Source organism: Onychostruthus taczanowskii, unplaced genomic scaffold (assembly GCF_017590055.1).
Source record: "Onychostruthus taczanowskii isolate IOZ18803 unplaced genomic scaffold, ASM1759005v1 scaffold88, whole genome shotgun sequence".
Taxonomy (NCBI): Eukaryota; Metazoa; Chordata; class Aves; order Passeriformes; family Passeridae; genus Onychostruthus; species Onychostruthus taczanowskii.
Window position 1 is genome coordinate 304,161 of NW_024506773.1, and position 268,194 is coordinate 572,354.

General features: G+C 41.6%; 3 protein-coding genes across 3 annotated transcripts in view; 1 reads left to right on the plus strand and 2 right to left on the minus strand.

The window, feature by feature from the left end:
• The window catches only part of VOPP1 (VOPP1 WW domain binding protein), a 62,992-nt gene extending 44,622 nt beyond the window's left edge, over positions 1–18,370 (plus strand). Inside the window, exons 3-5 of the mRNA XM_041425214.1 lie at positions 13,420–13,497; positions 15,506–15,642; positions 17,917–18,370. Coding sequence (XP_041281148.1) covers positions 13,420–13,497; positions 15,506–15,642; positions 17,917–18,098 — 397 coding nt within the window. The 3' untranslated portion in view covers positions 18,099–18,370. The remainder of the gene's footprint in view (positions 1–13,419; positions 13,498–15,505; positions 15,643–17,916) is intronic.
• Positions 18,371–22,701: 4,331 nt separating this feature from the next.
• LANCL2 (LanC like 2) lies at positions 22,702–56,607 on the minus strand. Its single transcript, XM_041425228.1, has 9 exons — positions 55,691–56,607; positions 45,514–45,631; positions 40,245–40,452; positions 37,913–38,060; positions 37,157–37,303; positions 33,302–33,484; positions 30,846–31,022; positions 27,501–27,573; positions 22,702–25,750 (listed from the first exon to the last, which is right to left on the minus strand). The coding sequence occupies exons 1-9, from the start codon at positions 55,889–55,891 to the stop codon at positions 25,635–25,637; spliced, it is 1,371 nt and encodes a 456-aa protein (XP_041281162.1). The 5' UTR covers positions 55,892–56,607; the 3' UTR covers positions 22,702–25,634.
• Positions 56,608–84,684: 28,077 nt separating this feature from the next.
• Positions 84,685–240,548, minus strand: EGFR (epidermal growth factor receptor). Its single transcript, XM_041425213.1, is given in 25 exon segments — positions 84,685–92,445; positions 92,771–92,868; positions 95,263–95,409; positions 96,599–96,674; positions 97,471–97,626; positions 100,834–101,019; positions 104,466–104,564; positions 105,772–105,894; positions 107,561–107,702; positions 108,979–109,014; positions 114,363–114,520; positions 116,378–116,477; positions 117,843–117,975; positions 119,016–119,215; positions 119,962–120,052; positions 121,239–121,312; positions 121,411–121,537; positions 122,100–122,216; positions 122,898–123,039; positions 124,469–124,587; positions 126,790–126,858; positions 128,597–128,731; positions 129,387–129,573; positions 131,048–131,199; positions 240,118–240,548. Coding segments are annotated over 25 exon segments (3,633 nt in total). The 5' UTR covers positions 240,224–240,548; the 3' UTR covers positions 84,685–91,785.
• Positions 240,549–268,194: the final 27,646 nt, after the last annotated feature.

A 268,194-nucleotide genomic window follows, 5' to 3' on the forward strand; every position in this document is an offset into this window, starting at 1 on the left:
AGACTTCTGCAAATTCAAAAAATGAAGATGCAGCAAACTTTAGTTTCCCTCCTTCCCTGTAACCCCTCTCTTTCCCTTTTTCCTTATTAAAAAAAGTGTACAGATTCATTTTTCCACACACCCCAGATGACCTTTCCAACTGAAAACAAAACTCTAAGTTCTTGAACAGCTCTTATTTCAGAACACTGAAAGGAAACATAAGTAGACCAGTGTGAAGACAGTTCTCCCTTTGTTTTGATCAAGGATAGGTAATCATACAGAATACCAAGAATGCTTTGAAAGTAACTTTGTCCCTGTGCTAATACTGTTGTTTAATTTAGAGAGTTGAGATTATTTGTTATCCATGGCATAACTGTCCTTTTGATGAGTGGCATCTGCATACACATTAAGCTTGAATATGAGCCAAATGTCAGTGACCTGTAGGTGTATGACTGAGGCTCTCTCTAATTGCAGTTTTCTGTTTCGTATTGCCCACAGCAATGACAAAAAAAGTGGAGGAAATATGTGGATGGGAGATACATTCGATGTGGGTTTGGGGGCAGAAAGGAGATAAACATAGTGAACTTTGCACCTCGATGGTATAACTTTATAATTGCAAACAACTGTAAACATAAGTAAAAAAAGAAAAAAACAAAAAAAGCCAAAAAAAACCACCCCCCAAAAAACCAAAAATCAAAGTGGGGTGGAAGAGTATTAGGTTATCTGTTCCCTGAGCAAGTTCTTTCTTGTTGAAGGATTGGAAATTACTGTAACCCTTATGCTACCCAAGAACTTCCCTCCCTTTTCCACCTCCACTTCATCTGCCAGAAGCAGGAGAGAAATGCTAGAGACAAAAAGCAACCAGGAAGCCAGTTGCAAAACAAAGCCCACAGAAAGAATGAAACACCATGATTTAATCATCTGTGATCCTAGATATTAACTGCTTAGGAAGTATTTGTGCCTAGAACACACTGTCTTTTTTCCAGGTGACTGAAATGTTGAGAATTACTCATAAATGGTTGGCCAAAACAGATGGGGGAATTTAAATAAGTTCATTTTCTTTGCATGCTAATAACAACAGAACTTTGGTTCCACCTACATTTTATTTTGCTTTTCTGCAATGTGGGAAAGAAGCTGGGATGTCACAAAATTACAAAAATCCCAGTGTACCTTGACATTCAGGAGTGTGTTATTCATCATCACCTTGGTGTTTTGCTTACATTTCTGCTTACATTTACTGTGCTTTCACAGGTAGTGTTTGTCTCCCTTGGCAATACAAAGGGGTGGCTACTTGGAGATTGGGTATTGGTTCAGACCCTTTGTGTGCATACAGATTCCTGCAAAAGAAAGGGCTACAAAAAAAATCCTGTTGTATATTGACACTGTCAAGTCAATCGGAAGACTGTCACTAGTTGTTGCAGTTGTTTGTTTTGTGGTAGTTACTGCAGCACTGTGTTATCCAAGTCATTGCATGAAAGTGTTGTGGTTGCTACTCTCCTGAACAGTGAAAGTCAATGGAAAAAGGAAGGGGGAAGGGGCAGGATGTGTGTGCTCAGCAATTGTCCCTACAGTGATGAGTGTCATGTTAATGCTAATGTTGTTGTTGTGATTATAAGTGGACAAGAAGAAATCCTAGGGAAAGATGATAAGGATTTGGGGATGGAAAAGCTCAGAGGACAGATACTATGTATGACAAATGAAGGAATAAGGAAGGGTGTGGGGAGAGGGCATTTGAGTACACAGGAGCCCAGTAGGGTTAAAGGGGGAATGCCTCAAAGCAGTAGGAAGGTCGTGCATGTCTGTGGTGCCTGGGCTGCTCTACTTTGTTACTTCTGCAATTTCAGTTTCTGTTGTCTAGGGTCCCCAGCTGCTTCCTACCTGTGCTGTCTTTTCACACCTCTGTGGTGGAGGAGAGGCACAACTCCAATCTTAATATCTTAGGGCAAAGTCCCATTGCTTCAGTACTTGTTTGACCCTTCACTGAATTAATTCAATTTGCTAATCCCACAGAAAGTTGTTCATTTTAGCACATTCAAATCAGTGTTGAATCAGCTTGGTATAGTTTTTGGCAAACACTGGTGAAATGGGAGGAAGGGAGTATTCTGCATATTGTGGGGGAGGAGGCATGAATAGCATCGTCTTCATCAGCATATGGCTACATGTTAAATTATCTAAAGGCATAATACATAACTTTGTCCTGAGAGTGCCTCCTCTGTACGAATCTAGATCTGGGATGTGCTGTAGTGAAACGAGTCTTATTTTATCTTACCATTTCTATAGCAACAGTCCATATGAAGCAGATATATTTAGATTTATATTTAAAGGAGTTTGCAGTATATTCCATTTGTTTCTATCACTGATTTTGTGAACAACCTTTTTTTCTCCCCAGTTAATATACATAGTCTCTCCTTTCATCTCAAGACTATCTTTGGAGACTTACAAAACCCAGCAATGCAATCCTTTTTAATGATTTTCCTGTGATTTCAGTCCCATGCTGGCACTATGTCACATCTCTCACAGAGACAGTTGGTATTATAATGAAAAGGTTGGCATGTCAGCTCAGAAATGCCAAGTGCTGTGTCTATTCACAAATGCAGTGTGGCATGCTGGGACCGAGGTATCCCTGAACTGGCCCATCTATAGCCTTATCACTTCTGGGTAGGCACAGCCTCCTAGAAGGTGCCTGCCTCTCTTTAAATTATCCAGAGTAATAGAAATCTGGTGGACCATCATATAAAGTGGTGGTTTGCTTTTCTCAGAAGTTTAAAGGAAAGATAGCTGAGTTAATCTTTCCTATAAAGGCTCTACTTCAGCCATTCAAAGACAGATAAGAATGTGTCTGCTAAGCCAGAGGAACAGTGTGCCAAAAGAAGTGTTCTGGAAATTCAGCTATATTTGGGTGGGTAAAACTTGCAATTATATGACAGTTCCTATTTTGGAGCTTGAGTTTTTTTAGTGTTTTTTTAAATTCAATCTGCTTTCCAGTATAATAATTTTAAAAAGAAAAATCTGTTAGAGATATTGTTCAAAACTTTCTTAAAACTTGTCTTTTATGCTTTCCATCTTAACAGCTAAGGCAAAGATTGAAGATCACAGTTCCAGAATGTTGTGTTTGGTGCCCCATGTGTGGAGACGCGAGTCTGGATTTTATGTTTTCAGAAGGCTGGTTTATTTTCTTATGATATATATTATATTAAATGTTACATTTCAATTATACTAAAAAATAGAGAGAAAAAATCATCAGAAAGCTAAAAAGAACAAAAACAAAATGCATAACAAAATCTTGTGACTGCTCACAGCCTTGACACAAGTGGCTGTGATTGGTCATCAAGTGAAAACAATCCACATAAACCAATAAAAAATACACCTGTTGCATTCTACTGCAACAAATAGTTATTGTTTACATTTCTCTCCTGAGACTCTTCAGCTTCCCAGGAACAAAAAATCCTAGCAAAGGATTTTTCAAAAAATATCATAGCTACACCAGAACTAATGATCCATCTTTCTGTCCATCAATTATTTAATGGTATTAGTATTTTTTAAAAATAATTTTTTCCAATTAAAATAGTTACTTTATCATTCATATAGCATCAATAAGCTTTAGTTTAATTCAAGCATGTTTCTTGCAAATGTAATTCCATTTCTTAAGGCTAGACTGAGAAATTGATAATTTTCCAAAATCATTTTGTTCTCCTGCAGGAGTAAGGTATAGCTTATTTCAGACCAGAAGTGAACATGAAAAGCCTACCAAGAATTTGAGAGACATGTGCTGGTCTTCTGTCCTTAATACAGGCAATTCCCAAGACTGTTCTTATTTCCCTAACCCATCCAACCATTTCTCCATGTCCTTGTCACCAGAGTCACCAGAGACTGTTTTCAGTTAGATACTTTTCTACTACTTCAGCAAAATGCTTTTTTAATATGACTTAGAAAAATAAGTAGCCAAACATAAAGCAGAGAAAGGAATTAGTCATTGGAATCTAATTCTTATCCTTTGGAAAAGCAGGGAGCCAAGTTGTTCCTGAGTTTGCTTAAAGAATTAGATCATCCTTGTGTGGATGCACAGAAAGTGATTCAGAATTTAAAGCTGTCTCAAGAGACTCGACTGATGCTCTACAAGTATCCTCATCCCACTCTCACTTAAGTAAGCCAGCTCAGCCTTTTCTCAGATGTGCTGATGGTTGGCAGAAGAAACAGTCAAGGTACTTTTCTTCCATGGCAATGATGTGAATGGTAACACAGAGAATGCATTAGATTGCAAAACCACCTTCCCTGTAGGCAGATGCCAGCAGCACTCAAGATACTCCAGTTGTTTTTCCATTTCTAAATTGGCATGAATAGGAGAGGGAAGGCTGCCTTATGTTTTGCTGATGAGTAGTAGTTTGATTTGCATGATTGTGAATGTCCCCCTCACTGCAGGGTGAAGCATATTTCCTGGTATGACTGATCAGTCCCGCAGGTCTTTTCTGTTTATTTTTCCTTCAGTTGTTAGCTACCATCATACTGGGGCTTTTAATGAGGTTATAAATTCCAGATGCATGTTTCTAATCCTCTCCTTGCCAGGCTTCATGGCATATTTATAAACCAGCAGGAATGTTTTTGAGTATGAATGGTAGGCACGTGTCCGCAGCAATAGATATACCATCGCTGGTGCCACTGGGTCAGTGAAGGACTCATCCGTGGGGAGGGGCACCCATTATCCCCTGCCCTCCAAGCCTCACCATGGTGTTTCTCTTTGGTTTTTTTAAACACATTTAGCTGCCTGCCTGTCCAGGCTGTAATGTGTGCACTTGGTTATGAGAATGTTGAGGGAGACAGTATGGAAACCCATGCTGAAGCTGGGGTAAATGATATCTCCCACTCTCTGGTTTGTCCACAGATGGCTTCCACTGCCAGTGTAGTGGTAGAAGCTCTTCTTGCTGGACTTGGTGTACCTTCCAACTACTAGTTGTAGGTGAGGTTTGGCTTTTCTAACATTGCACCTACTTGTATATGTGATGATTTCTAAATGCCTCCTAGCCTGTATCATCTTCTGCCTCCTAAATACTGACTTTTTGCATCTGAGTTCTGCCCTGGGTTCCTTGACTTCTGTAGGTCTTGACTTCTCAAAGGTATGCTACTAGGTGAAAGACCTCCAGAAAGAAACACGAACATTTTCTCTGGAAGGAAGTGTTAACCATTGCTGTTGGCAATTATGTGAAGAACAGAACAGAGAGGACTGGCATCTCTTATTGTCTTCTAATTCTTATCCAAAGCAGGACCTGAATTAATGTTGAAAGCAGGTGGAAGTGCTATATTTTTAGGCTAGTATATTTTGGCCATAGAAACCAGTTTACTGCATACAGCAGACAGCTGCGTATGTACACATTTTTGTTGGTGAAATCTGTTTAATTTTTCATTTAGAATTAGTATAAGAACACTAATGGACACCTAAAAAATAAATGTTTGCAAGTATTCTTCGTGTTTAAGACATGTCCTACCCTGCATGGGAAGAGTAATTTATTTTTCTTGTTGTAGAGAAGAATGAGGAATATATTAAGTTTGTGGTTTTTCATGGGTTTTGAAATATTTTTTTTTGTGCATTTTCACATGCTTCTCTTACTTTGCTGATTAAGTTTTATTGTATTTATCACACAACCATACTCATCTGGGTTTTGAATGTGAGTCATTTTATTCTTCATGGTCAGTCCATAATAATTCTGTGCATTATCAAGAACCTGCAAAATGTCCCAGGTGAAAACATTAAAAAAAGGTTTTTCTCTTGCTGTTATTCAGACAGCTCAGAGGGCACTTCTCCCATCAACGTGTGTCCGATAGGCTGGGAAACCACCCCAAACCAGGCACTGGGTGTGTTGCATGATGGTGGCTGTTTGTGCTCCACATCCTGTTGTTTTTGCTGCTGTTAATTAAGTTGGCTTTCCTGATGTGGTACACTTAGCTTTCCATTGCAATTACAGCTGCATGAAGTGTCAGCAGGTGTGTGCTTAGGGAAGTAATATAGCTGCTGATTTATCCTTCCATTTGATTTGAAGCCACCAGGGAGGAGGGAGAGGGAAGGCAATGTAATAGTTTTGCATTCTTCAGGCGCCTTGAATAGTTGGCACTGTACAGACACAGAGACCTGGATTCATTCCAGGGCTCACTTTTGCAGTGGGCAGCCCCAGGAAGGGCCTGTTTGCAGATGTAGTTCATTGCAAGGACATAAGTCCACAGTTTGTGTCGGGAAGAAAGACAGCAGGAATTATCAGACACCTGTATAAAAGGCAACAGAATCCCACCACCATTGCTCAGTCCACTGCAGCCTCAAACAATAACGATGCAAAATGTCAAAGCATCAAAAGTCAGTGCTCTTGAAGGAGCTTACTCCTTGCTCCAAATAAGAGACAGAGTTACCCAGCAGGTAGGTGCCTTGCCACAAACTGGAATTTCCTTCAATGAATCAATTATCTAAAGCAATCTGGGGTGAATTAGGCTTCCAAATTAACACCCAGCTCAACTTGCTAGGAGTAGGTCCTGGAGAGTGGTTTAATATATCAACCTTCACAAGCCATCAAACAGGTGATGGACCCGATTTCAGATTTAAAGGACAATTTTGGAGTTGGAGGCTGACCAGGTATGGATAGCTAATTCTGAGAAGGTGAGGAAAGAGGAAAAGAGGGCATCCTCTGTCTTCTAGTGGGGTACTCCTCTGAGACCAGACCCTCCCCTGGCTGAGGTGGAACAGAGAACCCCTCCCCTTCCCTTCTCATTTCCAGAGGATGTGTTAACCACAGTTGTGACTTACTGTGAGCGAGCCTCACTTTTTCCTGTGGAAGGTGTTTGATTTGAAATACTCATCAGGTCTTAATTCTTCCATGTCCCAGACAAGAACCCTAGTAGAGACTGAGAACCAGTTTCTTCCAGCTTCCTGTCAGTGGGAAAGGAAAGGTTGCACCTTCAGTAGACAGTGTCAAAGTGCATCTGGCACCTAAGTAATCTTGAAGTTCTAACCCTTCCTAAGTAGGGAGACCCCGAATTAAAGTTTTGAAAGACTTGATGGCACTTAACAGCTGGCCATTACTACCCAGTCCTTCTCTGCATTTGATCATGCAGTGGCTTGGTGCAGGAAAAAAAAGGTTTACTATGCTTTAGTATCTTAAATCGAGGCAGACAGCAAATTCCTGGATACCCATCGCCCCCTGCCAGCAGACTGCTTGAGTTCCCAAAGCAGGCATGAGATGCAGTAGGACTGCCTGCCCACTGGATGCAGCTTGAGATATGAAGAACTAATCATTTGTTTAATAAGGGGCCTGATGATTAACTAGAATTCCTCATTCCTGTTGATACAAGAAATTTACAATTCCACCTCCAGAAAATTCAAACTTGTCATACACATTATCAGTGGCTTACTTTTGTCAGAGCCTTAAGCAATGCTGCTTCTCTGCTTTGTTCTGTGAGAGAAAAGCCTGCAGCCTCTGTTGAAAAATGACTCTTTAAGGCTCCATATACTGCCAAAGCCCAAGCTACTGCAATTCTTGCTAGGTTCTGCCACAAGGGGAGCAGAGAAAATTTCTAGATGGATATGTGCTGGCCAGAAAGCCATGTAGTGGTACTTTACAGATAACAAAGAGTTCCTCTGCAGGGTGGCTATCTTCTTAGGATCTGGAAAGAGAGGGCTGGGGTTATGGTAAATCTTTGGGTAGCAGAAGATTGTGAGAAGGATTGGTTTGATAGGAGCACCTGAGCAAATACTTCTCATCCCATCAGAAGTGGGGGAGGATTTACTGTATTCTGCTGAGCTCTTGCACAGAGATCACAGAGATGGTGTTTATATGTTTATAGACTCTTCACTTAAAGAGTAATTGAGAAATAAGCCCTTTTTCAGCTCTTGCCTGCTCTTCTTTTTCATGTCTGTGTGAAGGACAGGAGCCAAGTACCTTGTCTTATAGGAGATTTTAGCTGTGTCAAAGCAGACAGGACTCTTACCTGAGCAAATACTGTTTCTGTCTCAGTTGTTTCTACTCGGTAGAGAAAATTAACTGACAGCCCTTTTCCTTTGTTTATGGCTTACATTTTCTTATGTAAGGGCTGTGTGATTTACCAAGGACCTGGATAGCTATCTCTCATTAAGCTACTGGATAGCTTACCAGTAGCTGTGATTTTACTCTGAAGTACAGATGTGCGCTGAGGTCACAGCTCCATTCATCTATGAAGCAGCTGTATTTATTATAATAAACTTATCTATTCATACTTATCAGACCTGTGTTTGACAAGGCACTGTTACTGCATATGCTGAGAAGTCACCTTGGCTATTTATAAGAAGGTAAATGCTTTTGGGTGCTGAGAACCTGTAACTGCAGGTAGCTGTGGTGGAATTGTGTCTGCTGAAAATTAGACCAAGGAGACACAAATGACCCTAGGACTAAGGCCGGAATGCAGATGTTCCCTACAGCCAAAGACCTTGCCTATCTTATTGCTCCTCAAGCACTTGAGTGAATGCCAGTGGAAGGATGTGGTCTTAGTGTTCCAGCATCTTTCTGGAGGGAGATTAAACCACTTTGGGACTCAGAAGTAGATGCTTGCATGGGACTCCTGAGTGCACAGTTGGACTCTCTGTTTTGATTTCCATGTTCTGTGGGCACCTGTAACATTGGTGTATAGATATAGCGTAGATTCCTTGGGATAACCCCTCCATTGTATGGTGGTCTTCCCCATGTCTGCAGCCAATAGTCTGTGTCATTCCTTAAGACAGCAGTACAGGCAATGGGTTTGCTTTGAAGACTGCTTTTTATGGAAAGATGGAAATGCACTTAAGAAATGTCTGAAATTAATAAAAGTTTAAGTAAACTTTGTAGAAAAAGAGCTCTTTCTCAATTACATGGTACACCTTCAGTTGATCTTCCCCATTTTTTGTCTGTCAGGTCTAAGTCTTGTGGCAGTGTAGCTCAGCAACATCACTCCTCATTGATAGTACAGCCATGACTCAGAGCTTCATCAGAATTGTTTCTGCTAGTCGCTTTGTGGTGATTGCCTACTTTTTCTTTTTGTTTCAAGCCTTATTTGTTTTTTCTCTGTTCAGTATCATTATATCCTGGCAGCTGAATTGCAAGCAGACTAGATTATTTTATGTTTAAAACTTCTTTTGCCCTAGAACAAGTAAATACATATGCACATTTCAGCTGTCTGCTGTCATCTCTTCTATGGGAGCAGACCTGAACCTTCTGACTTTGAGGGCTCAACATTGAATCTGCCTGGAGATGACCCAGCCTCAGCAGTTCATCCCTTAGCTTTGGGCTACTGCTGTATTTTCATTTACATAGTTCCCTGACTCCCTTCAGTTTTCTTGCCCCCCACTCCAAAACTGCCAGTGCTTCTTGTGTTTCAATGAATCCCAATTTGTATCATAGAATTTACAGATATGTGCAGCAATCATTTAACCTATGACTGGTATACAACCTTTTTTTGGAATTCATGTCAGGTTTGTCTTCAGAACAAGATGAGGTTAGAGATGATGCAGTTTACTGTATTTGGTTGTTGATGTGGGGTTGTGGTTTTATTTCACACACTCATCCTCTGTCTCTGTGTCTACAGTAGGGTTTCTGCCACTACATGTGGATTGACAGTTTGTTTTTTTCACTCTTCCAAAATACATTACTAATAAAACATCTTAAATGTTAAATCAGGTTTTGGCACATATGATGCTAGAGAAAAAACCTAAGAATACTACAGCTTCCTTTTCAAAGATGTGGTGGTGGTAGGGAATGCAGCTCTTTGCTGCAGCAGCTCTACTAGGAAGGGAATTATTCAGCTGTGTAGATGCAGGTATAATTGGAGATGAGCTATTGGACCATATCATTGAGCAGCTATTATCCACAGAACACATGCAAATAAAGAGTTGGTTTGTAAGGTTTGGGTCATACCATATACCTTTATGTGAAACTATGATTTGCTTGTCCATAAAGAAAGGAAGTTCAGTGCCATGATTTAAGTGTGAACCCAGAGAAAAGCCATGTCCCTGTGACCTGACATGCTGTGTAACTTTGATCTGTGACACAGCAGTTCTTGGTGTGCCAGCAGTTCAAAACATTGGACATGCACATACTGTCCTTTTATTCCACTGAATTATGAATGAAAATATGTACCTTCTAAATCTTAAATCCCATTGCACCGTTTTTGAAAGAGACACTGTATTCTTAGTGAAGTTGCAGATTAGCAAAGCAAATAATTATGTCTTATCCTGTGTCATAGGTTAACTTTTGATCAATGAAATGAACATTACCCTAGGGAAATGCAGTTCTTGGGATCATCATTGATCTGTGAAAGAGGGAAATTGACTTCAGAAAAGTCTTCTGGAGATGGCTTCAGTCCACTTCTGATTGATAGTAAGGCTCATTCTGCTTCAACTGGCATTTACATTCCTTGTAAAGCAAAACCAAAGTATGGGTTCAATTTAAAGAAAATGCATACCATTCAGTAAATATATGTGCATGTGTTTAATTATGGGTTTTTTGAACCAGGTTCTTAATTCTGCTGTGATTTGCCATCAGGCAGTGAGAGATAGTACATCAAAGACTGATTATACTTAAGCTTGCATTTTTACTCCATTAATAAGCTGATTTTGTTGTTCATTTTTGCCAGCTAATAAATATGGCTTTTGTAAGTAAGTTAATTGTCATGTGATGGGGATGAATATTGTCAGGTGTTGTTTTTCCACAGCGCATAGAATCAAGAACAAGAGATCAGCAGATCTTTTGCTATAGCCTGATGGCAGTATCAGCAAATAGAATATTCACTCTTCCCGTCCTTTTTGGTGCTGCTATTAAGTGGTGGGGAGTACAGACAGCAGGTTGGCATCATGCTTGATTCCAGCCTTGATTCCATGCTCCTGCATATGGATACATGTGTGCATTCTCACAGGCACACAGAATAAATCACCTGTTTGGTTTTATGGGTAAGAAGTGACAAACTTACCAGTGTCAGACCTCAAAGGGTTGTAGTACTGGTTTCCATTCACAGATCCACCCAGCAAATGCAGTGGTCAGCCTGGGATGAGCTGGCTGAGCTTACTGGCTTTCACAGTAAGAAAGCTTACTGACTGCCAGGAATTGGAGCCACCATGAGAGACTCCTCCATCCTTTGCATCATTGTTTTCAACCATATGAAAGTTCAGTCACCTGAAACTTCTCTTTGATGGCCTGTTTGTCAGTCAGTGGTCTCAGGAGCTTCATAAATATTCAGCAGTGTAGCCTTTCTGCCATCTAGCTGGTGCTGTAGCCTTCTTCTGCAGGAATAAAAGCAAAGCCTTTGGGACTTTTAAAATGGTGCTGACTCCTGGATAACTTAAAGATAAAAAACCTGAGGTATGTATTCCTCTACAGATGCTCCTTTAATTTTGGTGGTTTGAATGACCATAATTGTGTATTTTAAAATAGCCATTTCCCATCTATTCAGGCTCTGGAGAAAACAGGTGCAAAATAAGCAAGGCAAGGGTGGGCATGGGGAGGTGTGTGTGCAGTCTCTGTGACCTCTCTGATTAAGTTTTATTAAGGTGAAGCTCTTGGGGCTCTGGGAAATGGTGCCTCCACTCCCCATCCTGTGTGTGGTCAGATATGGGTGTCTGGACTGAGAGCCAGTGTGTGGAGGCAGAGATAAAGACTATTCACATTCCTAAAATCCTTCCTTTTATTTTTGTCCTGATGGACTCAAGAAGGGTTTCTAGATTTATGGGCTCAGTTTCTTCTCTGCTTTTCTGGCCCAATAAAATCCTTGCTGTGCAGCATCAGCCAAGGGGGCAAGTACCCATCACCATGGATGAAGTGCTCCAACCAAAGCATGTTGAAGAGCAAAGGAGTACCATGAGTAGTGGTGTAACAGAAGACAGCAGCTCCCAGTCCATTTTGTAAGGAACCTGAATCTGTCCTTGACTTCAACATATGTCTTGAAAGCTCCTGTTAGGTTGAACCACTGTGGAAACATGGAGGAATACTTAATTTCTTGGTCCCAAGAGGACTGAAGTTAATGCTGATTTGCTAAGTCTGGTTAGTTGTTATGTGAGGTTTGGTAGTTTTGAGTACGAGCGGTTGTCAAAGTCTTGGGAAGCTTTAAAGAAGAAAAATTGTGGATGGGTCACTTTCATGTTCAATGGCAGCATAGTGGGTGTTTTCTCTTTTGGCATGAGCAACTTCCTTGGCCTGAGTCTCAAACTGGGTGCCTGAGTCTGTTAATGAACCTTGCAATGATGATCATGTCAGATCCTTTGGCTTGCCTGAATAAATCCTACTTATTTGTCATCAGAAGAGCATGTAACTGTTTTCACTTGCAAAACAACTGATTACGTATCCATAGAGCATCCTTCTCTGGCCCCAGTTAGAGGCTGAAGCCTGTGTGACAATGTATTTTCTGAGTGAAGCCTTGTTAATTGAGCATGTAAATGTGTAATTGTCTGTACAATTATTCAGTTGACGTGGTTTTAGTTTGCATGAAAATATGGGAGCACAGTCATGCAGTTGAGCAAACTGTCCAAGATCAGATGCTTAAATAAATAAGTGCATTCTGCACACAGATGTCAACACCCTTAAAAAATTAAAAAGATCAATCCAGTTGTGGTCACCTCCTCTTTTATTTTTGTATGTGGATATAGTAATCTTATTGCTATATGCCTATTTTCATTCAAGTCTGTTACATACCATAGATTCTGTGTTAACTTGGTCCTTTTCCCTACTAAGTAGGTTTCATTGATGTGGGAATAGGAGTTACCATAGGAATTGTTCAGAGGTTGCCCTTAATGTATGTGCTTGCTTTTTCTGAAGTGGTACCTCACAATGACCGGTGATGTAATACCTTTGAAAATGTTCTGTGCGTATGAAATATTAATTTGAAGTGTGGGGGTTTTTTAGAGAAAAGGCTGCTTTAATAATGAGAGTTGCTGGCAGTTGCAGTCCAGTGCAACTTCTGAGAAGAAAAAAGGCCATAAAATTTGCAAATAGTGGTACAATTGGAATTTCCTCTGCACTCAGTGGTTACTCTGCTTGGAAGGTGCTGATTTCAAAGAAAGGGTGATCTGGCAGTTTCGTTCTGGTAGTTCTTGTCTGTTCCAGTGAATAAAACTCCAAACATCTGTTGGGAGTCTGAAGTATTCATTTACTGTGAAAGAAAACCCAGTGATACTGCTTTTCTTTATAACTTGTCCTTTTTTTGTATAGAATTGAACACCATATTTGGTCTTTTAGAGGTGGTTTGAGATTAAGTATGTAGGAAGTTAGTTTCAATAACATGGGAAAAGTTCCTGAATAGGGATAGAACTGTGCTGTGCATATGATTGACAGATTTATCCAGCCAAGGGTAGTCTGTTCTTAAAATAATGCTTTGGTTGGGGGTGTGAATGGTGTCAGGGTTGGGGATGCCATTTTATTCTGAGCAACAGCCACTCAACACCACTGTCTCTTTTTTTCTCCTGTGCAGATGTCGCTCCTATGAGGATTGCTGTGGCTCAAGATGCTGTGTAAGAGCTCTCTCTATCCAGCGCCTATGGTATTTTTGGTAGGTGCAGGGTATTTGGGAATTTTGTGTTTGTCCTCAACTTGTTGGTTGGACTTACATAAAGATATTGCCAGCCCTGGTATTTTTAAAGTACAGTAGGTGCAAGTATATAGGAAGGTATGTATGTGCATAGAAATGCATGGATTTTTGTTTTTTCTTATAAAATTCTCCTGATGTAGTAAAAAACACTGAAAAAGGAGGTTAATCATGTCAGGCTGACCTTTCCTGCTTCTGCATCCTGCTGCTTTGTACAAGCAGCAGCTCCACTTTTATCTAGAATTGCTGAATTCTTTATGCCTGTCTCGGCTACTACCAAAGAGCAACATTCTTCCTGGTTTTTTTGGGCACTCAGTTTTAAAAATGGATCCTATAAGCAGGATTGTGCTTTTAGGCAGGATTTAATATATTCCTGCCAGCTGAATTGAGGCTTCAATTAAAAAGGAAGAGAAGTACTTTTATGACTATGAGGATTTTGCTGGAGATGACAGCAAAGGAAAAGAAGGCAGAAAGATTGAGCTTGTGAAACCAGCAGCTCAGTAATCTGGATAAAGCTTAAACTAATCACTGTTATATGTGTAATGAAAAAATAAGGTAAATTCCTTTTGGAGTGGAATTTAAGAAAGCACCTGAATAAAACCTTCTCATTACATTTGAGAGAAAGGAAAGACTCCCTAGAAAACCTTTTTTCAGGCATTTTAATGTGGAATTTGAAGATTGATTTTTTTAAAAAGCCCCCAAAACTAAAACAAATAAATAGTGAGAAACAGAAGCCTGATGTATACTGTAATACAGAGATTTCCCAAAGCTGACTTTGGAGTTTTAGTGTACAATCCTTACTGATATAAGTGAAGAGCTCTCTATCTCAATCCCTGGGGTGACATCGTAAATCTCTGTTTTTCTGTTCATAAAAAAATCCTTTGCAGGAACATTGCCAAAGGGGAATGTATAAATATTGGCTCAGGGAAAAAGAACCTCCTTCTGCTCTCATTTCTAATGTAGAAACAAGAACAGAGTTTGAGCCTTTGCATGAAGTAACTCTTGCTGCCATGCTGTGCCACTCTCTTCCTCTCAGCCACCTGGGAATTTTCCAGAGGAGATAAGCACAGTGCATAGGCTTGCCTCTGGCCAACTTCCTTGCCTTCCAAAAAAGCACAGTTCTCATTGTCTTCCAGTAAAAGGCCATGAAACAAGATGGCAATTACAAGCAAAAGAACCATTCCTATTTACAAGAGCTTGCATGAGTCACTGTAGTGTCTGGTAACTGATCAAGGAAAGACAGTGAAAGCCGCTGTCTGAAGACCAAAATCTGATGTGCCCATGCTGCATGTTCCTGTTTCCACCACACCAGGGCAAGGAAATGATGAGGATAGTTTAATTAGATTGGAAAAGATGCTGAGAGAAGGAGAATGGTGGCTAAATAATGTCTTTTTTTTTTTTTTATGGAGAATGTAATATCCCATGTAGGAAGCACAAAGCAAAGTTTGTCGCCATCAGTACTGAATGTTTCAGTCTTCCGGCTTGAGCTTAAGTGCCAGCTACCATATTTCCCATGGGAGATGAAATTAAAATGTTGAGTTAATTTAAGAATATCTAAGATTCTTCTTCTAGTGGCAAATGCAGAATAGTATTCCTCTCTGTACTCCACAAACATCCTGAGCAGCCTAGATGCTGTAAGCCTGGGGCCTGCATCCAAGATGTGCAGTTTGAAATTGTACCGACCTGGAATTTCAGTTTAGCATCCCAGCAGCCAAGGTCACGTCTGAACCTGAACTTTTGAAAAGTTCAAGTGTGTTTTACTTGTGGGTTACGTGCCAGAGAACACTGACAATAGTACTAATCACTGAAGATGTCCATAATACAAGTGCCAAAATGACAGACCTGCTCTCAAGAGGCAACCTGTTTAAGAAATCCTGTTAAAAGCTGTAGGCTGGTGTATTCTCAGTGAACAGTCTGGATTTAAATGCTGCCTGAATGTGAAGGTTTTTACTTCCCTCTTCTTTTTGCCTAGGTTCCTTTTGATGATGGGAGTTTTGTTCTGTTGTGGAGCTGGTTTCTTTATCCGAAGGCGGATGTACCCTCCTCCATTAGTAGAAGAACCTACTTTTAATGTGTCTTACACCAGACAACCAGTCAACACTGCATCAGGTCAGAGACTGCTCATAAAAGTTTCACTGGTTTCTTAGTTGGCCAAGACACTAAAAAAGGGTGGGTTTTGAGCTTTTGTTTCACTGGTTTTTGGACACTGTGCGATTCATACAAGGGATTGCACTGCACTCAAACTGCATCCACCTCCTGCAGTGAGTGATGTCCTCAGCATTTCCAACAGCATAATTCAGCTGCAGTGTACAGAAGTGATTTGAAACACATGGGATGACAGAACTTTCAGTTTTGTTTTGGTTCCTAATACCTTTACAGGTGTGTGTCCATGCATGGAAGGAGGCTAGCAAGCTCTCCCTTTGCAGTGTAGACAAAATTATAGGTGTCCAAATTCAACAGTCACAGGAAGAAAGAGTTTTAAATACAATTGATAACATCTGGCAGAGCTGAAGGAAAGCCTAGCATTTTCTTCCACAATCTGGCCATCTTGCAGGTATTTTTCATTTGCATTCAGTGTTCTGTGCTGCAGTCTTTCTGTGCCAAAGTGGTCTTTTTCCCCTTGTTAGTCTGATTGCTGTCTCTTGGGTAAGTAATAACTGTGAGCAGCAGGACGACCTACCTAGTGAGGGCTCCTCTGCCAAAATTGCTTTCTAAGTTTGTAATTTCTTCCTGTCTGGTAGCTAGTTCTGGTTGAGAACACTCCTAGGCATAAATGGTTAGAAAGATGTAACAGACACAAACTGACACTTCACTGTTTAAATTCTAAGGGATTTTTAGGGCTCCCATTCTGCATCTGCTTTTCTCCTTAACTGAACAGAGAGTATTTTGCAGCTGGGGGGGAGCCAATCCAACTAGACTAATATTTTTAAGCCTGAAAAATAGCCTGGAGTTTATGTGAACAGAGAGTGTCTTTGGCTGGATTGATAAACACCAGATTTAAATTTAGAGCACAGTTTTACTCTTTCATGGTGCTTCATAGAACATTAATTGTGAGTAAATATGAAATAAGCACAAGCTCTTTGATGACCTGATTATGGCACCTGCTTCCAGATTGTTACTACTGTTACTTAAAAGCTTTGGGCTATGAGCTAACCCCACAATTTATTTTATTTTTTAGTTTTAGTTTTTCCACTGTTCTATAAATATTTAACAGCAAAAGCAATGCAAATTAGTAGTCAAGCAAGTTCCCATTTTCCAGTAATTACTCTTCTGGGTTTGGTACCATTAGCCAATTCACTGTTGAGGTGGAGCCCTCAAAATGTGGCTCATTGCCTGTCTCCTTCCTTCCCTGCAGAGATCGCAGCAGCATCTTCTGCCTTTCCAGCAGCATCTGCTGGGAGTGCTTTTCTGGAAGCCTAACTGGGAGAATGGAAGGGGAAGCAGATTTAGAAGCTGTGTTGTTTATAGGAAACACAGACTGGCACCAAAAGAAGAAAACCTGTTGCTCAGCCATGACTTTTTTCCCAGTCCATCTTTATTTAAACAGACAGAGAGAAAGAATTTTAAAAAGCTGACTTGGATCTTGAGATAGTCTGCATTAAGTCATCTTCCACCACCCACTGTGATATCTGAGGAGGGTTACACACCAGCTTTGTTCTTATGGCAGCAACCTCTGTTACTCCTTATGTGTCATAGCCAAGGAATTTTGTGTTTGGCCATATATTTCCTTTCCTTGTCCCTGCAGGCTCTGACGTAATTTCCTAAGTTGAATCTATGCAAAGCAATCTTGTTCCATTGTGCTAGCCAGCAGTAACTGACTACAGCTTGGCTCTTTGCTTCATACATTCTTTGCTTGGCTCTTTGCTTTTCCCCTCTAAACTGTACCATGCCTAGGAGGGAAATTATCCATCTGAGCTTCACTCTGGCTTATCAGCAGATCCAGGACACCACAAAATAATCTCTGAAGTCCTTTTGTAAGACTTGACACCTGAGTCATGGCCACAGTAGAGACTCCTTTGTCCATCTGGGATCCCACAGCTCTCTTCTCTGCAGACAGAAAAGCTTTTCTGTCAGAGCAACTGAACAGGGCTCACTGTTTTCCCTTTGAAATGGTAGATGCTTGGAGCAGTGGTGCCCTTTGCTCCACTAAGTGATTTCCATTGGATGCAAAACTGAAACTTTTTGGTAGTATCTGAAGATGTGGATGCAATCCTGCCAGCCTGTTGTTTTTTTTTTTTCTGGAAGGGAGAAAGACTCCTTGTCTTTGCTCTGATGAACACTTCAAAAAACCTTGTCCGAGTATGCAGAGCACAGGCCCTGGGAGAGCGCAACCTGGTGCCTCTTCTGTTGCTGATACCTTTTCTCTCCTTTTCTTTCTTTCAGGGTCACAACAACCTGGAGTGCCGTATTACACAGATCCAGGTGGACCTGTGATGAATCCCATGGCTATGGCTTTCCACGTCCAGCCCAATTCCCCACAAGGAAACCCGGTTTACCCACCCCCACCTTCCTATTGCAACACACCACCTCCCCCATATGAGCAGGTGGTGAAATCCTCCACATGAGGACTCTGGCTCTCTGACTGTGTGAGAAGAAGGTGCAATTGCAAAATGACCAAGATGGAGGGCACCTGCCCTTTTGAACACTTGCTGGTTCTCCAAGTCCTCTCTCCTTCCCTTCCCTGCACCTTTCCTCATTAAAGTTACTTGCAAAAGGGTAATTTTTAATTTTTTTTTTTTTTTTTTTTTTTTTTTTTAGTAGAAGTGGAATTTTTCTTTTTCTTCAAATTGAGAGAAGTTGTCTTTGTAATGCTTTTAATGGAAACCTATATTTAAAACCTGTATGTCTTTCTCTTTATTTATTGTTTGTTTCAATCGAGGTTTTAATTGCGTTGTGGCAGGTCACTGATAGCAGTTCTTGTGACCCCAGGGTGATGTGCAGCCTCCTAAGATCCCACAGCAGAAATGCCCTCAGCTAAGGGAAATGGCAGACAAAGAAGATAAAGGTAGAAGCAGCAGGGCAATGATTTTACCAGAAATTGTGACTACCATCTTTCATTTTTACTATTTTCTTTTACGGTTCAGTTCTGATGTATAACAGAAAGATGCTCTGATAAAAGTCACTGTGACTAGAGTACCAGTATTGGTTGAGTCGTGGCAGGGGCTCTGACAAGTGCCCTAGAAAAGAGGGAGTTGTTACTTTAAATGATGCATCCAGAATTAAGGACTGGGACTTGAGTGCTTCTTGCCCATCATGTGAATTTCACCTGTGTGATCCGCATCTTGGCTCACCTTGTTTTACCAGCACTGAGTTTGTACGAAACAGACAATGGCCTAGATGTTGACATGAGAGGAAGGTGTTGAGACCTCAGAGCTACTTGTGCCTCTTGACAGAACAGTTAGAAACACTGAAATACATAAGTTTTCTTCCCTAAACTGGAAAATATTTACAGTAAGAAGGGATGGGAGCATAAGTACAAGTTTACTCCCTTTGGCATTGATGGGAGTTTAGTCCCTGAGAAATAGTATCTTCCATTATAGCCTTACTGCTGCCACAAAGAGTACCAAGTAAAGCTGTCATCTTAGGTGATAGATCTGTAAATCTGCTCTCCTCTCTAGGTCAAAAAAAATAGTAACTTTTTGGGACAGGTTCTTAATACCATTCTTTGACATGATGCACAGATGGTTTGGCTTTCAATATCTCTTAGGTCTTGATGTATTTTGCTGTGAGTGTTCATGGCCAGTCTTCTGAGTGACCACAGATGAACATCGAATAAACAGAGAGTCCCTTTGCCTGTGAGGACTCTCACACCCATCCATGTGTGACATGGACAAAAAGTGACAAAAAGAAGATGTCATTGCCTCCTGCTGCTGAAGGACCTGCAAAAACAACATAGCTGAGGGTTAAGAGTCCCATTTGGTCTTTTGGGTATCAGGTGAATGAATGCTCCTGTGTGATGCCAGGGCACAGAGGTTTCACTATAGTGGTTTGGAGTCATCTGAAGACCTGTGTTGCACAGGGAGCCAAAGCTTTTATTGCTGTTGTTCTGTGCCAGTGGCTTCTGAGAATTTGTTTCTATATGTCAAGCTGGATTGCAAAACATCCCTTTTCCTGTGAATATGAGTGTCTAACAGAAAAACTTGTAAGGGCCACTGTTCCTGCTGGTGGAATCAGTAGCCATCTGGAGCAGAGCTAGCACTGGAGGAGTTCATTCCTGCAGACTTGGGTGAATTGTAACCAAGGCTTTCCTTTACTGTGCATCATGATAAGGGACAAAGCAAAGTACTTCTGTGTGTGCAGTCTTAGCTTGAGGGACACTTCAGATAACAAAAAAATACATTTTATAGATGAATACGAGGTCCATCTGCACATCACAACTGTATATATTTTCTAAACTAGCTTGCTCTTGAAGTGTGAAAGCTGTGTATGGCACTGAGTATGGTTGTGTTTACAGAACATATTTTTTAAAAAGCAATTCCAACCTTTTTCTGTCAATAGAAATGACAGCAGACCTCATTTTAATAGATAGGTGTTGTTAAGTCATTTTATATTATAAAATGTATCTGCAACAGCTGGCATTGTCCTGGACACATCGAATAGAAGCCTTTGTACAGTGAAATTCAGCTTCAGGTGAAGTTTTCCTAAAGTCTGGCTCGTTTATTTCCTAGTGTAGATGGATGACACTACCTTGTACAACACAGGGAATTCTCTGCTAGCAAACTTGCTTGGTCTTTTCTTGAAAACACAAAACCTGTGTGGGCATCTATACGCGTTAATTGCAAATTGTTTACATGCCTTTCCTCCAGTTGCCTGGCCAGTTCCAACAGGATTTTACTTGGCAGTGGTCATGCCCTAGGAGCTGCCAGCTGCTGCAGCTTTGCTAATGTGAACTACCCCATGGGGTTTGGTGCTTTAACTGCTGGGATTCTCTGGGCGCAGCTACTGCATCTTCTCTCAAACACTAGAGAGGTTTTGGTGCCTCCCTGAGGTAGGGTGGTGTTTTGACTGCAAAATAAGGTTGGTTGTCATGGCTGGGAGCCCTAGGGATCTGTGGGGCTCTCCCCTGCCCCTTCCCAGAGGCACTGGACCAGTGTGCAGCTGACTCCCAGCCGGCCTTTGAGATCTTCCAGTCAACCTCAGGAAGGTGATTTTTGTGTCTTGTGCCTGTCTGTCTCCTGGTTCTTGCAGTGAGGTTTGATCTAGGGGGTTAAACCCCTTGACAGGGCTTGGGCAGAGGGAGCTGCTTTAGTGGCACTACTGAACCTGGGTGGGGAGCCAGGAGCATGAATAATGCAACCCCTCCTTTCTTCAGTTCTGCATCCCCAAAATGTGTCTGGTGTACCTCTGAGGAGGCAGGGACCTGGCAGGGAAGGACACCTTTGCCCCTGTGACCTGGCAGGAGGAAGAAAGACAAGAGGGTCAGTGCCCTTCTGAAATCTCCAACTTTGCTGCTTTATGAGAAGAGGCACCACCAGGCACTCTTGGTTTACCCTGCCTGTAGCTCTGGTGAGGCCTGTGTTTCATCACTTTGGGAAGTGATAATGTAGTGAAAACTTTTTATGGTTTGTGGGTGTTTTTTGGTTTTGGTGGTTTTTTTCCTTTGGAGCTTCTGTGACAGCTTACACTGCTGTAACAACAAACAGCTGGAACTGTATTTTCCAAAAAGGTATTCAGACCATGTGAAGAAGCAAAGGAGGTTTTCTTTCTTCCCTGCTTTAAAAAACCCAACTCAGAAACTCAGAAAGTTTAGCTTCATATACATATATCCAAAAGGTCACTTTTTGGCACACAGGTCAGCGAAGAAGCTGTAACACTTTTTCAGATAGTGAAGCCTATAATCTTTTTCTGATCTAACATTGCTAATTGAGTGGGTGGAACAGGATGCCTTTGTAGGCCCTGTGGCTGTGGAACCCTCCCCTCTGATGCCCTGTCACCAGGAGCTGAGCTACCTTACAGTTTGTACTATTTGGCAGGGAAATGACTACAGAGACACCACGCAGGGCAAGATCCAGCATGAGACAGCTTTTACAAAGCAAGTGCTAGATAATAAGGCAATTAAAGATGAGAGGTGCAACTGGCAGCCACTGTTCCAAGCTGCAAGGTGAATGTGACAGCAGAGAAGGCAGAGGGAACAGTGACAAATTAAGCAGCTCTGCCTTCCTGCACCAATCTGTTATTTTAGCTCTGTGCAGTGAGAGGAGTCTCAAGGATGGACGTATCTTTACCTGTCCCACTCTGCTTCTCTTCTGCTGCCTAACCCTATCTTACCTAATAGCTACAAGCTGGATTTACCACAATCCACTTGTAGATGTCAAGGAGAAGCAAGCAGTGGTTTAAAGTCAGGTACCTGTGCACAAATCACACTGGCCCTGACTGTGAATCGACATGAAACCAATGAAAACATATGGGAAAAAAGTGAACAGTTTCACTAGGAAAGGCCGCTGTATCAAACAACCCGCTGGGCAGGGCTGGGCAGCAGAGTGGTGACTCTACCCTAGCTGTGAGGTGACACACAGCACACGTACTGCTTCCCATGCCTCTCTCATGTGCTATTTAGATGTTAGCAATCTGCTGTGCTAGACAAGCCCCAACGCCGTTATCAACCTACACCTGAATTCATACAGATTGTCTACAGACCAGAACTGATCCTCTCCATCCAAAAAATGCAGCAGTTTCTCTTGGTGGCCAAGATGGCCATGAGTGGCACAAGGGGCTTTGTGAAACAAATATTACCATTTGCCTGCAGCATACTTGGATGTTTTCTTCTTTTAAAGCCTAGCTAGAGGAACATTTGAAACTTCCTCAAAGCTGGGAAACAGCTGTTATTCAGGTGGACAGAAAGATTTCATACATGTGTTTTAAAAACCAGTTCATCCTGAGTCTGGCTTTAGCGGCAAACTTCAACAGGATCTGTGTGGCCACAAAGGAAAGCAGAGCTTTGCACTAAGCAATGTACACTAAAAATCATCTCGGAGCAGCAAAAAAGGCACCTGCAGTGCTAGGAAAAGAGGAAAACAGCAATCTGCCCTCTTTCTGGCATGTGTTTCATCCTGCAGGACTATGAGATAGAGAAGCAGCTCAGCAGTCAGATCAGTGGGACAGCTATCACCACAGAGCTGGAGGGAAGGAAGGAGAACCACAATGAAGAAAAAACCAGACTCAGACAAATTACCACCACATAGCTTGATCTTTACTAATAAAGCCAAAGAACAAAACATCAGCATTTTTTCCTCTTTTTCTGCCCAAACAGCATTTCCATTTTTAACACTACAGCTTTTTGCAACAGGTGGACTATTACACATAGACAAAGCAAACTAGGAAATATTAAGACATTTTCTACATTTGTAGTTTGATGTCATTTCTGAAGACAATGCCTTGGTGAAACACTTTTTTACCTTCACACCAAGCTTTCCTTAAGGGGCCACCTAGATATCACAATGCTGTGACAAACAGAAAGGAGGAGCCACAGGGAAAGTCACATTGGGAAGATGAGGCAGATGCACTGTCAAGACACTTCCCAGCTCGATACATTTCCAGTCTTATTCAGTTCTGAGAGGACTCTGCAGAGAAAGATGGTGCCAGGCCTGCCAGGCCCCACCATGGCAGAAGGCTGGCTATGGTACAGAAGAGCAGGTGCTCATTATCTTGACAGGTACACTCCAGCATCTTGGGGGTCTGCTCAGCATTCAGCTGTTCTTAGTGTGTGTATTTTTAAAACTAGTAGGTTTTAATTCCCTTTAGGCTCCAGCCAGTCAAACTCACCTCCCGCAGGAGCCATTCCCAGCACAGTAGCCAAGACCAATATGCATATAATCACTGAATGAAAAACCTGCCAGCTGACCCCCTAGTTAAACAATCCATACAATCCGCTGGTTTGGGATTTGCCAGCGTAGCCAGTGTTTGCAGGCAGTTCCTGCAAATGTGGTGAGCCCTTGCCCTGTTAACACACCCAACATGCACTGCACCCACAGTGAAGGGGAAGGAACAAAGAGGTGGGGGTTATGTGAAACAGGATCAGAGCTGGCATCTATCTCTGTTAGTATTTCTCTGAGAATTCCTGGGCAAGTTTCCTTCCCGGCTTTTCTATGGGCAGGATCAGGCTGAAGAAAGAAACAGAGTTAGCTCTTGGCATTCTTGGCATGGAGGAATCTCTCATCGAGATGTCTCTGCTGGTACACCGTGCATTGCCTCCATGACCAGCTCTTCCTGTTCCTCACTGATCCCTCACATTAATAACTCCCTCTGTTCCTCACTTTTCTGCTCTTGTTTGCTTCAGCCCAGCTGCTTGCCATGCAGCATTTTCCCCAATCTCTGGCTGTAGAGATGCAGCCGGGTTTGTTGCTCCCATTTCACCTTCTGCCTTTGTCAGAGGGGTGGAAAAGTCTCTTCTGCTGCTCCCATGTTTTAATCCTACCTGACAAACCAGCAGAGAAGCTGCTATGCTGTGACATTAAGCTGTGCACTTACACTGCTGCTGCTGTCCCCCAGAACTGAATAGGGAAGTTGTTAATATCGCATGGGATTTGGCAACTGACACTGGAACAGGCTCAAGGAAGCCACCTGCAAGGTGACAAATCAAGACCAATTTAAGGAGGAACAATGAATTTCCAAGCCCAACCACAGGCACTGGCACTCAGCAGATGGCCCACAGGTCACAGATATCCCAATGTGTGCCCAAAAGGTCAAACTGTGCCATCTGTCACACACCCGACAGAAGATACCAATTAAAATCAGCACCTGCACTGACAGAGCACAAAGAGACCTGGGGGAGGATGACCACAGAGCCTGAGTGACTGGGAGTGTGCTACACTTCAGGTACTACTTGGACACACAAGCCTGCTCTAGGAGTACTTGGAGTATGTCTCACTTCTCCCAAACCAATGGCCTGACACTCAGGAGCACCTGTAGGCAGGTCTAGTATTTCACAACCCCACCACACTAAAGCACTAGCAGCAATTAAGACTATGGGAAAAGAGCTTTTTCTGTGTGGATTTGAAAATGAATTATACTTCAATTACAGCCACTAGCAATGGCTTCATATTGCTCAATAATCCTCTGCAGCTTCCAAAAGCAGCTGGTATTTATCACTCCTGTACTACTACATGGGAGGGGAGGGCCCGAACAAATCACCACTTTGGTTCCAAAGTAACAACCATCCTGAGCTACCTTCATGAGAGGCTTGCCCTGGCACCTCCATTTGCTCATCTGTATATGAGATGCTGCAGAGGAGGTTTATTCCAAATCAAGGTCTAGGACAGGAAAAGCAATTATGCTGTCCAGGCTGTGCTGTTGGTGGAAGAGGGAGGTTAGTCCAAGTGACTCCACCTGCAGTTTAAGCTCATGGCATGGGATGGGGTTTTGCAGCAGTAGGGAGAAACATCTCCATCCTGCTATAAGCACCTAACACACTACCCAGCTGCAGGAATCAAAGGGAACCTCTCTTTCAGACTTTCAAAGAAGCCTCCCACAACACCAGCAAAAGACAAGTCAGATCCCTTCCAACCTGCTAACTTTCTGAAAACAGAAATGGCCTCACACCTCTTCATCAAAACAGGCTGATCTCCACCACCTTAGCTTGGAAGGACCGTGGAGAAAAAGGCAGAAAAAATGAACAGAGGAACGTTTTTCATCTCTTTTTAGAGCTGCTAGTACACCAGTGAAGCTGGGCACCATCTAGCAGCGAACTCTCTCTGCGGGTAACCACGCTGCAGAAAGCAACACTGCTCTTGTGAGTCATGCACAAAGGTACAGGACGGAGATTCACACGGAGACCAGCTTTTGGCTAACAACAAAAGACTCGGATCAACACACAACACCAATAAACGTGCAGAGCATGGCAAAGACCTGAAGAAGACAAATACAACAGAAAAGAGAAAGTTCAAAACTTGACTTCTCTGGTCCTACATCTGAAGGTGTCACTTTAACAGAACTTAAGTGTGGCTTCTCCTGTTCATGCTCTAATGACTTCATGGTCCTTTGGGGCAGAAGGGGGGAGAAAAGGGCTTTATCCATCTGTCGGTTCAGCATCAAGTTCATTCACTATCAGAGGCACGAAACAGTCTCATCTCTTTTGGCATCAGTTTCCTTTCAAAATGATGGTTTTAGCCGTCCTGTTCCACTTTGTTTTCCCTCCTTTGAGGTCTAAGTTCAAACGCTGGAAACTGGGAAGTCTCCGGTACTGAAATGTCTGAGAGGAAGTGAATAGCTCCAGCCATGCCTAAAACATAACGAGAAGGAGATCATTGTGGCCATTAAAATAGCACAGCTGACAGCAAAGGCAACAGCACCCATTTGAACACCTCCCTCACTAAGATCTTTTTTTAAAGAGACGAACTTAGGCCCTACAGAAAGGCAAGTTCATTTGTACTTCGCCCAGGAAACAAAATTTTGTTTGAAAATATCAAAGGCAAGAACCAAGAGGTCTCTGCTATCATGTCTTCAACTGAACAACCTCAATGCTATTTCAAATTAAGAAAAAGTTAATCCGAGCTTGGACTGTCCTTCCTAGTTTGAGCAGCTCTTGCTTCTCATTTCACTGGTTAAAAGAAAAAGCCAAAACTTTATTGCACTTGTGAAGTACAGATTCATTTCCTCACTATCCATGAAGGGGCCATCCAGACCCCAAAGTGCATCACCCAGCAGAACTCATAGGGTGACAGACAAGAGAGGCACAACATTAGGAAATCATACAAATACAGGTTCAGTTTTGTGATCAAGCTAAAATCCTATTTTATAAACAGCTATGCATATAAAGGAGCCTTTCTGAATTACAGTATCTGATTGAAACAAAACACTTAGAGCAATTCCAGAACATGCACACGCAACTTCTGTTCAAAACACGCATGTACAGGCAGAATTGGACAACTGCAAGCACAATTTTGGCTACAAAAAGAAACAAAGCCCCAGTTTAAGAGGTTTTTTCATCTCAAATATGAGACTTCTGTATTTTTCTTTAAAAATTCAAGACAATTAAAAAACTAAAATAAAGCTGTATGTCAGCATTCAAGCACAAATCATCCTGCTCTTTGCACCGTTTCACCTTCTCAACAAATTTCAAAGCTTTTATACAACAGATTGTATGCATGCTCTTTTCCCTCCCTACAAGAGCATGCAGGGGTGCTCTCTGGAATAGGAGTAATTATGCTCTTCTCCTCTAAGCATTAAGACAATAACTCTGTATTTAGAAGGGCTGCCTATAAACCCCTGCTCTCTTGCACTCATTCACACCCTGGATTGCTAATTTGCAAATATTCCTGCTCGGCTGCTGTAATTTCAAGTATCTGCGGCAGGTGGCACACGAGGCTCGCTGTTCATGGAGCAGCCGTGGTGGTGCCTTAAATCCTGCTTGGATCTGTAATTCCTTGCTACTGATTCTGTAACATGAGGATGATACAAGGAATAGAAAATAAGCTATATTAAAAAAATACAAAGCTCTAGGAAACTATCTGGTAACATCTTGGAACTTACAGATAAGCCCCTAAGAACTCGGCATTGCTTTCCTGTTCAAGTGATTTAGGGTCATATTAAAACTACCTTTCCCTTGGTTGAGTATGGCTGCAGAGAAGGCTTAGCTCTGACAGCTAGCAGCTAGCTGGAGACCCCCTACCCACAGCTGCTCCTCTGCCCAGTCCCTCTGAAAAACCATGTGTGACAAAACTGTTGCCTGAACTTCTGTTTGCTTGAAACCAAGCTGCATCAGCACAGCAGAATTTTATTCCAGAGCAACACTGCCACTGGTTTTATATTTTAGCTGCTGAAATGAAAGCAGGTGAGAGAGGTGTGATAGTGAATGACTTTACTTTGTCCTTTTCTACCCCTGCCTTCTTTTAGGCAGAGATGATGGTATAGGGGGGGTTTAATAGTGGAGGAACCCACCAAAGACTTCCCAACTCCTACGCATGTGCCAAAATGGCAATGATGCCCCTCTTTCCTGTAGTACAAGACCATTTGCAACACCATCACTTTACCTTCAAAGAGGGAATAAGGGCGGTCAGGAATACGACATCCATGTGCACCATACTCCAAACACCATTCAGCAAACTGGGGAACACATTAAAAAATATATTTTTATTCAAGACTGTTAAATGCAAGCTTGAGTACCTGAATATCATTATTAGGTACAAAATGTGAAGCAGTGTAAGCAGACACACAGCACATAAATCACTGAGATCAATTTGTCCTCCTTTAACCATGACAAGGCCTGCAATCAGATTTTAAAATATGTATTTGCATAGAGTGAGTTTCAGTTTCATAACAATGCAATGGTGGGCTAGACATCTGCTTTTTATCAATCAACCCTGCCACATGCCAAGGAAAAATGCTATAAGAACAGATATACTCAGTCAAAATTTTACTAATGTTGTATCAGTCTCTTATCTCTCTTGGTTCTTAATTTATCCACGAACTGAGGACTTACAGCTGTTAATTGCATTTTGGTTTTCTTTCATTTCTGTGCACCAATTTAGAGTATTAAATCTTCAGCTGTCATTAATTAGTTTCATTTATTTGCTCTTCCCAAGCCTTATGAAAAATCATTATAAATACAGTTAGACAATTATGGTCATTAATGTTTTGCTGCAGGAGATAGATTATCATTAGAAAGAGTTAACAGTGTCTCACATTTGATCAGCACTGCTGCAGTAGCTACATTAGACACACACGACTTACGAACCACACCTGGATCAATTCAGTAACGACCAGCTACTTTTCCTTTATGGCTCCCCAGAGCATTAGTGGGGCACAAGTTCCCCTGGCATTTCTGTACTTGGATGCAAACCACTGCTTGTTCGAAATACACACATGGACTCCTGCAAAGCCAACAACTGAAAGGTCTCTCCCTGCTTCCCCTGCAATTTGGCCTACCAAATTAGCAAACACATCAGCCTAACTAAGAGGGTGCCCCTGCCCTAGAGCTGGGGCTTTATGGGATCTAAGCATAATTCCAGAGTCATCAGTCTGTTCATAGAAAGAAATGGGTGGTATCTCCTCTTTCCCTCCCCTCCCCTGCCCACTCTATTTAAATATTTAGTGGAGGATGATGATCTTCTCTTGATAGAAGTACGTGCATATGTGTGTGTCTTCAGGAAACACAAGGGAAAAACCACAAACACTGTGATTCACACTGTTATTAAGAACGGATTAAACGTTTTTGGGCACCCTCTGGATATAGATCTCCACACTATGGTTTAATTCTCCTATGTGATCCTGTCTTAAATGTGAGGACCAAACATGTTTATGGCATGTTTCTAAGCTACAATCAATTCTTGCAACATCCACATCTGATTGCACACTAGCCTTGATTATTACTTCCAGCCTGGGAACTGCAACGAAAGTTTAAAATATGCACCCTCCGCTACTGAAACACAACCATCATTTGCAAGTTCATAGCTTCAGCACAACTGCGAGCCAGTAAGCCACAGGATCTTTGTTTAACTGGCAAGGGGAGAAGAGGGGGAAGAAACAGTATCTTGGGAAGACATCTAACATTATTTGTCACGCAGACTGGATTGCTTGCCACCAACAGTGGCAATCACAAAGCTGAACACCACAGGGCTCAATGTTCTGTTGCTTGGAGCCCAGGATGCCACAGCCCCTGTCTCCTCTTACAGATAGGCCAGCTCAGAGTGCCTCAGCTCCTGATAATTTGAGAGAAAGGCTGTGAAGGTAAAATGTGAAGCACAAAAGAGGGGACTCCTCTATTCAAGTTCTTGTGGTTCATTTGTGAAATAGTTTCATGGCTTTCATGAGGTAACCAGGTATTCCAGGAAAGACTCCTTCCCCTGGGCTTGATGTTTTCGGTGTGAAGAAGCACCCCTGGGAGGGCAGCCATCTCGTTCTCTCAGTTACATGCCTCTGGGTACAACATAACTGCATGTTTGCTTCCCTGCACACTCTGGCTCCGAAAGAGAAGATTTCAAGAATGCCAGACAAGCAAATTCCTCTGCCTGCTTCCCCCCAACTCTGACTGTTGTCCCCCCACTCTGCCACTTAGCATCTCTAGCATTCCCTTGGGGCACGCTAGAGATGCTAAGTGGCAGAGTGGCTGCAAATCCACTGCCTGACTATGGCGGGCGGCTCCAGCAAACAATCTTTGGCCACTGCATCACAACCTCCTTCTTAATGGGATTTCAGGTATGTAACAGAGTCTCTGCCTTTTTCTGGCTTTGAGATAGATATGTTAGCTTTTCTCTAGAATGGTGTGCACAAACACCAGGGCCAGAAATGCAACACCACCAGGAGCTGCCAATGCTGCCCAGAGCTGCAGAAGGTGTGCTAGCACGGAGGATGACAGGGAGAGTTGACAGCCATGCTGCCAGCAATGCCTGCAGGGTGCTGTGGCTCACACATCAGCAGTGGGTCACTCCATGTGTAACAAAGTCACACATTTGCTGTGGGAGTACTAGGGTTTTATTTCAATCTCTAGGATGCAGGTATGTCTACAGGTGTCCTCATAGCATGATGCTTTGGTAAACGTGAGACAAGCAGCAGATTTTTAAAGCTCTGCTGAGAGAGGACAGGCTGACTGCAGAGATGAATACAGTAACTTCACCTATGGCCAATATTCACTAAAAAGCACCTAGGAAGCAACTCATCAGATTTCATTTGCAATACTGTGTAAAAGGCTTCAGCTAAAAAGCTGTGTACACAATACGAAACCTCATGTCAGTGAATTAAACTGGAAAAAAAATCCAACAAACCAAACCAAGGTCTTACAAGGTAAGGAAACAGGCAGAGAAAGCCTTTTCCTTCAGTAAGTGCTAGCACAGTCAAGAACTGAGAGCAGAATTTGGACAATTCCAGTGGAAAAATTCTGAGTGTGTCTTTCTCTGCAATTTGTATTATAAAAAAAACTCTAAGTGAGCAATTTAATAACTGCAATTCAGAGCTCTAAAAGCCCCAAACAGGCACTAGTCTGAAAACAAGTAATTACAAAATACAAATACAAACAGCTTGAGAACCTGAGGAGGACAGTGAAACTCTCAGTGGAATAATTAGTACCACATAACATCAGTCTGTTATTGTTCAGGCAGGCTAATTTTCAGGCTCTTATTTTCTTCTGAATACATTTAGTCCCTCCCCTCTTACAAATAACTTGTCTGTTTCTCTCTGCTTATTGAGAGGGTGCTTGCCCCACGTACAAAGTGGAAGCCGTCCAGTCACAGTGAGTGGAGCAAGTGTTGGGCCCTGTTATCCCACCCAATGTCCCATCCATCCCCAGTGCACATCAGCCCACGCCCACCCCAGTTTACCCTTGTACAGGCACTGGGATGTGAAAGGGAACAGTGATTTTGCTGGGATGCTGCCGAGCTCACCTTGCAAGCTCGGTAGAGGTACTTTCTGTCCTGAGTTAGGTTATAGAGAGACAAGAAGGAGTAGCCATTGCCAGCAGTACCATGGCAGATTCCATACCCTTTTCTCAATAAACCTCTCTGCCAGATGACATCACTGCAATCCATAGCATCTTTCAGGTATTTATCCTCTTTAAAAGTCTGTGGAATAAAAACAGAGAATAAACACACATCAGTTGAAGTATTAATGAAAACAAAAGGAAGCTGCTCCTGAGAGATGTTTTGCTGTTTGTGTAGGGTTTTTCCATATCAAATTGATTTTGAATTTTAATAATCTATTCTTCATAGACTTCTCTTTCTCTTCTTAGTAAGTTGTTTCTCCTTTCCCTGCAGGGTAAAAGAAAAAACTTTTCAGGTTTTTGTTTCCAAAATCAGGACCTCCAAAGAAAAAACTCAAGTTCAAGGCCTTTGGTTCTAAAACCTACAATCTATTTGAAGGGTACATGGTCCTTTTTTCTCCATTTTCTATCCACAAACCAGAATCTGAAAATACAGAAATGTGATGCTGCCTCCAAGAGAAGTAAAACAGAATAATGGATATCAAATCTGGTCCTAAATTGCTGGTCTGGTCTTCATGACTAATTCTTCCTGGTTGCTCACTGTCTGCCTTCAATTCCATGTCAAAAATGCACAAGAATCTCTCTTTGTATAGCACAGGACTTTTTCTCTGTCACAAATACAAGCAGGAACGCTGCATTTCCTTTGTGAGTACTTGTATTAGTATATTCATACAGTATATACTCAGAAGCAGTAGTGAGCTTGAGCAAAGGAACGCTTTTGCAAAGTTTACTGCAACTGAAATGCACTTTAAACATAGAGGGTTCATCTAGAAAGAAGCAAACAAAAGCAAGTAATTCAGATGATTAACACCAGAAGTCCACCTTTATAAAGCCACTTTTTTGCTCACCTTTGCCTAAGTCACTTTACAGATCAACAAGCAAAACCCCAAACCAACAACAACAAAAACCTACCAAAATAACCCCAACAAAGTAAATGTGATGCGCTACTGTAGACTTAGTCCTTTGAAGATGGTATCCCCTGCCAAACTATTTAGTAAGATAATAGAAGAAACTATCTTAAACTCACAAGCTTGATACAGGAAGTGCCTCTCTCTGAACAGGGTTTGCCAGCTGCTTAGCCATAACATTTTGAATTAAGGCCTTGTGACAGCACTTGATTTCCAGGACAAACCCTGCTGTCTGTTATCACAAGTCCTGTGCCTCGTATGAAAGCATAGCCATATCAAAACACATGCCAACTTTTTTCTTTCAGTGCTTCAAAAAGAAGAATATAAAGAATAATAGAAAAACATATGTTTCATCACCTTAAACACAGAGGCCAAAAAGGAGGCTGCTAATGAGAACTTGGTCCTATCCCTTTCTTGCAAAACATTTTGTGCTGGGGAAAGCATCACATTGACAAAGAAGGAGAGAGTGGAGAAGTGTTAAGTCAATCACCTACTACAGTCCAAAGAAAAAGCAACTGCAACTGCTGTTACATGCATTAAAAAAAAAAAACCCACTGTAAGAAATTTAAAGTTCACATTTCAGGTAGCAGCATGAGTAATTATTCCATAAACCAAGCCTGCTTTTCATCAGCCCACCCAGATGCCAACCAGGGAATCTGTCAAGGAGGGCTGTCAAAATCAAGAATCGATTTGCATAAATTTAATTAAACGGCATACTTTCAAATGTCACGCAAATCAGAAGCACAGAAAAAGTCAGGTAGCAAACCTAGTTAAGAATGGAGAAGGGCAAACAGCAGGCTTGTGGTAGCTCAGCAGTTTTATTTACGCCCTGGAAGGGGCCTGGGATCTTAGCTCTGACGTTAAGTTGTCGAGAGTTATATTTAATAAAGGAGTAATTTATGGAAGACATTCTTTGGCAAGGCACATGAACCTATATTTTTGAAAACCAACATAATTGTTAAAACTCTTGGGATGAAGATTCAAAAAATTTAGGTCAATGTTCTCACACCCAGGACTCTGATGCCAAACTGTTTAAATATATGTCTCTTTTCCAAGAAAGCTTAGTAACTACTAGTGCCCTGAGAAGAAATTTTACCCACTTATTTTCTCTTTAAAACATACCAATGTAAGTATTCTGAGATTTTTAGGTGTCTTGCATGGGGTTCTTGTTCAAAAGCCTAGATTTAGATTTATATATTTAGATTTATATAAAGTCTTGCAAACAAACAGGCCTGCATATAAGTTTCTCTGTAAAGACAGAGGTATATATACATATATATGTGTGTGTATATATACAAATATCTAAGAGCTTGGTGCTAATTGCCCTAAGGCTGTGGGTTGGCTCCCTGCTTGGGCCACTTACTTAAGGGCTGGACTCAATGATCATTGTGGATCCCCTCCAACCCAGAATATTCTGTGCATCTGTGAAATCTATGAACATAGAATGATTTACCTTATAAGCTTGCATGAGCATGTGGATGACTCCAGGGGCACCATGGCACCAGTGAACCAGCCTGTCAGTCTCATTGCTCAGCGACGATGGGTAATTCCCAGATCGGAATTTTTTATGACGCACGTAGTCAATGCTTGGCTTCACCAGCTCTGTCAGAGTCTCCTGGTCCACATTTGCAATTGGCTGAGGAAAACATTAAAACAAACATCACTAAACACATCAACAGAAGTAGTAACAAACTGTGTGTCAACACTTAATTCTACAATCTGCTTTCAAGTATCCTACATATGAGTATCCTTGATCCAAATGCTGTGAATCACATCCTATGAATTTAATTAATGTCTACTTATAATACCCTTGCTAAGAACATTTTTACAGTCATCGCAGAGACAAAGAAATTGGGGTACCAAGTCATTACCTGTCTCAATGGAGGTGACACAGAAAGATTATGGAAGAACTGAGAACCAAGTATGATGACTCCCAGACCTCTCTTTGTAACTTAAAATAGGGAGAACACTTACAGGAGAAAGACCTGTTGTTCACACGGTGCTCATAATACAGACTTCCAACACACTGGGTTATACATTTTATTTTTAAAATAGCCATTTCCCAACAAATGAAGGAAAGTGTATACAGCAGCATACCTGACAAGAGATTTATGAAGGTTGAAGTTTTCCATCATAAACAAAGCTCCCTGAAGCTATGGGCTATAAATCTGCATTCTGCATTTCCAATTTCAGAAGCTAAAATAGAAGCTACCTCACCAAATATCTAAACATCTTTGTACTACAAAATTATCCTTCAATTGCTTTTAGCAATTTCCTTTCTAGTTTTTTTGTTTAATGTACATCCTTGTCAAATGGAGAATACATCCATCATCCTGCATGTTCCTTGTAACTAAAGCTTTAGAAGCCAAGTAACTGTTGTGTCTGCAGTTGCTCTTGGATGGCATTCCCTCCACTACCAGCCCATTTTCCACCATTTTAACAGCAGAGCTCTCTATTTTTACACAATCTATATAATTTCTGGAACTTCTGCAAGCTGTGGGAACAACCACAGGCACTGGAGCCTATAACAGCCTAGTAACTGAGCTTATTTTATTAAATAAATTGTCTTTATTACTGATTCAATGTCATAAAATTCCACTGTTTCCCACCAGCTCCAGCACATTTGTATTCAACAGGTGAGCACACTCCTAGAATTCAAAGTCTGAAAGCCAAATGAATGAAAACTTTCAACAGCTGTATTTTGAGTAACCTGAAGAAACAAGAAGCCTCTATTTCCCCTCAGCCAGAGGACCTCTGCCAGAGTTCTATCCACCAGGTCCCTCAAGTAGGCTGTTCATGCTGCTCATCAGAAGTACACCTGAATATAGAGCAGCTTGTCATGAAAAACACCCCAAAGCTAACCAACCCTCACTCAGAACCCTCCCTGTGTGGTAGGGAGGCTTCATAGGAATGTTTGTTTTGAGGCTCTTGATTTCACAAGGCAATCCTGCAGAAGAAGGCAAAGAGGACAGGCACCAGCAATAAATGCCTTCAGTCTTGAGCTTTTCAAGGCAAGCCCAGCCCAGCTCAGAAATCCTTAGGATGTACATCCAAGAAGAGCAGAGCTCTTTAAAAACCTCCTTACCTTGTGCTTCCAAGAAGATTTGAGTACAAGTGAGTTTTTTGCCCAAGCTGCTGAGGTTCCCAGCACTTACTTCAAACAGCTAAAGAGTAACCTACAGGTGTGTGTCCTAACTTTCTGGCCAAAAACAAAGGTATGCAAACAGACACTTTTGCTTCAGGGTTAGTGAAAGAATCTTGGAGTAGAGACTTCTTAGCTAGCACTTTAGAATTCCCCCTCTACCTCCTGGATGAGTTATTTAACATTTTTCCAGTAGCCTGTACATAACTCCAGCAATACATGTTTTCTCCAGTTTAAGAAGTGTGTGGACAACACTCTGGGAACACGGTATGATTCTTGGGGTGTTCTGTGAAGGGCCAGGAGTTGGAATTGATAATATTGATGTGTCATTTCCAACTCAGCATATTCTGTGATTTTATGATATAAGTGTTGTACAGGAACTACCCTCAGTAACCTTCACATCTAAGGTGCAATGTTCAATGCTTTTTTTTTTTTTTGTTATCAAATAACCACTCAACAAACCACCTCTTGAATTCTTTGTTGAAAATACAGCAAAATTCACCCCATTTGGTGTGGGAGGGATGAGGAAAGGATGGGACTCTGATATGCCATCTTCTCTGCAGTGGATGACTCAACTTTGCATGACTCACAATATTTAACATACAGTGAAAAGATGGTAATATAATGCTGCATAAACAATGGCTTTCTGGTAATTCTTAAAAGCAGCAATTATATGTAAAGGAAAATAACTAGGATTTTAACATGTAGACAGAGTAGCTTCTGCTCAAACCAAAAAGCACTGTGCAATGATTTCTGCTATCAGCCTTAAATAGTAAAAGAAGGATGGAGCCTTTAAAGAGCCTTCTTTAGAAGACTAGATGTTTTTCTGAAAATCTAGCACTACTAGGGAAAGAAAAATATAAGCCAAAAAGCTGAAGGAAGCAGAAGAGGGTGGACAACCTTGTTGAAGAAAGCAGTAGGTAAAGATAGGAGCACGGTAAATCAGAGCAGCCTGAGGCCCCAGTAGGATGGTCACTGCAGAAAATGGGTGTAGTAAAGTTAAGCACACCCCAGGTAGCAGAGCAGTAGCTATTTCTATAGCAAAGTCAGCTGGTTTAACCAGAACTGCTGGTGGAAGTGGTGAAAGGTAATCTGAAATGCAGCATTTTTTCTAAGCAAGGAATAGCTGAGCAGTGGCAGCACCAAATACCAGCTCAATCACTTCTGCAGTGTACATTTGTACACAGCTGCAGACTGTGAGGAGGTACAGTTCTTCCATTTGCCTGAAGAAAACTCTTTCTGCATGAGCTGGCAAGGAAATTGGTATTTACAAAGATGTACAGACTGGCAGCAGCACCTTCAAAAACCAGAAACAGGTGCAATAAAGTTTTACAGCTCTATGACAATTTTCTATAATGAATCTTGAGGCTCTTTTCCCAGAATGTAGAACAGAAATAATCATAATCCTATTGCAAATCTCAGGGCAGGGGGGAATTGATTTAAGTATGGGAAAGAGAAGGTTTGCTGAAGACAGGAATCTCACTAAGGAAAACAGGGAGAGGACAGAAGGGGTCATAAATACACTAAAGAACATCTTTAGTTCTTTAGTGTATTTATGACCCCTTTACAACTAAAGATTATGATCATCTTCACAACTAAATACTTTTGTGTGAGAAACAGGGGAGCTAAGGAAGAAGAAAAACATCTAAATAATAAAAGCATACTGAAGACTAATATGTGATTATGGATAATCTTCCAAAATCACCAAAACAGTGGGGGGGAAAAATCACTAGAGAACAGAGGAAGGGCATAGAGGACAGGAGGCATCAGTGGTGCAATCATTTAAAAATAGCAAAAAATTGAAGAGTGATGGATAGTGAGTAAGTGAATTTTTAGCTGTTCTAACTGCAACACCAGAAGAAGTAAGTATGAAGATAAGAGAAAGCACTTCACTGTCTTTGCTGAGGACAAGAAACCAGATCTTGAAAAGCTGGTGCTCTGAACCACAGCTCAAGAGTTAATTCATGTGATCATACCCTAGTCACAGATTTCTTCTGCTATCAAACCCTTAGGTAGCACCTCTGCACAGTTCTGTGCTGCAGCCTAACACCAGACTGTGAGACCCTGATCCAGCACAACACTGCACATGCATGAAAGCTGAAAATAAGATCCCTCTGATCAAAAAATCACTGCTACTTCACCCCAGCCAACAGAAGATGCTCTTACCTGCATGAGCATGTAATAGATCCCAGCCACTCCATGGGCTGCTCCAACATACTGCTTCCTGTGCCACTGGTACAGCAGAGGACAACGGTCTGTTTTCCGCTCCTCCTTCGAGAAGTTTTTCCCTGACTCAATAATAGCATCTATTACCTAAAAAAAAGAACACACCCTGATGTTGCTTTCTTTAATTCAGAGGGTTTTGCTTCTGCATGACTAAACCCACAACAAACAGTAAGCCACAATGCAGTGGTAGGACAACAATATTCAATTCATTTGGATTTGAATGCTGAGTGAGAAAGGTGTTTTCCTTAAGGATGAGATCAATTTCATTTTAAGAGTAGAAATTTAATCTATCAATATTTCTAATTACTTTTTTTCAGCCCTGGCTTCTCTGGTTCTGGTATCTACAAAACATTCATGCATGTTCCCCACGCTAAGTTTCCTTTTTTCTAACTTAAAATACTTTGACACTTCTGTCTTAAGGTTTTTTGGTAATAATGTCTCACCTGGCCAAAACTAGTTACATATTAACTTATTTCCTTGGCTGGACACAGACCCACCCACACTGGCCTGTCCCAGCCCCAGCTGGGCAGCAGGGAAAGAGGGAAGAGATTGGATGGACAGATGAGACTGGGTTTCCAGATCTAGGTCCCTCTTCTCCTCCAGCACTCCTCTCTTAAACTCCTCGAAATATGTATGAGAGTGATCCCAGTTCAACCTCAGTGATACTGTGATGCTGGAGAGAAAAAAGTGTCTTACCTCTTTGATAACAGACTGTGGGACAGTGTCTGGACCGATTTCAGTGTTCAGGTACAGCAAGGCATACAGGTAACCTGCTCTGCCATAGAGCAGCTCATCTGGAAGTTCAGAATCTGTGCTGATGACTGTCCTTTGGAGTTGCAACAACCTGCATCAGACAAGGAAGGTGGGGAGAATCTTCTGTAGTGACCACACTGCCTTGTACAAGCCACCAATCCAACCAGAAGCAGAGCAAATGGTGAAGCCTCACCAACCCCCTTCAATCACTCCCAGTCCAGCTGGCTGCTGGGTTTACAGGCAGGAGCTCTGCACGCCTGCCATCTTTGAGATGGGAAACTGAGCCAGAGCCAGGTCAGTATCAGCACAGCTGTCAGGATTCTGTGCAGACAGAAAGAGATGCAGGGCAGGAGACTGAGAAGCCCAGAGAGCTACTCCAGCAAAGAGAGAAACCTCCTGGAGCCTCTGAGAATTTCACCAAAGTGAGGAATGCTTAATTGTACATGTTTAAGAGGGAAAAAAACACTCAAAAAACTCCAGTGCCACTATACGTCATTCCCTCTCCTAAGAAAACACATTGTCTCAAACATTTAGCACCTCAGTTTTGAAAAGGACACTGCTATAATGCACAAACTGCTTGCCTTTAGCAGTGAAAAAACAAGAAACAAGAAGCACTGGCCATGGTAACTCATTTTCTCCAGAATGACTCTCTGCTAATACTCTATCAGTCTGTATTAGCACTGAGACGGATCAGAGATTTGTTTTATGGCCACTCCCTCCCTGTCTCTTCCTATCTTTTTTGATTAAATTGATATTTAGAGGAAATCATGGTGATGAACACATTTTAAATTGGGGGAGGGGTAATAACAATCTGGATTAAGACCAAATTCAATTCCCAGATTCTCCCAGATATTATTTCTCAGGAGAAATGTTAGCATTAATATCAGGCCATAGCAAAACCACTGACCTCAATCATGTGTTTACACTGTCCCTCCTTAATACTAGAGAAAAGCTACTAAAAAAACCCCAGTTTTATATCTCCTTTCTCAGAACTATGCTTTGGGTTTAGAATTAAATTATTCTTCTAAATTGTCCACAATTAAGTTTTATGTTGAACTCATACAACTGGACAAGGTAAAAAGTTAAAAGTGAAATCATAGATTAGATTTTGACATCTGCAACGTACCACTCAGCTGGTGTCACGTATATATTTACAAACAAAAAAGTTATAACATACATAATCAAACTAAACTCCTTTTCACTACTCCTCATAGAAATTACTTTCCAAGGAGAGGCAACACTAGAAGATTTACTGCTATTCTCATTTTACTATACTCATGCTTTTTGCCTTACAGCAAGCAACACTGCTTTCTGATCTGCATTCAAAATGACATGCCCAAGCTTACTGCCAGTTGTAAAAGCAAAAACCCCAAACCTAAAACTCACTTCAAAACTGAAATATTCATTCAGGAACAGCAGCAGAGGTTAATCACACTAGGAAAGAGTCATTAGAAAGAGACCAATTACATTTCCAAACAAACTAGAATGGAGATGAGGCCACAAGCCTCGTTGCAAATTCTGCCAGCCTGAGGTGTGCTGCTGGACAGCTATCAGATGGACTGTGGTGCTGAATGCAAACCCCACAGGGTTATAGGGTTTCCAGCCCTTGCTGGGATACCAATCAACTCTGTAGCAGCAAAGGCACAGTCAGCTCTCTAATGAAGCTACATCTAAATGGGATTTCTTGAGACATTTGCTCCATTTAGATTACTTTGAAAAGGGGTTGGAATTTTTTCAGGCCACCCTTCATATGCTCTGACCTAATTAAATTCTTTGCCTTTACAAATCTGCTCCTGCAAATACTTCCTTTGTTATATTAATTTTTTTTACATATCAATCTGATACACCGTGATTTTGTCTGCCTGCATCCAGATCCTGCAGTACACATTTTCTAATGAATCTACAAAACCCACTAAGACCCACTCTTTACAGAAAGCATCACATATTGCACAAGCACTACATATTACCCATGACAGGACTGTGGCTTTTGTTAAATGTCACTTCAGTGTGACAAAATCAGAACGCGCGTGCACTACAGATATGCCCAGGACATCCTGTCCTAACAGCAACAGAGGACTCAAGATAACCCACTAAATACGAATCAAGTGCAAGCCAGCTTTAATAAAGATAAAGCCTATTTTGTATTCTTGTACTGAAAACTTATCAGGAGAGAAATTGTCCATTCTTTAACCGCGTCCTCTAAAATTTCACTTGCAAAGTTACTGAACCAATGCTCTCTACAAATGAAGGGCATTTCCCACCATTAACCACTTACTTGGCAACACATTCTTGAGATTCACTGCTGTTTTTCAGCTTGTGGTAAACCACTGCACCCACTGCCAATGGCCCAGCATCACCACAGAGGAAAGTAACTCTTCTGCCATTCAGATTGCGAAGGATTCTCTTCACGTAATCAAGAGATCGCTGCAAGTGGCTCTGGTTTTTCGTGACACGGTATAGTTGTAGATATAAGAGGGCAATACCTGAAATGAACACATGAAAAAGAGAGAGTTTCACTTACTTTTCTTTCTAAGTGTATCATATTCCTCTCTTTGGTGCCTCTGAACCAGTAACTCACACGTGAATAGGTATTTTGTCCATAAAAACAGGTCAGTCAAGGGTCCTAGCTTATGCAGTGTGAAGGCACTGGGCCACTATTTGGAAGACACTTCAATAGGATCGTGGGAAAAATAAAAATTATCGGACTGAAGCCCAATGGTAGAGTCTCAATTTCCGAAAAAAAGGAAGAAAGCTCATGACTAGGCCTCAATACTTGGCACACTGTATTGGGTTTCCATAGCCAGGCATTGGTAGTGGGGGACTACAGACTTCTGTGAGAAACTGCTGGAAGCTTCCTCCATGTCTGGCAGAACCATTCCCTGGTAGCTCCAAAGGCTGCTGTGTCACCGGTGAAGGCTGAGCAAATTAGAAATAGTGGTAATGCTTCTGTAATAACAGATTTAGGAAGAAGAGGAAAAAAAGCTATTGTGCAGCTGTAGTTGTGGCCAGAGAAGACTGGAGTAGGAACATGTGAAAGGAAAAACTCTGCAGACACCAGGGTCAGTGAAGAAGAAGGGAGGAGGTGCTCCAGGCACTGGAGCTGAGGTTCCTCTGCAGGCCATGGTGCAGATCATAGTGAGGCAGCTGTACCCCTGCAGCCCATGGAAGACCATGGGGATGCAGACATTCATCTGCAGCCCCTGGAGAAGATTCATGGAGCACGCCAAAGCAGGTAGATGTCTAAGATGAGGCCGTGACCTATTGGAAGGAGGCTGTAACCCCTGAGGAGAGAGGAGCCCACATTGGAGCAGCTTGTGCTTGAAGGATTCCACCCCATGGAGGAGTGACCCAAGCTGCAGGTTTGCAGAGAGCTGTTGCTCGTCAGATGGACTCACACCAGAGAAGTTCATGGAGAACTGTCTCTTGTAGGAGGGACACCCATGGAGGAGAAGGGGAATGACTCTTCTTCCTGAGCAGTGGGTGAAACCACGGGTGACGAACTGACCATAACCACCATTCCCTATCTCTCTGTGCCACTGGGGGAGGATGTAAAGCTGGGAAGAAGGGAGAGCTGGGAAGGAGGTGTTTTGAAGGTCTTATTTTACTTCTCACTATCTGTTCTGATTTTGTTAGAAATAAATTCAATTAATGTCTTTAATGCTAGTCTGTTTTGCCCATGATGGTATTTGGTGAGTGATCTCTCCTGGTCCTTATCTCAACCCATGAAGCCTTCGTTATATTTTTCTGTTCCCTGTGGAAGGGAGTGAGAGAGAGGCTTATGGGTGCCCTGCATTCAGCTGGCATCAACCCACTATACAAAGAGATCACTGAACATTGGTTTTGGCCCCTCTCATTGGGCCCCTCAGAAGGCTCCCCTGAAGGGGGAAACCCTCCTGTAGCAGTTCTGTGTCAGGACTGAGAGACGCATGGGTCTTCAGATAGTTGTTTTATTGTTATCTTATCAGAAAGTCGGCATGCCGTCTGCACCAGATAGCGCGCAGGGTAACACCGCAAAATGGCTACAAGATGTATAGTTTCAAGGTCTTTTAAAGCTGTTTCATCCAATTAACTCTTTAAAACGTACTTTATTTCTACCTTTCTACCAATAACTCACCCCCTGTCTATCCATGTAACCTCTGCACTGCGGCTTTCCTTGACCAATCACCCTGTGCCACCAACACTGCAGAAAATGGAGTGGATGAAGAAGAAGCAGCTCAGGACAATGCCCAATGACCTCTATCTTGCCTCCATATTAAAAAATCCTGAACCCTACATTTTTCACCCTGTGACAAACTACACTATTCTCTACTATATATTTCACACTCTTGTAGACTCTAGTCTATCTCGAAGTCTTCTAAGCTTTCTCCATGGGCAAAGGTCAGAGCCAGTGCACTTCTCGGGGTCAGGACCCCTCAGAGTAGACAGAGAAATATTCCCTGTGCCCTGGGTTCCCACACTGAAGATTCAAAATTTTGAGTTAATAAGCACATGCGTGACTGAGTATACTAACTGTACAATACTCATCTATTATACGCAAGAAGTGATTTCCCATTTGATTTGTAAAAGGATCTTTTGATGAGTTTTTGGATTCAAGTTGCCAAGATCTTCATAACCCCTAAAAGTATTTCACAACAAGATTACAAGCTTGTACAAGTCAAGCAGGTTTGTAAAAGCCAGAAGTCAAATCAGGGCTCTAAGAATGCCAGAAGGTACTATCAAGCTTCACTCCACTGAACTCATTACATAGTTTTCCATGAAAACAAACCAAAACCTTAGAAATAACAATGTAGGCTGAAGGAAGTGAAACAAATCCATCTATCCAAGTGGATGTCTATTGGCCAACTGCATCCATACACATGCAGAAGTAAATAATTTATCTCCAGACTACACTGTAACTCAAACCCATTTCTGAATGGAGAGAACACTCTCCTGAGCCTCATCCAAAGCTGAGTGCACACAAGGCCCACTTAGCTCACAGAGAGGCTACCTCAGTAGTACCAGAACAACAGCAGCACAAGAGTGCTGGTACATCCTCACGTGTTCCCTGGGCAGCCTCTGAGTGAGCCCTTCTGGTGAATCTATGAAGAAAGCTGCAGAGCTTGGGTAGCCCAGTTCAACATCATGGGAACCGGTGGGCTATTTACAGGGATTTGTGGAACCATTTTTTAATGCTGCAACAAATGTGTAAATATCTTGATGTGACCAAAGGATGATTGGAAATGTAGCCATGAAGTCCAGTTCATCTCATCCTTCCTCATGTTTCTCAGCGCAACACTAATGGTTCCTCCAAGAGGTCTGGCATGTAAAAAAGTACTTGCATAAGTAAGATGCACTCTTTCATGTGTCCCATGACTGCTGCATGCCAACAGCAGGTGTTCCAAGATTTTAAAGATGTTTCACAAATTGCAAGCCAATGCTCATGACTGCACTGTCAATGAGACTTGTCTAGACCTGGTACATAAAAAGCAGGGCAGTTGTTTACAGCACTACTTTTACCTTCTGATTTGCACACTAGCAAAACGCAGCAAAGAGCAAGTTTGGAGAAAAAGTATCTGCATTAAGTATTTTAAAAACCAGATCATTTAAATACTTTTATTCAGAACCATATCCACAGGAGCCTTGAAAGAAGTTAACAGCTTGGAATAGATGTAAATGGCAATCCTTCCACAGGATGGAAAAATCCCACACTTGTTAGACAACGTCACTTGTTCATCTATATTCCTGTTTCAGCTAATGATGGCTGTGTTACTTTTACTTTATGACTCATTTTCAGTATGCTCTGGTTTATCAGCCATAATTTCAGCTGCCAGTCACTGTGCCAGAACACAGCTCCCCAGGAGCCATTCTGTACTGTCAGCACAAGAAAGCCCACCACTGGAGATCTGCACACACTCAGCAGCCAGTCACTTTCAGACCCTGAAACACGCCTATCTTTTAAGCCTGAGTTGTCTAAAAGTTCCCCACCCATCCACCCACAGCACCATCTGTACCAAAACATCAAGAAGAAAGCAAAGAAATTTTACCCTTTAATTGCCAGATTTAAGCCTAAGGATGGATGAAGGCTGGAGAGCCTTTCCATGCTACTCCCCCATCACGACATAGAGATAAAAGAATAGATCTCCTCAGGGCACATTTCAAATATGTGGTGCTAAAAGTTTAAGTATGCCTGAAGTTTGAGTTAGAAGAGCAGGAACAGAATATGCCATTCTATCCAGCAAAGTCACATTTAACAGGCCTAGATGGACATGCCCTGGCAACTTGAAGAACAGTGGCCACATCAGACAAGAAAACTGTAGGCTCTGCCTAAAGGATCAGTGTCATGGTTTCAGCTGGGATATAGTTAATTTTCTTCTCTGTAGCTACAGTGCTGTGGCTTGGATTTAGTGTGAGAATAACACTGATAGCACACTGATGGTTTAGGTGTTGCTGAGCAGTGCCTACCCTAAGTCACAGACTTTTCAGTTTTCCATGCTCTGCCAGGGAGCTGGTGCACAAGATGCTGGGAGGAATCACGGCCAGGACAACTGCGACGAACTGGCCAAAGGGATATCCCCCTACCATAGGACATCATGCTGGGTACATAAACTGAGAGGAGCTGGCAGGAAGCCACCAATCACTGCTCAGGCATGGGCTGCAATTCGGTGAGCAGGAGGTGAGCAAAGGCATTCTGCACCACTCATTTTTCTCGCATTTTATCCTTCTCCCCTTGTCATTACAATTGTAATTATTATTGTTGGTTCCATTACTATTATTAATTTCTTTTATTTTATTTCAATTATTAAACTGTTCTTATCTCAGCCAATGGATTTTCTTTTTTTTCAAATCCCCTCCCTATGCAACTATGAGGGGATGTAGGAGGAGCAGGGTGCTGGGCTGTGTGGTATTTAGTTGCCAGGTGGAACTAAATCACACCAATTAGAAGGGCTCATCATGGACAGCATCAGTGATGCAATGCTAAACAAAAAATGGTCCCCAGCAATAACCATCACCTGCACATGCCCAATTTTCTTCATGATCTTCACAGTCTTGCAACCAAGACTCTACACTCCCCCTCCTCACTGAATCATTTTACCATTTTTTGTACAGACAGAACAAATTACCCAAATTCCAGATTTGAAGGCTCCAAGCTCCTGGCCACAGAACAAATTTCCCCTATCTACTCCAGTGATTAGAAAAGCTGTTACCATTAGGAAACTGCTAATAGCCTGTTGAACACAAAAAGGTGAAAAATAACTCATTTTTAAAAGCAAATTTAAAGAAACAAGCGGTAAGGTAAAAGAGCAGCCTTAGAAAATCCATTCTTTTGCAAAGCAATGATCTCCATATACAAAAGCCAATTATCATTCTGTATCTTTGTCTGCTGAAACCAATGCAAGTTACAGACAGTAGTGACCAAGGCTCCAGACTTAAAAGAAAAACCAACTCACAAAAATGCCCGTAACAGAGTATTTCTGCCACTCCTATGAGAATACCAGAACCTCCTGCGCATAAATCCAACTACACCATTTAACAAATACATTTCATTCAAATTCTAGCTTTCTCACCAGTCCAGCCAGTATAGGCAGAGCAGTCATGTGGATCTGCCGTCTTCAGCCCTTCCTCCATTTGTTGCAGAAGGTCTTTGATTTTTGCCTGGATCCGTTTTGAGAACCGAGCATTGACCTGAAAGCAGGAGACAGGGAACAAGCCAGAAAAGAAACAAATTAAAGAATGCAAAGTGCCTGCTCCACTTTCTTTTTTGGGAAGAAAATCAAACCAAACCAAAACAAATTTAAAAAAAAAAAAAAAAAAAAAAAAAAAAACAACAAAAAACAACACCCTAGGAAATAAATAACAAATACAGCAATCAGCAGCATCAAAGCGGTTCATCTTATGTGTGTCTCATGTAAATGCATTCTGACTACATTTTAGGGTCAGTTACGAGCATCTACATTAGACAAAAATTACCCGTGCATTCTATAAAGTCACACAAAGAGGAGCTATGGACACTGTGACAGGATGTAATTCTAATCAGGGTCTTGGTGCCAAGACCATGTTATGGACAAACAGCACAAGCCCCATGTTATAGGTGCTTGCTCTTATCACAAGGACCCTGCACACCCTTTGTAGCACTACAGAGCAGGAAATAGCCCAAGGAAAAGAAATGTATGAGGTGACCAGTCTTTTTGCACAGAATACTGAAGATAATCAAGCCAAAGAAGATGAGCAGAAGCAGCTCAGCATCTTCAGCTCAGGCACGAAGGCAAAGAAACAAGTCTTTGATTTTACACACTGCTTACTATTAGTTTTGACCAAAAAATGTTTATATAGATGAAATACATGATATATAACAGAGGTTACTTTACCCTTTCCAACATTTCTCTCTCACTATGCAACTTTTAGGGAAGATATGTTACTGATTACTCCTTAAAGCCATGGAAATTAGCACAACAGTACAGTAAGTTCTTGCTTGACTACAGCCCATCCCAAAAGTGTGGGGTTTGGATAAATTACAGGTCCTGGATACCACCATGCAACCAATTACTCAAGGTGTACCACATTTTGTACTCTTACTCAGAGTGGAACTTCAAATAAAAATCAGTGATTTCAAACATCCATCCAACAGATTCAGAAATCAAAGATTTAGGAATTGCACAAGGTTTCTGCCACACCAGAAATCTTCAGGGTGAATAGTTCAAATCCATTTAAGGATACCCATGATAGGATAGGAAGGGAGAAGGAAATTGTGCCATTATGTCTCACACTGAACACATATCATTCTAGAAATAAGCTAGAGACAAATTAACCTTCTCCAATATCTCTAGAAATAACAACCAAACACAGTAGGCATCTGAAGCCTGTTACTCTTCTGCCTTAATAGGTGGTGTTAAGCACTTTTTTAGGAATCTGTACCATGCATCCACATCACCACCACCATCAACTAGTTCAGTGAGGTCTCAACACAAAGGAAAACTGTCCTCAAGGGCAGGGCTTCTCTCCTTCAAAAGACAGCTATGTTGATGCTAAGGCATATGGTGAAACAGCATGAGGATATTCACGTGGATGCATCCAGGCATAGAGCTCAGCTTATCTGACAAGAGCGAACTAAGGTTTCAGACTCCCCATTTATTTACCTACTGCACATCACAAGCATGCTGGTTATCTTTTTGTTCTGACAATACACCTGCTGTTACCAAATCAGGATATTTTATATCAAACACCAAATATACTTAGAGGTAGGATAAGCTTAGAGGTAGGAGGGGAATATTAGGACATCAGAACACCTGGGTTCTGCATTAAAATCTCAGTCCCATACAAATAATTTAGCTCAGGTTGGTAATTCCTCCCTCTAGAAACTGAATTGGAACTTACTTGTCTTGGTTTAGTGCTTGGAAAAACACAGATTAAAGGATATTTTTATTAATATTTTTATAATTATCTGTAAGTCCAAACAAAGCTACTCCCAAACTTATTTCAGTGTGAATAGGTTATAAGTGGCAACAAAGTTTTCCCCAGCTATCCACTTCTCCCTTTTTTTCTGGTTGCTCTGAAGCTTTCACAAGCAAGCACTGTCACTGATCATTTTATAAGATTCCCTTATAAGCTTGTAACAGATGCTTACATGCACTAGAATAAATCAATTACATGAAGAAATGAATGTTGAAAGGTGGCTTTAGAAGATTTAAAAGCTTCCTTCAAGGAATCTTGGGGCAGCATTACAACTGAGCATAACATGCACACTTGTGTGGAGCACAGACTGATTTTCATCAGAAGCACATTCATCTCAAGAGGATGTTTCCAGCTGGCATTCAGCCTTTGCTGCAGGTGACTTGTTATTCCAGTAGGGACAAACAAACACCAGAAAGCCTGATCTCTGACATCTAGTGGCACATTTACACATTTACTTCTGGTTCCCAACAGACTGGGTGATAGCAGGAGCTGAAGACTATCTTTAATTAGAAAAGGCTCTCTCCAGGAATTCAACTGCTGCATTACTCCTCTGCTGCTGCAGAAAGAACAACCATTATCATCCCAAACACTGCTCAAGTGTATATTGTCAAAACACAAAAAAAGAGCTCATTCCTCATTATACCAAATAGAGCCTTGTGCCCTATTGGTTATGGTAACTAAAAAGGCTCATCATCAGCATAAAAGTAATGCAGAAAAAATGAAGCAGCTTGGTTTGGAAATTAATAGTTTTGTTATTTATTTGAACCATATCACTTTTTCCATTGCAGTGAGACAGCAGGCAAAGCTACATCCCAATACAAAGTCTTCCAAAGCCAACAAAAATGTAAGGAACATAAGTACTTATGTAACATCACTCACCTTTAGCACTAATCATAAGATGTTTAAATTATGCTGTCCTTGTTAGCAACACATCTCCCCTATCTGCCTTCTTTCATTTGTAGGGTTTCTAAAGAGAATTTAACTCATCTTCTTCTGTAAATTCAGCACTAGAACTACACACCTACATTAGAGCACAGTGCTAATAACACCAAGGACATGGGTTTGATCCCCATATGGGCCATTCACTTAAGAGTCGGACTCAATGGTTGTTATAGGTCCATTCCGACACAAAATATTCTGTGATTCTCTTATTATAAAATATTTTTATAAAATTTGTATTTTTATATATGTATAAATAATTATATATTTATAAAATTTATATCATTATGCAAATAAAAAAATCTCCTAAAACCCCCAAAGATTTCACTTGCAGTCAACATTACAATAACATACCAGTTCTTACTGACCATTGCAGCCATATCCAGCTTTACAGCCATGGCGTTAAAACAAACCAGAAGCAGGAGCAGATGACGCAATAAGCAGCTGCTAAGTATGTATTGTGTATCATGATTTCTGGTAGGTAAGAGAAGTCTGTAACTTTAGAGTCTTGCGTGCGCATTTGGACCAAATATGACATTGCTGATATAAGTCTGACAATATAACCCTGAGGCCTCATGGCACTCCTTTTTGTCATTAAAAGTAAGACTCTGGTTTGACAGACATGGGATAAGTAATCTCATTTGCAATTATCAAAGACATTTAGATACCCATGTGCTCCTGGCATTTACTTGCTCATGACATCTATGCTAAAAACTTGTGCAGAGCCATAGCAGGGCAATGGAGACCTGAGCTCAGAGCTTCCTCGCAAGTTGTCAATGTACCAATCTTTCTTGCTACAACCAGTTCCCAAAACAACCATCTTGCTCTTAACCCTATTTTAATACATCATGTTTTTGGGGACAGATGCTACATGCAAAACCAGACTGCAGAAGTAAGCAACTGATTCGCAGAAGTAGAAAGGAGATGACCTATACACACAGTGCTACCTCCCAAACAAAGCAAAATACACTTTTATTTCACCTCACTTTGTTGTTGGCGATGTGTAGAACAGAACACATAATATGGTGCTGTGTTGTCTTTGCCAAAGTGTATTTTAAAGAGAAGAAAATACAGCTGAAGTTGGTACTCCAGCAAGAAGTCATTCAAAAACCAAATTTGCATAGAAGATTGCGGAAAGGACATAACAGACACTGGCGAGGAAGAATGTAGTAGGGGAAAACTCACAGTTCTGCTGAAATGAGGAGTCCTGGCTGTACAGAAGTCATTGGGAACTTTGCCACTGACTGTAAGGGAGCCAGGTTTCACACCCATGCACTGGAGCATGGGTCTATTGAAGCCGGATGAGCTCTTATACTCACCTCCACAAGTTCCTCCAAAAGCAGACAAGAAGAAAAGGCAGTAGGATCCTATATGCAGAATCTAGCAAGGTCTGCTAGGAGGTGACCAGTCTTTTTGTACAGAAGAACAAGTTCTACTTTATTTTTACCTAAGTCAAAGGACTCTTACAGCTCCAAGAGCAGCGCCTTCTCTGAAAATACCAGATACTGTTGAAGCTCACCACTCAGCCTCTGAAACACTCACAGTTCTCTGACACTTCTCAGACAGGTCCTCCAGAAACAAATGCCAGTTCTGCAAAACCACATGCTTAATAAATGCTTTGAAACATTACTGTCTGTAGAATACATTGCACTGTTTTTCAATGATCTGTCACTTAGGGCTATACATGTGACAACGGGGAAAAAAAGTTAAAAAAAAAGAAAGTAAAAAAAGAAGGGGGAGAGGAGGAAGAGAGAGAAATCAATAGCTGTAGGCAAATTCCTACACTGCTACAAACGCCAGCTTAGAAATAGGCTTTAAACACAGTCGCTGTCTCAGAGGATATAAGGGTGTGAAAAGCATCGTTAAAAGTCAAACATTCAAGTTATAGAAACAACTACTTAAGGCATGTGAGAAATAAGACTGTGTCTCTAATGCATTGGTGTTAAAGAAGTTATATGTCTCATTGGTTATAAGACAGCAAAAATCCAAAGCTTAAAGATCTAGCTCATCACAATGAATCATCAAAAAGCTCCAGATTATTGGTAACAAAAATAAACATGATTAACAGATATCCTGTGTTTTGGGAAATGGAGACTGATAAAGCAAAAGAGCAATACTGAAAATCACTGGTTCTCCAGATAGCCTAACACCAACATGCAACTTCTTGAAAGCTGAGAAAATAAAAGTCTGTTGTATGATTTTAAAGTCAGTCACTACACAGAAGTGTCTAGCCCAGCTGTGACACTTTTAGGTGGTCCTCAAAAAAAAGCTAAAACCTCTACCAATTCTGTCTAAGTTACCTCAACAGAGGTAATATATCTGCATAGAGAGCAGTTATATTCCACATAGTGAGCTTGACAGCAGATCAGTGCAGTTAGACCCAAATAAAATTTATTTTCACGAGGAAGTAAGTATGTGTTATTGCACTTGCCCACACAACTAGCTGGAGTAACAACTCATTAACATGCAGGTTTGCAAGATAAAACTAGAAACTGATGAAAAGTGGATGGATGTGAGACAATTTAATCAGAACTTGGGGGTTTGATTTTACGAAGTATTTTCATTCAGAACTGGTTGACTAAAACCAAACAGGCTTAACTCTGTGGTCACCTCCTGAATAGCAGGAGAGGCTTTCACTACAAAAGCATCAGAAAAGCCCTAAGCAGGGTTCAGTGCTGCCTGTGCTGTAGGAAGGAAGCAGGAGTTCTTCCTTTCGGGCTGTGTACAATTGTCAGGAGTTAGTGAGGGACAATGAAGTACAACAGACTTATTTTCAGGCTCAGTTTTGACCAAGACTCTCAAAAAGCAAAACAAACTTTCCTTCTGAAGAATCACAGAGAATACTGCAAACTTTGTTTCAGAGTCCCCTATGAAAACAGCACATGCCTGAGTTGGGAAGCCAGAAAATGGCCAAAAAAAGTAACAAGCTCAAGAAATGCAGAAAGAAATTGCATCCCACATCTCTGGAAAAAAGTGGGAAGAATTATTTAGTGGCTTTGGAAGTTGAATTTTGCCTCCAGTGCAATAAATTGTATAATTCCCACTTGTATAAGTTGTTGCTGAGTCAGTCCCAGAACACAAGAGAAATCACTGCTCCCAGTGAGATAACTAAAATGCCCAGCGAGACCCCAAAAAAATTTTAACAACAAAACAAAAATCAAAAAACAAACAAACAAACAAAAAAAAAAAACAAACCAAAAAAACCCCAAAATACAAAGGGAGAAGACAAGTGAGGCTATGACAAAAATCCATATACATATATATTTAAAAATATATTTTACAGGAGAAGAAAGACTGAAAGCCACATAAAGTAATTATCAGAAGTAAGAGGAGATTGAGAAAGTATTAGGAAACGAAACACTACTAAATCACCCAAATGATAAATCTAAGTAAATATTCTATATCACCACTAATAGGTACTTGCCAAAGAGCACCATTATCTTTGAACAGGCTCCCTGTAAGAAGTCCCCTGCAAAGCCTAATAAGGTATTGTATACATTTCTCAGAACATACCACTTTTTTCTAATATTCTTAGAACACCACGTCAAGTCAGGAAAAAACCTAAAAAGAAAGAATTTGCCTAAAAAATAAGTTAAAGTTTGGGCATGCTAGTGACCAATCCATGAAGTTTGAATCTAATTTTGCCTCTGTCTTGTGCTTCCACAACAAATTCAGACAATCTTAAAGTAAGGGCTGGGATCGTTTTAATTTCTTGATGACAAGGATGCTTCTTTTTTTTGCACAACTACAAAATGCAGATCATTGTCCAAGCTTCCACCTTCCCCTGGCTGAGCAGGTATCAGGCTGCCTTTTTTTCCCATGTCACTGGCCTTAGTGTGAAGGAGAATCCCAAATCACACCTGCCTGTACTATAAATGCAGCCACACGGCCTGCAGTGGCTCTGAGGACAGGGGGTAATAGATCCTTTAACAAGTCATCAACACCCCTCAGGAGCAAGCTCTCCTCATCCTTTTCCTTCCCAGGAAATCCTTTAGAGCTTTGTAATTCTCTACCACACTAGGGAACTAAGAACTAGGGAGTGTTCTTTGTTATGAGTCTATTAATTTCTCTTCCTTCTCTGTCCACCTACATTTCCATTTTGGAAAGTTTTGGACTGACAACTTTGAGATAATATCTATAGGTACCTTTTTAGGCTAAGGTATCTCTATGGGGCCCACATGAAAAGGAAAAAGACTGAAGAATGTATATTTGATTGAAATATTAAACATCACTTATTAAACAAAGGTTTATATTTAAAATTATGTTTCTTATTAATCTAAATTAATGCTTCTGATAAATTATTACCTTGGCTTTCTCAGACAAGTTACAGAAGCAATTTAAGTTCATGATACTTTAATGATGAAGAAATCTAGTCATGAAAAAAGTGAATTTCAACTACATGAGCAGAGCCCACACGTATAGGGGCAGTGTTTACTGTGACTATTTATAAAAAAGCAAATCAGCAACCTCAAATTCTGCTTCTCCTACTCCCATACATTCAAGACTTCTGAACAATACTTTACCCACACACACTTCTATATGGAGATTTTTGTTCCGACTGTCTCACCTTGCAGACAATGCCTTGAAGAGCTTCTTGTCCTTTTATCAACCAGGTGAATTTTAGATGGCAATCATGACAGACTAAGAAATCAAATGGATTAATAATGCATTGCCTTCCATGACAACAGCAGAGCCCCACACACCTCAGGCTGTCATTACGTGAGTCACTCAGCACTCCTCACTCCACTCAGTAGCAGATGGGAGAGAAAGGCATGATGCACTGCACTGAGGCTTTCTGAAAGATGCTCTCATTTTTAGGAAACGTGTGTGCTTGTGTACAGAAGTTTACAGAACAGACTTCCTACACTGTGTAAAGTGCTTTGTCTTCACTGGGGCTTTAGGCAAGCAAAGACATTTCTCTGATGGAACGGGAGTCATTAAATGCAAAAATAAAACACTAAAACATAAACTGAAAATCACAACAACAACAAATGCACCCCAAAAGTACCCATCATGAAAGGTCACAAAAGGGTAAAACTAGGAGCATGCAAATACTTCAAAAATATAAATACACATAAATATTCTCACAGCTATATTCTAGCCCAGGAATACGTAAAATGACTCCTGAGATTCTGCAGATGCAAAACCAAAAGAAAATGTACACTTGCTTCTGCCTTCTCCTACGAAATGCACAGAATTGCTGTAGTTACATGGTTTTAAGGCAGTACAGAAGATTTTTTTTTTTTCCAGAGGCACTTCAACTTCCTGAACAGAGCCCAAACACCACCTTTTATCAAATACAAGACTACTCAGGTGCCCTAACATATTTTCTGAACACACCTGCACAAATAGCTGCTAACTGTCACTTTCTATAAAGGAATGTCATCCACCATTGATGCTGGGAAAAAACACGTGCATGCGCTGTGAAACACCATTCTCATGCATAGCAGAGTATAAGAGGCATTCCTAATGTGAACACAGGGCTAGAAATTCTTGACTAACTCATTTCAGTTCCACCACAGAACAACATCTCTCAATTTGGATTCATTCAAGAATCAAATCTGAAGTAAATTAGAGTTGAACTATTCTGCAATAGAGCTAGTATACTCTATGTATAGATATTCATCTTCTAAGGATGTAGTGTTCATCTTCAAGGATGTTCATCTTCTTTTGATATCTCACCATTCTTCTGGTCGTCTCACTTGAGAAAGCTTTAGTCCATCTAGATCAGCAGTAAATGAAGGAGTATTTTCTCTTTTAAAATATGGACATGAAGTGTGGGATTTAAAGCAGGTACACAAGATGACCAGCCTACAAGGGACTCAGTATGTTTTTTACTAATTTAACAGCAATATATAGCTATAGCAGTTCTGCCATCTCCTCTCTGCCTTTATAATTGAACTCATCATACTTGGATGACTTTTATAGACTAAACCAGATACAGAAGAACAAAGAAATAACAGTTCTCTTCCTCTCTTTCACAAGGAAAAAAAAATAGTTTTACCAACACTCAGCATACTACCAGGGAGCTGTGTATAAAACAAAGCAGATTTCACTTTTGAACCTACTCTTGCTTTTTAAACCTTCTCAAATGCTCTGCTTCTGACAGCTGCAATTAACTGCAGCTGTTAGACACTGAAGCCCCAAACCATTCTCTTTTGTGCACTCTGCTTAGCCACATACAACTTCATAAACCTCAGTTATAAACAACTTGGTAAAACCTTTCATTGCCTTGGACTGACGGTGAGCTGATGGTGTCCTGCAGGTATTTACAATGGTCAGAGTGAATGGCCCTCCCACTGTTGAGCTTCACCATGCTTGTCTCACTCTATCAGTAAGTCAAAGTAATTCCATATTGCCACAAGCAGAAAAATACAGAGCTGGTATCAAGAGCTTTCCTTTATTCATCCCAGCATACAATCAAGGGAGTTAGGAAGCTAACTTCCCACCCTCAAGGCATTTGTGCTTGTAGCAGTGTCACCATGCAGTGTTTTCCATGCAAAAGCTACACAGTATTGAAGGATGAGGCTGCAGAGGGGCTAAATGACAAAAAGCCCACATTCTGGCATTCCTTCTGCAGATTAATCCAGCCTGCATGTTAACAGGCCACGCCAGAGCAGCTTCTCTCCTTAAAACTTAAGACACTCATAGTATACCAAACAGCAGCACATGGCATCGAGGAGATAAGCAGAGCAGGAAGACTGCAAACCTTGTGTGACCAGTCCTACCAGGCAGACCTTCTGCGAGCATGAACCAACTTGCCAGGTGCCTATCATGGTGCACCTGAACCTATAAAAGTGCACGTCAGTAAATAAACACGTGAGAACACTCTAGCTTCACCTAATGAGTGTTTCTGTCACCTGAGAACAGACTCTCCATTTCTAGATGGGCATAATTTCATCTTTTCCATTCCCTTATGCATTTTCTCTGGTGAAACTCAGGCAAGTTGTGCTGACAGCTTCTTCTGAGATGCCAAACCACCGTGGTAAGAGCAGCTATAGCTGTTCTGTTATACAGCGTCCTAGTACCTCCAGCTGGGACACCGCATTCACTCCGGTCCCGGAATAAAACAAACAGCCCGAATTAAGAGCCGCTGCTGCCGGGCTGAACCCCCGCTCCTTCCCTCAGTTCACCCCGCCGCTCCCTCTCCTCGGGCGCCCCCGAGGCCGCGGCAGCCGCCCCGAGCTCGGCCAGCGCGCAGGCCGCGGGCAGCCCCACCGCCCTCGCCGCCGGGGCGGAACACGCGGCCGCCTGCGCTGCTGGGCCGCCGCTGCCGCCGGCAGCGAGCAACCCACGGGTGAGGCCGGGCCCGGGGATCCGGGACGCGACGCCTGCTCGCCACCCGGGACTCACCTTCCCATCGGCGCCGAAGGGAAGGGACTCCTCCTCCGCCGGCGGCTGCAGCGCCCTGTCCCGGTGGGCGTCCGCCGCGCTGGGGGCTGCCACGGCTCCCTGGGGCTGGTAGTCGGGGTAGGGGTTGACGAAAGCCCGCTCCTCCATCTCCGCTTCACCGCCCAGCTGCAGCTTCAACCTCTTGGACATGCTCTCTCCCATCTCAGCCGGCCCCCGGCCCGCCTCCCCGCACGGCGAGCCGGCGGGGACACACTCCGCCCCGCAGAGCCGCGGCTTTGCAGCAACGCGAGCGCCGCGGCCGCCCCCGGCTACAGCTGCCCCCGGCTACAGCGGTCGTCCCGCGGGCGCGGGGGCTGGCTCAGGAGGGCGGCTGCGGTGACAGGGTCTGCGGCCGCGGGCCCATCGGGGCCGCTCCAGGGCGGAGGCGCCGCCGCCCCGACCCCGAGCCACCGAAGCCCAACTTTGGAAGGCGAAAGGGAAAGCTGCGAGGCCGCGGCTCTGCTCGGCGTGCCTGTCAGCTGAGGCGGGGGAGCGGCGAGCGCGGCGGCATCACAGCCTATACAGGGGCAGAGCGCGGCCGGGACCGCGGCCGAGCCCCCCCGCGGGAAGAGGCAGCCCGCCCGCCGGCGCAGGCTGGGTGGCACGGCTGCAAAGCTCGTTCCAGCGCCTCATCCTCCCCCGCCGGGCGTCAGTGCCTCGGGCTGCCGCTGCCGCCGGCCGCACGCCGGGCGGCGGAGCGGGGCTGCCGCCGGCTCCTCCCGCCCGTCCCCCCGCGGCGGGGGCGAGCCGCCGCCCGGAGCATCTCAGAGGAGCGGCAGCAGCAGCAGGAGGGGCACGGACAGCCCCAGGAGCAGGCAGTACGCCACCAGCTCCTTCGCCCGGCTCATCAGCAGCCGCCGCCGGGCCGCGCTCATCCGCCGGCAGCCCCCGCGACCGGCGCGCCGGTCCCCGGCCAGCCCCGGCGGGAGGGAAGGACGTACCGCTCGGCGGCGACCGCCCCTCAGCCGGCGAGAGGAGGCAGCTCCCGGGGAGAAGGGGGGTGGTCTCCTTCCCTCGGCCCGCCCCCGGGCTGTAATGTTGGCCTGGCCGCGCTCACCGTCGTGCCGGTGGGGAGCCTGCTGCAACAACGCGAAGCATACTAGAGAAACAGCCCCAAGCCCCCGCGAAAGACATCAGAAAACCTCACAGCCCTGGAGGGGGCTGGCGGCGGCGGGCGGTGAAGGCCCTGAGCGATCGGCTGTGCCGGCCGGACGTGAGGGTGGGATCGCATCCCACCTGGGGAGGAGCAGCGTCTGGATCGCGTGTGAATCGCGCGTTTGTGTCTCGAATCCAGTCCTGGAGCGGGGGGGGGGCTGAATGCCAAGGCACTATGTCACCATAAATTTAGCCCGTTGTCTTATGACACCTCTACTTTAAGCTAGGAGAAGAGCTCCAGATGAGAGGGCTCTATACAATCATTGAGGATAAATTTTTTCTATTCACAAATAAATGGTACGTGCTGTCGATATAGTCATAGCCTTCAGGAATTGATACTGCGTACTGAAACATCGTTGTGTACAGCCATCCGTCAGAAACCCTGCAATCCGGCCAGACGCTGCACACAGCATTGTGTAAAAATATGGGTGCAGGAGACCTCATTATCCCATTAAATATTTACTCCCAACTATGCCGTTCCTTTTTGCCAGTAATTGTAGGTCAGACGGACCATAAAGCATTAATTCAATAACTGGGCACTGTGCAGACTTATTGATCTTTAGTTTTATGCATTGGGTAATTTTATTGCTATCAAAATACATATTCAGTGTGTAAGATGAAATTAAGGTGACATCTGTCCTGGCACTGACTTCAGTTTACAATTGCTTGTAGCAATATACATGTGAATAAATGGGACATTTCTGTCACCTTGTCACAGCATGTGAATTTGAATTAATACTTGCTTCATTTTATTTATTTTTATCAATTAAGCTGATGACAAAGCAGAAATTCCAAGCAACCTGTCTGACATGAAGTATCTTGTATTTGCTTTGGAAGTGAATATAACCAGTCACTTAAAAATTAGTGTAATCTATAAAATATCCTCTTCTTTGATAATTAAAAGTCACTTTATGCATCATGTACTCTTTAATGGGTAAGTCTTTTGTGCTGTGTTGCAGTGCCTGAAAAGGTAAATTCAGAGCCTTTTTAAAACATCTCTTGCCTCTGAGTAAATACTTTAAATAACATGTTTTCGTCTAGGATGGTTTCCTACCTTTAGTGGAGATTGGCTGCATCAGCACAAGTAATGGCATTCCCATAATGAAGACGAGAGTTAGGCCTTTAATATGAGTGTGTGTGGTTTCTATTTTCTTACACCTTCTACTCTTCTTGAATAAAAATTATGGAAATATAAAAGCAGGATCATACCAATTGCTATCTGCTCAAGGCCTACAGGAAAGGAGAGAACTTGCTCCCTGGTACTTTGCAAGAGTGGATTCTTCCCTTCTTCTGGAGCTGTGGGTTGCTGAGTTGGCAATTTTTGCATCATTGCACTGTTTGATTATCTGCACGCTGCTGTGTTTAACACCCTGTTTTCTGGAGCACTTCTTTTATGTTCACTGTTCTTCACATTTGTTGCAATGTGATAAGTTTATTTCAAGCATACAAGGCCTTCTTTTCTTCTTAGCAGGTGGGATAGAGTTCAAAAGACTTTCAGGCTTCTTTTCAGGGACTGTTTTTTCCTTTTGCTCTTTTACCCTTGATGGGTGTAGAGCTCCCACAGCCCAAATGGGAGTCATGGATGAAGGAGGAGGAAAAAAGTTGGGCTGAGTGATGCATCAACCTGTAACATAAGTTTTAAGCAATAATAAATGCACATTTCTCATCTCCAGCAGTAGGAAGCAGGAGGCTTTGCCACTGAAATCTTGATTACATTTGTGCTTTTATCCAGTAAATATCTAAATGGTACTGAAAGCACTGAGCCCTCACCCTTACTTCACCCCCCCAGCTAAGCACTCCTGTAACCTGCCTTCTGCAGCACTGGCAAATATGCAGCCCTGCAGCAAGCTGATTTAGCTGAAAGCTGTCCTTTTCCTTTCTGTGATGTAGGTAAAATCCAACTAACGTCTGAACAAAGCCTGATTCTTACTTAGAAATCAGTTTCTTCATGTAAATAATGAAAGGTTTTGCTTACCAGATCAATGGGCTATTCAATCTTTACACAAGAGGAAATCATAAACCCTTCTCTTATGGCCTTTCCTTCTCTCCAATACTCTTCACATGCTGCAGTGTCTGATACTCTGCTCATCATGAGACTAGTGCCAATTTTTTTAATAGTAAAATAAAGTATCTGTTACATTTTTGATCAGAACTAAAAACCAGAATCCATACATAAATCATTAGTGATGCTGTGCTTTCCTGTGCATTTTGCTGCTTGATTCCCAGCATGAGTTGTAAATGAACCTAGCTAACAAGATGGGAAAGAACATTGTATATCACAGAGTCAACCTTCCATGGGAGCTACACCATGATGCAATGTATGTGGCTTGTGGAACGAGTGTGAGCACCCATCAGGAATCTCCATAGCTCTAGCTGTGACATGTTCAATGATTCTTTCAGCATCTGTGATCATTCTTATTACAGTATAATAGTGCTCATTTATTTTCATGCATAGGGACTCTACAAATGTGCAAGCAACAGCTCCATCCATGCTTTGCTCCTTGGACACAGGATGATGAGTATATGGTTTCAGTACCCACGCTAAAGTGCTTTTTAAATCCTGGGAAACCATTGTAGCAGCTGGCATTAATCTTATTTTATTTCTGATTGTAGAGATCCAGCTGAAATTAACAGAGAAGCAACAGCTTCAATAATGGACCCTGATGTGATACATAATGGGGAACAAAGCTGTGCACTGCTTTATTTAAAAGCAGTATGTGGAAAAACAAGCTATGGCAATTTCTCAGCTAGTGTCAAGTAGGACAGCAGATCAGTGGAGATAGAGTAGTTTATACCTGCTGCAAATCAGGGGTCATACTTTTATTGAACATAAATATAGTCTTTCATACTTTCATACAAAGCTTTTGCTTTTTCTCTGGTCACCTCTTCAGGCTGCACTCTGTCTGTGGTGTATCCTTTGTGCTCTGCAGCAAACCTTTTACTCCTTGATCACTACCATAGGCCTATAGTAGCCTATAAGAAAGGATTTCCTAATTCCCTCTTCACCTCCCTTTATCTGCACTTCCTAGTTTCTTTTTACCTCCACCACTGTATAAGAATATATTCTGCTACTAAATTATTTAAAGCTGTTTAGGTCTAATAAGCTATGGGGAGTTGCTGCTTGTAAAAAACATGATATTATGAAATAAAATCTGTAGGATTAGGTTTTACACTTCAATTGCAAAGAACTTGCAGGTTTTGGATCAAGTTCAGTCCTGTGTTCAGTAATGCAATGTAAGAGTCAACTAGTCTTTGTGGGATGTTATTCTGTTGTTATAAGTAGGAACAAATTTCTCTGGCTGCTGTAAATAACTGATCTCTATTATTGTATAATTTTGCTATTTAATATCTCAGAGATTCCTGTGAATCTGAGAAGACACTTCGCTATTCAACCACAAAATAAATGTTTCTCTAATACAGTTGTCTTCTTATTTTCTTTTCTTGTCTTTTGTTTTGTAGCAGAAAAAAGTGTCGTGAAGTCTGCTGCACTTCTGTTCTGATGACTGCCTGCTAATAAATGATAAGCCTGAACAGCAGTTCTTGCACTTCAGCTTGTTTTTAAAGAATGGATTTTGTTACAATCAAACGTTTATGTTCCTTACCCTCTTATTGTCAGTGGTTTTTGATTTGCACATCCTGAGCAATACAACGAATGCTGAAATCACGCAAAGATGTCTGTAAATGTTCTTAGAGGTCCTTACCATCTACAATGAAAATGGAGAGAGCTTGCTGCTATTAAAATGTACCCTTTATAATAATTTGCCTAATGTTCAATTCTAAAAGGAGTTATTTCCAAACCTGACAAAGTTTGTCTGGGAAAAGTTCAGTTAGTAGAAAACAAATGTAATCCTCCTGAAGCATGAGGAACAGAGGTGAAAGATGTTAGAATAGCTGTAGCTGGCCAGTATCAATAAAAGGAGCAACAAAACAAGTGGATTCCTTTTGCCTAAGGAAGCTCTTGCAAGCTAGACACCTTATTTCTTCTGATATTATTTGAATGACTCAATGTCATGGCTTAAAGAGCAGCCCTAGTCTCTACCTTGATGTTAGGATAGGTGAAATACTCAGGCCTAGGATTCACCAGAAATTATGGACATGTTGCTGTGATGCACTGAGTGATCTCAGTCCTGTTTCTTCAGTTTTGGTTAATGGAGGCTTGTGATCTTCAGAGTGTATTCACAAGTCCATAGGTTTGGGTTCCATCTTCAGTGGCTTTTGCTGAATCAGGACAGAGTGGGGAACAAACACCTTCAGGCAAAGCAGCTTTACAACTTTTGCAGGATAGAACAAACTACAACAGTACAAGAAGGGAGAAGAGAAACAATGGGAGACAAGGGAATGCGAGAAAAACTAGACAAAAAACCATGGACTGTACTGTACTCCAAAAAACCATGTACTCCTACCTAGTGGAAGATCTTACTGACTATAAATGAGGCGCATAGCTTATCTCTGCCCTGACACTGAAAGCACAAATACAGCGAGTAATGCTCAAGATAGTACAGGCTTGATAATGATAGTAGTGAAACGGCAAGAGAGTCTCTAACACAGGATGTACCATCCACTGCCTGTAACTGCAGGTAGTCACCAGCCTTCAGAAACAACAATACAGCACCAGCCTAGAGGACAAACAAATTTCTCACCCATCTTTCAGCTGCAAGAGGTCAGGGCTGTTCCTGATGTGTTTGCTTGACTAGGTTTTGAAAAACACCACCAAGAAGGGTTTCCTCCACAGGCAGCCATCTCTGCTGTTGTTCCCTTGATCAAATTATTTCCCGTGTCAAACTTGAAAGCACTCTGCTGCAGTTTCAGACCATGTAGAGAAGTGTTTACACTGTTATTCCTGCCTCTGTTGCCTTGCTAAGGAATCAAAACTAGCAGAGGTACAGCTGCCATCCGAACAGTGTTGGATCATGTGCACATGTGGATCATGGCGCAAGCTGTGTGAAATGGGCTCCATGTCTGAACAACACTCTTCTCTTTCCCCCTGACTCCAGCCCCCCCTCTTCCTTTTATGTACAGCAGATCCCTTTTTTATCCTTGTGGAAACAGCATGGGGAGCTGTGTGTTTTTACTGAAGAGCAGTGGTGACCAAGGGAATCACGACCACTTATTACCATTGCCTAACGCAATCTTGTTCACACATTATACGGTGGAGTCATGGGTACGAGGCTGTGCAGCACATCCATCCCAGCTCCTCCCAGTCAGTGCAGGGCTTCAGCTACCACTGCAAGGTGTACGTTAGCACCATTAGCATTGCTCTTCCCATAATTTCTACATTTTGACACTAGGAGGCAGGAGAGACAGAAAGAGGAACAGATCCACTTTTTCCATTAGTCACTGAAATGGTCTGTGTTAGCCAAAAGCCTGTGCCTGGATGATCTTGTCTTTTGAATTCTTCTTGGCTGTCAAGTTCTGATTTGCTTCTTTTAAAAAAAACCCATGTTGTTTCAGAAAGCATGAGGAAAAAGGTCAAATTTCCAAAAATGTAGGTGACTAGGATCTTAAGAAAGAAACCAACTACTATCATAACAATGGTAAAACCCCTTTAGTTATGTAAGTAACAAAGAGCAAAGAAAGAGGTGTGAGGTTTTGTTTTATTTAAGGGAAGGCTAGGGTTAAAAACCATTAAGGATACTAAAGGTAATCTGAATCTAGTGAAAAGCAAAATTAGTATTTTTGCTCAGTATTTAGTAGCAGAGAGGTTACACAATGTGGCTGTGAAGCAGGGTAATGGGAATAAGTGAAGGAGAACAAATTACCACATTCTGGGTTGGGTGAAAACTAAACTTAGATTATTTATTACTCAGTTTAACTGTGATTATAAAAGTTGGCAAATGAAACTGTAATTCCTCTAGTGATGTTTATCCATACAGTGAGCAAATTAGCAAGTACTGTGTGGTTGGGGAGCAGCACATACAGGACCTGTTTAACCAACGGAGGAATCATGAAGCCATCCGTTACCAACCATTAGTTGATGTTGGCAGGATGCAAAGATTTAGTACAGACGTTGAAGAAACGATTAATAGGAAATGGAGATAAGTGGAAAAAATATGATGTGGGTTTGTAATATATCATTCACAGTGGAGAAACTCACTACTGTTCTTTGGCAAGAAAAACAATTTGGTAGCTGTCACTCTTTGTACAGTTGCAGTAACATAATTGGTAATTTCACATGTAGCCCAGTAGCAGGTTAATACAATTATCTTACAGTAGGTGAGGGTCCAGAAGAAAGGGGGACAACAATGTGCTCTTGTCAAAAAGAATGCATGGGGCTAGAAGAAAGGTCATAGGGTTGGTAGTAAGGTAATAAAGGAGAGGATTTAGGAGTGCTTTTAACAGACATTTGTATTAACAATGTTTGTACAGCAAATAAGGAAAAAAGCCCAGTGAATTTTGCAAAGGATGATTAGAATACTGTAGTATAAGACCTCAGTGAAATGGGCAGTTGTGAATGGAAGGTTGGTAGCTTTAATAGGAGTAACGGTGTATTGACCAGAGTCCAAGGTCACAGCAGTTGCCTGCAGGGGAACTGGTCAGTTGTACTCCAAAAAAAATCAATTAAAATTGGAGCAGATGCAGAAAATGTGAATTGAGAGTCTGTTTAATGAGGAAAGCTGAGAGCATTTTGGCTTGTTTAGCAGAATGAAGGCTGGAATGGTATATAGATGCTGTTCATAAAAAAGAGAGAGATATAAATATATGCTGTATTTACACTAGGGAGGTGAGCAATGATTAAGGAATATACTTGCAACGGAAAAAAATTATTATATGTTGCCCATGATGAAATTCAAGCTAAAAAAACAAAACAAAACAAAACAAAACAAAACAAAACAAAACAAAACAAAACAAAAGAGTGATTAACTATCAGAAGAGGAAGATTTTTGGGCAACCTATCAGTGAGGCATTTTGGAAATATTTCAATAAACTTCTTGGATAAAAAGTGCTATAATGTGGTAGCTGTGAGCCAGTAAACCAAGATTCTCATATTTCTGACTCGGGAAAGTACAGTAGTCTCAAGGGACACAAAAGACCTTCTCCTTATTCATCAACAGTGGCAGCTTCTAGGAGCCAGTGGATATGGAAACAAAGTCGGTGTTTTCTTCATAAATACCTGCTGAGGGAGGGATATTGGCAAGTGAGATGGTTGTAATATTCACTAAGCTTCAGTGTGAGATTTCCCACAGCAGGCTTTTGAAGTCTAATTGTCATTAACAGTTCTGCACATGTTGTGTTTATGTGAGGATGGAGAGCAGGCATCTAAACCTGCTTCAAATTCGGCCAAGGGAATGACAAGCCAAATTACTGGTCTGACAGATAAGAGAAAGTTAGAAAAGGATGGATCTTGCATTTTATAGCTTGAAGGGAGATTTTTGTCTGAAGTGAACTCCCCATTCAGACAGTTTCCTGACATGGGTGTTTATTTCCTCAGCTCTCTCCTGATGTTTAACTGTACAAATCATCTAGTACTGAGCTTCCAGGTCTAACAATAATGAGAAGACAGCTGAAATATGAAAGTTGGGCCCTCCTGGAAGCCATTTAAAATCTATCAGTTTGACATAAAAGAGGCTACTAATAGTGCTGTATTTAGACTTTTTACTAACCTGAACAGATAAGGAACTTATGTGGCATGTTCTCCCCTTTTTTCCTCAGGTATTCTAGCTTTGAAGAACATTTTGGGTCACAGCATAGAGGAATTACTTGGTTGTTGTTTAGTCCCTCCATCACTGTCACACTGCATGCAGTTCACCATAAGGCTGAGTATCCCTCTGCAGTTATGAAGATAATAAGTTGCAGAATACAGAAGTTTGTGTGCTTGAACAATGAGAGAGGTGACTGCTAATACCATGGAAAATCTAAATTCTGCTGAGGTAACTGCACTGACTGTTTTGGACTTCCTTAAGTAGTTAAATAAATTAACATTACTTCTCCATATATGTGTTGCAACTCAGTTGTCATATCACATCAGAATTAAAGAATTAACCTTTGTGCTATTCGGCTCTTATCAAGTAGTACAAATATTGTTGCATCCAGGCTCAAGCAGATCATGCTTTTCACATCTATTTTTTTGACCATAAACTACAGCATCTTTTTGGCCCAGAGGCTCCTTAACACACTGGGCCAACTTCTGTAAAAGTTACAAATTCCAGGGACTAAGAGGAAGGAAATCATTGCAAAACTATTGGTCATAGTTGACTATTTTAAGAAAAGGACAACATGAGAGAAGCAAAATAGAGGTAATGGGCTTCAGTAAAGCAGATGTTGATAAAATTTGTGAGAGGATTCTTTTGGAGGGATAATTCAAGGACAAAGAAGTGCAGGAGTGATAGCAATTACTGAAAGAAACTGTATTTAAGACACAACAGAAAATTATTGTGCTGCAAAGGAGAAACAAATTAGCAAAAGAAGGAATAGCTGGAGCAGAAGCTCTTTAAAGTCTTTCATGTTTAATAGGGATTTATTTACAAAATAGGAACAAAGACATCTGGCTGAAGCTGGGTAGAAACAAAATAGACCCAGAGTTCATGGCTGAGCCTAGATGGATAAACTGCACAATGACTTACTACTATTGAGGGTGATAGCAAATTAATGTGAAAAGATTGTATGAACACTAAAAGAGCAGAAAAAGCAAAGTAAAATTCTGGCCCATTCCTTAATAGGCAAGGAATACAAATAATGGGCCATGATGAGAAAGCCAAGATATTTAATGACATCTTTGCTTCAGGCATGACATAAATTGTTAGTGAATGCCTAAAGCATTTAGGTTGTTTACAAGAGCACAGAGCAGGGAAAGAAGATGTTAGAAAATATTTAATGTGTTACATATATTAAAGTTAGAGTGGCCTGATAAAACTGACCCTGGAATATCTAAGAAACTGAAGCAATATCTGAATCAGTAACACCTATTGGAAACAAAAGAAGAGAAGGTTCTCTAGGAACTAGAGAACTAGAAGAAAACCCACAGAACCCATTCTTCAAAAGACAAAAAGCAACATTCAGGGAGAGAACAAGTCTATTTGTGTTATCCTGAAAGATATATGTGATCTGTATGTAGAGAACAACAAGCTAATAAAAACAGTCAGAGTAGATTTGTCAAGAATAAGTCATGTCTAAGTAATGGCTTACTTCTCTGATAGGAAAACTGTTCTCATGAATAAGGGAGAAGCTGTAGACATGTCTTGACTCTGCTGAGGCTTTTGGCATGGTTCCATCTAACAGATTCTAAAGGAAACAAAAGAAACCTACCCAGGGTTACAGTACAGTGAGCACATGATTTCATGCTTTGAGGTTAAACTGGGAAGGCATTACATGCAGGGGTCTATAGAAATCATCTCAGCATTTCATCAACAACATGAATCATAAAACACACAAGTGTCCAAACAACATGAAGCCAGGAGGGATTACAAGCTCTTTGAGACACAGGTGCAAAATTCAGAGCCATACTGAGAAACAGCACAAAAGGCCCAAAATGAACAACAGAAAATTCAGTATTTTAATACAAACACTTAACCTTAGGGAACGAAGGTTGCTCTTATGGGAATGTCTAATGGTGCCATAATATGATACTGTTACAAAACTAGGCAAATCTCATGCTGTGAGGCGCTGACTGAAGTGTTGTGGGTAACATATGCAAGGTAATTATCCTTTCCTGCTTGACCCTGGGATGCTGACACTGGCATGGAACAGTTTTGGACACTACACTTTCTCAAGTGTTGCCAAACTGGGAGGAGTCCAGAAGAGGGAAATGAAAAAGGTAGGAGGTAGAGAAATCATGGCCAGAAAACAAGAGCCAAAGTCGTGACTTTTGAGAAAATCTTGAAGGAAATTTCTTTGTTTGGTATAGAAAAGAGAAGACTAGAAATAAGATGTAATGATAATCCTGTATTCAAGGCCTGTTAAAGAGAAAGATGGTAATTTGTTCTCAGAGAGACTCTTGCAAAACAGACCATGATGAACTCAATGAATTTGCATCACAGATATTTTATGGTGTGGTATTAGGAATTTATCTGTGGTGCAGTGCCTAAATATGCTACACAGGAGAGTGTTTATGGGAGGATTTTAAAATCAGGCTGGACAAATTATTAGACATGGTCTAGGTATAATAGCCCAACCCTGCAGCGAGGAAAAAGGACTGTTAGATGCCAGGATGTCCTTACCAGGCTTACATTGCCATTATTCTACTAAATTAAGGCCAGGAACACAGCAGGATTTGACTTTATTATCTTTGCAGAAAATGTTCATTTCTATACTTCAAATATGCAAGGCTATTTTAAGGCATCTTTTGTTTTATGTGGATGTTAGACAACCACAAATAAGAAAGGAATGTGATTTAATTTTTTTTAAAACTGTCTTTAATTTTGGGCTGGTTAAGGAATAATGATGTGGGGAAAACAAGATGTAATTAAGGAAATATAGGAGGCCTATAAAGAATTAAATCTGGTGTGTATAATGAAATCCTAATCATTTCAGCAGGCCAGTTGAGCTGGTAGCCTTGTTGGCAGAAATCAGACTAATTATGCCTACTTTGAAAATCCATTCTTAGGATTATTGTGGAAAAGAAAATGGAACATAATACAGAGTACAACTTTAATGTGAAAAACCAACACACTCTTGTGTGAAAAGTCAAGGAGAGGTGTAGGAAATCCTGAAGACCTTAAAAATCAGAAGCAATAGTTGAGAAATAAGTTTAAGTCAAAAATCTTCTCTGTGTTTGTCATAGAATCACAGACTATCCTGACCTGGAAGGGGCCCACAAGGATCAAGTCCAATTCCTGTCTCTGCACAGGACAATATCAAAAATCACACCATGTGCCTGAGAGCCTTGTCCACACACTTCTTGAACTGTGTCAAGTTTGGTGCTCTGACCACTTACCTGAAGAGCCTGTAACCTAGGCAGAGACTGTAAAGGTTTCCAAAGTTGTCATTTACACCCTTGTGCTCTGCAATCATGGTGTAGAAGGGTGGTCACTGGAGGGCTATGACCCTAACCCTCTTGGGACGCTGTCACTTCAGTGTTGCTCCATTTGTAAAATCTCTCCCAAATAAAAGGTCTGTATGTTAAGACTGTGCCAGTGCTGGTTAATGAGGTCTCTTAATGCAGCAGCAGCAGCAAAGGGCATTGCTTGCTAGCTGCTGTAATTTATGCATTTATCAGAACAATGTGAAATGCAGTACAGGAGTTACCTATGAACTGCAAAATGTAGCACCCTTCTTCCTCAACTGCTGGATCCGTGTACACCATGCAGTGGCTCTGAATGCTGCTGACAGCCTCGGAGGAAGGAGGCTTTACTGATAGCAAACTGTTGATGCAAAGCTTTGGCTGGTGTCACCAACACAGCCTCTTCCAGACAACCTAAGGGTGCCATAAGTGCAGTGCAGAGGACAAGTGTCTCTGCAAACACAGCATCCCTCCTGGGACCTCATCTCCCATGCACTGCAGCCTCACCCAGTCAGAACTGATCCTCAGAGATGACCCGATGGAGCTACAAAAAGGACAGAGCTCCTCTCACCCTACCTGGACGTGGCAGCCAGGAGCCTTACGGTGTAGTGTCTGGGCTCACTTCCTCCAAACACTTTTCCCAACTGCAATATTTGCATCTGTTTGAACTCCTTTTTTTGTGTCAGCATTCCTCTAAGGACATGGATCTTGGGATCTCTGCATCTAACATGAGTCCTGGGCCTGAATCTGTTCTGAGGGAAGAAGCCGTTCTGAGGGAAGTACATTTTCTGAGAAAGCTTGTGAAGCAAAGGGAATTAAGTTTGAATGAGTTCTAGCTTTATTCCACATAAATCTCCTGACCGTTAACCTGGAGTCATTATCCTTAAGCACCAGTGACTGCAAAGGCCCTTCTTAGCCTTCTGAGCAGAGGCAGAGAAATACACACAGGTTGACATGCCCCTTGAGGGAGCAGCAATAGACAGTGGGCAGTAAGAGTTTGGTAAGGGAGGTAACAGGCCTTAGCAGGTGGGATTTGTTAAATCTTTGTTCATAAGCAGACTCCTGCTTATGAACTGAGCAAGGAAAAAATCTTGATATTTCTGCATGTAGCTGAAGCAAGCAAAATGTCTGAAATATCTGATGTATGTCTAGTCTGGTTTACAGGGACTCAACAATCCCATGTGTTGGATGCTTGGGGATGAAATAGAGCTAGACCCTAAGGCACAGTGACCTGTAAATCTTAAATGTGTCCACTTGATTTTTGAAAAGAGAGAGAAGCAGCCATAAGGTCAGCATCTTTGCCTTATAAAGCCTGAGGCTTTGAAGAGTTATTCAAGGCAATAATTTATCCTGTGCCTATGAGGAGCTAAACAGAATGATTTTTTTGCTTACAGGAAATAACAGCAAAACTTTGCTCCTGTTGAGAAGAAGACATGGTATCTTAATTAGCTAAAGAACATAGTTATGGCTCAGATGAACTCCCTGACCATCAACAATAAAATAGACAAAGGCTTAACATATATAGGACATATTATTTCTCTACAAAGGGGAGGATTTATGCACAGTGCTTCCTTTAAACTTTGGATATTCTTCTTACTGTATTGCAAACAAATCCTCCCCCATTAATGAGTAAGACTAAAATTTAAGATAAAGCCTTTTAGTCTGTAATTTCAAGCACCTCAACAGAGAAAATTTAATATGCAATGATGTGACTTTTTGTTTTCCATATCTGTGATGCTCATTATTGCATCTCCAGACAATGAAGTTGCCTGTGCTACAGCCAGTTAAACTCACATTTCCTTGAAGATAGGTGGAGATTTGGCTAAAACCCGGTAGCACATTTTCTGTAGAACATGATCTGCTTATCTTCCTCATAGCAGGAGTTACTGAAGAAATATGTACTCTAAGAATGTGCTGAAACAGTGCAAGCATCACTATTGTCTCACAGTACATTGAGCATCTTTTGTAACAGGAGTGCTACAGAAAAAGGAGGAAGGACTTCTTACAAGAGAACACTGATAATTTGCAACTACTGAAAAACTCAACAGGGTATGGGAACATGATTTCCCCCCCCACCCCTGTGATTAAAACTTGCTTATAACACATAGAATCTTTTGTCTGGGATTTAATTAAGCAATTCTCTCAATGAAAGGCAAAGCAGGTAAAAATTTGGTTTGGGCTTTCCTAACTGTACAGCATTTTTGTAGCTCAAATGACTAAGATACAAAAACCAGTATTTTTATCTTGAAATCAGCGAAAAAGATTCCTAATAAATGTAATATAATCCTTAATAAATGTAAATTCTTAATAAATTTATAAGATCAGCTGAAACATAAAGAAACACCTTTAAAAAACTGGCTACGTTCCTGATTTTATTGACAGTGAAAGTATTTTCAAAAATAATTGGGAAGACTCAGTTTAATGTATTTTGATGTAGTAAGAATTTCTTTCACTGCTCCTTTCTTTGCCTCTAAGTTTACCAATCCATCTCTAGCATTCAGATTTCTATGTTTAAAATAGACTGCTGAGTATCTGTGTTTGTAAGCAATGCAGACCAAAGAGCAATACACAACAATTTCTGCAGCTAGCAAAGAACTTGACTTTGAATTGTAGCATGTTTCAAAAAGACACTTTGGCTTTTCTCTTTGTTAGAAATTCTATTTGATTGCCTCCATCCTTATCAGAAGGTATTTTGAATTTTATTAGTTCTTCAGCATACCAACAAAGTATCTTTAATTTAAAAGCATGTATGTGACTCCTCTTCTAAATAAAAGATGCATTATCTTTATGATAGTTAAGATGTTCATTTTACACACAGTATTGTGACAATATCAATTAACTCCATGCCTGGTAGCAATATCAAGAAAGAGTTAAATGGGCACACAGACATCCTTGTGATGCTTCCATCTTATCCAGGGTGAAACTGAAGAGTGTTGATGTAACAAGAAAGGCGTCTTGTTTAGCTCTGGTCTGGCCTCTCATTAGACAAATTCAAAATTAAAAAAAAAGAGAAGGGTGTATGCTTGTGACAACTTCAGAATTTGCAGTATTAGGTAAAATATGGCACATTTATTTAGAAAGTTATTCTTGAATAGATCTGCCTTCTGATGGAAGAAATTGACCTTAGATGTGTTTCCTCTCCCATTGAAGATATCACATTGCTTTTGAAGGAACCATTATTAACAATATCAAACAGCTAGTGATGATGACTGTGAAGAGCTCACTAATTGCTAAAGCTGGTTACAATCTAGACCATCTCTAGATTTTACTTTGTGTTCAGTGGAAATTCATTCCTGTGCTATTTTGGCTCTACTAACAACATTAGTGACATGATATTTTCTGCCTACTGCCTCCTGGTTTATCAGTGTTGTGGGGTTTTTTATTCTTGGTATCTGAGTCGAGTTTGCATTGCTTAAATGACCTCTCTTTGTTCTTTTTTCTCTCCCTTAAAAAATAAATACTTCCCTGTCTTCCAGTTAGAAGATCTAACTGATCAAGGCTTAGAAACCCACTGCCTCGGGTGTTTTCAGTCTCTTTTGAGTTTAACACTGTTTGTCAGGGTTCTTGCCAAGTGCCTCAGGATGCAAAAGAATCATGGACATATCATCTGGGAAAGGATTTTGTGTTCAAGCCGAGACTGAATTCACTTACTGGCTGTATAGGGTACTAGGGAATACACATTCACTACACCTGTCTTCAAGCCAGGACTTCAGTTAAGCACAAGAGAAGCAAAACTTAAGATTTATGTTTTAATAGAATTGTCAGGTATGTTCTGTTTGCCAATTCTTTCTATTTCTTTTTCATATGCTCAGTATTTAAGTGGTTCTCTTGATGTTTTCTGATGCCTAATGTTTTCTAACAAATTGAATGGCAGTGCCATGTTCAAACTAATAAAATGCAATAAAATTTGTCTGATCACAGCACAATTTGTAATTCAGTTTTCTTTAGTTCTGACTATTTTCTACCTTCAAGATGAGGTTGAAGATGCTAAAGCTAATCTTTCTAACCTGAAGATTGTCTGAGTCTGTATCCACATCTTGCAAAATTGCAAATGTATCACTTCTATATCCTCTATAATAGTGTTGGGTCAAAACCAGCCATGCAATTTCACAGGCATCCTTTATCACACGGAAGGAAAATGCTCTTTTTGGTGACATTACTATGAAGACAATATGTGCTGGACAGACAACATAGGCCAACATTGTGGATTTTGCAAGGTGCCAATACACCCATGCAGTAATTCTCATTTTTCCTAAATTTCATTTGTTCATGTCCCTGCACTGCCGTTTGCTGTCGTATTTGAAGTTTTCAGCCATACTTTCTTTCTTATAATGAATGCTACCGAGTCCTTGCTTTAAAAAAGTGTTTGAATTAGAACACAAACAGAGTCATTGGAGTGTCTGGAGCCAAGGACGAATAGGCCCAGTAGCATTTTCTTTGGCATTGGCAGAACGGAGGATATGAGTTTCTGGGATACTAAGTCTCCCACATACAAGAACCAAGGTTGAAGGGAGCTACAGATTTGCAGGTTAGGAGGGGATTTGGAAATGGTTTTTTTGGAGGCTTACGAATATATGAAATAGGGCTTTGCAACAAAAGCAGTTCATGCCAGCACTGATGTACTTACTAGATCACAAAGCAGTGAGACTCCTACAGTGTAGTTGCTTCTTCAGAGATGGGTGTCCCATCCCTTGCAGTGTTCGAGCCCAGGCTGGATGGGGCTCTTGAGCACCCTGGTCTAGTGAAAGTTGTCCCTGCCCATGGCAGGAGGTTTGAAATTAGGTGATCTTTAAGATGCCTTCCAACCCAAACCATTCTATGATTCTATGATTCTTTAAGGCTCAGTTTGAAAAGCTGAGGAAATTTCCCTTTTATCCTTCTTTCCTTCTCTGAAGTATGTATTTGAAGACAAAGTGCAATCTGGCAATATAGTAAAAAAGTATATAAAGCACCTTGAATTCCTCACAGCATTATCAAATGAAAAGCATTCTGATTGTCAGATGTTGCATGTTGACCCACACTGGTACTTTCTACATTAGACATCTGTGAAATACAGGACTTGTATCATCTCAATCTTCAAGTATTTTAGCATGAACATTATTAGGGCTTTACTTTTTTGAAACAACAAAACCTGAGCAAAATCAGTTTTCTCATAGTCCCGTTCATCTCACTTACCCTGGATTCAGCCCATCAGCCCTGAGATGCTCTAGTGGGCAGTGATACCTCACTTGCCTTGGTTTGAGGGAGAAGCTTGTGCTCAGAGACCACTCAGCAGCAATGTGTGATGGAAAGCCTATTTTAGATTTTGTACAGTGATGTTCATAGGGGCTATCTCCAAATCAGCACCCCCCTTAAGGAAATTCTGTGAGGATCTCTTTGCCTTGCAAAGGATGGAGATTTCCCAACAGCCCTTCATGTTCTGACAGTGTCTGGCCAGACTTCACAGCCCAATGAGTGTTGCATCCAGTCTGGTGCAGTGAGCAGTATCTGATGTGCACAGCCTACTAGCACAGCAGAAGTATCTGCTCACTCAGAATCAGTTTCTCCTGTGATACCTAAAATTTTGCCCAGTTGCTATTGAAAGCAGTGTGGCTAACTGAAAAGCTCAGTGGCTAACTGCTTTTTTTTTTTTTTTCCCAGCACTGTTAAGAGCATGAGATTATTTTACTCACAACATGCCTTTCATCCTTGTCTTTACCTCTGACAACAACATTCCTGCTCCAAACCACTGATTTATTTTTGCTGAGAATTTCAACAAAAATAAGCAATTTTGTCAGGCACTGAGAAAAAGAATACAGCCAGAAGAGAGAAAACCTGTAGTGGACTGAAGACCACAGGGAATTCTTGCTTCATTTGATCTAAATCAGCCTCTATGACTTCCATTCCAATTATTGTTTCTTTTGACAAGGATAACCGATGTAGAATTAAACCACTTGGGAAGGAGAATAAATCACAGTCATCAGGCTGCAGAGTGCTTCATTAAGTAAGATAATCTATCAGCTTTACATGGGGGAAAAAAACATAGAAAAAAAAATTGCTTTTCACCCAAAGCAGTTCTGAGGGGAGAAGGCAACATCAGTGTATAGTATTCAGTGACTGACAGGATGGAGCTACAGGCTTTGGTTATGAGATTTTCCTCCTCAGCAGGGTGCCTGATTCTTGTGGCTCTGCCAGATCTGGCCTCTCAGAGTACATATGGCTCTAGTCAGGGCTTCATCATAGTGCAAAAGAGCACAGGACAGAGGTCTGAGACCAAGAAGGGATGAGAAACTGAAGAGTCAAGCAGGTGGTCTGAGGATGTGAAAGAAAGGTGGGAAGAGGATAAAGGATCCCTTAAGGTGAAAAAGATGATGGCTAAACAACAGGTAAAATGAAGATGTGAAGGATTAAAAAGAGAAAAAGAAAAAGCAAACCAACAGCACAACTTCTACTACTACTTTGAACAGGAAAAGCTCCTTGACCTTGGCCAAGAGTTCTTTGGTCTTTTAACACAAGTAGGTGGTGAGAGTGGAGTGAGAGAAGATGGGTGACGTTCTCAGAGAGGCACATCTTGCTTAAGAACTATGATAGTGGAGGCAGAAGGTGGTTTTTAGTGTTATATTAAGCTGTGTGATATGTGATGGGGCAGGGTAGGTATCAAGTGGAACAAGAGGACCAGACATGTTGCTGGTATGAGCGGTACAGATTTAGCATGCCAATCCTAGTGAGGTGGGATGTAGAGGAGGGATGTGTTCTTCTCACCAGGAAAGTTTCCTTGCACCATTTCAGTTATCGCTGAGCCAAGTGATGCTGCAGGATGGGAAAAAAGAGTGAGTAGATTGATGCTTCCATTCCCCCTCTAGATGTGGGCAAAATGGGTATGTTTAATAAATGATTATTTATTTGTCTTAATGCTCAAGGAAAATTACATTCTGGTAGCTGAAGAGGCTGAAATATTTCATATGAAGTACAATCAGACATTTTAAGCCTCTGTGATACTGAGTTCTCCTAGGGCTAGTTCTGAGGATAAACAAACAGGCCTCTCTTCATGATTAGACTCAACATCTTGGTGATGTCACAATTGTGTATCAATCACTGAACTGAGTCCATTTATCTATGTCACATACTTGAAACAGTCATCAGAAGATGACTTAACTTTCATCAAACGCGACTTCTAAGTAGCAGTGTACCACCACTTTCGAAATTCATTCCAGTCCCCTACCAATTCCATTGGTATTCCAGATCTATGAATATTTCTCTTTCCTTCCATCTCTGGTTTTAAATATAAACAGATGGAGAGCTTAGAAAAAACAAAATGGAAAGGCTGTATGGTTTCTAGCTATTGGTAAATACCCAGATAAAGTGTCCTCGATAGATTAAAGAAGTAAGATCTTAAGAAGCTTATCTAGCCTCATCTCCTACTATTTGACCTTTATTTTTTTTTTCAGAATTAGTACTGGTTTGATTTTTTTCCTGAAATCATTTGCTTCCAGAGTGATCCGTCTTTAAAATGTGTGGCTTTGCCCAGTGTGTGTTTTGGTGTGGGCTGCTGATGGATGAATAGGTGGCAGCTCAGAAGACAGCAAGTGTTCAACCACCACTTCAAACACTGGAAGAAGGAAGAATTTGTTCTGAAACAGGGAACACATCATAATGTAGCTAATGTGAGATGCTGAAAGCTGATGAGGCAATAGGAAACACACATATCTTGAGCTAGCATATGTCTGATAGCAAAATGATTCATCACTTAAAGGAAAGAGTGAACATGAGGCTCTGAACATTGCTGTACTTTGGTCCTTGTTGCACAGGGGAAAATACATAAACTTCGGTATACTACCAAACTGTCTGAAAAAGTAACTGCAATGTTGAAACAATAGGTCAAAAACTTGTATGAACTCATTCAGGGCCTGAAAGTTTTAACAAGAGTTCAATTGGAGCAGGAACTCAAATATCCCAAGACACCCAACCGGCATATATCAGCACTGCTAATTTCCAGACTACACCTCTAAGGTGGGCAAGACAGATCCACTGTGGAAAACAACTGTCCTGGTAGTCCAGAGGCTTCTATAGTCCCACAGAGCTTAGCATAAGGAAGAAATGGTGTAGGTTTTTAAGAGGCAAGAAGGAGCCCTTCCGCCATGCAGTGTGAACTCAAGTCCTCTTTGAATTTTCTGGTGCTGAAGGCTTCCCTGGAAGATGAGAAAACCTTTTGTATGATGGAAACAAATGTTAGCTATATGCCTCAAAGAAGCAAAAGATGCGAAGTTTGCCTTGTGTGGAGTTGAGATAAAAGCTTCAATTAAAATGTTTCAGAAAGTCAATATAACAAACCAACATCCCTGTATGGAGGCCTGCTTAAAAGCTTTCACCTGTATTAACAGATGTACTGTTCTTCCCTCAGGAAAGTTTAAGAGAAAATTCCCATTAGTAGTAGCCCATTTGGTGCTTTAGTGTATGTGTTTGCAGCCATTTGTGCACCACAAAACCAAGAATGTCTTACCCCATTTGGACAACTCTGCTTTGCTTCTAACCCTGTCAGCAAATCATGCTTGAGGAAATGTTTCTGATAGATCCAGTTACTCATTAGCAACTTTACAGATCTAGTTTTTCACTTGCATAATTTCTCTTAACTGACAAACTGCTGAAACTGGTGAAAGTTGCAGCTGGACCAGTAAACAGCAAATCTTGCTGGTTTTGTTTAATTTTCAGTGATGACAACTTGTCATTTTTTATCACTCTGTCATGGTTGTCACTGCAGAAACCCAAAAACTGAAGAGCTGGGGTATTCATAGAATATAAGAATGGCATATATTCTATGGTGGCAAAGCCTTTAAAAATTTCCATTTGAAATTAACTATGCAATATGGTCTTCAGCACAGTTTTTTCTGAAGCAGTCACAACAGTATCAGCCAACAAAGTATATGAGAAAGTCAGATTTCTAGAGATTAATTCAGTGCAGGAAGAAACGCCTTCTATGAAGACATTACTCAGTATTAAATGGGAGACTAAACTTTATGATCACTTTTCTAAAACAACTAAGAAGGTTTATGAGAAAAGAGTAACGCAAAGTTTCCGTAAATTAATCAGAACTACATTTTGAAAACAGTGATAGTCAGATGGTAATCCAACTGCTAGGAGACTGTCTAAATGTCTATGTGCGTGTGTACATTGAAGAATTGGGTCAAAAGTAATCTGATTATTCAAAATCTCATTGTAAAAGAGAGACAGCTACTTAGAAGTCTATTTCTCTTAGCCTTCATTGAGGGATAAACATTATGCCATACAGTATTTTTGATGTCATCTAAGAGGAAATACGTACAGAACTGTGTAGGTTAAAATACAGACTAAAAATACAGTTTAAAACACAGGTTTCCCTTTTGGATAAAAATCATAAGCTAGTGAGTTGAACTTGGCTTTGATATCATGCACAAATGATTGATGCTCTTCCTGGTGGCATGGCAGCAAACCCTGGTGAGGTGAGGCTTCTTGGAGCACTCTCTGGCTTGGGCTTTCAAGGGAGCCTCCAGGGTGCCTCCCCAGATGTAAGGGTGACCAGAAAAAACCCGAGCTGTAGTACTAACCCCATCGTGGCTGAAGAACCTGTCAGTGTGTGCCAACAAGACAAATGGTCTCAAAAACCAGTTTACACTCATCACGGCTTTGCTCATGCTAAGGTTACATTCCTGTATTACCCCAGGAACGATTTCACTGAGCTTCTGTGGGACTACTTCACAGAGCTAATCTTGTATGCAACTCTTCCAAGACCAACCTAGAGATGTTCACTGCAGCAGAGAGGTGATGTGCCATTAGTTATGCGTTAAAGACTTAACAGGATATTGATGATGCATAACTTTTTACACAGGTTGTACACACACATATGCATTTCAGTAGCATACTTAGCACTATTTGAAGAATTTATAGAAGTGTTTTGCATTTGGTAATGAGCCAAAAAAAAAAAAAATCTATGGCTCAGCTGATACCCCAAAGGGATATTTAGAAGCTTTACTACCATTTCCCCTAAGGCCCTTCCCATGATAGCTGCAATACTGAGACACAGAAGGCTAATTAGTGAAAGTTTGTAAGGACTTTGAAGATGAAAAGCTTGGTTTTTTTCCTCTTTTTCTCCTTTTTTTTTTTTTTTGAGCTAAACATGCTGATGATTATAAAGGTGGGATTTTTGTCAGCCTCTTTGTTTTGCATGCTGCACTGAAGTGGTTTGCCATTTATTCATTTTGCTGCTAGATTTTCAGCAATTAGTTTATCTGCTTTACCTGCTGCTACCTTTTGCCATGCTGCCCTCTTCCCCCTTGACCAGCACTACTGAGGATGCTGGCTGATGTCCTTGCATACCACCAGGAACTCCACAATGGGCCAAGTGAAAGAAACTCATTCTCTCTAACTCCATCAGAGTTACTCCTTGACTTCAGTGAGCAACAGAAACATAACCTTGCAACCCAGGAAATGAATGGTGCTTATTGAACAGGATCTGTGGGACCAGCTCTTCTCATCTACAAAGGCAGCCCACACTGCCATTCTGCTTAGTAGAATACATCTTAACCACACGAGATTGAAAAAATGACAGCAGCTCTGTCTCTGGCAAATTTGACAAAACCTTCTTTGCACAAAATCCAGTACAAAATACCAATATTTAAGGAGTCAAGTACTAAACAGTCTGCACTAGTGCATCTTATTCATTTAAACACAAGAGTTCAGCAGCAACAGCAGGCTTTGAGTCTAATTCTCTGAGCTTCCTGCTATTTCAATAAAAAAACTTCCCCTTCTCTTCACTGAACTCATTAGGTTGTTCTTTATCTACTACCTACGCTTCCTCAAGAACTGGAGCCTGGAACACAGCAAACAGCAGTCTCCTTCATCACACAATACTTTCATATTCAGTAAAATTAGCTAATGTTATTCTACCAGCAATCTTGATGGGTCAAATTTTTAAGTTTTCATTAATCAGACCACTGCAGAATTGGAAAATTTTTATACCTATACAAGTGGGTTTATGAAACAGCTTATAGTGCTGAAAATATGTTTTGAGACATTTACATATTTGAATGTTTTTATAGCTCAGACCTGAGGATACCTTGAGAAGATGCAAACAGCAATCATTGGACTTCATCTTAGCCACTGCTAGTTACTTGACTGCATGTTGCTTTGTTTGCCTGCATTGCTTCTGCATAGGGTGAAATGCACCTTCCCTACAAGAAAAAGCATCCAGAGAACTATGACAAAACCCACCTCTAGAGTAAACCAGTGGTGTTTCTGAGTTTGTACTGGATCAGAGCAATGTGCAGACTGAGAATTTTCTAAAATGAAAAAAAAAGTAAATGTAAAATTTAATTTTACTAAATGAAAAAACAAGTCATTTCTTCAGCAAAGAGCTAAGAATCCTCTTTAGCACAATCTGTATTAAAATATTTATTTTAGAGCAATATGTTGTTGGAGGGAAGGCGTCTATACTACATAAATAGTTCTCCCTCTTTTTCTTGAAATTGTATTATAAATTATCACTATTAGTTTATTGAGCACTAATTTCCCAGCACATATGGGTAAGCAGTTTCTCTATATTTATGTTTTCAATATAAAGAGTGTCCCAATTAGATATTTCAAGGCAGAAATCATGGTCAGTATAACAGAAGATAAGCCATAAATTGGTAAACTGATATAATGCCCTGCTGGTTCAGTGGCTGGAAACCAGCAGGGTTCCAATCAGACCCTTTTGTGTTATACTCACTGGAGAGCTGAAGCAGCCCCAGCACCAGGAAATAAATCTTCTGCTTGGTGAACAGGAGTGATCTACCAAAAATATTTCAAGAGAAGTTGCAGCCGGGGTTTCCCTCAAATTTCCATCAGTATTATTAAAATTCATCAGACCAAAGGTCCATATAGCAAAATATCTTTCCCAGTGGCTAAAAAGTAGGTGCTCAATGAAAGCACATAGAAAAGAAGGCATCCAGGGTCTTGGAATTATTCAGTTTATGACGAACCTATTTATTAATTTCCTGATAGCCTCTACGTAATTTTTTGTTGTTTCTTGGTGTGAGAAAGCATAAGTTTGAGTCATGATCATTAACTGAGTTTGAAATAGAATAGCAGTCTTTCATCCAAGAAAGTTTTCTGAGCAAACATTTCAAATGATAGCTTCAATACACCGTAACCTAGCATTGAGGACAAAATATAATCTCTGAGCCCATTAAAGTCTCCTCGAGGTAATTCCTTCTCTGTGTAAGCAGGTGATAGGCTTGCAAAATAGGAAATTGCACCCTGCAAGAGGATATATACATACCTACGGCTTGTTCTGCCTGCTGTGCAAATCTTTTTGCATGGAAAGGTGAGACCAGAAGACTACACACCCAGCATCTCTTTTCAGAAGGCACACTTGGGATCTTTTTTTCCACACAAAATTTAAGGGTCTGATTTCAAAGGGACCTCACTGTGCTAAGTACCTACAAAACCTTGCTAAGAAACATGAAGTGCACAAAACAGTCTACAGCCTGTCAGGGGTTTCAGCTACAGAGCTAATACTTGTGTAATTGCACTGACCCTTTGATAAAGAAACTGTATAAAAGGCTGCCACCACCTCAGCTAAAGTCATAAGCATGGGCTCAAAAACTGTCTTCTGTAGGTAATTCCTCCAAACTGTCTCCTGCTACAGCCCACACTTCTTCCAGGCAGGACCGACAGTCAGTTTTCTTTCTGTGGCACTGCCCCATATGCCCCTTGCTACATCATCCTCCACTAAGTAATACAAGTCCAAAAGACCATCCAAGAAGCAAATCTATCCAATCCTGTCCAAAACATCTCCAGAGGGCTCAAACCATTGTTGCAAAATCAAAATAACACATGTATAAAAGGATCTAGTTAATGATTTAGGAAAGAAAATGCTCTTTGTGTGCATGTGCCTTTGGTCACTCAACCACAACCAAATTCTGGTGCAAATTTATCTTAAAGAAAATACCTGTTTTCCCAAATCAGTCAACCAGTCTCTGACACACCTCTTCTTAACTCTACCCTCCACCACATTATCTTTCTATCCTTAAAAAATAAGCATTTCTATCCTGACAGCCCTTGACAGTCCTGCCAACACCTATTTGCTCCCTCCTCTTAGGCCATCCCACACGAGGCCAGGTTGCGTTTCTTTCTCTCATTCTTTTTGAAGTTTAAAAAAGAAAAAAAAACCTGTTATTTTTATTACCTGCATGTAACAAGCTTTCCTACCTCCCAAGGTCCTTGTAAGACTAAATATGAGTCACATACTGTGAAGGAGACAGGGTCACCTCCCTCCAAGGTCTCTTCAGGATTTTTTTGGATAGTCCAAATGTCCCACCTACATCCTCTTGTCTCCTTCCTCTGGCGTCCCCCTTGTAAACCAGCACGGTGGAAATCCTCTGATGGATCTGGCCCAGCCACCAGTATTTCAATGGGCTCATCTCTGGCTAAATAATTATTTTAAGCTTTCCAGTGAGCATTGTCCCTCTGGAAGAAGTGACCTATTGATCTGCACCAGTTTCTATTGAAGGGAAGCATAAGAAAGCCAATGCAATTAGCATGCTGACAAGGCTGCTTACAAAGATGAATTTTTAGTCAGTGGTACCTCTAATAACTATTGCCTAATCACATTTGGTTTAATTACATATAGATCACTGATTCTCCCAGGAATTGCCTGGTGCCTGCCTGTCTTTTTGTGCTGGTTTCAAGTGCCCATTGGAGGCAGCCTGACCATCAAGTAACTATGAAGGTGTCCCTTGCTGCTGCCTCCCCTGTGGTGGAAGGGGAAGGCTCGGTAGGTGTACAAAGTCTTCCTCATCAGGCATTGATATGAGATGGGAGAAAGCAGCCTGACTTTTGGGAGGAGGGCAGCTGTGTGTGTGGTCTTGAATTGTAACTTATTGCTTACGGACACATGCCTCTGGGGCATGCCCATTGCTCTCTGCTGCTAATGTTCCCACTGGATACTAAATCAACAAAACAAGTACTAGAAATAATCTTGCTTTAGCAAGCCCCAGGGGCCAATACACTAATTTTTAAAAGTATACGGAGGCAGTGTTTGCATTAGGCAAAACCATGGCTTTTTTAAAAATGTTATTCTGCATCATGTTAAACTCAGACTGGAGTATTCTCCTAAGATACAAAAAGGCTTGATGAAGAATTCTCCCTACCAGCAGTATAATGATCACAAACCAAACATGAACCTAGATCTCTTTGATCTGACACAGCCTATTTGCATTACTTTAAGATTTTTCACAGCCTCATCTGCACAATATTGCTTTTCTTGCAAGACATGGAGAAAGCCAGTAACTGAGAACTGGGAAAATAGAATTATTCACAGTTACATGCACAAGATCTTTTGAGGGCAGGAGGATATCACACTTGTTATGATGCTGTCACTTGTACCTTGTCACCAAGGGGTATATGTCCTTTGCATGCACATTGCCATGTCACAAGTCAGCTCTGTGGTGCATGCAGTTCTTGCAAGTCTGCTAAAACTAAGCTGCCAAAGAGAAGGATTAATTTTCCATCGGATCATTGCAGCAACCCTTTCTAGCAGCATCCCATACGTAGGTTGGATTAAATGTACCATGAACCTGTACTCCAAATGGACTGGAAAATAAATTGCCTACGCAAGCTCATTTTTTCAGCTTGGTTTGCTGGGAGACCTATTTTAAAGCTACATATGCTCTGGACAGAGTTTCTTCCTTCCAAGAGAGGGCACCATTAGCTTTCCTTCTGCTGCTCTTTGAAGCAGGGGTAATAGGAATAGTCCCATAGGGGCTTTGCAAGCTTTGGTTCCTTTGGGAAATCTCAAATAGCTGCAGATGTGCTCTACGAGTGCCCCGTAGGGTGTCTGGCCACAGGGACAAGGGCTGTGCCTGAAGTACCCCACCACTGTGCTGTGCCAGAACTGCATTCCTGTGACATTTATGCCTAGCCAGGCTTGGTTTGACCTAGCCTGGCCTCCATGGGCAGCGGCAGAGGTTACACATTGCTCTATTTCTTACCCACAACCAGCAAATTCACAGAGATCCTCAGCTTTTGATGACTTAACAGGTTTCAAGAGCTAGATGGGAATCGGTATAACCAGCTGTGACCCTTACTAGATGTACTTTGGCTTGCTAAAATGGTGCCAGGACAAACACTGCTAAATAAAAGTTGTCTGTGAGACACAGATATCCATCTTTTGTATCATCACTGCTCTTATCTGAGAGGGACAGTGTCCAGTGAAGTCTAGAGCAATCCATAAGTCTGTGTGCTTTCAAAAAAGAAAAGGAAAAAAAGTGCAAACACACAATACATACATACAGTACAGGATAAAGATGAATAACACTGTGCTATTTCTGATCTAGTTCAGTTTCAGGGCTGTAACTCACTGGAGAAAGCAGTCTCTGAGGTTAACACACACACATTGAATAACATTCCTTCTGCTCTCTTTAGAAAGAAAACAGGTTTTCAAGTAAAAGGATTTCTGCAACAAGAGCTCTGGTGTTGAACTTCACACAGATGGTACTTATTAAAGAGATTTCAATTCCCAACAAACAATTTAAAGCACCACCTGATCTGCAATTCCAGCTCCTCTCTCAAATAAACAGCAATAATTCACATTGTGGGACTGAGGCTTTACTTCCTCATTTATGTCTACAGATGGGCTCCAAGCAGGCCACGTGGGGAGCAAGATCAGCCACCCCACTGAGCACCCTGAGCAGGACACGTCCCTTTGTGCCTGCTGTGCCAGTGGCACACCTCCTGGGGGTCTGCCATGGGTCTGATGCAGGAGGCTGCTGACAAAAGAACAGAGCCCATCTCAGACAGCAAACATAATGTCACTTTAAGGAAGCTGTCACCTTCACTGCTGTTCCCACCCCCCACCTTTGGCAACTGCAAGGCCCCTCTTTCTTGCCAGACCAATGCCTGGTACAAACACCCCGTATCAAATGTTGCTGCAGAAGCCTTGCCCCAGTCAGCAGCCTGAGGACAAGAACAAACAAGGCCATTTGTGACGAGTTACTGCTGCAATGTGACAGTCTCAACAGTCTCAATGATGGTGAAGCCCTTCCATGTTCAGTGCTGTAGGAGGTATGTGGGTTTGTCTCAGGTGCCATGGTAGGTGGTCCAGCTGTGGCTGTGAGCCTCCTCAGGCTACATTATTTGTTACTGGCTCCCTTGTACATTTCTGATGTGTTCTGATGTAATTATTGGGCATTCATTCCCCAAAGGCTGGCTTTGTTGTTTTCCTGGGTTGAGGTCAGGAGTGCCAAAGGGTAAGGCTTGCTTAGGGCTGCTGTTAATAATGATGGAGCCTATGGAAGAGACTTGTATTCCTCTCCTATCTTTTAACAGCAATTTTCTATATCTTATCTTAATCTGCCTTTTCCTGTGCAGGCAGATAGGGAGGTTAAACTGCAGCTGTGTTTCTTTGGCTGTCTTCTATTCTTGCACCCTCTGTCACTTTTCTGTTTATTTGAAGTTGACTGCACTGAACTCAGTGGAATTTCTGAATGCTCATCCTTCCCAAACACCCACGCTTTTCTATACTTATACCATTCTTCATTTCAAGTTCCTCTCTTTTTGGTGCTTTAAAAGTGGGATTTAGCAAGTCAGGGTCCTCATCCCTCTGGGGTAAATGCAGAGGCATTGCTCTGCCTCTGTCTGATACAGACAACAGCAGTTTCCTGTCTGATAAGGACTTTTAAATCTACAAGTTGCTTTCTGATCTTCAGAGGATGTGCCTAGATCTACAATGTATATTTCAATTTTCTTTTTGATACTAATTATTCTTCTTCAGAGCAATACTAACTTATCTAGAATCTTCACAAGCCAGCTGATTTCAAAGTGGGGGGTGGGTAGGAATGAAATAATGTGCCAAAAGAGCAAATATTTATTTAATTACTTTTATTAAAATAAAAATATCATGCATTAATACGCATTAGACATTTCTGAGAACCAGTAATATGAAGATTAAGACTACATAATTTCTGCATAAAATAGGTTGAGCTGGTAAAACATGCAGCCTATGTACTGGAAGGGTCTGGATGGAAAGAGGAAAAGGAGAAAGGTGCTATTGTGGCTTTTTTTTTTTTTTTCCCTGTGTACAAAATTAATCTATAAAGACAAAAATTATTTCACTTACTAATTGTGATACCAGGGACCTATCCAGGCTGAATGCATACTGACAATTCCAGCTCCTCTCCTCTTTGCTGTCTTGCCAATGCAGTGTATTTTGCTCTGTTGTGCTGAAGACCCTGCAATTACTTTAATCTTTGTAAGTCACATGTTCCACCAGTGGGATATTAAACACCCATACTCAGGGTACACTGGGGCTTCATTTGGCTGCCTTTGCTAACAGAATTTCTCTTCCTGCCTAGTATAGTACAACAATTCAAGTCATCAGTGTGACTCTGGTTGAGACTTTATTTTGCCTTAGCTATGTACTTTGGAAATGGCCAACACTATGGCTTCATATGCCACACAGATCAGCTTTTGAGGGATTGCTTTCACTCTGCTTCTGCTCTTGTCATGGAAGTGAAGTGGGAACCTGACACATAAAAGAGCAGCATTTTTTAGGCCCTGATAAGCAGCACCTGGGCTTTCATATTGCACTTCCATTGGTCACAAGGGTTGCCTGTATTATTGCTCACATTATGAAACTCCAGCACTGTGCATGCAGAGAAAAGAGTGCTGTTGAAGAGAGGAAAGAGTGCTGTTACTAGCTTCACTAAGCTCTGGATAAATCCCCAAGGTGACAAATTTTACCAGAAAAAAAAAAAAAAATATAAGTCCATCAATAAAGAACCCTTACTGTGAGTTCTCCTCTGGCTACAAGCTACAAGCTAGCCACTGCTTTTTGTTCCCCCCCAATACAACAGTATATTACAATAAAAGTCCTCCAAAAATTAAAAACAATTAAAAAGAATAATATACACCTCATTTTTTCATCGCTCATATACAAACAATCTTTGATCAACAGTATAAACCATTAAACCATATAAAAGTCAAGAGTTTCTTATTTTACAAATAGTGCTTTCATAGTTGAGTAACTTTACAATGCTCTGAAGGTACCATCTGTATCTGTGGATATATTGCTTGACAGTTTATTAAAACCAAGTCATCATACCTTATATTCGGTTGATTGCATCAATACAAAGCAGCCTAAAATGGGCAATGGATCCATAGGATCTCTGATTATTGTGAGGGATTTTCAAAAATCACTCAACACTAGCCTTGTTTTATACTCTCACTGTAATCATTTTAAACATCCCATTAATTTCAAGGAGAACACTATTAGGAATGTAGGATTAAAAAGGGAATGTAGGTATATGAGCCAAGCCTCCTACCATTGTATACAACTACTTTTATTATTCCCTTTAATAAAATATGAGGATAACATTGATGGTGGTTGCAAATGCACACTCTCCAGCTAGCTTATGGGAGGTAAGGAGAAGAATTTGGATAAATTCCAGCCTGACTGGAAATTATGTACTGTATTGGCTATGTAGGAACAACACCTTCTACCAGTCCAGTTGTTAGAGGCATTTTTGATTTCTGGTTTTCTTTCTTTTGGTTTCTGGTTTTCACCTTATTAATCAGAAAAATCCATTACTTCAAAGTGAGAGATAGAAAGAGACCATAGGACCTGTGCTGCTGCATCCAGACAACCCCTCTGCACCATGTTAGATGACAGCAAAGTTGATGGAACACCAGCCCCAAATCTTGGCTGAAGGTGTTCAGCATTTTGACTGCTGATTTCATCAGTGCAACAAGTCCTGTGTCTTTTGCCAGGTAGGTCTTCAGTTACCACTTTTTTTCCCTTGGGAAACACATTTTTGGATGCTGTTGAGTGCTTAGCTTGACCACTAACTGTAGTACAGCCAACTATGGCTGCACTTTTCTCTCCCTGCATAAAAAGGACTGCACGAACCCACAATTCTCAGTCCACACAAGCCGTGGTGATAGGGTGGTGCTCTGCCTAACACCACACATCAAAAGCAGGCAGGAAACATGGCAGAAAGCAAAGCATATCATGGAAGCTCTGTGATTTCAACTCCCCTACATAATTAAAGTAATACATAACCAAAAGTGTTACTGTTTTAAAGTCTCACTGCCTGCCTACACATTTCCTCACACAAAGAAGTTATTTTATCATGCCTCATCTTCACATCATCGTATTTTTTCCAGATACTGAGCCAAAATATCATTTGCTTCTTTTTTCTTGGCTTCTTTTGCTTCTTTTTTTCTTGACTATATCTCTGTTTAGATATTGCATTAAGTGCAATACAGAGTAGAGGTTGTAGGTTTGGCCCTGAAGTGATACATGGTCCTGATATTCAGTTTGGTTTTCTATGGACAGCCCTCACCCTCCTGCCAAACTCTCTTTGCTCAGTGGAGGTCTGACCCTGCCCCAATGAAGGGTGGAGCTCTGTAGCTTTTCTCTATAAAAAAAGGCTGTGGAAGTGGTGATCAATACCTTATTCCTTTAAAGCAAGAAAACAAGACGTTACATCTTTGGTCCTAATGCAGCCCATTTGACAAGCTACTTGAAGGTGTCAAGTTTTTCTTTTGCATAAACATTTTTTTCTTTTTTTTTCTTTTTTTTTTTTTTATTATTCAAAAAGGCTTCTTGAAAGTTGTATGTCAGAACAAAGAAGGAACATTTTTAAGAAGAAAGCTAGAAAATGAGATCCCAATATAAAAATTTGAACCAGTGGTGATAAAACATTACAAAGCACTATTGCTAAGTGTTGTACAAAGAGTCTGACATTTCATGAGTATACAGTTTCCACCAAGAAGGAGGACACAGTTAAATTTTCATACTTTGTCCTGATTCAAGTGTTTTCTCATAGAGAAACTTTGGGGGAAACAATGGCCAGAGTACCATAACTGCCCATTTGACAGGCAGTAGTCATACTAACAGAAAATGTTGAACCCTGAATGTGAAAAATGAGCCCTTGTCTGGAAATGCAAAGTTTGTTTTTGACACACTGGAGCATCCACAGACAGACCAAGAACACCCCAGGCACCTTGTGATGGGATTTCTTCAAGCTGTTTGGGGTCCTGTGACATTGTTGTAACCCTAACTACGCCCCCAGGGAAGAGAAGAGATACCCCCTGTAGTACAAATGCCACATATATTAGTTTTCACACAAGCAATCTCTGCAACCCACTTCACATCAAGCTGGGTTCAGGACAGGAGCAGTGTACCTGCAGGAACAGTCAATGGCCTCAGTGATGTCCCTGTGCAAACTCAGCAGCTGTCTCAGGTATGGACTGGTCAGCTGCAGCCCTTCCCTGGCATTACTCTCCCTATACAAGTCCCTTCCTCTCAAACAAACTTCAGGACCACATTCCCTAATGCTAGGGCAGGCTTCAAGTCATGGTGAAGTTGGTGGGATGGGGCATCACCCTGAGGCATTCCAGAAACCACCATCTGTTTCCAACTGCTCTCTAAAAAAGCTTACTTCAGTGTTCACAGTCAGCTGGGAACAATAGCAAGCCCCTGGCCTCTGGAAGAATTTACTCAACAAAATCAATTGCAAGAGGAAGAAAATTTCCCAGATCAACTCCCTTTGCAGCAGAAGAAAACAACCCAAGGCCCATGATGAAATAAAGTGCGCTGACACTGCACACAGTCACTGGAAAAGATCAAAGTAAGATGAAGACTCTTAAATTACATTTTCATACACTTAGAAGTTATTAAAAGTAGTAAATTATTGCAAAAGGAGTTCTGTAATAACTACAGCTTTATGATAATGCTAAGGACTAACTTGTGAGTGTTCTATTTGGTCTTCCATGAGAAATACAGTAAAAAGGGAAATTTTATCTTTCTCAAGTGGCAAGACTGTTGGCTTTCAGAAGAGGCTTTGGAATGCTATATTTCCCTATTTAGCTGTGTCTTTAAAATCAGCCTTTTCTACCCACACCTCCAGCTGACCTTTCAAGTTATTTCTGGATGTTGATTTATGCTGCTTAACCATGGTCTCCTGTATGAGCACACACAATCTGCTGGGGTCTCCTTGCTGTTTAATGTTCAGTGAACTGCAATGGGAAAACCAGGGCATTTCTGTTGCTTGTGTTTTGTTTGTTGTTTTTGTTTTTTTAAATCACGCTGGAAATGATTCGGTATATTGCTATTATCTGTTACCTGTGAGCATCACCCTGCATAGCACCTGTGCTTCCAGCCACAGCCATTTGCTGCACAGTCCCATCTGCTCCCAGTGCCACTGTATCTGCCCCTGCAGGCACTACCAAGTTTTTATTTTTTGCTGGCTTTTGAATCATTACTGCCAACTTACAAATCATGGCTTACAAGATGCCATGTACCAGAAATACTTCACAATATATGGTTGATCCCGCCAATCTGGAATCTACATTTGTATCAAGAGTTTCTGGTCCTACATCCTCTTTCCTACTTTTTTCATCAAAAATGTCACATTCAAAGAGAGATGTTCTTTCAAACTTAGATTGCTTAATTTTTAGATGAATCTCCTTGTTTCTAGCAATGGGTTGCTACTGAGTCCCTCTTGAATTGTTTTAAAAGGGCAAGCATTAACCTCTATTCATGCTACATAATGCTGGTGATACATAATGCTATTTCTCAGTGGCTTTCTTGTTTTAGCTAACAGATTAAACAGATTAAAATCAGTAAATTCCTTTGTGCAGTAGTGTTTGAAAGATTCTGTGGGAGAATACGCACTATGTGATTTTCTAGTGTTCTGATTGGAGGCATAACTTCTTCAGCAAACGAAAAATTATCTGTGAATTCTGTTAAGATCCTTTTTTAGTTTTATGTACATTTCTGCCAGGGCAGTGGGTGGGGGAAAGCAGCACTGCCTGTGTGCACATGTTGCACACTTGTGAGAGCAACACAACATATCTGCTCCCAGGAATGCAAGGAGAAATCTGCTGCTAATTGGACATGGGAACTGAATTTTGGTTACTGTTTTAAATAAAAGCCACTGATAATCCAAGTCAAACATTGCATCTTCCACACTGCCGTGTCTGGGACTTGGTCATGGTGAGACACATCTACCAAACAGGACAATCTCTGGATTCTGACCCAACATGCCACTTCACACTGTACTGTAGTGGGACCCATGAGCTGTACACATAACTGCTAATGCATGTTACTTAAAAAAGGGCTCATTTCACATGACTGAAGGTTTCCTTTCCTCAGTAAATCTGTAAAAACAGTGCTCTAAGGATTTGCTGCTTGATCCTGGACTTTAGATGCAATACCTAAACTGAAAAACATAATGATGTATTCTAAACACAGCAGCAGCTTAAATTTGACTGTTTCTTGCTACTTAATATAGACTACAGATCCTCTCCAAGTCAGCTGCTTATGCTACCCTCAAGCAAGATGCCAACATTCAACTAGTTAAGGGCCTTTGTCCCCAAATGAGAATTTGCTTTCTGATCTAGTGGTTTGATTAAAATAGCTGCAAAGCTGCTGGTGGGATGCATCTAAAGGACTGAGTAAATTCACACTTTAGGCACTTTATTCCTCCTACATTCAAAAGAAATGTTAGTGATGGAATAATTTTATGGGTCACTGGAAGGAGTAGCTGCTTTTCCTGCTTGTGACTGATTTATACTGTCAAGCCAAAATCTTAGCATTGCCTTGCCTGCCTATACCACACTAATAACCAGAAGATGATGTTGCTTATTTCAAAAAAGCAGTAGGTAACCCTGTGCTTCAGAAGAGGGAGATAATATTTTCCATCACTCTAGATTATTCCTTCTTTCCTTAATTCATTCTCACTGCTCCTCCTGCATTGCCAGAATAGTAACCTCAAAGGGACATGTAACCAGCCCCAGCCTCTGCCCCAGCATGGGACAACAATTGGTAGTATTTTGCCTTGAAATGAGTGAAATGTACTGCTTAGATAGTACCCCTTTTCTTTGCCAAATGCATAAGGGAAAATTATTTCTGCTTTGAGTCCCTTTAAAATCGGAAATAAAGCTGCACGGCCAGAACTACCTGTGTTTCTTGCCTTAGTCAAGTTTAATTTAATGTAGTTCTTCCAGTCTGTCTTGTGAGTGCTCCAATTTGCCACTATTTGCATTTCCTTGACATTTAATTGAAGTCTATTAAACATTATATGACACTTCATTTTTCAGTTACGGCAACATCTTTAACAGTTTTGTTGAAGAAGAAAGGCATTTTGACAACTTGACAGCTCCATAAGGGATCAGAACAAAAAAAAGTTTTGGGTTTGACCATCAGAAAACAGACTAGTGAGCAACTTTATAATCATGTACAGGTGACTTGGAGGCGTGTTCCTCTTGTCAGTTTGTAGCAGTAGTGGTCAGCAGGTGATGCATTGTGCCATTTTGCTGCTTGTGCTAGTTTTCCCCAGACCAATCCACTCCATACTGCCCTGGGCAGAATTGCCCATACGTCCCTCAGATGCACTTCTCACCTTTGGGCCAAAAGGCAGTATATGGAGCCAATTTGTAAAAATCTAGTGGCTTGGAATAACAGTTTCAGTTCCAGGAGGTTTGGAACATAATTCTTTTCCCTGCTGGTGATCTGAGCAACACTTAGCAGATGAGCAGTACAAGCATCTGATCTTGTAAAAGATCCAAAACTTCTGTTAGAAACATTTATAAAAATACAGAATGTAGAAAGAAATTGGACTGTACAATGTGTACAGTTCTCGAGTTCATCCCAGAGTGGCTTTTTACCATGCTACCATTTGAAAATGAAAGGAATGCATCCATATTTCTTCAGTCTAGGAAGATCCTGCTCCATCCCAACATGCATCTGAGTGCAAGCTATGGGCCTCAGTTATTACATGGAAATGGGCAAGGAAAGACCCAAACTACCATCAGACAGGCTTTGCAGTTTCAAAGCCCCATGCTGAAAAGTAGAGGTGCTTTTTGATGCATTGTGGTTGCCATTTGCTCTGAGCCAGAGTCCACTCTTGCAGCAGTCAACAGTTCACTTATTCAGCTTGCCTTGCTGCAAGAAGAAATTTCTCTATGGTCATGCTGAGGCTTCAATGTATTCACTTTTTGGTGCTGCTACCCTCAAGTACTCTGGGTTTTCTGCTGCAGGAACTTTCAAGAGACCATTAGATTTGGTTTCCTTCGGTAAGAAGTCCTGCTGGTAGTCAGGATTGTCCAGGTTTATTTGGTGGTTGCCTGCCTGGATCCAGTAGGGAGAGCTCTCAAAGACTGTCTTGGTCAGGGGAGACTGGTTGGTGTTGAGATACTCAGGGTTGTCCACAGCTGTGCTGTGTGAATTCTGGTAGCTGGAGTCTGTGGGGACCTTTGAGTTTGCTGTGAGAGAGAAGTTGTTGTAGATTGGATTCTGGACTGCTGAGGCAGATGCTTTCTTGGGCACCAGTTGGTTTACATACTCTAGAATAAAAACAAAAATTAAAATGAGAAGGAACGAAAAGGAAGATATAAAATTAATGCTGACATTTGTGTCACTTGGCATTTAATTTCAACCCAGCTGCCACTTGGTTTTTGCACATGGCATGTCTCAGAATTTCCCAGAGTGGAAAAGAGCCAAAGGCAGGGACTGCCACTCTGGGGCACCCAACATGCTACCCTGAGGTTCACCTTCAAGAATTTTGTTTGCCAACCAGCAGAAAGCTGGCGTAAGTCCAATGTTTATGTAAATGGCCCATTCAGAGATCTGTGTGTCTAACTAAATTTACCTAGAGTTTAGGAGAACTGAGGCCTGCAATCTCAGTCCATGCTGCTGTAAAATAACTGCATTTTGAAGAGGATCAAATTCTGTTCTCCTCTCATGGACTGTTTCTGGTCCTTAACTGAGACCAGTACTAAGAAAATAGTGACCAGTCTTGACCTTTTTTTTGTGGCTCTAGCTGAGCGAGTTAAAACCTGTAAAACAACAATATATCTGACCTTCAGTTATCCATATAATATGTTCTCATATGCATTACTAGTTACTTTGGGCCTCAGATCATCAGAGGTTTTCCCACCACTGTGGTTAGTACCTGTATAACAAGATAGCGTGGAGGGTCACGGGCCATTTTTGAGAATTCAGCTATCAGCTCACGAAACTTGGGACGGCTGTCGGCATCGATCATCCAGCCTGCAGGAAAAGCAATGCACAAACAAAATTGTCTTGGTGATCAAACACTGAGTTTAAAATAAAATATAACAGCAAAAAAGTAGTGCCATGTGTGGGACAAAGAAAGGAGCTACTCCTAAGGGACCACCATAAAAAGTGAATTCATCAGCCATGGTTGTGAATTTCAGCATTTAAAATGCAGATCTTGGCAGTTTTGGGAAGACAGAAATAAAATCCCACACTGGAAAAGCTTCAGGCTAAGTCTGTCTCCTCTCCTGCTGGCCTGTCTCCATGTGGGCAGGCAGGTCCCATCTGAGGGATAATCCCAATTAGTTTGCTTTTAAAAAGCTCTTGAAGGAGAGAACGCAAACAAACACCAATGGGTGCCTGCAGAGGTACCAGGATTTGGCTATCTGACAGTCACTGGACTGCTTCATAAAGTCCTGGGAAGACTACAGCAGAAGCCTCCCTCTGTACCAGATGTCTTCTAAAATACAAAACATCCTCACTGGAGACATATTGAAAGATTACTGCAACTAAGCTGTATTTAATTAGTAAACTGACTTCAACAAAAGTAAGTCTTTACAGCTTAGTTTGGATCAATGCTAGAAGAGATTTCAAATATGGATACTGGAGGTTTTACATGTGATATTAGTTAGGAAACCCACATTTTCTGTAACTAACTAACAGATAAGCTGATCTAGAGACTCTTGTGTTTAAACTTAAAAATAATAAAGGTTAAGCTTAGTATGTCTAGAGGAACACAGAAGAAACAGCGTATCTATATTGATAGGAAAATGAAGTGGTAATACGCCTTCTGAAATCTGCATTAGACAAAGACATCCATGTTAGACAAAATCTCATAATTTCTAGTGACTTTTTATCATGCTAGAAATATCATTACCCACTAATTAAAAAAGAAATGCTTGCTATTAGACAAAATTGAGTGTTTGGGAGTTTGCCGTTCTTGCAGGAATAGAATCTACTGTTTCTGACTTTATCTATAAGCTGCCTATATTTAAATGCTAGTTTTTAAATTTAAAAATTAGTAATTATTTTGCAATAACTTTGAACATTTCAGATAATACTTTCTGATTATAAAAGAGGTGGCTGGGAATCCTGAATTCCTTTAGATAAAATGATACAGCTTCAATAGGGTCTGCACTGTAGCCTGCAAACATGGGGTGACCAGAGCAGCAGAAGATATGCAACTGAGTCCTGTGCCAGGAGAAAGGCTCAGCCCCCAGATCCTCACACTCTTGCATTTAAACTCAGTGTAATGGCATGGAAAGGATCGGGACACTCCATTGGCTGTGTTTTACAAGCAACAGGTACCAGATTAGGTGCCTGGCAAAATGCCTCCTTTCTACATCTGGACTGACCCTAAGGAAAGATAGGCGCTGAGGTGTCAGTAGGGTTCAGAATCTCTGAGGAGGAGTTTCTAGGACATTGCTTTGGGATCTGGGCACCTCCCAGGCTAGGTGTACACTTCTGAATGCAGTTCCTGTTGCCCTGCTGGGCACAGGATCGGGGTCACCTTGTGTGATGCTTGTCCCACAACAGCAATTTGTGGGTGCTCTAGGATTCCCCAAAAGTGCTGCACTACAGAGTGTTCATGGTGGCTCCTGTTTCAGGAACAGGTACGTGTTGCTCCAGTGAGAAGGTCTTAAATGCCACCAAGTGGGCTGCCTATCACATCCTCACAGCAGTGAGCAGGGATGAGTCAGTCATGGCCTAGAGATGTGCAGGAAGCCAGATAGTAATCCGACATTTAGTAGATGATACAGATGGAAAGGGGGTTTGAGGTTCAGAAGCCCTTTGATGTGCCCTAAACCAGCCAAAAAGTGCTTCAGAAACCCTCTGCTCTTGAGCTACTATACTGCAACAGCTGCATGCCAAAAAGGGACCAGCCAAAAATGAGGAAGAATTTTGAAAAGGAATTCGGAATCCTCATGTGTATCTAATATTATGATTGTGCCCGCACTCCCAACAGTCCTTTAGTAATAATCCACCTGTATGCTTGCAATGGGAAGCACATTACTGAATCGGGGGTGGGGGGGAGCTTGGAGGAGAAGGCAGTGTTGATTTTATTTCCTAGACATACAGAACCAGAGTATCAGGCAAAGTGGTTGGTGTCATGCTAATTTATAGTGCCTGACCATATTGGTTTAAAATAATTGACAGTATCAGTCAGTGGTGTGAATGGTGAAAAAAACATTAGTTGGTTGAATGAGTGACTCATGAAGCCACATCCCGTGCTCCTAGGTAAAGCTCAAGGTGTGGGAACACACTCTGGTGTCACCACTCATTTCACACAACCCTATTTCTGTGCCATTACTAGGAATGCAGCATAAAATGCAACTGAGCTACTTATTCAACTCAGATGAGCAGCCAGAATCCCAGGTGTGAACTCACATTTGACCATGATCATGTACACGTCGATGGTACAGATGGGGGGCTGTGGCAAACGCTCGCCCTTCTCCAGGACAGAGGAGATCTCACTGGCAGGGATCCCTTCATACGGCTTGGAACCAAATGTCATCAGCTCCCAAACTGTCACACCTGCAGGGTGGGAAGAGGAGAAGAACATGAAAAGAGACTGCCAGGAGCTGGACTGCTCTGCCTGGGTGTGAAGTGGCAAGCAGAGAGGGGTCCCCTGGAAGCACTGTTTTGCCAGAACCCCAACCTGAGAAACTATTTTCTGCCATGATTTTATGGAGAGATTAATATAACATTTTGAAATCATCCTGCTTCCATTTAAGGTTTTGCTTTCTTCCTTTTTTTTAAAATGTCAGTTAATATATTAGTGTTGAACATTCTACAAACTTCCTGGCCCCACAGAAAGGAAATGCAGGTTACTGTCTCTCTCAACTGCAACACAGCAAGTGGTTTTAAAAATGGACGTTCTGTTTTTGTTTGAAAACAATCTCTCTGGAGATGAGCAGAAGCAGTTTTTGAAAGACGTGTAAACCAGCTGCCTAAGCGTCATTTGCTGACATACCATGGACTCTTGTGATGTAGCTGTTGTGATTGTCCAGTAGCTTAGGATACAAAACAAGATTTTGGATGCCAAGATACATAAATGGATTAAGAAGACCAGAGGCTGTACTGTTTCAAAAAGGACATAGGATCTGACCATCTGTATTAAATATTTTCCAGAAATATAAGAACCCGTGAGGGGGAATTTTGCAATAGGTTGCTTTGAAAAGTTTCCTTTCTGCTCCTTTCTTTCAAGCTGGCTTTATGAACAAAACAAATACAAAATAAATTCTCCAAGGAGGTTATCATACTGCTTCCCTTTTAGCATTGTCCTCTCAGTACCAGGACAGCATAAGCATTTCAGGCCTCAGCAGAGTTACACTGATTGACACCAACTGATAGTGTGGTTTTAATAGTGTGATTTTAATTCCTCCTAGCTATCTGTCTCTATTGCCAGCTCCATTATATTTCATGTGAAGCTGCTGAAGAAAAACTTTAACAGAACTTCAGCAAATAGACCAGTCTCCTACCTGTGGCCCCCTTCAGGGGAGGGCTCATTACCCAAAGCATATTCTATGAAACATCTTACACCTCACTCACATGCAGTTTCATGGGGATTTTACTTGTTGAATAGGTGATTTGGGCACTGTGTTTATACATTTGATCTCTTGTTCTTCTCACAATACAAAGTAAAAGGGTCAGTATAGAGTCACCAGCAAATCATGAAATTTTCCAACCCAACTTCTATAATTGTAACCGCTTTTAAACTCACCATAACTCCAGACATCACTTTGATGAGTGTAAATTCGGTGTAAAATTGACTCCAATGCCATCCATTTAATAGGAACCTAGGAAAATTCACAGAGAACCCTTAAGAAGCTGACCTAAAATTTTTCAGGGATATTTACCACCAGGTGGTGTGTAAATCAATAGTTTGGTTGCAAAAGGAAAAAAGCCAAAAGCAGCCAGCAGATCTATCTGAATGACAGAACAGGCAACTTTTGAGTTCCCCTTTATTATTTTCATATATTATGAAGAATCTGAAAACATGTGGAATACTAGGGGCATCAGAAATATCTCCTACTAAACAGTTTTACAATATTTTTAACAGTCAAACAACTACTTTTTAGCCTTCTATCAGAACAGGACACAAATCCCATCTTAGGCTACATGACTGATCTACACTCATATGGTTTCTATTTATGGCCTCTGCAATATTTGCAGTTTCTCTTTAATTTCTCAGCAGGACATATTCTCTCCATCAGCACGCAGTACAACACAAAAGCGTGTTGAACCAAGTCTGACAGGTCTTTCTTCTGCTATAAATATACAAAATTCCCTTTCTCTTTATAATCTGCACAGTCTTATTGGTGTTGGCTACACTGATGAATTTTCCCAGACTTTCTGGGTGGGAATTTCAAAAGCATTTGCTGCTCTGCTACCTCTGCTCCCACTGCAGTCCCACTGGCCTGATGCTGCTTTGGCTGATTTCAGAGGACTTCCACAGGCTTCAAAGGCAGCATGCTGAGATGGCAGCTGAGAGCTTTGAAAAACACACTCTCTTCCCCCCGCCTTTGTTTGAGGCTTGTGTGCAAGCACAAACACCGGCAAATGCGCAGCAGTTTATTCTGCAGCATGCTTTACCTTGCCTCCCTCAGCATGATATTCCTTCTCATCTGCACCGAGCAGCTTTGCCAGCCCGAAGTCCGTGATTTTCACATGTTGAGGAGTCTTAACAAGGACGTTCCTGGCAGCAAGGTCACGGTGCACCAGGCGCCGTTCCTCCAGATAGTTCATTCCCTGCAAGGTAACAAACACACTGCTGGTCAGGCCTCGTGCACTCGGAGCTCGGACAGACAAGTCACCAAATGTCAGCTGCTTTGTGGTAACTACAGACACCACCATAAACACGTGGTAAGTTATCCCACCTGCACTCTCCCTTTACATGAAGTTTATTGCAGGGCGAGGATGAGTGTTACTACTGTAATATTATTGACTGTTCCTATTACTCTGCAGAAACCTTCTTGTGGGTCCAGGCACTGGTGTAGTGATGAAGGAAAAAGACTCAGTAGTGGGTAGAATAGATAGTAGCAGGGGATCTTGCTCCTTTAGGACTTAGTTCAAGAAATACAAAATCAGAATGGAATTTACAAATAAAGGGACGAAGTCTTCTTTCAGCTGCACTTGTGCAAACCCAATGAGTTCAGGAGAGCACAGTACAGAGTTTAACTATCCCCTGCTATTATATACACACACCAACCCTACACAGAGTATTTAGACAATTACTCAAAGTTGCTCAAACTGTGTTTTATTACAGGCAGCATACTCTGCCTTCTCCCTGCTAGCAATGAGGCAGTGCACTGCAAAGGTAAAAATGGGGGAAAAACCAAAAAAAATCATTCTAAGCATTCAGAGCTGCATCCATTTTCCAGTTTCACTGCCTCCCATTATTAGGCTGGATTTGCCATAGCATATGTGCTTTTTTGGTACAACTGCCTCTCAAGGAAGAATAGAACTAATTGTCCTGGTTTGACTTCTAAAGCATAAATTTAACAGCATTGTTTCTGACCACAGAGATTACTCCACTTTCCCTCAACACCAGTCTCTTGGTATATGGAATCAAAAAGTTAATTATTTCCAAGTTTCCTGCAATATCTTTTCCAAAACCCACTATTATTCCCAGTCCATGCATTTCTTCTGGTGGTAGCTTATGCACTTGTATTTTTATGAAGAGAATTGATAAAAAATTACTTTTAGCCTACAAAGTTAGCACCAAAATTATCATGTTGATGTCATGGTAGAGGACTGGAGGGAATAATTGCCTTCCATTCTCCACCCGCTTCCTAAGCCCACTTCTAAGCTGGACCACCATAGAATCCTCCTTCCAAGTCCCTCAGCAGAATTTCACCCATGCACTGCTAATGTTGCCAAAACAAACTAACCAGACAAACTGGCACAGTGCCACTATGAGTGTGCACTGAATTGCACAAATAGATCTTTAGCAAGCAGAGCTCTCAGAACAAAAACTTCTGAGCTGCTGACAGAAAACAGACTATTAAAAAAAATAATAATTATGTAATCTAGGCCCAGTAGGACAAAAAATGTCCTGCTAAAATTGACTTGCTGCAGAGACTAATAAGACTCAGAGCTGCTGAAAGGCAGAATATCAGTGTCACTGTTTAGGGCGCTGATGGCTGAAGACTCATGCACGTGCATAACCATACACTGAAAATGTTGAACTGCCAGCTTAGAAAGTTCAGCAGTTCTTTAATTGTGTGCAGGCCTGGAGTTTAATCCATTTTTCATCACTAAGCATGAGACCATTGTGTTCAAAGAGTTCCATCACAGTGTTTCTGCACATGGAGCGTTTATACTATTATAACATCTTGCCTGGAAGAGAGGACTCCATACCTCAGGAAAAGATAATATTTGTAAAAGATGCAAAGAAAACTTATTTCAAAGCTGTGAAAACAGTAATGAAAATAAGCTTCCCAGGGAACTTGCCTCCTGCTGATTAGTTACCAGACATGTATTTGTTTCAATTCTCTTTTCCACTCATAAGTAAATTTTTAAAGAGTCAGAGACTGTTCAAAAATCTAGCATAACTTTATCAGAGTAGTAACACCAGACACATTGGTGGGAAAAAGCTATACATAAGATTTATGAGTGCTTTGAGGAAAAGTTCAGCTTGGAGCAGCACAAAGGAGTACGTTGAAGGTCAGGCATCACTGGTGAGGGTAGAAGTTGATATTGGCAAATGTTGAACTGACATGAAAAAATCAAACAAAAGCAAACAATTGTGAATGGCAACCTTTCAGGCAAGCAATGCCCCAAGGACCCATTTGGGGATACATTTTGCCACCTTAAAAATTAACAAGGAGAAGAAGGAGGAGGAGGGAAATATAGTCTCCAATTCACCCTCCAAAGAGACGGAAACCAGGACAGAGCAGTAATTGATTTTAAACAAGAAAGCAAAAAAGTCACAAAAAGTCAGAAAAAAAGCAACTCACATCCCAGGTGGACACATGAGTTAGATTTCACTTGTTGTGGAGCAAAATGTAAAAAAAAAATGTACTCTGAGATGAAAAATGTGCTCTATAGACATTTGGTGGATACATTTCTGAGGTCCTCAGCATGTTTCCTGAAAGCAAACCACGGCTGGGAGAGCCTGGCATGTACACAAGGCCTCAAGGGACCAATAAGTTTTTAAGTGTGTGGTTTTCCTGAAGACTGGCATTCCTGAAATAAAAAGCATTAAAGCAACCATGCTCTGTGGACACTGCCATCTCATATGATGAATCTCCAAGAAATTGCAGTCATTTTTTTGCTGGTTTTGCTTTGTTCTTCCATGCTTGCAAATGGCTAACCACCATCCAAACACAGCATATTGCTGCTAAGGGCTAGAGGCTGTATTGCAGTTCCTTTGCTGCACTTTGGCAAACAGTACCAGGTATGATAATGAGACTTTTATGGCCATTGCAGTTACAGATCCCAGCTCAGCACCTATGAATTACAGAATAGCTCTGGAGTGCCTTAATGTCTTTTGGTGAAAGCCAGCCTGAGCAAGGACAGAGCTGGGATTCAGCAGTCAGCAGTTTCGATCCCTGGCCTCAAGATGTATTCAACATCACTGTTCTGTGACTTAGCCCGAAGAAATCCACTGATGGAAGCAGCATTTTGCTATGGAAATTGACAAATTCTTCTGTTGCCTTCCCTGCTGCCTGGGCTGCATCACATTTGCATCGCATTATCCCTTCAACACCAGGTGCTTGGTTTGGACATAAATGTCTAGGTGATAATATTAAGCTGCCTAGAAGCATTTTGAAGAATAGTTAATGTTTGCTCATCAGCATGAAAACAGTAAATTGTTCAAGAAAAATAACTGTTTACTGCCATTTATAAGATGCCTATGATCCACGTAGTGAAACAGAAAGATTTGCAGAGACAGGTAATTACATGCTGTCTGATCTCTGAGTTTTAGCTGATCTGGAGTTCTGGTCTGCTCACCTTTGCAATCTGCACACACCAGTTGAGGAGGTACTGAGAGCCGATGTTGTCCTTGTGCTCTCGGATGTAATCCAGGAGGCAGCCGTAAGGCATCAGCTGTGTGATGAGCTGAACAGTTGAAGTGAGGCAGATGCCCAACAAGCGGCACACATGAGGATTGTCAACACTAGCCATCACATAAGCTTCCTGAGAAGAAAGGCAAAAAAAGAAATGTGAAACACTCCCTTTGGCGTGACATGAACATTTGGAGGCAATTTAAAATAAGTTGGTCATCCAAGAAGTTGCTAAAATACTATATGCAAACTCTGTGTCTCCTATCACATACAAAATACACATATTTCCCACTCTGTGGACTGACTATTTTCCATTCAGTGGAATGTCCAGATTTTCAACACCAAATCATCGCTGAGATGCTACAAAAGAGCCAGTCTCTCACTACTGTACACCAAGCAAACATTGGGCATAAAATCCTGGGAGATTAAAACTTCCAGACGAAGGAGGAATTAATAAATTGAACACCAACTGGAAGCTGATGAGATTTCACAATTTTGAGCACCTAATTGAAAGGACAATTCATTTTATGAACATGTGTCATATGGCTTTTTTCTCCACAGACCTCTCAATGAAACTGACTGGAAATCACTATTTTTGAGAATTCTGCTCCCCTGTCAAGATTGGTACTAAACCAGAAAGTAAAAGCTGTCATCTAGAATGTGACTGACAGTCTTATTCTTTAAGAGACCATGTTCTTCTTGACCATGCTGTTCTTCATTCTATGTCAGACCAAATAGATTAATAATCAGTTCACTGCTTTAGAAGCTTGAATGTTTTCTTTAAGTAACAATGGTGAAAATGCTGCCCTCAATTGGAAAAGCTGGCTTAGACTCATATAGCAATGTAAATTATACTAGAAAGATACTTGGAATGTGGGAGCCCAAGCATTACAGACCCTTTGGTCAACTGGAATTTTGGGGTTTAGTTTCATAAATATGTGAAAAACTCTTTTTTCAAATATGGGTACACCCTGTGTAGCTTTAGGTACCTATCTACAACACACAAGATACCTCCTCTTCTTTTGTTCTTCTGTGGGAAGGGAAAGACCCCTTCAGAGTCTGGTTCAAATACATTATTTAATATGGCCATGGGGTAAAAATTCCTGATCTCATGGGTTTTTTATGCAAAAACTACTTATAGATTGAAATTTGAGATCTGCATTTATACTCAAATCCATGGTCAAGTGCCAGCTCAAAGAATGTATTCCAGGGGAAAAAAATCAGAGCTGCAGTTGTTTCATTTCTTTAACTAACTTTGTGTCGACTGATTTACGATACGTCACATTTAGATATTTTAGAAGTGATTTGGTTGAAAAGCAACACAAGGGGAAATGAATGGGAATTTTTCCATTCAGTGAGCAGGTCAGCATCTTGATTCAGTATCTGGAGCAACACCTACTAATCATCCTTTTGCAATTCAGGCTAGCAGTTCCCCAAAGCCTAAAATCATAGCAAAGACACGAGTAGTGCAAGGGAAAGAGCAAATCTGCTCTTTCTAAGAGCTTAAGAAAATAAATACCATAGCACTTTACTCATCATCTAGCAAACGTTCCACAGATGTCACATAGCTCCATAGCTGGTGAGAACTATTATTAAACAAAGTTATTAAGGCAATGACGTTTAAGAAATAAGCAACCCCAATTCTTAAGCAATACTTTCTGGCCTCTGTGTTGTTGCTTAATGGGCCAGCCTAAGCAAAACATGATGTAATGCAGCCTCTTTTGAGGTACTAGTTCTGAATTTGTTATCCTTGTTTCAGAGCCCTCAGGATGAAAATGGTCTCCAGGCAGACAGGTTAAATAGGATCTCCATCAGAATTAGTAAGAGCTCGTCTACCTACTGCATGATGTGGGCACACTATTGAAAAACAGCCCTCTGCCATGGATAGTACTGATTGTGTGGGCTAGCTCAAGGAAAGATAAAGCAGCAACACAATCTGCTATTCAGTTTGTATATATTTGTGGCATCATTTGTTAGAAATTCTTACAAATTTGTTATCCAATGCTCATACGTAAGCAGAGACCAAAACAACTTCATTTCCCTATGCTTCCAAACTGAGCCATTGTAATGATGAAGGATGCCTTGCTTCCTGCTGGGATTCAGATCCATATTGTATTCATTTTGGCAGGGCAGGGTGGGGGGAAGACTGCAGAGGAGGAGCTGTTCTCACTGCCCATCTGCCACACAGCCCGTGCGGGGCTGACCTGGGGGCTGAGCACGGGGACACTGCAGGAGCGGGGTGGGCGTTTGGGCCACACAGCCTTCAGAGAGCATCCAAATGCTGATCGTCTCCACCATTTGATACTGCAAAGGAAAACAGGCCACCCCCTCCTCCTTGAAAAGCAGAACAGAGCTATTGTGTGGTTATGGGTCCCTCTAAGTAGCCCAAGACATTAAAGTGGGTCTTTGTTGCAGCTGTTTATCTTGGAAATCTCTTCGGGTGCACTCTGACCTGCTCCAAATATGCTTGGTATTTAACAACAACCTTCTGAATTAACCCTACCCTAATAAAGTCAGCCAGAGCTTGCCTGGATTATTAAGAGCTAAAGTTGCTGTGCTTGTTCTATACCTAGTGTGATTCTGTAAGACAAATCATCTTCAATTAGACATTATTATCTTTGAGGTGCCAGTGACCTTGGAAAATTGGTTGTGTAGCAAAAATCTGTTTTGAGAAGTGCTTTTGGAGTCATCCCTCTGGCTTCTTTCACTCGTTTTGTATTTATTGAAATTTAGTTCTGACATACAGAGTTCCACCAACTAAATTATCTAAAAGTTAACAGGACTGGAAAAGCAAGAGCTTTTTGATAAGCTTCCTAATTCAAAGGAAAATATAATGTGGGGATTTGCTACAGAAATTTCTTTTAGAAGAGAATGCACTTTGATACCACTCAAGAGCACACAGTCCCTGCATCTACTGCCCTGTCCAGTGATCTTGATCTGCTGTAGGAAGGATGAAGTACGATAGGCTTGTTAACTAACCCTTCCTCCAGGATACGTGCCTTCAGGAATTTAATGCTATTAAGTCCAAAGCATCCTTTATGAATGCTGTGTTATGCTCCTTATCACTGTGAAGAGCAAACTACGGCAGAGCTCAGGGTAGGCAGCTGAGCAGCATCTCTGCCAGCTCCTCAATGCAGGGAATGCCAGTGAAGGGAGGGATCACAGTCTGGTGAGGGACAGGAATGAGGGCCACATAGGTAGGGACCTGGGGAAGGTCTGATTCATAAATCATTAGGTCTGTTGTTATTTGACTTAGTAGTACCACCATAATGACAATGAATGCTGCAGCTTAAGGCCTGAAATATCAGAATAAAGAAAAGATAATTATCTGTAAATGTGTGATCCTGACTACTCCTTAGGTCCTATCCCACAAGTATAAAATCTGTATTGGGATTGGGTTCATGAGAGAGACAAAAGGACTTCACAGACTGGGCTGCAAAGTGCAGAACTTCTAGATGGACAGTTGAATTTAGGATGCAAAATATTTCTTCCCACACAAATTCCTGAAACCCCTCTAGTTGTTAGAGAAGAAAATCCACAGACCACTGGCAACTTGAGAAAACAAATATGAAAACTCACATCAAGTATTTCCTTGTTGGCTTTTGGTGATGTAGCCTCTCTCAACTCTTTAATAGCAACAGGAATTTTAACCTTCTCTCCTTCTGGGATCCATAGTCCCTACCAAAAAGAAGTACAAAGAGTTATTCAGTCTCATACCTAACAAGTTAATTCTCACAGTTACACATATATTTTACATCTTCTGAGTAGACTTAAATATTCTGAGCAATGAAAAGACGTGGCAGACAACAAAAATATGCAAAAACTGTGTCTTGTGGGTATTACCAAATTCCTGTTAATGGGGTGGTACTTCTTTTTCAGTCACCTCTACCATACTTTCTTGAAAAAACTTATTCATTACTATGCCTGTGTAAACAGCCCAAGAAATGCATAAAGAGCAACATTTGTGGATGGAAATCTAACTAATTAGAGCATCACAGCAACTGCATGTGCAAAACCTGGCCACTTCCAATTTATAAATCATGGGATGAAAATAATTAGCATTTTCTCATTAAAACCAGATGGCACCTATACTGTACAAACAATCCAGTCATACACATGCAATGGTAGGGAAGTCTATGTCCCACTGGTGCAGTGCTCTACATCTGAAGTGTCAGGAGGCCATTTAGGTGGCAGGTCAGCAGTGTGGCACTGGGAGGATATGCTACTGAAAACCCCAGCAGTGCAGGTGCACATCTTTTAGTGACCCTGAAGTTCCTAATCATAGCTGGATGTCTGATTCAGAATATAGAGCCTTATAAAGAAATATAGGAATCTACAGTTAATAGAAAAGCGTGAAACACATATCCTGAATAAAAGGAGGAACTTAATGAAGAAGCACAGAGGATAAACAAACACCAAGAGAAAAAATAACTGGTGAACCTACACAACTGAAGGTGTGAAGACACTTTCACAATCTGAATCAGTTCTAATGAAAAAATGATTGAAAAATATAAAAAGAAGATCCCAGATGACACAGAAAAAATGGTTTTGCACTGAGCTAACCACAATGCATTTCTTTTTCTTCTTAATATTTACAGTGGGGTGTATCTGACTGTGGTAGTTTTTAAGTCATGATCTTTGTTCTCCAGGTTCAGCAGTATGACTTTGGTAACATTTTATGTAAACCTTCTCCTGTTAGCCAATTTCTAACAAAACTAATGATGATTGAGTAATCTCTCTACCCTTCAATAGATAGATACATGCTATAAAATCTAGTTTAAAAAAAAATTACATAATGATTGAAGCTCCCAGTTCTTGCTTTGTTTGGGCAGCTTCTGCAGGAGGGAACAGAATGAAGAGGGGAATAGAAAAACGATGATCTTACCTTATAAACAGTGCCAAAAGCTCCAGAGCCTAAAACTTTGACCTTTTTAAATTCTGTTTCCTTTAGAATTCTCAGATGAGCCTGGTTTGGTGCCTCCCCACTGGGTGTCAGTGGTTCAACAAGCTGGTGCAGAGAGAAGATGATGTTAGAAGGTTACACAGTGGAAGGTTGAACACTTTGGGGAAGCAAATAAATCTTTCCTTTAAAATAATGAACACTTGATTCCATGTGAAGTTTTTGGGAGGATAGTTCTGCTCTGACTTGCAGGAATAAATACCTGCTCCAAAAATCAAGCATAGAGTGGCAGCTGCCATTTTGAGGGATAATGAAGGAATACCTCTTCTCAAATGGAGGCTATGACTTCAAAGCCTTGAAACACATGGCTTGAAAAATCATGTAATTACCACAGATGCTAAAGGAGATTATTTTTGTTTTGAACTTGTGAATAAATTATTAAAATGTTTAAAATAATGGGCAAGAATCACCTTCAACCTTTCATGTCTGCTCTTGTTTAACTGGATAAAATTCCCATGGTACCAGTAGTTCCCTCAGATCATGCAGTGTACAAGCAGCAATTGAAACTCTGACAGTGTTTCTTTCCTCAAAAAAAAAGGATGTTGAATTGCCTATTTTTTTTTCAAAATTTTATCTTAGCCTTATTGCAAATTGTGGTAATGCCCTCTAAAGATATTTAATGCTTTTATGATGCATAAGTCAGCTTTTTCCTTAGTGTTTTTCCTTCTGCTTTTTCTTTGAATAAAACCATATTTAGCTAGATTCAATCTGATTTTAGAGGACCAGCAGCCTCTCTGTTGTGATAAATATCCTCATTTTGAGGAGCCCAGAGGGTACAATACGAGCTGAGCACAAATTGAACTGTACTATCACAACTGCAGAATACAGCAGTATGTAAAATATAGTTTCATAGCGCAATGAAAAACAAGCCAGCTTGTCTTTTTCTTTTCTTTCTTTTCTTTTTTTTTTTTTAAGGATTTTAGCAGCTGACTCTGCAAAGCTGGCAAGTACAAAACGAAGCTACAATTGGGTTTTTAGCAGAATGTTAAAAACAATTGTCTAATTTGCTAGAACCAGACTAGAAAGAGAAGGGAGCTAACCACAAAAGAGCAGCTTCCACACAGGATTAGGAATTTTTCTGTATATGAGGTATCCAGAGGGTGATGCTGTAATGCACACAAAAACAAAGAGCAGTGCAGAAGCCTTGTTCATGCCCAACAGAGTGAACTGTTCACTTTGATGGCTTTGTGGGCATTTTGTGCTAAAAACAAACCAAAGACTAGACACAAACACTTCCTCAATTCCTTTACCTCCTCTCCTTTTTTTCCACAGGATCAGGCACGCACCTGATCAAGGGGGAAATATTTTCAAAAGCACCCCAAGCTGCCACAGGAGCTTCAAGGCTTGTTTGGAGGGATGCACAGTTTGAGGCTGAAGGTCTACACAGGAAGGCAGTATGGATCAGCAAACACACTGCACCTCAACCTGAAGGTGTAGTTTTTTCTGAGTAGACAATCTCAATGACTTTCCTTGGGATTGAGACATCTGAATCCCTTAAATATTTTGCAAATTATATGCAGAGGGATCAGCTTTGAGACTGAGAAGGTGTTAAGTGCATGCTGCTCCTTTCCTGAGCAGTGTGGCAACTGCCACGTTTCCCATCCCACGGGATTGCTGAGCTACAAGGATGCAGGATACAGATGCAGGGTGCTTTAATCCTCTGGCACAAGGAGGAGGACCCCACTGGGCCAGATGAAGCAGGGGGGCTGCTCACCTCCCTCTCCTGCAGCAGCCGGCGCAGGGTGCGCTTCCTGACGATGTGGCGTCTCCGCAGGTACAGGCCGATGCCCAGGCCCACCACCACCAGGCACAGGAGCCCTCCGACAACACCAGCGGCGATAGAGGGGATCTTGGAGCTGCAGCACAGGAGGGGAGGCAGAAAGAGAAAAGATTCTTAGGTGTTAGATTTTAAAGCTCTACAGAGGTTGCAGGAAGCCTTATGTTTTGTTTCTGGATGCCCACATAAGCCTATTTGATATTTCAGGTTTTTTGGGCACCTGTATTGTTAAGTCCCTCATCCAGTAATCTGTTCAAAGTGGTGCTTAATTTCCATCTGGGCTTAAACCACAAGTCTTCATTCTTCCCTCAAACTCACAACTGGAACTGATCCTCATAGCTTAAGTGAGGGGATTTCTCCTCCCTCCAACAAACCCACCAAGCACATGAGCATAAGATCTGTGATGCCTATGTGTGCCAGCTGTGGGCAGCCCACGTGTGATCAGAGACATGAAGCATGTGGAGAGAAGGCCTCTCAGAAAGGCATACACAGTTGGGATGTCAGCAGTGCAGCTGATATCCCCCCATATTGGGGGGGAAGGGGGGCACGCTGTAAGGGTCACAGTGAACGTCAGATCGTCGGTCTTCCTTACAAGTACAAAGGTATTGTGTACCATTCCCACTGTACACACAGATTGCTGCCTCTTTATTAGAGCCTGGGTAACTGCAAATTTAAGTTGAAAAGGAAAACCTGTTTTCCAAAGTTGTTTTTTGGTCTGTACTTAGAGATTCTTCCCAGCATTTTTCTAAGTTGCCTCAGGGATTGATATTAAATGCAGTCAGTTTTTAACAGTACTTCTAGGCTGAATTTATCTTGCCATAGCATGACTTTGTGGCCAGAAAAATCACTCTCAGTCAGAGAAGACTGTTTGCTTGTTGCATCACCTCGAGCACATAATGAAGCCAAACAGTGTGATTTAAGATGTAGTCTGAGTGTCATGAATGAGAATCCAATGGGGAACACAGTATTTGGAGATGTACAGATCACAGGGCTGGAAAAGACCCTCTGCATCTCTGAGTCTCCTGTAACACAGGTAACTATATCAGTCCTAAACATATCTCTCTTTGTCCTTAATCCTTTCTTTTTCCATCCCTTCCTTTTATTCTTCAGTAACAGATCCCTGGCCTCACCTTGACAAAAATTGTAGGCAGAACAAGATTTTGAAGTCTTGTGCCAGACTTTTTATCAGTTCTTTAAACCATTTTTGTAGCTCTGAGCCTGCTCTAATCTGTCACTTCCCTGTGAACAGCTGAAGACTTTAGTCCCAGCCTTGCAGTGTCCAGTGTGGAAATGTAAACACACACACACACATTCCTTCCAGCTCTGCCATTAATTGTAGCAGATGAAATACTCACCCATTTGGACAGCCTTCAAGACCTGGTCCTTTGCACCTGTAAAAACAAATGAATGTTACAAACATAGTAACTCTGGCCTACATGCTTCTGTAATTCCAACTAAGAAGAGTGCTACTGATTTGAAAGTTTGTGTTTCAGAGCAGTCCAAGTGTTAACATAGGAATTTATAATAGTCATACACTCCATTAAATATCAGTCAACAACCTTGCTCCAAAATCTTTTATCTAGAGAAATAGCTACGCTGCATACTTAGTTTAAAGAATGTTTTAAAACAATTTTTTTAGCATGTGGTAGGAGTGGGAGAGGACATAGGTACACAAAATTCATGGATTCCGTATCTTGGTGCAGAGCCCAGAGCTGAATGTGGAGGAGGACAGAAGTAGCCGCCTTCTCCCACACGGACAGAAATACATGTGGAAACATGCCATTGCAGACCCTCCTGCATAATCCTTGTTTGCTGATAAGGTAAAGATTTCAATTTCCAGACTTCCTATTTCAATGGAAAACTTGGGTAACAGATACATAGACTTCCATCAAAAAATGGGACTTGATAGCACTCTCTCTGGCTACAGTTTGTTGGCATGTGTCCATGGTATTTTTCCTTTAGAATCCGAAGTCTTATATTACTGGCAATGTAAACAGGTACAATTGTTATCCAGGGAGCCAGGAACTCTACTAGCAAGTCATTCACCCTCCATTTGAGTTTAAAATGCTCAAAATTTTGGCAGCACAGTGAAAAAAAAAACACAGATGAAAACACAGTGACTGTGTTCACTTGATGGTCTAATGAGTGTGAGAGGCACAGTGCATTCCCCAGGTGCTGCTGGGCTGTAAGATGTATGCTCTTCATGGGAATTGTGGTCTTTGTGGTGTCTACTGGGGAAGGAGAGCATTATTGAGAGAGTGACATCACCTCGAGAAAATAGAGCACAGGAAAGGAGTAAAGTCCAGTTTGTGGTATCCGCTCCCTGCGCTGACTTAAAGAAAATGGATCATCCCAAAACAATTCCAGAGGAGGTCAAATAGGGGGTAAGGAGTGAGTCCATGCCTGGAAAACTGCTCTGGAATCCCTCTCACTGACAGGAGGAAGCAAAAAAATTTCAAAATGCCAGGTAGAGTTGCACATCTTCTCTCGTAACTTGGACTAGGTCTGGGGAAGGAAGAAGTGAAGCAACTACTCATTTTACTCGGTTTTAGTTTGTTTGTTTGTTTGTTTTCATTACTCGGATCTTCCCTTGTGTATTTGTCTTGTTTCTGGGCCAACACAGTGCTCCAAGACCCAGCATCTGGAAGGTCTTGTAAGTTCACTGGGCTCCCATGCAAGAATGTGCATCCTGGTGTCCTGGACATGCTGGAAGTGCTGTGCATACCAATTCCCGGATTCCGGGTCCTCAGCCTCGTTAGCTTTCCTACCAGCATACAGCTTGCTTTGTTTGCTCAGTTGTGCAACTAAGCACAGAGAGGCTGCATGTGCAGAGCAGAGCCACCAGCTCCCTTATCATCATGGGAGGCAGATCTTGCCTTGGGCTTCTCTTTTCAGGTGCTCAGTGGAAAACTGATCTAGGACTCCAGACCTCATCCAGTCGTGGTCTACCTGCCAGATATGAATTTGTAATGCAAAAAAACATATGCACCTGCTCTTGATAAGAATGTGAAATTAGAAGACTTCACCTAATTTCAGAATATGACTACTGTCCCTCAGAGGATGTCTTCCTCAAAATTCTGGTTTGCCATGCTACTTTAAGACCTCAAGTTCTCTATGTGCTTCCTAACAGCAAACAAAACTGGCTGAGGGGATTGTAGCTAGAGTCTGAGGAATGACTGACCAGTTCTTCTGTTACACATCAAAGTAGAAGCAGGAGAACTGGAGATTTTTATCAATTCCCTTCCTTTTCCCACACAAATCCATCAATATCAAGTCTTGTAGGATAAAGGTTTCTGGGAAGAAATACAGAAATCAGCTTGTGCTTTTCAAATCCCACTTGGTTTTCTGATTAATTTCACAAGTCAGAGAAGAAACAAAGCCCATAAGAATTATCACTCCAGGACTACATATCTTTCTTAACGTGGAATTTTATGATGACACCCTACATAAGTAACCCAGATTTTATGGAATCTGAACAATCACGTTTTCCATTCCTGAGTAATTTTTCTTCTGCTTACAGAAACCAAAAAGACAAATGTGACCTTATGTTATGAAGTAACTCAAGATCTTATGGATATATGAGATGAATATAACAGCAGTTGTAGGCCTAGATATATTTCTCTACTTACTGGAAAATTAGTTCTGTGTACAGCTCCTGAAAACTACTTTTTCCTGAACTACACGTTTTACCCGTCTGTGTAAATATTACTTGTCCTGGTGCACACACAGCTGTTTATTTCCTAAATCCATTTCCTTGAACCTATAGTTCCTAATTTGATGTAACACAATCAAGTTGTCATGACTGATGGCCTTTCAGAGGGGACTCACACTATAACAGCCTAAGTTACTTCACAATCATAAAAGAAATGGAAAACAATTTTAAAATCTTTTAAAACTTTACAAAAATTTTACTTTGTCCTTTCTTTCTAAGTAACCTTCCAAGAGTGACAAAGGCATAGAATTTGTGCTGTGTTTCTGCAGCCTTCCCTCTCAGATCCCCTGGCCACTTTCTCATCTCCCCCAACAATCCCTTAGCATTTAAAATGAAGACTGGTGAGACACAGAGTATTGACAGCAACTGTGGATGGAGGCAGGATGTGCCAGCCAGTGGTGTTGGCTACAGTGGTGGCTTCTTCTCCTCCATGCTTATCCACCCCTGTGGCTGTGTCTGAGTTTATTTCCTGCACTTTGTGAGACTGGCAAGGGAAATCCTTCAACACTGATCAGATTAATTAAGATGGTGAGCGTCTTTAATTGATGGGCTTTTGAGATGTTGCTTTCTTTATCACAGCATATATTCTCAGCTGCACTAGAGGCAGGGCAAAAGGAAGCTTGTGTACAAAATCCCCAAGAGAATACAGGAGAATTGGGAGAGAAGGGGTCTTTTGAGCTAAGCAGGAGAAAGCATCCTTCATTTTGTTTCCTAACGAAGGCTGAAAAATGGACTCAGCAAAGAAAATGAGGCTCAAAGGAATTCTTCATGGCATTGCAAAAGAAGCAATGTACAACCAGTACGCATACCTAAAGCGAAAAAATGAAATTCCTGACACAACTCAGATGGGAAGAGAAGTCTTTTACTTGAAGCTTCTTCAAATAAGGAAAACAGAGAGAGATCCTGGGAACCTTTGCTTGCATGACTACTGACTACTGAAGTCAGCACACTTAATCATGCTGATAAGATTTTGTGGGCTCTAGCCGTGAAATTGGACAGGGACAGAAATGAAGTTGTTGTTTCTTGTCATGCAGGAATCGCTGAGACAGTGGTTTCTAAGGATGCAAAAGCTTTGTGAGACAGATGTTTTCCACCCACTGCTGAACAGATCCATTCCCACAGCAAAATGAGAGAAAGGCGTGAAGAGAAATGGCATTGCTGATGGATTGTCTTCAGAGGGACAATGCTGTGCTTGACTGCACGTTCCCATATTATAACCCTGACACTGGCTCCCTACTCATCCATGGCCACAGATGTCTCATCTGTATAGCAAATATTGCAACACTACCTCCTTCCATCTCTCTTGAGCCCTTCAGGGATACAGCCTATTTCATCTGCCACATTTGGGCATCAATTTGAATTGGCCTATTGAGCATGTTCACAATGTAACTGATGCAAACTCAGCCCAGCCTCTTTCATGTGAAAGATGAAATTGATACTACATTTTATATTCTGCCTTAATAACACATGGCCAAATACACTGAGGCATATGTTGGATAATCCTCATTTTAAAAATGTCTCCTTACTGTAACCTCATCTTCTGCCTGACTCTTGTGGTTCCCCCATACACTGCTAAAGCAAGGCAGGAATTGACTTCTCTGATCAATTCTGCTTGGGGAACTTGCTTGTGCACTAAGAGCCACTGTGTGGCTTGTTTTACATCCCTGTCTGGCAAATTATGTTCTCCAAATCTGCATTTGAGTCTAGTGTTTGATCTCACTACTGAGGCTGCACAGTGAAAAAAAAAAAAAGCCTTGTTCAGATATGGTTGCTCATTACACTATTCCACTAACCAGCTGCATTTCCATGTGGCCAGTTAGAAGGAGGATATCAGACCACTGTGGCCAGTTCGTATCAGTAGGGACTACTGAAGACATTAATAAAGAGCAACCGTATTATCATCCCTTTTCAACTGAGGAAATTTCTTCCTGGGCTTGCAGTGGGAAGCCCTGATAAGCCTTGTCTGTGACTATAGAAAAAGCAAGGGCCATAGCTGTAAATCATGGCAAATCCAGCAAGCTGGTATAACTACTGTCTGAAATCCATTGCACTGAATTTCACTACGAGCACTTGAAAGGGCTGTTCCTTGCTGATTCCACCCTTCAGCTCCTTTTTCCCATGAAGGTGGGGAACTGGCAGTTGGATTAGCTAACATACAATGTGATGGTTGGTCTGAGTATGTTACAATTCCACTCTTGCAACATTTATTATGGGCTTATTATAGAAAGATTTTGGATCAGACAAACTTGCAGGGTAAATAGCAGAGGCATGTGAAGGAAAATACACCAAACATGAGCTTTTTGCTCTGAAAGCATCACAGTCCAATAACCAGCTCTCAAACCCTAAAACCTTTTCCCGTGCATCCCATGTCTTTTGTAGGTTGGAAATCAGGAGACAAGACCATTACCACTTGTGATGTAGGTTAAACAATTACACCTTGTTGCAGGTTGCAGTTTAAGCAACCATTTTTAAGAGGAAAAACTGGCTGATATAGATTGGATTTACTGTGATTCTTGTTAGAAAAGCCACACTCACAAGGCTTTAAACTCAGACCAAGTGCTAGCACATGGAAAGAAGGAAAAAAGGGAAATCACTGGGATTTCCCTCCTGAAAGTTGAAAGGTGCACAGAAAAATGGGCTCTGGGAACCCAGCATCCACCAGATGTCACTGATGTTCCTCTCAAAACCAGAGGACACATCAACAAGCCAGGTGGGGAAAAAAGGGTGCATCACTGGTGGGTGAGTCCTGTAAAATTCTTTCAAGTTATCAAACAAGCCTGTTTCAAACTCTTTAAACTATTTTTTTTCTTTCCTTCTGCATAAAGACAAAGTACCACTGATCTTTTCCTACTTACAAAGTTTGCCACACTCTGCTTACATTAACCATGTCCTCCTGATCTCTCTTGCTCCCTGCTAGTTCTTCTCAGTGGTTTGACATGGGACTGTCAGGAGGAGAAAGAGCTCGAGACAAGCTGTTTCCCTGTTTCTTTTCTTCCCTGTCACTATTCAGTCCCAGGTTTTACTCACCCCCGGGTGCAGTTTGGATGGCAGAGCTGGCAAACATTATTCCCATCAGCATATTTCCAGACGAGGGTGTCATTCTCACCCAAAACCCCTGCTGGGCATGATTTCACACAGTGAGGGCCATCTATGAAATGGGCACACTTCATGCAATTGTCAGGGCCCTGCAAAGAGAAACAACTTGTTTATAATGCCCTTACATCAGCCTATTCAGGAAGAAATTCAGAAGATAAATCTAAATGCCTTTTACTGCTGAAAGTTTTCAGCATTGTCTGGTTTTATTACCTTGCTACCTGATATTCTTGCAAGCAATTCCTCTTGCAGGATGGACCATACAAAAGACAGTTCCTATTGCTTAAAGCTAATATTTTCTTGCATTACAATGTTGCTTCTTTTTCACCTCTGTCTTCTGTCTGGTTGGAAAACCTGTGTTTTGCATTTTAAATGGGGAAGAATTTAATGACACCTTGATAAGGGACCAGCTGAAAAGCAGACAGATTGGTTGCTACCTGGTGCAATCTACTGTCACATAATTTAAAATAGCGGATATAGACCTCCCTGAAAACTGGAATCAAATCATTATTTTTCTGGTTTCTCATCACAGGTTCTTTCCTCTGTTAGGAAGAAGCATAGGATGATGAAGGCAACCCAAGGAGTCCATGTATTTTTTTTCCACTTTGAAAAGCACTTGTTTGTATTTAAAGGCATTGCCTTAGGCCATTTTTGACAGAGCTGTTTTTATTAAGACTGTAACAGCACCATGAATGACCTAAATATTTTAAAGCAGGGGAACCAGCAATTGTGGGCCAAATTCTACTGTGGAGAAAAACCAGACAGGATCCATAGTGCTGGTTGCAGTGGGACAAAAGTAAGACACGCTATAGGAAGATTATTTTAATCACTGTAATGTCTAAGGGCCACTATAATAGACTGATTAGTAGATGCTAGGCATATATGGAACAGGGGGTCACTCCTAAAGGAGTTTATAATATAAATAGCATCCTTGAGGCCATGGTGCTAGGAGAGAGGATGGAAATGCTTCACATTACTGCGCAGTGACTCTTCAAACTGATGATGGGTGTCCTTGTTCTTGACAGGATAGGGTTAATTTTTGCAGCAGCCAGGAGGGGCATGGCTAGGACATGGGGATTATTCTATACCCCCTCATTTATACCTCCTTCCCCCAGGGGCAGGGGGAAGGAGTTTCTTCTGGGGAGAAGGGGTTCCTTCTGGTTGAGCAAGCATGGTAGAGGAAACAGTGGGGTAATGCTGATCAGAATCTTTCACCTTTCTTGTACACTGTTACTAATGTTGCTGTTACTGCTCCTTTTCTTATCTCATTGCTGTTTCCAGTAAATTGTTCTTATCTCAATCCATGATTTTCCCCTCTTATGCCTCCAGTCCTCCTCTCCAGCCTGCCACAGGGGAAGGCAGGGAGGGAGTGAGTGAGTGGCTTGTCATTTGGAGAGTCCCAGTGGGAGTACTAAGTTGGAGAGTACCATTCCTAAACCACAACAATGAGCAAGGGTCAAACACTCAGAGGCTGTTGGTGGTGGCAAGAGGTGTTTAAAGAGTTGGGCTAAATAACACAGAGGTGGACCTGTGATGGAAGAAAGAGATTTGATCTCAAAAAAAAAAAAAAAAAAAAAGAGAGAACTAGATTTTTGCAATTAAGATCTGAGTTTGATTCTAATGTCTTCACACCAACTTTGAGTGGTTACATGTTACTCAAATTTTTGCCATATTTGCCAAAGTAAGTATTTTTTTAAAATACAAAATTTAATATTTTAAAAAATATTAAAGACTCTGCAATGTCTGTGACTGTGGATTACCTGTCAGAAAATAACACCCTGAGGTTCCTATCCTGCTCCCTTGCCCAAAGATCTTGATTTCTAACTACCTCCATTCTCTGCTTCACCTCAAATAGGGTTAAAATGAGACCTCAGGATTATCTGAACATGGGAAATACATATTAATATGTGATCTGAGGCTCAGGTTTGCTAAGATGAATCTGCTCTTACAGGTCCAGTGCAGGTTGCATTGTACATGGTGGAGTTTTGCACCAGGCACTCAGGGTGGCATGGGAGGCACTTGGAGTTCTTTTCAAACTCTCTTGGCTCCCTGGAAAACAACAACAACAAAAAAGAGAAACAATTAAACCTTAGAAATAATAGCAAGTGATAAATCATGGTCTTCACTCCTATTCCAGACTTTTCCACATTTGATTGAGATGATGATGATGATGATGCTCAGACAAGAGGAGGGACCCTCTTGGCTACACCAGTAGCACTTGCTCAGTGCAACCAGGACGTAAGAGTAAGGGAAATTTGGTTGACAGTGAAACACATGGCACTCCAGACTGCACACTACAAATTAGTTTCCTTTCTCTTTTAAGCTAATGTCACAGAATACTCACAACCATTTCTAGAGGCTTTTAAATGGTAGTGATGCAAAGAGATCAGCAAAAATAGTTCAAGTAATTCCAAGGCAACAAATAATAATTAGGAAAGTTAAACAGCAAGGTACTGATAATTAAATTCATGTCCTCTCTACAACACACAATGAATCATTAAAATATGAAAGTTGGGAACAGATGGTTTTAATAGCAATAAAGCTGTTCCACTTCAAGTAATGGTGTTATTAATTAAGCTAAATCTACCCATCATTTGACACAAAATAATGCCCTGATCTGCCCTTCAGGTTATAATAGCTGCTAGAGGGAATTCACTTTAAAAAAAAAAGGCAGCTGCACTGCAAACCACTAGAGAAATACAAACATCAGAGGCCTTAGCACTCTGACAAGTACTTGCTTAATACTCAGGAGCTTTAAAAGTCAAACTTTGTAATTTTGCTGCTAGACATGCCTTTTCCACCTACATCACCTGTTGAATTGACACACAAGGCAGCAATATTTTTTCCATGTCCTGAGTGAGGCTGAGGCAATAATTTTGTCTGAAATTGCTGCTCTCAGTCATTTTCAGATGAAAGTTCATTCTTCCTTGACTGCAGCTTTGCAAACTGCAAGAGTGAGCAGCTCATCTGAGCAAATACAAGAGGAAAGAAGTCTATCAAGCCACGAAGTCCTGGCTCTGGGGATGACTGAGCTCCCAGAGATTCTAAATGGCTCTGGCTCTCACACAGTGTACTTGACATGACAGCCACAGATTGAGCTTTAAACTCCTTTCTTTCCTATGGGAAGGAAGCCCAAGGCATCCTTGGGCCTCCAAATAGTCTCCTTGTGGGCTTAAGGGGATGTTTTATTAGCAGTCACCATGTCAGGAGCAAACTCCTAAGCAATAGTGAATGGGGCAGGAGAGATACCTTAGCTAGGTACTGTCTCACTGTTCACACAATGTCTCCGCAAGCTGAGGCAATCCCATGCAACCAGAGACCCAGCTTCTTGCTCTCTTTCTAGCTACAAAGCATTTTAAAAACCAAAGCCCCCACACCATTACAAAAACCTAGAGCACCCCTGAGACACCTTACCCTTGCAGGATGTTGCACTGTTTAACACATTCCTTCTGACGATCAAAAAACCTGCAGGAGAAGCAGTGGAAGGGCCCTGGGCCCCAGCAGCCTATGTCTGAGCACAGGGGGTCACAAACATGCTTGGCAGCAGCTGAGAGAGAAAGAGGGACAAGAAAAGACATGAATGTCAAGGTAAGAGAGAGGTCAAACTCTCCGTTCTCACTCCATCTGACCAACCAGTTTCCCCAGCCTGTTCCAAAACAGATATGAATGGTTCTGGTAGAGTGGAAGAGGAGTAATCATGCTTCTCTAAATCCCAAAGCCTGAAATTCAGTGATTTCTGGCCATTCAAAATAAGAATGATCTCCTCTGTGGCAGCTTAACAGAAGTATAATAAAGTTAAGTCAGGCTGAGGGAGCTGGGGATGTCCACCCTGGGGAAGAGACAGCTCTGGAGAAACATTATTGGGGCATTTTTGTACTTGAAGTGCACTTGTAACAATTTTTAACAAGGCCTGTAGTGACTCCACACGGTGAAATGCTTTTAAATAGAAAGAGTAAATAGATTTATGGATACAATGAAGACATAGTTGCAATGGGTGGTGAGACACTGAGTTGCATAGAGAATTGGTGCACGCCTAATTCCTCGAAGTTCAGGGTCAGATTGGATGGGGCCCTGAGCAACCTGGTCTAGTGAAAGACATCACTGCCCACAGCAGGGGGTTGGCCTACATGACCTTTAAAGGTCCCTTCTCACCCAAACCATTCTGTATTTCTATGACAAATTTCTAAAATACAACAAATTCATATTCTGCAAAAAGAAATAATTAGATTTTGGCCCAGGGACCATTGCAGTCAATAGCAGTATGGTTGAACAACAGCTTCAACCTTGTTAAAAAAAGTCAGTGTTAGGAGTTAACTTTTGTGTCCTTTAAGTGACATGGCTTCACTATGTTCATAGTAGTGAAGAAGCTCCTGATTTGCTGGACACCACAAAGTCCACATTTTGGTGGGGAAAAAAAAAAAAAATCTCACTCTTCCCTCACCACTTTTATTAAAGCAGTATCACCGATGAATTTTGTAGCTAGAGGAACATGGAGAAAAAAGCCTTGCTTGAATCATGAAAACGCAAGCTTACTTTTGAATTCCAGCACAAGGTTTGATGGCGAGCAGGAATGCAGCACTCACTTACCACACTCATTTTTATCTCTATTCTGTAAAATCTTCGTTTTCTGGCTCTCAGTTGCAAACAGGCTGTGCCAGTCCATGGTGTCAGCATAGCAGAGGTTCTTGTTCTTCATAATGGCAACATCTCCATCACTTATTTCCTTGAGGGAGCGCAGCCCTAGGGACTGTATTTTCAAATTAACAACGGCAAGGGAATACTGGCCACTAAAATGGAGAAGGACAAATAGAAAAAACATGCAAGAAAGGTCATTAGTAAGCAGGATTTACTCAGCATGTTTTTCTTTTAGTTGTCAAATGCGTCCTGCTGTGAACTGCATATTCTTCAAGCAAGATTCTGCTCAGCCTTCTAAACTTAATGCCATGTACATACCATGCCTCTTACATAGCAACTGCAATACATTTGGTTTTGCAAGGGTTTTTTAAGCTAAAACTGTCAGGACACACATGTTCTGACAAGTAAGTGATGTGGAACAATGGTTGTAGGTAAAGCAGCTATTATTTTGTTCTTGTCCACCAAGTCACTCTTCCTCCTGGGGCAAGCCTAGGAGGGAGGGCACTTGGAAGCATTGCTGATGTCTGCACTGCTTGGCAGCTCCATCCACAACTGCCCAATTGCCTCAAATCCCATAGTGCTTCTGATCACATTATGACCTACTCCAGACTGTAAAGAGCACTTTCTGCTTGTGCTTCCAGGATGGTGGGGGAAACCCTGGTCCTGAAAGCAGGCTCAGGGCAGCCCTCCATACATGGCACAGAACTGAGGGTCTTTACTCCCAGGGCACATTAGCTATGCTACAGAGATGGTGCTCTGCTCCTTGCAGGGTTTGCCCCATTTTCCATCAGTTTTGGGACACCTGAGTCTCACACTGCTTGCAACCTTGGTGTGCTCAGACAAGAGCAGCTCAAAACAGGGTTTCTCTTAGAGTGGCTGTGGCACATGATTTACTTACTGCTGCTTTGTTCTGCCTCGTATAATCTCCAGATTTTCGAAAGCATAGAGATCAGTAGCATTCTCAGGCCAGGCTTGAATTAACAAAAATCCTGCAAGAGGAAAAGAAGATTAAAAAAATAACCATAATGGAAATAAACTCACTGTTAGTACTGGCAGCAGAACCTTCTCCTGTAGCAAATCCTGCACCAGGAAAAGGCACTTGTACTTTCCCTATGCTTATCTGAAGGATCTCAAAGTCTAACATGACATTTTAGGGAGCAAGGAGATATTTTTAAACCTTGTTTAATAAACAGTTTACTTCTCAGCCCACCATGAGGGCTTAGGAGTGCAACAGAGCATGTCGGTGAGCTGCACATCCTGCCACACCGAGTCACCAGCAATGATGGCTCTTGCCAGTAGACACCCTGGCTGAGAAGCTGCAGACTCTGGATCTGTGGGAGAAAGGCAGCACGCCACCTCATTTTTCAGCAGACCTCAGGGAAGAGGAAAACTGAAAAGCAGAAACAGAGCAGAACAGCTACTTGTAGTGGATTTTCTGAGGCAAGCAGAATTCACCACTCAGCTGAGGTGTTTGGGAGGAAGGGGAGAATGTGGAAAATTGCAGGCTGCTCTATGAAGCTCTGTAGTTAGTCAGTGCTACCCTGAAGGGGAACTATACTGATGAGAGAGAAGAGGAGAAGTGGAGTTGTGTCTGTAGACCCAGCCCTGATGTTACATTCATTGCATAATGGGCTGAACACAATTACTTTTAATTGATACTTGGTGCAAGATGGTGGCTGAGTGCTCTGCTGGCTGCTTTGTGCTCATGGAGACACATTCAGCCCAAGGAAGGGCTCATCAGGCTGGAGAAGGTGTCTCCATAAGGATGACGCAAGCCACTGAGCACGCTTCCCTAAGAAGCTGCTGAAAGGTTTTCCACAAATAGAAACACACTTGGCTTTTTTTAGCTGGAGTGGCACGCCTCTACATCATCACAGGCTTCTTGGGTGGCTGAGGATCTCCACTGACTTTACTCTTCTCTAGGGCTGCCAGTTCAGCAGAAGGGATGTTCTGGCCAAACCACACACCTTGGATGGAAGACCAGTATGGGTTATGTGGGAGTAATGCTGGCAATGTGCTGCTGACCACCTTGGTTAAGAGTGACCCTTGTTAGCTCAGATACAAGAAACATTTTGCATGCACTTCTCCTCATGTGCTTAAAAAATTCCCGTCCTCCCCATTTGTGTTTTTGGCAGTATCAGTCAAAAAACACCTCAGCTTAAATTCACTGCTAACCTGATATTTCTTTAACTGTTTTGAAGACATCCAATTTCTTGGGATCCAAAGGTAGCGTCTTCGTGAAGGCATCACTGAAACAAACATAATGAGAAATTGGGAAAAGAACAGCTTAGCCTGGATTTTCCCTAGCCTTTTTCTTTCAGTGCTTGATGGCCAGCAGGTAACTCACCCTAGAAATGCAACTGGGAGAATGCTGACATCCCCATTGATCTTGGTGCAGTTTTTGAAGGAGTCGATATTTGTGGCATTTATGGAGAGGATCCCTTTAAGTTCACCTATTCCAATGCCATTGCACACTGTTAAAGGAGAGATACAAAAGTTAGGGGGGACAAAAGTGAAGCCCAGTCACATGGCAGGGTAGAAACATGGAGGTGCCACAAGTTCAGGAAGAATTCCCATATAGTCAAACCAGCCACTCTAAGATGAGTTTCATGGATCTTTTGCCTATTTTTGCTTTTCAGAAAGTGCCACAGGATAACTGCTTCCTGCTTGCCCAGCTTGGTGCAGCTCTGGTCTAAGCATCTCTGCACACAAGCTCTAGCATATCCTCTTTTCTCTTTGTCACATTTCCATTCCCCTTGATGAGACACAGGGAAGGACAAATGGAGGAGAAGGCTGGTGTGCAAGATATACATGCACACAACACAGTTTTATCTACTGTACTTGTGGTGTATCCCACCTGGAGAGCATGCTCCACAGTCATGCTTCCTGATCAAACCTCTTGTCAGATCTCCAGAGTATTACTGGATCTGATTTATATTGAGTTTGCACTTAACTAAGATCAGATCTCCCTGCACTTTTCCTAGTAAGTTCTCTATCATCCCAAAGCCTCACTGGTTTATTTCATGCTTTTTTCACCTTTGCTGCATAGCCCATCACACTTTTTACACTTCCGAACACCATTTTCTTCCACTTCGTAAGTATCAGCGTTGCACGAGCGAACACAGGAGCCGTGGTCTGTTACCACGTAGTTGTCTGGAAAAAAAAAGGATACAAAAGGTGACTGAAATACAAGAGGGATGCTTTGAGGGCCAGACAAGCACTTCAAGACTTGTAAGAAAAAAGGGTTTTGAGCTTTTGGCACACTCAGGAAAGTACAGGAATTAACATCACAAACATCATTTGAAGGTAGATGAACATACAGTGCTATCACCATTTTACAGGGAGGGGAATGGTCACAGAAGGATGAAACCACATTAAAGTCCTGATGGATTAAAAAAATACAGAAATGTAACAGTAAGAAAGGAAAAGCAAGCATCTGTAGAGAAAAAAATGATCACAGTCCTTGAGACAGTGTTAAAATCAATTACTTTTAACAGTCCTAATTAAGAACCAGTTAAGAGTTGAAAATGCTTTGGTAATCCATAGCATTGATCCCATATAGCCATTGTTTTAATAGTTTTTAGAAGACACCTTTCTCTTCACCAAAAGAAAAATGTTCAGAAGTCAAAATGCAAAGATTTAAAACCGGGAAAGGTGATGGATGCAGACTGTTTCAAGAAGCTCTCTTTGTCACCTGTTCTCAGCTGCCACAGACACTGAAGAGAACAAGTGCTTTTTCACCTGATCACAAATGCAGAGGGATGACATACGACCCTTCCCCCTTTTTCTCCAACACCCCACCTCCTCTAAGGCTGCAACCTGAAATGAACTTACGTGGACATTCCTTCACACAAGTGGCTCCAAAGCTGTATTTTCCTTCAGGGTTCACATCCATCTGGTAAGTGGTGGGGTTATACAAGACCAATGGGGGACATGTATCCTTGCATGTAGCATCATCCCGAAACTTGCGACATGCCTGTCATTGAACAACAGCACCCATTAAACTACCTTTTCCTTAAAAAGTGACAACGATTGTACATCAGGTCTTCAAAACAGTCTGACGGCCTCATCTGCTTCCTGCTTAGCTCTAACGGAACCCCCAAGCAGCTACAGGGATGGTCCCTCAAGCTCTGAAGTTGAAAGGTTGCTTTAGGCTGGGCAATGGAGTTCAGTAATTTTTTTTAAAAGAAACCATGAACTTTTCTTTTTCTGAACAAGAAACCTTGGCATTCTGGTGGAGAGCTGCTGGGATTCACGTGGGAACAGAAGCAAATCTGCATGCCTTAGACAGAAAAATTTTCCCTTACAAGCAGCAACCAGATCAAGACAAACTGTACTTTTCTTGGCCAGTTTTTAATAACCTAAATCAAATCAAGTCCTTTCCTGCCAATTACTGACTTTTCTGGCTAAATATTAAACTCAAGCCATTATATTTGGCTGCAGGTAATGAACAATTTAGCAGGCATTTATGAAGGGCAAGTTGGTTCTTCCAATCTAAATATGCATTAAATTAATAATGACTCTCTTTTTCCCTTTCTTCTCCCCTAGCTTTCCAGATGAGAGAGAGTAACTGTCTTCCCTGTGAGCCAGTAATGGGATCATAGCCATCTTAAAAGGAAACCAGGAATAGAGGTAACAACAATAAAATCCAGGTCAGATGATTTCTGTGGTGATTACTGAGATGTCACTTAATTCTCAATGAAGTATAAAGCAAACATGAGGAAGAGTTAAAACCATGGCATGCAGCAAACCCCTTAAATTCTCGTGGAAAAGCAATGGGACCTTTACTCCCTAAAGAAGCTCCATTTGTTTCTTCTGTCTTCACTGCCCCAGGGCTCCCCAAATACAGTGCTTTTGTGGCAAGTTAAAAGCAGAAAGGGAAACCTGGATTTCACACGTGAAGTTTGGTGAAATGCAAAAAAATGAAGATCCATCACTTCTTTAATTCCCTTACAAGTTCCTGCTTTAGTAAACCAAGATTACTACTGACTAGTGCTAAGGAGTACAAGGCAAAGCTATGGATTACAGCTTTGGAGTACTAGGATAACTGCTGCACCATGGGGGCAGCTGTGGGCCTGTTCCTGTGGGGAACTTGCCTACAGCGAACACTTAAATGCTCTGCAACAACTTTGAGCTCACTGGGCAGTCAAAGGCACTAGCATTGGTTTGGAACACACTAGGAAGGTCCACGGGCAGAGTCAGTAAAGACCAGCTCAGGGTGCTGTGAAGTTCATGTCATCTTCCCTCCCACCAACCCCCATGCAGGGAAGCCCTGGAGCACCCTCCAGGTCAGCATCCCTCGGGAGGCCTTCTGGGGCTGAAGAAGTCTAGAGGACATGAAGCTGAAAGCCCTGCTCGCCGTGTCAGGGCCTGAAGCCATTGTGGTGGTGGTGCAGCATCCTTACCAGGCAGTCACTCTCCCGAGGCCCCGTGCACCCTGCGGCACACTGGTTGTGGCAGCAGTCGCTGGGCACCTTTCCCCTGCACCGACCGGAGCACTGCTGAGCACAGATGACTTTTGTTACTGGAAGATACAAGAAAAAATGAAAAACATCAGCTGTACTTGCTGTAATGAGATCAAGAAATATGGAGAAAAGGTCTGGTGCAGGTTCTGTGCTAGATTTTCCTCATCGGACGTTCTGTCCTCATTTGAGGCCAAAGTTTGGGAGGGGTGAGAGCAAGTGTGGGTGGTGGTAAGAAGGGGTCATGTTCAGCCTGTAATTATCTTGGCTCTTATGAGGTGCTAAGAACTCTGATCCCAGCCAGGAAATATGTCCTGCTTAGAAAGAACAACCCTGTTGCACCAATGCCTAGACCAAGTAAAACTCTGTGACAGTCATTGCATCTTATAGCTGGGCAACAGAGACATGGAGACATCTGTCTCCATTTCATTGAGAAAATTTACTGTTATGGTGCTAACTTTGGGAAAAACAATGTGACAGAATTGCCAGGACTCCATACTATAACTGGAAACTATGCATTGTAGGCGTGGTGCTGTAAAATGTCCCTTTAATGCACTAAAATATTTCCAAAATTTGCAGGAATAGAGGAGACTCACTCAGCAAGCAGATTTCATATGCACATTGAATTATTTTTCTTTAATGTTCAAATCCTTGGCCAAATTTTATCTTCATTACACAACTCCCTCAGGGTTTGCACCAGTGCAACAACCCAAAGGAAGGAACTGGCCCTGACCCAGCTTTTTGCAGGGAAGCAAAAACTGCCTGCAACATTTTGTTGAATATTGGGAAAGCTTCTCCATTTGACTATCAAAGCAGAGAAAAGGATAATCAGAACAATTTTTAAAAAACACACAGATGAATGGCTAGCATGTTTTTGTACCAGATACCCAAAATGGGATTGTTTTGTTCTCTAAAAAAACCCCAAACCTGATCCATGAAGTCTGGCATAAGGTGCCAGAAGAACCTGATGGCTACTCTGCTTCATACAGCATCCTGAGCGTTTCAGCTGTGCACTGTGCTAACTGTTATCAACTTCACAGTTGGCACAAATGAGTTGCAATATTATCAGAAATTCCTGTAAGTCTGAAAACCATGGTTGTTAATTAACAGAATTTTATTTCAAAAAATAGCCAGCTGCAGGGTATACAACAGTGATTTTTCAAAATCGTATATTCTTTTTCCATTACACAGTTCTGTATCCAAACTGTATTATTTTATTTTTTCTTGTAGACCTGTAAGTAAGGTAATATATTTTCAAGGAAACAGATTATTTCCACAGTATGCATTAGCTTCTCTGATAGCAACTCCTCCATTCAACTAGAAACGGGAATAAAAGGCACATTGTTCTACATGAACAGCATTTTGATACAATTTTTTTCAAAAGAATTAACAGGGGAATAAAGCACCTCATCACTTTGATAACTATTGACTAGAGTTTCCTGCTGGAGACATATATTACATCAAACAATTTTACTTCATATAGATATCCCACATTCATTTCCAGAAGAAAGAGACGTATCCCCCAAACTTTCCCACATATGGAAATGTGGGATACATTTTCAGTTGGCCAGATTCTCAAATGCCTGGAGAGGCGAGCAAGAGCCTGCAAAAGATTTTGTTTCATGCACTCGTCACCCTCCTGATTCCAGCGCTGGTTTGTAAAAGCTGGAAGCTTGCAGGACTGAGACCTGAGGTTTCGCAAGGTCCTGGGACAGCTGTGCAGCCTCAGCTGCAGGAACCGACCCAGGAAGGGCTTTGTATGCACAGCCACTGTCCACCCCGAGAGCCAAACTGACAAAAGCTGAAGCTTACACTAAGTGAAGACAGGAAGGGTATATGCTCCTCTTTCCTCAAGCTCTAAGTCACACAAATTTGGCTTGATATTTGCAGACAAAAAACTTAGGTTCAGGTGACTATTTGCAATGGAAAATTGAATGTAGGCTGTTGATTCCATTTGCATTATTTCTAGATCAGCAGTTTTCCACCAAACTTTTCACAAAACAAAACCCAGTGTATTTCCCCACTTTTTAAAGGAAAAAGAAAAAGGCAGTGAAAGTAATTGTCATGGTGTTCCCCCTCAACCTTTACTTTAGGAAAAATAAACTGTTGCAAAATATCAGGCACTTGTAAATGGATGTTTCTGCTGCTCTCTTAGTATCAAGGAAGCCTCCTACTTGCATAACACAGTTAGTTTTTCAGTAGACAGAAATGTAGTATGTGTGTTAGAGCACACAAGCTATTTCTTAACTAATCTGCAGGCTTACATGTCTGGCAGTTTTGTTCACCAGGACCCCAGCAGTGGTCTTCTGTGCAGTTCTGATGGCATTTGGGACCTAAAACACAAGAGAGAGTATAATATTCTGTAAACGAAGAAAATAACAAGATACCATGAACAACAGAAAACAATGACTTGAGATTTCCTTCCTGATAAACCAGGGTACGAAGCACCTACATAACAGTGCTCAAAAAATTTGAGAGCTGAATTCGTTGTCCTTTGTTCACCTCTGCTTTCCTACGTGCAGCTCTCCACCTCCACACCTTTGAGCAAGCGAGCACATTACCCAGCCAGTCTAGCTTACGAAAGAGGCATATTTTTCCCAGGAACAGGAATCTCAGCTACTGCCCGGCTGGCCCTTCTGCTGGGGTTTTCATGCAATGGCAAGTCACCACTGGCTTGAATTCAGGCATGTGCCAGCTGCTCACCACAGGCCACATGTAAATCAGTGTTTCTGAACCAGGCAGTTCTAAAAAGAAAACAAATCCAACTGGATTCACAGGCAACTGCCAGCTACTCTGACCACAAAGCAATTTGACTTGTCTGCTTTGTGCCCTCCTCCCATGCTCTGCCAAAAATACTCCTTGTGCTGGACTATGTTGCAGATGGATGATTAATGGAGAGGTGGGCAGAATGGACAGACACCTTGCCTGAACTCGAGGGTTCAGTGCTGGGTTCTTTCCCATTCTTCCCTCCTTGCTCTATTCTTTCTTCTTCTTTCTCTTAATGACAAGCAAAGTCCCAGAGAAACAACTTATTTTAGAGTATGGGATCATTATTAATGCGTTAAAAGGCTGTCTTAGCAGATTAATGTGGAATTCACTACATTTAAAAGACATTTCCTACTCGAGTGTTTCTTCCCACTAACAGCATGTGATTCTCCTTTCCCCCGTCAGCCATCAAATAGCTGAACAAATGCCAATAGTTGTCCAAGAGTTGATTGATTTAGTGTGGGACCAAAGAACTTTATTTTTTTTAAGTTGAAAAGTTAAAGGTTAACATTTCTCTGGTGTTCAGAGCCAAACTCCTGTGCTGACATGTATAGTTTGCAACTCCTTGATTACGCCAGGGCTCCATAGAAAAATAAGTCAACACAGAAGTTGGCTATTAGCTCTCAGGCAATTATGCAACTGCAAGAAGATAAAGAAAATATGTTTTCCTGCCAATTTATAGTGCCAGAAATGAAATGCTCAGAAATGAAAATAAACCCTCCTTTCTGTAAAATGACTGGGGATTTTACGAAGGACTTGTAAGGCTGAAAGATTAGCTTGAGCCTGCTCTAAGCATATGCTGTACAAACTTTTAAATATCCCCTCATCTCCCTGCTGATCTGAAGCGTCAGATTTATCTACCTGTTTATTAATACTTTTGCCAGGGTAATGTGCAGCCCAAAACAGGAGAATTTTATGGCATTACTTGGGCCTTAGCTCTAAAAAGGCTTCATTAAGCTACCCATATGGTTTTTCTAGACCAGGGCCTTACAATGTAAACAGAAGATCACTAGAAACCAAATGAATGCATATTTTTCTGAGCTGAGCACATATGCATGGTACTGTATTAAATCAAGAGGAACATTCCCAAGAACTTTGCTGAGCTATCAGTTAAGGACCTAACTGTAATGAAAAATTACGTCTTAGGCCAATGGTGCAGAAATGAAAGCACTTCTCTTGGAAGAGAGCTGGGTGGCCTTCATTCGAAATTGTTGGACAGGAACCCACTGCATGAAAGATGGGCTGTTCATTTTACTCTCTGAAATGGACAGGGACACATAGCACTTTTCCTAAGTTAATACTCACAAGAAGACAGGTTGCTTGCAAATTCAAGCACTGTGGGAGGTTTCTTGCTTGTGTCAATGATGTCATTCCAAAGAACAGTATCCATGTTGCACAGTTTGGGGTTGTTGCTGATTTTAACACCTCCATTGAGAATTTCTGTTAAAGGGAGAAAAAAATTGCTAAGTGAAGAAAATCCCTAATTTGCTCCAAAGACGTCACCAAAATGTCTCTGATCTAAAGAAACAGAAATAAGTTACATCTTTCTCTACCTAAGTCACATGATACTGAGAGAAAGGAACAATCTGCAGGGCATCAGCACTCCTTTCAGTGTAACTAACACCTGGATCAGACCGACAGGTTCTGCAGAGTCGGCTTTTCTCAGATGCCACCAAGATGCCACGATGTGCATCTTCTGCCTGGTGCCACCTCTGGGGCCCACAGCAGTCAGCAGAGTAGGCACTACTGGTGTGCCCAGCCAGAGACCACGTGAGCCACACATATTACCAATTACCACAGGGATCTAACAGAAAATATCAATATGTATGCACTAGAATCAAATAATACAAAATAACAAAGGGATGCTTCTTTGCCAGTTTTGGGAACAAAGAAGAATCTTGATGAGTTTTCTTTGTCTTTTGCAGAAGACTGGCTAGCAGGAAAACAATTAGAAAACTACATTCAGATCCTTGCTTTTAAAGTGGGTTTTGATGGCCTATGACTTTGAGAGGCAATCTCCAATAGATCCTGAAAACCAATAACCTGACAGTTGAATTGGCTTTAGAGGTGCCTTCACTTCTTGCCCGTGTCTCACCTGAAAGCCGCTTCATTGGCAACTGTCGGAGTCCCTGTGTTTTATTCATGTGGTAGTTGGATAAAACAGCCAGGGCGTAAGAGTTGTCATACAGCACATTGCCTCGGATGATCTGAAGGTTTTCGAGGGGAATGACATCCACCATGTTAAGGGCGATGAGCACATAGCCTGCAACCTCCTGTATTGTCTGAGAGAGCAACAGAAGAAACAAGGTGCTTAATCCATAGTACTCTTCAGTAACGGCTTTCCTCCTCCAACTCCTCCAATCCACCATCTTTCAATTTTAAGGGAAAAGAGACCACCTAATCTCATTAAAAATGAATAAATCCAAGAAGAAAAAGGGACTATATGCAAAACCTTGGTAGTTAAGCACGTATAAAATCAAACTTTCAGCAGTGACGGTCATTCCAAAGGTCCAGCATACCCCTAATTCTGTCCCCAAGTAAGAATATGTGGGGCTGACTAAGAGATGCAGGGAAAAGGGCAAACATGTATGAAATGACTAAGTGTGATGCTTTCCATAAATACTTGCCTAGCCTTCATCAACTGGCAGCACACAGATGCCACCTGATTCAGGCTTTCACATGGTCTCTTCTATGCCTCTTCCCATGCTCATCAGAAGGGAAGACTAGGCAACCTTCTCCTTCGTAAATATATATCTTTATAGGATAAAAAGACAAGTGAAGCACTGTTCCTGCATGTTGGTTTATTCCTGTCTTGCACTATGAAACATATCCATTTCTATCCCCTACAAAAATCACTGCAAGTGAAAACCCTTCAGGCTACTAAGGATATTTTCCTTTTCTATGAAGGCTACCCATAAATTTTCAAGAGACTCGTTACATTCCTTGGAACCCTGAGATCCCTGATCAGGTTGTGTTTGAGAAAGAAGAATGGCAATACCGTCATATTTGTAACCCATATATTCAAACCACATTTTTTGATATTGCTTGTTGCTTGCTGGTGGAGAACCTGGAGGTCCCTATGCCAGCCATGGCTCCTCCCCATGCCGTAGCTCTATTTTAACATCCATCCTCTCTTCACTCCCTCCTCAGCTTGCCTTAATTTGCCCATGAACTTGTGCACAAAACAAATGTTGAGATGGGAGTAGTCCATGTGTCAATCACAGGGGATTATCTTGAAGATCACTTCAAGAATCTATGTGGGAAGTTATTGCACAGGACTTGCCTGCCTGCTGAGGGTGTGAGCACTTCAGGCTGGAGAGGGACTCACCACTATGGCAGGGGAAAGGAACGCAGTTTGGAGGACAGGGAAAAGGTCTCCACACTTCACAATCTGCCACTCATTGTGTGCTCTGCTTTGCCCAACAGCACCACAAAGCCTTTTGCTCTCTGAGAAGTGAGGTAATAGGTAAGGATGTAATTCTAATTGTAAATGAGAAGAAACCCATCTGCATGGCATCCAGCACAGGTTGGCAAGTGCTTGAAAAGGTATTTCTCAAAGTATCTGATTTCTTTAGTAGGGTCAAGCGCACCCTACAGCCTACAGGTATGCTTAGACTGTAGGCTGTTATTCCTCTGACCTTAACTAGCTATGTTTTTGGATCACCACGGAATTTTATCATCAGCTGATCCTTGCACTTAAAAAATGGAGTAGGATGTTTTGCAGCAGAGAAGGCCCCATTGGTCATGAACACTAACCTTCAGGAAAGAGAGGTCACGATTGTGCTCCACATATGTAATCTCCAGGTTGCTGAGTACCACCTCACAATTGTTGTACATCCTCTGCAGGCTGGTGAAATGGTCTTCCACATGTCCCAGCTGGGTCAGCTTGTTATTTGTTCCTTGACAAACTGTGGAGGAAAGAAGAAAGCTCCATGAAGGAAAGGAAAAATAACTACAGGGCAAAGACTTGTTGCTCACTTATCTTAAAAGCACTACAGTAAGTTAAGCATCAGCTTCATACGAAACAAGAATATTATCTGTCATGACCCAGTGGCAATAGTGTAGGAATATGCCGTGTTTCCCAGGGACAGAGATGTACCAGAATTTAGAGTTGGAATAACCATCAATCACTTTCTGTATAGAAAAGCTCTAATACGAGCCTTTTGTATATAGGTAGCACTAAGTTTTCTGCATCACAGACATAACTCAATTCCTGAAGAGAGGACATTGATAGAGTTCCACTGAACACTACTGAAACTGTCATGCTGCCAGGTATCACCAAAGGTGATTTTCCTGAGGACCTATTTTACATTACTTTCAGGGGCATTGGGTCTCCTTGTAAGCTCAGAGGGAGGAAAGGGGGCTTCCTGAAAGACCCCTTAAGCTACATATTCAGGTTTTAAGGTCTAACTGAACCTCCAGGCCTTACACATCTCTTCTCACTCTGACATTTTGGGAGTATGACAGATTCAGGAGATTTTCTGGCATATTCATCTTTGGCACTCAAATCCACTTCTGCCTGGTGGGGAAGGAAGAGGTGTCACACAGAGCACCACTGAGATCCCAAATATTTATAACAGCACGATAGAAAAATTAATCCCCTCCTGAAATTATATTACTGTGCTTTATTAAATCTAGAGGAACTGAAAAAAAAGTTACCACCATTGTATTTGATTGCAATGAATGAGAAAATTCAAACTTGCTCTGAAGAAAAACACCAGACACAACCCTGAAAAATTCTGCACTCATACAGTTATTCTCTATATTATGTGCTATCCCTACAGGGGTCAAATGAACACATCTCTCAGTTATGCTAATATAGAGCAAAGGAGAATTATATAGAAGACAATGTGGTAAAAAACTTTACAACCCCTTCCAGAGGCTCCTTCAGCTCCACTTTGCTCTTCAGTGGGAGCAAAAGGAGGCTGTTATCTCATTGTTTGCATAATGCAATCCCAGCCTGACTGCACAGCTTTCCATATTGAAAGAATGATATTCTTTTAACTTGGAGAAATGAATACATGAAAGGGTACTTTTGTAGAGCCATAATTCACAGAAGCACCAATCACAAACTAGGGTGAAGCAAAGCAAATAACAAAGACTCTTGAAAAAGCTGGAAATATGTTTCAGTTCTAGTAACAAAAGACAACACCTGTTGAAGATTTACTGAACAACTGATGCTTTATTAGTAGGAAAAACAACGTAATGACAGTTATAAAAACACACTTACCAATCATCAAAACTATTCACTGAACATGTGGTACTTCTCAGTACAATCATCAGCATTAGGAGTTACAGTGATAACAGATTAAATACTCTGGACCATGTTTAAAGCAAGGCTGTTCATTCACATTCCTCAGTTATTTCTCATTATACATCCTGAGAAACATTATAGTGTTTGGAATCAGAGCGACAACTGCTGGTAAATGGGAACACTGTGACAGGCTCTGAGTACATCATCTAAGCTGCTTGACCCTTTTTATATATTTTGAATTTCTGAATTTCCTACACTTGCTTTAGAAATTCTAAGTGGGATTTTCTGTTTTAGTTTCTGTTCCAGTTTCAAACTTAACTGTTGCATTGTGTTCATACTTCAAATCTGTATTTGATGTCTGCTTCAAGTACAAGGATCACAAATTATCAGAGTCATGGGTAGGTTTTTATTCTGCAGAGTGGTCACATTTTGAAAGTTATAAATACTGTCATATGGCTAGTCTGCTCTGGAAAATATATTGCTGTTGGGGACAAGGATTAAGAGTCTTTGAACTGACTGGAAAAGTCAAGGAGTCATCCCAGAGGGCATCTTGAATTTTAAGCAATATTATCCTACAACCAAGGAAAAACCAGTAATTACAGATTTTCAGACTGTTCAAAACCTCAGCTTGGATGCTCAGTTTAGGCATCTCATATTTGATCTTTAGAACAGTGTGATTTTGGAGAGTACTCCAACCCAGTGAAGGAGCAGGTGCAGTTTAGCCTGCTCACAGAAATAAAAACATATAAGTCATCCTGCTGTGGTCTTCAGGGTCCCCAAAGGTACCTGATGCACTTGTGGCATCTCTGAGGTTACCAGCAAAGATCAACAAACTGCCCCAACACTCAAGACAGGCCCAGTGCAAAAGCTGCAGTGTTTATTCTACACCTGAACAAAAGGACAACTGGAAGGAGGAGCTTTCCCCGGTGGTATTTTCCTGGCCACCTGTGCCCTTGACCGACTCTACGCAATTTGGCACAGGTCAGATCATACAATAAAACAGCCTAGCTTGATGAAACAACCCCTAAGACAAACTGCACTCACTTGCATGTGCTTCTCTTGGGATCAAGAGAAGTGTTGGAGCTCTGAACTTGGGCCAGCTGTCTTGAGAAAGACAGACTTTTTCACTGCTTACTAGGTCAAGACTAAGGCAGCAGTCAGAGGGCATGGTTACTCTTGCACTTCTCCCTCTCCCACTCCCATGGGACCTCTCAGGGAACCAAGCCAAAGAGTTGATCCAAGCTACAAATGATATAGGACAATAAATAATTGGACAGAGGGTATTTTTAGCTCAGGAAAGCTTGTTGATTTGGTTCACCATAGTGCTCCATGCATTGGAAACAGCTCAGAAGACAGCAAGGAGGCAGAAGAAAACAGTCAAGAGAAAGAGCTTCCCTGCTTGTGAAGGTGCAGAGGGAAACCCTAACACAACAAGCTCTGAAAGGATTTCAGCTTGGTCCCCCAGGACCTCCTTTCTTCCCCTGTACTGTGAGCAGAGAGCACTTAGGTGGTTCTCTACCAAAAATGTCTTAAGCTACATGCAAAACCACTGGTCCCCTCATCACATCCTCCAACCAGTAAAGAGTAGCTGTAGATGAGATGAGTTAGTTACAATATGGAGAGTGGAATAAAGAGGGCTGCTTCTGTTAATATGGCTGTCAGAGTATCAGCCAGAACACCTCAGTGAAGCTTTCTCTCTCATGCACAAATTTTTGTTTGCGCTAAGAGATATAGGGGATCTAAGTACATCCACAAAGTGGACTTCATCACACCAGTATTTACCAAGTGAGAACCTGGTCATAAGCAGTATATACTGAGCAAATAAAACCCAAATCAAACAAAACAAGGTAAATCCCTGCAGCAGTATTACCGAGCTCAGGCAACAGCTCAGAATAATTTTCCAACTAGAACATTTGAAAAGAAAATAAAATGGCCTGCTTGTATCTGATGAATAACACCATTCCTGCAATTTCTTTGCTTATGGAAACTGTTCTAAAAAGATACATGCTATAATTATCTGTATATAATTCACAGTGTGAATGCCACTCTGGCCAGAGGCTAAAGCACAGACAATGAGGTGTTTGCCTTGCTCTGCAGAGTTTTAAGTGGGATGTGCATACTTGAGTGGATGGAATTTATTACGATTTAACCTCTATTGGACTCAACCTACTTGTCCTCTAAAGGACAGATTCTGATGCCACATGTAATACATTCATCATGTAATTTTGTTTCAATGTGTAGCAAAGCCAGCACTATCCAGGTTTAGGAGTCAGTGGTCGGCATGGATACTTGCATGGTACTGCCAGAGGTTATGGTAGCATGTACCGTATAATATATGTTCTATGTGAACACTTACACATTTTAGTTAAAAGGGAGAGTAAAACATTCAGGGTGAGAACATCCCTGACCAGTAGAAAAGCCAAGATCCAGAACTGAACTTCAGGGCATGGCCTGATCCCTGAAAGACGAAAACTTTGCTTTTATCTGTGATGTTAATATAATAAAAACACAACCGGTCTGGAAAGTTTTGACACAGAGGGCACATCCCAAGAGGCTGCTGTCTGCGGCAGTACTGAGAGCAGGGCTGCATGCTGGGAGTGCAGGGTTCTCCTATCCCAGCCAGGGTGATCTGCTGGGCCCTTAGTGCCCCAGCCACCACTCCTATGACATGGGAGCAACGCAGAATTCTACAGGGCAGCATCATGGGATTAGCCCCATGAAGCACTTAAATTCTATGTGATATAGATTTTAGCCCATACGCCACAATTCTGAAATGCCAAAGTGGTGTTGATCTTGAATCAGCTGCAGCATTACCTCAACAGGCAGCCTAACAAAAATTTAGATATTGCTGAAATGACCCCTATGTCAGGTGCTGTATAAGGCAGCAGCAATCAAAGGGCTCAGGAAAGAGGCACACTATACTGACAACTGCAAACTCATTGAATCTAGTGCTTATGAAAAGTGCAGGGTTGGCTGTCCTGGCTACTAAAACCTTATGTGTGTCCCTTATGTGTGTTCCTCCCCTTCTCTGCCTCAAACTTGGAGTATTTCTAGGTGATGCAAACTGGTTCACCCACTGCAGCCCTTTGCTCCTTGGCCCCTTTTTTCTTGTGCAGCCTGAAGCAGTAGCATGAAACCAAAGTATTTCCTAAATGGCATTTTCCCCAAGTGATGGTAGGGAGACAGAGGGCATCCATACAGCTATAATGCTAAGCGACAATATTTTCCCAAATCCATACAAGCTCAGATTAAAGAAAATGGTCCCTGCAGCAATTGCACTGATACAAGTAAAATCTGTTTTCATCTTTTCTCCAGAAAATCTCTGATCACTGAAGTCCCAAGCCTGTCATGCATATTTGCTCCAGACTTGAGAAAAACTCTAGAGAATGTTTTGAAACCAAATTATCACCAATCGCCAAATTACCCTCTGTTTCTATCCATGCTTAGCTTGTGTTAGTCTCACTTCAGCTCTGATAGACACGTCAAATAGTAACTCATAAAGGCAATTTCAGATATATGCAAGTCCATTTCCATGCTTCATGTGTCACTTACAACTATATATGCCGTAGTATGATAAATTTATGTACTTTTGCATGTTTTCTAGCCATTACTGACAACACAAAACTTGTAGATAAGGGATATTTGTTTAATCTGACAGTGCATTTATAAATGTTCCTCTCCTTGCTTGTTAGCAGTAATTTAACTTTTGATTGTTTTTAGGTACTTATGGAAGAGCAGTACCTTGCTGGGTGCTTGGTTGGGATACAAAGCTGCACTGAATGCCTGGGGAGATAATGCCACTACTGGGTGTGCCACCATTGGTGCTGCCCACACCCAATACACCTTCATCAGAGTGAGGGGGAAAATACCTTCCAAGTGAACTGGAATAACTTTATAAGAAATATTGCTCAATTTGGGTCTGTATGAGCAATCACACCATCCCAACCCTTGCTTCTTGTATCCCCTGGGTCACTTCTGCACAACAGAGGGGATCCTGGCCATAGCCCGCATCTCCATGATTTTTCCTGGGGGAAAAACTGTTTCCCCTTTATGAGGATCTTCATCTAATAGGCAATCTGAAATTAAATGAAGATGCTTGCCATTTAAGCATAAATATGCACATCGGCTCTAAGGGCAGGTTCTCTATATCAGGTTTTTTTTTAGCCACCTTCAAAGCATACCCTTAAAGCTATCAAATGGATCCACATAACCTGCAGTGGAAACCAGCAAAGTACAGCTTACTAGCTGTCAAATGATCAAAATAATTATATTTAAGCTCACAACAAAGTACTAGAACAGACAGGACATTTGTCATCATGATTAACCTATTAGAAAGAGAAAAAGCCATGCAATGCTTTCCCTAAAGAAAACAGGGCATGAAGTATCAGAGGTTGGAATAAGAAAGTGACATTACGTTTTATGTAATCAATCACTCAAATAGAAGTATTTAATGTATTCACAAGTTCCTCAGCTCTACAGAGAGAAGGGATGGAGAAATTACCCAGTATTGCTAGGCTGAGTATGTTTACTGAGTATGTTTCACTGAGGAAGAATTTCAAGAGGGAGGAAAGTTCACGTGACTCAAAAGGAAAACCAAATCTGCTGCAATGTGCCATGGGAAGTTGTGGAAAGGAAAGCTAGGAAACAGGTGAGCAGTACAAACAGTGCTCACATACTGGCACACGTTTTCCCTCGAGAACAGTGTTTGCAAACTGATACAATGCCTAAAAAGTCCAGTTTCAGCTTAATGACAGCAACATTTGGGCACTGGAAATTCTTCTGCAGAAGATAATGACTTTGCACATATCCAAATACTTTAATTTAAAACACTGTGAAAAACAACCTCATGTGGCTTTAGCAAGTTCTTGCTCAAACAGTGTGGTTTAGAGTAATGCAGTTCTGAGATTAATTCCATCTTTTAGGCACACTGGGACCAAAACAATGACACAGCTCTTAAAAATACTTAGATGGAAACTGTAATTGCAAAAATTACCAAAACTAACACCCTAGTGGAGAAAAAGAACATGCCTTGAGGAAAAGCTTTCCCAGACGGTTTCTTATTTCTATTTACTTGACAAAAACAACTTTTCCAGATAAATGTAATTTTAGGTTTCCCTTCCTTACTCAAATGAAGAGGGGAGACCTGCCCTTCAATGTCAAAAGTCACATCCTAAATTGCAAAGGATGGAGGCATCACGACAGATGGTCTGATTGCTGGTGAGTGCGTTTGCCTGAAAGAACAAATAATCACATACAAATCAACTTGCATCTGGATGAAGACCTCACCAAAGTCACAGTATTTCTGACAACAAGGGATTCAACCCTATTAATTCCTCAGGGTGCTTTTTTTCCTCCCCAATATCATTTACGGATATTTCTATTTTTCTTCTTTGTTGCCATTATTTAATTCTGCATGTATGTTTATTAATCCTCCAGAGATTAAGGCCAGACCAGGATGTGCTGAAATCAGTCTTTCCACTGGCTTCAATGTGAACTGGATGGGGGATTAAATTCTTCTCTTGCTGATACCGGTATAAATTTGGAGCAAGTACATTGACATGATGGACTAGCCCAGATTTAAGCTTTACCCTCTGAATGTCTTAGGATAAAACTGTTGTTGATACAGATATTTTCTGTAAATATGACCAAAATCTCAAAGAAACAGGAATCGTCGCCTTGCAATCATCTACAGTTTGTGGAAAAGTTGATTTCCAAAGGTGAATAATAGATGGGAATTTTAAGAGAGGGTATTTCCACTGAGGTGCTGAAAGCTCCATTTTCTTTATATGGTTTTGTCAGTGATCTCTAAGAAGACTTAAAATCACTGCTGAGGATTCCCGCAGATGACACAAGCATTGCTGGAGTTCTAAATAACAAAGAGGGACAGATGACCTGCACAGGCCAGTTTGTATAATTTAGGAAAATAAGCTCCCTGGACATTACATGAACTATAGCCAAAGGCAAGGTGTTACATCAAAGACTGCACAACACATAGTAGGCAGAAGATGGGGTCCTGGGATGCAGTTGCCCTGAAAAAGACTTGGGAATAATATGAGGTGACCAGAGGGAGAAACCACGATCCACTGGTTCCATCAGTGGCAAAGTGCTGAAGGAAGGAGAGGCAGGCACTGGCATTAGTCCCTGGTGGTGCCCCAGCATGCCCCAAGGGTGGTGGCCTCTGCACTGGAGGGCTCTTCTCTCCCTGCAAAGCAGCTGCCACCTGGGGCAGCTCCTACTCCCACTGGTACCAGGATGCTCCCCTCAGGCTTCACCAAGCTACACTTCAGCCCACGTCCCTGACACATGGACAGTGATTAGTGCACTAGGATTTTGCCTTGACTTTTGCAGGCCATTTATTGAGAATGATGGCTGGAAAGTCAAGCTCCCCAAGTTGTCCTCCCCAGCAGTGGGGATGCTGCTGTTGGGGTGCTCTTCCCACTCACACCCTCTGGAGAAGCTACTACAAAGGTAACTAAGAACTTTCATGGGGCTTCCTCTTTTGAGCTATTGCTCAAGGTTAAAAGGCCAGGTCTATTACAAGTGCAGTAACCAGTGAACTTAAATAATGAGTAGTTTATAAATGAATAGTTTATAAATGTTAGACACAACACTTAACAAATTTTGTGCAGAAAACCACAGAGGCACCTTCCCCCCTTTTTAACCATATTTAGAGAAACTCAAGCCATACTGACTGTGCTATGTGAAGTCAGCATGGACTCTGAGATCCCCCATGAAGTTTTCCCATGGGAGCCCAACAGTGCAGAGTGATCAGCTTGGTTCTACAAATATATCAGTATCAGGATGGGCAAAGTGATGAGTTCATGTCCTAGCTGGCCATTTTTGGACTCACTGTTCCCTACATACAACAGAGCAACTGAAGCTGGATGCTATAGTGTGCAAAATGGGGCTCTTCAAGACAAAATGCCAACTGCAGCCTAGATATTCCAGTGGTGTACAGCACAGGAGAACACTGCTGAGTGCTATGGAAAGGAATGAGACATCCACTGAGGAGGAAATTAAGAAGTGGGTGAAAGGCAGAGCTGGTGGTATATCGGTTATGCTGGATGGAAGTTCTGCCATCCTACTTATTCTGGGTCTCCCAAGAGAAAGCATTGCCCATGCCTGTATTTTAGAAGAGTGATCTTCATGCCGTGTGAAATCCACATCCTGACCAAAGCACGTTTGTCTTACACTGAACTATGTGTAGCCAAACAAGACCATTAAAGGGCAATAGACTGGTGTCAGTCCCAGCAGCTCTGTGCACGACAGTGGCTTGTTTCCCCCAAGATTGGGTCTGCCTATCAGGCAGCACATGCCCTGGCTAAAAGTCCACGGCTGCAGTCTTCCCACCCTCCAGTTTCATATAGTAGCACATCTACTATGTTCATAGCAAGAAAACTGTGTGCATCTGCTGGGCAGAGCTCTGGAGCGCGAGAAGCATCACACAGCTCCATTCATGTGAAGTTCAGGCCCTGGGAAATGGCTCACAGAAATTGAATGGTTCTCCTGGCATCCATGGTGGAGTTTGTATTGCTGTGCTGCTGCAAGTGGTGTAAACAGTCTGCATAGAGCACAAAAGCAAGCAGCCAAGAGACCTCCAACAACAGGCATGGCTCACCAAGTCTTGAATCTGGTGACGCATGTCTGGCAGGGCTGTGGCACCTTAAGATCTACACCAAGATATTTGGGAAAAAAAGTAGATGACAATGGATAAAAAAGCCTGTGTTCCATGGTCTAAAAAAACCCTACGTTCTTCATTGCTGTTTGTTCTGGCAACAACTATGAAGCAGCAGGATTTTATAGCACAATAAAAAGAAACTGAAGATGTGTGGCCATGACAATATGGGATCAGTTGCTAGTTACATCAGCACTGAATTGTTTAAAATTGTTTCAAAATGAGTTAACTTGAGAAATGAGAGTTAAAGGCATTAAACTGTGCTGTGAACATTTTAGCATGTGGCATTTCTTGAGACACTGCAATTGCATATTCAATTTGTGCCTTCCAATGAAAAAAGTCATATGTTTTTCTTTATTTAGATTAAATCAAGTCTTGTGTTGAAGTAAGCTGTGGTTCTCATGCACGTATTTCTGAATCCCCTGAGGTGTAAATTCTATGTGAACACTCACACACTAGCTCAAAAAGGACAAGAGAATCCGCTTTCTTGATTCCAAGTAGAACACTAAAAGCTTGCTATTACAAATACAACACATCCTTATTTTTTTTCACCAGCAAATATATGATTACACATACACACACAAACATACATATATATCTATATATCTATATATCTATATATATATATATATCTATATATATCTGTATCTGTAGCTCTCCCAGATAAGCAGACAGACATCTCTAGAGATGCAACGTATGTGGAATACTGCTGAAACACAACAGCAACTACACAAGCTTCATCTGCTGCCTTGAACTACACTTGCCCACCTCCATGATAACCCCATCTGCTTCTGTAGAGGTGTGGGTCTGCCCACTGAGGACATGGGAAGTGCTCCCAGCACCCACGGTGAATCCTGCACCAAGACTCTGGGCCTGCACAGCTGCACCAGTCCCAACACTTCCTCCCAAGCTCATCTACAGTAAGTTCCAGCCTCCTATGGAGTCAAGCTGGAAAGCTACAGGAAGATCTATGCCTCAAAGTTTCCTACGGGACATCTTGTCCCTTAAGAATAAGGTCACCTTCTCGAGCAAGACTAAAACAAGACACAAACTGCAGACAGGACTAAGATAAACAGTATTTACTGCTTCAAACAATAAAAGGTACTGTTAAATTACTACTGTACAAATGTCCTGTCAACTGACTACAAAGAACAAATGCAGCTGATAAAAAGCTTTAAAAGTTTGTTTTCAACAACTGTGCATTCATGGGAATAAATGCTAACAATTACTCTAGGGCTTCCAGATGAAATTTGGATATTTGTGCATGTTGACAAGTAAGCAAGTTAATACACGCTGCTGGGTTTGAAGAGCCTCTGGTAATATTTAAGTTCAAAAGGCATAGCAGAAAAGCATATTAGATGCAAATGAGGATCATCTTCTGATCTTCATTTAGACCTTGACTAAACTCAGTGGAAAGACTACTATTGAAATGAATGGGATCTGAATCAAGCACTTATTTCACTTAATTTAACTGTGTGAAATTTAATAAATGAGGTAAATAGACTTTCTACCATCCTTTATTCTGGAAGGAGGAGAACTACAATTACATTTTGAAAGCCCAGCTAAAAAGCCACAAAATGTTTTAACAGCACCTGGGTAAGTTTTGAAGATGAAGAACAATTTATCTTCAAAAGTCTGGGGAAAAATAAAACATTGAATTCAGTCGTTGTTACTATAAATCTTGCAAGTTATAGCAAGTGGACTGCTTTTAGAGCTGGTCTTATTTAGCAGTAGGAAATCTCAGTCATATTTAATGCCAGAGTTCAGTTCTGTGAAGACCTGTAAACAGGTCTGAACACTATAAAAAGTATTTGAAATGATTACATGATTACAGTACATTTCATGCTGTTCAAACTCCAAAGAAGTTCCCTCTCCATTTCATGATTTGCATGGTTCCTTCCTCATGTCCTTTCACCCTTTTCAGCAAAGCAAAAGCTCCATGGCTTAGTACAGAGCCCAGAAAATCTGCAATCTGAACTCCAGAAATATAATGTAATACTGGATAAAGCTCTGCAAACATTCTTAGACTTCTATGATCATAATGTCCATTCATGCAGGTCACAGAGAAAAAATTTCTGAGGTTTGTTTGGTTGCTTGTACATTTTTAAAAACAGGTTTTGTCTTTGAAAATACAAATAAAACAAATTTTGAAAACGGGTAAGTAAAACTTTTTTCTCATGTTTATCAAAAGGCTGTGCCTTGTATTGACCTATGTGTCTTTTTAGGACAAATTATCATTTCACATGTACTCAGAATTAGTGGCTGTTTAATTGTGAACAGTTTCAAAATAATAATAAAGATTACTGCAGCTGCTAAATTTGGTTCTGCAACTCCTTTGTCCCTAATGTCTGAGGGATGGTCCTTCTCAAGGACCTTTTCCAAGCAACAAGGCAGGAGAAACAATGCACACAGTTTTGTCAAACACGTCACCCCCCACTACATGCAAATATGAAAATCTAGAAGATGACACGCAGATAAGGATTAAAAGAAAATCCGCCCTTACATAAATGACACAAACCTGCTTTAACACATTCCACCCCCCCACAAAAAAATTTTCTAGAAAGAAACTGCCCCATCAGTTCAGTTAACATAGGGAATAAACGTATCCTTGTACACAAAAAGCTGGTAAATCAGTTCCAACCTAAGCTCCAGCACAGAATGTGAAAATGTTATCGGTAGCAGACGGTTGGACTGTGCTTATCTTTGCCAAAAGTGTCTTGAGGGGGGAAAAAATGCCAGAAACTTTTTACTAGTGCAGCAAAATGCATGAAGAGACATGAAAGCAAGAGATGACTGACTGTAGAACTAATCTCACTTGCTCCTGTTCCCATCTGCTCCTCTGTTCTTGCAATGTTCCTTCTGCAAAAGATTGCACTCAAGAGTTTTGATGAATGGAGGAATTTTTGTCATCCATTGGGTTTGGGTTGGTTTTTTTCCACTCTGACTAGAAATAATCACCTTTTACCTTTTACTATATTACAATTTGGAAACTTGCTGCTGTACACAGGTCTCTGGCTTTTTTTGTTTCCTAGAAAAAAACAAAGGGAAACAGAGCTGGGAACATCCCAGTGCAAGCTCCAGCACCAGCATCACTGCTGTGGGGCATCTTGGCAGTGTTGCAGGAGGATTGGCCCTGCTCATCTGCCAAGCACAGACACCTTGTACATGTTTGTTACTCCAGTGCTGCTAGGATGCCTTACACCTTCCAAAATACCTTCTTAGGCACCTGCCTAAGAAACCCACATCCTTGACTTCAGCTTTTTGTGGGAAGAAGTTTCCTAAACAGCAAGACAATTTAAATCACATTCTAATATATTTCTGGTACATTGCTTGGAGATGCCACATTTTTGTCTAGCCCATATCTTTGGTGGAAATTCAGCAAAAGGAAGGGTTGGTGGAGTAGCAGTCTCAGAATATATTAGAGGCAAGCAATGTTAAGATTTAAGATCCATCTCTCCAAGAATTTGCATGCTTGAATCTTCCAAGGGCTTTTATGGAGTACTAAAACTATGAGGGGAAAAAATGATGTGAGGCAGGCATTTATGTACCTCAGCTGAAAAAAAAAACCCAAAAACACCAATCAGACTTTGTTTTCCAGAAAATGACATTAACTGCAGAAAGATCTGGCCTTGGTCATTGCATCCCAGAAAGTTTCCAAAACTGCAAAATGGTCACCTTCTAAGCAAATGGACAAATCACACAGCCAACTCTGCCACTCCACTGCAAAGCTGCTCCCTGCCTTGTGAAATATCTTCTGATAAGCCTTACTAAAACCAGAGCCACCTTATCTGGAAAAAATGACACTTACCAAGTTTTTAAAGCCATAGGTCTGTTTGGCTGCCTTTGATGCTTTTGCCAGACTTCAATCACTATCTATCTATCACTTCATAGAGGAGCTGCAGCAGCTCTTGTGAGCCCAGTAAACTGCCTCACTGCAAGTGATGAAATGCCACCAGTCCCAGAGAACAGAGCAGCTTTGTGTGTTAGCAGCTCCATGTTTTAGCAGCTCTGTGTTGCCTTCGTCCTCACCACCCAAAATGTGGAAACAAATACTCATAATGAACAAATAAAAGTATTTCTTCCATGGGCTAGGAAACGAATTTTGCAGTGTTGAATGTGAGTCTGTGTAGTACTACATTGGATGGTATGGCCAGCCTTGGAAAACTAAAGCAGAACAATCCTGTTCTGAGTAGTAGAACTAAAGGTCTGCATTACAAAACTTCAAAAGATTTAGACAGATTTTCCAAAGTAGGAACAGGAGTTTGGCATGTAAATCATACAGCATGCCAGTGGGGAGGTGGCCATCAGCACTGGCTGTTGACAATCCTCTCTTTGAGATGGATCAGCATTACTCAAACAAAGACAGAAGTTTTGCCACTAAGAAGTAAAGTTTTCAAGACCTACTATGCCTCCATGAAGGAACATTCTGAAGGAACAAGAGCCCCCATTTTGCCCCAAATGCAACATCACTGTGTTGATATCAGTGTTGCATAAAGGCATTGACTTCACTTAGTTGCACCAGGCTGCAGTACCTTGGAGCAGTATTGTCATTTTTAAGCAGAATACAAAATGGCGTTAAAAATAATAGTGGTAAAAGAAAAAAAAAAGAAAGATGGGCTTAGAAGGGACAGAAAACAGCTGCTGGTAGATGTATTACAGCCGCATTCAGCTTACAAGCTCCCCAAAGGTTCTGGTACAGGAGTTAAGCAACCCATTGGGAAAACTGAGCTTCTGATCTGGCTGTGTTATACAGCCACAGGATGTCTCTGCTGTCACCAGGTTTGCTTTTACGAGACAGCGCCCAATAGAAGGGGGTTGTGGTTTTTAGCTCTTGGATCTCACAAATGAAATTACTGAGTTCTTTCAGAGCTTTGCCAAAATAAGTTTCCATTAAAAGTATCAAAACTGTCTATGGAAAGTTTCTGCTATGCTTTAATGAACTCTCCCAATAAATGGCAATGCAGTTTATACTTGTGGGAAAAAGCTCCAGCACTGTGCATCTATTCCAGATAATGTGCTACTAACACAACTCAGGAAAGAAAATGTAGGTCTCAGAGTAACTCAAATGTGGTGGTTTAGGGTGTTGCTTTTCCCTCCGCATGTTGGAGCCCATTGTTCCAAGGAGGAGTCTCACAACTCTTGCAACTGCATCTCATAGGATGTGACTGATGTGCTCTGCCAGATACTGGGACACGGCAAAATATTGGCCTTCTGAAACCTCCAGATTAAGGTTGCACTTTAGTGAGGAATTCATCCTACCCAGAAATGTGGGGAGGCTCATGAACACCAAATGTACTCTTACCTGTTCCTAATAATGTCTGTCTTCAAGCAAGCAAAACTCTCTGTCCTTCTTTTTCCATTTAAGTCCATTTATTTTAAAAATTGGCTTTCCATCAGGAAGGGAAAATAAGTTTGATGCTTCTGGAATACAAAACTTATCAAGTGGAAAATCGGCATTGGCCTAGGTCAGTGACCACGTAAAGATGAAGCTCCTGAAACCCTGATGGTGATACTACTGCTTTTGAAAATTTTGTCTTAAAGCCTTATCCCATTCTTTTTGGTTTCAAGGAATTTTTTAGATTAAAAATTGACCATAATTAATCAAACCCTATACCACAGAACTGGAAGCTGTCTCTTGTTGGAAAGCATTTCACTGTGCCCACTATGTGAAAACTTATGGAGAAGCAACAGGATTTCAGAAGCAGTGACAAAATGTGCACATCTCTCAGACAGGGCACTGGAAACTTATTTTTTGCCTGCTTTTAGTAGAGATGCTATTAGATCTCTGTGGTTATTACTGCAAAAGTGGATTATCTCATTCATTCTAAGGCATCATTTTATGTGCTTCCTCAACCAGAGATTTTAAATTTGTGCTCAACACCACCCTGGGAGACCCTGGACTCTTTTCATGCCTGTGAAGGCTAAATAATGAAAAGCAGGCATGCACTTGCTAGAGAGATCTGTACCCTACCTCCCTTAGAACTACTGGAGGTGCTTTCATATTGACCAGTGCTGGTATGCATAAACTGTGAACTCCTTTAAAGCACCTCCTACCACTGCCTGACCCCCTGCACTCCACATCACTGTATGTTCACACACACTCATATATATATATATATATATAAAACATATATGTATATATATTACATGGCCTCTTGATGCCACCATAAATCTACCTGAAGTAATTGAAGGTGAGACTGAACTGTGGGAGAGGAGTGGTAGAGTATTGCACACCAACTTCCAATCTCTCCCTGAGCATGAGCAGTGCCTACCACTGTCTCCCATAATGTCTTGTGTGCTTATGGACAGACCCCTTAAGAAGAAAAACTTCCAATCATGCAAATGCTTACAGGAATCTCCCTATGAAGGCACTGCCATTTCTTCCTCACTTATTTTCAAGGAATATATGTCATCAGCTTTAATTGAAGCACAGCAAATAAGTTTTTCATTCAGATGAATAAATACCCCTCTAATTGTGCAATGAATATCCCAGTGCTGAATTCACAGTGAGCTAGGAAGTGCTCTTGAGTGCTTCAGAAAACAGAGACTCGGTACATTTTATAGACAGGTATGATACTGACATATAGTTGACTGTGAGCAAAAAACAATCCTGTTTCAATTTCCACAGGAGTTTATCATCACATAACCCAGATACTGTAACTATTTTCTTGCTATGATGTGAAAAATTTCTTTCTTTCTTCACCAATTGGCTGGAGAAAAAGGGTGGGGGTGGAGGAGTTACATGGGGATGTGGAGCATTATGTTCTGCAATGACAACTGCCCAAGTTAGTGCATTAATTATTTCTCAGCACTATCACGTAACAGTGTGTCCCTAAATAAAAGTAGTCAGCATATTTATCAGTGACTCAAAAATGTACTTTTTCCTCTGTGGCACAATACCATGACTCAAAACAAAGTCCTGAATTCTTCAGCCAGAGGTTTTACGTCTAGGGTAATGCTCCCGTCTCGACGAAGAAAATACAGAATTTTTTTGTTTGGTTGTTTGAGGGTTTTTTTGTTTGATGGTTGGTATTCACTGGGATTTTTTCATCATTTTTTTAAAGGAAAGCACAGTTTTTTATTTAGTTCTGAGATAAGATATTTACTACTGAACACATACAAATATATGACAGAGCAATAAAGACGATTTAATAGCCTGGGAATCTCTTGCTCAAGGGGGCTAAGAGGTCAAAAGTTATGGCTTTGACATATAACATATGCTTTCTGAGTGCCTTCTAATTGCAGGAAATGTTTTGATTTTGCAATCTTACAAATATTCCTGAAAACTCTGAGGTATTTCTGAAAGTGATTCACTTATGTGGGATTTTAAAAATGGACGCTTCCTCTGACCACCTTACTTTAGCACCAAAGTGCCTTCATGAATGTGCACTTTAGGAGGCCATGGACATCTCCTGAGGTATTTCCCCTCCTGGAAGGGGACTGTAATAATTCTATTGTATGCAGAGCACTGCCAGCGTGGGGAGAGATCAGCACTGGTACGCCAGACACCAGTCAAACAAGCACCGAGCCCAGCTGCGCTGCACACACACACAAACCCTACCAGTTGCCTGCCAGATGGGCCCAAACCCTGCCTCTGCAAGGGCAGGAAACCCACGTCACACCATTCCTGACAACTGGGTGCTGCTGAGTCACTCATGCCCAGGAAGGGGAAGCACCAGACACAGCTGCTTTCGAAGGACTCACCGGCATGAGCTGTCACTAGACCCTCTGCAGTCAGCAGGCACAGATAAGCAAACCAACAGAGCTAATCATCCCTGCTGCACAGGATACAATGCCCCTTTATTTGCAGACAGCTTAAGATCTCAATAGAGACACAGCATAAATCAAACTTCTCCACAAACACCTAGGATGTAACAAGACCTAACTTGCCTGTGATTTATTAATTTACAAACAACTAGGAGAGTAATAGGAATGAATGACATCAGTGATAGCTACAAGCAGATTTCTTATCCAATAGAACCTATAGGGTCAGGTGATGTTTCTACAGGTTCCCTGTTCAATACTCATGTTCAATTCAATGTGTCCCATGGCACAGCCCTCTGGAAACACATGGAGCCCCAGGGAGGCAGGAGGGCCCTTTGTGGCTCTTGGAGGTTGCTCCAGACCTTCATCCCTCTTATATTTATGAAATTTGCTTCTAAACATTCAGCCTAAACTCAGGCTTTACCATTCAGACTATTTGTATAAGTTGTGCTAGCATTCTGCTTTCCATTAAGGTAGCTTCTTCCCAGTCTGACACTGTCTTTTCCAATGCATATACCATGTTACAGTTTCTTTTGATTCATTCAACTCTCTTAGCCCTGTCTCATCAACCAGCATATTTCCCTGATTTTCCTTTTATTATATCCATCCATTTAATATCCATATTCCATTAAACTGGGGACCAGAACTATACACAGTGTTCCTGCCAAGGACTTAGCAGTGTATTTTAAATTATATTAATGCTTTATCATTGCTGGGACTTTCTGCACAGTGTATCCTTATTTTCTGGATAAGGGCTTCTCCATTATTCCAGATTTAAACAAAATACATACTTTCGCATTCTTTAAAATTTTAACTTTTATTCCATTTCTCAGCATCCTACAATTTTACTCAAATGTCATCCAAACCTTCCTCTTCCATCTCACTCTCTCAGCTCTCCATTGTGAAACATCACTGTGAGAAACACCTACACAAAGATCTTTAACGAAAGTATTTAGTTAGACACATCCCAAGAACAGTTCTTAAGGATACCCAGTAGATACCTGTCTCCAGAGCTTTTCTGATACAATCTGTTGTGTCCCCTTTAATCAGCTCTTTATCTCAGTTTAAACTCTTCTACTAAACTTCACTTCCTTCAAGTTATGCAGTAACTTCATTTCATTACCTGGGTTACTGAAGTTCAGACTAGTAATTATCTCCACAAAATGAAACAAAAGCAAGAACCCAATCATCTCACCAAGAAAGACAACCTGGTAGAACTGATCTTTGCTAACACAACTAAAGCTTTAGATTATTTTCCATTTACTTTATCCACCTTAATTTTCCTTTCCTTCAAAGCACTTTCTGAAGCTGAGCGTGATCTCAAAGGCAGAATAAAGGTTCTAAAGTTTCTATAGCCATGTAGCTTTCCTTACTTCTTGAAAACATGGGGGCCTCATTTTATTGCACAGACATGTAGAATCATGATTGCTTGATGACAGATTATATTGCTTACTTTTAAAATAAAGTATTTATCACTCTTTTTAAACTATACATAATAGAAGCTTGACCTGGGTGTGCTGTGACTGGAGAGTGATTGGAGATGATACATTTCTTCCAGTGAAGACTTAAGATTGTGAAATTCCATTAAGAATTACTTTCCTGCAGATCTCTCCTGGCCATGTACCTTTTACATGTACATGTAAACATCCTGTCAGTCTTCAGTACCATATAATGCTTTCATGGTAGCCAAAGCCAAGCTGATGTAACATAGAGCTAACCTCTGATTCATTTTCTTCTTAATTAATGTAAGTTTTTAGTATTCATGACGTTTGCAGAGAAATAAGGAAGGTTGGTCTTTTAAATCTAAGTTAATTTTTAAGGGAAATATAATTGAAAAAAAACCAAACTCACACAGTCATATCTATGTTGCTGAAGCTCCATGAGCTGTACCTGATAAATTATCTGTCTGTGATGCCTCAGAAACACTCTGCTACTTCCTGTACACCTTGTTTGTAAAGCTCTGTTTACTTACCTGTTACTTTTTGGCTAACTATTAACCACAATTAATCTGATGGACTTTTTTTCTAAACAGAACAAATATTTACCAGAAAAGCAAAACTTACTCAGTAAGCCAAATGCAAATGTTGTCTCAGGCAAGGTCAGAGAGGTCATGGGGAGCAATAAGGTTCTATTTCCACATGCACTAGTTTTTTCATTATTGGTGATTGAAAATTAGGGGGAGATAAGTAGAAGACCAGAACTGTAACTTTCTGTTTATTTTGGATTTTTTAAAAGGTATTATTTACAGAGTGGTTTGAGAACTAGTTCCAGATTGGAGGGAGAAAAAAAAGCTGTTTTCTAGGCTCATTGACAAAAACATTTTAAAATTCACTGCAATGTTACTAACAAATTTTGGGGTTTTTCTTTCCTACTGTCTGTTTCTGAGCAGCAAGCAACAAAATATTTCAGGAGAGCAATGGATGTTGCATCCTACCAACTACTCCTGCATCTTTTGCTAACTGCTCACTGGCATCTCCTCTTGCTCTGATATCTGGGGTGATGGCTTTTGTCCCCTTCACTGTGTCCCTGTGGGACAGACTCACAGGGTTCATACCTGTAACACAGTCTTACTGATTTGAGACACCACTCTCACACGTGGTTAAGTCCTGTCTCCCCAAGTTTAAAAAAATCAGTAGAAATTAAAGCAGGTAAACCCAAATTTTGTATTAATGGCACCAAAATTAGCCCAGGCTATGGCTGAAATAAAAAAAAAATTGCAAAAGAGACCATCAGATGATACCATAAATGCTGGCAGATCAGTCTAACTCCCATCTTTCTTGGCCGGGGGAGGAGGTTTTTCAGTAGATACTGCAGACATCTAAATCTGAGAGCTCTAATTGTAATAAAGCATTTCACTTTTCCCAGACGGTGTTCTCCTATTCAAGGATGTTTGTGAAACTGTGCTGCCAAATCTGTGATTTCACAAACTTTTCCACGGTGATAACATAAACAGTGAGTAGTGATTTATCTGAGGGATCAAGCTGCACTAGAAGGGGAATGTGAAAAAATGTGTGCATTTGAAGGCATTCTCTCCCCTGAGGAAGGATGAAATGTATAAAATGAACCACACATCCCAGATCTGACAGAATTCAAGCTTCTTTTGATGTACTTTCTGAAAATCCATGTCAAATTCAATGAAAAAAAATTTCAAAATAAAATGTCTTTCTCTTTAAAGTGAATTATTTCTGTCTTAGCTCTTAATAAAGCAAATTTTTGAGATTTACACAGCAGAGGTTTAAGAATATTCTCCATAACTCACTGAGCTTTCACTCCTCCTTTTAAACTAGTAGATGATGGCTTTCTCAGGGAAGATCAGATTTTGCTCTCAGTTACATCTACATCAAAACAGAACTAATGGTACTGACTGGGACAAAATTATTCCAGATCTACATCTCTCTCACGGGCAGCCCCAAGAAAGAACAGTTTAAAGACTATCTAGTTAATTAAATCCAAATTCATCACCCTTTTTAAGTTATGAGCAAGAGGAAAAACTAGACTTAGTATGTTTGTCTTATTGAGCACTCAGGAGCACTCACTATAAAACCCCCTTGAATTCAAAACTGAATGAGCACATATATTGTAGCAGGGAAGTTATGGCAGAAAGGAGAATAATTTTACAAACTTTGATAATTGCTTGATCTAGAGTTTTGATTAAATGGTCTTTCCAGTATGAAATTATCATCTAAGAGGGCCATGCTTTTGAATTCTGTCTCACATTTCCTTAATGGTTTTCACATTTTATTTTCTCTGCTGCAGTCAAAACAACTTCTTTGGCAGTCCTATCTTCCTGAGTACACAGCCCGTGTGACCACTCTTATCCTCACAGAAGGCATCTGGGAGTACATCCTCTCCTGGATGAAAATGAGAGCATCTGTCTTCACCATTGAAATGAATTACTTCTCATTTTTGCAGAGCTCTTAGGGCCTTGGAGAAAGGGAGGTTATCACATAGGGCTGCTTATGCAATTATCAGGTCATGTATTCACAGTACACAAGGGGGTCAAAGGAGGGAGAGATGTGTGGCCAGTTACCTGTCCCAGCACACACAACTTGTCCTGGTGCCTCTCCCTTCATGCTCCAAAAAAACCACACACAGAGGTTTACAGCACCCAGTGCTGATTAGAAGAATCACATAATCTGAAAGTGCTTTTTAAGCTTTGTTTTTCTGCTCAAAAGAGATGCTCAAGGGAGTTAAAAAATTGTAATAAAGCTGCCTATAATGTAACCTATCCCATAGTTTATTATGTACTTACTTGAGTACCACTTATCTTTGGGCAGAATCATGAAGGGAACTAAATGCACCAGAAAGAATAAACTCTGTCTTAACACACTATTCTGGAGGTCAAATGAGAATCAGCACCTCAAAAGCAAGAGGAAAAAATTATGATCTTGCATATATTAGCTAATTTTTTTTTGGTGTGCGCCATCATCACCACTCCCTGTCTAAAGGAGGATATAGTACTGAAGAGCCAGAAGCCTGGAAAGACAAATATTCCCATCATCAATAGGAGGGCTGTATTCCTTGTAATCAGTCACTGTCTGTTGCTAATCAAGGTTTTCTCTGTATATATCCTCAACCTTGACTCCTTGTGGTTTTATTTTTTTAGTTGGTGCTTTCCCATGGAGATTCAACTTTTTCTTTAAAGATCTAACCTCTGCAATCTGCCATCTTCCAAACAAGCAGACAGAATGCAGGGAACTAGAAGGCTGCTCTCCACCAGCCTCTCTCAAAATAATTAAGAGAAAAAGGCAAAGAGGAGAAAGGTCTTGTTTCAGGAAAGCAAAGCCCAGGAGTGAAGAAGGCATGAGCTTACTGTGCAGTGAGGAGAGCACCTGTGAGCTGTAGCTTGGGTGGGTTGGCATGGGCATGGGGACATTGCTCCCACACCCTTGTGTCCATCCCAGAGCCAACACTGCCTCCTTTCCCACGCCTGACATCACCACCCAGAAACTCCCAAGTGCAAAATCCTTTTGCCTTCTTATCCACATCATCCAAAACCCTTTGCAAGCTGAAAATCAGGGCTATGATGCACTCAGAGTTCATTTACCCAGAGTAAATGTGATAACCAACAGCAGTTATTGCTTGTTAATATATGGAGCCTTGTGTCCTATTGCTTTATTAAAATGTCTACATGTATTTATCCACATTCAGGAGGTGTTTAATCTTCTCTGTGACCACTAATAAAAAATCTCAGCCAATATTTGATATTAAAGTACTATGCCTTAGTGAAGTGCCAATTTCCAGGAGCCATAAGTAAAAACCCCATTGTGAACATACACAAAAAATTTTAAAATACTAGATTATCTGAGTCAAATGAAAAACAAATAAACCCCACCTCAAACAACACCAGGAAAAAATCAAGACAGCCACATTTTAAGGATATGTTTTGCCATTAGGGGTTGATGGTTCTGTTAATGGGAGCTAAAGGGGAAAAAATTACTGGGGTCATCTGTGATGGCAAGGAGGTAAGAAATAGTACCCCGGCCTCCCAACACAGACACCAAGGGAACTGCAGAGGGGAGAGCTGACACTGTCCTTGCCTCTGGCAGCACTGCTGGGGCTGCTCCCAGCTCAGCTCCTGGTGCTGGCTGGGCATCAGTAAGGGCATTTCCCAGTAAGGCTGGAATCACTTCTTTCTGAAGAATACACCAGTCATACTGACTGGGTACTGTTAAAAAAAAAGAGAGAAAGTAATTTTCCAATTACTAAAACAGGTAAGTCTTATCCTTGGTTACACCCTTGGCTTTCTTATAATAATTCATATTTATCTGGGGCCACTGAAGACCCTTTGCAGCAAGCCAAGAAAACTCAGCTCACTGCACAACTGGATTTCTATTTCTAGCCCCAAGAGCCACGTTGAGAAGTTTCTCAGCCACCACAGGGTGCTGAGAACCATCCTGCCCAGTATCTGGCGGTTCATGGTATAGTCATGCTTCTGAGAGGCAGGGCGGTATAGTCATGCTTCTGAGAGGCAGGGCTGGTCTGTGGCAAAAGGCCAGGTAAGCATCACGGAGCAAGACAAAACCTGACCGAGCATGACAGCTGGCTGAAGCCGAGGTTACTGTGGCTTGCAAGAGCTCTTGCCCTGCCATCCCAAGCCACACCACAGCTGAGCAGAAAAGTCAGCATTCTGCTGCAATGCAACAGCCCCCCCCCCCCCCCCCCCCCGCCTCTCCCGCGCCGCCGCCGCCGCCTCCTGGCTCACCGCTGTTCGCTGGGCCCCGCGCCGCCCGAGCCCGGGAATAAGTCGGTCAGGAAGGCTCAGCTGCTGCCATGGTGAGGCGGGGGAGCGCCGGGGACGGGGGAGGGAGCGGGGCTGCCGCGCCGGCCCCACCGCGTGGGCGCCGTGCGGGCCCGGGCGGTGCAGGCCCTGGGCCCCGGGAAAGCGCTGCGCTTTTCGGCCGTGCGCGGAGGGTGCTCGGCTGCGGGGGCGGCTCCCGGAGCTCACCCCGAGCCGGCTGGCAGGGAGGGAGGCTTGGGGGCCCGGCAGTGCCGTTCCTGTCGGGAGCGGCACCACAAGGTGAGTTAAATCAGAAATAATAATTAAAAATTAAATTCACATTCTGAGTTAACATACATAGGATTTGGGAAGAGCAAATGGGAGAGGGTGACGAACAGACAGAGTAGGTGCAGTCAGCTGCTCACCACTAACTCAGGCCAGGGCTTGCATGGCCACCCAAGTCAGCTTCTGGGCTGTGAACAGAAAAATCCAAACATCAACCAGCAAAGCTTGACACATGGGAGAAATATCCGGGCACTCACTTGGGGCACGGACTCTTCACTGGATCTGTCACCCACTCGAGTCTGCTTTTCACATTTTAGCAGATGAGAGAAAAATAGGGCAACAAGATCCCTGAGACACAGGATGGCATCAGCTCTCCCACCCACAGGTGCACTCCTCCTCTGCCCTTGCTGGCTGCTACCCAGCAAGGCACTAGGAATTTGATAGGACAAACCCGTCCCCAATAAACATGTCGCATCTCATTTAGGAACAGAATTATGCCCAGCAAGGGACAAGGGAGTTCCATATCAGGTATCACCCAAGATTTTATTGCTGCTGGTACCATTCATGTACAACTCATAGGCAAACGATGTGAGGCCAAATGGGAATTACTCACAGTATTTGGCATGACACAATGCTTTACTATGAAGAAACAAAGGTTACTTTGGTCCACCTGATGCCAGAGACTGAGAATTCTAAAGCCAATGCAAGTTATTGCTTCTTCAGGCCTCTCTGAAATACATGCTGGAGCCATCTAGATGCCCCTGGGGACACCAACATCTCCGCCACCTCCATCTCCACCACCCGCTAGGGTGATGGCTGCTAGGATGTGGAGGCACCAAGCAGGGCAAGAAGAGAATAATGACAAAGAAATCTAACAGTTCTTGCACAGAATCACCACCCAGCTCTGATGAAATTTCCTGAGAAACAAAGCAAATTATAGCATTAGGGGATGATCCTCATAGCTGATCAAGGCTGCTAATTGTCAGAGGCTCCAATGCACACACATATATCTGACATTACACAGAATAGAATATGAATTTTCCCATGGACTATAATACAGTTCCTTCTTAATTTCCAGAGGTACAACAACAAAATTTTAAATGGTCTGTATAAAAAAATTCCCTTAATACTTCCTCTCATTAACAGCATAAGGGGACTACCACAGGTCACATGATTACTATACCAAATTCTGCATTCACTTAACAGTATCTTCTGACTTGCTGAGATAAAGATGTGAGGGAGAACACAGTCCACAGCACACAGCAAGTAACAGGAACAATAAATGCAGTTACCTGTGCCCTGAAGCCAATACATGTCCCTGATCTGCTGCCATGGGAAAATACCCAGTTGAAACTACCTGCGATTCATCCCAGAATTTCACATCATGTTTGTGCCTGCAGCACTGGCAAGAACACTGGAGGGGTTTTCCCTGTGGATGTTCCTGGTGACACGGTCTCTGGCCATAGCCTAAAATATGCAAGGAAGTGCTTGTCCAGATCCATGTTTTATGGCCCGATTCCAGGACAGCCTTAAATAATTAGGCAACATTAGCCAAACTGCAGTCAGGAACATGAACAAGCGCAGTGTGCAGCCGGTTTCAAAGAATGGTAAATCCCCATGTGAATTTGAGAGCATTTATTTAAATATCCACTCTTTTTTTTATCATCTGCATAAATGACAAAGTTAATACCCCCAGGAAGACTGACTCATTTGGGAAAAATCAAGAGCTCCCAATTATTTCTCTTGTACCTGTCCCTTCTTGTTTCATTTGTAAAGAAGAGAACAACTATTAACCAACAGACAATGTGTTCATACTACCCCACCTTCCTTTTTAAAGCTATCAGAAATCACATCCTATTCTTATCCTCAAAGATACACAGCTGAGCCTGCCTCTGCACACAGAAGGGACTTTGCACGAGCAGTGGCAAAACTGATATATTTTTTTCCCTTCCCAGCATTAGCATAACCCTGTCGGCTTACTCATCCTTTCTGCTATCAAAATCTATTTTATGGATGAAAAATTATTGAACCCAAGCTCTGAGAAGTCTATTCTTGGAATTTGACAGGGGGAACAGGAGAGATACCACTGCTCCTAAAAATTATAATTTTTTTGCAACCTTTCTTTTTTTAGCAAATTATCAGAGCTCATTGTCGGTACTAGCACATGAATACATCTGCAATGACATGTGTGGTATTAATGAAAATATTATTTTAAATATTAATATTAGTAAAATTAATAAATGCAAATTATTCATGCCCCATTAACTGTGAAGGGCACACCTGTGTGCCACTCTCTGCAGAAGGGATTGCCCCTGACTGACCCGACAGAGCCTGGCCTTTCAGCTTAAATCCAACACAGCTGCCCACAGGGACACGAATTCGGTGGCACTCAAAACTGTGATAGTGACTTAGTGAAGAGCATTTTAATTCCTCTGGGAAGGTTTTGCAGGGGAGGGGATAGCAAGATCTCTCTACCTCGCCTTTTTTTTCCCCCCTGTTACAGGAAGATGCCTCATTTTCAGTGTTTTGTGGAGAAAACAGAAAGTCAGTATCTGGTTACTGCTCTGTATATTTACATAGCCTTTAAATATTTTTATTAGCTCCTAAGCAGTTCATCCTGCCTGCCAGTGCTTCAGGGCCTCACAGAACTGTCTGGTGGGAATAATGGTGAAAAGAAGGTGACTTAATTTTATACCTTTTTACTAACAAGCCCACTCATATTAGGTCTTCTCAAATAAAAGCAGAATTTCACTAGGGAAGGTTTGAGTAGAAGGGGTGGTTATTCCCATTCTGCTCTCTGCCCTGTGTTTACCAGGAGTAGCAGAATTACACAGAAACTAAGCAGTTTACACGACCACCTGAAATAACAGGATTTGTACTGTTTTAACTCCATAGGAGTTGGTGACTCACCAGCAATGATACTACACTTCAAATTAAGATATTCAGCTCTGTTTTTTTAGTTTAGCAATCGAGCCTAGCAGGAGAGGGAAGGCGGAGGTCCAAGCTGTCATTCCTCTATTAATATTCCTTCAATAATTAGCTGCTTCTCACAGTTTTCACCTTTTTATTTCATGCCAGAAAGCAAGCCTTTCCATGAACAACATACCAAAAGAGAGTGCTACTATTTTAAAGTGTCTCGCAATATGAACTGCTCTGTGTAAACAATGAGATCTTCTCTTGCCTTGAGAGAACCAGATGTTTCAGAAAAAAACCCCAAACCTTCCCATATGGAAGACAGTTACAGCAGAGAAGAGATTAATCCACCAGACTGACTGATGGACTTTTTTATTGCTGATGGAACAGGTCAGCTTTTCACTTTCTATTTCTTCTGGCTAATCTGCACTTTTCAGGTAGAGAGCCATAAATCAGTTTTTCACAGTCATGTCTTAATAGAGAAATCTTTAAATGCAAGGCTATATCTTCTACTGTGCCTGTCCCCTCTTTCCTACAGAAACTGTCCTTGCCTTATTGAGATGCTGGATATGATTGATTGTAGTTTCTTGGTTTTTTCCTAACTCCTAGCCAAGGTTCATTTCATGGACACTGCTGGGCAGCACATTCAACAACACTGTCTTCTCAAGGGGCAAACAGAGACAGAAGAGAACCCGGCTACGAAGATGATTCTGTTCCTCCTGACAAAGCCTGCTCACATCCCAACTCTGAGCATGGGTTAAAGTGAGCAAGGTTTCGGCTGTGGCTTTCTCAGAAGGGCTAACAGAGCAGGAATCAACCCAACAGGACCTTAATTAGTATTTGCAGTGCTAATTTCCAGTGGCAACATGCTGGACTTAGAGATAACTGAGAGGTCATCTTACAGTGTTTCATCCACCTCATTAGAGAGAAATCAGTGTTCAGTGAGTTACTGAAAGATTGCATTTAATTAGGCAACACAAAAATGACCAACACAGCCCTGTACGATGTCCAAAGAAGTAAATATCTGCATGATTTCCTTCTTCTTACTATCATGAATCAAATTTCAATTTCCTGCTAAGGTGATATAAACTTCTTTCCCTGAGGTAAAAAAACCTGTGCTTTCCCCCTGGCTCTTTTTATTGTTGAAAGAAAACCTCAGAATTACACTAGTGAGAAATGAACTTGCCCCCTCTTCTGTCTTAATAAGAAAAATTGACTGTGGGTAATTGTGTTGTCTATCTTTGTAAAAGCCAGTACAGATGTAAAATGTTCATGGCCGAGCTCAAATTATCTTTCACATGATGAATGAGTATGCAGGAATTGGGTTTCAGTACTGAAGTCAAGCACCTGATTTTATTCTCTGCCTAGAAAAACACAGAGCTGAATACTGGCTACTGATAAAGAAATTAAAATCATGATGAAATGAATTGACTATGGTTGGGTACCAGAAAAACATGGAGGCTTTGCATTGTAGGCTCGATGTCTTCTTGAAAATCATCAGTCAAGAAAAGATACTTTTAATCCTGTTTTCTAACAGGTTCACTCAAGGACTCCGAAGAAATCCCATTTTCACATGTGTTTATACTTATATTTTTTCATCCTGGTGTCCCCAGAATAGCACAAATTAAAACCAGAACCCCTACAACAAGGTACCTAAGCAAATAATACAAACATGGTCTGCATCAAAAGAACCTGGGTTAGAGGATCTCAAATTTCTTTAAAATACAGCTGCTGGAGCTACCATCCACACAGCTATCTGTTAAAATCTGTTCAATTGCTCAATCAGAAAGGATAAGGTCTGGTTTAGTATATAAAAGAAGACCATAATAAAATTAGAAAATAAGGAACGAGCTGAATTGCTGGAATCCCTTCACCAGCTATGACACTCAAGTCTCTTCAAAGAATCTGCTCTGCTACTAGGCAGGCTCAAACCAAGCCTGAAAACCACAGGCTGCAGTGTCTGCTAGACCAGGAAGAGAAGCCTTTTCCAGACTTGCCAGCTGAACACTCTCTCCCATGTTCTGCGGGTTTGACCTGTCTGAACCAGGGCTCTGGAAGATCTCTGCTTCCGAAAAGGGGCACAGAAGTCACCTGGTCACATCTGCCTTGTGTTCAACTGAGATGATGAAACCATAACTTTCTGCAAAATCTGCTTGGAATTCCAGATTTTGGGCAGAGGAGCAACTTTGCTGAAATGTGTGTTGCCACACACAGTATTTCTAGGAGGGTTGCAATGATTACCTTGAAAACCAGAAACACACACTCTGCCATCACTCATATTACTACACAAGAAAGTACATTTCTGGCACCATTAAAAATGTATATTTTAAAAGAATTTCCCATCCTGTTGTTATGCAAAAATTGCTTGTAGGCAGTAGACTACATAGCCTATTAAAAAGTTTACAAAATGACCCTAGAATTGATGAACAGACAATCATTTAGTTTTCCAAAACACTTCCAATTTGGTAAACATGACTTTTCACTTGCAAGGAAAAAGAGAAGTTGCCTCTACGAAACTCTTGCCTTTCAATTCACTCTGCAGTGCACCCAGAGGACCTCAACAGCTTTTTCCTCATCTTGTATATTAAAAATTCAGCTTAAATCTTTCCTGCTTAAACTTAATGAAAATTACAGAGCAACAAAACTTCTATCTTTTTTGTCACCACTCACTATCAAATAACTTTTTGGAAGGCTCTGAAAATGGTAATGCATAGACCAGGCTTTCTAATATGTTTGGTTTCCTAGACTGGGTAAGTCTTTCATGTTAATACTCTTCATATGAAACACAGATGGTTTTAATATAAATAAAAGAGACAAGAAAAAGTGCATAGGATTAGGGATAGCAAAAAGGTAAGATGCTGTAGTATGGGGAAAAAATGTTCCTCCTTGTGGTCTCCAACTAGACTTAATAGTTTGGGTCCACAGAATTTAAAAAGAACCTAGAGCATGCTTCCAGCTGCTGCAAATTTTTACTATTAGAGATTTAACAATCACTAATATATATATATATATATATATATACTTTAAGAGTCTATTAAAACCCTAAATCAATGAGACTGCTGTTATCAACACAATTATCCTAAACAGCAGTATCTGTTCAGACATGCACTTTTTTTACATCCCAGACAGACTGGTGACTACTTGGGGGTTGAAGATGTGCTTATATTTCAGTTGTAGGCAGCTTCCCTCAGAAAACCTCTTTGCCAAAAAATTATGATCACCTTATTTCTTCAAAACCAATATAATCACAAAAGAGAGTGAAAAGGATTTAATATTAAAATATTTTGAAAATGTTAATGTGCAAAATAATCTTCAAAGGTTGTTTCTGTCTTTTCTCAAAGTTTGAATTATAGATATGTCATCAGGAAAAGGCCTCCTATGGTACAAAGGCCACTCTGCACCAGTGAGAACTACAATTCTAACAACAACTATTACAATTAAATACGTTTAGTTATTCTCCTATCAAAGAAGAAAAGTTATTTTTGGCCCTGGTAGTGTTATTTGCAGACTAGTATATGCTACATACTCATTTAAGTTTCTTATGACATAGCACCCTGCAAAAGAAAACAACAAACGTGAGGTCCTGTAAGGGTAGCACTCTACAGACAGTGGCATGTCGTTTTGACTCCTTTATTGGATGTTTGAATAATTATACTGAGCACAACCAGTTCCCTCACACCAAATAACAAGGGCAGAATTAACTACTAAGAGTCTCATCAGAAACATATTTAAATATACACACAACATCTTCATAGCTGCATTTAATCTTACATGCAGCCAAGATCCCAATGACTTCAGGAGAGCAGAATCAGGCACTTAATATTTGCTGAGCAACAAAGTTACACCACATAACAAAAGCTAAGTATCTCTCCAGAGCTTCAAATACTATTAATCTGGGAAAATGCATTCATAGAGTCCAATAATTCCACTTACAAAGTAGATGGTTGTGAGAAGGACAGCTAGTATGCACCTCTGCCATGAGTTTCAGCTTCATATTGTGTTCCTAAGTTACCTTCTTCGCAATGTCTTAGTACAAAACTCACTTACTGACACATATGCTCTGAACAGTTATGGTAAAACCAAATTAAAAACAGAAAGTAAACTTAAACAGCGATTTAAAAAAATATAGAGGAAATCTGCACACACAGCTGATTTTCCCCAACCTTCTACTTAATTATGTCTATCACTGCAGCAAACCCCTTATACTCTTCCAAGATACTTCATACTTCACTCAGTAGTACTAATAAGCATTTGAGTAACAAAATGTTAACTATAAACAAAAATGTCCTGTTCTTCTTTGCCCCTTCACCAGAAGAGCCAAAAAGCTGATTTCTGCAACACAGGTATTATCCTTTTTTTTTTTTTTTAAATGCAAAGAACTGGATCAAAGTTCAGAGACTGAGAATGCTGAAGAAAAACAGACTGCAGATCAGTCAGTCAGCTGCTGTTAACCCAATTAATTTTCTCCCTCATACTGGTCTGGAGAAAATAACAAACACTTGGTTTGGGACCAACATTCCTTTCATGCATCAAATCATCTCTTCTTTTATCTCACTGGGAAGAAAAAAAAAAAACCCAAAACAAAACAAAACAAAAAAAAAAAAAAAAAAAAACAAAAACCAAAAAAAAAAAAAAACCAAAACCCTAACACCCAGACAGACAAATTATAACAAATGTTCATACAAGATATCTCTGATATAACAGTATGCTGAAAACATCTGTACAACCAGATACAGTTCCTGTGTGCAAAACCCAGCTGAGATTGCAGTCTCATGACCGTGATGTCATGATCCACACAAGGAAATGTACATCTTGGAGTTATCAAAATTCAATTTAAAACTAAAGGAGACACAAAAGAAATTTTTTCTGGTCAGATCCATCCCCATGATTTATTGGACAAGAAGGTTTCTTTGCTGCTCAGGACCTTCAGCTTGGGAGAACTTCCTCTTAACCAACTTCCGCAGATCACAGCCGTATCACAGGGCTTCCCAAGCAAATCACCACCAGCAGTGTAAGATGTGAGGTGTCTGATGCTTCCCAAAAAAATGGGGAAAAAGGTCAGTACACACAGTCCTTAACCAGGTGGGATAGAGTTGGGAAAGTGCTCTATTCATGCACTAGGTGTCAACAACAGCAGCGATAATGTGCCTGTTTCTTAAAGAAAGGGCTGAAGTGTCTGCAGTGCTTTAAGCAAAAGGAGCAGTATCTTGTGGATTGGTAACATTACTGGAAAAAATGAGACTTTACACTTAAGTCAGTGTAGATCTCCATATGGAAGCCTCTTGACCAGCCCCTCCTTATTTTAACGTCATGCCATTAAACCTAACGCGTGTGCAGTGGCTTTTCATAAAGCCTGACCTTTAATAACAAGCCAGTGGTATTACACAACAAACACCAACAAAATACCCACGGCTACAGAGGGATAAAAGAAAAATCCTATTCCTAGGGGAAAATCAGGCTTCAGGACTGGAAGGCAGTGCCACATGCCTCAGCCTACATCATGGGTAACCAGCATGGCCCCAGTCAACTTAAGAGGGTTTATAAAATTTCCTTTCCAGCAGAAAAGCCACAGACCACATTCTATGGCCTTGGGAGCCACCAACACATCTACAAAGCTTTGCAACAGATAGGATGTCCCTCAGATGATCATGTCCATGTTAATGCCTCAGGTCAGGTAAGGGATGTACCGATAGAGGAAGAAGTCTCTTCAGTTCATGGATACCTGGACACCTTCCCCAGTGCTCCTTTGGGCTTTTTAAGTGCACTTTGAATTATTGATTCTGTCACTGACTCCACTGGGAGCACACTGTCTCAGGCAGAAGCCCCAGACTCATTGTATTTCCTGCCAACTAGCAGAAATTAGGCATATACCAATACCTTGATAATTTTGCACCTTGGTACATGTTGGAACAAGGAGACACCACGCCCTAAGACTTCCCTCCATAACAGTTCTGGGACAAGAAAGGCTCCAGGCTTTTCCCTGTTGCAGCAGCCAGTAATGCAGCTGCTGAACACCCACTGCATCATCAACGCAAGGACAATCCAAAGGCATGCGGCCAATTCAAGTGGCAGGGGCTGAGCCTGCGTGTGGTAGGAGAGGCCAAAGAAAAAGTCAACACAAACAAAACCTAACCCCACGCCCCCTGATTTCCTCCTTCTAAACAGTATCAGAATAAGACAGATGTGCGTGTTACTGCTTTTGTCCGGAAAAACTCCTACGTTTCAGGTTTTTTCCTTCTTCCTTGTAATACAAGTCCAAAAAAAATGTGGCAAAGAGAAACATTATGAGCAGTTCCCTCAAGAGGGAAGGAGAGAGATGCCTAGAAATATAATACATACTGACTACAGAGACTGCTGGATTCCAGGAAATAAAAATATATATAGCCAGTAAACCAAAGAAACATCACCTCTAACAGCTCAGTCTCCACTGATCAGCTTCCAGATGGGGAAGAATTAATTTTTCTTGCTGTTATTCTACCTCTATGGGAAAAGACAGATAGGGCTCTGACTACGAAAAAGTGAGATAATATAATTATCCAAATATTTGTACAGGAAAATGATGGAAGCTTTGTAGGATGCATACTGATTGGGAATGAATAACAAAGAGTCTGGCAAAAAGACTCCAGCATAGCTTCTCCTCACCACCCAGAGGGAAGAGGATCATTTAAGGGAAAGAACACACACATGACCTATCCTAAAATCTAACTCAACTCCTACTCTGTTCTTAGGATAAGCTACAAGCCAGTCTTGTACAAGGCGTGCTAGAAGCCTAATCCAAGGGTTTCAAAGTGTGAAAGTGAAAGAAAGCATCTGCTGTGCTGTAAAGAGAAAGTGCCCAATGTGCTGTAATAACTTGGTTTAGCCATAGCTTCAACCTGTTGGAGAGACAGTGCGATGGCAGCATTGGAGGGCTCATTGGAGAAAGGCTGTTGGTGATACTTTGCCTTCTTGACACCTCTCAGGTGCCAGTTGACCCTTCTTCTCTCTCTCCATCTCTCTGGGGTTTTGAATCCACTACAAAACTCCTCTTTGAGAGTGGGTGTATTCATTAACCTTTAGGGAAATGTCTCACCAGACTAATTAAGTCAGGTGACATTTTACAGGCAGGGAGTGCTTTTCCAGGAATGTTTCTGTTCTCAGCAGTAACATATTTGGATAAAATTTCAGTGTTGTTCCTAAGGCTTAGAGCTGGAAGGAGAAATGAGGACATCTGCATGATGAGAAATGGAAACATGGCCCCAGTCTTCCCCTCTGTGGCATGTTTCCTCTGAAGGACCACAGATGAGAGTGATGGCATACATTAGAAAATACATATGTTTTGCTTTTATAACAGCCCTAGTGTACTACTGCCTAAAAGTTTGAGGCCAAACCTTTTAAATCATTAAGTTTTCTTTCAGAATTCCAGCATAAAGAGACCAAACCAACAGTGCAAACTATTTCCATTTCTCTCCTTCCCAGGGGCATTTTCTCTCTATACCACAGGCTTCCCTCCTGAAAACAGTTATCCCAAACTCCCCAGACAGTCTTTCTGCATCAGTCTCTTTTGGAAAGTTACTGATTTTAACCCTGCAGCAATGCTTCCCCTTGACTAACCTGACGTGGGCAAAAGCCTGAACAACTTATTCCCCTGACTATACACCCTCTCCAGATAGGAGCCATAGGTGGTGAAGAAACTCTAGTCTTAATTTTACTTAAATGCAATTTACTTTAAATGCAGGCATGTTCTAGCTGGCGGATTTAAAATCTCAAACATTTCAGTGGAAGGACATAGCCATGCCTCTGTGCTGACTCTGAGAACATTTATCATTTTGTATGGTAGGGCTGAAACATAACAGGAACAGAGAGAACCTGGTGCCTGAGAGCACATGGATGTCTCCAAAACCATTCACAAGGAGGATGGAAACTGATAGTAGACTGGATCTGAGTGGCGGAAGAGTTCAAGCCCAGGTTGGATGGGGCCCTGAGCAACCTTACCTAGGTTGGAGTCCCTTTCCATGACAGGGGAGTCGGAACTAGATGATCTTTAAGGTCTCTTCCAACTCAAATCATTCTATGCCATCTAGATGGCCCTTGTCTTTGATGCAAGGCGAAATATGAGCTCTGTTAACAACATCTAGTAGCCCTGTGAAGTTTTATTAAAAACAAAACATCTCCCCACACAACCCATGCCAGAACTTAAGGTTTACACTTATCAAGAAGGTAATAAAGAGGGCAGAGAAAAGGTGTGGCCACAAGAATGCTTGTTGACTCTCATGAGAAAATGAGAGATCATTCTGGGTATCATGATTTTATTCTCTGCTGCAGATATAGAAAAACTTTCAAACATATCACAAGAGCATTTCAATGATATATTTACAAATAGGTGCTTACAAATTGGGGTGGTCCAGAACCATTTTTTAATAACAGGATTAAGTTTCCTTCTTCCAAACACAGAGCTATTTGGAAGCTGAGCAATATACCACAAATAGAAATAATAACCAGAGTGGTCTGTACTAAAAAGCCACAGATTTATTTTTCCAATGTATGGACCATAAATATTGTTAGAGAAGGAAAACACTAAACATACACCATCTGGCACACATCTTTAACTTACACACAAAGTTGTTAGCAGCCTTATTCCATGGATCTATTCTACTGAGGACATTCCAGCTTCTTATGTTGTATTATATTATTGCAATATACAGCTGAAAAGCTTCCACTATAAACAATTTTTCTGCTTTTTTTAGAGTCCTGTTTGGCTTTCTAATGGTCTACAAAGGTCTGAGTGGAAGCTCAGCTGGTTGAAATCAAAGCAGCTTTAGAGCATGAGACTTTTCAGATAGCAATAAGTTCTCTAGCAGATCGTACTGTACTGGCCTCTCAGTGATAAGGGGAAGGAGGTGGAGGAGATTGTGGTGGCAGCAAGGGAGCTTTTAAAGTTTGGTTGAAAGAGCTTCAGCTACTTAAACAGAAAAGCTCTACTAATATTTTTCAAACTTCCTTTTACAAAGGGTGTGCATACTAAGAAAAAACACCAAATACACCATCTTTACTGCTCCCATGACTGCACAGAGAATAACCCCTACAAAAGAGAGGGGGAGCTTTTAGGTGAAGAATTTAAAAGCTAGGATGCTAATTAGGAGCTCAGTCCTTGAAAAGCAGAGCAGTTTATAAACAATGAATCCTTTCTGACTGCAAGTGCTACTAGGGTTGAAGATTAATTCCAAACCTCTGATACCTTCCTTGCGTTTCTGCAATTGCTAACTCTCTCCACATGCAGTATGCACCCAACTCCTACATTCAGAGCTCTAGCTATGTTTAGGGTTTTTATTACAGATTCCTGCAGAAACCTAGTGAGCAATAAACCCATAGACGTCAGTAATGACCATGACAAGGATATTTTAACTAAGGTTCTCTGAATCACCCAGTTATTTATCAGTTAACTAGAATAAATATTGACTTGTTCTTTGCACTGTCCTCAACAAATACAAACCCACCAGAGGGCTCAAAAGGCTAAAAAAAAAAAAAAAATCAAAGTTGCTAGATAAATATGAAAAAGAGCTGGTTATTTGTCCTGGGATTTTCCTGGTGTTTCAGATTTCCAGTTTATCAGATGCTGGCATTTAGAGAATAATCTTAAAGAAAGAAGACCTGATATTAATACAAAAACCTGAGTAGCTGAAGTTTTTGTTGATTTGTTGGCTTGTAAAGAAACATCCAGAGAAAAACAAAACCAAGAGACCACTTTTTCATCTGTGGCTAAGCTTTCTTTCCAGAAACAGATAAACACACATATTCTGATTTGCATGGGCTTGAAAAAATCAATGACAATTAAGCCTGGAGCAATTACCTACATCTTTAGCTACAAGTTTTCTGTTTCTCTTTCTCCTCTATGGCATAAGCTCTTATCTGAGTGATTTCAGTTTTGGCACCCAAATTGCGGCATCTTTCTTTCTATTTTCCAACAGAATCAAAATATCAGCAGAAATACCAGTCACAGTCTGAGGGATGCAAAAGAACACCTGAAAGCAGAAGCCTTCAGCATCTTCATCTGAGCACTTGGCCAATAAGACACTCAAAACCACAGGGCACTTGACAATGTGATGCTTTTGTTTGCTTGTTTTTATCTCACCCATAAGAAGTAAAAAAAGTAGTGAAGACAATAGAGAAGTCGGTCTCCACTCAAAGTCACTTGTGCAGATCAAACATGAGTGTGGGCCTGCCTGCATGTGACCTCATATATAACTTCTTCTGTTACTGTAATAACAAAACATATAAAAGATATGGGCTCTAAAAAAAAAGCAAAGGTTCACATGACAACCTTTCAATTCTCCCCCGGCCCCTTAATTAGCAAACAAAGGCTCTAGGGAGCCACAACAGAAAAAATTTCCATTGACCTTGGTGCTGTTTCAGTTACAACTTTGACCTCTCTCTCCTTGGGCACCAGCATAAAGCTGGCTCTTCTGTTCCTCCACCACTGGGCAAGCTGAACAGAGCAACTCCTACCCAGCTGTGAGGTCATGGGAAGGTGGGCCAGAAGTGGTGGAAAAGGAGATAATGACAAACCAACAAGGAGGGCAACCGGGGTTACTGTGGTGAGGCACCATACCCAGGAGACACAGGAAACATCAACAGAGAAGGAGCTCCTTTAATTCTAACACTTGCAGAGTACTTGGTGCCCAAAAGTTACACTGAGAAGGAAAAGATAAAGCCCAGGAAGGAAGACTTTCAGGACTAACTGGCTATGGTTAAATGGTCTATATTATTCTGGATGATAAGGGACACTTGTTGCCTGAAAGAGCCTATGATGTATGTATGGATGTTCTGCTGCTGGTTTACAGGTAAAAAACCCAAACCACACTAACAACTTCCCCTAAGAAATTCGTATAAGAAATAAGTATAGCAGCAGAAATATCTGTTCAAGGCTGTAAAAAGGAAAACTCTTTCCATTTTTAAGAAAAGAAAAACCTAAACACTCTATTTGGATGGCTGTCAGACTAACACTTTGTGTTAGTTCCCCCCTACATCTGTGCATTTGTGAGCCTTACCTAAAAGGGTACCATTCTAGAAAGAGAAGGTGCTCTTTCCCTGATGCTTTTCTTTCTGCATGAACATGGAAATGGAAACTCTGGAGGCAAATGAATTTAGCTCCTCAAATGAAAAGCATATATTTAATTCCAAGATACTGAACACACTAATTTAATTGTTTTTAATAAAACATGGGCTTGAGCAAAGTGTTTTTAATAAAGATCAGACACCAAGAGCTTCTTTTAATGTTTTCAAAACCAGTTTTAATCTCACACTTAATGAGATGCACTTCACTTTTCTAGAATTCCAGCCCTCTTACAGATAGAGTAACTTCAAACAAAAGAAAAGAAACTCAACTGGCTTCAAAATCACTGCAGCTGCATGGCCCAGCTGGAGGGAGACAGAAGGCATTATTCCTTGTTGACTCCTTCAGGGGATGGAAGGGCCCAGTGTTGTTCTTGACAGTTTGATACTTTAGGCCAGTGCTGGGGGGAGGAGAAGAGGCACATTCTCCCTGGCTTACCCTCGAGTGTGTTTTGCGTGCTGAGATGTACATGTGCCATTGACACTCCGTCTGCTGCCTCTGCTGATGGGCTCCATCAGACCCTGGGGCGTTAGGCAGGAGCCCATCCATTCACTTGAGCAGCATTTCAGTACCAGATCCCCAAGTAAGTAGGTGGAATTTTAATTAAAGAAAGATAAAACATGTTAATCTCATTAATAACCGTGAAGGGGAAACCCCACTAAGATGAAAGACTTGTTTTGTAGGAGCATTAGAAGAATATCCCTATGACTGGAATGTGCAGTGAATTTTGCTGGTCTGTCCATCCATCCTTCTCTTCAGAAACTTTTGGTCAGTGGGGGATTTTTTTTCTGAGAGGGGTTAACATCATGCTCTTAGTCACTACTCTTGTACTAGGTACCAGCAAAGCTAAGGGAAGAAGAATGTGTTGGATAATAAATAACACATTAGGTCAGTAAAATCATCCAAAATGCAACATTCTAGTGATGGTTTCTGCAGTGTTGCATGTGCAGTGGGATTTTTATGAAGATGAATTTTTGTGAGGTAGATGGCAAAGTACATTACAGTGTGTAATGCAATTGTAATGAGGCATGTGATAGTACTTTAAAAAAAGAAATGCAAGTATGGTAAATGATGACAATTTAGTGAATCAAAGAGCGCCACTGTTATTATAAAATACTACTCTTCAAATAACTGCATGATTATAAGGTTTGCAGTTTGTGTTATGCTGGTTGTTTACACATACAATCACAGTAGACTCAGAACCAATAACAACACCTGATCTCAGGTCTTATTTAAAAATATACGTCTGTCCTTTTGCTAAAGAAGAAAAATTCCTTGACATCCAAATAATTTGGTGAAACTTGTAATTAGCTGATGGATGAGAAAGAGATGCAGGCTACAGGAAGGAAAGAAAATTTGGCTGAACAAATTTTCAGGGACTATTTTAGCAATTTATGTTCTACTTTCCAGCTGTGAAAGCTCTTATTCACTTGACTTGCAAGTTTAAATAGTCCCCTGCCCATAAGCAAGTAAATGAAATGAAGTATAGATGATAATGTTTGCAAGGTCTGGCCTTAGAGCTCCCTTTGATATCTAAGAAAGTAAAGAGTGTTTATCACCTAAGAAACTTTTAAGTGTCCATTTGTGTCCTTACTTTGCAGGTTTATCTCCTGTTGACTTAAACCAAGGACAAGATTAGACTCAACAATTAAATTCCCATCAGTTTGTTTCAGCACAGGACTGTTTTCCGCTCTGTATTTCACAAGTCAGGATTCTTGGACTGTGGCTTAGATGCAACTGTTGTAAGAAGAGATTCCAACGACCATGAAATGAAAATAAAACACTTGTCTGGCAAATGGAATAGCATCCACTTCATTAGAAGGGGTTCTCTGCTGGCAAATGTCATCCAAGCCACTCTGTAAATAAAGTGGCATTATTTGTAGGGCAAACAATAGATAATCTAGACTTTCTATCTGATGAGTTAAATACACATCCACGACAATTTTAGTTTTAGGGGATTTGTAAATGCTCTGAGCAGATATAAACAAAATAAATAATTTTTCAATGCTCTTATAACTATATTGGCTATAAAACAAATGCAAAGGACAAGCACTCAAATCACAGCAGCACATGTTTTATCTAACACACCTTGTCAATATTGTGCTGGATGTCATTCTTTAGCAGTTTGATACAGCATACAGCACTGAACTGGTTGTGTCACAGGGTTTTTACCTAGCAATAGAACTTCTTGCATGCAGCTCAGTGCTACTTAAATTGGAAAGTTTAATTAATTTCAAAAATTTAATTATGTTCTCTAAACAGTGAGCTGAGAATTCATGTTTGGGAGATGGCTGTCATTAATACAACCTGACCACAATGAAAAGAACATGTGAATTTTATATAATTTTGTCATTGCATCTGGTTCAGCAAAATTAATCCAAACCTTCCCAGAAGTCAAAAGCCTGCCATTTCCAGGAGACATCTGAAACATAACAATATTCTTGTGTAATACATGGGATGAGTTATGTCCTAAGTGGGTGTGTAGTTTGATACCGTACCAATATATTTTTTCCATCAATGGCAGCTGCCATCTGCACAGAAAGAGAAATTCTAGCGAATGAATGTTATCACCAGACATTATCTCCTGGGACTCAGCCTCAGGAATTATGTTTTTCTCTTGAAGTGTGGAAAGTTGTTCAGTGTGCTGCATCTCTGCAGAGCACTGTGGACAGCATGTGGGAGCATTGTGGACAGCACGTTCTCTCATTAACTTGACAAACATAATAAATGACAGGGTTTGCATTTCATTACTAAAATATGCCTCTCACCTTATTCTCCTCGGGTACACATAGAAGGCACCTATTAAGAGTCCTAAGGCATGACTTGTGAACACAAGAGTACTAGCCACAGCAACTGGATGCACTTAAGAAAAGCCAAGACCAGCTCTAAGTGTAACATACTGGCAACTGTGATTGTAGTAATTCTATTGCTTGTGCTTCAGATGGTTTTGGAGCTAAAAAGGAGAAAGAAGAGGTTCAAGGACCCTCTTTTTCACATCAAGCAAGTCCAAGTAGGCTTTTTTTGCATACCCTCACATTCATCCTAGTCTCCAAAGCACTTAATAGATGGCTTACACATATTTTTTTAGGACTATTAAAACTGTCTTAAGGTGGATGAAGTCTCCTCTCAGCAACTCACTCGGGTTTTGGGTACAGCAAGGCAGTGAGGGACAGGCAGGCCACCCTGGGAGTGATGCTGCCGAGCTCCTCTCCTCCTTCATGCCCACACCTCAGAAGATCCCCACATGATACAGCACAAGCTTCTTCCTGGCCGTAAGCACACTCCACACTCACTTGCAACACACGCTCACCCTTTGTTTGTCTGTCTCCCATAAAGCCCCTTCAAAACATTTTAAGGAAATATGAATCTAATTCCTATTGAACTGCAGCAGCAGCCAATAGCTTTACTTGGGTGTTCTAAGCTTAAACAAACAAAACACAAGAAATAAATGCTATTTGTCTAGCAGGGTTTTGCAGACATGGGTGGTTGACACAGGAGGATGTGTACACCTAGTGCTGGTGCATGTGTGCACTCATGCAATTGCAAAGGCTTTACAAGTCAAAATGTCCAGCTGCTCACCCTGCACCAAATTTTGAAGAAGAACAAACTTGTGGTACAATATGAAGGTAAATCTGGGGTTCAAAGATCACATAATTATTTTCTCCTGCCCATTTGCCCTAACATGAATGCCTTACAGTCTTTCCCTTCCTATACTACAAATATCAATTCCTGACAAAACCAGGATCCTGTGATTTGTGTCAGCACAACGGTTTTTCTAGTGGCTCACCTACATGTTGGCTGGATTTCCTACTTTATAACCAGCCACAGGTTATCCCAAAGAGATGCTAAGGATTCACATCCCCCAATCACTGTACTTCATAATCTCCAGATCTGCTTTAGAATTCCCAGCATGTTATTGGTAATAGCTTTCATGCTCTCCCATTAGCACATTAAAGACCTACCGTAAGTGCACCCACAGAAGGGGATAATTAGGCTAAACTGGCAAACTTCTGAAGCAGCTTTTCTATAAATATATAAGACCCTATAATATAAATAATATCTCATTGATATATGCTAAATATATTTATTTTAGATTAAGGAGAGAAGAAGCTTTTCCATTTTCCCTTGAACTGACTATAATATCCAGCTCTCAAGCCCCCAGTTTGCTGCTGGAATGGAACAGGAACTAGGGGCTCCTGGCTGCAGCCCTGGAAGCAAGAGCAGTGCAAACTCCACAGGGATGGCTGGACCAAGAACTATGGGGAGCTCATGGCAGTTGCTTGGGGGTCAGGAATGTGAGCTGCAGGTCCCACCTGGAATTAAGTGTGCAGAGTGCAGGTGGGGCAGTTACATAAAATGCCACTTCTGCTTGCAGCTATCAACTGCAGATGCACAAGTTCACAAAGGGCCTTGAGATCCCTAGGGAGCTGTGTGCTTGGAGCATTAGAATATGCATTATCAACACAGCCTGCACCAAATACACACATTTACCTTTAGAGAGGACATTCACCCATGCTCCAAACCCAGCCAGGGCAAAGGGAACAGCCCACAGAGTCCTGCCTGTACATACACAGGCCGGCCAGCACCACTGGGATGAAGCTAAACCTAGCACACATCAGTGGAAGCCAGTAAGCTTAATCTAAGTGCACAAGCAGGCTGGTAGCTGGCAGCACAGCTGGCCATCACTAGGACAGCCCTCAGCAGCCTTGCACCAGCACTGCCCCTGGCTGGAAGCATGTTCACCATGAGATCTCTACCAGCCTGCACGTTTGAACACAGCAGTCCCATTTTGGTGTCAGGACACAGTAAACCAGGAGAAAAACCCTTGGTGAAACTTTGCAGCTGATTAGCTTGACCCTAACAATATGCAACATAAACTGTGGAGGAATGAACATATAAAGGATAAATCTGTGCATGTTGGATTTTTTTAGTACACAACTAGTTCTTTGGCTTGAGTAACATCACAGGGTAATTATTGCTTGCATTAGAAACACTGCAAAACAAATGCTACAATCCCATGCCTTTTCTTTTTTAACAGCTCAGAAGTGCAATTTAAGCTTCCAAACAGTTCAGTGGCTCTACAAAAGGAGAAAGAAAAGAATATTTTATTTGCTAAATAGTCCTTTCACAGGATAAGCCAAATACAGCAATAAACTTCAGCACTTCAGAAGGGGAGTTGAAACTGCAGCTCTGCAAAGACTCACATTTAGCATAAAGGAGTGGACTGGATCTTTTCTTTCACGTATGTCACATAAGGGAACATTTCTTTCAAGTGCCAAATGATGTGGTAATAACAGGGGTAAGTCACGCTATAACGCACTTACTTGACTTTACTGTAAATGTCACATGTTCATAGGTGTCCCACTGTACTATAATTTGCTCTATAATGTTGCATTATCTTAACAAAATAACACCCTCGGATTTTATTTTTAAGGTTAAAAAGACTCACAATTCACTTAGAAATTGCACTGAAATTTTCTGCATTTGATGTGATTTACCATACATGTGTTTTAGAAGCTCACTGCCTGAAAACAAGGAAATAACCTTGGTCTGAGAGCTGCCCACTGACAGTTGAGCATCATCTGCTGGCCAAGGCCCAGATTCTACTTGTGTTATGATTTAGAAAAGAGGATGATCCCAAAAAGATTAGGGATGTCAGATTCTACGTCCCACTCCTGATAAACTTAGAGAATCATAGAGTATTCTGAATTGGAAGGGGCCCACAAGGATCACCACATCCAACTCCTAAGTGAATGGCCTGGCCTGTACAGGAGTTGAACCCCAACTTTGGCACTATTAGCACCATACCTCAACCACCTGAGGGTCTTCTCAGTGTTCTTGGAAAAATGTCCTTGGAAAAAGGACCAGCTTGGAATTACTTCTGACCTGGTCTTTGGTATCTCACATCCATGCATCTCCTGTCAGTTCAGTAAGCAGAGTTAGAAGAGAAGTGGCCAAAATAACTGATTGCCTTTTCCTTTCACCGCAGTGTCACTGCTGACATTACTGTACGGCACACCTCACACTAGCTATTTTCCCAATGTACTATTCCTTCTGAGCATCAGAAACATTTGAATGACAACTTCTAAGCAAACACACCAACTAAAACACCCTTTGGGGTTTATCATCCACTGCCTAATCTAAATTTATCACAATATTTCGAGCATGCTTCAAAGCAGAGGAAAGGAAGAAAAAGATAAGGGGTTTTGCAATGATTAATAAAGGAATGCTCTTATCTGATCCTCCTGCTCATGAAATATACAGAAGTACAATAAGCATTTAATATCTATAACTTCTGGGCAGCCCTAACAGTGAAGACTTCTTTTTCAATCCGTGTTGTACCAACTGATCAGTGCTGCTTGATTAAAGCAGGCATGTAATGCTTCGGGGGTCTCATGAAGGTGAGTTCCCAAAGCACTGACCAGAAGATAAACAGGATGTTTTACTGCCATAGGTTTTTTCCCTCCCCCGTTGTTATTGTTGACTAGGGAAAAAAAAAAAGTTTCCAGATGAAAATATGTGTGAGTGTAATGGAAATGACATGCGGGCAGCAGGTCCCCTCCCCCATTCGGCTATCAAATTCAGCTCAGTCTAGAACAGCCCAACAAACTGCACGGGGGAGGGGAGGAGGAGTTGGGGGGGGTGAGGGGGAGGGCTCAAGTGGGCAGGGGAAGCAGTGAAAGCCTAAATAAACTTTGACTATTAGATAACTGGGCTATTATTGCTCTGTAACACTTCCTGAATGGCCTAGAAAAAACACAGAGACAGTTCTTGTTCCTGCCTGAAGAAAAAAAACCACGAGGATGAGTGATCAGTATGTCAACTAAAAACTCTGGTTGTTTCCTTCCTTCCTTCTTTCTCTCTCTTTTCATAAGTTTTAATTTGAATTTGTTTCTTTTTTTCCCCTCGTTCTTCTTAAAAACCATGCTGTATACCTAGCCAAAGCCATGAAGACCCTCTTTCCATGCAAAAAAACCCTATTTAAGTGTCTATTGCAGGACGCAAGCCCCACATGTTTCATGCAATGCACAGGCTGCAGCCACTGGGGCTGCAAGGCGAGGCATCTCACAGCCCTGCCAGCATCACTCCGGCAGCTGCAGCTTCCCGACTGCACCTCTGCAGAGACATCTCACTGCTTCACAACTTTGAAAAGTATTTTTCTCACTTAAGTCACTTCAGTCGAGGATATTCCCTGTTGTTAACTCTCTTGCTTGCATGTAGGATACTGTTGGTGTGCTAAAGCTGTAAGACTCATTAGGGAAGCAACTACACCAGTCATGTATAATTACAATTCCTCAGACTCAAACCAGATGGTCCAGACTGCCACAAAAACGTGTGCTGTTTATATTCACTGGTCTCTTTGAAGGTGAAAGCAGTGAGAAATAGGTTGCTCAACACCACATTTGGAAGACAGTGTGACCCGGAGTCACTGCTGATCTTCCTCTCCAAAACTGTTACAAACTTCTCCTTTCCTCTCTACCTCCTCCTGGTCCATCAAGCTGCGAGCTCCTGCTCTGGCTGCTTATCTTGCTGCACCCACAGAAATGTTGCCATAAAATGTGGCAACCAAGATCACCTCAGTGCACTGCCTCCCAGGCGGTGACACACACCTCCCCTAACACGCTCACTGATCTCTGTACCAAACATCAGGTTTCTATCAGCATGCTTGGCCAATGCCCTCAGACAACACCTGAATTTTCCACTTCTTTACACATTCTTTGTTGTGCTCCTGCTCTTGTCTAAACCACTCCACCTACATAGCAGTTTTCACTTCATCCTCAGCTCCCTACTACTCCATACTTTCTTCACAGGCATTTCCCATTCCTTCCCACTTAACCACTTTAAAGCCTTTCTTTTTGCAACATTCAATATAAAGTCCCCATGGTCAACCATCTCTGTGGTGGAGGAAGGGGGGATCTGTGCAGGACTCCTCACACCTGCTCCTGTTTTCAGCAGCACCCAGTTGGCCACTGGGAACAGCCACTGAATGGGAATGTCAGACTGAAAAGTACTGGTCTGCAACTGGAGATAATGGGACAGCCTGGCTGGACAGACACCTCCAACCTCTGAGTGCTCAGAACTGAGCAGTAAGTATGTCACTGACACAGACACACACAATGCAAAAAAAAAAAAAAAAAGGCCAAACCCTTAAATGCACCATTTTTGGTCTAGTGACCTTAATATGTTCCTTTTCATCTGAGCAGAGAATATATTTAAAAACCAGAAAGAAGCTCCATACTCAGGAGACCACACGAAGGCACTGGAAAGGACAAAGAGAGGTGAGATGGGGAAGGAGAGTTTTCTGGAGTGTAAAATTGAGCTGGGGGCAAATAAGAGGCAAAAAAATGCTTAAATGGATTTCTTGTGCAAATAACTGCGATATAATTTTTCCTAACTCCTTGTGATATTTGCCCAAATTGTTCCTCATAACAACTGCCCCTGGAAAATGGAAATACTGAGAGGGGGAAAAAAAAGAAGTAAATCTGAATGAAAGCAAATTCTGCATTTGTATTTTCGCAAGCCACCAACATAAAGCATTTACCAGCTGTGAGCTCATCCAAAATGTTGATGGGTAGAAAAGTCATTTTGCGGGACTGGAAAAAGTGGTGTTCTAAGTGACTTAAAAGTCTAAGCTTTTTTCCTCTAGTTTCAGTAGCCTAGGAACATTGAAGAGTCAATTCAGGAGCCCTTGTAATCATAAATAATTCTTTTTCTGGTTAGTGGCTGTTTAATTTTTTTGTTCCCAGAAAAGTTGTCATTAAACAAACAACGGGGATCACGTATGAAAAGAGAGACATCTTTGAAGCCTGAACAAAGAGAAAGCCATTCAAAAACCCTTAAAATGAGCAACCGGACAAGAGAGAAGGATGGCATAGGATATGACTCAAGGTCTGACACACTCTTCCAAGCCCTGATGACTGACCTTGATGGGGTGTTCCACTGGGGAAATAAACATCTCCAGAGAAAACAAAGCCATTACACATGAAATAGGTGAGGAAAAAAAAGGAAGCCCTACCTTGATGTTAAATAGCCCTGTCACTGCATCTCGTACGTTTGAATCAAGCCTCAGTGTGGGCTGTGGCTTGGAGAGACCTTGTAAATATCAATGATGGAGCAGCTGGCTTTTACATCACAGATGTGTGGTGGGGGTAAAATAGAGGAGCCAGGAGTACTTGTGTGAGCTGCAGGACACCAGTTACCATCTAGTGCTGGCTAGCAGGCGTTCTGGAGTTAAACCATTACAGAAGTTGTTACATGGCTTCTCCTGTTCCACCTCAGTGGTACAGGTGGTACCAGACCCTGCAAACACATTCTTGGGACTCCCAGGAGCTGTGAGACCCATCTCTGTGAGGGTGGATAGCCTCAAGCCAATACAGCACACTGGCTTTACTCTGTCCCATGATGAGGTTTACACCCTAAGGAGCCAGCAGGTAAAGTCCTCTCAGAAACAAGATTGCTCTACCAGCTCCTGTGTGTGCCTAACACTGGCAAAGCCGCACCTAGGGACTTCAGCAGCATACTGAAAAGCAATAGCCCGTGCTGCTACTGAACCCTTCAGGGAGACTCAGAGCTCTTCAGGGTTGCTCTGAGTAAGAAAACTGCCCTAAAGATGACGGATCCAGACCAGTAAACACACAAGAAATCAGTTGTCAGTGTCTTCGCTGAGAAATCGCATTTACATATCAAATCTGTGTAAGTGCTAACTTTCACTTTTTCCTGTGCCATTATCAAGCTCCTGTCTTCTCTGAAGAAGCACCTGTTGAAAATTGTCCATAAAGGTGAAATCACTTGCCATGGCTGAGTGCAGTGCAAGGGCTGGTGTCTGTTATCACATGGTAAGTGATTATCAGAAAGTGTTACCTTGATTGTACAGTCCATTTATTCAAGCCTGGAAAGAATGTTCCCACAATAACTGATGTAGGGGTTTTGAACTGAAAGTATCACCACAAAGAGAAGGCATAAGCAAATTTGGGGGAAGTGACCTCAAAAAGAGGCATTATTTGTAGCAAAACTCTTGGGTCCTTGATGCAAGCATTCAAATGCAAGACAAATAAAAGGAATCAGAGACTTCCGATGTTCTGTTTTTATTACACATCCCCAAGCAAGGGACACTCACTCCAGTCTTAAGAGAGCAGCTCACCAGCAAGGTGGGAAGGTTTTGTGCAGCTTTGCATTCATATTAATGAAATTACTTCAAGAGTACTCTTGACAATATGCTGTTAAAGTGAAGTAACTTTGAACGGGAGAAAAGTACAAAAACAGGTTGTTTAACTGGCTAACAATAAAATTTTTCTGGTTGAATGCATTTACCTCTATTCTCATTGAAATGCAAAGAATGTACTCCACTGAGTCCTATTAGTCTTGGTAACTAAGGAAATTGACCAAAAATGAATGAATGAAGGAAAGAACTTAAGTTTCACTCTAGTTTCTTGTATAAAGCTATCTGATCAGCACATTTCCTCTCCTTGTCCTCAGGTCCTCAGACTCCAGAAGCAGTGGCAAGGTATCCAATTTCACAGGAATCGTCATTGCTTTATCTGGATAATTCTATTAAATGAAGCTGAATCCCAATCCCAGTTTTTTTACCAGTTGATTCTATTACCAGAATGATGAAAACAGAAATCTAAGAAACAGGACAGAAATGTAAAACGTGAAATGAGTTTCTGAATATGAAACCAGAAGGGGAAGACATGCAGAAGGTCACCATAGTCCTTTCATTCACTCTGTATTAAGGTTTCCTCTGAGTGCAGAATAATGGCTATAAATTGGGAGCACAAGTCTGAAATGTTTCCGCTTCTTAGCACCAAGCTGAGATAGCTGCTAAGAAAAGCTTTAACACTTGTGACTTGCACATCTACCTCTAGGAAACAATATTTTACAAATTCAAACAAAGAAAACTCCAACAAAGCAATAAGAAAAGCAGGTGCAGTCAGTTATCAAATAAAGTACACTAATATATCTGAAAGTTTCAATGAGAGTCATAGGTGCCCAGAATCCCCTGGGAAACAGTTCATACCTTGTAAAGCTGAATAAACCACATTTTCCAGATTATTGAGGGCAAAAGATAAGGATGCCTGATGAAATAGCAAGGTAGGAACAATTTGCAGGACTGTCTTGATGTCTGCCCATGTCAAAAACCCCTCATTGTTTGCATTACTGTCAGTACCATGGGAAACCTCAGCCTGTCTCTTCTCCACAACAAGAAGGCAGCTCTGGGGCACAGTGGACTCCAAACACCCTCAAACATTTTGGGGAGCTTTCATGGCACAAAACTCCTCTGTCTGTTCTTTCCAAAACAGAAGACTTCTTTCACAAACTATATTGACCATCAGAGTTTTTCAGCTGTAACAACATGAGAGGAACAGCCTGTGCAAAGCCACGGTTTATACATCTACCAACTGCTCGTTCATTCCGATGGCAGTGTGGCACTTTGAATGCCTGCTCTCTTGAAGGCCTGATGTGCTGTTCATCACACACCAGTTCTCCTGCTCTTCCACTGCTTTACCACCACTAGCCCATGAAGATTCTGGTCTTGGTAGTTAAAGATTATGGGGTTTATTTATTTCCCCACTGTAAATGCTTTCCCACTGAAGCCACTTGGTGTCACAACCAGAATGTTAAACAACACACTTGAAGTCTAAAACATGGAAAAGCCATAGCTTTATCCAGCATTTCAATTCTGCAATGGAAGTATGTTGCACAATATAAAAAGCAGGATTCTATTTTTCATTTGTCTTGCCAGAGCATGGTTACCTCCAGCCATTTGAGGACCCTTGTCCTTTCTGCTTCTTTTTCCAAGCCTGTGCCTATCTCTAGCTCAACTCAAAGCATTGCTTTTTTTCATGCCCAACACTTTAATCTCATCAAACACCACTTTCATCTTGTGCCAATGTTCTTACAGCTCTCACTGTTCTCACAGCTAAGAAACACCTCTTTCTAAGCAACGCTAGGAGAAAAGTAGCTAAAATGCTGCAGTTAATGATCTAGATGAGGAAACATTACCTCTGTGCACTAGACTGGGCCCCATCATGCACCTCCTGCACAGTGCTGGGTAAGTAATTCCCTTTCCCTCTATCTTTGCAGAGCCAGGCACAGAAGAGTTGAATCGAAACTGGATTTGCTAATATTTGCAAAGCACTCATTGACCATAGCTAGGAAGTGTTATTACTACCGTATTTCAGAGATGACCAGCTTTCCTGCAGAGACATAGCTCTTCTCCTCCACAGCTGAGCATTTGTGAAATAACCAGCTGACCTAAAAACCTCATCAGCCTCCTGTGAGACCTGCTGTAGCACAGGGAGGGGACTCAGGGGCAGAAATCTCATTTCATCTTGTTAAACAGGCTCAGCTACAGAAAGTTAACAAATTGCTAGAGAACCATGCAAACCCCTGTCAGTGCATGACTGCAACAGAGCACACAGACTGTGAGCCATGTGAAAGACTGGTGAGATCATGAAGCAAAAAAACAAACTACAGACTAGTAAATTAGGAAGAGCTTGTGTGGGCAAGTCTGCCTCATTCCCTCTGGTTTTTGTAGTAGGAAAGGTGCCATTATGAAGTGGCTGGAGCAAGTTAAACACCTTTCAAGTGTGTTCTAATAATTAGTGGTATTATGAAAAAAAAACCCTTGGCATTTGTTTAAAAAGAAAAGTTGTCTTATTTAACTACAACTCCAGTGTTTAAAGTATTAATAGCTGCCTATGCCACTCGTTCCTACATGCTTGCATGCTTTTCAAATTGCATTTGGTAAAGCTCAGTCCATCTGTTTTCCCACACTCCATCAACACATGCAACAAAGTGAGCAGAGGCTACCTACAGTAGGGTTGTGTTTTGTTCAGAACTTTCTGCTTGCATACCAGAAATTCAGTGCTAATTCAACATGCTTTGGGCACATTCAAGCTACAAAAGGAGGGGGCTTGGAAAGGGGAGGGAAGAGAGGTTTTCTCTCCTCACCACACACACACTTCCAGATGAAGAAGTGCCCGGGAAGGATTTGTGCATTGTGGAAGCCTGGTTGCATACCAGCGCCTCTCGACTCCAGGACAAACCTGTTGCAACATGACAATATTATGCAGCAGAAACTGGACAAGCAGCTGCTAATTCGCTGCACTAACTTCAAAACCCATAAATTTTCTTTTCAAACCCATCCAACAGGACAAAGAGAAGTCTGTTTGAGATTCACCACAAGTTCCAGGCTGGTGGCTAATTTGTATGAAAATAGGTATGGTGACTCCTGCAAACAGCTCTCCTTAGATACTCTGTAGGTAAGTGGCTTGGGGAGCATTTGAAAAGGCATCACCCCCAGCTAATATCAGCCTGCCTCAAGCCTAGAAAGAGACAAATGCTTGGATGTGCAGCCCAGAAGGCATGGTGACATAAGGGGTCTTCATAAAGAGATCCAAGGAGGAGAAGGAGCAGAGGCAGAAAATGAGAATGTGCTGTTTGTGGCTTTTCAGGTGGATTCTTCACCAACCATACATTCTGGTCCTCTGCTGCTGTTCCTTCATCCCTTCCTGTCCCTGCCAAGCCGTCTGTCTGTCTGCCACCCCCTCCATTGCGCCAGCTCAACTGTTTCAGCAGCCGCATTCTGTGAACCAGACTAACAGGTCTGGCTCCAAAAGAAGGAAAAAAAAAACAACCCAACCTAAACCATTTTAATTGCCAAGCTATTTTTAAATTCTCCAGTGTTGCACAGCATGGCAGGTACAAGTGAGGGGGTGGCATTTATCAGCCCAAGGTAAGGGCAAGTGGAGAATGAGGATGTTCTTAGTGGATAACACCAGGAAAGATTTTGTCAAATGAAATGTACATCGTAACTTTCTCCTCCATTATAGTTCCCAATGGCTGCTTTGCCTGTCATTTCTTTCAATCTGGTCTGATTCTGGAGTCACACTAGACTGTGTGCCAGCACAGACATTTTAAATCCCTTCTAATGTCTTCAAGCCTCTACAGTTTGACTTATAAAAATATTTAAATAAATCTATTTGCCCTTAGAAGAAAGCCAACCACACACAAAATTTTCAGGATTTATTTGTTTAAGGATTCTTTGGCAGGGTGCATAACCTACATCAAATGCTAGTTCAGCACTGCACGGCCATCACATGTGTTATGAAATTGTCTGAAAATATCTGGAGAAAGACACTGTGTTGGACAAACTGCAGTCAGAATAAAGACTTATATAAATGAACTGGCACTACCATCCCTGGAAGCAGTTTTAGGTGAAGAAATGAAGTAGCTATCACTTAAATCTTTTGTGTAAGAAGCTTTGGAGATTTTCTGGAAGCAGAAACAATTTTCAAAATCCAGAAAAGAAAAAATTGGGGATTAACTCACTATGGGTTTTTTACAAATGTAACATCTCATGTTTGCAGCACAGCCTGGCCCATAAGCTGCTGAGCATTTACTGCTAGAGGACAGAATGGATATTTAAAATGCCCCCTCTATTGCAGATGGGTTTCTGGTGATGCAGGTGGGATGCTACATGCATTTATGATTTAATACACTGGCAGCAACTACCTGCATGGGCTCTGCATGTCATTTGAATCTCAGCCAGCAACCTTGAAATGCTGTTCATAACCAAAAATTCCTCCCATTAATGTAAAGGTCAAAATTTGTCCTCATGTGAAAACTAGATTATAAGTATTTTTTCCCATTTAAACACACTAAATTCTAGTTTCTGCTTCAGGACTAAAGGTTATGATTTAAAAATATTCATCCCTACTTGATTCATATCTCCCCAACCATATATTCAATGTGACTACAAAATCTTCCCGTAGCTTATGCCAATGTAACACCTGGAATAAGAAAAAGCAGTTCCCATTCAGCTTTTACTCTTTAGGGGAAAGTCCTGATGGCAGCATTTATTCTTTGGCTAAAGATTTTGATATTTGGTTCAAAGGATGATATTCCAGTCCTACTCAACTGTAAAATGTGGTGAGGCTGAAATCTAAGCCCAGATTTAAGCTTCTTAGCCAGCCTGCTATGTTTGAAGTACTACTGGTCTCCAAAACCTATGTCATGTTGACTTAACTATGGAGCTGCACTGCCTGGCCATTAAGTTTTGTTTTACTCATCCTCCCTCAGCTGCAGCTCTTCCTGTGGCATCAGGGGTGCTCACATCTTCATAAACTTTGACTCTCCTGCCAAAACAATCCCTGCACCTTGTGGAATTTCCCAAACATGCAGCATGCCTGAACTGAAGGCCAGTAAATCTCTACTTCCACAGTGTTTATGCTAAGTGGCATGGAAACTCTATGTCAATTAAGAGAGTTTATTTGGTGTCACCGTGATTTTTTTTCCCCCACCCATTGCTAATTTATAGATATACAAAGGGGAAGGAGGGAGCTCTGCAAATACAGGAGACAGTTACAAGTTCTTCCTTCAGCTGCTCTGCTGCTGCTTGAAGTCAGCTTGTAGGGATGGGGTAAAGTGAAAACATGTTATACAGAGGTTTTCCCCAAACAGTCTGGAAGTGAATAATGCTAGGAGGTCCATAAATGTAAATGGCAATATTGGAAATGTTGGAAGCAGAATTATTTTGTGGTGCAAAATTACCCAGTTCGAAAAAAATCCAGATGGATGGGCTATTGATCCAACTCTCCAAGCTGGAGTAACTAAAATATCTCTCTCCCCTGTGCTTGGTTCACTTTCGCTTATGAATAGTGCAGAATATAAAATCAATCTGGAACCTTCCAGCCTGCTTTTGACATCTATATAGCAGGCACCAGATGCTTGCAGAGGCTCACAGCACCTTCAGCTCCAAACAACCCTTGGTTTTGTTACAATGATAGCAGAGAACAGCCAGACTTTCACTCACTGCTTTCACAACGTCAGCCAGGTTGTAATTTGCTGGGAACAGGATGAGGCTACCAAAGCAGCAGTGGGGAATTTTGTTCACTGCTATTTTTCTTCCTAAGCCCAGTGTTTGCTTGAAAATGTATTATTTTTTCTAGGAGAGATTTTCATTCACAAGCAATTTGTCAAGCGACTTCAAACTACTGGGACTGTATTGATTCCAGAACTGCAATTGCAGTTGTCAGCAACATGGGCTCCTGCAATCTGTTAAACACATTCCTCGAAGGTGGTTAGTATTCTCCCTTCTCTTTTCCTGTGGGAAAGACAGTAACAACGGGCTCTCACTCACCATTCCCTGAAAGGCTTCTCTGGGATAGTTTATTGTATTAAACCCCTCTGGTCTTTGCCCTTCCTCCCTGTGAGCCTGCCTTGCAGCAGAGCCAGCTGGGCTGGCTGATGCCCGGCTGTAGCCTGCTGACTGATAGCTACCAAGTAATGGATCAAGCCAGCCATAAGGGCTGGAAACCCCGTGCTCACCACCTCTGTCACCCCAGAACAGGGACTGCAAAGCCACAGGGGCACCCAGGCAGAAAGTAACCTCAACTTAATTTGGACAAGAGTAAAAATCTTCCCCTCAGTGTATCTAAACTTGGGGTAAGAAGAGGGGTTTTTCTGTAAGCTTTTTCTTTTTTTCCTTTTTTATGCATCTAACAGGACTAGAACAAACCAGCACCAAAATGCTTGATCCCCCACATACGATCAAACAATCAAAAGCTTGGTAGTTCAGTTGCTGTTCCTTGCTGCTGCCTTGCTCAATTCTGGCTGTGGCAATGCCTCTCTGTAAGACAAGGTGCTGAGTCACACGTAGCATTGAACAGACTCATTGTTACATCCCTCTTCTTCCACGTATCTTTCCTTTGCAAATTAAACCCTTTTTCAGACACAAGAGCAAGGTGAAATGAGGTATAAGGAATCGCTTGGGCTGCTCGGCCAGCCCTCCAGCTCACAGAGCCTGGCAGAGGGCCACTGAGAAGCAACGGTGCTGGGCTGATTTGCACCAGCTGAGGCTCTGCCAATAACCCTTTTAAGGATTTGGAAAGAGTCCCGGTGAACTAACAGGCTGAGAGATTTTAATCCGAGTGAAGGGGAAGGGCCATTCTGCCCGACCTTCGCCTCCTCTGACGGAGGGGGAAGGAACAGTGGTGCAGAAATTATCTCAAATAAAAACAGGTGTTGGCATACACAAGGTACTGCCTGGAAAATAGAACTGCTGCAGCCTAAAGCAACATTCCTCATACCAGAGAGATGAATAATATCAAATAATACATGCAAGAAAAACACTATTCTCATCTATTCCCCATTTCCTTCCCTCTTGCACTTCTCAACTATGACCAAGATCAAAGACAAGGCTATTCCAAAGTATAGCAAAGGCATTTGCTTGATTTATTTTAAATGAAAATTCAACAAACTTGCCAAAAATAACACTCCAAGTATTTGCACCAGAACAATCCCACCAGGGGTGAAATGTGGACAAGTGGCACCAGGGCTAAACTCACAACAGTCCAAGCCCAAGAGGGATTACTTGGCTTTGTTGTAAGAAACTCCTCTCTAAGCACTTTCTCTTTCAACACTGCTGAAACTGTTGCTAGCAACGAAGCAAAGCAAAAACAGAAGAAAATTTGGATCTAACATGCTTTCAGCAAAGCAGGCATTAGCTGGCAGGCTGCATGGCCTAGCAAACCTTGCAGGGTTTCTGCCAAGCTCTGCCAGAAACACAATATAAGTAGTCAGTCCTTCTGAAAACACTGCAGTTTGCCTTAAATTAATTTTACTGTCATACCATCTAGCCATATTCAATGCCCTTTACAGGAACTGCTATAGATATCACAGTTATCATGAAATTACAAAGGCCAAATGACATGTTTTAAGAGCAGCCACTTGAACTGCAGCTCTTTTGACTAAACTTATTCAGAGACAAGCTTTCTACATAGGCATCGTACACTTAACATCAAAGGCCTCTGGCTCTGTTTTTAAATGGGTGTATAAATGCATAAATTGTCCTGTATCTCAGAAAGCAGAAGACATTGGATAAATGCTAAGTGCTGTTGAGAGAGCAGGACATACTAAAGGCATTCATGGAAACACCAGTTTCCATGACAAGACTAATGTCTATATGACTGCTATTATACAAATTACATTGTATTAATCATCATGTTCCTCTAGATATTAGAATTCCTTTCTCTAATGAACTGCAACCATAAGCTATTCCAATTCTCTAAGTAGGTCACAGGATGCTGGAACACAAAAATCCTTCCATCCATAGGCAGTAGCTGTAACAAGTGCAAAATAAAAAACCTTTGTATTTCATCTGACCCACCTTGTTTTACTGGTATGCTTGGCTTGCTATTCTTTGCATGTGGAGAGGAAGAGGCAGGACAGCCTATAAGTCTACGTTTGTATATACCAGGAGTATAGGGGAGCAAGAAGCGGAGAGAAAATAATCATGCTGGGCTCCCAGGGCAGCAAAACCCCTTGGCTACTATTAGAAAACCTTCCCCAGTTTCCAGTCCATACCTGACCACCTAGTTGGATTCTGCAAGGGCTTTCAGTTTGTGCTTATTTTGGGTGGTGGTTAATGGGATTTAATATCCCAAGAGTTACCCATGACATGACATGATTTCCCACATTGGCTTTAGCGCTATATAGGTTTTCTCTAGCAGTTACCAAAAATGCAGTGGGCTATCCTCTAGCCTCTCCTGAAAGACTCCAACTTCCCCCACCCTAATCTCATTCGTGTTTTAAACACAAATTAACTACTCTGGCCAAAGAACCAGAGACCTGATTTCCAGTACAGCCCTAAGTACAAACATCTGTACAGGCACAGGGTGGAGGTGGGAAACTACAGTAGGTGACTATGAAAGAGGGGGCAAAGCAAATATTCCCTAAGCCAGCTTTGTGGATAAGGAAAACAGTCTTGGAAACAGTTTCCTAAATACATGTATACAATAAATTATATTGGTATTTCATTCCCTGCCTGTACCTGTACTCCACTGCCTATATCAATGTCTCATACACTGTACTTACAAACATTTTAAATGAAGTAATGGAAGTTATTTAACTGAGGGTCTGCTCCACATAAAGCCTTCTCTCCTGCTTGCTTCTGATTCATTTTGGTTAAAGCTTAATAGAGTAATACACATTGACAGGCCTTTCTATATTTCTCACTGGAGAATCCCCTCTTCTCCTGCCAGCTTAGGCTACAGAAACCCCTCAATTAAAAAAAAAAAAAAAAAAAACAGTTGAGAATCATTTAAAGAACTCTTCCTCCTCTTTAACTTTTGCAATTCATTAGACCTCCATAATTAAACCAATGGGAAATCTTCCAGTTCCCCAGTGGGTTTTTGTTAGTCAGGGGAAAAAAAAAAAAGTTTTCCTGCATGTGCCTTTCAGCTTGCACTGAGAATCCCAGGCTTTTCGTGTGAGCAGCTGCAGCAGGGTTACCCAGGGTCGGCTTGGGTAGGAAGCAAAGGTTTCCTCCAGTCAGATAGGGGGGAACACAGCCATGGTTGGCAAAAGGGAAAAGAGAAAACAACTTCCCTTCAATTCAAAGTGCTTTTAAAAAGAAAAACAACAAGAAACATTTCAGGAAGGGACTTTGCTAATGGAGAATGATGAAAAGAGGGAAATCCAGAAAAATCTAGATGAAGTGCTAAATATTCAGCAAAAAATGTAAGCAGAATCCAAATAAACCACTGACACAAACTTTTTATTTTATATCTGTGCACACAGCCAGAGTACTTTACCTTGCAAACCTGCTTAATATCTTTCTTCCAATCCTCAGTTTCAGCTGAAGAAGCCTGGACTCACATCCTTCACTAAGCAACCCATATCCCTAAGAGCTTAGCATCCCATGCTTCCCAGGTGCGTGGTTACGTACAACAGCACAAGCCCGCACACGTGGCCCTGTTGTTTTCATTGTACTGCATTTACTTTGGAGCAGGGAGGAACAACCCCCCCGACCCTCAAAACAAAGGGGACAAGGGGCAAATCCTGTCTTGAGAGCATTACCTCCCAGCACCTCACATGGGTTCAAGTAAACCCCAAGGCGGTATGGGAAGATGCCCAGGTCAGAATGCAGGTGTGCTCTGCAGGCTTTGCTGCATCCAAGGCTCCACCTCTCTGGGCACTCGGAAGTCAGTAATAAACAAAACCATCCTCCTCCTCCAAAATCCTCCCAAAACCCTAAAAATGCACTGTGACTTGCAAAGTTCTTGGACTTTAAATTTCCATCCTGTTTATGAGAAAAGGCTATTCTTAGTCATAAAAGAAAATCAAAGCTGATCCATTTTAACATTACTAACCCCAAGAGCAGCTCTTTCTATTCTTCAAAGCCTGCCCCCCACTTGTACACATGCTCATTCTCTTTGTCCAACATGTGCCACTCATTAAAATCTCTGGGAGACAAGTCTGCATGGACACCTGATGAAAATACCTGCACAATTATTTTAACTACTGTCAGTATTCATATCTCCTCTTCAATGAATAGAGGGGGAAAAAAGGATAAATCAGGCTTGAGAATATTTGCTTAAAACTTAAAAAGAACATATGAGCAAGCTGGGTTTTTTCAGAAGAAAAAGAAAGAAAAAAACCCATGCAGCACCTGGCAGATTACAATAGCTGCAGAAACTGAAATTCAGTTTATTTCCAGATAAGAAGGAATGGATGTTGCAGAAGCTACTCCAGCTAACTACCCTGGGAATGCCTGCCTTCAGCAACAAGGAATACTCCTCTGCCTCAGCACAGAAGCTGCACTGACAAGTGCCAGCTGCATTCTGGAGAGACCCAACAGCCAACAGGGATGTGACACAGCGATTAACTGGTGGTGTAGGTATTTAACAAGACAGACAACCCCTCCCCCCCATATATTATTGTTATTGCTATATTAGTGTTGGTATTGTTTTACATATTCTCACTATCTTCCTCCCAAAGCATCAGCATATATATGACATACATACACAGATGTTCAAATAATCTCCAAACTCAATATTGACAGGTCATAGATCTTGTTTAGCATGTTTTTATCCTACAAGCTGAACATCTCACTGGGAAATCACATACCTATAGGTAAAAAAAAAAAGCCCAAAAAAACCAAAAAACAAACAAACAAAAAAAACCCAACAACCCAAACAACTCTTATTATTTGGTTTGTGACAAGATTAAGGACTTAAAATGCAGACATTATTTTCTTGCTTCAGACTACACCAATCCTGTAACAGCAGATCCCTGTTGTGAAATGAAAAAGAGTACAACTCAATATGCTGTTCATGAATAATCCAATATGGACACAGAGTTATTCAGCTACAATGCAATTAAGAATGAAAAAGAGAGGGTAACAGTGGTAAACACCCAGGGACATTTTGAATGTAATTGGGATTAGCATGTAATACTCTTACAGCCTTTTGAAGAGAGGCTACACAGTGGCATACTGAGAACACAGGCATTTGAAAGCCCCAAGCACCTCATTTAATGATCCTTTCAGCTGGTGTAAGTTGCTTTCAACAGTGGGTTCATTTGCAGGGACTTTAACCCAGCACTGCTGCTTGCAGCTGAACTCTGCTGGGGGGAGCAGACTCCAGTGCTGAAGTACATTTTGCAGTACATCTCACACAGAGATACTACTACATGTAACACCAGGGAGTGTTTACCTTGAGGAGAACAGCAGAAAAAGACACATTTGGAGGGCTGCCAATGGGATGGGGGAGGTGTGTGCAATCCACCTAGACAGAGTCTACTTGGAGAGCAGGTGTCTATATCTATATGCTTTCTGTGCACAGTTCTTCTAGGGGATATATAAATAGGGGGAAATAATCAATTACTATTTTCAACCTATGTTTTGGGAAGGTGGATAGGAAGAAATCAGGCAGCCCTTGATGGTTTATCCTCTGCTGACAGAAGTATTTACCAGTAACTGCCAATATTCTGGTACTGCCCAAGCTGTTTAAAAAGCAATGGTGCAAATACCTGCAGCCTGCTTGCAAAAGCAGAGCACCCATCTGTGTCTCAGACACTTGTGCTGCTCTTGCCTTGAAAAATGCCTGAGGGAAGGGAAAGGGATGGTTCAGAGTCCAGATCACTGTTAGCGCCCCAAAACATAACCATCAGCTAGCAGCTCACAGAGGGCATCTTCAAGGCTCTCACAAGCCTAAGCAGAGGGGCAAGACTGAAGTACTGTGAATTTTACCTATTGAATTTCCACAGTCTGCTCATTTTTTGGTGAATGAGTCTACAGGAGGATAGTAGGGAAACTTGGGCACACAGGGGAATAAAAAGTAAGGGATGTCTTTGATATTTTTTCCCTTTCAACCTGTTTCAGATCTCTCCTTCAGGTCACAAGTGTCAGAATGGTTTTATAAAAGCCAAAGTTTGCGGTAGGGCTCTCACTGCAAAGGCACTACTGTCCTTACGTAGTCTTTGAAGATTTTCTTCCAAGCTGTTCCCACCGTGTGTCTCCTCAGTTACCAAACCCAGTGGGAATCAGTTGCACATGTTGTCTCAAGTATTTCTACAACTGCACAGCTTTGTTTGTATGTGGTGGTAGTGGGGGAAATGACTTTATTCTAAATATATCCCCCTCTTACATCTGGGGGAAGAACTAGGGATGAGGTTATCCTTTTAAGTGCTGGTAACTGGGTCTAGTGTATTTGTTATTGCAGCACCTCTGAGAAAACCAAATCAGGGACTGGTGTAATAAGTGTTGTTTTTCTCATGTAAAGACAATCTTTGCTCTGGTGAGCTTATACAAATCCACCTTCTGCCAACAACTTAGCAAAACACGGAGCACACATTCCGCTGACTTGTGTCTGCAGCAGTCCCACTGAAATCAGTGAGGTTGACCTACTTGTAAATGGAGCAGAATTTGATTCCTGTGTTTATTTGTAAATGGCTACGGAAGAGGCTGACCAAGTCTGAGTGGAAAAAAAAGACAGCTCACAACATCAGAGGTAGCTTCTGCTTGGACTAAACTTCAGAGGGTTTGAGGACAGAACATGGGAATGGATGGATGAATCCTTACAAAAACAGCAATGTGACTTAGCAGCTTTGCTTTGTTAACCTGAAAACTGCTCAGGGAACTCCCATGCTGGGAGAATTCATGTGATCTCACTATTACTTACTTTCCACTTTATCATTTTTCATTAGTGCATGTCCCTTGAATAAAAGAAAACTAGTTGCAGATAAATGATACCCCAAATATCGCAGCAGCAGCAAATTAAAAGCAAAAAGCAAAGGAAAAACTCTGTACAGGTTTCTAGCTACACCGTGCAACCAGCAAGGCAGCACAGCTTGAGACATGCTTCATCAGCCAGGCAGAGCATTTGCAGCTGGCTGAGCATCGAAGGCAGCACAGACCCAAGCATGTGCCCTGTATTGTAACAGGAGTGCATTGGTATTGCCAGGCAACTTCTGGTTCCCGCGCTTTTAACAGGGACAGGAGAAGTGAAGGGACATAGCTCAGAGTCAAAGTAATTAAAGGTTTTGGGATTAAGATACCAAAAAACACCACTGTTTATCTGTAAGCACCCAGGAATCCTGGGAGCAGCTGCAACTGCTGCTGAGCTGCTGTGCCAGGTTCAGCAAGGACCTTCCTTGACAGACTCCACAGGGACAGGAAGGGAAAACACCTAGATGAAGCCCCAGCAGTTTGGAGAATATTTCTGAGACTTGCACCTCAGCTGCAAAAAGGGGTTTTTGGAGACGACAAGTTTCTAAAACCCTAGAAAGTATAAGCACATAAGAATTGGAAAGACCCAGGATTTGCATTTGGAAACAGCTGGGAATAAAGCATCTCTTCAGCATCCTGCAGAAAGCAAGCCAGCCTGCTGAGAGACCTGATGGAAGCTGTGGTTCTACTCACTGACTAGTCAGTGTGGTGGGCTGAGAGACAGATAACATCATGTCTGCACCCTCATTTCAGAGGCAAAAATCTGGGCAGGAAAAAAGTATACTGCCATTAAGTGAGCTAGTATAGAAATTATTTTAAAGCTCCCTGGGAACAGAGGAGGAAAAGTCTGAGCACGGGCAAAGTAAAAGATCTTAAAAATGAGCCTTCACACAGGGCTCTCCATCACTTCCAGGATTCTCTAAACCAAGCTGGCATGCTGCAGTATGAAGCCAGTTTTCACTGGCACACAGTAGCTCCTGGCTTTCAGTGATTTCCAAACTCGGCAAAAGCTAGGAGCCAGGAACCACTACCTCTCACAGACACTGTACCAGCATGCTTAATTTGGGAAAGGAAAATACAGTCTGGCACATTAGCCCTGAACAGCTGCCAAGCCCTGCTCTCATCTATGCGGTGCTGGAGTTGGCCAAAAATATGGGGAAAGAAGTCCGAGACCAGGTTGGATTTCCTAAGTAACAATCCAATCCCCCTTCCCGGCTATCTCAGTTTCAGTGCACTCACCTCCTTCCAAGCATTACAGGCAATCAGAGCGTATATTCAAACCACAAACAACCTGGGAGAAACTGGGGGTAACACAAAAGTGAGTCTGCAGAGGTGCTTGCACACCCTGTAATGTTGAAATAACCAGTTCTGGAGATTGTGCCAGGGCTTGGTTCACCATCCTGCTCGATACCACCACCAAGCACGACAAAAATCTTGCCTTCAAGGCTCCTCCACAGTGCACAGTCCTGTGCCTAATCCAACTATAATTAAATAAACCTAATTTCAAATGGGAAAATTTCAAACCTATTAAGAAGAAACCTGCAGCTATTATATGGATTAAGAAACATTTTGGATTTATTAATACATGTGTTATTAACACATGTTAGGCCTAATCAGAAGAAAACCCTATGTGTTTGAATCGTTTACTACAATCAGCTGTATTTTTTCAGAAGTCTCAAGGTACACAGGTCTCCATGAAGGAGTTTTACAAAAATAAATGTATGATAACAAATGTGGAGAGAGCTGTATTTATTTACATTTTAAACCCTAGGAAGCACTGATGTCTTATTTCATAACATTCTCTACAAGCAGGAAGACTAAACCCAGCGTTTTGGGTGGGCTTGTTTGGGTTTGTGAGATTTTTTATTTTTTTTTTTAATTTGTAATTTAATCACTTTTTTCCAGGATACTGGGCTTTGAAGAAAATGTCAATTGCCAATTGTCAAATGTCAGTGCTGCTGAAAATGGAATAAAATATATTCTTGTTTGCAAGTACATATAGGATCTTCAATTTGGCTTTGACCAGAACTAACCAGCAGTGTTTACCCTCAAAAAACAAGCTCCAGAAAACAGACATAAGTACACAAATATCTTTGCTTGCCATTTTTTGTTGCAAGTAATAAAACTTTGAAAGTTTTCTGCATTCACTGAAGGAAGAGCAAGAAGAAAGGAGTCTGGTAACACACTGTAATGCAAGACAACAACATGGTGTGGAGATCACAGAGCATAATTTAAAGCCATGCTATACATCCACAGGCTCAGGAATTGCTTTTAGCAGCAACTACAATTCCTATTCCCCATCCCCTGAAGAGTTCAAGGCCAAGCTGGATGGGACTTGATGCAAGCAGAAGGTGTCCCTACCCATGGCAGGGCAGCTGGAACTGGATTGTCTCTAAGATCCCTTCAAACCCCAAATATTCTATGCCTCCATGAAGGACACAAGTAACGATGGAGCACATCCATCACCCTCCAGTGCTCCCACTCAGCCATGCCAGGTCACAGAGCAGCCGGTGGGAATCTCTGTCCGCTACACTGACACTGACTGCCCCAGTGAGGCAATCAGCTCCATGCCTCTCACTTTCCTCCCAAACCTGAGTCACCCTGGAGTTTTCAACCCAAGGAATAAGCCCATCCTAGCTGGAATTTCAGTGGGCACTGGTGGAACCAGCAGCTGTGACCAGCTTAGAGAGTTTTCTCATAGAGATGAGTTATGATGATGTCTGCTGCTTCCTGGTTTGGGAAATGAATGGGTTGAGGAGACAGCACACAAAGTAAGGTGTCCTCCCTGGACAAGTATTAAATAAAGGAGATCAAATAATCCATTCTTTTGAAATGTTCCTACAATTTATACTACTCAAGATATCATAAATCTCAGAAAAACTAACCAAAGTTCCCAAGATGCCATCTTAGATGAAAAAAATAAAGGCCTGTCTTGGATAGATAAACTACTGAGAAAGATCTTAAGAAAAAAAAAAAAGCAAAGTTTTTCCCAATGAAGCATATAAGTAAGGGAAGTGCCTTATTTTTGAAGCTGTATTGATTTTTTATGTTTTCTTGCCTCCTCTTAGGTTCAGGCAGCTAACAATTAACTGCTCAGAAGTGAAGGACAAATATAAGAAGATGAAGCCACTCATTCATGGGAAAGCAAACATGCTTGGAAAGCAGCAGCAAACACTCTGCTTGATCCACTGTCCAAAAGAACTTCAAGTGTGTGAAAGAGTACAAAAATTTATGTAATTAAGTACGTCTTTGTAAGCCCTGTTCTAACAAAACCTTAATATTCTGGACTCACGTTGCTAACTTTGTGACTTGAGGGAGTAGAGCAGCTGGTCTGTCACAAAAGAATGACCCAACCCCTTGAACACAACACAGACTAAACAATGATAGCCCACTTTCAGAACCTGGCAGAAGTATCCCAGCCTCACCCCATCCTTCTTTAACCACAGGCTCCCTTCCTTGATCTCTTTATTTAACATTCACCACCTGCTTACTGCTCACTGCCTAAAAGCTGCCTTAGTTTCTGGAGTTACAAGAATGCTGTTTCTCTCACAACCCAAACCCCTTGGTTTTATCAGAAAATAATGGAACCATCTTTTGCTCTTTCTCATAATTTGTTTGAACAAACAATGTTTTCAAGAAGCAACAAAAGACAATCACATAACTGAACAAACGAATAAAGACAAATTCCACTTGAACTGACCATCCCTAAGTGGACAAGTATTTTCTCTTATAGTGCTAGCACTGCCCAGATGAAGGGACTGAAGAGGTTTGCGAAATAATTGTGATGTCCTCATGGTGCCCACCTTGCTCCTCCTCTGTCTTCTCTAAGGAGAAATAGTGAGTTTGTAATTAATTACTTGGCATTTTAAAGCAGTAGTACTGCTTCACGTATCTTTCCCCTTGGAATTTAGCTAGGGTCAGCTATTGATAGTATCTAATGAAAAGCCTTGAGGGACTTCATGATCAGCTATCATTTTCAAACAAGTCTTGGTGAAGAACAGAGATGCACACAAACACAGCAAGGAAGACAAGCAGAAGCAAATGTTAAAAGCCCCTGCTTTTCAGGAGTATCATCAGAAGTTAAAGTAACAGGAGGAGGACATCTCCCACTGTCCTGTAGCTTTCCCATATTAATCCCCTCTACCCTCCATGCTCCTGTTTATGATGTGCATCCACTCCAGCCCACTGGAGCTCAGATATTTTACCGGCAGCCACCATACAGTCAGGTAAAACATGGCAGACCCAGCTACCGGGGTCAGACCAAGTTAACCTGAACAATGTGTGATGGGCCAGAAGAAACGGAGTGGAGAGGGGAATACAGTTCCAACATTCACCCTAGGAAGTTGACTCTGAAGTTGAACACAGTTCTTTCACTTGTTCTAGAAACTATGAGCCATGCTGGAATAAAGCATGCCTCATCCCTACTTTCCTTATAGGCATTTCCATGGGTTGTCCTAGAAGAGGATCTTCAGGGTCGTACTTCATTATCAGCCTAAGCATCACCTCTTCTAAGGGGACCTTGCTCAGGCCTGGGACCACTGGTAACTCACCCCAGGAATGAGCGTAACAGGAGCTCACCTCCTGACTGTCTCACTTGCAGATAGTGGAGGCCCAGTTTTACACAGGCAGAATTTCATGCAACAGATCCTTGGTTTCAGCTGCAATAATTCAATATGGAGAAGTATTCACTACAGAATATATTCACTATTCCCATGGAAAAGCATGCTTTCCCATTTCAGTGCATGCACATTCTCTAGCTGCAGGGGACATTAAGCTTCCATAAAGACTATTTTAAGAAGTCAGATCATCTCTTTTTTTTTCCTTTTTTTTTTTTTAAATTCCTATACTCTGCTATGAAATGGAACAAAACAAGACAATTTGTCATTAATCTGTCAATTCAGATAGACCCACTGAGCTAAGATAATTTTACTGAGTGGTAAAAAGCTTAAGAATTATGCTGAGCTGAGAATGTGTTAAGCTGCCATGAGAAATCTGTGGTGTCTCAGCATATCACGTTGTAATTTCCATTCAAGAGAGACCCTCTCAATCAGGATGTATTAGAAATGATCTAAGGTTTCTGGTGTTGCATGAAAAGTTCTCAAAGCACCAAATTTACACCAGTGCTTCTGTTTTAGCTTTCTATATAACAGAGACTATGTCAGTGGTTGGGATATTTGATGCTATTACAGCATAAACAAGATGCCCCCAAATTGAAATGCAATTATTAGAGCATGTTGGAAAACAAAAACAAAGTCAATATGGAGTAAAGTGTTCTGGTCATACATGGCAGACCATAGGGAAGTGGTGAACAAGCCTCATCCCTAAAGCAGAGCAAAACAAAAAACTGTGTATTTTTCCTTAAACAAATGTTGGAGGACTTGTAAATAAAGGTTTTGTCTAAAAATCCCCAAAAGAATAAGTACCTATCTGCTCTTCTAAATGAGAAGTAAAATCTCCAGCTGGAGATAATGGCAGCCCAGGATGGGCACCAAATCCTCCTCCCTCCTCAGCCAGGCCTGCTACTCATGTGCAGCACACACTCTCCAAAGTCCTCCAGTATCACTCTCCCCCTCCCATTGCTCCCTCTCAAATTTTTTGGCTCAAGGCTCACCTGCCCCATGTTACTCCTCTGACATGTTTGATCTGTGTACCCAAGTTGCCATGGAGTAGGACAAAACTTTGTAAATCTCCACTGTTCAAACAGAATCTCTCAAGATGTGTCATTTTAATGCATTTTTTCAGCCTCCCTTTACATACCATCTCTCTGCCCTCCTTCTCCTCCAGCCCTATCTCTCTTCCCAGTACCTTCAAGAATAGTATATGCAGTAAGAAGTGAAAATGCAGCAGCTGCTCACTTGTTAAAATATTTATATTTTTCATTTCTGCTGTACAGATTGAGCCAGTTATGCTCTCTGACCCAATATTTAAAAATATATAGAGCTGTATGTTTTATTCAATCTCAAAAAACATGCAAAGAGTCCATGGCATTTGAGAGAGACAAACACAAGTGACAGGTTGGAAGATGGGACAAAAAGAATGTGCTGGCTACTTCTTTTTGTGATATAATCCTGCTTTCCAATCCTTTCTTGGGAATGTTTATTTCTGTGTTAACACCACAAATTATTTTAGCTGCACTGTAAATATTTCTATTAATTTCCTAGTTTAGTTTAAATTTCATTAGTATCCTAAATACAGAAAAAAAGGGAAACTTTAAACAATCAACAATATGCCGAGAATTTTTTCAGGGGTGCTGGAAAGGCTCCTATTTAGTACTGGGCCCACTCCCTCCAACAGCCCAGGAGCGATTTCAGTAGCTTGCTCTTAAGCAGTTAAAGAAATTCCCCCCAAAACACTACAAAGCTGGAGAAAAATGTAACTAATCTGCATGCAAAGAGGTGCATTTTCTGCAGAGGCAAGTACAGGAATTAAGACCTGCTTGGGTTTCAGCTGCACTAACATTACTTGAGCATAAAACCTCAGTCCATATGGAAATAATCAGTTAAAAGAACACTGAAGGCATGGTCTGAGCTTTCCTTCAGTACAGCAGAAAATATATTACTTTTCAACTGTACAAATGACCTTAGCTCTTTTTTTGTCTTTTCCTGTAGAAAACTCCCACTGTTCATTAAAGCACCTCACATACAAAAGAGGCCTTAAAAGGAGAAGTGGCTCTTGCCTACAAGATGGATATCCATCTACCCTGCCCCTACCCCTACAGCCTTCTCGGCTCATGAACTGGGGAAAAGAAATTATTACTGCAGGTCTACTCTTTCTCCTCTTCATCTCTTTAATTTTCCTCTTCATTTATCTTTGCTTCTCACAGCATTAGGCTGAACTGAGGTTGGATTATATGTCATCAAGCGAGAGCCAAGGTTAATACCTATCCATGGGTTTTAACTTATTTTCTTTCCTATTTGGCAGTTCTCTAAAAAATAGAGGGAAACAGGTCTTCAGGTGGACAGTTACTGTTTCAGACTTTCACTGCCCTGTGGCAGACTCACAGACGTGCCCTAATTTAGCAAACAGCCCAGGCAACTGAGCATCCACCCATCTCCTCCCCCTGCATCTCCTGGCCCCAGCCCTGCTAGCAGAGGCTGATGGACCCAAACACTGAAACTCTTGGCTTACATTTCCTTCCTACCCTGAGCTTGCCAGCTAGGTTTTAATTCCCAGTAGGTTCAATGTCCACAGCTTATTTATTGAGCCAGAATTATAGGTACCACATGAGGGAAGCAGACTATCACATGGGCATAAGCAGCTCTGCTTTACCTTGGTAATTTTGCTCACTGATGATCCATCTTCAGGCAAGCCTTGCTTTTTCATCTTCTCCAATTCACAGCTGAACATCCCAAGTCTGTCTTCATCATTCCTATTGCAGAGACAGTTTTCTACCCTTGAAGTCAGGTTAGTGCAGATAAAATGCTGGATGGAGCAACGAATGAAGAGGGCTGATCTGAGATGACAGCTATGACCATGGACACTGGTGCTGCAGGAAAACAACAGCCTCCACCAATGCAGCACAGGCACATTTGCATTTGCAGCAGGGAGAGATGGCCAGAGGAAACCTCATCAGGGCAGGAAGCAACGACACCAGCAGGAAGCAGAGGGGCAAACAGCTCCTCTTTTCTCCCCTTCTTGTTGGCACTGGTGATGTTTATTTTACCAGACCCAGATATTTCACAAAAGGGTGTAACAACCTCTGAAACAAACTCTAACTCAGGTTATTTTCTTCATTTATTCAAACAGTGCCAGTGCTGAATTTATTTTCCACAGAAAGACTCAAGACTGTCAAGAACTGGCTGGTTCTTACATCAAAGAACCAAAAATTGCTTTGGTCCTTCACAGACAACTCAAATTACTTCTAAATGCAGAGGCGAACCCCACCCAGGTCTTGCTATTTAGCCTTCACTCAAGAACTGACTTGCCACAAAATTTCATTGGCTTGCAGCTCAGGAACCAGGCAGAGTCTTCCAGCAGCTTCTTTTTCATTCCAGAGCCACAGCATACCTGTCCTTGATGCATTAAAAAAGAAGAAGCACCAGAGCCTGATGTTTGACAAGAGAAAATGAGCTCTTGGTAATGCTGTCCCTTGGGACACTTGCTGCTGGAGCCCTGGTGGGTCGTACTAAACCCTCCCACCTCTCTCTTTGGTTTGAACAATAGGACTGGAAAGCTGTGGCTCCCCCATGAGGGACATGGGGGGTTCAGGTCAGCCAGAGGCACATGACAGCATTTCTGTTGGTCTACCTGGGCCAGGTGATGTGACATTTATTTTGACTTAGTGCCTTCAGATCACCTTAGTGCCTTCAGACCATGACAGCTGCAGAACAGCCAGTATCTGCTTAGGCACCAAGTCAACTAGTACTGAATTACATCAATCAGCTTTTTTTTTTTTTTTTTTTTTTTTTTTTTTCTTTTTTTTTTTCTTTTTTTTTTTTTTAATAATTTTAAATAAAAATCTTGAGACTGGATGGGCAGGGGACAATGAAGTGAGATTTACCTCTTTGTGAAGGCAATACAAGCCAAAAATAGTAAGCTGGGGAGAGGTGTCCACACAATATAGATCAAACTGCCCATCAGACTTGGCCACTTGTTCAGTTGCCACTTCTTCATCAGACTTGTTCAGTACTGCAGCTCACCCTTGCCCTCCTCCCAGTCATGCCTCACAAAAGCCTCCCAACAAGAAATAATTTCCCCCGTCTGCCAAAAGGCTTAAGAAGAGCATGAAGCTCCTCCCTGAAGAGAGCCTGAGGCTGAGGGCTTGTATACAGCTAAAGGAAGGTGTCCTGACCAAAGTCCTCCCTGCCATTGCCAGGACATGCCACCTACCATACTTCTTCTGGAACTGGGTGTGTATTATTCACAGGACATTTTGAAGATGCCATGACTCCTTCACCTTCCCTGTCCCTAATGCATTTTCAGACTTTTCAGACCTCTGACTCCACTATTTCAGTGATTATTTCTTTTAGAGCTCTTTAGACCAGGATTCCTGGTGTAAAGAGCTTAAAAAAAATAATCAGCATGAAAAATATCTTTCTAAGGAAGACAAACTCTCCTGTAGGCACTTGAGAGACTCCTATTTCAGCTGGTACAGTAAGGTAATCCACATCTTCTTCTCAACTCAAACTCTTAAACAATTCTATTTAACTAATAAAGCCATTCTTAATAATCTGCCTACTGCTGGGTTCCAAAGCTAAGGCATAACACAAACATCAAGCAGATTTTTTTCCCTTTCTCTCAAACATTCTCAGGCATTTCTTTGAGGGATCTTTAAAAGAGCATGTTTAGACTCAAGGAAGTGGAAGTACATGTTTTTAAAAAGTAGATTGCTGCAGACTCACAAAAGAACAGAGAAGAGTTTGCCAACTTGGTTTGAGAGAAACCCCTCCAAGCCCCAAACCCAGTGGTCTTCAAATTGCAAGTGCAGACTCACTGCTGGAGAATGCATGAAGCAGCAAGTGGACAAGAACTAGAGCTAAGCTTTACACCTCCTACAACCACTGTTTTAGGTAGCTGAATCTGTGATGAGCCTAAACTGCAGAGCCAGAGACGGGTTTTTGGTCAAGGTCTGGCTTTATTGGAAAGTGAAAATGCACTTACATGCTCGTGCATGTAAATGTTTGGGGACACCTTCTATTTTATGAAAGAATCTGCTGTTATTACATCAGATGCCTCTCCATTTACAAGAAACTATAATAAAAATTCCACTTCTTTTTTCCTTGAGTTTCTGACATGTAGGCCTAAAGAGTTTCATCATTTTACCTTAGACCACCAAGCGAAGTTCCTTTGGTGGCACTGTATTTAAGAAATCTGGTGGCCCTCCTGACCTGCAAACCATCACTGCAAAGACATTTGAGATAACATAAAAACTACTTTTCTCATTTGGAAAGTTAGGCTTTGTAAATCAGGGATTATCTGAAAATATTTAAGCCCCAACTAAATTTAGTAGTAAAATCTTCAAGCTGTTGAGTGAACTTTACTACGAATTTCAGATATTTTCAGGCACTACGAGGTTCTCCTTGAGCAGAAAATGCTGAAAGAAATACGGAGTTAATCCTATACTGGTTGGTTAATCCCTGTTTTCCAACACAAGTATGTCTGCTGGCAGATGTTGGCAGGAAGCAAACTATAGACCAAAGGTTAAAACCATTACAGGGAGAGAGCATTGCTATAGAAAAACCCATCAAGATAGTAACTAGAGGAAAGAGTTTTCCAACTCATGATTTCTCTCTGGTCTTTTATACAGTTTATGTATCAGGTTTTTTTGGTTTTTTTTTGGTTTTTTGTTTTGTTTTGTTTTTTTGTTTTTTTTTTTTTTTTTTTAACCCCTATTTAATTTCTTTTCTGGCAATCCAGCTGACAGTGCTGATTATGAGGTTCAGGTCCCCAGGGGTAGCAGTGTCGCAGTGACAGCTGACAACCCAGCTTCAGCAACTGCCTAAGAATGGAAGTCAATATCAGGAGTTTTTGTACAATAGCTCTCCTTCCTCCTGCAGATCCCCTACCTCACCTTCCACAAGGACTGTCCAAAATGCCTTGTCTACCCATCTGCCAGGGGAAGTAGCATGGGCTATGCAGGCAGCCTCACCTATAGTGACTCAAAAGTTAGGAACTTTGACAGAGAGGACATGGCAGGGAGGAATAAAGCCCCAAACCCACATACCAAGCACACTTGGCATCACAGGGGAGTAACGATGAAGGGAAAAGAATCAGAAATGAGCAAAAGGCAATATAAGGGCAGTGGTTATTTCCTGTTCATTTACTTAAGTTTTTTTTCTTAATGTGTAAATTGGCCCCATCTGGTATTTTCATTCAGCCTCTGAAGGGAGAATATGGGCCACAGTTTAATAACAGTGTTCCCACGAGACTTGGCAATCCAGCATTACCTGAACGTGTTGTTCCAAAACTGAGAAGGGGGAAATCACTCAAAAGATGATAAGAGTACCACATGATAAGCCATCACCATTTGCTGAGACCTGTAGGATAACAGTAAATTGACAGCAGAATGAAGAAAATATATATATCTAATCCAAGATTAAACACTGATGAAAGAATGTACATTGTGAAAACGAGTCCTAGCACGGCTGCAAGCAGCAAGAGGACTATCCCACTGCAAAGCATGACATAAACTTTGATGGTAACCATGGAGCACTAGCAACATTGTGAGAAAGTCACAGACAGAGGATAATTTTACAAAAACTCTCTCAAGATAATTCTTTTGAAATAGATTCAGATTAAACCTCAAGGAAAATGAAACATGTAACAATCTTTCAGCAACTCTGCAACATAATATTCTAAATGCTAAAAGGTCTTCTCTAAAGAGTTCTATGGAACCCACTTGAATCCCTGCCTGACTGAGGTAGCCATACTCCTTCTTCCAACAAAGACGAGCACCTCTTCACAGGAACCCATCTTAAACTCTACTTTGACACCAGTCAGCTTTGGGTATAAGCTTTCAGAGTTAAAGACTGACAATATCATGTCTTAACAGCTATACTGAATGAAACTTTCTTTGTGGACAAATTAACAGTTCTGTGTTATTTGCATTTTAGCACTTTTAATATGGATTTTGAAGGTTGTGGCCTTGCTTCAGATGAAAGTCTTATTCAACAACTTATTTATAATAGCCTTTTCCTTAAAATAAAAAAAGTTGTCATTCATATTTCTCCTACACACCTTGGGACTAAAGTAACCAGCCTTGCACGTTACCTTGGTCCTCTAATTTGGGGTTACAGTCATAAAGGACAAAGTGATTTATTGCCCTAACATACCCTATGAAAGGTACCCAGCTCTGAAAATGGGCTCAAAAAAAGGTAGCTTTCTTCACCAGGTTCATAATAGAAACATTTTAAGGAAAAGGAGGAATAAAATAGAAAACACATGCACAACACAGATGTTGTAGGAAAAAATCTGCTTGTTTCTAACACACTGGTGAAATTGGTCCAGGCCATCACATCTGTTCTGAAGCACAGTTCTCACAAACACAGTCACAAGCAAAGGCAAGGAACAAGCAGAAAGGAGGAAAGGTATAAAGCCTTCACCCCTTTATCTGTGCTGACCACCATGGAATACACCCTCATACTTTATGAGAGGGTGAGGTGCAAACACATACCCCCACCCCAGAGATCTGTGACCCTTCTTGTCTGAGCGTGAGACATGGGCATGTGCTCAAAACAACTCGGCACCAGCTCCTTGGGAAAGCTGTTCCTATCCCACTGCATCCATCTGCTTCGGGACATAAGCACAAATCCCATTGCAGAGTTTTTTTCTGAGAAAACAAGAGACCTCATAAAAAAATGGAACAAGAAAAAACCCCACAAATGAGATGCCTTTTCAGTAGATTCCAAAACCCCCCAGATATTAGAAAAACTTTAGTGAACATAGATGGAAACTATATTTTTGGAAACACAAAATTCAAGCATGCGTAAATTGAGAACAGCCAAGCACTGTCCACCCTGCAGAAAAATGCCTCCAGAGCATTCCCTCTCAGCCCTGCAGTCAGAAACAAATCATTTCACTATACAGGCAATCAAGTTCTAAGTAGAAATTCTTGCTTTTCAATTGTCATTTCAAAGCCAATGGTGATTTGTACAAAACAAAAAAACCATGGTAGCTTGGTCCAGTAGGATTTGTATGTGACCACAAAAGTTACAGAGATGAAATTATAATACTCTAAAGGTACTCTCTGAAAGCAATTGCTGCATGCAGCTAGTTACAAAATAAAGATAGAAAAATCAAGTCTGAGAAAGCTTTTGATATGCTGTATTTGCTAAGGAAATGCATCTAATAACATGGTACACTGATATGGATGAGTGGGAAAATCCACAGTTGCCAAGCAGGAAGCAGCATGAACAAATAATTCATTTTCCTCTAAACTTCACTTATGAAAGTAGGTGCTCTAGGGATCCTCAGTGGTAAAAGCCACTACATAACAACTCAATGAAAAAAGGCTATGTTATATAGAGCAAATCTTTATTAAGATTAATTACAAAACACTGTGGAACAATAAACTTTCCTTTGCTATGCTCAGTTGCCATTTTGTTTCAAAACCTCATGACCTTCTCACTGTGCCCTTGAATTGTACCATTGATTATATACAATATATTGTGAACTAAAATGAACAATGATCATCCATGCCCAAACTTTATACATACATTTTAAAAAACATTGGCAAATGGGCTATTAGAAGTGGATGCACTGTATTGATTTCCCCTTAAAGCAATTTACAGTTAGACAGCACTGTTCACTCAGTAGCTTTAGAACAAAAATTGCTTGTATTTATCTTGGTGGCAAAGAGAAAACACATAAATGCGTTTGAGCTGAGATTTGTATCTTGTTAAAACAGTGCCAAAAGACTGTCCACTGCATCTAGCAGAGACCTGCACAAGTGCTAATGTGACAATATTTTAAAAGATGAAGATTATCTATCATAAGAAAGACATATTTTGCCATCTGATTGCATTTCCAAGTGTTTCCCTGTATTCTTCATTCCTCAGTGAGCCTTCAAGACAAGTAACTACAGAAAACACTTTCACTGCAAGATGTCTGGAGGTTTAGTAGTGCATTTAATCAAGACAAAAATATCTTTATATATGATATTTTTGCTGATGGTCCCAAGAGCAAAAAGCACATATTATAGGGAAAGACATCTACAGGAGCCAGGAGAGGAAGGAACAGGTATCTTGAAGGACAAAAGAGTGCACAAATCAAAAAATGACATCAATGTGACTAGTTCCTTACAGTACTGTGGTTCAGGGTAAGTTCCCTAACATGCCTTCTTCCTTCACAGGCTTCCTTGTAGACATCTTTTTCCAGGTCCATTGCTGGAATTATTAGAAAAAATTGAAGAGCATTGCACTTTGCTTAAGTCAGTGATAAAACCACACAGTCCACACTGCACTGGTCAGTGTTTTATTACAGATACACGAGGTTCTCATCAGCACATCTGATCAAGTCACACTTAATGGCTTCAAAATCTGCCCACCCTCACCTGACATGACTTTGGGTACAGACCTTTCCACTTTTACAAACAGCCTTTCTTAAAAACCCCGAGATTAGCTTAGTTGGTTAGAGCATGGTGCTACTAACACCAAGGTTGTGGACTAGATCCCTGTATCCCTGTATAGGCCATTCACTGAGGAGTTGAACTCAATGCTCCTTATGGCTGCTTCCAACTCGGAACATTCTGTGATTCTGTGAAAAACATGCTTCCCAGAAAGTCAAATAGCAATCAAAATAAGTCATCGTGGACAAAAGAGAGACTGAGGAAAGGCATACTTTTGCTGCTTTGGGGTAAGATTAAACATGATAATCACCACCCCTACTGACTGAAAACATAATTTAACACAGCTAAGGACTGAACCACAAACAAGCAGGGATGCCACTGGTGACATCTTAACATTATGTAGGATGATTTGAGACCGTTCCTTCTGTATCACCAATCACTGCTCCACTGCTCCACGCCCAAGTACCTATCGTTAAGTGTCGAGCTACATTTGTTCCACCACCACATGATGTCACATCACGATGACACCCTGATCTTGACCTGCATTCCTCTGCTGCTCTGGTTTGGAAACCTCTTATTTGTGAGTGAATGCCATCTTTCTTTCACACTTGTTACCATCAGGAGAGTATTTCCAGTTCAGGTAAAAAATTTTCTCATTCTGATAAAATTCTGAGGTGGATCCATGAAATGGATTTACTGATTCAGGGATAGAACTGTGAAAAACCAACCTCATGTCTGTCTGTGAGGAACGAGAGCTTTGCGATTAGAGGATACCAATGCCTCACACATATTCCTGCAGTAATAAATTAATCCTTATTCACCTAACACTAATTATTTTGTTCTTGATGAGCTTAGCAGATATCATCAGGGTTGAAATGTCCAGAGCAAGTTCAAGAGTTGGTGCCCTTGTAATTAACTGATCAGCCACAGCATGAACTGAAAGCTCTTGATAACCACAGACCACTCTCCTTTTCAGACAGTTTATGGGAATGCATTCTAGAGAAAAAAGGACTTCTCTCCAAAGAGACTAGGGAGACAAGGAAAGCACGGAAATCCTACAGCCCCAAAACTCTGGCAAAACCAGTGAGGCCCTCTCCAAGGTGTATTTATCTGACGTTTGTCATTTTGAAGGACACTAGAAGGTACCGTCAGACAGGCCTCCTGTGCCAAAGCAAAGGAATTATCTGTGACCTCTGAGAGGAGTATTTTGTCACATGGAGTTCATGTACATACAGGAACACTTCCAGTGACCAAACATAACTGGTATGTACTGGAGATTGGAATCAGGACACAGAACAATAACAAAACCCTGCAGCTGTCTTGATGTCACGTGTTTGGATTGCACAAGTCATCGATAGCATTCTTCTACTGCCATTCTACAAAAAAGCCTTTTCAGTCATTGATGGCTGAATGTGATTGTCCCCCAGCCCTCATCAAGGGGCATTATGCCTCCAGACACACCTGAGCCTGAATGGTCCCTGCACGCCTTGCTCTGGCTTTTGGGTGCCCATAAGCACATACCTTAACTGGCAAAACACACCACTACACTGCACACCTTGTCCAGCAGATCAGATTTTACTACCAAGTTCACCACACAAACATCTCATCAGTTACATATAAATGCCATGACTGTGTGCAAGTCGTTTGTGCGCTTTGACTGCTTAAAGGAAAGAAAGGAAGCTTTTGGAACAGGCACCATGCAAAGGCATACAAAAAACTGTGTAACATTAATCTGAAAAACAAAACAGAGCTTCAAGTTTCACTTTAGGCTTTTCACTGGCTTCTGGAGCCATATTAGTTACATCTTTATCAAATGTTTCAAGAAAAAAAGTTGCTACAGAGATAAAGATTATGTCACAGATGTCTTTTTTCCTGAAAGTAAATAGTCATTAATATACTGGAGATGGCCGGTTTACAGAGGCCTGCTCCCAAAAGTCACACCCATGCATTCACTTGCTTTCTTCAAATCAGCGTGAGATGAAGTTATTCAAAGTCTCTCCAGAAAAGCCTTAAGAGACAGCTGTATTTTGCACTTTTAACTGCTCTTTAAGAATTTACAGGCAGGACGGTGTTAGTAAATAACCAGATAATATTTCTACAACATGCTCCATTTCTATCTTATTGAAAGGGAAGCTAATTTTACGACTAAAGCTCAGTTTTCAGTGAATACAACTTTGGCACAGATGCCTTGGTGCTGCTAAAATCCACAGCAACTGCATCCTTAGCTATTATCACCATTAACTGAATGGATCTGTGGTTTGCCAAATCTGTACAGGGTCTCCTTCCAGATAAGTTCCTAGATGTCAAACAGGACATTTCTCTGTATCAGCACTTCTGCTTCTTTGAGGCATTTACTGAATTCTGCAGATTAGTGGCAATTTGCTCAGCTCCTCTGAGCGACTAATGCTCATTCAAAAATGAGCAGAGGCATGTGAAGTGAACAAGCAGCATAAGAGCACTCCTGGCAATATTTTTTAAGTGGGTGGGAGGTGAAGATTTTCATCCAAGAGGCTTTAGCTTAAAGAAGCACCATGATCATCTTAAAAATGGTTTCCTGGAGCTCCAACCAGTGAATACTAAAAGGTAAAGAGCACAGAAACAACAGCAGTGTCTTCTGCCCATCTGAATATAGCTGCCAAGAGGAAAACTGAAACTGGTTCCTGGGAATATCAATAACTTGAAGGAGCTGCTTTACAAAACCATTTATGGCAGCTATGAGAAGCATCCAGGGGTCAGAAGACTGCACTAGTCTGCACCAGCAAATCAGCAGGAATTGCATTCAACCAGTTGAATAACTGCAGATTAATAGCCTCTAGTCCACTCAGCAGTGTCCTGGTTTACTGTAAAACATCTTAAAATGGACAAATTGCTTCAAAGGCTCCACAGGTCAGCAGAATAAGAAAAGCACAATCCTATAAACCATACAGATAGCAGACTGGTGGTGGAACAACTTCACAGGAGAATTCAGATGCTTGGACTCAGCTTCCTTTTTAAAATCCAAAATCTTGTTTAAAACATTAAGAATTGTTATCCTGGACAGTGGTCTGGGATGGACAACTAGCCCAAGTTCTTTTCTTGGAAATTGCTAGAGAGTGAAAGGAAATTCTCTGAAATTTGACATCAAGTTCTACCATTCCTCAAAATATTTGCTTTGATCATCCATTTCCTGCCCTCAAGTCACCCTGTTGTATACTCATCTGTTGTACACCATACCACTTAAGAAAAGGAAACTGCCTGTGTTTGAATAAACTAAAACTGGGTTGGCAACTACTCAATGAGAAGAACAGACCAGGCCAATTTTCTTCAGTACTGGCTTCATGTCCAAGGATACATCTGTTTCCTTTCTCCTTCCAAGCTCATACCACTTCAATCCCTATTTTACCTGTGCAGAATACAAGTAAATCAAGCTCAGCGTGTCTCAGGACTGTAAAAGCCTTCTGGCCTTGTCCCTGCTCCAGTAGCATCAGCAGCAGAAGAAAGCAGCCAGGACAGCAAGGAAGTACTAAAAATGCCTTTCATGATATTTTTTATCACTCCATCAACCTGCCACTAAAATAAATTCGGAAACAAGGGGATGCAGTTCTATTAAAGGGTACTTGATAGATATTTCATCTACTGGTTTCCCCTGCTTGCTCTCTGAACCCATGCAAATACTGTGGTAAGGAGTTCAAGGGTTTTAAAAAAATCTAAGTAAAACTTGACAGAGCTGTCAAACGGGATATAGGATACAAAGTACTGTTACAGTATGTGGTGTTTGTGTGGTATTTATGAAAAAGCAAACATAGGAAAGCTAAAGGCATTGGTGGATGCTTTGAAAAGGGAATGCATGGACCCATGTCTCAGCCCCTTTGGCAGGAAGAAGGTCATTAGTGACACAGGGTTGTGCGTCCAGTGGTTAAATGTCCTGCAAACATTTAGGCTTCAGCTCAGTTGCAGTGAGATTCCTTGCATGCTTAAAGCAAAGGCACTGTGTAAATGTTTGAAGAATGCCCCTTTGCTAACTGTAAGAGCACCGGGTATTTCTTCTTGCCTTGGACAACCTGGGAACTGCCAAAGAGATGCTATTCACATTCCTCTTCACAGAGGTATTCAGCAGAATTTGGATCCCACAGCACAGCAGACAGTTTCAAAGGAAGAAGATCAAGGGAACAGACCTGTTAATGAAATGTTAGAATTCACATCTTTTGCTCTTCCACTTCAGAGCCTGTCACCCGAGCCTCTTTCAGCCTCAAAAGCCTCTGACAAGGCATAGTTCTGCTTCAGAAACTCAGAAGCCTGGAAATGTATACAGTTTCCAAATACTGCCTTAAAAAATATTCTGCAGTTTTTTCTCCTCTAGTCATAATAACGGAGGAAAGAATAAAAGAAATTTAAAAGGGATTGTTTGAGGCTTTTCTAAGTACATTCCCTTGTTTAGGATTAGAAGACAACAGCTTCTGCTTTGCTGAAGAGCAATTATAGAAATACTTCTATTTACCTAGAATCTTTTATCCTGAGAGATCCAAGGGGTATTTATGAAACATAGGTCAAAATTTTTAGCTCAGGAATGTGTACAACTGCAAACAAACACTTTTTGGGCTTGCTCAATTCAAACATTTGCATGGAAGAGGATCCAGCTACGTGTTCCATTTCATCTCTTTTCAAATAAACAAACAAGAAAACATCCTATTTGCAAAACTGATTTGTAGAAATAAAATTAATGTGTATTTGCAAAAATACTGAAAAAATTACACTATGAAATAACTCAGTCTGGTAAATTTATAAATTCAAGTGTTGTCCTGTTTCACATTCCATAATAACTATATTTAATTATACCTGTGCATACCAATTTACCTTCACTTTCTCTGAAATAGTTTTATTGCCTCAGTACAAGAGTATCTCCCAGGCAACTCACCTGGGGGAGTGGTGACAACTGCTGTTTAATCAGTACAGCAATTAACTTAAGTTCTGCTTAATGGCTGAACGTTCAACCGAGGGCATGGACTGGAGTGATGTTTAACTCCAGGGAAGCAGCAAAGGCAAAAGTTTAAATCACTATCTTGTTTCAGAAGAAGAAAGTCTGATGAAGGTTAAATAAACTTTAAAAAATTAAAGAAGTATCAGATACTAACAAAATTTCAGTAAAGCTCATTTTCAGGACTTTTTTTTTTTTTTTTTTTTAAATAAGTGAGTTCCTCCTGGCCAAACACAGTAACACAATTCCCAAAGTGAACTTCCTAAGGGATGACTGAGGGTGGGAGGGAGAAGGAATCTTCCTCCCACTGTGAAACTGTTTTACATCCGATGGCTGAAAGAGCTTTCTGCAGCCACACTGCTCCAGAGAGCTTGGGGCACAACCAGGAAAAACCTTCCAAATGCTTCCAGGTGCAGTGTGAATAACTAAAATGAAAAACCCACCAAGCCTTCTACCCGATTCACTGAGTCTCCCGGAGAGGTCAAGAACTGGCTGTGGGCTGGGGAATGCAGTTCTCCAACCCTTCTGGGAAGTATTGGGACTTCTTATCCAAGCTGTGAATCACAATATAACTGTTGCTGATGAGGTGGGGAAGGGCAATACCGATCTAAAAGCCTTATGGCCCTTGTTAAACTCTGCAAAAGAAAGGCAGAAAGCCAACCAGGCATTTAACATCTGCCAGTGGACATGGTTTGATTGAAATTCTGATTTGGGGCCTGATAGCTTTGCCAGGGACCCAAATCAGGCCTTTTGAGTGTGATGACAATCCAAGCTGTACTGCCTCATTCATACATTTCCTTGAATAATGCCTAAATTATTGCTGTCCTACAATTAGAAGTGAAATCAGACCCTCTTTCTTAACTAGATTACATTGTTATTAATATTACCATTTGCATGAAAAATACCTAGATAAAGGATGCTATTCATGCCAACAAAAGCTAGGGAGCTCTTAGTAGTCACAATACAGTATTGGAGCTGAACTCTCAAGGGAACTGTTTTTATCTATTCTTTGATATCTGGTGTTATCTGATCTTTTGAATATTAATCACTGCAACAAAGTAATGCTAAACCTCTGCTATTCAGAGGACAGGACAGAAGATACAATTCAACTCACTTTAAGTGGACATCATTCACTAATTATTAGAAGCATATGAATAGCTCTGCATGCTGTGTCTGTGCCATATAAAAAGTTCATTAACTTGACCACCTTTCTTTTGTGGAAGTGATTTTTCTAGCCTTTCTCCTGAATGAAAAGTGAGGATCAAACCAATTTGTATCGTCTGAAAACAAATGCACTCAAGTCCAAATCAGATGTTAAAGTGCCTGCTACATGTGAAAGGCATAAGTATATGGGCGAGAGTTGTGGGGTGCAGGGTGGGCAGAGAGGGGTATGGGTGGTGTGTGAAAAAAGTTGGTGCATTAGTAATGGGCTTGTAGCATTCTTCTCTTTTCTTTCCAGTTGAAAATACCTTGTGAAAACACTGTACTGCTAAAAAAACCCTGACTATATGATCTCAGCTGTCTTAGGGCCATATTCAAAGTAACAAGTGCCACAGAATAAATCCAATTGTATGTAAGTTTTAATCAGTGGGGCTGCTTTAATGCAAAGCTTCACACACAGACACACTGCTCTTCTACTACACCACCATCCACATATTGTGCTCTTCAGAAGTATGTGCTCACCATTAAACAGACAGCTTCCCGCTTTCCCAATCTGCTTTGACTTTTCAGAGTGGATCTGGCCACACATGAAGTCACTCAGACCCATCAGTTTACATTCAGCCCTTCGCTTACACCTCTTCCAGCGAGGACAGCGCTTGCAGGATGCAACCACATGTAATATAAATACAGGGGTAGGACAGCCCAGGGACTCCTTCTGGAGAGAGACTCTTCTCCATGGAGGCTGTGGACATTGCCCTTTACTCTGACCACTTTGTCCTTCTGCCACCAGATCACCCAAAGGGAAAGCTGGGTCCCACCTCTGCCATTCCTACAGGCAATCCCAGGGCTGAAACCTTGCTGGTGAGGGCTGCTGCTGCAGAAAACCATCTCAGCTTGAAGCTCTGCAGTAGAGGACAGGGTGTAGTTACACCAATCACAAAGTTCAAGGCAGAGGAGGGGGAACATGTTCCAGCTTTCAGTATAAACACAAGTATCTACTCAGCCAAGCTGAAGTTTTTTTGTCTCCTTTGTAAAGCTCACAGAGGTGTTCCACATGGCGGAACAGAACAACAGGGTTGTTTAGCACCCCGGGCAAAGAGCAAATGTTTATTAACTGAGAGAAAATATTCCTGCTCAGACATGGCCTGGCATGCACAGCTCTGATGAAAAGTCTCTGCAGCCATCTACATTAATTGGACTAAGCTCTTCCTTAAGACTAGAAAAAGCGTCTGCTCCACATTTTCATCACAGCTTCTTTTACTCTCTTTTTCTTTTTTAATAATATACAAGTTTTTCCAATTTAGCTTTAATTAATCCATCATTTCTACCTGTATTAATTTTCTGGATACATCAGGATTCAAAATTAAAAGGGTCGGTTCAATATTGTCCTCAAAATCTCATACAAAAACTTCCATCCCTTCTTCCAGCTCTTAAGAGTCTTGAAAATACGCTAATTTATTTTAAATGCTTCAAGAAAATATGTATGTTAAACAAATCTGAGATGAGTTTAACATCCCAAAGCTTTAGAAATGTGCAGGCGAAGTAGAATGGATGTTAGGTGTCGGTGTGCAAAAGGAGCAGAGATTTCAGGAGCAGAACCTGTTGCAGAAACATTTCATTTTGAAACTGAGCATAGAAACTGTTTAAAAATTCTCCTGAAGTGAACAGATGAAGTTGCATTTTCCATTGGTATCAGAGCCACAGCACACACAGTTTCACAGTGAAAATAATCTACATTTCTTTCCCAAGCAATATCCCTTATTTGTACTTCCTGTCTACGGATTACAACGTCCCTCCCACATGGGCTAAGTGCAACCACTGAATTTGGATGAGTAATGACCAGCTGGGCTGAAATGTCTCCAGCAAAATGTTCCTCCACCACAAAGTATGAAACCTTTTTTGTTTTCTGGCTTTTAGTTAAGACTACAAAGCCCACAGATTCAAGAAAGCACCCTATGTCTAAGCCAAAGGTTTGATCTATGGAAAGTTCATGCTTGGTAATGCAAACAGAGCACACTATCACCCAGAAGGGACTAAATTACAGAAACAGGGTGACATGAATGAACAACACACCTGAAAAAAAAAACCCAGCTGAAATACAAAACATGATAAATTACCTGTACAAAAGAGGAATCAGCATTCCTCTCAGTAGCACTCTAGGTCCTAATTACATATAATGATCTTGCCAGGTAGCCAGTTACCCATCAGACCTGCCACCCCAGCACAAGAGGACAGATGCTTCTACCACAACATGCAGGTTTTCCTGAGAAAAGTAGGAAAGGCCAGTAACTACCCCAGGCAATTTAAAGTCTCTGTCCTGACTTCATTTCTCCCATTCAAAAAAGATAGGTTACAGCAATTTTCTTCACAAGCAGTTATAGAGGGAGTCTGTGACCCCAGGGCAGACATTCTGAACAGCATGAAGATAACTCATGGATAGAGAAGCAGTGGTGCTATATGTCTAACAGAACCACTATTCCACACCAACTGCCCATGGGACAGCATTTTCAAATCCAAACACCAAAAAGACCCTCTTCCCCAAAACACCTTGCTCTCACAAATAATGAGGGATGAGACAACACAAGCAGAACACGTATCCTTCCTTCCCCCAGCCAGGGTCTAAGCAACGCACCTCTGGGGTTCTTCATGGAATGGATTCCATGGACTGCAGTGTTGGCCATGGGCATTTAAATGTATGCAGGCAAGCACCAATCTGAAATGTGGGATGGGACCCAGAAATCTCTCCCCAAAGACAAATGCATGGAATTCAACCATGTTATCTATAAAAACTTGGAGACTTCCCAACAACAGGTTAGGACAGCCTTGACATATCTGATGCTTCAGCAAGAGTCTGTGGGAGTGAGTCACAGCAGCTTGTGCAGCTGGCAAGCATCCAGCTTCTACACAGAAGATCAGGAGAGTCCCAAGAACTCATTGGGACAGTAAGAAATGATTAACAACTTCAAAATCAGAGCAATTTTCCCTTTTACAGGAGTGGGCGTGAAGACCTATAAAGGTCAAGCAGCCAAACACATTTGCAACTGTCCTATAGCTCTCCAGTTGTAACCTGCCCCTCTCCTGGAAGAAGTGAAGCACCTCAAATCCTATACTCATGGGATGCATGGAATCCTACACACTTTCCAAACCACTAGCAAGCACAGTTCCATGCATCAGTGAGATTAGCAAATGACTTTTCTACCAAGCGAAGTCTGCAAACATGAGTCATAAGATGACAGGACCAAGAAGTTCCTCCATGCTGCCACTCCCCAGAAATTTATATAAAAGTGGGCTCTCTACAAAATCCCCTGACCAATCTCCATTCAACTCTAAATGTTCTACTACTTATAGAATATTTTCTGGCATTAAGCTGCTCTTGGGGGGGAGGGAGGGGGTTTGTATCACTTCAAGTTTGAAAGCTGATTAATCAACCTTCTCAAATTTGCCTTAGGGAAACAATTGTTCTCTCTCATTTTTTTTTTTTTTTTTATTTTTTTAGACATTTCATTACAGTCAAGACCTAGATTCTGAACTCAGTCCCTAGCCAAATCGACTTCACTTTTGGAAGGTGAAAAGTAAAGATATCTTTCAGCTGAAAAGCAGCAAGATCTACCTTCACATGAGTGCCTCCTCCCTCAGGTCTCCACTCTGTTTGCACAGCAGGATCAAATCAGGCTAACAGGTTGCACTGGGGTCGTTACCAACCTTATCTTCAGTTAGTAATCCCACATATCTTTAAGAGGCAGGAACAACTTTGGAGAGCGTAATTGTGAACAGCCCCTGAGCTTAAGTGAGTGAGCTCTGGCATGGGCCTTTCAATTCATTGCACTTCCACCTGGGAGGTACAGAAAAAATCTCTTTTTCTCAACTCTGTGGAGTTCTACGTGAATTTCAACGGAGATGCAACTGCACAGGAAGTTTCTGCTTTCCCCTCAGTGAGTGGAAAGCACTCAACATTTTATACGCTGCTCCTATTTATTTAATTTAGAAGTTCTCTTTATGTTTTAAAGAAAAAATAATACAACTGGATTTTTTTAAAAAAGTGAAGGCTGTGAATTTTTTTCCCCTCACACAAATATGTACAAAGTCCTTCAATGTTCCCATAATTTTCTTGTCTTGGCCTTGTCTTTAAAGACATTAATATGCTTAAATACCTGGGAATTAGGTTTCAATTACCAGGATCCCCCAGAGGTGTTTTTACTTTTTCTTCTTCATTATGCAAAGAACATGAAGAAAGATCAAGTTTTTTATGAGCCCACCCACAAAGGCTTCAAACATGCTGACTCTTAATAACAAATTTGGAAAGGAGAACCTAGTCTTGGTGAACATGTTTTAATGTTCAAAAAAAAAATGAAAGGAAAATCATGAAAGAGGTCCTTTCTCTCTGACAGAACAACGACAGGACAAGAATGAAAATAAGGTGACTTCTCAGTTTCCCCAAAACATCATTCCATTTTATTTCATCACCTACAAGGGTGCAGGGCAGATTTAACTATTGCTGCTGCCCTCTTTTTTATAAAAAATTTGTAGAAAAAAGAGATTTGGCACCTTCACTTTCATCCTGTTCTCCAGACAGAAACAACACCAGCCACCACTCACTACATCTCCCTGGTGTTGAAAAGACCGAGCTGGCCACCAGAATAATAATGCAAAATCAACAGGTGTAGACCCATAAGAGGCAGTTAATGCAATTATTAATAAATACCGCCATTTAGTGAAACCATCCACTTACTTTGTTTATGCTCTAGAAATTTTAGGCCTCATTGGAAATTATCTTTCATCCTCTGGGAATGGAGTCTCATGGTTGGCTTCAAAGATGCTGGCACAAAGCACAGACCTTTTGTTTAATTGCCCTCTTTTGAAGCAGAATATTAAATCAGGTCAGACTGAGTAAGAAAGGGAGAAGCCATACTGGAGGTGATGGGAATGAAAGCCAGTAGTACAAACCATATCTACCCCTTCTTCTCAGCTCTAATGGTAATAAGGGAAGCATACTTTCCCATCCAGACTCTGCAAAATGCTCCAGAAAGAAAGGGAAAATAATGTTTTGGATGGAAAAAGCACTATACTTGTCTGAGTAAATTTTATTTCATTTTATTTTTTCAACATACAACAATATCCCCAGATTGTGTATCTAAAGCTGTCAGTCTCAGAAGTACTGGTGCTGGAGTAGTTTCACTTGTCAGGAAATATCTGATACTAAGTTAGACTAAAGCTGCCTGATAAAAACCCCATTGGTAATGTTTTTAAAGAATCAGGGTTACTACACAGCAGATGTGTAAAAATAAGAATAGACCTACATTTCCACGGATACATGTAAGTAAATACACACAGAAATGCAGCACCAACCACACCTCTGTGGACACTAGGGGTTGGTTTGCCCCCAGGATTTAGGACTATTCCAGCATGTTACAATTTAGTATTTGCATTTGTCAAAAAGAAACTGCCAAAGTGAATAGCTTGAACTGTTTTCATTTGCTGATACAAATTGTTACACAAACAAAAGAGAACAACTGCTCAGAACCTATGTGCATGCAGCAAACTGCTTTACTCTCAACAAAGAAAACTTTATACGGGAAAGAAAAATGGTCTCTTCTCTTTTTTCCGTAACAGCAAAATTTTCTGCTCTTTTTAAATATATTCAGGGCATTGCTTTCTGAAAGCTTCCAGAAACCACTGCATTGGCTTTATCCAGTTAAGTAAGCAATCACAGATGCTACAAGCAATAAACTTCTAGAGTGCAAGGAGGTGGGTTGCTTAGTTATCTCTGTGAGTGTCTGAAACTCATCTTTAAAAACATTAGTGCTGGATTTTTGTCTAGTTTTTGAAGTAATTATTTTCCTTTCTCTAGTAAAGTCTTCACATCAAGGTGGTTATAGCAGGCTGGGGTCTGATAAGGCAAGGGGCAAAACCCTGTCCTTTACTTTTGGTCCTGGGAAGTGCATGTCATTCCCATGCAGGGGATAAACTGTGGTCCTAAAACGGATGTGCAGCCTGGATTTAGACAGTTGATAATGAGTCACTACACGTAACACAGCAAAACACGGAGGCCATGTGGATCCAAACTACTGCATGCATGTAAGACAAATGCCTTCTTGGGCAAATACAGAAATGCATGCTCCTCCCTGCCACGGCAGACAGGGAATTCTCCAGGCAGGCATGGATCCATACTGTACTGTAAATTATGGCCTGCTATAAATGAAAAATGCTGATCTGGGGATTGTTCACTTTGTTATAATTTTCCAAGAGTAATATCCTGCAGGGAACAGCCAAGTTAATACAATGTTTCCACTCAAAAATTGGCAGTGCAAACACAGCCGATGGGGTGTATTTAATGAGACTTTGCCTGCTGATAAAATGTTATTGCAGAACGTGCAGGCTAAGGAGAGCCTCATAAGTTTCCATCCCAGATGAAATGTTAGCCTAGCAAAACCCAGTAACCAGCAATACTTCTCTGCACTTGTAATACAATGTATAGTCTACTCTGTTTTAGACATATTCTATAATTGGTAAGATCTTTTAGCCATCAGAAGAGTACAGATGCCTCTTTGTCTGGTTTATTCTCAAAGGGAGAGGCTTGGGATCTGCCATGGATACGACTCATACCTGTTATTTTCACACTTGGCTCTGATGTGCTGCATAAAGGTTTGTCTGCTCCATCTGAGAGAACCTGAGTGTAACTTATGGAGCTAATCACCTCCAACACAAGTATTTGCTCATCTTTCCTGAACCTACTCTGTATTTTCTGCAAACTTCCTATTTTTGGCACAGGGAGTGAATAATTTTCAGTGAAATGTGAAACTACAGTAATGTACAAAACAAAATCTGGGATTGAGCAACTGAACTGAGAAAAATCCAAAGTGTCAAAAAGCCCCCACTGCTCTGTTATGAGCATGGCACGAAGGTAACAGATGTGTGCAGCCCTGAAACCATCCTCTCTGCTCCTCTCCCTGCCCTGTGCCTACAGCGCTCAGCACTCCTTTTGCATCCATCAACTTACATAAAGCTCACAAGCTGCTGAAGTCTGAAACTCATGGAAATATAACACGGGGAAAACTCCATTTCACGCTACATCTCCGTGATCAGCATCATGCACAGATGAAGTTTCAACTTCTGCATCCGCTGCCAGGTGACAGATCAGTGCGTGAACACTGAGGGCTTGAAGGAAGGAGCCAAGTACCACAAGACCCCCTTGGACTGGGAGCGGGAGCTTGCACAAACACACACCAACAAATGTTAGGGGCCTCCCCCAGGGAACCCGGGGGGAGCGCTGAGCATGATGCAAATTGCATGGAGTAACAGTTTTGCCCTAATTTGTACATCATTTTGCAGCATAGCTGCTTTACATCCTGTATTGTGCAGAGGAGGAAAGAAACCCCCAAACACTGCCGTGAGATCACAGGCCAAGTGCTTGCTAGAGCTACTAATAAATATGTGCGTGTGTGTCAGCATGTGCGTGTAACTCCACAGCTCTTTTCTCCACCCCCATACACAGCACAGGGAATCTGCTAATGCTTAAATGGTGGGGAAGGTCAAAGATTTATTGTGGGAAAGCCAACAGTAATTTTGCTGCCTCTCTAGAACACTGCAAACATCCAAATTGCACAGCTTAAGCAGAAAACTAAAAGTTGCACTTTAATTTCAGACTTTAAAGAAACTCTAAGTTCATAGAATCCACCACTGAAGGATGGTGGATTCTATGAACTTAGACACAGACCACCGCGTATTTCCATAAATTAAGAGCAGCAAGTTACTCCCTCATAAGCAGAGCTCCTTCTACATAATGTGACAACAAACTTTCCAAAGGTAGAACTGGAATGTCAGAAAACTCCTTGCTTACAGGCCTGCCAAGAGCCCAAAATCCCTGCCTTTTGCAAGGATTTCTCCAACTTTCCTTGTGCCCCTCCACAAGAAGAGGCATGCCAACACTGTGGCAAGAGGCAGAAAGAGCTGTGGAAACCACTGTGGAAAGCACTGGAAGCAGGATTTTCTTTAACAGCATGAGGGATGAACTAAGAGAGGTTTGCTGTCTCCCCAAGTGCCCATTTGCTTCTGGTCACACACACGACTTTGGAGAACACCATGTGCTGCAACTTTGAAGCAAAAGAGCAGACATAACCAAAGCTTATTCAATCTCTGGGCTGCAGAGTGGCATTTTGAAAGAACTTATCTGATCCTCCAGGCTGGTCCCAGACTCAGTCTTCACTTTTGGGAACACTTTTTTCCACGGAAGAAAGCTGCTAGTGAGAAAGACCCTCTGTGCTCAGGAGTGGCTGCACATTGCAACACCCTCGTTTGGCAGAGGAGGCTGCAGCATCCCTGCAGCTGTCCTGGGAAGCAGCCAGGGGCTCTCGCCGAAGGTGCTTCATCCTGTGTCCAAATCTTTTATGAGTCCCAGACTTGCACAAGAGCACTGATGTCAAGTTCAGTATGTTCTTGGTTTTACCAGCTGCCTTTTTAAATTAAATTATTCCAATTCATAATGGGATGAGAAACTGGATACAAAATGAATAACAAGGTGCAAAAGCTTCACTTGATTTTGTTCAGGTTCCTCAGTGTTTAGCTGGGGATGTTCACTCCACAGCCCAAGGCTTCAGTAAGTGCCAGTGGCTGATGCAGACTTTTCTCTGGTAGGAGACGGAGGCTAAAAGCATTAAAGTGCCAATCCCATAAAAGTAAAAAGAATGGTGCATCTAGCCTGTCCTATGTTAAACTGATGCTAAGTGACATAAAAAGTGAGCATCTCTATGTACTTCATCCCAAAGCTTCCAGCAATTTGTTCCATTACCAACCCTCAAACCATTTATTTTTTCAATCAGTTGCATTTTAGACCTCTGTGAACTACTATTTCATTCACTGCAGATACTCAGAGACCAGGTACTTTGTGATTTTTGCTCTCTACACCTTAAGCACACTATGGAGAAACATGAGGCAACACTCAGTGTCAAGGTCTCCCCAGCTTTACTTTTCAGACCTCACCACAAGTAGACCTCCCTCAGTGATTGGTCTCACCAATGAAAATTTTCATTGCTATGTAGGGTCCCAGGCCTGAGGGATCTTCTCTTGCATCATGTAAATTTCTCATCCAACTGGCAACTTCTTGCCATGATGATTGCAAAAGCAGACTAACAAGCATTCACCAAATTTGAGAAGAAATCCTGAGGATGCTACATGAGCCAGCTGGGTTTGGATGGCATCTGCCCTGTCCAAACAGCTCGATCTTCACCAGTGAGGGTAATGGAGTGAACAAACCAGGCCAGTAGCTGAAACATTTTCTAAAAATCACTGAAAAGATAATAAAAAAATTCAATTGCTGGCCTCACACAGTACCATCAATACATGACAGAAAGCAAGCACTTGGTTTCAAAGGGGTCATTAAGCCTTAAACTAGCCACTTAACAGGAACGCCAGTAGCAATACTGGTCAAGTCAATGTTTGTGCATGATTACACTTCACATCTAAATGTGAAGCTGTTGTACACAACAGGATCTGTGGAGACTTGTTTCTTTTTCTAATGGATTTAAATTGACAATAAAATGGAGCCCAGGACAAAGGTACAAAACAAGCTTGAAGAACAAACATGCATTTTCAAAACACCATGAAGTTATCAAGGGCATTTTGTGTTGCCTGTCCAATGCACATAATTTAAAAGAAAATATTCAATTAAAAATAGATAAAATGGTTGGGGAGGAACACCTTTTGAATCACATAATAGAATGGACAGCCATCATGGGGGGCTCTTCTCCACTCTCCCCAGCTGTAAGATGCTTTTCCTTCCTATGAAGCTTTGTGCAAAGGCACAAATCAGCCCTGAGAATGCTCAGCCAACAGAAAACTTACGGTGAGGGCAACAGGCAAGTGGTTGGGCAAAGGAATACACCTATCCCACCTCAGGAGAAAATAAAGCAAACACAACATGACCAAGATTGGCATTAGGTTCTTTGGCCAAGGAGAAGTGTCCAACCCTCTTTTTACAGCTCAGTCTGGCCAGTTTGCTGCAAGTGTCCTCGTGATACAGTAGTTAAGTGCAGAAGTTGTGCAGCACCTTTTGCAGTCTTTCCAGATATTACAGGGCTAGTTTTACCTTATAAAGGCCTTTTGTTTTCAGAAATCATGTTTTGCTGCAAAACAGTTATTGTCCTGAGATTTTTGCCAATGGACCAAACTCTCTTTCAATGGAAATAAGTTATGCATTCCTTAGGCCTCTACGGTATCAAATGCTATTAAAAAAAAGAAAGTAAGAATAGATATGTAAATATCCCACCTGTTATCCTGGCATGCTGCAGAAAGCAGTGTCACTAAAAAACCACCCAAAACCCAGCTGAAAAACAGTAACAAAAAGCAAACACCCAAACCAGAATTCACTACGCCATGTAGGTGCCTCATAAATATCTTCTTTAAGTATTTACCCGCAGCTGAATTTGGACTGCAGCAAAAAAACTCATTTGTATTCAGCCAAAGGATTGCTGCTAATGCTACAGAAAAACACAGTGCAGATTAATTCTCAATATTAATGAAAGCAGAATATCCTAAAGCTGTGAACTAATAAATATGCAGTCATGGCCAATGACAGTTTGTAGACAACATATAGTTCAAAGTTTTATAAGTTTTTTTTGTTGTTTTTTTTTTATTCCCTGCTTTGTTTTCTATTAGTCCACAACCTAGAAACCCTGATAGACTTTGCAAGCAAAAGCCATGGACAGAAAAATTAAAGGAACCTTAAGGAAGCTGTTACGCAGCCCTCACCTAGAGAAGTTTTAACAGGGTGAATCATGCCTAACCCAAACACAACCTCCCTGCTTATCGAGGAGGCTCCAACGCCTGCCGATGCCAAGCTGGGGCCAAAGAGCAAAGGCACAGAGCTGGGCCAGCACGCCAAGGCTGTGAGCAGTGCCAGGAGCCATGGGGCAGGCAGAGGCTTCCCCCTTGGCAAGCCTGGACAGTGGCTCCCATGGGGCATCACCCACCCAGCGCAGTGTCTGGCACTCGAGGATGCCCACACACTCCTTGGAAAGTCAGAGGCAATTAGTAACAGGTACATTTTTCCAAAGGAGTGGATTGTGTGGCAGTTTCCAAACATGCACACACAAACACTTGTTAAGACCCCAGCACTTAACACACTGCTGTGCCTTCACTCACCCTTTGGTTTAGATTTAAGAAATTGAAGTCTCTTTAGTACACACAGCTTGTATTGCAGCACTTAATTCTTGATAACACACAAGTACTTGGGACTGGGGGTGGGGTGGGGCTTTGACCATATCAAATCTATACAACAATGCAGACAATTATAATACACAGATCCTGATTTTATAATCCTCTTTTGACTATCTCATGGGAAATCCATTATTCTGATCCCTATACAGTCAAGTCAAACCCACCCAAACAAAACCAAAACCAAAGCTCTCCCCAAAATCCAGAGCTTGCTAAGGATTTGATACTTGAATTCAGGCAATTTTAGCTCCTCCTTGGGGTATTTTTTTCTTGGGCATACTTCTTCTGAGCATACTTCTTCTTTCTTGGGCACTTATTCTGAAACACTAAGCCAAAATCCCCTGCTTTATCTGCAACAGATTATGAGATCCATGCAAAATTCCTTATTGCAGTTACAGTGGGTTGAAATAAAAACCCAAAACAACAAAAAGTAATTGGCAGACTATGGCATAGGACTTATCTACAATGAATCATAAAGGACAAACTTTTTTTTTCCCAACAAGTCCTTTACACCTGACAGCCCAGACTGGGAGCAAACCTGAAAGACTTGCATCCCTGCATTTGAACATTGCTTTTCCTGACTGTATTACCCAGGTCTGCTTTCAGACCTGAGCACAGTACCTCAGCATTTCAGCATTGCAGAAGATTCATCTAAGGGTAGAACATGACCTTATGTTTTCATATCACAGTGCTGCAGACACTTACACTGTCCCCTTTTCATACCTGTGCATGTTAAAGTACTGTCAGCTTTAGGTAGCAGCTCCCATGCAGCTGCCTGCAGCACAGGCAAATGTTTGCTACTCCTTCCTGTAAATGGAAATATGCTAACAAGCTTGCCTGGCTTTCAGAGAAGCCTTTGGTGTTTAACTTAGTCCATAGCTAAAGCAAGCTCTCTTTAGTATATCGTGTTGTATACATGATATACTAAAGAGTATATTTTATAGTCAGGAAACACAGCAAGGGAACACATGCATTTTAAACTGGGAGCACTAAGCATTAGAAAATATGGAGTCCATGAAATAACTTTCTAAACCTTGGGAAGCTTCCCCTCCCTGACATCAGCCACTCACTTTCACTTTGTGCACAGGCCTTGAGTTTATGGACAAAACATCATTTTCAGGTATTAACCCTACCTACCACCACATCCTTTAGGCAAGGCCCTGAACTTCATGTACTGAAATAATGCCACTGCCTTTAACTTTAAAATTCAAAACAGACTGTCCCCTCAATGTCTCTGTGAGTAGAAAAACAAATAAATTTCCTACCTGGGTAAACTACTATGAATGGTGAACCCAGTTCCTCTGCCCCTGGGAGCTCCTTTCAGATAAACACTCATCAGACTTCTAAGCTTTTCTGCCTCTATGTCTCCAAAAGCATTTTTAATATGCATCTCAAGCAGCTTGTTAAAAACCTGCTAGTGCTGGAAAGCATTCCCAACATAACATCGAGTTTATCATCAGAAGTGAGTGATTAATTAGATATCAGGCAGACAGGCTGGATTTTTGAAGGCAGATTTTTCTGAGATAAATCACTGCCTGCATTCAATTTTTGATGTAGTAAATTTAAAGTACTACATAAAAAGAGCAAAATATATAATTAAATATTCTGCTTCTGACCACAAACTGACTTGTTTTTATTGTCTCAGGCAAATTATCATACATGTTATGTGTCTGAACGCTTTCACTACACACCTATTCATTTAATACAGTACTGGGAACATGCAAGAAATATCTTTTATGCACTGGACTCCCCTGTCATATTTGTACCAGAACTAAACTGAGTTTCTGAAGAAGCTTCTTAGTGACCCTCTCAATCAGTTTTTCTTATTGTTTGGGCAGCACCACAAAGGTGCTCTTTCCAGTCCTAGGATATAGACCCTATTGCTGCCTTTAACTCCTTGAACTTCCAAGTGCTTTTGGCATTTGTTCAAACAAAACATACTGAGGCTGTAGGATGGTTATCAAGAATAAACCTGCTCTACCATCCTAAATAAGAGTGACAGCAAATATAGTTACCAAGAGAGAGAATTAATGAGAAAGATCCGCATGGGGATTACAGAGATGGAATATCAGCTTAAGTGCTGTGGGTTATGCCACAGTGAAGGTGTAAAAGGCAGAGGTTCAGAAATCATCCTAAACTGATCTGTCAAAGTTTGTGCCTGCCTGACCCAGGCTAGGAAAGGAAAGCTGTCTTACAATCCAGCATGGCTTTCATGCAAAACTTGTGAATTTTCAGAGGGATTTTAATGACAACCTATAGCTTCACCAGGGCTTGGGTTTAGCCCTGAACATCCAGCTATAGCAGGGTCTTCTTACACCTCAGTGTCTTGAAAGGAAAACTCACATAGGTTTACACTACTAGAGTCAGACTAACTTAAAATCTTTCCTAGTCTTTCCTAGGTCTCTTGCCTCCCCTAAAACAATTACATTTTATAGTACAGAAACTTTTACAATGTCCTGCTCTAATGCTTAATAGACAACAAAACTATGCACACCCTTCAACACATATTCCTTGTTATATCAAATACAGGTGATACAAAAATGTAATACAAAACCTTGTCCAAAATTCAAAACAACCCATTAATCAAAACTTCTGATACTTCCAGTTACTCACAACTTCCCTTTCAATCATTTTCAGTGGCTCGTTGTAGAGAAATGCCAGGTATCTGCCCTCACCAGTCACACCCTATGAAAGTGTTGCAACTGGAACCTCTCAAAACCATCACTCCCTTTCACAATGCAATTTTTGTCACCTGTAGAACAAGACTCTTGAACCTGTACAAACTCTAGCCCTACACAGAGCTCAGCTGATTTCAAAGGGATTGTACATAGATTTGAAATGATGCATCTGTCAAAGAGCCTGCTGAATTAGATCTATTGCTATTTATTTCCGTTAAGAACTTTTCTCAACTTCTGAAAAAATTCATGATCTCCTTCCACTGTAGCATTCACCAAGTGTTAAGTTCCTACTCTCACTTTAGCTACATGCACTTTAAAAATCTGTCTAATGTACTTCTATAAGCGCTTCATAGATGGGAGCTGCTTCAGTAGCGGGTGGCACAGCAGTTGCTGTGGTAACACCATTTTTTCTTAAATGATAAAGCAAGAGTGCCAGAGGCTTCCATATACTAAGAATTACATATTAACATATCATCTCAGGCCTATAGTAAATAGTTCTCAGGAAGAGAGAGAGAGAGAGAGGTGTATGCTACATACACATGCTTCTTTGCAAAAGCTCCCATGTAAAAATTTTGGCTTCAACACATCCAGTGTGTGAGTGAAATGCCTCTCAACTCTATAAAGTTCATTCCAGCAAGTTTAGACTTATCTCATTTTTGCTAATCCATGGGACCACCACTTTGGCTTACAGAAATCAATGCCTGAAGCCACAGCGCTTTATACAGCCTAAAGAATTCACCCACCCAAAAATATATCTAGAAATAATATTTTCAGAAAAGAAAATGGAAGGACAATTACCAGAATATCTACTTACTAGACTTACTTGCCTTATCCAGGCAAAAGACTCATTGCAAGTTATAACACTGATACCATAAAATCTTGGGATGTGATTATCATCTTACCTTCTGTTTTGGGAGAATTACTTTTTGGCACAGTGCTCATATAATAGAGTGTGGTATTCCATATCAGTTTTTCCCTTTAAACTAGATGAGAAGAAATTTCTTAGGCAAATAAGTAATAAAAAAAACCCTGAACCTGCAGTGGCAGGCAAATTATCCACAGACTTCAAAGGGATATAATGCCTACAATTTGCTGGATTGAGCCTGAAGAGAAAAGGCATGTCCCTGCTGCAGTGTTACTGTAACTGAGAAGCAAGAGCTCCAGATTTTCTTCTCTTTCCTCCAGCTCTCCATAATTTTACCTTTTCCATAAGTTTCCATGTATGTAGCTGCAATGCTTTTTTTCAAAGTTGCACGTTCTGAAGCTGGGGAGGCAAATAATTTTGAGCCCCTCCTTGAATTCAACTTTACCACCCCCTGTCAAGTACATCAGGAAAGTGGAGATAGAGCAAGCAAGTTTACCAAAAGGCCATTCAAGAACAATAACTTAAGAATTATATTTTTCTGGGGTAAAGCACTCCTGAAGCTGTGTAGATGGAAACTGGAGTATATGTTCCCTCAAGATACTTTCCTACCTCTACCATCCCCCTAAAGAAAATAAATATGGGCAAGCAGTAACTCTAGGAGGACAGACCTTGTGTCTATTTAGCACGTTTCTGTTCCCCTCCTTCCCAGAGTATAAAAATGAAACTCCACCTACAGGCAGGTAAACCAGCTCTTTCTTTCTATCCCATGCTGCAGAAGTGGAAAGTTCATGCTCAACTCTTCATTAAGCTTTGTATTAGCAATGCTTACGCATTAGATATGTTGAATATCACCAACAAAATATCAGAGCTGGAGCAATTCACTGCTTGACTAAACTAATGACATATTTTCCTGCCGTCCTCACTGCATTATCAGTGCAGCATTAACCGTGATGTTGCTTAATGCACTGTTAAATACCGTGTGCTATTTATTTTCTTGCAAAAGCACTTCCTTCTCTTCCCACTTTGGATTAAAGCCCATTTTGCATCACACTATGACCAATAATTTACCTAACCAATCATGTGGAAGGGATGAGGGGAATAAAAAAGAGATAGGAAGTTAGTAGCTGTGAAAACAGTTCGAAAGAGGCCATACATTGACACAGCTTGTCAGTTATAACCAAAATTTAAGTGCTTCTTTTTTTAAATAGAGTATTCATGCTTATGAAACTAACTAAGCCTTTTTAATGTTCATGTTCTAATAACTGTAATGCAAAAAAATCCACAGTGAAAGCTAACAACAGAGTAGAAATATAGTAAACTTAAACTATTTTTTAATTTTCATACAAACCTTGCACTGACATTGCCTATTTCTACTGACCTAGTGAGCAACTGGCAGAGGTAATCAAAAAGTGCCTGTCCTCTACACACAGGAACCTCAAATGTAAACCCACCTCAGCCCAAGCCAGGTAAGGGACTTATGGGCAGCTACAGCAACAGTGAACCTGAGCCATTAATCTCTAGCTGCCAGTATTTTCTATTATTTATTATTAGAGTTATTACATCTTCAGAGGGAAAGCCTTATTTTATGAAATTACATAAACACAATTGATGGTAGCAATTTATTCCAGGACCCTAAGACGTTCACTGACAATCTAACAATGGATGGAATTATTGTTGACAATTTTACAAAAGCTTTTATCGGAGTTTACGGGCCGTTTAAGGCCAACAGTGTGATCACCAGTACAATATCATCTCTCTCAGTAGTACAGAGCTGGCCCATAACAATCCATTTTCTAATCTTCTCTATTACAATCAGTCTGTTTACTTAGAAGTCATATGTTTGCTATTGCTGAAATTATCTGAGTCTCTGAAACTGTATTTTAGTCCACAGACAGGATCCAATAGGTCCCATGCTAAACAAGATAAAATAGCCCTTCTTTAAAATTCCAACAATCAACTCAGATTTTCTCTTCACAAGTTGAAATACAAAACACAGATGTTAGCATACCTGTATTAAATTACATGATACAGGTAAGACAATAAAAACGGTGATATATCTCCCCAGAAAATCAAAGGATTCAGTTCTTGACCCGAGTTTGTCATTGACACCCTTCCAGCCCCTATGCTGACAGGAGTTAATTTGGCTGGTAGTAACTAGTAACCAGACAGAGAAGAAGTAGAGAAGGTGTTAATTAGCTATTTTTACTCTTAATTCACTGAATAGCATGTGCTCATTGATGCAAACCAGACTGCTGCTGTTCAAATCAAGATGACCCTCATTTAGAAAAAGGGTCTGTTCTTCCTTTTTTTGCACATGCTAAGTCTTTCATGTGTCAACAAGAATTATCCACACATACTGATGGGAGCATCTTACACACTGCTGAACACAAACTTCCTTGGTGCTGGATTAGTTCATCTACCATAGACAACTGTGATAAACTGATGCTGCCTAGGGGATCTGCCTCATTAAGGAGGGAAAGGGAGAACAAGAACAGATTTGAAATAATAAAATCATTAACAAGAGCACCTTGAAGAGCTTATTAGGTAGGAAACAGACTGACAATACTATTGTTCAACACTTAATTACTTTTTGAAGGCCAGATGGAAATAAGAGAGCATTTCAGTGGTCATCCTTTCAAATTCAAAACAAAAAGACAAATATCAAACTGATCCATTAACTGGGCATGTATCCTAAAACAGATGTTTGAAGAAATAATGAGATCCTACCAGACAACTGAAGATGCTTAAGTTTCAACTTCACATCTTACTGCAGACTTCCTCACTACAAGAGGTCAAATTAGGAACTACAAATTACTTTTACACCAAATTAAAAATGCTGCAACTCAATTACTTATCCTTACAGGCAGGTGGAAGCTGAACACATAACAAATCTGTCTTACATGCTTTCCTTTCCGGATCTGCTGTGAAATACTTGTCCCTGCTCCTACTCTTGAAGACTGAACTTCTGCTATTCATTTTTGGGGTAGTGATAATGGCATCAGTATCTACCCAGATGTTCCAAACATGGCAATAGAGGCAAAGTGTGGTGCTGATACACCTTGCCAGCACCTCACTCAGCCCGCTGCACAGACACCAGCTCAGCTCTCATGCTGATCTTCCTCTGCTACACGAGTGAAACTTCGAATAGAAGCCCATGCTGTGTCCCCAACATGTTTTGGTACACAAGGACCAACTAGAAGGGGCTTTTTTCATTAGAAAGCCAAACACCAAATGGTCCATCTGTACAGGCAATCAGTGCTGGCCATTGTGTCTCACTAAGGACAGTCTCAGCATTCTGATGCCAGTCACCATTCGAATATGGAACCTGAGGTGGAAAAAACTCTCCTGCTGGGCATAATTCATCTTCTGTTCACATTACCACAGGTCTCCAATACGAAAAATCTGGACCAGTACTTGAGGGAGGGGAGATGTGACTGGTTTTCTGACAGCTTGGTTTTTAGGAGTGTTTTCAGAGCTAGACTAAGGGAGAGAAGTTGACGTCACACTTCCACAATTTCCCAACTCTCCTCAAATGCCAAGGGCCCCACGTTGTACCCACTGCTCTCTGGTGCAAAACCCATGTACATGTGGAAACCTAACAGCTTCAATTATGGTCTAGCTGTGACAAATCAGCTTCCAGAGTCAGGATTTTGCCAACCAACACTTCTGCTTCCAAAAAAATTGGTTTGTTTTGTTCTGGTTTAATCGGTTTTTCACTTAGGGTATTCTGTTTGTTTTTAATAGGAAAGAAAAAAAAAAAGTAATGTACTTGGTGCTGAAATAGTCTGAAGAGCAGTAAAATAAATTGAATCCTGTTCAAGAAGTGAGAATGTCAAAATTCCATTCATGAGAAATAGGTTGCAATAAAAATGGAGGAGAAAAACCACTCCACTTCTTAACTTACATTTTCATTTTTAAAGGCCCTTGCTATTCAGCAGTTTCCAAAACATCATGCCCACCAGTCACTCAGACTTGAGGATACCTCCCCCACATTTTTGTGGGGGAAGACTTCCTTGTCTTGTGCCCAGTAGATGATCTGTGGACCTTCAGATTTAACACATGAGAAACAAATTTGTCAAAGATTAGTCATATCTGCACATATCACAGCTGTCCCTTCTCAATGATTAAAGGAAATGAGGAAGGTTTTATTTTTCTCCCAGCTTCTAAAATTTGTGTAAAATTCACCACCAATGCCTTCATGTAACTTCCGCTCTCAGAATTAACAGTGATCACATATGCAAAATGGTATTTTTATCTGGCACCGAAGATTTGTTATCTTCATTATTTTGAAATATCTTTTATCAATTTTGTATAAATCTTGTGTTTAATGTACCTTTCATGCTATATTAACTGAAAAAGTTGGAAAGAAACACGATAGCAAAATTTTATCCTGAATAGAGCAGACGATCACTTGGCCAGTAGGCCCTGAATCTTTCCATATCCCAAGGCTCCATATCATATTGATTGTCCAGGGCATATTTTCATAAATTAATACTATTTTGTATGTGGCACAAACAGGTATGACAGAGCAGTAAAGTGACCATACATTTTTTTAAATACTATTTTCACAACACCAAAACCACCTGGGATTTTCCAGTTCCATAATATAGCTACTTAAAATTACAACAAAGTACGAAATAAAAACATCAGGAAACAAAGGACAAGCAGACCTTTTCTTCCTTACCTTCTACATTGAATTGCAATGCTCTCATCCAAAGTCCAAATCCAAGAGCAGAAGTTGCAAGTGACCCATGAAGCACATCCCCTTGGAAACACCAGGGACAGCACATAATCCATGAACACATCTGAGAAAAGCAGTTTTCTGCAGCTCTGGTTATGCACATCCATGGGAGTTGATGGCCAAGTAAGACATGAAGGAAAGTTAAGACTGCAGCAACTGTAAATATTTGGGAAGCACCTGCTTGAGAATTGCCCATTAAAATTACAGAAAATGGAGGTGCCCTTGGCCAGGCGATTTCTTTTTCCTGTTAAGAATCCGTTTGTAGAAAATTCACAAGAAAATATAAGTGTAGAAGATACAGCACAATGCCACCTGTGCAAACATATGTGCACCTCATTTTAAAGTGAGCTCTGGTTAAGTGGCTTGTGTTGAAATGCTACCTAGCATTCAAAGTGTAAACCAGCTTAATCATATCTATTGAAAACCACATAATAAATAACATGAAATATGCAGCATGCCATCCTAATTGCAGAGGTTGTCTCACTTACTAGAAGTCATTTATTTATTCAAATTACTTGAGCTACGTGATTCAATCTGAATCATGGGAACTAGTTACTGATTTGTACAAACAGCCTCTTCTTTGCTAAAGGCATTGTTGAAATAACTGACCCAACTGCTAAAACAAGCTTCTTCCTTGAACCCTGCCTCCTTCTTTAGTTTTACTTCCTGAGTGAACTTCAGAAAACATCACTGTTCTCAAAAGCACAGTAAATTTAATAAAAAAATAATTCCAATGCAATGAACTAAGTAATGCAATGGGAAAATCGGTATTTTCAACATGAAAAATTGCTTAGTAATAGGGAACTGCACATGCAGCCATAACTTCACTTTGCAGAACTGAAGTACACAGCTCTCAAGAAGAAACATGCACTGCCTCAGATGTGATTCAAACTTAACTTTCAGAATTGCACATGTCTCAGAGCTTAATGAGGGAGAGGGAGTGAATACATATCCATGAATACATATCTCCAGACAGAAGAAGCTACAATTCTTTTTTGGTTGGTTGGTTGGTTTTAGGTTTGTTTTTTTTTAAGTTAGGCCTTGCAATGTTAAAACTGCCATCATAACTGTGCTGCAGCTACATAGAAAGCATAATTTAGGAAACAATACATCTGCTTACACCCAGCCTTGATTTGCAGCTACTGTCTCACAGTGCTGTTATTTCAGGAGGTGCCAGGGCTTTCCCGGGGCGATGGAGCAAGGGGCCAGGCATGCTGAGCCCTACCACAGGCAGGGAGTGAGCATGCCTCAGCCAACAGGAGCCAAGCCAGATGCATGCCACCACAGGTCACCTCATCCCAGGCTCCGGCCAGCGTCCATCAAGGGACATGTCCCCAGGGAAGGGCACACAGAAGGGCCTTCAGGAAAGGGAAGAAAGGATGCTGTGCATGAGACATTTTTTCAAAGCTTGCGAATAAGCCCCAAGTAGGATGTTGGTTACCTTCAACTCCAGGCAGTGTTTATCATTGGCTTGGGCATGGGGTGAGAGGCCAAAATACTAGCAGGCAACTTCATCAGTGGCCAGATGTATTGCCTCAGGCAAGCATTCAAAGTCTCTGTGGCTTCCAGCCCTTGAATCATGATAGGTAAAACAATACTTTTCCCTATCTAGGAAAAGTGCTGTGCGAGCTCGCAGTGCCCCAGTGCCAAGACTGGCTGATTTCCAAGGCTTTCCTGGTTATCTTTGTATTTACTGCAGAATCTGGTGATGGGAAGGCAGGGATTATGCCACCATATCGTGATTACCAAACATACAAATGCCACTCCCACAAAGTGATAATTTTCTTCTTATAAAAGCCAGAGCTAAAATACTACTATCTTGTCATCAAGACAGCTGGTTTATATCCTCTTCTCCTTCCTTCCACCTCTTACCCAGAAAACATCCTGTCTAGCATGCTCCCTGCCGACTCATCCAACCCATCCTGCATCCAGGAAGGAGCCATCTACCCCAGCAGAGTGGTTCTGACCCAACTGCATTTGCTGGCCCTGTTGCTTACAGTTTTTCAGTTTGGGATGGAGGGGCTGGCAAATCCCTGACTTTTCCAAGGAGCTGGATGATACTCTGGAGAGGCTATCCACCTTTCACACAGCACCTTTGCAAGGTAAAGCAACCACAGAGAGGTAACTGCTAGACAAGATGGCTTTTAACCCACACAGAAGCGTTGCTGGCCTTTGGGCCATTGCTCCTGCTCGGCAGTGTCACCCTGCCTGCCCAGAGCCCCAGCCTGCCTCCAGCAAGGAGCCTGCAAGGCTCGGGCTCCTCCACCGGAGCTCAGCTATGGATGGTGAAGGGGTCAAACATGTGGAGGCCAGGGAGGTGATGGATACCAAAGCTTCTTTTAATTTAAACCTATTTATTTATCCCCATTTCATTATTTTTGCTATTTCACCATTTCAATTTATGAAAATAGAAAGAAGTGATCACAAGCGTTTTGGACTTCATTTATCTCAGTGCTCACAGAGATCAGAGCAGAACTATTAATGTGTACACAAATGACAGTTTACCCCACTCCCAAAGCCTTAATTTTTTGAGCCAAGCTCAGCAAACAAGCCTTGGCCAAAAAACTAAGTGGGAGGGAGGTATAAGAAAATCAAGTGGTATTCTGGTATTTTCAAAATAAACCTGCAAATTTTCATTTCAAACAACATTTCATTTTGCTTCTTATCCGACTTGAAAAGAAATCGTATCAAGTAAAATTTGATCTTCCAGATTATATTAAAACAGGGCTTTTTTCTTGGTGTTTTGTTGCAGGTTTTTTTTTCTCTTTAATTTCACTAAAACCACCCTGACACACTTGCTTCAGTACGACTGGAAATTATTCTTTTTTTTAGGTTTTTTTTTCCTCTTCAACCAGTGAAACAAACAAAAGGCACCCATGATTCAATGCACTCTGCTAGCAGAACATGCACGTGAACACGTAGACGTTTACTTTCATGTATTCAGATGTGCTGGGCAGACGTAGGAACGCTGGCAGAAGGAGAATCCCTGCATCTGGCTTGCATGGATCTGTCAACAGGCAAAACACACTTTGCATTGAAGCTTCCAAATGAATGCTCATACATCCCTACGGGTTACATAAATCCAGCACGTCTCTCTCTTAACTATGCCTTCTGTTTGTTAAAAAATAATTTTTTAAAAAGTGTGGTGTGGTAGCACTTGCACTTGTCAATGGCCAACCCACATGGCCGCATCTTTTCACTTTGGTCATCAGAAAGATTTCCTGTTTAAACACGCAATCTCACAGGTAGGTTTCTCATGCTTCTTCCTTTGAACAACCATCAATAACATTAAGCATGGAGAGCACAATACCCACACCTACACATTCCCCCCTTAAGACAAATTACAAAGTCGTGTCACAGTTCCTAATAAATAACCACCTTGCTTCAGCAGAAATAGGTATTTATTTTGGTCCAATTTCTCTGTACAGAGGAGTACATCTTTTTTTTCCACATTTCCTTTAAGAATGACTTCTTCTGCACATACTAATGCCAAATGTTCTGTAACTATTTCTGAAATTTAAAAAAAAAATACACTATTACTCAATACTGTTAGGTCAGCAGAATTCAGCCATAAAAAAGGAAGCATTACAATTCCATTTGCCATAGTTGGAAGTGAAGAAGTAACATAATCAGAATGGACTGAAACACCACTACGTCTCATACTGTACCAACTAATAGTGTTCCTGGAAGATCCTGGAAGAAAGGGAAGGTTAAATCCGTAGGTACTTTACAGGATCAGTGTGTACTGTATTAAGCTGAACAAGGACTGTCAAAGTCCACACAAAACACTAAGCAGTGGATTTCCACACTGTGTACCATTAATGCCTGGAAAAACATAATTCACTGAACACTTGAACACTTTCTACCAACACCTACACAATGCCGACAAACCCATAGTGCAGGCCCTCCATGTACTCATGGATTTCATGAGCTCTCTGAAGCCAAAAGGTATGAACAGCAGCAGTGCTCAGGGATGGAGGGCTTCTGATGGGTCACATCCAACTCAGTTCTTGTACCATCCTCATCACCAGAGGTGTGTGGCATTGCAGAAGCTTTGTTTAAAGGGTGATCCCAGCGGTGAGGGCCCCTCATTATTATCCCTGTTCCTCTGCCATAGAGCTCAGCATCACACACCTCCCAGCCATGGTCCCTATCACAGGCGCTGGGTGAAGCACTGCTCAGCACCCAGAGAGGCAAGTTCTACACTTAGAGCAAGATGTGTTGCTCAAGCTAATCTCAAGGCGAGTGCGAGACAGGAAACTATCCCTGTCACCGCAGAAACTGCTGCTCGAGTTCTCATCGCAGGCTACACACCTCCCACAGCTGCCACAAACCAAACGCAGGAGTCAAAGAGTGAGAACGATCCTGCCACTGAGAAGCACATAACAGCTCTGCTGCATTTCCTAATAACTTTCTCTTTTTGATAAAGCTAGTCATTTCTCAGCCAAGTTGAATGAGATTCTTGTGCCAGATGAGCCCTGACTGACAGAATTTCATTTTCCACTAGTAGATGTGTACAGCAGAACGGGGCTTTGAGAAATTATAAACACAATTAGAAGATGCCTTATGCAATTCACACAATTCAAAAATGGCAATTATTCTAGCCAGCAAGTAATCTTTTTACAGAATTTGACTAGTCTAGATTTATAAAGGTTTGTCAGCCAGGTCACCCCAGAAAGTGTTCCTAATATAGAACAGCCAGAAGATGCTTTTGTGAGTACAGCCTGTTCTGGCTCCCTCAAATAAAAGTTCTACGAGGCAAATTTGTGTTACACAAACCCTTTTGCAATACAGATGCAAGTCTAACATGAGTTTTGACACAAGTTCTCATACCTGTGAATGCTGGTGCTTATAACATAACATGTTGACACTAATTTTGAGTATCAGTTCTTTCTGGGATAATCCACTCACACACACGGTGTGACTGTACTCTCAGATGCACACATACTACCGAAATCTGGACTAGAGCAAAAGTTTGTAGCAATATCAATAGTTTCTATGCAAAACCATTCCATGAAGGTACTGTCATCCTCCCAAAAATGAAGTAAACCTTCCACTAGGCTTGTTTCCGAAGGGCTATTAAGCAAAGGCAGTTTGTGCTCAAGGAAGATAAGGACACTTTCTGAAGGAACTGGTTTGGCTAGTCAGCTATCTTGCTGCTAAAGCTAGCATATCCCAGATTTCAGTGATACATGGATACCTAAATGCAAAAGTCAGCCCTGAGGACCATAATGGCATTGTGCGACACTCCCCAAAAGTCTCTCTTTATAAATTAACAAATAAATTACAACGGACTACTCTGATTGTAAAGTCTCCAGGGCATTGATCTTGATTTCCTATTTATCTGCAAATCTCTTAATATACTCTTGATGCAAGAAATAACACATTTGTATTTAGTAGCACTTCAGCATCTGGTTTGCTCACCATACACACACACTTTGCCGAGAGGCCAATCTCCCTCGTAAAATTTTGCACATAGTCACTATTTTTTGCAGATTGCCTGAATTAAGGAGATGACTTGCTAGCATTTTACCTTCCTTTTGCTGCTCTTAATGATGGGGTTTGGGTTTTGTTCTTAAGCATTCACACACTGAGGCACTGGAGTAAAAGCAGCTCTACACTCAACAGTATTTATTTATTTCTATTATCCCACCAAATAGGGCCATATCAGTGTCTAAGTTTCCATTTCTCTAACTGTATTTACCATCAAGACTGCACAGATTTATTTTAGTTTGCAAATTCAAAAAACATTTGGTCATTTACCAAGGATATAGAAAATAATAAGTGGCTGTACAGACAACACCTCACACAATAAATACCTACACAAACATACTACCAGCTCCTGTCCACATAGAAAATTCCACTTCTGTCAGTGGTAATACAAATACAGGAATGAGAGAACAGTGCTCCAGCTCTCCCAGGACTTCAACAGGAGTACAAGACATCCTTTACCAGGTACCAGGTAGACAGGGAACACTGCTGATTCCTCAGCCACCCTGTGGATGTGTGGGCAGCCCTCTGCTCCTGGGAGGCCCCCATAGCAGGCACAACTCACAGGCTCCTGACAGATCTTTGCTCCACAGAGCAGCGGCCAGGTTATACTGGAGGGCATCTAAAAAAGCACTGGATGCTTGCACGTAACTGGATCAAGCTCTGCACAATCCACAAAGACTCATCTACCTGTAGGTGTTTGTCACAAGTAAGCATGGAATAATACACAGTGCAGAAACTGCAAGACAATACTCAATATAAATACACACACAGCCCACATGTAAACACTAGACAGGATATTAGACAAAAGTTTTTTACTTCACATGGACATGAATATTTGGATACCCTTAAAGAACTTAGTGCTTTGTGTAAGACTCCAGGTACAGAAGGCTACCACAGTCCACTCTGGCAGCTCCCGAGCCGCCTGGTACGCCTGCGTGCTCACTCCTGACACGGACCAGCACACTCCCATCCCACAAAGGCTGCAGCTACAGATCAAAACTAGAGATATAAAACCAATGTGTAGCAACAAAAAGCAATTTGCTGAACCGTAGCACTGTCACCGAGCACTGGCACACAAAAAGGACACGGGTCAAATGCATCCAGCGTAAGTGGCATGCCAGCTATCACAGGTATTTATCTCAGGTACCACCAAGCAGGCCTCCCGGGTAGATTAGTGGAAATCTGGATTAGTTCTACTGTGCTTAATGTGGGTTAACATCAGAGCAGCTACACAGAGGTGGGTATTGATCCCTGTGATGAGAGTACTTCACTTTTGAGCAATGCTGTTTGGTTCTGGAATATGTTCAATTAGGCTTTTGTTTGTATCTTAATGATTACAGTGTTACAACAAAACCAGTTTTCTCTCATCCATCTTCAAGAAAATTAATTCTACAGTTTTGGGAGAAGATACAATTGTATTTAAATTTCCATTCAAACATTATGTTGATTGGATTTTATAGGCTGATTCTGATGTTCTTCTAACAGCTGTCCAGGCACATTTTCTTTTTTTGAGACCACCCCATTTAGTAATAGAACAAATCAGGTTGAAGTTTTAAGAAGTGCCATTTCACATGCAATTTGAACTTGCAGAAGTATTGCATATATTTATGACAGCAAGTTTCCTTTCAGCATTTCTCTGAATTGTGATGCTGGGTCATATCACTTGGCCAAGGAGACAGTCCCAAACATACACTGATCTTCTACTAGCTGCTGGACCTGTTGCGTCAAATCAATAATGCACAATTCTCAGATGCTGCTTCATTTTGTGCCTCGGAGTAATTTTCTTGCTTATCTTCAAGAGTGGGGAGAAACTAATGAAGTCCAATCAACTGATTAATGCTTTCTGAAGAAATCCTTTTGCCTCCACCTCTGCCACTGAGCCTCCAGTTCCTACCAGAGGAACAGTTACCTGCTAACACAACATTCTGAGAATAACCTCTACTGGATTTATCATGTAGCCATTGATTATTTAGTAATCCGCAAAAAACTGGCAACCTTCTAAGCTTATGAGACACAGAATTAAACATTACAAACAAGGTATTTCTCCTCACTCTTAACATATTATACAGGGCATGTGCACCTGAGCCTGCATCTCTAAAGACAGGCAGAGCAGATGAGAGGCACTTTACTTCTCATCACCTTCAAAGGATGAGGAAAAATAAATAAATAAATAAAAAGAAAACCAGGAAAGAAAAACTGCCCATGTTACATCAACAACAGGTATGAACTTGAATTCTGGAACAAGAGAATCTTTCCGCTTTTTAAAGGTTGTGCAACTAGTTCTTTTGGATGGGGTGTTCCTCACTTTCAGGGTGGCTTTACAGTCCACAGTCACGAAAGACTAACTCAGTTGCTCTGAGCCATGCAATCAGCCCTTCGAGTAAGTAATAGTTCTCTTCTCCCGCTTTTTCTTTAAAAAGAATGAAAGGAAAAAGAAGAAAAACCAAACCACCCAAATCTGCATTTTTTTCCTCTGGCTGGCAGATTTCCAAGATAAAGAGGACTGCTCTCCGGCTGGAACAGCAACCGGGGCCTGCTCTCCAAACTCACAAAAGAGAACACCACACACAGAGAAAATGTGACGGGTCCGACCGGCCAGAAACGTCTTCTCACTCTCTGAAACAGCTTCTCCAATAAAGAAGGAAAACCCAAGCACCCGTGGCAGCCCCACGCCCCAGCCCCACAGCCAGCCCCGCCGTGCTGTTCCCACGCACCGCCGGGACGGGCGGGCAGCGCCGAGGCCGGCAGCGCCGGCAGGCTGGGGACGGGACGGGACGGGACGGGAAAGGACGGGACGGGACGGCGGCTCCTTCGCGCCGGGTCGGGCAGGGATAAATCACTCCTCCTTCTGATAACTGGGGAACCAGAACACACAAGAAGTTCCCCCTTTTTTTTTTTTTCAGTCACCCCCTCACCAGGTGAATACTTCTTTCTATTATTACTAAGACTATCTCTGAACAGGACAAGCGGAGGTGTCCGGGTCAGAGCGACAGCGGGTTACCGGAGCGGCGCTTACTCGGGAACCCCGCGGCTTTTCCCCGCCGCCCGGTGCAGGGGAGCCGAGAGCGGCTGTGCTGGGCTGAGCCCGGGAATGCTCTCCGGGGAGCGACTGGGAAACGTGGGAAGGGGGAAAGGAGAAAAAAGAAACACTAAAGAAGAGAAGCACAACAGATGAGATGTGCCAAGGCTTATTCCCTTTTATTTCCTCCACCCCCACAAAAGAAAATAAGCCAAGAATCAGGAAGTCAGGGCTGCGTGATCGCTGCTATAGGTTTGGTTTTCTCCCCATTTCTCCCCTCTCTCTGTTTTTGGGGTGAGTTTTTTGTTTTGATTTGTTTTTTCTTCTTAGGGAAATAAGTAGTTGGGACTTTCCCTCCGCCTCTCCCCACGGGAGGCCGCGGCACGCAGCCGCCCGCAGCCCCGGCTCCCTGGTCACCCAGTACGCAGCCGGCAAAGGACGGCGGGACCCCCGCGCCCTCGCCCCCTCGCTCCCCCGCCCCCTACCTTTCTTTCCCTCCACGGCGAGGCAGAGAGCGAGGCGCCACAGCAGCAGCACCAGGACAGCGGCGCCGCGGGGCCCGGCGGCAGCGAGGGGGCTGCGGCCGCCCATGCTGCGGGACCGCCGCTCCCTCGGCGGAGTGCGTGGGGGTCGGACGGGAGGGGAGCACGGATGATTCCGCGGAGCCGCTCTTGCTCCCCTCTGCTCTTCTCCCGCGGCAGCGATCAGCTCCTCTCCGGCGCTCTGCCCTGCGCGGCTCCGAGCAGCATGCTGGAGGGCGGCCGTCGAGGTCTGCGCGCACACGTGCGTGCCCCGCTGCGGGCGGGCTGCTGCCTTCCTCCTCCTCCTCGTCCCACCTCTGCTCCTCCTGCTGCAGGCGGCGGCGGGTGCACAAGGGCTTGCGGAGCGGCTGGAGCCGGCTGTGGGACGGGGTGCGCCCGGCTGCGCTCTCCACTCGGTCGCGGAGCGCAGGGGCTCCCTCTGGGGACGCCAAGGAGGAGGAGGATTGGGAGGGAGCAAGGAGGAGAGGGGAGGAGAAACCGGCAGCGCCGTCCCCGCCGAGGTGGAGAAGGGGCGGACACCCCACCTGTCCCGGAATATAGGATGAGAGGAGGTGGGAGAGGGGACGAGATAGTATAGTCGTTCCTCCTTGCTCCGGAGGGTGTGTATGCGTGGCTTTTCTACTTCCTGGCAGTTTCTGCCCGGCAGCTGCCAAAAGCATTTGCGGCACTGCTGGCAAAAAAGCGGCGTGGCCTAACCCAGCTTCTGCCTTCCCGTGTGCTCCCGCCCGGGAGTGGTGGGGGGCAGAAGGCTACGGCACTGCGGGTGTCCCGGGAGCGTTGCAGCAGAAGCGCTGTCCCGTCCCGTTCCTCAGGGAGAGCTGTCCCGTCGCAGCGCCAGCGCAAGGGAGAGCTGAGGCGTTTTACTGGAGAGCAGTGAAGCCGCTCCGGAGGTTCGATCCATTCCCCAGGGGAGCATCGCCGGGGCTACGGCCTCTTTTCTGCCCCCCAAAATCAGCGCAGCCCACTCGGCCTCTGCGAATAGTCCTGCTCTCGTACTGGTCATTTTACTCCCAATACTTGTAAGGCCAAGTGTTTGCGTGGAATGAAGCAGCGCGGTTTTAATGCGTATTTAGCGCGCGGATAACAGAGTGCATGTCTGCCCGTATCGCTTCTATTCCCCTGCTGCCAGCCCTGAGAAAGTTCCTCTGCCAGCCCTGAGAAAGTTCCCTTGCTCCGTGTAGCAAGTTACTTAATACAAACAAAATAACACAAGTACTCCTGAGGTGCTCCAAGTACATCCACAGACATTAAGCAAAAGAGTACCGGTATGGTGCTCCTTTCCCTCAAGAGAAAAACCCAAGGTATTCAGGATTCATTAAAATATTCCTATGGGGTTTTTAACAGGCTGTTTCTCTGGAAAGTGGGAGGAAGCACTGTCTTGTCACTCAGATATGTAAATAGGACACGTACGTGCCACTTGTCTGGGCTGGGGTTTCTCCGGGTAAATCAGGATTCTACACTCAAACCTGCTGAACGCTGGTGGTAATTTCTTCATAAAGCTCTTCTGAGGGCTTAGGTTACACAGTCAATAGGATATGAAGACTTAAAACTGCTGTGATTAAGTGGGAACTCCAGAACTAAAGCAAATAATGACATGAGGCTTGGGAAATTCCATGCTAAACGTCTGCGTCTATCACAGGGTACTGGAGCACAATAGATTGCAAAACAGTCACTGAGTGTACCTTGACTTTTCTCTGTTATGCATGTTTCCCTGAGAGATCCATCACCCTTCTCCTACCAGTCAAATTCCTCTGTAAAATCTTTTTTTCCTAATAGATCAACTAGCCGCACTCCTAACTAGGCAAAGAAAACTACCATCCCATTTACACATCCTAGCACAAAGCCCGATACCTGGCCACATGCCTTTAATCATTTATTGGGATGAGTTGCATTACAAGACAGCTTTCATATGCTGTAGCTGACATTCTGGTTCAATTATATTTTATAAATAATGTGAAAGGTGTACTTTGAAGTAAACTCAGACATTACCAACATCCGAGGAACTCTGTTCATGTGATTGGTTTCGTGGCTGTAGCTGAGGGCAGAACCTTAGCTTACAATAAAATATTAGTACAAATTTGCTTCAAAGATTCTCACACAGTGCAACTTCATAAAGACTATATGTATATGGTTCATTTTCATTTATTTAGACAAATAGGAGGATCTTTAAAAGCGAGAGAGACCTAGAAAAAAGAGATCAGTTTCTAGGGAGGGAAGATTTGCAAAGCATCCTCAAAACACACTAATGATTACAGTTTGCACTATGATAAAGGAAATGCAATTAAGACAACCAAGAAATGAACTTCAAATCAGTTCTGTAGGTAAATAATAAATAAAAATGTGTCCCTAGACATGCACACTGGGTATCAAGCTGCCAATATAGAAGGTAATAGGATTTTTAAAATCTAGAAAAAGAAAGGATTCAAAGTAACAAATGAAAACCAAACTAAATATAGGGGAAAAAAAGAAAACATTTTTGCATGTGAATTTAGTGGAGAAACTGGTCAAAATCCTGTCCTAACATGCTGAAGAACAAATACTTGCTTTGCAAAATTTTTGTAATTCTACCTGATATACTGAGCAGGAACATTTCATACTTGTTTCACACCTCACCCCCCCCCAATCATGTACTGCCCTGATATAAACGCGCATAAATTCAAGTATTCGATCCTAACTAAACACCTGCTTCATTGCTGACACGGTGAGCAAGGAGAGACTAGGCAAATCCCCCTTTAAATTTTTTTCCCACACTGCAGCTACCCACTATGGAGACTCTCATCTGCTGCTGGCAGTGCAGTACTGCTGAAGGGGCTGCACAGCAAGCTGCTGTAAATTCTGTCCTCCCACCTTTGTGAGCACAAATATGTTACTTTTGTGGCATTGTGCTCTGCTTGCCAAGGTCATGAGACATGTAAAGGAACTCTAAGACTGAAGTTTGAGAAGCTTACCACAGGCAGGAATTTCAGGTCTTTTTTACCCAACTGAGCAATTTCTGAAATGGATTGAATTCAAACACCACATATTCCCTAAACAGCTGGTCACATACCCAGTGTTGCTTTGGTATGACTCCTTTGGAGGGAACATGACTTTTACCAAAGGCATGCAATATTCATGTTGCAAAATTTTATTACTTATTACTGCCTGCATGTGTGCATGGATCAAAGGTCATGGAACAAAGGTCGACCTTTTGATCATCAATTTTAAATTGATTGTTTGTAATGAAAGTACTAAAGGCAACATCTGTCTTCAGCTTTCTTTTTATTTGCTTGCTTTATAATAGATAGATAGATAGATAGATAGATAGATAGATAGATAATTTTGTCTTCTATATATTAAGGATAAACATGCTGACCTATGAAGTAAAGATCATGTAATCTGGTAGTTCTTCCACATGAACATACTTTTGGATTGCAATATTTGACTCACCACCACTTACCTGCACCACTGAGCTCGTTACTTTACCAGACATGGAGAGAAGTAGCTGTAGGAGGATGAATAACTGATTTCCCTATCAATGGAAAAAGCAGGATTAATTCTCCTATCTCTTCCACATTCCCTCCAAACACAGAGTTTCAAAATCCTCTCAAGAGTAAAAAAATCCCTGCTGCTGGATCCTTTCCTTACATGAAAAAGAAAAAAAGTGCTGCTTTTCATTATCCACCAAGAGTGGGTCAGCATTTGCCCCTCCAAAAAATTTATCAGCAACCATTCCTCAATGGTGATGCTGTTCTTCTCTGTGAGTTGTGAAAGTAGTTTTAAAGGGCAGGCCTTTTACTGGAAGAGAAGAAATGAAATAGAGATGAATTAGCGGAGTTTTACAATTTGGTTTGCTCAGATTTTGCATGGTGTTTGAGATTGTCAACATTGTATTTTGCATTGTAGTTTGTATTCTATGACTGCTCACTCAAGTTTTAAAGCAAGGTCTGAGATAAAAATTCATGGAGCTTTATGGCACTTTGCATGTTGAAAATATTGCACACACATTAAGTAATTTATCTTTGCAAATCTCCTGTAAAGCAGGTTAGTAGCTATCATTTCCATTTTATAGATGTAAAATAATTTGCCTTGGGTGGAGCGTTAGTGGTAGAGCTAGGGTTATCACTCAAGAACTCTATTTAAACCTTGAATCATGCTATTTCTAGAGAGTATCCCTGATGAAAATGGATGGATTTTTACACAGATTATCTTTCTCTGTTAGCTTAACACTGTTTACAGAATCACAGAATATGCTGAGTTGGACAGAACACATCAGGATCATCGAGTTTAACTCCTGGCCTTGCACAGGACACCCCAAGAATCACACTTGGGCCTGAGAGCATTGTCCAAACACTTCTTGAACTGTCAGGCCTGGGACTTCCCTGGAGAACGTGTTCTAGTGCCCAGCCACCCCGTGGGGGAAGAACCTTTTCCCAATATCTAACAGAAACCTTCCCTGACACAATTCCAAGCCAGTCACTCAGGTCCTGTCATTGGTCACTGTTGATCACCACAGAGAAGAGATCAGTCTCTGCCCCTCCTCTTCTGTTCATGAGGAGATTTTAGCTGCAATGAGCTCTCCCATCAGTCTCCTCAAGGTTGGACAGACCAAGTGACCTTGGCTGCTCCTCATACAGCTTCCCCTCACGGACTTTTACCGTCTTTGTTGCTCTCCTTTGGATGCTCTCTAATAGCTTTGTACCTTTCTTACACTGTGGCACCCAAAACTGCCCCCAGCCCTAGAAGTGAGGCCTCCGCAGAGCAGAGCAGAGCAGAGCAGAGCAGGACAATCCCCTCCCTTGCCCAGCTGGTGATGCTGTGCCTGATGTACCCAGGACACTCTTGGCCCTCCTGGCTGCCAGGGCACTGCTGACTCACATTCCACTTTCCATTGACCAGGACTCTCAGGTCCCTTTCCATGGCAATGCTTCCAGCATCTCATTCACCAACCTGTCCATACATCCTGTGCTGCCCCATCCCAGATGCAGGATCCAGCAGTTTGTTTGGGGTTTTTTTTTGTTTGTATAACAACACTTAAAAAAGACAACACCAACAAACATGAGTGTTGAAATTAAGCCTTAATTATAATAAATGGTGCAGTCAGTATTTCAACACATGACCAAGGTGTTATCTCAGGAGGGTTCCTACATGTTCTTTAATTTTTTTATATCTGTGTTACATTTATCTATCATCTCGGTCACCAAGTTCACTGTAGCATTTTTCAGTGAAATTATCTTAAATCAGGAATAGACTTTTAAAATTATTTAACCCTGTTAGGGATTCACAGCACTAGCATGTACATTAATGAAAGTATGCCACCAAAAAAAAAAAACCAACCAAACAAACAAACAAAAAAAAAACAGTTTAAAAATAAAACCTGTGTGGCTGTAGTGGTTTTTAGCATCCAAAGATTAATTTTACCCATTGCATGGGAGAAAGTGTGAGCCATCTATTTTCTGAATTATGGCTTCTCTTTGAAAAGACCCCCAAGTTTTTTCCAGTATAAAGCAGGGAAAAAAATTGTTTTGTGCATTTTGATTAACATCTAAAGTAACTACAAGAGAAAAAAAGGTATGGCAAATTCTTTCATTATTGAAGATAAACACAGCAATTGATAAGATAAACTGAACAAGGTTATCAGGGTTTCTTAGGAATAACCACACTGTGTTGACAAAAGTATTCTGATTTACTCACTGTATAGTTGTTCTTTCCCCTGTGGCAAAATCTCTGCTGAACTCCTGGGGAATGTGGCACCTCCATTGCTATCTAGGAGATAATTTCAAAGGGTAGAATGCATTTCCTGCTTTAAAGCATCAGTCATTTTGCTGTTTGTAACCTCACATAGAACTACTGTGTTTTCTCACAAACTTTAACAAGTACAAAAACTAGGCATTTCTTACCTCAGTAAGTTTTGCAGTTTGTGAGGGTAAGGACATAAGGACTGATACTATGATGGAATGAAGTATATTATATACAAAATCTTTGTTACTAAACAGCACAAGTTTCCTACATAAAAACAAGCCTCTCTCTTATTTCTGTACTTTGTTGAGGTTACTTATACCTGGATATTATTATGGTCCATATAGTCCTTCATTCAACCAGGAATCACACAACTCTGTATGATTGCAGCAAATACAGTTTGAGCGTGACGTCAATTAATGAGATGTCAGTGGAAGCAGAGCTAACACAGAATCACAGAATGGGTCAGATTGGGGGGGACCACAGTGGGTCACTTGATCCAGCCTCTCTGCTCAAGCAGGGTCATCCTAGAGCAAATGACACAGTATTGCATCCAGATTGTTCTTGAATATTTACAGTGAGGGAGACTCCACAACCTCTCTGAGTAACATGTTGTGGGAAATCTGCTTGGTCATCTGCACAGTAAAGAAGTTCTTCTTCCTCATACACAGATGGAGTTTCCCGTGCATCAGTTTGTGCCCATTGCCTCTTGTCCTATTTCTGGGCACCACTGAGAAGAGTCTGGATCCATCCAGTTGACACCCTCTCTTCAGATATGTACATGTATTTATAAGGTCTCCTCTCATGGACATTTTTTGTGGGCAGCTTGTTGTTCACCAGGACTCCCAGGGCCTTCTCCACAGAGCTCCTTTCCAGCAGGTCAACCCCCAGCCTGTGCTGGTGCATGGTGACACCATCAGAGCACACTGTATAGTTATTCAGGATGGGTGAGTAGTAGTGCTAGGTGTCTGATTATGACCACTAATACTGCTAATTGCAGTACTCTCACTGTCTGTTCTGCACTTTATGCCGTTGCTCACCTAATTCCTGACCCACTGCATAGCCTGTCACAGCCCATGTATGTCCACAGTGAGAAAGAGATGGGGACAACAAGGCATAAGCTCATGCCATGAACTTTGACTCAGGAAGAGTAAAAGTGCCAAGAAGCCAAGCTCAGGTGAGGTGGTTGGCTTGGGTTTGTTGTGTTTATCCTGTACCTTCCCTTTCCCTTCCCTTCCCTTCCCTTCCCTTCCCTTCCCTTCCCTTCCCTTCCCTCTTCCCAGCTCCCACACCAAGTTGAATATCACATGCAAATACTGCAAGTGATTGCTCAGAGTACTGTCTTCTTAGGTGTTTGTAGTGCTGAGGAATCTATGGCACAGAGAGAGTGAGGCAAGCTGGTAGCCCTGAGTAAAGGCACAAAGAATGCGAGTTGCATCAAGGGTGTGGCTAATGGGGGTTTCTTCAGCTTCAGCCATCTCCTCCCCGTTTGCATCCGAAGTGGGCAAAGATAGAAATGATAAGACATTGCAACACTGTGATTCTTCTGAAAAACTACAGCAACCAGTCCTTATATAGGCTAGGAAATATGAAAAAAGTCAAGTTTCCTTTATATCCACTCCTCTTTTTGCACTATGGAGGTGTCTCTAACCTTAGCTGACTTTTCTACATGAATTCCCATATGTTACTCAAATTAAAAGAAAGATAGTCAGAGGCTGACTAAACAAGTAAATGTACAGGGTCATTCTCCAGTATGAAATGAATTGTCACAGAGTAGATTGTATCCATCAAAATGTTAAAGTCTCTCAGCCTACAGAGTGATGCGGTTGCACCCTATGAGGAGCACTCCTTGCCCTCTACTGCCTCTCAGGCTGTATGTGTAAGAGTATTAGCCATTCTAGCCTGGGACTGTTTGTATAAATGAATAATGCAGATGATCTAGCACAATGTGCAGGGAACACTCCCTGCACAATTGACCAACATGAACATGGTCATAGCTATTTCCCAACATTTTGAAGTCAGCAGTTCTGTTCCTTACTCATCCCAGTGCACACAGATTCAAGAACTAAAGTATCTGAGTAGGTAAATTTTCCTTCCTAGACAAAAAAAAGCAGAAGTGATCATCAGTTCTTTTCTCCCAGCCCTATCAGTATATACCCTAATATTTATAGACCCTTCCTTGCTTCTTCCTTCTCTGTGATCCCAGAAATATGCCTCTGAAATAATTAGTTTGCATATTTTCCACAGTAAAGATAAGACCAATAGCAAAACTGTCACTGAAGAGAAGGGGTAAAGCATTTTTCTGTCATGTGCTTTGAAATTTTATCCCCCAAGGGTTTTAACCACAGAGTAGATGATCATTTTTATTTAAAGCAAAACAAGTCATAATGCTTTATGAAATATTCTATCATGTTTTATTCAGCACTGCATAGCTAAATAATAAAGACATGTGGCAAAGTCTGGTCAATTCAATCTGATGAATGTAACCTAAATCCCAGAGATATTGCAACTGCACTGAAATAAATTCCATAGGACATAGACAGGTAACCAGCTGATCTTTTAATCATACCTTTAATTTTCAAAATCTTTCTCAGGTAAAAGTTTTCTGCAGCATGTTGGAGACTGTCAACCAATGTGGCTAAGCAGAAGAGCATCTTCTGGAAATCAGAGATGTCACAAAGTGCCTAAATTTCCAGCAATGGCATCTTTCTTTTCTAATGAGGAGGAACCAATGTAAAAGCCCCTGAGGAAGGCCTTAAGGCAGTTTGGCTAACATAGCAAGATACAATAATGAAGACTGAGATTTGGGTAAGTGACTTGGTGTTGGAGGATTGGATTTGTGCAGTAAAACAGCTGCAACATAAGCCCTGTCATTGTCACTGCATGTCTTTCTGGGCATTTCAGTTCAGACTGCCTCTTGTGATCCTGTGGACTAAATATCCACTACTCATTGGTGTGTGCTACATATGCCCCTGGAGCACATCTTTCAGCTTAGCTCTTTTTGGAAGAAACACAGGTTTTGCACTCAAAGCCCATGGCATGAGGAGGATCAGCCCCAGAATCACACTCCAGATCCATACCAAAATGCTTTTACAAGTGCTTGCCCACAATCTGCAGTTTCCAGAAAAAAAGAGAAGCAATAAAATGTCACTCTTGCACTGAGAATGACACAGGAACAGGCGAGAGGTAGGATTGTAGAAAAGGTAAAGAAGGCTTTATTCAAGAGAACAATGTGGTTTTTATAGAGTGATATGATAGGTTCTATTTGATTGGCTAGCTAACAAAAACATCTTCCTTGCACACTGTCCTTGAAAAGAACAGGAAAGCAAAGTAGAAAAAAGCCACCTGCAAATTGTTTATACTTAACAAGTTATCACATCTTTCCAGCTCCTTAAAATTTCTCACAAGCTATTGTGAGAAACGCTTGCTCTTTCTCTCTCTCTGTCCCATGGCATCCACAATAAATTAAAATATTTTAGTTCCTACAGAAGTAAGAATTTTAATTTTTTAGAAGGCAAGACAAGACCTAGAACTTCAGTCTTTGAGGTTTCCAAACTGGGCTGATGCCAAATCCAGAAAATAAACAGACGCAGTCTCTTATGGATTACCTAGAAAATCACTTGATATGAAAATGGCAAAGGGTTGAGAATACCAAGCACTTCCCAGTACCCAGTGATACTGCAAGGTAAACAACATATATAGGAATTGTAATGAAAAGAACAGGCTAAAAGCAGCCTTCAGGGAGCCATTACAGTGGTACACAGCAGCAGGCAGGCAGGGTGGGAACCAGGGCTGGCCACTGCATCCACAGAAATAAAGTGCTGCAACTCAGTACAAAGTTAGTTAGTCCACAAACCAGAAAATCAAGAGCTGACATCCCATTTTAGGTGCTGTCTAAACATGGCTACAAAAAGGTGTTGTGAGGGGCCACCTGAATGCTCTGAGCTTTTTCTTTCTTCCTATTTATAGCATGGTCCCCAACACACCTCAGGATATCTGTTTGATCTCAGCTCTCTGGTATTTACTTCTTGAGCTCCCAACAAACGGCTTTGATGGCAGTATTCCCTTTCTGTTCAGACAGATGAGCAATTCTTTGGGCATTTCAGTAAATCTTCCAGAGGTAATTAAGATACGGCTGTCTCTGTAGCTTCCTCTTCTCCAAACTCAGAGTCAGTCCTTAAAATCCTCATGTGACCTGACAGCGAGAGGATGTGAACATATAATCAATTCCGTGTGCACACTCCCACCTCCATCAGACCCCCAGCTACCAGTGTGTGATATCCTGCGCTGCTGGCAAGAGCACAATATCCTGGTGTAATAGAAAGCATACCATAAAAGAGCCCAGGGGTATATGAGGATAAAGAGACCTGCCTCCTGCCAATTTTTTTTTCCTGAAGCAGTTTAGATTGGATAGGTTACTTCACAGTCTCCATCATCCCATCTTATAAGGAGCTCCCCAAACTTACAAGCTCCTAATCATTTGATTTCATGCATTACTTCCTTTCCCAGCCACTTCTGCAGAACTAGAGACCCAATTCACTTTAAAAATGAGACCCAGTACAAGGGCATTAACTTTTCCAGACCTGCTTCCTTCCTGACCTCATTGCTTATTTAACTGTAAAACAACTGATGCTGCAGTTTTCAAAGAGGCTAGTGTGGACCACAATTTCTATTCCCAGTCTGTGGGAGTGGGAAAGTGACTTCGGCATAAATACATGCAGTTTGATACTTTAATTATATTTTAAACCAGCTCCTTTTCCTTCAAGCCTAATTTCCTCTGAAGACAGAAATTTATCACCAATGACTCAAGTTTTCTCAAGGTTTTATCAATTTAAACCTCAATAGTGTTCTTCCTTCATGGGCTCATGCTACATTGCCTAGCCCTTGCTTATCCAGCCAGCATTTGCTCATGCAAACCAATACTTTGGCTTTTCTGACTTATTTGCGTGACTGTTTTTTCACTGTGTGCCTTGCCCAATCTATTAATTTGAGATGAGGGTCTTGTGGGAATTAATAGGTCTGCAAATGGATGAGCTGTTTAAAATCTTGCCTGTTTTCTATGTGGTTGCAGAATACAGAAATGCTTCTCCTTCATGGAGCAGGCAACAAATGCCTGGAGCTCCCAGCAATGGAACTATTGGAGACTGTTTTCCTACACATGATTTTGCTTTCTCCCTTTGTTGTTGCCTGTCATCTGCAGTACACTCCTGTGCCCTCCAACACCAGCTGGGTTAGAGGCAGCTGGTATGGAGATGTATCCATGGTAATTGGCCACATGGGCAAATGGTGATACAACAGCTTCAGCATCTCCTCTTTACCTACCACCTGATTTCACAAGGCTTGGGAGGTCCTCACTCTTCCATGGTATTTGGTTAAAATTAGTTGATAGGAATGGGGATCAACAGATGCATGAATCTTTTTTCCAAACTAAAAAATCAGAGGCTGGCAAGAAGCTGTGATTGTGTGACTTGAAACAGCTGAAATGTGTCCTTGATGTCCTTTCTAGCGCCTCAGGAATAATGACAGGTTTAGAGAGTGCAGCTCTGTGACCTTATTTGAATTGGAGCACACTGCAGTGTGTCTGAACAGCTCTTTCCAGGCTTTTTTTGGTAAGTTTAAAGAGATTGTATCAGGACAACAGTGTGGTCCAAGGTTACCAGAGTTGTTACGGCTCATGGCAGAGGCACATGTACTCCATGATTCTGATGTTTGTCATTCACAGATCTGCTCCTGACCTTTCTTTTTATCTCTGCATCTCACCCTGAAGCTAATATAAAGTGCAACAGAAGCCAGGTCTACTTGAGCAAGCCCACACAGAAGTCCAAGGGCTTCCTTGGAGAGTTGGCTGCTGGCTCACAAGGACTTCCCTCAGGAAAGGAAAACAAGGAGGCTGTGTTTGTTTTGCACTTTCTCAAGAACTAGAAGACTGACCATAAGTTGAACAAAAGTCTTATCTGAGTATGGAGAAGGAATAAAGGGAAATAAGAATGACAATGAAAAAGTCTCAAAACCTCACAATTTCTCTGTGTGGCCTGAAAAATTAGATGCTGAAGTAGGAGCCAGAGCTTCAAAACCTGGAGGTCTGTGTAAGACCAACCTTCCCAATGTAAACTGGGGATAACAAGTAGCACAAATACCTAAAGGATTTTTAAGAATAACAACTTAATGACCACATGGTGCTTTACATCCAAGGAGACCTTCAGGAATGCTAAATATTCTTAAAATCTTGACATTCCACGATGATTTTGGTTTGGTATCTGCAAAGGGGTGTTTTGTGCTTCAGGGACCAGCTGCACTCTCACTTCTTAAGTGAAAGTTCTTCCCTGAAATAGAAAGATATCCAGGTTGATGGGATACAGCACTACCATTGCTGCTCTGTTCACTCTTAATTACTGGTGTGGTGACAAGCGCAGTATGAATCAAGACAGACCAGCCAGAAGATCTTAACACAGGTGGTTAACCTCTACATTAATATGAACGTCTGACACTTCCTTTTCTAGAAGGGATTAAAACAAGGGTAAAACCTTGGGAGAGGCCACTTGCTGGTATGTATGGGTCAAGGTGGGGGGAACAAAGGCCATGAGCAGGAAGCTCCATGGCTTGAACTGGTTCAACCCTCCCTTTTGCCTGTGATGTGGAGCCCACTCAGACTTACTTGGAGCCCAGTGTGAAAGAGGGCAATGAACTCAGGTAGGGTTTGCTGCATAGTGGTTGCATATGTGCCTCTAGGCAGGTCCAAAGCACAAAAAAAATTCACTGCTCTTGGTAATCAGAGTGGAATGATGTATTTGCTTTCTTTCCATTTTAAAACAAAAATCCAGCCTGAGTATTTTAAATAGCAGCATTTCTCTAGGAAAGGCATTTGTTTACTTTAGTGCCTGTAAAATTTGTCAGAACAAGAGTATGGGAAATAGAAAGCCTCGTGTTATTCACAGAACAAGTATAACAAGTCCTGCAAGTTCTCTTCCAATGTTTCACCAATTCACTCTGCTCAAAGCTGGCAGATTAGACTTCATCCTAAACACAGTAGAGAGATTTTCTTTAGTTTACGAATTAGATACTGCAGTGTCTTTATAAATCTGGGCCTAACACATATAACTACCTCCCACCCAAATAGCAATGGCATTGCTAACAGGCACCAGTTTTGCTGGAGTCAGGGCCAGGCTATTGAGAAACTTGCTCTGCTGACACTGGGCCTAGAAGAGCAGAAGTCACTGGCCATCTCCTGCAGGACCCATAGCCCACACTCTGCAAGAACCTTATTTTACCAAAGTTGTACTTTTCCCCTCAGTGCCCAGCTTTGCTGGGAAGGACATTGCCATGGGATGTGGTGATGCATATGAGCAATGTATAAAAGAGCTTAAGTTCATTGGGGGTTATTAAATACTGGGGCACAAACACAATTGTTGACTCAGGAAAGGTATAATACCACAACTGGGACTGTTTGGGATGGAGAAAGAGAGGTGTCATGGGAACACTGATTTTAGTTTGACAGAGTACAACCTATTTCTCCTTAATTTAGCAAGCAGAAATGGAAGTCCTTAGGCACTGTTCTCCAGCTTTTAAGGCAGAACACCTCTTCTCCTTCCCTTGGGGAGTGAACAGCCTTTTTCCACCACAACTGGAGTTATTTTTAAACAGCAGAGAAGGCTTTTCTAGTGTCAACTCATGAGCTGCTCTCTCCCTGAGCTCATGGAACGGGACACATATTCTGTCCAGCTACTAAAAATACTTGTGGAATGTTGGATGTATAGGGACTGACATATCTCTAAGATATCTAGAGTTGGGTGATAATTTGGGTTGAGTTCCCTTGATTTGGCTTTGGTACCAGGCTGCTGTCCATGTGTTTCTGGCTGTTGACTTTATTCCCACATGACACAAACCTACCCAGGATCACATCAACCCAGAGGTACAGAATGGGAAGAGATCCTAATATTTGTCCCTAATGCTACAAGGAAAGTCTCTAAAGCTTGACGATGTGTTCAGTAACTGCTTAATTTCACTAGGAGCTTCCCTGATCTCCAAGGCATTACTCATGGAGGAGGGACCTTTGTACCATGAGTAAAGGCTTTGGAATCCTGCCTCTAGTGTTGAACACTGCGGTAGCCACACTGAATATGTAAATTTCTGCTTTGTACGATATGTGCATAACATTAGGGAAACACTACAGTAACAAAGAGCAAAATAAGGAAGGCATGTTCAACACCTCAGTCTACATACAAGCTGCTGATTTACAGAGCCAAGGGACATGCTCTTGATCTTATGTTCCAGCAAATTGCAGGAACAAGATGCTGACAAGTTATCTAAGGAATGTGGTCCTCGAAGAACTTATCGAAACTGTCCATAAGTCCATTCATGTGCAGAGGCATTGCAATTTTGGACAGCACTAAGAAAAGAGACCAGCCTCCATAGGCGCATGTATGGCTTCCACAGATTCTAGCGAAGTCTCACAAAAGATGAGGATACTCAGGACCATGAGCATTTGTGGCTTGACTTTCTTTAATCTCAAACAGCAGATTCCCCAGAATAATTTGCAATGACAGAGAAGGAAAGATGATAACATTTGATCTTTTCCTTTGTTGTGGAAAAGCAGAACATAGGGTAATACAGAAAGCACATTTTCTGCTCTGCCTGAATGCTAGTACCACTATAAGAAGTCAAATTCATCAAATTATACCCTTATGAATCATGTATTTAACTGACTTTGCAAGGGAGGCAGAAAGGAAAGGAGAAGGAATGGAGTTTGTTTCAAGCTTCTCCTCATGACATAAATAAATAAAAAGAGGAAAAAAACCTCTTTTAGTTATTTTTGCTGTAACAGAATGGTATTCAATAACTACACAGCAATGACACAGGTAAGTGTTAAAATTATCTCATGTAATATATCACATAAATACACATAGGTTCTTTGCTTTAGTTGCATATAAGGCTTGCAATCCACACTCTACAGTGAGATGTGAGAATGTGGTTAAGAGCTGAGAAATGAATAAAAAACCCAGCAGTGTTATTCTAATAAGCAAATTCTGCAGTCTACACCATATTATCTCACTAACTCCACTTGAAATTAAACAACATCCAGTGTGAATTATCTGCTCACTTCCTGTCCTACACAGAGGTGTCAACAAGAGGGCACAAGCTGATTTTTATGATGTGAATCAGGTCTGGTGGAAACTATTACTTCTTAAATTTCAGCAGTGGGTTGGCGTGATAGATGGTATAAAATAAAGACTGTCCCTGCCCTAGGGGGTTGCAGTCTAAAAAAAGACCAAAGAAAAGTATTTGTCTCTTGCAAAGTGATTTATTCTATTGGTTCTCTGAGTTTATAGTCTACTTTGAAGGTGGGCACATTTGTTATGTAAATTCTAGTTTCTGTGAGAATCACAGAATAGGCCATACTGATGTATGCTGATTCCAGAAATTGTATTTGGCTTAAAAATTAAAAAAAATTCCTGTCTGTTCAGATATTTGAAGTTGAAATTATTTATTGGTTAAGAATAAATTTAATTTCTAGAATTTAATTTCTAGACTTCTTTGAATAATGTGGCTAAATAAAAATCTTATGTACAAAATAAGTCCCTTCCAGAAGCGATTCTTTCTACATTTTTGTTCTAGGGAAAAATTCTGGGGAAAAAAAAACTGTTCTGAAGCAAAAATATTCCAAACCTGAAAGCTGCCAATCAGCCTCCTGTTCAGTAAACTCTGCCACAATAAACATACTAATAATTTCATGAAAGAGTGATAATTGTGAACAAACCTGCAGCAAAGCAAAGGGCTGGATCAGGTAATCTGCAGGACTCTGATTTAGTATTCGAGGTCATAATTGGGTCCCTGACCACCTGCTTTGGTCACTGGAAATGAATGCAGCTGGACTTGGCTGGTCACTCTGGCAGACATTTGCTGAAGGATGCACTGAGTGCTCTTGTTAGCAGTTGGTTGCTGTTCAGGCTTAAGTCGGTGTAAATTATTGCTGAGCTTAAGTCTTGCTGTCGGTAACACCAGAAGTAGTAAAGGTTCTTAGGTAAAGAAATAGAATTTCCTCTCCTTTGTCACAGGGCTTTCTGAAGCACAACAGCATGAATGTGTGTTAGATAATCTACAATTCAGAATGCTTCCTACACGGAGGAGGCAAAAAAAGTAACGTGGCTTAGTAGAGTCTGCAGGCTTTGTGTCAGAAACCTGGTGCCCCAGTGCATGTCCCTGCTCTGCATCCTTCAGCAAAGGGCATAATCTCCGACCCTGCGCTTCGCTTTCCTTTAGATAATGATATCTACCCTCTTTTTTAAAAATGTTTTTAAATATATATGTAAGATAGGTTGGATCATTACAAGAGCAAGCACACAAACAAATATACACACACCCAGACAAGCCATAGTAATACATAAAATGCAGACACTCCCATGCAGAGTAATGTACTGATGACCTTAGGCTAATGACTGGAGTCTGGGTGGTACTGCTGGCATTCGCAGAGCACACTCTCAAATAGCTGTGCAGGTCTGCGCAGGCAGCCAGAGAGCCTTTTTGCATGAGGCTGGCTAGCGTGGTTGTTCCCAGGCATGCTGAGCCATTTGGGGAAGCTGGCAGCTGCTGGGATGCTGCTGGGCAGGCAGCTCTGCTAGCTCTTCTGTAGCCTCAGAGGGCAGAGCTTATATTCACAAGTAAGGAAAGGGGAGAACAGTTCCCACTTTCTAGAGAGCTGGAGGTTTTATTTACTTATTTATCAAAGCTGCTATTTCATTTAAAACCCTTATGTACTTATCAAGAGCCTTGCTAGATCAAATGTGGTGCAGCTGGTGGTGAAGTCTCAGAAGTGTCTCTCATTCAACAATTCCCACAGTGATGAAGAGCCTGGCCTCTCCCGCACAGTTTACAACTGCTGTGTTTGGAAGTGTGGAAAGGAAAAGCCCTGGGAGGAGCAAGAAAAGAAAAGGAAAACCAGTTGGGGAGAGTTTTTAGTTCCCCAGTTTTAAGTGCAATTTTGAAGCAATCAGAAATAGCTCATTCTAGAGCCCACATTGTAATTTTTGAACTTCCAGAGCCCTCCCACAGGATATCAGGTTATAATATTAATATATTAATATATTATTATATATAAAATTATATTAAAATATTAATATATTTTACCGGAAACAAATTTCCCAGGTATATCTTATTTTCAGCACACAGCTCTGCACCTTGCTCTGCTGCGAGGTTAAGCCAAGCAGTAACTCCTTCACTGTCTGTCAGCTTCAAGTCTTACAGCAGCTCATGTGTGGCTCAAAAGTGAGTCTTGTTTCATGTATTGTTTGCTAGATCACTTACAAACTCCTGAAGTGGAACTGTTGTTCCTTAAAAGAAAAAGCTCTAGTGATGTTCCTGCTCTCCATGAATGGAGCCTTGGCTCCAAACTTTGTGCAGGGTTTCTGTCCAGTCTGGAGCAGAGTGTTTCAAGCTGTCCTTGCCAAGCCCGTTAGCACATGCTGAACAGCATCAGTCATATTTCTGCATCCACAGAGCTCTGGTTAGAGCTAGAACCATAAGTTGAAGTTTACTCCATCCCAGGAGGAAAAGGCTTACCACATACTGCTCCCCTTAATCTGAGATCTTGCCCAGGTACAAATTCAGTCACATGTGCACAGCACAGTTAGTGAACCGAAAGAGTATGTGAAACTTTGGACCCATCCTAGCTCATAAACAGGGCTCAAGTTCAGAAGCTATTCAGAAGCTGTTTATAGCAGTTCTGTACACTCAAACCAAAACCAAAAGCACGCAAACAATGATTGATGCATGAACCCAAGCACCTCAGCGTGCTTTTGGCTCTTCCATAACCAAACGAAGGAGTCTAATGTCTCATTGTGTGTATTCAAACAGGATGCTACTTTGCAAGCTCCCAGGTGGCATCTGACCCTGAATAAAACTGCTTTATCAGGCAATGCAATCCAAGGTGTATTTATAGGAGACTTACAGTGTTTCATATGCAGGCAAATAAATTTATCACCCTTGACTCACTCTATTGCTTTGTCTTTCAGCACATTAGACATTATGGGATCTTCCTACGTTTCTGCCCCAGCAGCACCTCCTTCCGTGCTACTACTAACCCTTCAGGTACTGCTCCTAGTTTGGTGACTGCTGGTTGCCAAAAATAAAAGATTCTTTGAACCTGGCTTCTGAGATGAAACAGTCTTGTTGGATACTATACAGTCCCCTCAGAGAGAGATAAATGTTTTGTAGTGAAAGAGATTTCCAATGAACTTCTCATCCCCTTCAAACTATAGAAAAGAAAAATAAATAGATTTAAATAATGTATTAGATTAATTCAGGATTTCTACATATTTCTTTAATGAAACAGATTTATAGGAAATTAGGTTTCTTTAGTTCATCCGCTCTTGGACCTACTCCCTTTCCTACTCTCAGGATAGTAATGAATTTTATAGATATGTCAGAATTGCTCAACAAATGTTTGTAATAATTAAGACGCATTCCACTTCCAAAAGCTCTTTGAGGCAAAGGCTGCTCTTCATTTTTTGATGCTTGATACTCTGTATTTGGCCAGCATGACTCAGCAGGGGAAAATGACTTCTATTCCCTGAAGGGATGACAGTCTGTACATACAAGAACAGTGCCTGAAGAGCACACAACACATTGCATGCAGAAAAAGATAAGGAAAAGAGAATCCTCTAAGAGTCTGCTTTAGACATATTAAATATGCTCTGTAGATATTATTGGCTTTTTCTTTATAGGAATATAAATGGTCACAATTTTAAGGGAAAAAAGTAATCAAATGAGCTGACAGTTCTTATACTCACCTGGGCACAAAATAATTTCTAGTTCTTCTGGTTTGCGGGGTTGGTTTGTGTTTGTTTTTTTGTTGTTGTTGTTTTGGTTTTGTTTCTTTGTTTGTTTTGGGGGTTTTTGGGTTTTTTTGTAAACTCATTTAATTTATAGATTAGCACTTGTGTCAGGAGAAGTAAAACTCCCCTCAAATATTCCTGTGTACAAATAACCAGTCAAGTTGCTTGATGCACTCTTAGCAGAAATCAGATGGTGACCACGGTACAAAGAGCATAAGGAGACAGTGCACAAACACTATCTTGCAAAAAGTCAAGTAAAATGGACTTAGCAAACATGCTTGCCAAAAACAAAAGCAAACATTCCCGAATGACATCAGACCCAGTGCTAAGATGACAAACTTCAAGAGATCGGATCACTGCAGTGACCCTCAGTGTACAGAGGCTTTCCCCACTAAACATCTTGACAGAGGACTTGCTCTTAAAACAGTTCTCATGGGGCTTACTGCCTCTACGGAACACTCAACAAAGCTTAACCATTCCCCAGTTTCTCACTCCAGAAGCAATAGATAGTTATGGAAGCATAGCTTCAAGTCTGTAGAAATGCTTGACCAACATCTGCTGTATTTTAATATTTTGGTTTTATAGATGCTGGAAAATGAAAAGACACAGAAAAAAAAGATTAAAGCTGGTATTTTTTTCAGTCCAATGTGACTGCTATTGGGAGTTCTTAATTTTATTCTGTTCACTGCCTAGATATAATAGCCAGAGACCAGGGAAAAAGCCATCCGAGGAAGAAAACAAACAAAAGCCAGACTGCTTTGAGTCAGAGCCCACGTCTCAAACTTGCAGTAGCCTGCAGCACACCTTGACCACAGCACTCAGACACTCCAGGCGAAGGCCCAGTGGCTAAAGAATATGGCTAGCAGGCAAAACACTCGGGCAACTGAACACCAGTCACCCCACATTCCCACTGCGGGCAAATTACTGTAGCTCATGTTTGCCAAAGTTTATGGATGCCGTGAGAGTCTAGTTGTCTATATGGAATTGTCCTCTGGCCAGAGCAAGATGTACCCATATGTAGAGTCAGACATTATTGCTTACCTCACAAGGCTTTTGGGAATTTTTTCGGATGCTACTTGAGATTTTTACCTGAAAAGTGAATCATTATCGTTCATTACCAGGCCTGAATTTTTAAACAACAAAAGAGAAGTCTCAGTCACTTGATTAAAAGGTAATTACATACCAGCACAAACTAATAATTTGCTTCCAAGAACCCAAGGCATATGATTTAGGAATAAAGAATGCTTATGACTCTTGCACAGGACTTGCCAATAGCCCCTCCCACCTCATCTAGGAAATTTAGTCCTTACTGGCTTCTTGCTGAAAGGACTGTGGTAAGGCAGGCACATTTGTTGAGTGTTGGTGGTCTTGCTCTGAGCTGTACAGTTCCAGGACAGAGATACTTGCCTACCATGGCTTCTTCAGGAAATTCAACTTGAGAATGACAGCAGGAAAATGAGGTGCTGACTTGTTTTGGGGGCTGAACCACAGCCTGTGAGACCCAAGAGAGTTTTTTTTCTCCATGTCAGGATTTAGGCCTTGCAGAAGCACCTGTCAGTTGAACAGCTATTCAAAAATATTAATTCAAGTGGTACAAACCACTAAAACTTCCACATTCAATCCAAAACTACAGTTCAAATGAGATGAGTGACTCTCCAAGGTACAAATTACATCTTAAGACAGTCTACAGCATATGAAGACAGAATCCAGCTCCTAATCAATTTTTTTTTAGGTTGGCTATGCCAAATTTTCATTACGGACTTTCAATCTCTAGAGCATTATTTCTTTACTTTTCCTGTAACCTTGAAATTTTTCAGGGGTGTTCAGTACTCAGGGTCGTGAAGCTCTTCTCTGAGGGCATCGCCTGATAAGGGAATGATTTGTTTTCTATCCTGCTGTCTGGCATCCTTGTGTGAAACCTGCCTGACTCTGACGCATGCTGTTGAGGTTGTGCTGTTGCTAATCATTGGACTGATCATATTTTACTTACTACATGTTTATAAATAATAATTTGGACAACAGTCATTCTAGTGTGAACCTGTGGCATTTTGTATCTTTCTTAAATCTGTTGCCTCAGTTTAACAGAGGATTTCAATCCACATATTTAAAGGAAAATGTCATGCTCATTGGTGCTGAATGATAACTTTAAAAATTGGTATTGAAACGACTGGCTAATAAAGAAATGAGAAAGAAGTAAAAAAAAAACCCATAAAAGGTGGTAATCTATAGATGCAACAGCAGAAGGCAAAGAAGCAATACCATATTTATTAAAATGACCTGATTACTGAAACCAATCACACTGTTCCTGAGTGACAAGAGTTTTGAACACTTGTGGCTTGCAATACCAGATATGAAAGTATCTGAGCAGACACAGGGATGAAGCAGGGGAGGGAAAGGCACTATGGTGCCTCATCCCTGAGATCTGGGGTCTTTCTGTCACCTTCCACACAGAGGCTTTTTCATATCCTGCACAGACTTAATTAAGTTAGGACAACTACCAGGAGCATTTCATGGATGCCTTTATGCTATTTCTTTGTCTGGTTCTCTGTGAAGGCCAGGTTAGGAGTGCAGGTCATGCCAAAGAGGATTCCCTGGGGAATATCACTGGATCATTGCTCATTTCAAGCAGTCCCAAGCATGGAGTCAGATTGCCACGCACTGTTCAAAGCAGCTTTTCTGCAAGAAAAATTGCAATCTGACCAGTTAGCCCTTGGCAAATTTCTACCACAGTACAGTAAAACTTTTTCCATTAGCAGTTATTTGCACCAAAAGTATTTCTTTTTTCTGTTAGGCGTCTTTAGGTTTGCAACATTAGGGAATGCCACCAGAATAAACACTGCTTTATAAGCCTGTGGAGTTTATGATATGGTTGGGAGCTGGGAAAAATGCTTTGTCTATGCCTTGCCAACTCTGTGGTAGCATAAAGCAGAAGCCAGACATCATAACATTGAGAGAATGCAAAACAGACTTGACAATATTTCGCACTTGCCAGAGGCTTACTCAAATTTGGAGAGGTAAATATATTTATAGCTGCTTTCAGCAGTGTCTACTCTGAACTGAATCATGCACAAGTACTTAGTGCTTTCAGTACTTAAATTTTAAAGGAAAGAAATAGCTCCACAGATATAATTCAGAACTAAATACTGCTATCTTTGCTGTTACGAGTAATTTTTTCACTACCTATCAAGTATTGTACATGTCACAATTAATTTAAGTAGCTGATTCTTGCCATCTACAACATAACCTCAGTAATTTACAGCTGCATCAGACAGGATTTCACCTGACAGGATTTTCACCTAATTCCTACATCACTGAAGCATACTGAACACTGGGGAGGAATTCCCTATGGAGGAGCAACTCACTCAAAAATAGCCCTGTTGTGAAGCAAAGTTTGAGCATTGGGAGCAGCATCTTACCCTAATCTACCATCCACACAGCATCTCTGTAGCAGTAGGGAATTCTGGAATCATGTTGTGACCATTATGATAGTGTAGAGGTCAGAGGAGTAGCCACAGCACCTTGTTCCATGTGAAACAAGGAGAAGAGACAAATGTAGCTTATAATCATCGGCAAGGGGCTGTTTGGGACAAACCAAACAAAAGCCCTTACCATAGCTTGATGGCTGTTTTGAATGGATTTCTTTCCTTTTGAAAGAAAGCACTGCAGGACAGCTTTTTGTGCTCTACAGTCAGGACAGTACTCTACTAGGTAGGCTTAAAAATGGAATTCCACCATCAGCCTTGAATATGTTGTGATGTATTTCTGCAAGGAGAATGAAAACAATTCTACTTTTTAGAAATAAATATACCTTGAATTATGCCCACTGCTCAGTACAGCTGTGTGTACACTGTATTACAAGCACACTCACATGTCAAAAACACCTTAGTGATCTGTGCATATTTTTGAGGTGTTTTTCTTTCTTCTCTTGTTGTTCTGCTTATAATTTTCTCTCTCTGTATATGTCCATGTTCAGATGCCATTGAACCGCCAGGTGTCCAAACTTTAATGACTCCCTTGCTGTTTGAGGAAAATACCATTTTTCATATAATCCTACTACACCTCATGCTACTTGCAGCTTGGTTTCCTAAGGCAATGAGGTTACTGTAATTGTGCACTGTGTGTGTATGTTTATGTGCATGCATAACTTGACCCAGTCTCCTCCCAGCAACCTTCGATCCTGCTGGCCTGCCAGTCCAATGTAACAAACACATGACAGCTTCAGATACTTTCAGTTCCTCCAGCGAGGAAAATAGGATAGTGAGAAGAATCCCCCCATCAACTCCCCCACTGACAGGGCTACAGCATGGTTGTTGTAGATGGGTGAAATATTCTGAACTCTAGTCCTGGGAAAACACTGTGATTTTTCATCTAATGAGATAGCAGATAACACACTACAAGACAAAACTATAGGAAACCAGACTCCACCACCTCCACAGCTCTCAGGTGACTTGGGCACCACCTAGGTATAGGTTAAGGTTTAGGTTTCCTTTTGAGACATGGCTGCTGCCATGTTCCTCATCCAAGGGACCACTAACTCAATTTTTACATCCCTGAAGTGTCTACTGAATATTCAAGAAAAGTTCCCTGTACACCTGAAGATGTGCAGCCCTTCTGTAGGCACAAGGGCCATCATGGTTTACAGATTAACCTCTGATGGTACATGCCATTTTCTTTCCCCTTTAAGGTGCTCAGTAATTTGCTACCAATGCAATAACTGACAATTACACTGTATAAGTCAGTGAAACATCATATTTCCAATTCTCTAATCAGCTTGCAACAGCACACCTTCATTTGGGCTGTTGGGCTGCTCCACCCATGGTCAGAGGCCACATTGTCTGTTAGCAGCACAGCTGATCCATCAGCAGCCAGGCAAAGCTGGGGAAAGAACATGCGAGTTCTGCCAACTCATCAAGCAGCATTACTTCCTCATACTCCACTGGCTGCAAATTGCTCTGTCTTTCTAAAATGATGATTAGAGTTGGATCAGCAAATGTTGCTTTCCATACTGTTCATTTTTCTCCTGGGAATACCTTGTTCCTATAATAGGAGTGCCTTCATAAAGTCAGTAGGAAGTGTTCTGGGCTTTGTAAATCATAAGATATCTCAAACAGGAAGGGACCCATTCAGCCCAATTCCTTGCTTCTCATAGGACTACCTAACACTGAAATATATGACAGAATCCTCTAGACACTATTTCAACTCTGTCAGGCTTGGTGCCACAACCACTTCCCTGAGGACTCTGCTCCAGCACCCAACAATCTTCTCAGTGAAGAAGCTTTTCCTCATGTTCAATCTGAACTTCTCCTGATGCAGCTTGCTTCCATCTCCTCATGTCCTCTCACTGGTCACCAGAGGGAGAAGATCAGCACCTTCCTTCCTATTTTCCCCTTAAGAAAATCATGGGCTCCACCGAGGTCTCCACTTAGCCTTCTCTAAGCTGAACAAGCCCAGCAACAGCTGCACAGTTAACCTTGGCAACACCTCCAACCTTGGTGAGCCATCATCTTCATCAGTGTTTGCTTTGACTTCCAGAGGTTTGTACCTATTGTACACAGGATGAGTAAAGACTAAATATTGCTTTATGATAAGAATAACTTGTGGTTTATCTGAACAAGAGGCATAAAAATTAGATAACCAAACAGCACACAAAATAATGCCTTATCCAAATTTCAAATGAGTATTTTGACATCTGGCATGTTCAAAGCCTCTGACTATGTAAGAGCTCAGCAAGAGAAAGATTGCTTCACAATAGAGGATAAGCCAGAGCCCAAGCTTGATCCTAGTGCAAGAAATGCCATCACCACGTAGGGTGCCACCTCACAGGGCAGGAATAATATGGTTAAGTAACAATCCCTTACAGGGTAAGCTAAAGGATCAGGTCCAGAGGACATTTCAGAGTCCAGTCACAAGGAGCAGGAGGCAGAGCTAGAGGTCCAACCAGGTGAACTGTCAGAGACAGCACTGGGTGCAAGCATACCCACAGTATAGGTCAGACAAGAGCCAAAGACTCAGGACTGTGCCTGAATTGATCTCCTCGGTGCCCTGGCAGAGGGTGTGGAAGAGGCCCAGGTGAGTCTGATCTGGGCTATTAAGGTCTAATAGTGCCCTAAGGGCACTGAGAACTTAAAATTTTACTCATAGTCAAGGATCAGGAAAACAAGGAAAACTTTAGCTGTTCATGCAATGTCTTCTCTGTTTTTGTCTCTCTGACCATCCAGGCCCTCAGAAGAACCTTCCACATAACCTTTTCTGATCCAAGACTAACAGGATGTGATGGAGCAATCACAGTGTGCACCTGCACCCAGGAAAAGCCACTACCAATGGGTGGAGCCACAGACAGTGACACCAGCTGGGAAAGTGATTCACAGGTGATGGATCACCACCCAGCACTGGGAACCACCTGAAGGACAAAGGCAAATCTGTGGCTGATAAATGAAATGCTTTTTGGTTTCTAGGTCAGCAAAGCAGGTTTATTGCAATTGATCTGCTCTTCAGCTTGAAGACAAGTCAGCCTGCAAACCCAGGTTTTCTTGCAGTAGAAAGCAGTGTGGATATGTGAGGCATGGGAGAACTGGGGGAAGAATGCATGGACATTTCAGTGCTAGGACCTGTCCAGAGCTCATGCCCACCCCAGCGAGATAGATAATAATCTCAGGAACTGAAAACCACACAGAACCAGCTAATTCTATGACAGATAGCACAACCAGGATGGAGTAACCAGTAAAGAAATAAACCAAATTTGATTGCAGTACTGCCTTCTAAATGTGGGTACCCAAACACAACATACCCAGCAGTTGTGGTTATCCAATCTCCAAAGTCAATAGGAGGGCAAGAAAATGCTATGAAAATGAGTTTACATGATACCATACCAACACAGAGTGAGGAATGGCACCCAGTGAATACCTGCCACACCCTGAAGCATCACCGCAAGATTCTTCTTAGTGTTTGAACATTAGAGCTATCATAGGGTGAAGTAGTGTTGCTGTGAGGGTAAAAGCCAGAGCAGGAATTAACCTTTTGGCAATGTCATGTTCACTTGATGATGAAGGGGTTTTCTAACTCAGAACTTTGAATGACAAAACCATACATTTAAATGGACCTAATTTTTTTCCCCCCAGAATTAGCCTCTGTGTTGGAGCTTTGTTGCCACTATAGCTAATGGTAAAAAAACATTTGTGTGAATGTAAACACTGGAAAGGGAGAGAAAACTTTCCCCTTTTATCTGTTAGGAAATCTCTAAAAAGATGCCATATAGAAAAACTGCAGAATAGATTTACCTTATTTTCTTTTCATGGTGTGACACCATGAAAGTGTCAGGTCATGTTGGCTTTGGTTGTAATCTTATCAACAGTATCTCATCCTTTAGGAATCTCTGCTACAATCTCTGCAATTTCAGTTGGAGTACCTTTCTGGAAAAAGAGGACTCCTGAGAAAGAAAAGCAGTTGTACAAGATGACCTAATAGTTGAATAATCTTTTCCCTTAAGGCAAAACACGAAAAAACATGAAAGCTACCAAACAGGGTGATCAGAAATAACTGGAAATACGTGTCCTGAAGGGTGGTACATGATAGATCCCAAAAGTCACTCAAAACTTCACTACCAGTTATTTGTCCCTTCTAAAGCTGGGGGTCTTTGGAGATTGACACTTTTTCCGTCCTTATGTCTTTCCATGCTTTTCCATGTCTTTCACATGCACACACACACACATATACATTTACAAAAATATAGTGCTAGGATCTACACAGGTATGTAGTGCTGATGGAAAATAAATGGCAGTATATGAGCCCTAGAGATTCAAGAACTTTCCTATTCTTACTTGAGGGCATGTTAATGAAGCAAGACTCTCCCTTCAGGTGTCTGCCGTACATGTGTTGCACAAAGATGCACACATTATATTCTACTTTGTTGAGCATGTATTTCCTCAAGTTTTCTCTGCAGAGCTAATTCAGCATAATGACAGTGGACTGTAAAAATCATTACTTATGACAATATTAACATGCTTTTTTTTTAATAGGGCCTTGTTAGCTCCCTGCCAAGTAATACGTAAGCAAATCATCGTTCATTAGGGAAGCTTGAGTAACATTGTAAGGACCCAATTTGCTTAAAGAGTCTGAAGCTATTGCTGGGCACATGTCCAGTGTTTCTTCAGATTTGTAGAAGCATAGAAAGAGTATTTTCCCCCTCAAGTTACTTTTGTATTCTTCTGCTTTTCAGATGTGTATTTAAATACAGAAATTCACATGAAAATAATACCCGAGAAGTTATTTTCTTTATAAAAAGCAATCATAGGAGGTGGGTCAAATGCTGGTCCCATTTCCAAATGCATTGACTTCTGTGGGGGTTTAGTGGCCGGCCAAAGACTAAAATTTGACTTTGTGTTCCCAGAAAGGGTTATGGTTGGGAAATCTGAAACCATGTAACCTTTGTGCATTATGTGTAAGTAATAGAACTGCTGGTGTACAAAGTACTTTCTGACTATGCCCATGAGACTGGCTGTCAGCCTTTTCAGAAAACAACATTTCCTCTTTCCTTCCCTTGAATTTAATGAAGAAAAAAAAAAACCCAAATCGCCCAGAACAGGTTTACTAGAGTATAGCATAGGATTAGGGTAAGGGGACTTAAATTCAGGCTTTTCTGAGGCAGATTAGCAACAAGTGATCTTGGTAGTTTGGGGTGTCAGATGTCTTGTGCCAGTTATCAGACACATTAGGGAGGGAGTCAGAGAATCCTGCAGCTAAACAATATTGTAGCAGGGAAACTGGATGGCCTTAAAGGGAGCAGATGGGTAGGCAGACTGGAGATGCCTGTAGTGAGACACCTATGCCAGGGGACCACAGCACCACACCTGAGTCAAAGAGACTACAACAAGGATAGCTCTGGAGTTCAGGACATCAGGCTGGCTGCTAGTGGCTGCTGGAACATCAGGGAGGGAAGATGTATTGAGCTTTTAGGGAAAAGAGAGGATTTGTGACACTAAGGAAAAGAGCAAGAGAAAACAAAGGATAAATGTCATCGCACTTGCCAGGATCAGCAGTGAAGCTGACAGCTCTTCAGTTTGGAAGTAAACAACTGACAATGTGCATTTGTAGCCCAGAAAACCATCCTTGCCCTGGTCTGCAGCAACAGAACCATGGCCAGCAGATCAAAGGAGGTGATTCTTCCCTTCTGCTCTGGTCTCTTGAGACCCCACCTGGAGGGCTGCATCCGGGGTCATCAGCACAGGAAAGATATGGACCTGTTGGAATGAGTCCAGAGGAGGCCACAAAATGATCAGGGTGCTGGAGCACCTCTCCTACAAATACAGGCTGAGAGAGTTGGGGCTGTGGAGACTGGAGAAGTGAAGGCTCCATGTGGCCTTTCAGTACTTAAAAGAGGCTTAGAAGAAAGCTGGTGTCAGATCTTTAGTAATAGGACCTTTTGTGATAAGACAAGATGTCATGTTGGTAGACTGAAAGACTGCATAGATTCAGACTAGAT

What these genes read in the sequence shown, in the direction of transcription:
- LANCL2 (XM_041425228.1), bottom strand. Translation starts at nt 55,891, where the DNA reads ATGGGAGAGAGCATGTCCAAGAGGTTGAAGCTGCAGCTGGGCGGTGAA. An exon ending in ACCTCTACCGAGCTTGCAAG is followed by an intron (nt 27,574 to 30,845) that starts GTGAGCTCGGCA and finishes TGTGTTCCCCAG; the next exon opens with TTTGCTGAATGGTGTTTGGA. An exon ending in CCCTTATTCCCTCTTTGAAG is followed by an intron (nt 25,751 to 27,500) that starts GTAAAGTGATGG and finishes GTTATGTTTTAG; the next exon opens with GCATGGCTGGAGCTATTCAC.